Source organism: Mustela nivalis (genome assembly GCF_964662115.1).
Source record: "Mustela nivalis genome assembly, chromosome: 9".
NCBI classification, from domain to species: domain Eukaryota; kingdom Metazoa; phylum Chordata; class Mammalia; order Carnivora; family Mustelidae; genus Mustela; species Mustela nivalis.
The window spans coordinates 109,576,957-109,835,562 of NC_139028.1; the positions used below are offsets into that span (position 1 = coordinate 109,576,957).

General features: G+C 41.7%; 7 protein-coding genes across 11 annotated transcripts; all 7 read left to right on the plus strand.

Moving 5' to 3' along the window:
* Positions 1-16,653: 16,653 nt before the first annotated feature.
* Positions 16,654-28,112, plus strand: LOC309840411 (membrane-spanning 4-domains subfamily A member 12-like; the record flags this gene model as incomplete). The annotated part of the gene is made up of 6 exons (XM_082682457.1): positions 16,654-16,887; positions 20,369-20,506; positions 21,111-21,167; positions 22,693-22,809; positions 27,510-27,620; positions 27,808-28,112. 6 exons carry the CDS (start codon positions 16,654-16,656, stop codon positions 27,907-27,909), a joined length of 759 nt encoding a protein of 252 aa, XP_082538583.1. The 3' UTR covers positions 27,910-28,112.
* Positions 28,113-34,905: 6,793 nt separating this feature from the next.
* Positions 34,906-54,292, plus strand: MS4A13 (membrane spanning 4-domains A13). The gene is made up of 7 exons (XM_082682902.1): positions 34,906-34,930; positions 37,190-37,308; positions 39,861-40,001; positions 43,246-43,302; positions 44,205-44,324; positions 49,008-49,103; positions 53,636-54,292. The coding sequence occupies exons 2-7, from the start codon at positions 37,255-37,257 to the stop codon at positions 53,693-53,695; spliced, it is 528 nt and encodes a 175-aa protein (XP_082539028.1). The 5' UTR covers positions 34,906-34,930; positions 37,190-37,254; the 3' UTR covers positions 53,696-54,292.
* A 7,821-nt stretch (positions 54,293-62,113) lies between these two features.
* Positions 62,114-133,215, plus strand: LOC309840412 (uncharacterized protein; the record flags this gene model as incomplete). The annotated part of the gene is made up of 6 exons (XM_082682458.1): positions 62,114-62,349; positions 65,476-65,669; positions 106,677-106,729; positions 107,745-107,888; positions 123,136-123,255; positions 133,019-133,215. 6 exons carry the CDS (start codon positions 62,114-62,116, stop codon positions 133,106-133,108), a joined length of 837 nt encoding a protein of 278 aa, XP_082538584.1. The 3' UTR covers positions 133,109-133,215.
* A 2,931-nt stretch (positions 133,216-136,146) lies between these two features.
* On the plus strand, positions 136,147-183,546 carry LOC309841384 (membrane-spanning 4-domains subfamily A member 6B-like). 3 transcript variants are annotated; one of them, XM_082684269.1, is made up of 8 exons: positions 136,147-136,180; positions 144,774-144,869; positions 147,209-147,352; positions 147,702-147,852; positions 149,338-149,394; positions 167,988-168,107; positions 171,611-171,731; positions 183,366-183,546. In XM_082684269.1, the coding sequence occupies exons 4-8, from the start codon at positions 147,820-147,822 to the stop codon at positions 183,407-183,409; spliced, it is 375 nt and encodes a 124-aa protein (XP_082540395.1). In that variant the 5' UTR covers positions 136,147-136,180; positions 144,774-144,869; positions 147,209-147,352; positions 147,702-147,819; the 3' UTR covers positions 183,410-183,546. The 3 variants fall into 3 exon arrangements, with proteins under 3 accessions (XP_082540395.1, XP_082540393.1, XP_082540394.1); XM_082684267.1 differs by lacking the exon at positions 147,702-147,852; XM_082684268.1 differs by lacking the exons at positions 147,702-147,852; positions 149,338-149,394.
* A 9,810-nt stretch (positions 183,547-193,356) lies between these two features.
* Positions 193,357-205,944, plus strand: LOC309841468 (membrane-spanning 4-domains subfamily A member 8-like). Of its 2 annotated transcripts, none has more exons than XM_082684437.1 (7): positions 193,357-193,419; positions 194,143-194,365; positions 200,217-200,339; positions 202,570-202,629; positions 203,931-204,062; positions 205,232-205,345; positions 205,528-205,944. In XM_082684437.1, the coding sequence occupies exons 2-7, from the start codon at positions 194,147-194,149 to the stop codon at positions 205,630-205,632; spliced, it is 753 nt and encodes a 250-aa protein (XP_082540563.1). In that variant the 5' UTR covers positions 193,357-193,419; positions 194,143-194,146; the 3' UTR covers positions 205,633-205,944. The 2 variants fall into 2 exon arrangements, with proteins under 2 accessions (XP_082540563.1, XP_082540564.1); XM_082684438.1 differs by having other exon boundaries at positions 193,366-193,419; positions 194,146-194,365.
* An 18,243-nt stretch (positions 205,945-224,187) lies between these two features.
* On the plus strand, positions 224,188-232,286 carry LOC309873592 (membrane-spanning 4-domains subfamily A member 15; the record flags this gene model as incomplete). The annotated part of the gene is made up of 6 exons (XM_082749522.1): positions 224,188-224,412; positions 227,531-227,653; positions 228,630-228,686; positions 230,665-230,757; positions 231,123-231,236; positions 232,088-232,286. The coding sequence occupies 6 exons, from the start codon at positions 224,188-224,190 to the stop codon at positions 232,202-232,204; spliced, it is 729 nt and encodes a 242-aa protein (XP_082605648.1). The 3' UTR covers positions 232,205-232,286.
* Positions 232,287-237,313: 5,027 nt separating this feature from the next.
* On the plus strand, positions 237,314-250,164 carry MS4A10 (membrane spanning 4-domains A10). 2 transcript variants are annotated; one of them, XM_082682703.1, is made up of 8 exons: positions 237,314-237,401; positions 241,969-242,172; positions 242,663-242,782; positions 243,803-243,859; positions 244,921-245,052; positions 246,096-246,206; positions 247,853-247,950; positions 248,578-250,164. In XM_082682703.1, exons 1-8 carry the CDS (start codon positions 237,366-237,368, stop codon positions 248,627-248,629), a joined length of 810 nt encoding a protein of 269 aa, XP_082538829.1. In that variant the 5' UTR covers positions 237,314-237,365; the 3' UTR covers positions 248,630-250,164. The 2 variants fall into 2 exon arrangements, with proteins under 2 accessions (XP_082538829.1, XP_082538830.1); XM_082682704.1 differs by having other exon boundaries at positions 242,663-242,757.
* Positions 250,165-258,606: the final 8,442 nt, after the last annotated feature.

A 258,606-nucleotide genomic window follows, 5' to 3' on the forward strand; every position in this document is an offset into this window, starting at 1 on the left:
AAAAAAACAAGGCCCCAGGGATGATTTAGCACTCTCTTGAGACGCCTCTGCATAGATTATACTTCCACATAAAGGGGGCCTATCAGCCCTGAGAGACCTTGAAAACATCCCATTACTATCCCCCATCATCCATAACCATAAAAACTCACCCCTAGCCCTGTCCAGTGCTCAGCCTTTGGGAACCATACCGCTGAGCCCACCAGCAATAATAAAGCTGAGTTCTCCCAAATTTCCATGTGCACTTGAGTTTCCTCAATTGCTTCAGATTTTCTGCAACATTAAGTCCCTGACCAGGAAACCCAACTGCACTGGCCCATCGTGCCACTGGTGTGGGACTGGAGACGGGTCTCGGAGGACAATGGCGTACTACCCTAGGGTTTAGGCGTGCCCTGCTGATTTTGGTGGACCCAAAGCTGGGTTCTCCTGGACAGCCATCGCTCACCTCTGCCCTGCTGGACCAACAATAAGAACCCGGGGACCCCTAGCCCTGTTGAGGACAGCCTCAACAAGGTAGAACCCTCAAAAAGGACCAGTGCACACATTGCAATGAAATGGGGCACTGGAAGAACGAATGCCCAAATTAAAGGCCAAAACCATGCAAATCCTCCACCCGACCTGAAACCTAGGCAGACCGGGATCCAGACTTTACTGGACTAGCCAACGAAGACTCTGACTGATGGGGACTGGGCTCATTAACATTAGGCCCCCAAGAGCCCATGGTTGATGTAAATGTGGGGGGCCAGAAGATCACTTTCATGGTGAACATCAGGGCAGAACACTCGGTAGTAACTACACCAGTGGCACCCCTTACAGAACGAACTGTAACCATCATGGTGCCACAGGGGATCGAGCCACAAGCCAATCCTTTTGCCAATCCCGAACTTGTAAGCTAGGCAGACACATTGTGTCCCATGAATTTCTATATGTTCCAAACTGCCCATTCCCTTTACTGGGAAGAGATCAGCTTTCAAAATTAGGAGCACAAATCTCCTTTGAATCTTCTGGACAGGACACCAGGAGTCTAAACCGCGCTGGACCTCGACTCATCTTGTCCCTCAATACACCCCAAGACAAAAAATGGAGATGTTCAAACAAGAACACCTAGAGACAAACCCCAAGGCCTACCGGACTGCAGTCCCCAATGTATGGGCAGATGATAACCTTCCCAAGACTTGCCATCTGGCGAGATCCACTCATTATAGAACTAAAGGCTGGAACATAGCCGCAACAGCAAAGGCAGTATCCAATCTCACAGAAAGCCCAAAATAGGCATATAGGCCCACCTAGAGTGACTAAAAGAAGCAGGCATTCTAGTCAAATGCCAGTCTCCCTGGAACACTCCCTTGCTCCCAGTCAAAAAGCCCGACGGTGACTACCAATCCATCTAGGATTGGTGTGCCATAAACCAGGTTGCTCAGACTCTACAACCCAGTGGTGCCAAACCGCTATACCCTCTTAAGTCAGATCCCGCCAGACATTGCCTGGTTTACCTGCCTCAAACTAAAAGATCGAGGCTTTTTCTGTATTTGCCTAGCCCCCATAAGTCAACCTCTCTTTGCCTTTGAATGGACTGATGTCAGCTTGGGATGCCAGATGCAACTCACCTGGACCAGACATCCACAGGGGTTTAAAAACTCACCAACGATATTTAGTGAAACCCTGGCCTCTGACTTGGCTGACTTCCCCAGGGAATGAACTAGCTGCACAGTATTCCAATATGTTGACGACCTTCTCATCGCCAGCCCAACTAAGGAAACCTGCCACCGAGCAACACTCAACATCCTACATCACTTATCAAAAAGAGGATATCAAGCATCCTGGGAAAAGGCTCAATTATGTAGACAAGAGGTCAAATACTTAGGATGCATGATAACTCAAGAAGACGGGCCCTCAGCACTGAACAAAAGGCTGTGATAACTAACCTTCCACGGCCTACCACCAAACGAGCTTTGTGTGAGTTCCTGGGGGCTGCAGGATTCTGTAGAATCTGGATACCAGGGTTCTCAGTCATAGCCAGGCCCCTGTATGATTCACTAATGGGACCAGATAATCAGCCTCTACAATGGGAAGATAGACAAGAAAAGGCTTTCAAGGAATTCAAGGACTTACTTGGAAGGGCCCCAGCCCTAGGCCTACCTGATACTGGGAAACCCTCCTGCCTGCGCATTCATGAAAAGAACAAAATTGCCTTAGGACTTCTAACCCAACCAATAGGCCTTTGTGAAAAGCCCACTGCATATCTTTCAAAGAAATTAGACCCTGTTGCCTCCATAAGGCCCCTTGCCTACGGGCCTTGGCAGCCGCCACACTTCTCATCAAGGAGGCTGACAAGCTCACTTTAGGACAACAGCTCACAGTAAAATTTCCCCACTCAGGGCGCCTGGGTGGCTCAGTGGGTTAAGCCTCTGCCTTCGGCTCAGGTCATGATCTCAGGGTCCTGGGATCGAGTCCCGTATCGGGCTCTCTGCTCGGCAGGAAGCCTGCTTCCCTCTCTCTCTCTCTCTCTCTCTCTCTCTCTCTCTCGTATCGGGCTCTCTGCTCGGCAGGAAGCCTGCTTCCCTCTCTCTCTCTCTCTCTCTCTCTCTCTCTCTCTGCTTGCCTGTCTACCTACTTGTGATTTCGCTCTGTCAAATAAATAAATAAAATTTAAAAAAAAAAAAATTTCCCCACTCAGTGATCACTCTTCTGAGCAGTCAGAGTCAGAAATGGATATCAAATGCCAGGCTCACTCAATATCAAGGGCTACTTCTAGAAAACCCTCACATAAACATACAGACTGTGCAGGCCCTCAACCCAGCCACTTACCTCCCAACAGCAGAAGGGGAACCAGAACATAACTGTCTGGAAATCATAACTGAAGTCTACACCACCCAGCCGGACCTGCAGGACTCACCTCTGACAAACGCTGACCTTACCCTGTACACTGATGGTAGCAGCTTCCTAAGCAATGGCCTAAGAAAAGTGTGTTACATCATTACCATGGCTACAGAAGTCCTAGAAGCTAAAGCACTCCCTGCGGGATGGTCAGCTCAGAGAGCTGAACTCTGGGCCCTCATCCGAGCACTCTTACTAAGGACAAAAATGTCAACATATATACTGACTCAAGATATGCCTCCGTCACTCTACATATACAAGGGCAATCTACAAAGAGGACTCCTCGCATCCGATGGAAAAACCATCAAGAACAAAAATGAGATCCTTCAGTTGTCAGAAGCAGTATGGGTGCCCCGGAGCTTAGTCATCATCCACTGTTGGGGACACCAAAAAGGAGATGTCATGCCAGCTATAGGGAACCACTTATCTGACCAGGCAGCCAAGGAAGCTGCCCAAGATGGACAACCTGCCATTATAGCATCTGTTACCCCCTTCTTACAAAAACCTACTTGTACAGCAGCTGAAGATGACTGGGCCAAAACCGAGGGAGCCATTCACCATCCCCAAGGGTGGTGAATCCTCCCAGATGGGCGCTTATTCATTCCAGCAAACTTCACCCCCTATGCCGTCACTGAACAACATTCAACTTCACATTTGGGAAAAACAGGGCTTGAAAAACTGCTGGCAGAACATTTCTACATCACCAGACTTGCAACCTTATGCAAGTTGGTCACAGATCGGTGTGCCACTTGTGCTAGACCCAACCCAAAAACTGGACTTTCCTGGCCCCCTGGAGTACAGCACACAATGACAGCTCCCTTCGAAGACCTGAAAGTGAACTTCAGAAAGATGACTCCTTACTGAGGTATAAAATATCTGCCAGTTCTGGTCTGCATCTTCTCAGGATAGGTGGAGGCATATCCAACCCATACTGAGAAGGCCAGAGAAGTCACCACAGTACTCCTCTGGCAGATCGTCCCTTGGTGCAGGATCTGCCTACCCTACATAGTGACAATGGCCCAGCCTTTATCTTTTAAGTTCTATGAGAGCTAACTTCAGCCCTCAACATCTGGAAACTCCACACAGCCTGCCAGCCTCAGAGCTCAGGGAAAGCAGAGCATATGAACCATACCCTCAAGGAAACCCTATCCAAATTACATGCTGAGACCTCCTTAGGGTGGACAGATCTACTTTCCTTCACAGTACTCTGCTCCTGCTATACCCCTCAAGGCCATTTGAAATATTCTATGGCAGGCCACCCCTGCCTGTTGTCTTCTTTTCCAGGTACTCTTAACATCTTAGGAGACATGTGCCTCCAAGACCAACTGTTATCCCTAGGAAAAATCATCGCAGAATTACACACCCACATATTAGAGAGGGCCCCTATATCCCTACGACTCCATGTCCATTCCTTCCACCCTGGAGATGAGGCCTGGGTAAAAGACATGAACCCCCTCACCAAATCTGGACTGACCCACATACAGTAATTCTCGTAACTCCCACTGTCCTCAAGGTTACCAATATCACACCATGGATCCACCATTCATGAGTGAAAATGGCAAACCCAGACCAAGCTACCTGGATCCCACATCTGTCGCCATCAAACCCTCTGAAGATCACTCTAAAGAAGGGCCCCTAAACTCTAAAGTACATCCTTTCCTTTCTCAACCCAGCTGGAGCCTCATGTTATGGCTACTAAGTTTCCTCTACCTCGGCCAACCAGGGACCCCCACTAACCCAACAACATACAACTGAAAATTAACCCAGACTTTGGAAGGCCAGGACAAAGTCCTTCATAACCAAACCACTGGCGAGTGTACCACCTTCCAGATATCTCTATGTCAATTCCATACAAGGAACTAGTGCTTGAAGGGAGGCTATGTAAAGAACAGGGACACCAGATATACCTTTGCCCAGACCAGGGGTTAGAAAAATGTGGGAAAATCTTTTGTGACCAATGGGGTGGTGAGACCATAGCCCCACAGGTGACATCAGGCAAGCTTCGAGTCTCCCCGGTTTACATGTCCCAGGCCAACCAAACACTCACAATTACCCCCACAGAACTGTGGAGGCTCCTAGTGGGACTGGCCATGATGCCAGGGACTGCATCTGTATGTTCCCAGGAAGGACTCTGGAACAACTTCTCACTCTCCGCTGGGACAGACACCCTCCACCGTCCAGGTTCTCTTCTATAAAGCCCACTCCTCCGGGGCCAACCATTCAAAACTATACTTGCCAGCTCTTAAAACACCTCCTACCACTTATGGCTCAACTTGACCCATTCCCCTACTGGTTCCATCTGCTGGGTCTGTCTCCCCTTGGCTTGATCAGCTTTCTTCAGCATCCCCATCCCTCCTAACTGGCCATTGCCCAATAATACAAGCCCTGTGAGTTTGGGCCCTGTACAAAACTTAGCCCCGCTGCTTCCAGCTAATAATCTAACATGCTTTCTTCCTCCCTGGCTGCACCAAGGCCCCAAACCTGGGCTGCCAGAATTTCACAGCTCCTCTATTTTACTGCAACCCCCCCCCCCCCGCCGCCAGGTATCTTCCTGTCCTGTGAAAACAAGCTTCTCTTTATGTGCCACAATGAAAGTAACGCAGTAACGCCCCTTCTGGTTGCATACTTGTGTTTCTGTCCCCCTCTGCCTCACTATACTTAGAGTTTCAGTTCCAGCCCTGGGTCTCTCTTCACCACCAAAGCTGACGGGCTGTAGTCTTATCATTCCTCCTGCGGGCCGAAGTCTTTGCAGGCATACCTACTGGCGCATCGGGCCTCGGGACTTCCCTTAACTTTTACTTCAAGCTTTCACAGGAACTCAATGATGACACGGAACGCATAGCAGATTCATTAACATCCCTCCAGACACAACTCTCCAGTCTGGAGGCAATACCCCTCCAGAATCAGTGAGCCCTAGATCTCCTCACTGCTGAGAAGGGAGGAACCTGTCCCTTCGTACAGGAGGACTGCTGCTACTACGTCAACCAGTCCGAGATCGTCACTTCCAAGGTTCGCGAGCTCCAGCTGGAATGCATGCAGCGTCGTGGAGAACTCATGTCTTGGGGTTTCAATCCACAATCATGGACATCATGGCTATTACCCCTAGTAGGCCCTACTCCTCCTAGTTACCCTCAGTCCTTGTCTCCTCTACAGCCTTGTCCGTTTCATCGGAAATACTGTCTCTCAACACATGACAGCCCGTATCCTCGCCCTCTGAGGATATAGTCCCTTAAATCTAGATGTTGATGATCTCTAGGGTACCCCTGAAGATCATTAAGGGGAGCACATGAGGCAGATAGAGACCCCCGGGTCCCAGCCCCTTCCTGTCCCTTGTTCTCCATTGCTCCTGCTGAGGCAGAAGAAAGACCAAATGACCATTCTGTTTGGTTAAGAAAAGGAAAGACAAGTCCACTGGGTTAATTTAGCACTCTCCTGAGACACCTCCATATAGATCATACTTCCACATGAAGGGGGCCAGTCTACCCTGAGGGACAGTGAAAACATCCCATTACCATCCCCCATCACTCGTAACCATAAAAACTCACCCCTAACCTTGTTGGGTGCTCAGCCTTTGGGAAACAATCCCGCTGAGCTCCCCGGCAAAAATAAATCTATGTTCTCCCAGATGTCTGTGTGCTGCCTGCGGTTTCCTTGGTCGCTTCAGATTTTTCCACAACAAAAGAACAATGCAGAAGTCTTATGAAGTAAGATTTACTGCATGGAGGTGGGTCTGGAAGACCAAAAGAGAAGGGAGGGCATTCTAGGTTTTAAAAATACACCATTTATCTCAGTCGTTAAGTGTCAGTCTTCAGCTCAGGTCATGATCCCAGGGTCCTGGGATCAAACCTCACATCGGGCTCCCTGCTTGGCGGGAAGCATGCATTTCCCTCTCCTACTCCCTCTGCTTGTGTTCCCTCTCTTGCTGCGTCTCTCTCTGTCAAACAAAAAAAAATCTTAAAAAAAAAAAAAAACACAGAAACAAACAAAAAACCCCACCTTTGATTTTTACCATTCTTCTTCCACTGTCTGGATAACACGAATCATGGTATACATGAGACACTTGCCAGTCAGTTACTATGACTCTGCAGTCTTTCTAAAACAATGTTGATTTCTTGTCCCTTCACTCACCTTCATCCTTTGAGCAATGTTATTTTCTGAAACTGTCACTTTTCTAGCTCATAGCATCAATAAATCTTCAGCAGGTGTTTTTCCATTTTAGAAAAATACATAAAAATATAAAATCACAAGAGAAAGAAAACCTTTAATAATATATATAGGAGGGAAAACATGGAAGAGGAACCTATTCATTCTACTAACTCGTTCAACATATACTCATTGAATCTTATCCTGGTTGAGACACTGTATAATACTTAGGGCTAGGGATGGGACATTGACCCCCACCCCAGTATCTCTGCCCTTAAGGCATTCAGTCAATCTGAGACAGGCTTGAAGATAAGTTATTGAAATATAATAAGACATTTCCCCAAAGTGTAGTAGCATGCCACTATTATGAATTCCAGTACTTGGGTGTTTTTTGACATGAAAAGCTATTTATAAAACATTAAGCTACAAAAGCAGGTTATAAAACTTAGCTATGAGATGATCCTACTTTGGTGATTTCACAAAATTATAAATGTCTCTCTGTAAAATATATATTTACAAACAAAAGATAACAAAAACAAAAAAAAAGATGTAAAAACAAAACAAAATCTAAATGAAAATATCATTATGTGTGAGTGGTGGGAGTATGGATGCTTTTTTCTTTCTCTTTTTTTTTATTATCTACATTTTCCAATCTTATTCCTCTAACTTAAAAGGCATTGAAATGCGGTATGATGTTACACCGAGTATCAGAAAGTACAAAGGGGTTGGAGAAAATACCTACTTAAGTGTTTGGGTGTGTCAGAAAATGCTTCCCAGGAGAAAGGGGATGAAACCAAAGGCAGAGCAAGCATATTACAAAGTTTACAACTGGGACTATATATCCTCTTTGGGCAGAAGAGCATCAAGGGTAGAAGGACTTTGGAATTAAATAAAGATAGGAGACAGGCTGGATTGACACAAGGAAGTAAAAAGTACCTATAATACCCAGATAAACATTTCCAACTGGCACAGAACTTGGAGAAGAGAAAGCAGACAGGTGCCAAAGGAACAGAGTAAGTCTATTGACTTATTTGTCTACCTTTTTCACCCAGAATAATGGGCATAAACAGCAGGGCTGGTCTGTGTGGGTTCTCTGCAGCATCTCATTCTCTAGGTTGGAGGGATGAAGCCAAATATTGACTCTTAAATTAGGCCAAGTAGATAAATGAAGGGAAAAGAAATCAGGAGAGGGATGAAACAGGAAAAGAAACAAGGGATAAATGAAAACCAGACAGAAATTTTTAAAAAAGAATGTCAGTTGCTCTAACACAGGTAAAAGATACTTCAAAAAACAAAATTAGAAAATCAGGGGCACCTGCGTGGCTCAGTCGGTCAAGCGTCTGCCTTCAGCTCAGGTCAGGGTCCTAGAGTCCTGAGAGCTAGCCCCACATCAGGCTCCCTGCTCAGTGGGGAGCCTGCTTCTCCCGTTCCCTCCGCTGCCCCCTCTGCTTTTGCTCTCTCGCTATCAAATAAATAAATAAAATCTTTAAAAAAAATATGTTCATGCCAAGAGAGGTGACACATAGAAGGTTCAAATGTATGCCATTCTATAAATATTAATCAAGAAGGGGAAGGAATGTCCCAGTGTGAGTGATAATGTAGCTACCACAGGACCAGAAACACTGTAGCATTGCGTTGGTAGCATATTTTAATTAAGGTGCTTTGTTATGGGGGGAAAAAACAAAAATAGGTGGGGAATAGCACTAATTTTCACTAAGTCGGTATTTTTATTCATGTATGTACTTGGGTGACACAGTAGAAATGATTTGGTATTATGCTACCCTGTCTGCTACAACCCCTTCTCAAAAACTGCAGTCATATTCACCCTATACTGTTAAAAGCGACATTCATTTGGAAGGAATAAAGAAACTGGAATAAAGTAAGTTATTCCAATTTTTATTTGTCCTTCTGTCCTTTATCAGTCCTGTCCTTCTGATCTCATCAGACTTATTTTCTGATGTGTTTCTTGGGTTTAAAAATAATTACAGTTGCTCTAATGTTTAGATGAAAAGACAACTGATAGTAAGTATTTTACCAACAGTCAAGAAAAAAATTCCATGATAGGTGCAATCAATGAAAACAGTCTATTCATTGGTTTCCCTTTTCTTCCATCATTTTCAGGATTACCCTCATTTCAACAGAATAATTTCTTAGTGATTCCCGCAAGCATTTTTCCCTCCCTCCTTGCCAAACTATGTAACCAGTAGAGCTGTTTACACATTAAGTCCTTTTGGTATAAAGTCAAAGGATTGAGACTGGCTCAGCTCTTTAATCTTTGTTATAAAACCCGAACCCAACCCTGTAAAAATCTGAGACTAGCATGATCGTTATAAATTATTAATAATCTGGATTCTATATGGAACTTATAGGACAGGGCTTAGTCCAGAACGTAAATAGCAGATATTAAATTTTAAAATGTTGATAATTAAATGAGAAGCCACAGGTTTCATATTAAATTTCTCGATGAAACAAACAAAACTGACAATAAACAACAGGAAACGAAGGAGGTAATGAGATCACATACACGCAGAAACTCTTTAATTGCTTTAATACTTAAAAAAAAAAACTCAAGAAAAATCTTGGTCTGGTTAATTTCTGTATCCTAAACTCTCATTTCCTATCTCCTTGGTGTTGGCATTGACCTTTTGAGTCTACTCTCCATTATAAACTTTTCATATGCCGATGATATCTACTTCTGAAACCTAGCTTTAGGCTCTGATAACAGAAGGATAGCTACCTTTTATGAAGACCTTACCATAGGCTGGGCAGTTTCAACAGCTTAATAGGAATTAGGATTATCTGATCTTCATACTGGCCACTTTGAGTTTTCTTCTACTTTTTTTTTAAATTTAATTTATTTAACATACACTTATTTTTAGTTTCAGGGGTAGAATTTAGTGATTTTTCAGTTGCATATAACACCCAGTGCTCCTTACTTCAAGTGCCATCCTTAATGCCCATCACCTAGTTAACCCATCCCCCACACACCTCCCCTCCAGCAAACCTGTTTCCTATAGTTAAGACTCTCTCATCGTTTGCCTCCCTCTCGGTTTTGGTCTTATATTTTCCCCCCTTCCCCTACATTCCTCTGTTTTGTTCCTTAAATTGCACATATGAATGAAATCCTATTGTATTTTTTTTCTCTGACTGATTTATTTTGCTTAGCATAGTACCCTCTATTTCTATCCACATCATTGCAAAAGGCCAAGATTTCATCCCTTTTGATGGCTGAGTAATATTCCATCATATACCTTTATCACAATTTTATACATTAATCTCTCAATAGACAGACATCTTGGCTCTTTCCATTTTTTAGCTATTGTGGACATTGCTGCTATAAACATCAGAATACATGTGACCCTTTAAATCGCTATGTTTGTATCCCTTGGATAAATACCTAGTAGTACAATTGCTGGGTCAAAACAATTTTACTATTTTTTACTTTTTTTTTTTTTTTACTTTTTGAGGAACCTCCATACTATTTCCAGAGTGGCTGCACCAGTTTGCATTCCCACCAACAGTGTAAGAGGGTTCCCTTTCTTCCCTATCCTCACCAACATTTGTTGTTTCCTGACTTGTTCATTTTAGCCATTCTGGACAGTGCGAGGTGGTAACTCATTGTGCTTTTGAATTGTATTTTCCTGACGCCAAATCATGTTGAACATTTTTTCATGTGTCTATTAGCCATTTGTATGTGTTTTAAAGAACCATCAGTTCATGTCTTCTGCCCATTTCTTGATTGGATTGTTTTTTTGGATGCTGAATTGGGTAAGTTCTTTACAGATTTTGGATACTAGCCCTTTATCTGATAAGTCATTTGCAAATATCTTCTCCCACTGAGGTTGACTTCTAGTTCTATTGATTGTTCACTTTGCTGTGCAAAAGCTTTTTATCCTGATTAGGTCCCAATACTTTGTTTTTGCTTTCATATTCCTTACCTTTGGAGACTGTTTAGTAAGAAGCTGCTGTGGCCAAGGTCAAAGAAGTTGCAGCCTGTGTTCTCCTCTAGGATTCTGATCAATTACTGTCTCATATTTAAGTCTTTCACCCATTTTGAGTTTATTTCTGTGTATGGTGTAAGAAAGTGGTCCAGTACAAATGTACAAATGTAAAAAATATATATATTTTAAAAAAGAAGCAAGCCTGGTCATATTTACCAGATGCCGACATTTTGGAGCATTCTTTCATCAGTAGACTTGGTACATGCAGAGGGAGAAGCCTGCTCAGGTGGCTCACAAACTAAGCTGCCCTTGTAAAGATGCCCCTGCCAGGAGGCGGGGTTTAGTGTAGGGGACTCCAGCCTCCACTGGAGATGCTGTGTTTCTCTCTGAAGTCAGACTGTGCTGGGGGGTGGGGCATAGTGGAGGAAGAAGAATATGGTGTCACCCAGCCCTCTTGTCCCAGGGAACAGAACTACCGGTCACTGCTTTTCAGGAGGCCCTCTCATAAAAGTGACCAATCTCCTGTGGCCTGGGCTTTCATCAGTTCCCTGCCCTTAACCTATCTGTTTCTGGGCCATCAGCACACCTGGCACCACAGAGCTCTTACATTTTATCTCTGGCTGGTGGCTTGGATGCAAAACTCCCAAGTTTTAAAGGGCCTGGCAAGGTGCAGGTGACTCCCCAACCACAGAGGAGAGCCTCGCAGCATGGCCAGCACTGTCCTGTCCCTGAAAAGCAGTTGCACAGTGCATGCATGGAGGCCAGAGTTTACTGTAACACTCAGTGAAAACCTGGAACCAGGTTATCAGCCATCTATGTGCAACTCGGTCCCCTATTCCATCCTGTCCCAGAAAAGCAATCAGAAAGAGGCTTGAATCTACTGTGGCAGACACTGGAAATCAGCAGCCGGTTTGTCTGTGATCTGCCCATGTCTCTGCTCTCTGCTGAGCTCTGCCACAGAAAAGCAGCCACTCGGCATGCACACAGAGGTTTAAGCCTATTGTGGGTTCATGGTGAAAATTTAAGAGGTTTTCTGCCTTCCAAACACACATCTGACCCTGCTATTGAGCACTGCTCAATGGCTTCCGGCTGGACTTTTGTCCTTGGAGAGGCAAAATACGTTTTTGTTTTTTTTTTTCAGCGTAACAGAATTCATGGTTTTTGCACTACACCCAGTGCTCCATGCAATACGTGCCCTCTCCAATACCCACCACCTGGATCCCCCAACCTCCCAAACCCCGCCCCTTCAAAACCCTCAGGTTGTTTTTCAGAGTCCATAGTCTCTCATGGTTCACCTCCCCTTCCAATTTCCCTCAGCTCCCTTCTCCTCTCCATCTCCCCTTGTCCTCCATGTTATTTGTTATGCTCCACAAATAAGTGAAACCATATGATAATCGACTCTCTCTGCTTGAATTATTTCACTCAGCATAAGCAATTCCAGTCCCGTCCATGTTGCTACAAATGTTGGGTATTCATCCTGTCTGATGGAGGCATCATACTCCATAGTGTGTATGGACCACATCTTCCTTATCCATTCGTCCATTGAAGGGCATCTTGGTTCTTTCCATAGTTTGGAGACGTGGCCATTGCTGCTATAAACACTGGGGTACAGATGGCCCTTCTTTTCACTACATCTGTATCTTTGGGGTAAATACCCAGTGCAATTGCAGATTCATAGGGAAGCTCTATTTTTAATTTCTTAAGGAATCTCCACACTGTTCTCCAAAGTGGCTGCACCAACTTGCATTCCCACCAACAGTGTCAGAGCATTCCCCTTTCTCCACATCCTCTCCAACACACGGTGTTTCCTGTCTTGCTAATTTTGGCCATTCTAAGTGGTATAAGGTGGTATCTCAATGTGGTTTTAATTTGAATCTCCCTGATGGCTAGTGATGATGAACATTTTTTCATGTGTCTGATAGCCATTTGTATGTCTTCATTGGAGAAGTGTCTATTCATATCTTCTGCCCATTTTTTGACATGATTATCTGTTTTGTTGTGTGCTGAGTTTGAGAAGTTCTTTATAGATCCTGGATATCAACCTTTTGTCTGTACTGTCATTTGCAAATATCTTCTCCCATTCCGTGGGTTGCCTCTTTGTTTTGTTGACTGTTTCCTTTGCTGTGCAGAAGGTTTTGATCTTGATGAAGTCCCAAAAGTTCACTTTCACCTTTGTTTCCTTTGCCTTTGGAGACATATCTTGAAAGAAGTTGCTGTGACTGATATCGAAGAGGTTGTTGCCTATGCTCTCCTCTAGGATTCTGATGGATTCCTGTCTCATGTTGAGGTCTTTTATCCATTTTGAGTTTATCTTTGTGTACGGTGTAAGAGAATGGTCGAGTTTCATTCTTCTACATATAGCTGTCCAATTTTCCCAGCACTATTTATTGAAGAGACTGTCTTTTTTCCACTGTATATTTTTTCCTGCTTTGTCGAAGATTATTTGACCATAGAGTTGAGGGTCCATATCTGGGCTCTCTACTCTGTTCCACTTGTCTATGTGTCTGTTTTTATGCCAGTACCATGCTGTTTTGGTGATTACAGCTTTGTACTAAAGCTTGAAATCAGGTAATGTGATGCTGCCAGCTTTATTTTTGTTTTTCAACATTTCCTTAGCAATTCAGGGTCTCTTCTGATTCCATACAAATTTTAGGATTATTTGCTCCAGCTCTTTGAAAAATACCAGTGGAATTTTGATCAGAATGGCATTAAAAGCATAGATTGCTCTAGGCAATACAGACATTTTAACAATGTTTATTCTTCTGATCCAAGAGCATGGAATGGTCTTGCATCTTTTTGTGTCTTCTTCAATTTCTTTCATGAGTGTTCATCAAATGTACTCCAGGAAGGGGAGCGATCTTTCCCGGGGCGACCCAGGCGATCTCCTCATTGCAGCTTATCCTGAGGTCCCTATCCTGCAGTCCCTATCTCTCACGTTCTCCCTCTCCCTGACTTTGCTCCACAAAAAGTGTTCCCTTCCCATCACGGCCATGAGGCTTTCCTCTCCAATTCACAGCTCTCAACCTCACACCCACTGTGTTCTCTCCCTCTGCGGAGATTATTTCCTTAATCCTCAGATCATCTTCCTAGTTGTTCACAATAGCTGGATGTTGGTTGAGCTGTGATCAAAAGGCAAGGCAAACACAGGGTAACCCTACTACTCCACATTCTTAACTACCTCCACACCAGTTACTATGACATCCTTAGTCTCATTTTATAGCTGAGACATAGGGACTAACATGGATTTAGATAAGAAAATTGATCAAGGCCCCAGGGTTATTAAAGTAGTGGATTGGGGATTAGGGAGATGGAAGATTGGTAACATTTGAGCACTAAGTGGCCACAGACACCACATGCATGGGTTATGAAACCTCCTATTCTCAAATGCTATTAGAGAGTCATAGGGAGTTACTCCAAGAATCACAGCTATGGAACTATTTGTTTAAAATAAACTTTTGTGAATTAAAATTTGTTTCCACTATGAAAAAGTAATCTCTTTGTAATCAGAGGTTTCCAAAATGTGCTTCCCACCTTTCCATTGAGTCCTCAACCTTTTTCAGTTGTATCTAGCATCCCAGCAGCTTAGAATTAAGGTTTGTGGGTACAGGTTCTGATGCAATTCTCTCACTGTTAACACAGGGAGGATATTAGTACCTGCCTCACTGGAGGTTTTAAAGACTAAGAGAGAGAATATACCTGACCCACTAAGCAATAATGTAGCCAACCACACAGTTACAACAGGTACAATTCTAAGAACTTTACATGGACTAACTCCTTAGTACGCAAAGTAAACGTATAAAGAAGGTACTCTTAGGATCCTCATTTCACAGACAAGAAAAAGAGTTTAATGAACTTGCCAAACATACAGAGCTGATATCAGAGCCAGGATTCTAATCCCAAATTCATGCTCTAAAGCATGACACTGTACAGCCCCTACTATGCCCATAGTGAGGGTTTAATAAAATGTTAGTTCTCTAGACAGCTCACTCAAGGCTCACAAGCAGAGGCCTTACTAACTTAATTATTGAATCATCAGAAAGTGAGACTGGTTTCTAGTCTTCCCCACAGCATGAGAAGACAGCAGGTTTGCTGCTGGGTGGTTTTAAGGACAGAGTCAGTTCACCAAGGCTGGCCTGGAACACCAGTTCTGCAAGCGTCCAGAGTGAGCAGCGTGGGTGGCGGGGGCAGAGGGGTACTTCACAGCCAAGAGCTCAATTTTCTAGTCCAGGCTCTGCCACATGTTTTCTATGTGACCTTGATCACAGCATTTAACTTGTATTGCTTCAATTTCTCTTCTACAAACCAAGGGTAAAAGACAGTATGACTGGAATGGCTCTGAAATTTCAGGATTCTAGGACACAGTCTGAACAAGTGTCCCTGTTAAAATGCCAGTGGTGCAACATGCCAGTGGACTACTCATACTTCATACAGTGATGAAGGCATTCAGAACTCCTTCTTAATATTTATGGTGTACAAGAAAATTGTTCGGGGAGGATATTTCAGAAAAGAAAACATCCTTTTTCCTTTTCCTTCCTGAAGACAAACATTTTTAGGTGTCATAATTTTTTTTTCAAGGATAAATAGTGATTGATGTCCATATTAGTTGTCCTAATTGAATTCCAAAAAAAAAAAAAAAAAAAATTCCTCTTGGCCAAAATGGACCTGAGATACTCTGTGCTTCTGAAAGACAAAAATGAATCATGAATCTCAAGAGAATTCTTCCTAAAGAAAAAGACAATTTAATTGGCCATATGTGAAATACCTACTTGGAAAAGTAGTTACAAATAATTTTACTGTGGGCTCCCTTTCTTACCATCCATTTGTGTATTTGGTGCCATTAGTTTTCCATTTACTGCTTCAAAAAATTACCACAAATTTAGCAGCTTAAAACAACACAAATTCATTGTCAGACAGTTCCGTAGGCCACCAGTTTCACTAAGCTAAGACCACACTGTTGGTAGAGATGCATTCTTTTCCAGAGGCTCTAGGAAGAAGTTTGTTTTTGGTTTTTTCTCTGGCTTCTAGAGGCCACCCTAGTACTCGGCTCCCAGACCCTTCCTCCATCTTCAAAGCTAGCAGCACAGCATCTCTCTGACCCTGCTTCCATCACCACATCTCTTTGACTCTCTTTTACATCCCTCTTCCACTATAAAGGACTTTGTGATTATGCTAGGCCCACCCAAATAACCCAGGAAATCTTCCTGTTTTAAGGTTAGCTGACTGTCATACCTATATCATTTGCAACTTTAAATCCCCTTTGTCATGAAACCAAACACACTCATGGCTTCCTCAATTAGAATGTGGACATTTCCGGGGGAAGGAAGATGCATTATTCTGCCTACTACCATCTCTTCCCTCCCTCTGTTGTCCTTCAGATGCAATAAACTCAGGGAAGAATATACATAAATACTTTACCAAATCAAATAGGAACTGGAAAATAAAGTCACTCCTGTCTTCCCCTCCTTCACTTCCTTTGAACCAGGGTATACAGATTCCAAAGTCTAAAGAGGTTCATGTTTACGTTGGTCGTCATTGCCTATTATTTGCTCACTTGCTCTATAGTGAGTATTTACATAGTATTTGACATTTGACAAGATTTTCTTTAACTTTTTTTGTGGGTAAATTAATCAGTTCATTATGTTTTTGTAGTACTTAGGAGACAGTGATGTCATCCCAGGCAACAACCCAGCCCCGAATGTATGAAACCGTACTCAATCCTTACCCGCCAAACAGCATCATGGCTCCTGGCTTTCAACAACCTGTGGGTTTCATACACCTGGGAAACCAAGCTCAGAGTGGCCAGCCTCCCTTCCTCGGGTCTCCAGGAATCATCACCAACAGTCATCAAGGTCAAGGAAATACACAGGTGCTAAACCCAGCCTTAGGAACAGCAATCACAAAGTTTAGAGAAGAAGCAAAGATATTAGGGGTAAGTCTACTTACAGTGAGAATTCCAATTTTGCATTTGCAAGGTTATATTGTACCTATAAGTAATAGGTGGAGAAAAGTTTATGATCTCATGACCTACATCCAATCATTAAAAAGTTCTGAACGTTAATGGAAACTGTGTCCCTTTAAGGCAGAAATAATTCATCTGCATATAGACTTTACCCTGAATTCAATTTATTTTAGATTCAAGCAAGACTCTAACAGGTGACAAAGTACTCTTCCCAGCAGGATGATTCAGTAACACTGACATTATGGAAACACCGCTACTTCTAGCTTGATCTCACTTCTGCAAAGGACACTTTGGGCACCCTCCATCCTGTCTCAGATTAGTTGCAAGCCTGGTATTTGTGTATACAGGTGAATTCACATTAAAATGAACATTGATAGCTACCTTCAAAACCGAAGCAACTATAAATGGGCAGTCTGGGGGAACTGGGTTGGAAAGAATTCACAGCCATTCCATTTGCTGTGCCTTTCACCCAGGGCCTGTGCAGACGTTATGACTTAACTGCCATGCTACTTCTACAAAGGGCACTTCAAACACTAATAATCTTGTTTATGTAAGTATTGTAAGACATGCCCTACTTGTAGATGAAGATTCCACCTGCACAGAGAGAACTGTTAGTTTTTACTGTGCTTTCCAGATACGCCATTCATGCCACTAACAATTCCACTCCACAGTACTGTCTCTCCTGTGTGCAGTTCTAACTTCTCTGCTAGAGCATTCAGTAGGTTATACTGAGTGCCCCTTACGTACCAGAAACTCGTCCAGTCATCTTAGTACTACTTAGTAAGTAAGTACTAAGTACTTACTACTACTATTTCAGGTTTTACCACTTTAGAAAAGTAAAAATAAACATTGCACTCTCTAGCAGACAGATCTAGGCTTGGAGGGTGGCTTTGAAAATTCTCCTCCTGGCAGAGAAAGAAAATCCCCTGCTCCCACTGAGCAAAAGGACAAACTGGGACCCCACAAAGCCAACCCCACACAGGTGCCCTCATCTAGATCAGAATCGCAGGCTCAGACTACAAACATAAAACAGAACTAAAGTACACGATGTGTTAGAAGGTGATAAATGATGTGGACAGAATAAAGTATAAAAGGGCTGGTTAGTACCAGGCAGTGAAGGGTATGGGTAGCAATTTCAAGTTGATCAGAGGAGGCTTTCCTTAGAAGATGACATTTGAGCAAAGACATGAAGGGAAGAGCAAGCGACACAGATACCAGGACAAGAGCTTCCAGGCAAAGTTGGGAGGATCATTAGAGGAAAATGTGGGTGCTATGTTTGATGAACAGGGAGGAGGCCAGTAAAGTAGAACAGTATGATGGCGGGAGGCTGTAGCCTTGAGGAGAGCAGAGGAAGGGGGAGGCCAGACCTTGTGAGTCCGGAAGACAGAAGTCCTGGCTTGTACTCTAACACTGGAGCATTCTGCCTGGCAACGAAGAGGTACTCAAGAACAGCACTTTAAAGTGACAGATGCTGTTTTACCTTTAAAAGTTCCAGCTGGCAGAATACTTCTCCCTAAAGATTATACACTTATGCTATTAGTAGCTCCCAGTCACCACAACAATGCAGGGACTTTAGGTGGTAGGATGGGGAGCATCTGCCTTAATTGATTCAGAACTCAAAGTTGTTCAGTGGCCAAAAGTCCAAATTACTGTCTGGCCTGCAGGCAAGTTTGGTAAGTAAATGGTATAGCCAGTGTTATACTAAGAGAAAAGTAAGCCAGTACTAATCCAGTATCTGACTGTCATCAAGATGAAGGCAAGGATGAGAATAAGAAGTCTTTGGCCAGATGACTCAATTGCTGCTCTAAGGAAGAGTTTGTAACAACCGATTATAATGCCTAATTCAGGAGTTCTTTAACTGAGATCCATGACTGGCTTTAGCCTGTGACACCTCTGAAGTCCTGTGCAACAGTATTGTGTGTGTATGTATGGATGTGTAACAAGATTTTGTGTGTCTGTATGAATGTGTGACAAGAGTTTTTCAAGAAGATTCATAGTTTTTATTATTCTCAAAGAAATTCAGTAGTCAAAGAAAATATTAATCTCTTAGCATTATTTAGGAAGCTGTGATTTTTTCCAACTGTTTCAACTTAATAACTGTATTCAATAGCAAGTTATTAAAGAAATAAACACAGCAATGTTTGTATTTGCAGTCTTCTTGGACAGGTAAGATGTAAGCTTGGGAAGAAACCAATGGTAAACCTACAGTTAGCTTCTGGCCCAAACTAGAAACACTTACTTTACACAAATATGTTTATTCAGGATGAAATAAGGTGCCCTAAGAGGTACAAAATAGATCTCATCTTTGAGAATATGTCTTGGCCAATAAGAAAATATTTACATGCCTGCAATTAAAAAAAAGAACAATAAAAATTCTTACAAAGCCAAGTAATAAGATGTCTAATTTACATAAGATAAAACAGAAATTTAGAAAGAGAAAAGATAGCTGAAATTGACTAATATATTCAAGACAACTTCATGGAAGATCTGGAGCTGAGCCCGAGGGAAAGCTGTATTTAATAGTTAAAAGGCATATGTTCTGGAACCAATTTGCAGCCCCTCAGTAACCATATGGACACTGCTATGCTCTGAATGACCTCCCAAAACTCCTATGTTGAAATCCTAACCCTAACAATGATAGTGTTAGGACATGGGCCTTGAGGAGGTACTTACTAGTAGAAGGTGGAGCTCTCAGGAATGGGCATATGAAAAAGGCTCCTGGGAGATCATGAGCCCTTCTCCACTATGTGAGGACACAGTGAGGAGGCATCATTAGGAGCCAGGGGGAGGGCCCTCACTAAAAGGCAACCACCCTGGTACTTTGAACTTAGAACCTCCCAGCCTCTGGAACTGTAGCAAAACATTTCTATTGTTTATAAGCTACCCAGAGGGTAGCGCAGTACTTTCTTGTAGCAGCCTGAGAAGACAGAAACAGGCATCTTTGTGTCTCTATCCAGCTGCTGGGAAGATTACATGAAATAATAAATGTAAAGTGTTGAGACTACTCTCAAACATGTAGTTAATGCCCCGTAAACCCCTTGTGACTTCCTTCATGATATCATCCTCATAACTGGAATCTCCCAAGCAGAGAACAGGTCCATCTGAAAAAGCCATCAAAGTCACAGTTAAAGCATTTCTTCAGAGAGTCTTTTAGAGGCTCTTTGGAGACACCAATGCATGCTTAATCAGTAGCACCTTCTGAAGAGCTCTCCTTGGCCACCCTTACAAGCCACCCAAACACCTCCAACGAGGCCCACGAGGAAGGCCCTGTGCCAGTATATGCCAAATTCTTCATGGCTCACCTCCTGCTGTAAAGGTATGTATGCCTAAAGGACATTCGTGGATCTTGACAGAGGGTACAATAAATAAGCAGCAGCAGCAATGTCAGGAATGTCTCATTAGTGACTGTAAATGAAGAAACAACTTTAAAATGTCTGTTTTCTTTTTTCAGGCAATCCAGATCATGATTGGATTGATGCACATTGGTTTCGGAACTATCTTGGGCTTCATGTACTCCGTTTATGGATCAGTTTTGGGATTTGCTTCCCTTGCTCTTATTAGTGGATATCCGTTCTGGGGTGGCATCTCTGTGAGTAAGCTGCTACAACACTTATCCATCTCAGTTTATTGAGGACAGCTACTCCTAGCCTATGCATAGCTCATTTTCTCATCAGCCTCACATGTGATCATCTGAAAAATTGAGAAATAACAGCTCTGGTTGGGTATAAATAAGGGAGAGCTTCTGTTCTCCATTTTAACCTGCAGCTTAAACTCATACCCTCAAGTTTACCCTGATCCAGTAACCAAGAAGCCAAATTTTTACTTCCTGTTTACATTTAAGATGGAAATGTATGCATTGGGTAGAGAGAGGCAAAAGGAGGTGATGGGGAGCATGATTAAAACTATGCAACTGATAATGACAAGAGACTGAGCTACGAGTTCACAGACAGTCAGCACAAGGTAAGCTCACAAAAGAATAAGCTCCTTACATGTAAGAAACTAAGGGGAGAAAAAAAGGGAGAAGTCAAATTGAAACAATTTCTGAAGATTTCTCCATAAAAATGGAGAAGTATGAGAGGAATTTTTGATAGGTAAACTAGATGAATATAAATAGACCAGTCTTTCCTACAAAGAGAGAAGCTCCCAGGACTGAAGAACCCATCTTTCATAAATAAATGTGTCTGTTTCTACAGTTCATTACTACGGGTACTCTCTCTATACTGGCATCCAAGAAGCTTTCTCCTAGTCTGGTAAGTCAGAATGTTTCTACTTATTAAACTCTTCTGAAGATTCATTTAATTGATTTGGAGAGGAAAATTGAGAAAGTGGATTCAACAAATGCAAAGGGAAGCACTTTTTCCCAAAACTACTTCTACTGATTGCCTCCATGGTATGTGTGCCTCAGCATGGTCCACAAAATTTGCCCCTCAGAAATGCCCCTTCTGATTCTTCAATCACAAAAGTGAGAAGTGGTATAGATAAGGTTGTTGAGCTTTACCCTAAAGGCTACCTGGCTCAGTTGGGTCGCACTGAATTAGGGGAAGCCCAAAGCAGAATATAGGAGCCAGGAAATACCCACCTGCCGCTTCACTATCAAACACTCTATTATTCATTTGCCATTTCTCAGTTCTGCCTTGGTTTGTATTTTTATTTTTTATTTGCACATATTGCCTATTTTTACTCAGATTTGACTTTTGTTTTATGTTAAATCATCACTAACAGCACCAACTGGATACACAAAAAGAGTTTATAAAAATAATCACTGAGACAGGTCTCTCAATTTTCTTGGTCACAGCTCTCCAACTTTTGCAATTTCCTGGTCTACTTCTGAAACAGGAGAAAGAAAATGATTTGCCAAGAAATGGTGACAACTAGAGCAGAGGTGGCTTCAAGATTATATTTACTCCAGCACAAGAGGAAAGAATGGAAAAATGGGAACACAGAATCACGCTGTTCATGTTCTCCTAGATACCAGAGACTAGACTAGAGGCTAGAACAGACACTAAACTAGACACTAAACATTAGGCTAGAGATTAAAGACCAGGCTAAACTAAACTCAATCAACAATCCCAATTAACCACTTCTGTTGTAATAAAACAAAAAAGGTAGACCATCCTTTCTCTTGGTGATTTACGGATCTTTCTGATGTTGTCCCAGCACAGAACGTGTCAAAATCTTCTTGTAGAAACAAGAAAGTTTTGTACTCTACCCTACACTTCTACCCACAAAAGCCCAATGAGTTCCTCATTCTAAATCTGGATTTTTTAATCTAGTCCCTAGAAAGACTTCAGGGTTTTCATCAATTTCTAATTTCATCAGCAAAGATGTTTTTGCATACATACTTTTCCATCTATAAAACTGGATGCTACATAGTATTACATCATATGGTCGTTGTAAGAGCTTCATGAGATACTGTATTTAAATGATTTAAACACAGCGCCTGTCACAGAAAAATGCTCATTAATGGTTTATTTGTTGTTTTATTACTTTAAAGGGGAAAAAATTGTTATTGTGTGTGAGGCTTTTAGGCAACCCCAACAGATTAGCTTCTACTTTGTATTATTTACATTTTTCTACCGATTTCAGAAGTACACTACATTTAGGCTGCATACAGAGTAGTTTTCATGAAAACTCAGAAAGGCAAAGGAAGAAAAGTCATCTTAATTTCAAAAATTTTTTCAAGATATCAAAGATTAAGAACCATTACATTAACTGTTTCTTACTTATTCAATTTTTTTCTCCTATATGATTTATTTTTCCTGTCATCTCCATTAGATCAAAAGCAGCTTAGGAATGAACATTGTCAGTACTTTCTTTTCCTTCATTGGAGTGATTCTGCTGCTAGTGGATGTGAGCATCAATGGCCTACCCAACCAAGACTACTGGGCAGTTGTAAGTATCCCATGATCTAACATGTGCCTCCCCTACATTCTCGCACAGAGGGTCCATTTTTTTCACCTCTGATGACTGTATAGTAGCCCTAGTGGAAAATCCTTTTTTCTATTCCAGCCCTATTTCTGATCATGTGATCTCTAGGACTGCAGAAAAAGTGGGAGGGCTATCTCTATAGACAAAGTAGGGCAGAAAGGACATCCTTTATTGGTCTCACTGTTAATCACGTGAACAATGGGACAACACCTAAGGACACTTAAAGATACCCAGATAGAATTTTCCAAAAATTTTAAACTCTATGTAAATAAGATAGTCAAGTTATTGCATAGTTTTATTTTAGAGTAAGTATGGGATGAGGGGCAACTGGCTACAACAAGGACATTTCACTTTCATTAGAGAAACTCAAAGAATGAAACAACTTCAAAATGAAACACGTGCCTCTGAATGTTCTCAAGACAGAACTGTTCATTCATAATCACATTAGACAAAGCATAGACTCTGACAATTACCCCAAGAGTGGAGAAAGTGTACAGAAGCACTTATAAGAGGGCAAGAATATGAGGCAACTTCTTGGTAAGTAAGAAGGAAAGAGCAAGAACACAAAATTTATCCTCTATAATACCAAACCAAGAAACAAAAATTACTCAAAACTACCTTTTAAATTAGCATCCAAGTAAAAAACCAAAAGAGTCTGCTGTGTCTCGAGGTAGTAGAAGAAAGTACATCACCTAATCCTGTCTTCTATTCCCCAGAAACAAACCTAAGAAAAGCAGGACACCAAAAAATACGGACAAGTCTCACTAAGGTTCTCCAATCTAGAGCTAAGAAGACTTAAGTGGAAAGCAGCCAGTTCTAAGAAAGTATAAAGCAGGGGCATCTGGGTGGCTTAGTTAAGTGACTGACTTTGGCTCAGTTCATGATCTCAGGATCCTAGGACTGAGCTCTGCATCCAGCTCACCACCCGACCAGGAGTCTGCCTGTCCCTCTTCCTCTCCCCTCCCTCTGCTCATGCACTCACTCACTCTCTAATAAATAAAATCTTTAAAAAAAAGAAAGAAAGAAAGAAAGAAAGAAAGTATAAAGCAAAACTTGAATGACAAAAGCCCTTGTGTAGCACCCCAGGACCTCAAGAAAAGCAGAGCACCAGAATTAACATCTTTCAGTACCCCTTGATAACGTGGAGAAATTAGCAGAAATCCATAGGAACAGAATATACCTCTGGTCTTGTAGCAGGTATTAGTATAGACATTTCTCAAAAGTAAGAGAAGGCGAAGTCTTCATCCAATAGCAAGAATTGTGCTCAGTGCCAGCTAAGTCATCTCTTTCACTGCTACAGCTGCATGGTTAGCATTCAGTAAAATGAACATAAAACAGTATCTGTCTCTGAAATTGAAACTGGAAATAAGAAAGACAAAATCAATGTAGTTAAGTAGAAACACAATCAAGGAAAACTTACCTATACTATATCCAAACAAAAGTAAAGCCTGTATACAGTTGTTCACTTTAAGAACGAGAAAATTGAGAAAAAAAAAAAATGGTAGGGGAAACTATCCAAATACCTTAGAGTGACTAAAGGAACAAATGAAAGGATAAAGGGAAGGAAAAAGGAAAGAAGATTTAAGATTCCCATTGGTCAGCAGAAGCACTCAGATGCCTATTGCTTATTCTGAGAAAAAGATACAATTCAGTTGATTGGAATAAAAGACATGTCAGATAATAAAATGGATGCAAACACATGTGCCTTCCTTCTTCCTTACAAGATGTGCCCTGGTTTGAATGTGAGTCACATAAATCAGGAATACACTGAGTTTCCTCATTATCATGGTTAGATTCCTTACTTGTCTGGAAAGCCACACCCTCAAATTTTAGCTCAAATTCCTGTGCTATGATACAGTGACTCTCATCTGTGATTACCACATGTCCCAGACATAGCACTGGGTTTCAGGAACTGATATTCAATTCAATTCTAGGTACACATTTTTCAATTTAACACAGAGACAACAAAAGGAAATACCAAGTAGCAGGACAAACCATGTTATACCATAGTACATCAGTGGTATAGATTTTTAAAAATGGAAGAAAAAAAAATGGAAGAAATATTATCCAATTATCTATATCTATATCCAATTATCTATAAAAGACTCCCTATGAGTCTTTATCACAATGATAAAGAACAAAGGGCTCTTTAAGATTTTAGGGATAAAAATCCAATACCTATGAGCTGGAAAAAAAATCAGTATGATTCAGTCCCCATCACAGCAACATTCAATGGAGGAAAATAATGAAGCAATGTCACAAAGTTTTGATGAACAGAAACTGTGACTCAAGAATAACACATCCAATAAAATTCTTTTTTTTTTTTAACAAACACTAACATTTATTGAGTGTTTATTACCTTCTAGAAATGGTTAACATTAGAGAAATTGAGCAAGGTAATTACCAAATATGTTTTCTAACTTATTTTGGAATTAAATAAAATTGTTAATGTCTACTGTATTACCAACATTCTTTTTCATCCTCTAGCAGATTAAAAGTAATGTATTCATTGTTTTGTACCACACCCAGTGCTCCATGCAATCTGTGCCCTCTCCAATTCCCCCAACCTCCCCTCCCTCTTCAAAACCCTCAGATTGTTTTTCAGAGTCCATAGTCTCTCATGGTTCACCTCCCCTTCCAATTTCCCCCAACTCCCTTCTCCTCTCCACCTCCCCTTGTCCTCCATGCTATTTGTTATGCTCCACAAATAAGTGAAACCATATGATAATTGACTCTCTCTGCTTGACTTATTTCACTCAGCATAATCTCTTCCAGTCCCATCCATGTTGATACAAAAGTTGGGTATTCATCCTTTCTGATGGAGGCATCATACTCCATGGTGTATATGGACCACATCTTCCTTATCCATTCGTCCATTGAAGGGCATCTTGATTCTTTCCACAGTTTGGCGACCGTGGCCATTGCTGCTATAAACACTGGGGTACAGATGGCCCTTCTTTTCACTACATCTGTATCTTTGGGGTAAATACCCAGTAGTGCAATTGCAGATTCATAGGGAAGCTCTATTTTTAATTTCTTAAGGAATCTCCACACTGTTCTCCAAAGTGGCTGCACCAACTTGCATTCCCACCAACAGTGGAAGAGGGTTCCCCTTTCTCCACATCCCCTCCAACACATGTTGCTTCCTGTCTTGCTAATTTTGGCTATTCTAACTGGTGTAAGGTGATATCTCAATGTGGTTTTAATTTGAATCTCCCTGATGGCTAGTGATGATGAACATTTTTTCATGTGTCTGATAGCAATTTGTATGTCTTCATTGGAGAAGTGTCTGATAGCAATTTGTATGTCTTCATTGGAGAAGTGTCTATTCATATCTTCTGCCCATTTTTTAAATATAATTGTCTGTTTTGTGTGTGTTGAGTTTGAGGAGTTCTTTATAGATCCTGAATATCAACCTTTAAAATTCTTGTACAAGCATATAAGCAAAAACAAGATACTCTCAGTAAACAATGATAACACACTGGTGCTTAAAAAAAAAAGAGAATATTACACCACATAGGGGTTAAATTAAATCAAGATTCAGAAAGGCAGGGAGAAACTACGTAAAGAGATAAGAGGACATGAGACCATTTAAATATTCATCTAAGACTGTAAGACTGAAAAACTGAAGAAATAACAGCTATAGAAGTGAATATAAAGCTTTTAATGTTCACCCAGCACCCTCGACCAAAAAAACATGAAAAACCACAAAAATACCAAAAACTGGGATGTAAAGAGAGGGAAGAAAAAAGAGAGATGTCAAATGAGAGTTCCACTTGCCTCATTTTTCATAGCCATCACTTCATACTGCCTAAAATGGAAACTCGGTTTAAAAGTACTTCCGCTTCTTCATGGATTCCTAAACTTTTAACTCTGGCAGACTTAATTTACCTATTTCTATTCTTTCAAAGATCAAGTAATACTTTTACTCCAAAATAGCAAGTACAAAACCATTCCATTCTTCAAGAACAATGTTTCTATCTCTTTCTTTCTCTCATCGCCTCTTTCGTGATGCTTCCTCTCTTGCCATCACTCCATGCATCCATTTCTCTATCTGCCTTTCAGCCTCTACATAGAGACCGGGAATAATAGACAACAAATTTCAATTTTGCTTATTTCTAGGCAGTGACATTAGGGATGAGTTTTTTTAAGATTTTATATATTTGACAGAGATCACAAGTAGGCAAAGAGGCACGCAGAGAGAAAGAGAGAGAGAGAGAGAAAGGAGGAAGTAGGCTCCCTGCTGAGCAGAGAGCCCAATGCCAGGCTCCATCCCAGGACCCTGGGATCATAACCTGAGCCGAAGTCAAAGGCTTTAACCCACTGAGTCACCCAGGCACCCCTAGGGAAGACTGTTTTCTACATAGCTTGATTTTTTTAAATAAGGAGGTAACATTTTTATAAAAACAAGAAAGCCATCACAAAGGAAAAAAGGGTACTTCCTTTATAATGTTTTTAAATAGTCTGGTGGAGAAAAAGAAATTCTTCTGGCATTTTCTGGCAGAAAATTCAAAATTAATTCACATTCCCCTAAAATAAGCATTTGATGATAATAAAAAAACAATCATGAAGTTGAGCAGGAGAATGGCACATTTGATGAGTCAAAAACTTTGTGAAGCTTGTGTGATTAGTCAAGATTTTGGTATGTTTTTCCCTGATTGCAGCTTTCTGGGAAAGGAATTGCAGCCATGCTGATTATCTTCTCTGTCTTGGAATTCTGCACAAATTGCACTACAGCCTATTTTGCCAAACGAGCAATCACCAAAACCAACAGGGTGAGCTGGGCCTTTTCTCTGTAAAATACTCTGAGTGTGTGCTGGGGAAATACAGACAAGTGTCAGCCAAGTCCCACTGCAGGTTAACAAGAGCGCACTTTGTCCTTGAGTCATGGGGTGGGGATGGGGTGGGGCATGGGACGGAATAGGATTGTAGTAATAATGCTGCTTGTTTTGTTCATTCCAGCCTGTCCTGGTTATTCCCAACGTGTATACAGTCAGTCCTTTGGAACGAGGGGTTTTCTCAGCTCCTCCCAGAAATGATGGCCACCTCACTCGTGCCACTTAACACAACAAGGAGAGGCGCCTGGGTGGTGCAATCGGTTGAGCATCACTCTTGGTTTCCACTTAGGTTGTGATCCTGGGACCGAGCCTCATGTCAGGCTTCACACTCAGTGCAGAGTCAACTTCAGATTCTCTCTCCCTCTCCTTCTACCTTTCCCATTCTTGTGCACACCTGCTCCCCCTCCCCCTAAAATAAATTTTAAAAAATCATATAAAAGAATTTGGCTAAAAACAAAAAGAAGCAGCAAGCAATCTCATGAAGTTAAACTGCTCTGCAGGAACTTAAGAAGCTGGTCTCTGCTGTCCACGATGATTACTCATCTTTTAAGACTGTGTTTGAGATTTTTCTTAGTTTGTCATTAATGATAACTGCATGTATTTCCCTGCCACTGTTTCTTCCTACATACCACTACCACACTGGGGAGATGGATGACCAGAAGACTGAAAATGGCTCACAGTACTTTGTACATTGATTTCATCAAATCCTGCCTCCTGGATAGCTACAAAGCTTTCTATTTACAGAGTATTTTTCATGTTCATTAAACTCATTCGCAAGGGGACAAGATCAGACCAAGGATGGTACACTGGGGGAGTTTTATCCAGATTATGGCCGTTTTGTTTCTGAAATGGGAAAAAAAAAATGGGCATGTTTAAAAGCCAATGGGAACAATACAGATGCACTAGAAAGCTACTGAATATAGGAGAGAAAAGGGATGATTGCAGTCTAAGTATCAAGAAATCAAAAGTGTACATGGAAGGCATGGCCTAAGTCATGAGGAAGGGTGGTTTATCTGTATGAAAGAAAGGAGGATGTCATTGTTGCCTATATCAATAGGTTTGCAGAGATGGTACGGAGTATGTAGGAGGCTCCATTATAATGGCTCATGTCATCCCCATCAAAGCAGAAGTGAGGTCATGCCCAAGGTGGGGGCCATGTGTAGAATGAGAATATTGAACAGAAAGGGTGATTTTGGATAAGCAATGGAAATAGAGAATAAACTGATCAGAGAAACAGATGAGGACTGCCAGGCTGTACCAAGGGCACATTTAAAGAAGTGGTCACACATTTATAGCACAAACAAACTGATTGCTTCGTCAAGACTTGATCGCTCAGATGTGAATCCAGATACAGGGCCAATTTGGTTTTGTCCAGGATTAGGGTTTTGCAAGAGGGGATGATAAAATACCAAAGGGGCAAAAAAAGTGTGGGGTATCTTCATAAGTATTACTGCAATGATGGACTATGAATCTAAACTGGATTAAGAGAAGGGGAAAAAGTACAGATAGATTGGTCAAATATTTTTATCTGCCTTTCTCCATAGAGCTGTTGGAAAGATCAAATAAGACAACATTATGTGAAAACAGTTTGGAAATAGCAAAGTATCACCCATTTTTGAAGCTTGAGAGTTATTTTTAAAAGCCAAATGGAACAAAACAGATAGGGAAAGAAAAGGTAGAGAAATCAAAATCAAGGAAGAGGCAGATGAGAAGAATGGAATTCCTGTACCTGGGAAAGCAGATGTATTATGTCAGGGGAACATTACATAGTTCCAAATTTCCTCCTCTGCCTGGGTCCCAACTGTTTAGCAGTTTGGGTGATCAGGAATGCTGTGTCCTTCACCATGAAGCTTGGCAGCTAAGTGAAAGTAAAGACATATGCTCTATGGTCTGAGGGTCTAGGAACTAAATAGTGCTCCCAAAATGGCTGTAGGAGTGGCATACTACAAATCCACATAAATGACTTAAAAAGTAAGACTTGCTTTACAGAAGAGAAGCATTTCTAGCAAAGTTGATTTTTAAAATAAATTTCCATCGAACACATTCTATTTTTCATTTTACTTTAGTAGTAGTACTAATGGTAACAGCAAATATTTAGCCCACTCTATATGCTAGGCACATCCCTAGACACTTAAATAAATTAATATACTTAGTGCTCACAAGATCTCTGTGAAACAGGTACTATAATCAGCATCCTTTCCAGATGAGAAAACTAAAGCAGAGAGATTAAATCTTGTCATTAGGATGAGCAGTTAGCAAAGATTGAAGGATGAATTTGAACCCAGGCAGTCCGGCTCCCAAGTTCAGGCAGTGCTCCTAACCATTACTCCCACTCTTCTTATTGTCTGGGATAGAAGCAGAGATTTGTAGCTCCAAAACAAGAAAACAAACAAACCTGTTTCTCAACAGTAAACCTGTGGTAAATGTGGAAGGAACTACCTAACTCTCTGGTGGGTGAAAAGGGGTTTAGTAATATAATACGATTACTTTCAGCACTTGCCACCTGAAAGTTACCCTGTGACTTTTAATCTCACCTGAGAGTCCCTTAACTCAATATCTAGAGTGTCAGTTGATTTGGCCCCCAACTCCTCTTTTGGCTAGAGAGTTAAAAGATGCTAATAGATTTGGGTTTCAACCACCCAAGATTGTATTTTTTTTTTAAGATTTTATTTATTTATTTGACAGAGATCACAAGTAGGCAGAGAGGCAGGCAGAGAGAGAGAGGGGGAAGCAGGCTCCCCGCTGAGCCCGATGTGGGGCTCGATCCCAGGACCGTGAGATCATGACCTGAGCTGAAGGCAGAGGCTTTAACCCACTGAGCCACCCAGGCACCCCCCAAGATTGTATTTTAAGTTGAGGCTTCTTACACTGTAAAAAACAAGACTGCCTACCTTTACAATTTTAACTATGCTGTAAGCATAATATTCTTATGTAGTGGATTCATTTCAAACAATGTAATCATGTTTTTATGCAACTGGGTAAAGTATTCATTCATTGACTAATCAAAATTGATTTAGTGCCTACTCTACAGGGCACTATTCTGTGTGCTTGAGAAAAACAAAAATTCTATTCCTTGGATACTTATGTCATCTAAGTGTTAGACTTCCTGTGAAAATAAAATCAGACTTTAATTTTAAGTTAAATCTTCTAAGCTTTCTAAAAATGAACCTGTGACCTAAGACCTAAGAAAGTGACTAGAGTAGAAATACTATACTCCAGCACAGAAGTCATATGCTTATTATTAATACTAATACTAAATTACTTAAAATACTGATCCTAAATTATTGAAGGCTTTATGGATTTTCATTCTGGATTATCTAAAAACTTACTAATTTATGCATTCATTTGCTCAAAAAAATATATTACTACTTCATGACCAAACACTGTGCTAAGCCATTACCTAAAACTAAGATTTTACATATTTTTTAATTAGAGTAATATAAAACAGGATAGATCAGGCTTTATCTTAATGCCAGTATACATATGCTTTTTTCACATAAAAGTAATAAATGTTGGATTTGAGTACCAATTCCTCACTCAAGAAATATAACTGAAACCATACAAGGAAAACCCAAGCGCATCCTGTATTTAGTGTCTTCCCTCTTCAGAAAAACACGGGTTATTATTAGATTTCCAGGGCTCCAGACCATCAACCAACTCTAAATTCTAAGAGTTAGGTCAAGATCTCATGAAATGCATGGGTTCAGAGTTATCATTCAAGAATCTACAAACACATCATAGATACATACATATCATTGAATCACGCCTGGCCTACACTTTTCTAAAAGCTTTTTCCAGAGTATATTTTGCATTTGTTAAATCCCTTTAAAAATCTGTCACAACTGTCCCCTTGTCCCATGAAGCAGATGCTGGCCAAACTCATCCTAAATTTGGGTGACTGGGAGGGAGGTGCCAAGAGTAGCCAGGCCTCTATTTGTAGAAGTGATCTGAATCAGGGGGAAAGATCCTACAGGAAGCTTTGAGTTCAAGTATCCAAAGCTCAAACTGAAAGAGCAGAACATGGAGTCTAGTTCCCTGTCTGGTCAAACCAAGCTTGATCCTCATGGAGAAAGGAGCGTTCTCATTTGCACATGGACATGATGAGGCTCCTGCTCTTTGAGGAGGAGTGAAGAAAATTCAAGGCTGCTGGACCCCCAGGGCCTTGGAGATTGGGAAGCATTGGGGGACAGCACCTAGGTCAAAACAGCCTTCTTGAAAAAGGCAGCTACATGGCCTGGGAAGACAAAGATGCAGATGGAAAGTGGCTGCTGTGCTACAGAACAATGTGAAAATTCCAGGGACTCCCAGAAATACTCTGGAAGTGGGGATTTGCAAAGAACTAAGGGGTACTTGAGCAGATCAGGAGCAAGCCAGACAAATGTGGCCACATTGCCAGTGTGCCTTAATTCTCACAGGATGGAGAGGACGTAGACATCAGCATTTTCTTAAAACTGGCTAATTTTTGCCGTTCTCCCTTCATTTTTCAAGTAAAACAAACAAAGCCTTCCTCTCTCCAGACTTCCTTCTTCTGGACAAGGCAATTTATATTTTTGCAATGTTCACTCTTCTCCCCAAACCCATCTCTACTCCACTCCTCAGTTCCCTGACTTCACTCAAAAACTGAATATCCCTTGCCCCACAATGACCATGACTATGGGTACCTGGCTCAGGAGGGTGTTTGCTTCTCCCTCTCCCTTTGCCCCTCCCCACCAGCAGGTAATTATTTACAAGTAATAAATGCTGGGTTTGAGTACAAAGACTTCACTCAAGAAATATAAATATTTCTCAAATAAGTAAAATCTTTAAAAATAATAATAAAATAAAAATGGACATATCCCTTTATTCAGTTCAACCAGCTGGCTCACCTATCCTCAATAGGTTCCACCAATCTCTTTCTCCACTCATGGACCCTACCCAGTTTAAACCTCACTCGCAGTTTGACTTTGTTTTCAAAATACCTGCCACTCACCTAAGAACTTAGCAACATTTATAATCTGGTACAGACTTTTTAGCCAAATGTTGCTTCATGTAGTCAGAGAATGGTAGCTGCAATGTCTAGTTCTGTTGGTCTCAGCCTACTGATAGTGATGCTATTGACCTGAGTGCCTTAAGGCCTTCACCTGAGCCCTACAACTCATGGTGGCCCCCACGGATGTGCCTCCTATGGAACAAGTGATGTGGCTGGACTGACCCTTGTGGTTCTTACTGTAATTGTAAGCTGCACCTCAGCAACAACCATCGGGAAACTTTGAAGTACAGGACATACTACTCACAAGTCAGTCCTGTAGCAAGGGAGAGGGACAGAGAGAAAGTACAAACCCGGGGTTCCGCCTTTATTAGGGTTGAAGGTAGTGTACCTACAGTTTCTTGGGTTTGCTCTTTATGGGTGAATTTAAGACATAAGAGCAGGAATTAAGGCATAGGAAGGGAAAAGCAGGGTCCTTCAAGTGATTAGTCATCTATATTAACCACAGAGAACTTTCTAAAACAGAAACTTCGGAGATGGAGTGGCCCATTTTTTCCCTAGTTGCTTTGTTAGTAGCTGTGTAATACAGATGGCAATTCATCTATTTGAGAGAACTGTCTTTGAAATGGATATACTGGCAACCAAAAGGTTAATGACTGCAAAATTGGGTGAAGAGCGTGCTCCTGAGCCTGGCATCCTGGCACCAGAAACATCGTGCCTGAGCTGAGAAGATGAAACAACTTGAGGAATTCTTGAAGGCATGCGCATCAGAGCCCCCGACTCCGGAGCATCCTGTTGCATAAGTATTTTCAGGAGCATCAAGGACTTACACTGTAAGAAGAGAAAACAAAAGTCCAAGAGTAGTACGATGGAGTGCACACAGAACTAGTGCTGAGAACCATGCCCAGACCTCGTAATTTCACCAATTCTGCGACGGTCATACAGCACAGCTCTTCCTGAAGGAGGCCAAAGAAAGCAAAGGGGTACAGGTTCTGGAGCTAGACTGCTGGAATCAGAACCCCAACTTGCACGTTTATAAGCCGTGTGACTATGAACAAGATCCCTAACCTCCCCAGGGGTCCGTATTTTCACCAGTTCAAGTAATAACAATGGCGCAGTTTAAGTAAAATAAGCCAACGTGGGAAAGCAGCTACACAAGGAGGCCTTGAGACCAGAGTGGCTCTAAGGCCTTGAGAGCCTACATGAGCAAACTGAAAACCAAAGCCGGAATCAACGTACTCCAGCCCGAGAAAATTAAACTTAAGAACAACCAACCCCAGCGCTCAAGAAAGACAGCTGTCTAACCTATAATTCCCTTGCTTTGCTTCCACATCTTCTAGAAAGAAACCTTTCCCCTAGCGCCTGCTCATGAGCTGCCCCCGACCATTCTCAGTCTGAATCCATGTTTGCTCAGACCCCTCATGGACGACATCGGCCCCTTGTGTATCTGCCCGCTGCTACCGCTACTTCTTTACACATCTTTTCACACACGTCGTTTTAAGGACTCTGCACATCAAACAGAAAACTGATACCAGGTCTAACCTGAAACGTTGACTCACCTCAGCAGGTGGATGAAAAAGTCGTCCTGATGTCTTGCCAACTAGTCTCTTCATGTTCTTCGTTGGCGCCTTACGTTTAAAAAACAAAAAGGGCAGAGGGTAGTCATGGACTCTGCTACCTTTTTCAATATTTACACCTCCTAAAAGGCATCTGCACTACAATTTCCCTCTGAGGACAGAGAAGGTGAAGGACCGACTTTTCATCAGTGACCCTGGCGGAGGCACCAGAAGGGCCGACATCACCAACGGATACTTGAAGAAGCCATTTCTCCAGACACCAAGCGGTAGTTCTCACACGAGTCTGACCACGTGGTCCGCAAAGCCCTAGTGAGTCTGCGCACACGCACCCCCCCCCCCGCCCCGCCCCGCCCCGCCACGTAGCAGGCGTGGGCTGCGCAGGCGCACGAAGACAGTGCCTCAGCTGCTGCCGTTGGAGGCCCGCGTGGCCTGAGGAGCCTGAGGGCCTGCTGGGGCCTGGGCTCCTTGAACCTTCAGTGATGCTTGCCAGGCAAGGTCTGGTGACCTGGCCCTGAGGACACTACCCCGGAGATCTGCCTCTTGATCCGGGCCTGGGCACTGGCAGAAAGACCTGGACGGGGTGCTGGAGGAGGTCTCCTGGGCGAGAGGACCATCCAGCGCGGGGACTCCGCCCCCCTGAGCCTGGACCTGGACCTGAAAGGGCGTAACTCGATCCTTAGGACCTTGAACAAGTACAATGAAGGGTAATGATGTCGCTTTGCTTACGGTATTTCTTAAATGTTAAAAGTCGAAAAGGGTGGCAGAGACAGAATTCGGGGCCCCCTACCTTCCCTCGCCTGCCCCATGCATCCTTGTGCGGACGCTGGGCATCAGCCGCCCGCTGTGCGTCCAGTCCAGTCCAGTCCACTTCACCACGTGTGCGTCCGTGAGTCGCCTCCCAGGACTAGCCCCGGACGTGCGGAAATGAATTCCTTGGGTCCCAGGAAGTGACCCTGCCTTGGGAGCCAGACCTGCTCATTCAGAGTTAGGTAGAGAACACTGTGATGGAGCGTAGGGGAGCAGGGAGAGGAGTACTAATAGACTCTGGGGCAGAGGAGGCTTCCCCAAGAAGGGTGCTGTCGGAGCTATTAGGGCAGAAACCCCGGGAAGGGCCTGGGATGAGGCTGAGAAAGTGGGCAGGGAACAGCTCATGAAGGGCTTTATGGGCCCTGCTGAAGAGTTTGAACCTTATTCTGAAGACAGGAGTCGCATCCCTGCTAAAGATGGAGAAGTGGCTTCTAGACGTGAGCTCTCGGTGACTGTTTCCGAACTTCTCTGTCTTAAGGCAAGAGTAAAGAATGAGGATAGGGTTGGGAATGAGGACTAAGGACTTGTTCTGCAGCTGCTTTTTGATTAGTGATGAAAGCACCAGAGAATAGAAACAAATTATTAATTTTTATTTTTTTATTTTTTTATTATTATTTTTTTTTACAAAAATGAGATACTTCAGTGGGTTCTAGAGTAACTGACCGTAGAATGTTTTTCTAAAAAATTCTAACCGTCATTTATTCCAGAAATGAATAAATTTATTTACAGGAATTAAGTGTAGAATTTCTTATTTTCTTCCAACATTTAAGCTAAAGATTTTTAAACACATACACAATCTGTTTTTTCATGGTACGTCAATGAATACTTCAGCTGGAGTGGCTTTCAAGGGGGCCTGAAGGAGAGAGACTATAGGATGCTAAATATTCTGCTCCTGGTGCTTCCACTATCAGCTGTGAGAATTTTTATACATAAAGAAAAGGACTAATTATTTTGTATTATTTTCCTTTTTTTCTCAAAAGTGACACTAGCAATCTAGATAGGACTTCCTAGTTACTTTATATATAAATTCTGTAATTCTGTGCCTTTTATTTGAGCATGACGGAATGATTAATCTTGGTCACCTTTAGACCGGTACACTTTCTTCGGTATTTCTCAAAGGTGCTGTTTAATATATAAAACCTATTATTTATACTTAAGTTATTGTACTTAACATATTGTTTTCTCTACTGCCAATAGCTCTTATAGTCTTAACCTAGCTTTTTTCTGTCTCTGTACTTTATAGAATTAAGAGACAGAGAAAATGAATTTTAGAAACCAAAGACTCATTAAAATAATCAAATCATGAGATTTGAAGGGTACAGGGAATGAGAGTTCATTTACTCAAACCTGCCTCTCAAAAAGGCCAAGATTCAGGGTTTAAGATCATCCATTACATTATCACCTAAGTGACATGATTCATGTTATTGACTGAGGTATGACATGTTAGAAGATGTAGAACAATGTAATGTCAGATCCACAAAGGATACAGTTATTAGCCAGGTTTTCTGAACACCAGGGAGAAATGCAGAAAAGAGGGAGGGCGAGAGGGGAAGAAACAATAATGAAAGAACTCCTAGAAGAAGCCTTCAGTGGGAAAAAAAAGAAACAATAACAACAAAAGAACTTCTAGGAGAATCTGGAGGATTGTGGAAGCAACTTTGGTAAGTTGTCTGACGGTAGAAAAAGTTCTTTCATATAAAGAACTAGATAGCAAGTGTGTGACAGAAAAAAAAAATCATGAGCCCATGATGAATTTAAGTATAAGAATTTGGTTTTGAAATGTGAACATGGTATTATGAATTGCATTGAAGTCATTATGAATTGCAAATAAGTTGTTAAAAGCTTTACCGAAAATTCCCTAACATCGTTTCCTAAGTGTTCTTTATATTTTATCATCCAGGGCCACTGCTTACTACTCAGAGAAAATAACTGTAATATGCCTATACTTTTTAGTTGTAAGGAGAGGCTGTTCACTTATGGAGGCCATTATTCAGAACAGGTAGATGCCAGCTGATGCCTCTACAAAGTTAGGCACAAAAAGAAAAAAACAGTTGCTTCAGAGTTTGGGAGGTGGTTGTAAAACAGTGGGAAAAGAATCAAACTTAAGTATTTTCTTCTGAGCAATGTGTGTATATGTGTTTTGTATTATTTTGTAGAAGTTTGTTAATAAAAATTTCACCAAAGATTAGAAGCATAATCATCTAGAGGAAATGCTGGTAGTATGGCTCGATGTGTATGTTCAAAACTCTCTGCAGCAGATAGTCTTACTCTAGGGGTAAGTAAGACTTCAATTTGACTAAATTCAAGAATATGTACTACTTCGGGGCGCCTGGGTGGCTCAGTGGGTTAAAGCCTCTGCTTTCGGCTCAGGTCATGGTCTCAGGGTCCTGGGATCGAGCCCCGCATCGGGCTTTCTGCTCCGCAGGGAGCCTGCTTCCTCCTCTCTCTCTCTCTGCCTGCCTCTCTGCCTACTTGTGATCTGTCTGTCAAATAAATAAATAAAATCTTAAAAAAAAAAAAAAAGAATATGTACTACTTCAGTTTACTAAGGATTATTCTTGAATCTGGGAAGGTGCATATTTGGTTAAGTCAAAGGGTAAAAATGGGTTTAAGAAATTGTTTTTGAATATAGTTGACACACAATGGTACATCAGTTTCGGGTATACAACATTGTGACTCAGCCTCGCTGTACATTATGCTCTGCTCACCACAAGCAGAGGTAGCTACCATTTGTCACCATACGATGCTGTAACAAGATCATTGACTGTATTCCCTCTGCTGTACCTTTTATTTCTGTGACTTGTTCATTCCATAACTGAAATCTCCCTGTATCTCCCACTTCCCCTCACCCCCCCCAAAAAAATTTTAATACTGATTGTCTCCTACAAATTTTGACTGATCTCATGTCTCTTCATACACAAATATGTGCTTATATATAAGCATATTGACTAAGCCAACATACATAGGATGCTAGAGAAATCCCAAAAAGGAATAAAAGAAAAAGAAGTGTTGTTGTTTTTTTTTAACTGGAAGAAAGATCTCTTGTTGATCTCTTTCTATTACTGTATTGATTTCTATGCGATAGAATGATTATTAATTTGTCTCTTCAATTATAAACAGAGAGCTTAGCTATCTCTTAGTAACACCAAGGAATTATGAAGATCATGCTCTTTCCCATCTGAAAGAGAAAGAACTTTTCTACTGGATGTGAACTTTTCCTTCGAACTTGGTTGCTGTGTAGATTGTCTCCCACCTGACTGTTCAGCTGAGGTTCTTAATCTCTTGGGAGTCACAGACCCTTTCTGACATAGGAAGGAAGCTCTGAATCTTCTCCCCAGCTTCATATACATATTGTAATCCTTTGCACTCATATTTTTGTGTGTGGGAAAGAAGCCTATGACCTCCTGAAATGCCATTTTTTGGCTCTAGGTTAAGAACAATTTTTAAATAAGAAAATCCATCTTGTTCTTCTCCACACACTAGCAGCCTTGCTTTCTAATATGGTTACTAGGATATTTCATAGTATTATATATGACAGCCCTAATTATAAAGGGAGACACTACTTTTCAACTTCACTTAAGAGTTGGGAAAGTCAAGTGGAATTAATGTCCTTCATTCTGATGTGCTTATTCAAGAGATATTTACTGGGCTCCTGCTTGTAGAGGTTGGTGACAACAGTAAGATAACTAAATTCAGTCTCTCAAGGGCTTATTTATCTAGTAAAGATATTCTGCCAATCAAATCCAAAGAATCTCTGAAGAAAATGCCATTTTTTCAAATAGCAGTGCAGAGGAAATCTGAAATCTAAATGTATAAAAATGGGTAAGATTGTTACTGAAAAAGTAACAATGGTCTTTCTAAAATGTATCTTTAATATTAGCTGATTGCATTTATGTGTTTTTAGACTATTTGCTTTGTAAGGAGCTGGAACTATTAAAGCATTAAATAGCTTCCTGTTAAAGTTTATATTCAAGTAAAAATAATATTACATCCAAGATTTTTACATTTATTTGTTTTAATTAAGTAGGCTCCACAACCATCATGAGGCTTGAACTCATGACCCTGAGATCAGGCATCACATGCTTCACTGACTGATCCAGCTAGGTGCCCAATCCTCTGAAATTTTTAAAGCGTAATTAAAAATGTGATTCAGTATGTGAAATATCAGTTCACATATAAAATTTTTTTGGATTATAGTTATCTTCTTAAAAATTAAAGTTGAGTAATAATTCTCCCCTCCACCAACCTTTCCCCTATCCAATAGGAAGACCTGGTACAAGCAAGTCTACACGATATTCTTTGTATCTCTGTGTTGGATTGTACCTCACCCCAGCATGCTTGTGATAAAGATACATACCAAGTATGCCTTGGAGGCAAAGGTAAACCTTTAAAAGATGCAAAAAGTGGTTCAACCTTAAAATTACTAATGTACAAGAACATATTGGATAAATGGCTTCCTGCATCCAAATAGCGTAGTAACCATATTTTGCCCCAAATACCTTCAGTGTTCTCTTCTCATGCCATTGCTCTATAGGTAGAAAGGATAGCAGTAGTAAGAGATTGTCAACCTTTTTGTGGGAGAATTGACTAGAATTATTATTGAACAGTTTGATGCTCCAAGAATCACTGATTCCTATTTGGTAAACGTCAGTACTTCCTGGTTAGGGCTTGCTTTGGGGGCTAACCAGTCCAGAAAATACATGGTAAGTGCATTCCTACTTAACTTTTATCTTTCATAAAGTATTGAATATTTCCTACAGTTAACATTTATTGGAGCTGTGTTATAAATTACATGGTTTCAGTACTAATATCATTTTCTTCTCACAGGCTGTCCAGATTATGATTGGCATATTTCATGTTTTCATGTGGTATTTCCTATTGATTTTGTATATGGGACAAATTAGAGGAGTCTTTGGGACGTATGAACCTATAACTTACAAAGCAGGATGTTCTTTATGGGGAGTTATTGTGAGTAGAATATATTTATGATTTAATCATTCAGTAAATACTATTCATGCCAGTAGTGGAAGATAGGGAACAGTTTTTAAACAGAGATTTCAGGAGAATTATGTAAGTAAATCTCATGTTGGTAATTTATTCAAAATCAAATTCCTTTTTCAGCACATGTTTCCTTAGTACCTTTAACTTACCAGGGCTATTAAAAGAGATGTGGAAACAAGAAGGAATAAACAATAACAACCATAGGTTGGATTGACTTTATATATGTGAAAGACAAATAATCTTAACCATAATATCCATTAGCATAGTTAATTTTCATATTTAGGGTCTTAACCTTCTTCACACAACGAGTCTATACTCACACATTCTCTAAACTTGTCATTACCTGCATTCTTCTGTGGTTTCTAGACAGCCATAAGGCAGTAGGAATAGTTGAAGAGTATGGCATCCTCAAAGCTGAGCAAACAAATAGGGAAAGATAAACTATATTAAATTCTATTATTTTGCCAAAAAGGGCTGAGAATTGACCGTTGGAGTTAGCAATGTGGAACCCAGCCATAAACTTGACAAGTAGTTTCAGTAGAATGGTGAGGCAAAACCTGACTGGAGTTGGTTTAAGAACTAATGGAAGGAGAAGAACTATAGAGACAGCAAATAAAAGTCCTTGAAGGACTCTGGTGTAATGTGGCATTGAGAAATGAGGTAGTAGCGGGAGGAAGTTTGGGTCAAGACAAGGTTTCTTATTTGTTTCAGTAAGTTGGAAGTATCATGTCTTTTATGATGGGATTGAACCAGAAGAGCAAAAATCAATATGAAATAAATGGAGAAAAGGAGAGATTAATAGAATCCTGCACTGGAGTAGGCAAGAGATGATGTTTTTTAATACACAAATACTTGGGTTCATGGACAGTTCGTGTCTAGCAGTGGATCTCAACTAGAGGTGATTTTACCCCTTAGAGGACATTTGGTGATGTCTGGAGACATTTTTGGTTTTCACAGCAGGGGTGGGCATCTAGTAGGCAGAAGCCAAGAACATGCATAAATATCCCACAAATTACAAGCTAACCCTCATAAGAAAAAATTATCCATCTTTAATGGAAATAGCGCCAAGGTGGGTAACAGGATGGAAAGGTAGAGGAGCAAAGAGAAAGGACAAATTTTGATAGGTAGGTAGATGGGATATTGGGAACTTGTAGAACTTCCCTTCCTATGACTTCAAATATCTCCGTGAATTAGGAAGCCAGATTATGGGCTGAGAATGAAAACTGGATAATGAACTGGTTGTTTGAAGGGAGGGTTTAAAATGGTCATCTAGAAAAAGAGAGCGTATGCATTGTAGAAATGTAGTCTGACTTCCACTAAGATAAAGAGCTCATTTAAGCTTTAGGAACAGGGTGTGTGTAGTGAGATGTGGGTCAAATGGTTGTGTGTCTTTCTCAGGTCCCGTTTGGCTGCATGGGTTCAGGCATTCAGTGAGAAGGAAACCTGCATTTAATCAGAATTTGGGTTTAACCGTGCATCTGTGATCAAACAAGAATGGTGCAAAGGAGTTGAAAGTGTATATAAGTGAGTGTAATAGTTAACCATGGAATTTAAACTGATGAAGGAAAGAATATAACGGAAGTGAGGGGCTTGATCATAGATGCAGATGGGTTCAAAGGATTGTTAAAGTTGGGATACTACAGAACCTGATGTAGAAAGATCGAAACTAGTAGTCCTAGTGAGATACTTGGAATTGAGATATGGAAGATGTCATACTTATTGGCAGAAACAAACACAAGAGAATGAATATGGGAGTGAGCAACTGAGATAAGATGGGGTCGGAGGGTTAGAGAAGAGAAATTCAAAGAACTGTAATACCAAGGTGTTAGAAGGATCACACACACACACACACACACACACACCAAGGTCTAAGAAGTGTTAGTAAGATAGGAATTAAAATCACCAAGACTAGAGTGACCAAATCAACTTCAACCAGGCTAGATAGTGGGTGATAGAATCTGATGACATTTGCTTCAAAGCTGGGGGAGAGACAAGCATTGGAAGTAATAAGGAGCAAGGAGACCACTTACACAGTTAGAAACAGTGGTATAAGGGCTGTAAGAGAAAATGGCCGCCACTTGAGAGAGCTGCAGAGAAAGTAGTGACCTCTAGGAGTTCCTCTTTGTACATTGGCTCACAAGGGTCAAAGCATTGCTTTAGAAAACAATAGTGAATTTGCAGACAAAATCCAGATAAATGATTCATGTCCCTCAGTGTTTAATTGTACATGTTATAAAAATAACATGTGTAGCTCTTAGAATAAATTATCTAGAATTTCAGCTAAATTAAATCCAATGGAAAACTCTCATAAACTTTGAAAGGCATTTTGTGAAGCACATGGTTTGCTAATCTAGCTACAAAGCACTCTAGTTTGTAATTCAACTCATATTAGCTCTTCCTCTCACTGTGTACCTCCTTAGAAATCTCAGCTTTTATTACAGAATGAAGTGCTGTGTGTGTAAATTTAAGTTATCCTAGAGGAGTTAGTAAGCTTTAAGATTTGGTCTCCCTATAAATGGTATAGCATGAATGCTGTTTTTCCACAGATTATTCTTTGATTTAGATCTTTGTGAATTCACTAAAACAGATAGGACAAAAGGAAGTTCCAAAGGAATTATGTAGCTCACCTCCAAACAATATGGCATAACTTTACACTTCTGGGAAATAAAGTACCCTGGTAGGAAATAATGGAAACTCTTTAAAAAAAAAAAAAGAGAGAGAGACCAAAACATGAGTTACAGTTGTTACTTAGTAATGGCCACAGTCTTAACTGTGTACAAACACAGTTTGGAATAGACTCATGAAACCACTTTTCACATTTAGATATGCATACAGTAATTGCAATCAGTGGCTTCATTTTATTAGGAAGGATAGCATTTGAAATGATAATCAGATGAGTTCAGAAAGCAGGCACAGATATAAGCAAACTTGGCTCCTGATTTGGGACTCTTTGAGTCATCTTTGGTACACACCACAACCTGAATTCTGCCCACTGTCCCCTATGTTTCTATGATTAGTGACCCGGCTATTAGCTTTCAGTTCATGACTATATGATGGAAACTTGTCCCGACCCCTTCTACTGAAACTTCTTTATATCTTGTTACTCTTAGTATTTTAAAAATAACAGATGTGGAAGAGGGAGTTGTTAAAAATACATCTTAAGTTGATGAGCATTATCAATGAATATTTATAAATATGTTTTTATATCCAGTTTATCATTACAGGAGTCTCCATAATAAGAGCAGTAAGGCATCAGACTCAAGGCGTGGTAAGTGGAGATGCTTCGGGTATCCTAGAAATCACTTGTCACAAAACTAAGCAGATTTTAGTGAGTATCTGAGCAATGAAGGAATTTACCTTACTTGTCAAATAAAGAATTAAGTGAAAAGCTAAGAACTCATAACTTAATGTGGACAAACTTTCTAAATTAGAATCATTGTGTAAATGTTCTAAATTTAATATAGGGTTTTTTGGTTTGGTATTCTACCTTATTTTAATATTGTATAAACTTTACTAGTAGACAGAATTTAATAGAACCTAATAATGCCTTTATATATAGATATAATATTACTATAAAAATTCATTTTCCTAAACTATTAGGTTTGAGAACAGTATTATATCTTATATTAAAATAGAGGATCTGTCCAGAAGATCCATCCATGGTATAGGTAAAATACTGGAAAGAAAAATATCTTAGACTCTTAGAGTTAAGAAATCAGTGAGTCTGATCTCATAATTATACAGATAAAAACATATCCAAAATTATTGATTGATTCCCCTAGAGAATGAAAATCCTAGATTAAAAATCACTGAATCTTCTTTGGCTTATTTCTATAGGTAGTCATTTTCCATCTTTATTTTTGTTTTTTTTTCTATTTTATGGTGGATCTCCTTTTGTTCAAATCCTATCTTAACAATCTTTCTTCCTCATGACTCAGAAGATTGTAAAATACAACATCTTTTAGCCCAAATTGAAAATTGATACTTATTGATGTGATATTTCACTGTTCCTTCCAGATTAGTTGGGTTTCATATAAACGTGGAAAATATTTTATCCTAGTGGCAAGCATTCCAGACCTCTAAAGCTCCAGAAACTAGATTAGAGTTCTGACGAAATGATTTTTTTTCGGCAATACAAACTAACAAGTTTACCATGTATCTTCTTTTCAGATTACATTTGCTTTTATCATGAACATCTTCTGCATAATTGTTGCAGTTATTGCATCAATTCTAACAGCAATTGAGTTGTCTTCTTTTAATTCCGTGTCATATAGGAATTATGGACAAGCAGTAAGTGACCAATTCTTTAGGAACATCTTAATTTTGAACAATTCTCTTCCAAGGTTTTAAAGCCTTTGGAAGTAAAATAAGGCTTTTATTAGTCTTTAAGAAATCTTTTGTTTTAAGTAGTAAGCTCTTGATTGAAAGTTTCAATTTCAAAGTAATTCTAACATGATTTTTTGGTAAATATTAATAGAATGTTTGGATTCCTGACTGCCCAATTAAAATAAAGCAAGTAGATAATGTGAAGGCTTCAGCAATAAGTGTGTATGCATTAGGCATAGGGTCACTGATGATTCTCTTAATGAAATAAAAGCATATCCTTAAAATGACCTTAAAACCATTCCCAAAATCAACAAAATAATTCTGCAACTGATGCATATATTTAGAATTGTAGACACCTGGTAATTTCTGGTTTAACACAGAGCTTTTCATATACAGCCAATTTTTTTGAGATTTATTTATTTATTTATTTTAGAAAGAGAGAGAGCACACAAGTGGGGGGAGAGGGAGAGAGAGGGTCCTCAAGCAGACTCTCTACTAAGTGTGGAGCCCGATGTGTGGCTCCATCCCGAGACCAGACCCTAAGATCGTCACCAGAGCCAAAATCAAGAGTCGGATGTTCAACCAGCTGAGCCACCCAGGCATCCTCATACAAAGCTTGTTTTTGTGTCTCACATGAATTTTGCTTTATGTAGTCAAATTCTAAATGTGTGTGAATCTGTCTTGTTTCCATTTAACTAAATATCCAATCCCATACTTTGTAGCAGAGAAATAACTGTATTTCAATTTTATTGGCTTTAAATTCAGAATTACAGAATATTAGTGCTGCAAAAGACTTTCAAATGAGAATATATTAGAGTAGAGCTCCTCTTTATTATTGAACAATAAAACAAAAAATAGCAACTTGAAAGTTCCAATTCAAAAATAATTCTAATGAGAAGACTCATTGTAGATGAGGCATAATCTTCCTGCTTCCCCTATATCAACTTTCCTCTCTCTATACCTGCACTGTATTATAAAGGGACCATCAGTGGAGGGAATCCAAGCATGAAAAACAAAAACCTAGAAAACAATGAAAGGATGAGAGAAGATACAATAGCACCCCCAAATGAACTGTGTGTAATGATTGATTTAAATGAGTATGCATCAGATTTTCCCTATACATTGTAAGAAATTCTCCATTTTCCCTAGAAATTCATTCTGGGAATCTTCAGTTTTAATTCTGGTGGCAGAGATAAGGAGGAATAATTAGGTTATTAAGTGGAGGATTATATCAAATTATTTAGTTGCCCACTCTTATTCACAAGCTTATAATTATCAGTTTAAGATAATAATGACATAATTTCCAGGACTCACCTTTTGTAAACACCATTACAAACCGTTGTAGACTGTATTTATCTGAAACTCAGTATTAATGATCAATTTCACAGTCTCCCAAATGCACAAGTTTTATTTTTGTTTGCAGTGATCAATTACTTGAATGAACTTATATATTAGACCGACATCTCTAATCCACAGTCTTCTCTTAGAGGCATTACAGAATACTATTCCTGCATTTACTAAGGCACCAACCTTTTACAAGATTTGCCACATGACAGCTTTTCTAATAAAAACAAGCTGTTTAGCTAAACCCATAAACTCATCAAGTTATCAGTGTTCCCAGGTAGGTTCAGCTATCCCAAAAAGTGCATGTCTCTGAAGCATACTTCTCTTATGGCAAAATAGTTGATAATCTAAATCCAGAACCAGACTGATTTTATCTAAACACTGTCTTCAGTACTCACTGTCAGTGAGTGACCTTGTGGACAAGTTTCTTAACTTCCCTGTTCCTTCGTTTCTTTCTTTCTTTTTTTTTTTTTTAAGTTCTATTTATTTATTCATGAGAGACAGAGAGACACACAGAGAGAGGCAGAGGCAAAGGTAGAAGCAGGCTTGCCAAGGAGCAGGGAGCCCGATGCAGGGCTTGATCCCAGGACCCTGGGATCATAACCTGAGCGGAGGGCTTGATCCTAGGACCCTGGGATCATGACCTGAGCAGAAGGCAGACGTTTAACCATCTGAGCCACCAGGCTTCTTGTTCCTTAGTCTCTTTCTGTGTCAATAGAGAAAGTGTTAACACATACCTATTAAACTGTTTGTCTGCCAGACTCCAGTCCTGTTATTCTTTTATTTTTTATTTTTTTAATTGCTGCTTCATTTTCTTTTTTTAAATTTTTTATTATGTTATCTTAGTCACCATACAGTACATCTTTAGTTATTGATGTAGTGTTCCACAGTTCATTGTTTGCATATAGCGCCAGCTTGATGCTTCCACTTTGATATGCTTCTCCAATTCAACAGATATAAAACAGAAAATATTTGTCTCTCAAAAGTACTGTGCTGCAAAACTCCCTTATTTCAGCCTCTAAAGCTGAAAACCTTGAGGTAATCCTTCACCCTTCTCTCTCCACTATCTTCCCAAATACCAATGACTGTTTATTATTTACTTTAATTTTTATTAACTAGGGCTCTCTTAGTTGTAAGTGATAGAAAATACAACCCAAATCGACTTAAGCAAGAAAAGGGGCACTTACTGACTTCTGCTGCACTCAAAGGCTTAATTCAGTCATTCTCTCCGTTGTTTGCCTGTTTGAACTTCTCTGGCAGATATCTTGCTATTTACAGGGGCAGAATTTAAGAATAACACTAACATATACAAGTTAAGGAATGTGGACAAAATGACTTTTTACAGTCTTGGCAACAAAGAGGTCACCAGTACTTCCCAGCTAAAATGCTACTATTATTTTGTTTCTGCCAACAAAATTAAATCATAATTCTGATAAGGTAACTTGATATTTCAAACCCTCTATAGTATTTTCTTTATCTTCCTGTTACTATCATACACTCCTTATACCTGAGTTATACTGAGTTACCTGAGTTCAACTTGCTTTATCATTTTCTTAAAACATGTTCATTCTTCCATGCATTTTCCCCCTCACATTATCAAACCATAGGTCATGTGATACGTATTTTAGCTTTATTATTTTTCTACTTTATGTCTCCATTAATTATTTTATCACACTTTTAATGAATGCTATTAAATTTTTTCTAGAACATGTCACAAAAAAACTAGTAAATGAGAATTTAAAGCTGCCTAGAATGTTGCTTCCCTCCTTTGTTTCTTGGTCTTACTCTTATTTTTAATGTCTTGCCTTTTATGAAGACTTCCTGGATACAAATGGCTTAGGACAAACTTCCTGCCCCTAAAATTCCTGAGCAAGTTTTTATCCATTCTGACATATTTGACCTTATTACATGTTATTTTATATTATCTTTCTGTCTTTTCTACTTGAATATAAACTTTGAGAAAGCAAGAATTTTTTGTCATCTCATTCTTACCATATATACTCCCTACCACCTAATAGTTTCTTGCATAAAAGATATTAAATAAACCCAACAAAAACAGAAGGAGGAAGAGAAAGAATTGAAGGAGAGAGATTGTAATGTTATTATTTCCAGGTCTGAATGTCATTCTTGTCTTTCTACAGCCAGCACAAAAAACTACATTTATTTTCAGGATTGGAACCAATAATCATTCATCCTGATATGTAGTTGAAAATATCTTTCTGATTGCAGTAGAAGGGATCTGCTTTATTATCCCAGCAAAATCATAGTCACTCTTTATTTTCAAGCGAGATGTTGTTGTTTGAGGATTTACTCATCCTTCCACATCACGCTACAGCAATTTCTATGTAAGATTTTTATCACCACACATACAAATTTAAGTAAGTTTGTAATTAATAACCGTTGTTTTAATACATAAGAATTGCTTGATAAAATCTCTTAGTAGCCATCTAATCACTGGAGACAGAGAGTCAAATCTTACTGACCTAAGAGCTTGGATAGATGTCGGGGATGGCCAGCAATCCCTCTGCAGACAATTGAAAGATTACTCCAGACTTTGCCATGAAAAAGACGAGGAAAGGGGGTCAGCGCTCAGAGACAAAGACCCTTTGTGCTTCTTTGCTCCCAGCTTTATTGGTCCTTCAGGATAATCACAAATCTTTGTCACTTTTCTCATACACGTAATGTGTGACAAGGGGTTTTACTGGAACTAGGAGGATCTGTTTATGGGAAAGATAGGATATGCTAACCTGTGTGTTCTTCGAGTCCTACTAAACATAGCCTAGAGGATAGTGAATACATCTTTTAGGTCACAGGAAGGTTTTTTGGGCTAAGCTTCCAGAAAGGCAACTCCCACAGCATTCCAGTGGCAGAGTGGTCACACAGGCCTCGGCATTCCAAAGTCCTACACCCCTCTCCAAAACCTTCCCTTGCTCCCAGCGGCCACTTGTTTACATTTTAGTAAGCCAGGTATTAGGGATGATTTCATGCTCTACATTAACCCCAACAGATAGAGACTCTGTCATGAAGAGAATAACGAGAATGAGGAGTTATAAGAAGTGAGACAAGAATGCTGAGTGACGAAGACCACCAGTGGAAGCTGAAGATAATGAGCAGGGGGAATTAAGTGTAGGAAAAGTGGAGTGGAAGGCAAAGTAGTAGAGATGACTAGGGAAGCCAAATGGTCTAAGCAGCTTATTTATTTTTCCTATTTTCCTTGACACTCATAGTAGGAGCTGTTCTGTGAACATATTTACACTTATTAAAGATAGTAATGCAAGATTTCTCCCTATTCTCTGGTTTCAGAAACTTGGAAGGGAAGTTTCACGGATTTTACTGATATCTTACCCCTTGGAATTTTCTATTGCATTAACTTACTCAATCTTTGGCTGTATTGATTTGGTAAGTGTTTATCTATTCTGGCAAGTCAAGAGTTGCTGATTTCTAGCACATACACTCTATAAGGAGATGATACAATATATTAAAACTCATGAAATGGGAATATGTCACAATATTTCCTTTATTTCTCTTATTTTTATTGTTTATAAAGTTACAAAAATAATACATGAAACTATAAAGTAAAATTATAGAATAAAAATTATTGTCCCTCTTACTGTAGTCCTCATCATACCCACACATCCAAATCTAAACAAAAAGACACAAACACACACACAGACACACTATACACAGTTTTCTTGTATACTAATTATGTAATCATATTCGTGTTATCACATGATTTTTCCCAACTATCATAACCATCTTTTCATTATAAAACAAAACAATCATATTTTTCCTTAGTATTTATTTTGACTTTTTTTCTTGCTGCATCTTTGGCTTTTTTTCATTTTGGGTTTTTTTTTATTATAAAAAATAATCTTTACATGTAAAACTAGTATTTCTGTAGATAGTTGATTCCTAGAAGTGTAATGACAAGTTTGATAACATACCACAAAAGTTTATGAGAATGATTATTTTATACAAGCTTTAAATAAAACTAGATATCAGGGTGCCTGGGTAGCTCAACTGGTTAAGGCAACTCTTGATTTCCAATCAGGTCATGATCTCAGGGTCATGAGATGGAAGCCTGCATAGGGCTCTGCACTACATGTGGAGCCTGCTTAGGATTCTGTCTCTCTTTCTCTGCTGCTCTCCACCTCGCTCTTGCATGCTATGCTCTCTCTTTCTCACTCAAGAAAAAGAAAAAAGAAACTAGATATCTACACATTCATTCTTTCACAAATATTTATGGAGGGCCTGCTATTTCCTAGGCGTTGTAATAGGCACTAAGGATGCAATCATTAACAAGACAACATCCCTGCCATCAGGAAGTTTTCTTTTCAGTGGAGAAGAATGACAATTAACAAGTAAATATATATCTGTATTTATGTGTGTATAAATTATAATCAATGATGTTTACATGTAAGACTAGTAAATATTTGGATTGGATTAAAGTTCACCCTAATGATTTTATTATGATTTCATTACTGTTTTATAAAGACTCGATCTCCAAATAGAGTCAAATTATGAGGCACTGGGAGTTAGGACTTCAACATATGAACTTTAGGGGGACACGGTGAAGCCCTTTACATAGTGTTTAAGCACAACCTCTGACTAGTCATTGGTACCTACTTATGCTGACCAGGGGAAAACCCCATTAAATGCATCTTAAAAACAAAAACATCAGGGCGCCTGGGTGGCTCAGTGGGTTGAAGCCTCTGCCTTCAGCTCTGGTCATGGTCCCAGGGTCCTGGGATCGAGCCCCCCCATCAGGCTCTCTGCTCAGCAGGGAGCCTGCTTCCCCCTATCTCTCTGCCTGCCTCTCTGCCTACTTGTGATCTCTGTAAAATAAATAAATAAAACCTTTAAAACAAAAACAAAACCCATGAATTTAAAAAAATGAAAAACATAAGTAAACATATCAAAGGCCAAACACTGCAAGGGACACAGGCTCCACAAAATTAGTACAGGCAAGTCACAAAAGGCAGTTATAACAACCACTCTGGGGGAAAGATAGGAGAATCAGAATCCAGAGTCTCTACAATATCTTATCTAAAATATCCATTTTCAACAACAACAAAAATAATGACATGCAAAGAACAGGAAATGGTGACATATACACTTAAAAAAACAGTAGCTACAGTTTTGGGGGGGAAGAGAATGACAAATGTTGGGCTTCACAAAGACTTCAAAGAACTAAAGAAAAAAGTGTTAAAAAATTAACATGTTAATTAACATTAAAAATAATGATTCCTCAAACAAGAGTATGAATGTCTATTACCTTGATTCTGGTGATGGTATCATAGTGTTCATATATGTTTAAATTTGTTTAATTGCACCCATTTAATACATACAGTTTTTTGTATAACAGTTATACCTCAATAAAGCTATTAATTTTTACTAAGTATTAATATAAATAAAAGAGATACTAATTATTAAAAAGAACCAAATGGAAATCCACTTTAGGAATACAGTTACTGAAACGAAAAACCCACCAGAAGGGCTGAGTAGCAGATTTGTGCTGACAGAAGACAAAATTAGTAAACATGATAGAATGATACAGATCATCCAATCTGAAGATCACGAAATAAAAAGAAGAAAAATTAATAACACCTCAGAGATCTTTGGGACACCACCCAATACACCAACATATGCATAATGAGAATCCCAGAAAATGAGGGAACAGGAAAAATACTTGAATAAATAATGGCCAAAATTTTCCTAAATTTGATGAAAAATATTCCTCATAAGAAGGAAACTCAATAACGTCCAATTAGAATAAGCACAAAGATACTCACTCCTAGACACCTGAGAACCAAACTGAACTAAAAAAGAGGGAAAATCTTAAAGGTAGCAAGAGAAGAATGATTTCTTATACAATAGAACCACAGTAAGATTAATAGATGACTTCTCATCAACAACAACAGAGACCTGAAGGCAATGACATGGCACGCCAAAGTGTTGGAGGAAAGCAGTCAAGCATGAATTCTGTATCTTTTAACCATTCACACATGGAGGGCAAATAAAGACATACACAGATGAGCAGACAGAGAATGCATGGCTAAGAGAACTGCCTTACAAGAAGCACTAAAGGAAGTTCTTTAGTCTGAAAAGAAGTGGTATCCGATAGTACTCAAAAATACATGAAGAAATAAAGAACATCATTAAAGGTAATTATTGCAGATGACTATAAAAAATATATAAATACACCTTTTGTGCTTCTCTTAGCTGATTGAAAAGACAATTGCATAAATTGCATTGGGTCCATCCAGATAATCCAAAATTAACTCCTTATTTTAAAGTCATGTTATTACCAACCTTAATTCCATCTGTCACAACTACTCAACTCTACCTTATAGCTTGAAAGCAGCCATAGACAATATATAAATGAGTAGATATGGCTTTGTTTCAGTTGAACTTTATAAAACAGTTAGTGGACTCGATTGGGTCCATATTCCAGAGTTTGCCAACCCCTGTTCTATAGATATATATTGTTCCTTTTTTCCTCTGAAATTTTAAGAAATTTTATAAAAATTTATAAAATTAAAAATTACAGCACTGTATTGTTGAGTACATAACATCTAGGTGTACTATATATGACAGCAGTATCACAAAGGAAGGTAGAAGGATGAAGCTACATGAGAATGAAGTTTCTATATTTTACTGGAATTAAAGTAGCAGGTACCTGAAGCAGTCTGTGATAAATTAAGATATAAATTCTAATTCCTAGACTAAGAACTAAAAACTAAGAACACTCAAAATGTATAATAAGATAACAAAGAAATTAAGATAATATCTAGAAAGTAGTAATAGGCAAAGGAGGAACATAAAAGACACAAGACCTATAGGAATTTAAAAGCAAGGTATTAGGCATAAATCTGGCCATTTCAATAACATTAAAATAAAATCACACTGAGATATTCATTTCCTAACAGAATGATTAAGTTTCAAAATACAATTCTAACTGATAATAATGCTGATGGATAAAAGAAATCTTTCACTCCTACTTGGAATTTAAATTATTACAATAACTTCAAAAACTTTTGGGGCATTTTTATGGAAAGTTAAGATGTGCATACCTTATAAGTAATTTTAGTTTTTAGCATATACACAAAAGAAATATGTATGCATATGTATTAAGATACACTTCCAGGAAAATGCCAATAGTATTCATAATAGTCCCAAAATGGAAACGCTGCAAATGGGTGAATGGTGAGTATATTGAAGTATATAACTCTGTTAAATTCTGCATAGTGATTAAAATGAACTATACCTGTACTTACAATAAGGATGATTCTCACATACATAATGTTAAGTATAGACAGGCCCAAAGAATGCATAATTTATGATTCCATTCAGATGAAGTTTGAAACCAGGCAAAACTAATACTCAACTACAATGTTTACAGAGGGATGCAAGCTAGTGAAACTGGAAAGAAAAGAAAAGATTAATTACCTAAAAGTAAAAGAAAAAAAAGTTACTTTTGGAAGGAAGAAATGGGTAATAACTGGGAAATATCATGACAGGGTAACTTTTGGAATGCTGGCATCTGTTCATGTTCAAGAAGAATTTTTTGTTGTTGTTATAGTTTGGAAGTATACCAAAAAGTCCCAAGTGTCTGGGGTCCCTGTGTGGCTCAGTTGGTTGAGCATCCAGCTTTTGATTTCAGGTCAGGTTGATCTCAGGGTTGTGAGTTCAAGCCCCATGCTGGGCTCCACACTGGGTGTGGAGCCTACTTAAAAAAAAAAGTTTCAAATGTCTAGTAGGAATTAAGGGAGTAGTTTGAAGTACAATTGGGACACAAAGAGGACACATGGCACTTTAACATTTTATTCTATAAACATCAGTACCATTTTTTTTTAAATTAAGTAATTGTTACATGTATGATCTTAGGAAGAATGATAAGATTTATAAGAAGTTAATTTTTTTTTCAGAGTCATCATCATGATGAAGATACTCTCACAGCTGTTACAGAGGAAGCTGAGAGCACTTTTTAAAAACCTTAGAAATGTGAGATTTCTCCTGGTGCTCATACCTGACGTGGGCCCTAATGATATCTCTGCATAACAAGGCTGCTACAAAGCCCACAGATTTTGTGCAAAAGAAAATACAAACAAGTTGGATTTTTCTTCTTGGTATTCGAGAAATTTCTCTGCACATATTTTTGTAGGCTCCAAGTAGAAAGCTTTTCCCTACTTAGATATATTATTACAAGGAGAAATTTATTTTCTAGGTACTCTGTACCTGTCAACTCTGTGTAACTCTAAAGCTGTCAACTCTCCCTAATAGAGCTTTTGCAAAAGACCATTAAAAAAGATATGTGATTGTCTCTAGAGGACAAGCAAAATGTCTCAAGTACAGGCAGTAAAGACTTGGAGCACAATACTGTGTAATTCCCAGGAAAACTTTAAATAATTTATGCCCCTACAAGTGAAGAGTACATTTCAGAATGAGTTCTTCTACCTGAACTAGCTTCTACCTGAACAAAGTACAAATCAAAAGGCATCCAACCCATAATCCTTTCATTGTTCTTCTTTGACTACTCCTCTCCTCATTAAAGTTCCTTTCTGCCCTGAAAGTCTCTACTGTCTTCCTTCCCTTTCATTTCCCTTGCTTATTACTTCTTACCATTGCTTCGACCATCTGTTCAATTGTCTTTCAAAGCAAAAGAGTGGCTTTTCCATAATAAGGAGAATTTCCCAAAAACCTGTTCTGAATTCAGATTCCACCTCTCCTCTAATAGGAAACAGTGCCAGAGAGCCTTGCTCAGCAGTATTAATCATGCCACTGAGTTCATCCAGATCTTTTAAATGTGCTGCTGTGTTTTGTTTTGTTTTGTTTTGTTTTAATTTTCTGCCTTGTCTCTCAATTGGTTTCATCAGTTGTTATCTAATACTACAAAAAATTTCATGGGCCTAAGAATTTCAGTGGTTAACTTACATCTATCAGTTCAACACATATTGAGTGTCTTCCTTCCGTTGTGCCAATGACTATATTAAAGTCAGGAGTATCAAAGATTAATGAGCATCCTCACCACAAAGAGTTTTTGTTTTAGGGAAGAAAGAAACAGGTAACAAATACAGACTATGCAGTGTGATATATATATATTAACATAAGTATGAAGAAAATTGAAGTGGCACAGAAGAGATAACAATCCTTTTGTTAGAAAATAAGAGGGAGAGGGAATAAAGCTTTGTGATGGATACAGCCTCTCAGCAGGGGATTAATTCTAGTTTACAAAGCAGACTGGAAGGTGGGAAAACAATTCAAATAAAATTAGCTCATGCAAAACCCAAAATGTGGGAAAAGGCGATAGTATATTCCAGTAGCTAAAATAAACATATTCATTAAAACACAATGACAGGAAGGAATAGGTCAAGTGAAAATTGGAGAGGTAAGAAGCCAGATGCTAAATCAAATTATCAAATATTGATGGACTGATGACTGTATTGAACTGAACCATATCCTGCAGGTAATGGGAAGCCCTTGAGGAATTTTTAAGTAGGAAATGATAGGCTTGGATTTACTTTGAGGAAAAATTATTAATTAGGTGGAAATGCATTAGAAAGGATAAATTTGATAAGAACAGCTAGAGTATAGGAGAGAGTAATGGATCACTGTTGCAATGAGTCAGACAAGCAATGAAAAAGAGGGTAGGTTTTAGCTGTGATGACTGAGCAGACATAACTATAAAAGGAAAAAAATAATCTTAACTCCCCAGTTCCTGGATGAGTGATACCTACAGTGATACAAAATGTAGAAGACATGGGAGGATTGAATGAACTGTGATAAGTTCTGTTTTGGATAAATTGAATTTGAGATCATTAGGAGACATTAAAGTAGAGCTATCTATTAGGCAGTTGAAATACTTACCTGAGGTTGAATAAAATACCTGGGGTTGAATAAAAATTAGCTATATGTTGATTGATTTTGGTGGTAAAGATGTAGAAATGAGCTTCCACTTTCAACAATTAAGAACTAGGTTCTTGGAAAGAACACAACAAAAGCAAGCCAGAATTTTAAAAACACCATCTGTTGGAGGGTATCTGAGATCTAGGATTTAAGGGAGCTAGGATTTAAGGAGTCAAGATTCCAGAGTTGAAGACAAGATACAGTCCAGGCTTTCAACATAGCTTTTCTCCAAGATGCATTTCCTGAATCACAAACAGGAGCCCTGGGTATTATACACAGTGAATCATGGAACATTGCATCAAAAACTAATGATGTATATGGTCTGGTGACTAACGTAATGTAACAAAAAATATTTAAAAAGGTGGGAAGAGCTTCCAGTGTTCTTCTGGGTTGTAAAGACAATTAATTGGAGTTCAGGCTCACTGAAGTGTGAGAAGCTCATAAACACCAAAATTTTCTGTTGTGTTCTCTCCAAGGGCTATATCCTAATGGTAAAGGTGAGAAAAAGTGGACCTTCCCTCTCATAGACTGATGCTTGGACCCAAATCAGCTCGGTTACAGATTGTAATAAAGTAAGCTTCTCCATATGTGATATTCTGCCAAAGTGAAAATTTCAAGAGGAAGATAGTGTTGTCCTGAGCATCAAGACAGTTTTTCATACATAATGTCAGATTTCATCAAAACAAGAATTTAAAGAAAAAAATTAACAGAAATCCAAGAGAAACCACAGGCCCACAATGATCTAAGTAACAGAATTATAAAACCTTAAATGACAAGATTTTAGCAGAGAAATGGAAATCACAAAGATGAATCAAATGGAAATGAGAAATCACATAAAATAAGATCCAAATACATGAATGTAACAGCTACTAGATATAACTGATGAGGAAATCAGTGAGCTAAAAGATAAAATGGAGGGGAAAATCAGTCTTGAGCATTAAGAAAATGACAGAAAATGTAATGTGGAAGGAAAAGAATAAGATACAGATGGCCTTGAAAAGTTCTAATACCACATATTTGAAATTTCATGAGAGGAGAGATTAAAAACAAGTAATACTTGAGATTATGTCCTGGAAATTTAACCAAGTTGATTAAAAAAATAAGTAATAGATTCAAGAAAGGTTATAATCCTAAACAAAGCAAATACATCACACATCATAGTGAAACCGCATGAAACTAGCCAGAGAGAACAGTCTTAAAAGTTGATGAGGAGAAAAGACAATTTACTTTCAAGGAACAGTTATAAAAGAGAATGGCAGTTGATTTGTTAACAAAAACAATAAATGCCAAAAGTCATTAACACTGATCTGAAAAGTTCAGGAAGTGTTCTGAAGACAAAAGGGCAAGGATCCCACATGGAAACTTGAAGAAGGAAAAAAAATGGAACAGGATAAATATCTGCGGAAAGATAAATGAATGTGCCCATATAAATAATAACCTCTAGGCATACTAAAACATTTAGAAAAGAACTGAAACAGCACAAGACAGGTGATAAATGAAGCTAAAGTGTTGTAGGGTCCTTACCTTAACTGATTTATAACAGCCCTTAATAAGTTGAGGTACAGTGCATGCTATAACCTCTAATCACTAAAAGAATAATAAAAGAGTGTATAACAACCTAATAATTTAGAAAACTGATTTAATATGAGAAATCCAAAAGAAAGCAAGAAAGAAAAAAAAAATAGAGCAGAGTAGACAAACTAGTATTAGGGTAAATATTAAAGCAAGAAAAAGTCTTGAGGTGAGGAAATCTCATCAAAAGTGTCAATCCACCAGGAAGCTATAATTCTAGGTTTGTATGTAAAAAGTGACATATCATTAAGATATATAAAGCAAAGGTGGAAAAGTACTAAAATATTGAATAGACCACCCGTTATACTGGGAAAATGTTAGCAACTTTTCTTAATAATTGATGGAACAAGCAGACAAAAACATCAGAGTACATGTTAAATAAAACATAAACCACCCACCCAGCATATTTACTTTTACTATTTTTAATTTTGTTAAATTATTAAATCTAAATTTGTTAATAAATGTTAAATTATTTTTATTTTATTATATCTATCTATGCAGTATTAAGTCCTAACCTTAGGAAACTTGGAAAAGTACCCAAAGCAAGCAGAAAGAAATAAAAAATAAGATAGAAAAAGAAAAAATAAGAAATCAAACTGAAAACAGAAAAATAAAGTGAAACAAAAAGCTAGTTGTTGAAAAAATTGACAAAATTGACGAAACTTTAGCAAGACTGTCAAAGAGAAGAAACACATTGCTAACAATATATGAAACAAGATTTCACTATCGATCCTGCAGACATCAAAAGGAATCCTACAGACAACTCTATGTGCATAAATTCAATAACTTACATGAAATGAACCAGTCCCTTGAAGAGTACAAGTAATCACCATTCACTAACGTATATCAAATAGATCATTTGACTAGCCCTATAACTACTTTAAAAATTGAATTGATAATTTAAAACTAGCCACAAAAGAAATTGCCAAGTCTACATTGTTTCACTGGAGAATTCTACCGCTTATTTTAAGGAAAATTTACACCAATTCTACACAATCTCTTCCTGAAAATAGAAGTGGAGGAAACACTTTACATCTTTCTAGAAAGCCAGTATCACTCTGATGGCTAGACATTACAAAGGCAGTACAAAAATACAAACAAACCTACAGCCCATATCCCCCTTGAATACAAATGCAAAAACTCTTAATAAAGGGTTAACAAATGTAACAGCTTGAATGGATCTCAAGAGCGTTATTCTAGTGAGGGGGAAAAAAGCCAATTTTTTGGTTAATGACTGCCACGGGTTAGAGACTGTGAGGAGATAGGGGATGGTTGTGACTATAAAGGGGTAGCATCAGGAGGAATCTTCATGGTAATGAAGTAGGTCTGTATCTTGATTGTGGTAGAGACTACATGGTTCTATATATATAATAAAATCGACCTAGAACTCTATACACACATAGTACCAATATCACATTTTCAGTTTGGATATTGCATTGTAACTATGTAAGACAAAAACTGCTGGGCATACTGAGTGAAAGCTACATGGGACCTCTCTGTACTGTATTTGTGAATCTATAATTCTGTGAAGCTTCATGAATCTGTAATTACTACAAAGTAAAAAGTTTAAAAAGGGCTGAGGGGGGCTTCTCAAGAGATGGTAGTATTTACATCAGTGGATATTCATTTTGGATAATTCATCTACCTGTATAATTGATATGTACAGCTTTTGGTACATTTAATTCAACCTAATTATTTCTTTTAATATGAGAATGGATAAAACCAGCCAGAGTGAAATTACTGAGTGAATAGTAAAGAGTACTGAGGGAAGAACCATGGAGAAACCTAATTTTAAGATTGATGACAAGAAAAAAAGATATAACAAAGTCTAGGCAGTGGTCATAGAAATTAAAGAAAATTAGAGAATTGTGGTATCATGAAAGCTAAAGGAGAGGTGAGTTCCATATATTAGGTTATAAAAAGAAGTCTTCACAAATTTAACCAAAGTCAAACTATATCAAGTCTTTTCCAACTTTTCCAGTGACAGTGATATGAAACTATAAATCAACAATATAAGAAAAACTGAAAAATTCACCAAAATGTGAATTTAATATTTAATTTAATATTACACACTTCTGAACAATCAATGGGTCAAATAATAAATCTAAAAATTATTTAATTTGGGGGGCACCTGGGTGGCTCAGTGGGTTAAGCCTCTGCCTTCGGCTCAGGTCATGATCTCAGAGTCCTAAGATGGAGGCCCGCATGGGCTTTCTGCTCAACAGAGAGTCTGCTTCCCCATCTCTCTCTGCCTTCCTCTGCCTACTTGTGATCTCTCTCTCTGTGTCAAATAAATAAAATCGTTTTTTAATTATTAAATCTTTTTAATTAAAAATATCTTGAGACAACAGAAATGGAAAAACAACATATCAAAACTTATTTGATGCAATTAAAGCAGTTCTAAAAGGGACATTTATAGCCTATAAATAAATTATGAAACAATGCCTACATGAAGAAACAAGAACAATTTCAAATAAACAATGTAACCTAACTTTATACTTCAAGAAACTAAGAAAGGAAGAATAAGCTAAGATCAAAGTTAGTAGAAGGAAAGATATAAATGAAATGGAGACTAGAAAGACAACAGAGAAGATCAATAGAATCAAGAGTTGGATTTTTGAAAAGTTAAAATTGATAAACCCTTAACTATACCAAGGAAAAAAGATAATAAAATTATAAGAGAAATAAGAGACATTACAAATGATACCAAACAAATATGATCATGAGACTACTATGTACAATCATGCCAACAAATTAGATAACTTCAAAGAAATTGATAAATTCCTAGAAACTACAACTTACTAAGACTGAATCATGAAGTAATAGAAAATTTGAATGGAACAATAACAAGCAAGGCTATTGAATTAGTAAACTCCCAAACAACAAAAGCCCAGGACAAGAAGACTTCACTGAATGCTACCAAATATTTAAATAATTAACTCCAGTTTTTCTCAACCTCTTCAAAAAAAAATTGAAGAGAAGGAACACTTTCAATCTTATTTTACAAGGCTGGCATTACACTGATACCAAAGCTAGACAACTGCATTACAAAGAAAGGAATTACAGGGAATATGCCTATTAAACATAGATGCAAAAAATCTTTAACAAAATATTAGCAAATTGAATTCAGGAGTACATTAAAAGGATCATACATCATGCTCAAGTGGGATAATCCCCAGGATACAAGGATGGTTCACCATACCTGAATAAATAAACGTGATATAACACATTAACATAATGAAGGACAAAAATCATATAATCACTTCAGTAGTTGAGGTAAAAGCATTTGACCAAATTTAATAGCGTTTATGAGAAAAAAAAAACTCTCAAAAATTAGGAATAGAAAGAATGTACCCAAATGTGATAAAGGTTGTATATGACAAACCCACAGTTAACATCATACTCAATGTTGAAAAGCTGAAATCTTTTCCTCTAAGATCAAAAATGTTACAAGGATGCTCGCTCTTGCCATCTCCATTCAACATAGTACTGCAAGTCCTAGCCTGAGCAATTAGGCAAGAAAAAGAAATAAAAGTCATCCAAATCAGAAAAGAAGTAAAATCATCTCTATTTGCATATGACATGGTATCATAACTAGAAAACCCTTAAGTTTCCTCAAAATCTCTAATAAATGAACTCAGTAAAGTTGAAGGATACAAAAGCAACATAAAAATCATTGCATTTTTACACAGCAACAATGAACTAACCAAAAGAGAAATTTTAAAAATCCCATTTACAATAGCATCAAAAACAATAAAAGACTTAGGAAGAAATTTAACCAAGGTGGTGAAAGATTTTTTCATTGAATACTTGAACACAGGGATAAAATAAATTGAAGAAGGCACAAATAAATGAAAAGATACCCCCATGTTCCTGGAAGGAAGAATTAATAATGTTTAAATATCCATACCACCTAAAGGGATCTACAGATTCAATACAAGTCACCAAAATTCCAATGGCATTTTTCTAAGAAAGAGAAAAAGAACAATCCTAAAATTTGTAAGGAACCACAAAAGACCACAAATAGCCAAAACAATCTTGAGGAAAAAATAACAAAGTGGAGGCATCACACTTCCTGATTTTAAATTATATTACAAAATTATACATATATTCCCCCCACTTTTCAAAAGTCTGTGTTGTGTCACCTCACTTTTACAAAAAGAAAGAAGAAAAAATATCTACATTAATGACTGTTTTTCCTAACTGAAAGAAATCCAAAGAAGATTTTTGCTTTAACAAGGACAAAAAGTGAAAATAATGTTTAGTGTTTGTTTTACAGTGAGCCATTATAGAGGCATTGTGCATCCTGAGTAGCAAATACAGCTCTGCCAAGCTCCATCCCTAGAGAACTACACTCAGCATCTCAGCATCAAGCTGCCATAACTTTGAATTGTGTCTTTGAGCATCTGTGTTTTATCTCAATTTATCCTGTGCATCCATTAGCAAGATGTATCCTAAGGTATCAGAAAAGCCTAACACATTATTTTTGAGGAACATTCAAAATTTTTTCCACATAAGTGAATAGTAATTACTTCTTTGTGCCATTTCAGCTTAGGGATTAAAATAGTGTGGTGCTTGCACAAAGATGGACAGATTGATGGAATAGAATAGGATGACCAGAAATAAATCTTCACATATTTGGCCAATTTATTTTTGAAAAAGGTGTGAAGACCATCCAATGGGGAAAGGACAATTTTTTCAACAAGATGGTGCTGGAATCCCTTTTACGAAGATGGTGCTAAAAGTTGAGAAGGAAGCCCCTACCCCCTCCCAAAGCCAAAGCCAAAGGAAAGCCTTTGATGGCCAAGAAAGTGGTGCTGAAAGCCATCCACAGTCACAACAAAAAGATCCGCACAGCACCTACGATCCCACGACCCAAGACTCTGCGTCTCCCAAGGCAGCCCCAATACCCTGGAAAGAGCACTTGAAACATGCTCAATCACTATGCCATCATCGAGTTCCCCCTAACTACTGAGTCAGCCATGAAGAAAATAGAAGGCAACAACACACTTGTGTTCATTGTGGATGTCCAGGCCAACAAGCACCAGATCAAACAGGCTGTGAAGAAGCTCTACAACACTGATGTGGCCAAGGTCAACACCTTGATCAGGCCTGATGGGGAGAAGAAGGCCTATGTTCGACTGGCCCCTGACTATGATGCTTTGATGTTGCCAGCAAAATTGGGATCATCTAAACTGAGTCTAGCTGACTAAATCTAAATACAATTTTTTTCATCATACAAAAACAAACAAACAAATGGTGCTGGGAGAGCTGGATATTCACATGCAAAAGAATGAAATTGGACCCTTACCTTCTATACATACACAAAAATCAACTCAAGATAGACCAAAAACTTAAGCTAAGAGCTAAAACTGAAAAATTCTTAGGAAAAAAACATTGGGGAAAAGTTTCATGACATTGGATTTTTCAACATTTCATGGGAATGACACTAAAAGCATGGGCAACAGAAGAAAGAGTAGATAAAAAGAACATCAAAATTAAGAGCTTTTATGCATCCAAAAACACTATCAAAAAAGTGAAAAAACAACCTACAGAATGGGAGAAAATATTTGCTAATCATATATATGACAAATGATTAATATCCAGAATGTATAAAAACTCCAACTCAACAACAAAAGATTCAGAAATTGGCAAAGGATTTGAATAAACATTTCTCCAAAGAGGTACAATTAATCCTTAATCATTAGGAAAATGCAAAGCCAAACTGCAATGAGATAATCACTTCACACTCACTAGGATGGCTATTATTAAATAAATAAATAAAATACAAATGTGATGAGTATGCAGAAATTTGAAACCCTTGTGGTTTGCTGGTGGGAATGTAAAATGTGTAGTCTCTGAAGAGCAGTGGAATTATAAAGATAGCTTTACCATACATTCCAGCAATTCCACTTCTATGTGTGTGTCCCAAGGCACTGAGTACAGGGGCTTGAGCAGATTCTTGTAAACCAACATCCACGGCAACATTGTTCACAATAGGCAAAAGGTGGGAACAACCTAAATATTCATCAACACATGAATGGTTAAACAAAAGGTGATTTGTACAGTCAATAAAATAACATTTATTTTTACAAAGGAATGAAATTCTGATCCATTCTACAGCATGAATGAACCTTGCAAACATTATACACAGTAAATAAATCAGATATAGAAGGATAAATAATGTATAATTCCAATTACATGAGGTACCTAGCATAGTCAAAATCGTAGAAACCAGAAAGCTGAATAAAAGTTACCAGGTATTACAAGGAGAGAAAAGGGGAAGTTATATTTTAATGGATACAGCATTTATGATGAAAAGGTTAGGCTTATGGGTAGTGGGCATTGTGAATGTATTTAATGCCATTGAATTGTACCCTTCAAATAGTTTCACTGATAAATTTCACGTTATTTATATTTCACTACAATTTTAAAAAACAATACAATTAGCTTTTAGATTTTAACATAAGTGAATATCCTCATGATCTTGAGGCAAGTGGAGATTATTTAAATAGATACAGAAAGCACTGACCATGAGAAAAATATTGATAAAATTGATAAAATGATATACATTTAAATTAGGAACATCTGCTCAACAAAGTACACTATTTAAAAAATGGAAAGGCAAGCCGCAGACTAAGAAGAGAAGGTATTTCAATTTATACAGTGTCCTAAAAGGTAGCTTTAAGCTTAAATAACTTCAGAAGTGCAAACTTAACAAAACAAAGCATTTTATTATTTTAAATTTATTTCACATTTAGGCTCAGGAATTTTAATACATTTTAATGTTAATTTTTTAAAATTTCAGTCCCTCCAATTGAAAACAGCAAATGTCAACCTATGGAATCAATTGGTGAATCTGGAAAACTAGTCCTGCATAGTATAAGGAGGCCTCCAAGAACCTTTCCGTTGCTCCTTTCTGTTGAGTCTAGAGACAGCATCCAGATACCTTCCTTCCTGGTGAGTTCCCCTGTCATGCCCATTTGTGAAAGCACATCTAATCTGGGACCATCTCAGTCCACCAGGGAGGTTCTAATAACTGTGATTCAAAGAGAATGTGTCACCATCTCAGTTCCATTCTCAGATACCCGTTGGCCACTATACAAATTCTCTCACTTTATCTGCTCGACAGCCAATTTAATAAGTACCTATAAAGGGCATCTTTTGTCAAGTCCTCTCCATGCCCCCCCTCAAATTTCTGCTGTGTTTTTCCGTGTATTCATTAGATGCCAATTTCCTGATATCTGTAGAAATACATATGGGTTCAGAGAAAAATCCAAAAAGATAACACTCTGAAATAACGTTTTTTTTATCTACTTACACAGAGAAATGACTAACAGCTCACTCTGCTGAAAATTATTTTCAGGTCTAATACACCAAACACTCTATGGCATATTTTTAAGTTTTAAACCTCACATAATATATAATACCTATTAATAACAAATTTTAACTGGGGTGCCTGAGTGGCTCAGTCAGTTAAGTGTCTTGACTCTTGATTTCCGCTCAGGTCATGATCCCAGGGTTGTGGGATCAAGCTCCAAGTCAGGATCTGTGCTCAGCAGAGTCTGCTTGTCCCTCTTCCCTCTGCTCCTCCCCCTGCTTGCACTCTTCCTCTATCTCTAACTCTAAATATATAACATCTTTAAAAAAAAAATTATAAATTGTAACTGACTAAAGATACTGATATGAATAATGCATAAAATCATCATGCTATTATGGGCTTTTTCCTATTTTATAAGCTCCCTATAATTTTACATTATTGTATACTTAAAGTATTTACATACATTTTAAAAGATTTATTTATTTAATTGAAAGAGAGATCGCTTCTCGGCCTTTTGGCCAAGATCAAGTGAAAGAGAGAGAGGGAGAAGGAGCAGAGGGAGAGAGTCTCTAAGCAGGTTCCCTGCTGAGTCTGGAGCCCTACTTAGGGCTCAGTCTCAGGACCCATGAGGTCATGACCTGAGCCAAAACCAAGAGTCAGATGCTTAACCAACTGAGCCATCCAGATGCCCCAGTATTTTTATATATTTATAGACATAATACATTTTTCTTTTTAAGCTATGGAAGAGTATTTTATTCCTATTCAGCATCTGGGAGTGAACACAAAATTTTATTGGGCAAAAAAACAACATTTTAATCATTGGTGACTGCTAGAATCAGTATTTCATTTCTCTCTGGTAAACCAGGACATAAACCCATTAGGAAGGGCTAGTATATTGATATAATTGGAAAACTGAAAATGTTCTCTCTACAGAGTTTTCCTATAAAATTGAAAAATCCATCTCCCGCCCAGCCAGTGTTCTGGGGGCCAGCGCTCCGCAGACCCGGGAGGCCCCCAGCGCGCCACTCCTCGCGCTGCGCCGCCACGCCGCGCTCCCGACCGCAACCGCGGCGTTGGAACCGCTCGAGGGGGGATGAGGTACGCCGCTCAAGGAGGGGTGCCCGCTGGGCCAGCGCCGCCGCCGGGACTCCGGGAGGAGCCGAAAGGTAGGGCACTGAGGGCGCCACCTGGCGGATCACGCCCCGCCGGCCCCGCCAGCCCTGTGATCACGTGACCGCAGGGAGCCCCGAGGTCGGCGCGGACCGCTCTGAAAGCAGGCGTTCCCAAAGCTGGTTCTTGTTTGAGTCTCAGTATTGTACCAGTTTCTCCCGTTTGCTCCCCCAACACAGTCCTTCAGGGTTTTTCGGCTTGGGGTCTTTTGGTTTGGGTTTGGTTTTGGGGTTTTGGTTGTTTTGTTTTCGCTGCTGAGAAAACAACCTTTGAAGGAATAAATGATACGGACAAGGCCACGTAGTAACTTGTTACGGACAAAATTTGATTCTTTCCACTGTACCTTTCTACATTTTCTGAGTGTCAAGCGTCAAGAGTCCCCCTCAGGGGCAACTCAGATTGTAAGATTTGCCGGTTTATGTAAATAGAAGGGAAAGTTGTTAGACTTAAGGTATGGCTGTAGATAAGAGGTTGAGGAATAAAAGAAGGTCCATCAGACATTGGAGATCCTGGAGAGCAGGTTCTCAAAGGCGTGTGAGGAAAGTGAGAAGACAGGGCCATTAAAAATAAATAAATAAAAAGACTTGTATAGCAAGAATCAAAAACTGTCTCTTACTGGTTTTACCAAAATGAAGATACAACTATTGTAATGTAAGAACAGATACGTTTATATAAGGTAAGGGCAAGAAGTCAGCCAGCTCTCCAAAAGAAACTAGAAGGAGAAAATTGAAAGCCATCAGAAACTCAGGAAGTTCTTCTCCTCCCCCGTGTCTTCATGTTTTTGTGTGTCCTTTCTGTTCATCTCACACTCAAAACTCCCTTTCTCTACCATTTTGTCCATTAGGGTGGAGCATGACACACCATAGCTCCCAAGGTTTTAGATCTTCTCACATGGAGACCAGCCCAAATAACCTGGGAGAGCACATTATGGACCCAATTTGAGTTAGATCTTCACCTTTGGCCCTATCGGGAAAAATTCTCATGGATATTAAATATGCATTCGAGGAAGGACTCATAGGAGTTCTACAGAAATCTCAAAGGTTATCCACAATTGTAATGATAGATATCTATGAGTTTTACTTGGCTTACCTATTGAACACCTCTCCTACATTTTTGTGGGTCCCTACCTCGTGAAGCTACCTTTCCAAAACAGGATATATGACACTTTATTTCTCAGCTTCCCTTGCAGCTGATATAGGCATGTGAATGGAGTCTGTCAGTTGGGTGCCCCTGTACCAGATTTTAATTAGGAAATAAATAGCGTAGAGTAAGAGACTAAAGCACAGCAAACAGAAGTCCAGTTTCCCAGACCCCCTAAACTGCGGGGACATTGGTAATTTCTAGAGGGATTGATGAATCAGAGCAGCCACCCCAGACAATTTGCTTGCAGCCCAATTTAAGGATGGCAAATGAATAAAACTATTTGAGAAATAATTATTTGAATTTTTTCAAGATAACCATCTTGATGGTTTGATGAAAAACATCTCTCAGGGAACTACAAAACAGTGAAAAATTAGCAGCTCTAGAAGTAGATTATCCTCTTGATTTTAAGTGTCTTACCCAAGACACTTACTGAGACTCGTGTTTGAGTCTCAGTATTGTACCAGTTTCTCCCGTTTGCTCCCCAACACAGTCCTTCAGAGTTTTTCGGCTTGGGGTCTTTTGGTTTGGGTTTGGTTTTGTCATATTTTATGACAAAAGAGAAACACATTTATCCTTTCATTTCTATTCTATCTTTAGTGAAAAATGCCAAGACGTCATCTGTGGATAAGAGAGGAAACAAGATTGTTGGGGGTAAGAACTAAGTACTACTTGAGCAAGTAAATGATTACAGACTAATGAAAAGACTTTAACCATGTCTATTATGATCTTTCCAAATGGAGGAGAGTTAAGAGTTATGTAAATACCTGCACTTTCCACTTGCAGCCTGATTGGATAAGCTGTATATCATGCTAAAGTTAAATAAAGCAGAGATTATTAATCTATCGACTACATTTACATAACCCCAAACCATCACAACCTCATCGTACTCCCAGAAAATATCCTCTGAGTAGAAAATTCCTTTTGGGCATTAATAAATCATCTCATGCTAAGCTAATGATAACATGGTCCCAAATGAGATGGCCAGATTGTGGAAACTATATTCAGAAACTGCAGACATAAAGCTTTGTAGACATTGATCATAATGGCACTATGTTCTTGACTTCGTCCCCTAATCATGCCACTGTTTCCCCAATCAGGTCCCATCAGATGTAGCAGGGTCTATCCCTTTGCCTTATCTACCCATATTGCTGGGTGATAGAGCCAGATTAGGAATCAAACCATCAGGTTTAAAGGTTCGTCCAAGGATATTCCCAACATCTCAAGTCTGTTAATGCCTTAGCATTTATAAGTGATCTGAAATCACTTATTTCAGATTTACCCAATCATCTGCTAGACTTGAACTAGAAGTTTACATTAAAGCAAGCAATGAATCCAGAATTTTATCTCCTCATTCCCAATATTATGATACTAAAGATTTTGATTCCTAATCCCCTTGCCCACTTATCTGGTCTGGGTGTTAAGAAGAACAGTTAAAATGTATCTTGAGAATAAATAGGTCTGTTACTGACCACATTACTGCCCATATAATGAGATCTACCATTACCCAAGTGTTTGGGTCTCATTTCATTCAATAAAAACATCCCAGCTTGCAGCTCTAGACAAGATGGAGTAGACACACTTCCTATTTCTATCACTGATTGCAGCTAAAACTTGAAACAAATATAAGACAACTCTGAAAGGTACAGATGAGGCAGAAGAGCTAGGGACCTTGGAATCCAAGGAATGACACGGTGGTGAGTTTCCTGGCTTTTTTGCGATTTTTTTTGGTTGGTTTTTGGTTTTTTGCTTTATGCAAAACTGAGTGATCAAGAAAACTGTAACCAAAACACTTGGATAAGAGTGTATATATATAGAGAGTGTGTGTGTGTGTGTGTGTGTGTATGTGATGGGGTGTATCACCTGTATATATCACCTGTGTGATATATATACACCTGTGTGTATATAAGGCATGTTATAGGCAGGTGTTATATGCCTATGTATGTCATATACATATGTATGTCACCCCATCACCTGCCTATAACAAGGTCCCTCCCCTTCCTCAGGGTGGTATCAGGAGGCAGCTAAGTGGGAGGCTAAGGCCTTCATCATCTCTCAGCTGGAATGAGCCCCCTATCCTAACCCCCACCCTAGTGTCAGTAGAGGCCACATGGGGAGGAAATAATGTGGTGACTTTACCTCAATCAGCCCTGGTGATATCCGCAGAGGCTTAGTGGGGAACCCTATGGTGCCCCTCTCCCCCACAGTGTCAATGGAGTATGAATAGGGTATCAAACTCCCACCTAGCAGTGGCCATGGGTGGCCATGCCCCCATATCCTTGCCAACACAGTACAAGAGAAGACTTGCTGAAGCAAAAGACTTAAGTGATATGTTTTATAAACTGAACTAAAATATATAAGCATAAAATTTACCATCAAACCCATTTTTAAGTGTATTGGTTCAGAGGCATCAAGTACATCCACACTGTTGGGCAACCATCACCACTGTCCCTCCACAGAACTCTTCCCATCTTGCAAAACTAAAACTCTATACCTGCTAAATAATAACTCCCCTATTCCCTCTCCCTCTCTGTAGCACTTGGCAGTAACAATTCTACTTTCTGTCTCTATGAATTTGACTGCTCTAGTACCTCAGATACATGCAATCATGTAGCAATTGTTCTTTTGTGATGAGCTTATTTCAATTAGTATAATGTCTCCCAGGTTTATCCATGATTTAGTTTAAGTCAGAATTTCCTTCTTTTTCAAGGCTGAATAATACCTCCTTGTATGTATAACTACACTGTTTATCCATTCATCCGTCAATAGACACTTGGCTATTGTGAATAATGCTGCTATGAACATAGGTGTAAAATGTCTCTTTGAGTCCCTGATTTCAGTTCTTCGTGTGTGTGTGTGTGTGTGTGTGTGTATGGAAATGCTGGGTCATATTGTTCTATGTTTAACCTTTAAGAAACTTTCCATAGTAGTAGTAGCATTTTACATCCCTACCTATAGTAGGATCCAATTCCTTCACATCCCCTTCAATGCTTGTATTCTTTTTTGATGATAGCCATTCTAATAGGTATAAAGTGGTACCTTACTGTGGTTTGATTAGCATTTCCCTAATGATTGGTTAGGAGGTTGAGCATCTTTTCATGTTCTTATTGGCCATTTGCATATCTTCTTTAGAGAAATGTCAAGGCCTTTGTTCATTTCTTAATTGGATTGTATGTTTTTGCTGTTATTGTTGAGTGATAGGAGTTCTTTATATTTTCTGGATATTTAGTCCTTATCAGATACATAATTCACAAATTTCTCCACCATTTTGTGGGTTGCTTTTTCACTCTGCTGATTGTGTTCTTTGATGCACAGTTTTAAATTTTGATGTACTTCAATTCATCCATTTTTTTCCAAGAGTCATTACCAAATCCAACGTCATGAAGCTTGTCTCCTCTATATTTTCTACTAAGAGTTTGTTGTGTCATTCCAGCCTATTGATAGCGATTGGGGCTGGGGGAGGTGTACGGTAGGAAACATGTTTCTGCCTGACTTAGACATTATACCAAGGTCTAGTTCATCATTCTGATATTGTACTCTAAGTTACATGAGATGTAACCATTGGGAGAATCCAGGTTCAGCATGCACAGAACCTCTCTGTACTATTTCTGAAAATTCCTGTGAATTTATAATTATTTAAAAATAAAAGTTTTTAAAGATCCTATATCCTTCACTAAACTCAGATTTCAGACAAAGTCATCATATTTTATGAAGCTCCACTACCTATCTACCCCAACGTCCCCTTGCTTCCTTCCCCAGACACAGCCTGTCAGAAATGCCACTAAATGCATAGTTATATGTTGCCTGGAAGGCAGAGTACTCTCTAAATGAGATAAATATCCCCACCAACTAGCCACATCTTTATTTGCCTCATAATTCGCTTCAGAACAGAAGTTTATTGCAAACTTCAAGTTAAAGTTATCCTGTATGAGGGAATCTGTGAGAAAAAAGTTGTCAGTGTCCCCAGGTCTCACAGAAATATGAGTAAGGCAAGAGATGCTAGTTTCTGAACTCCAGTATAACTGCTGCAGGTTTTTTTCAGACTAACTCCTGTGTTTGGGGTGGTAGAGATATAGGCAGGAGTAGTTTATTCAGCTGTGCCAGCAGGAAGCACACCTGAGAAACATCTATCTGAAAACCAACTGAAAGTTCTTACAGTGAGTTGTGACTTTATGTAGTAAGCTTTTAATTTTCCTCCTCCTTTGACTCAAACTATCACAACTGATCTGGCTTCAGTGGACAGAGATCCTCCTCAAATTCCATACCTGATAATGATTCCTAGAAAGAGTTATAGGAAACCAGGAATCCCAAGGGTTCACTATCTTTCTTTGACTCTTCTTTATAAAGCACAGCAGACTCTGCTATAAACCATAGTTACAAATGACTTGAGGGCGGGTGGAACAGAAGGAATGAAATTTTGGGAAGATGAGAGAAGGGCACATAAGATCAGAAATACCAAGCCTGATACAAGAGCTGTGTCTGTAGATGTGGATTGTTGGCCGCATAGCCACTGACGAATATTGAGGGAGATCAGTTCTTCCAGGGCTCGAGGGCTCATGCCATATGACCACTTGAACCAAGTAGATAAACAAGCCCCTAGTACAGTTTTATGGGGCATGTAAATAGTCGCTGCATCTTAAAACTGTTCTGAAATGATAAGAAAACTTCCTCATTTGAATTAAGTGTTGAGAATCTTAAAAAGTTGTCACCTGCCTTCTCCATCTTTACTTTTTCTTGATGTTTTCCTTTCAAAGGTTGGGCCTGAAAAGTAGTAAGTAATTAGTGCCATTCTTTTCTTCCAGGCTATAGAAATAATGACTGGTCTGAATATTCATGGCGTGGGACTGCTGTGGACATATTTATTTCTCTCACAACCTTCTGCATTTGAAAAATCATATATTCCTCTCTCAGCAGTAACAGGGTACCCATATTGGTCATCTCCATGTGTAAGTGAATAATCTGCTCCCTGGTTGTTATTCATTAATTTATTCATCATATTTAATAACTGTTTCTGAAGCAAGCAGTGTGTCAGAACAGAAAAAATTCACAATCCCTATTTTCAATGAATGAATTCTTATATCTAGTTGAAAAGGAATATATCAGAATGAAAAAAAAAACCTAGATTTTTACCAGTAACATTCTTTCATAATAAGAATATGCCTTTGTTAAAGGGACACTTTTACATGCTCTTTAGATAAGGGGTACAATAGTAAGATGCACAGGGGGCATTTGGAGAAAATAGAAAATGGTTGATGACCATTCCACTACCCATAGGTCATTTATTTTGCAAGTGGGACAAGTAAAATGAGAAATCATAATTGGTAGGGAAATGTAGGACATATAGAATTTAAGTAGGGAAAGAAAAATGAAATCTTTTTGTTCTGTTGGTCCAAGAAGAATTTGACAGAATTAAAGAGAAATCTCTAAAGAAAATTTTATCATGTCTGAGAGTATGGTGGATGATGCAACATTATCCCCACAAAATCCTGAGTAAAAATCTTAATAATAATAATAATAATAATAATACACTTGAAATTTAGTCATTTAGCCAGTACTTACTGATTACCCACTATGTGTCCTGTTCTTGGTGCCAGAACTATAACAAACAAAACAGACCCCAGAGCTTTATTCTAGCAGGGATAGTGTGTTGGAATATGATAAGGCTATAGCAGTAAAACAGAAAAAGTAGAGTAAGGGGAGTGAAGGTTCTGAGAAAGCAACAAAAGCATACAAGTTATTTTTTTTAATTGGATGTTAGAAGCAGTCCTCATTGAAAAAAATTACTATTAGTAATCTATTGTTATAGAGAAGCCATGACAAAACTCAGTGGCACACAACCAAAAGTACAGTTGACCCTTGAATAATGTGGAGGTTAGGGACACTTACCCCCTGTGCATATTACTCAACATAGTACTGGAAGTCCTAGCCATAGCAATAAGACAAGAAAAAGAAATAAGGAGCATCCATATTGGTAACTAAGAAGTTAAACTGTCACATGATGATATGATCGTATACAAAGAAAATTGTAAAGACTCCACCAAAACCTACTAGAAGTAATAAATGAATTCAGTACACTTACAGGATACATAGTTATTATCCAGAAATCAATAACATTTCTATATACTAATAACACTAATAACAAAGTAGCAAATAAGAGAAATTAACAACACCATTTACAATTGCACCAAAAAAAAAAAAAAAAAAACCATAAAATATACCTAGGAATAAATTCAGCCAAAGAGGTGAAAGACCTATACTCTGAAAAGTATAAAGCATTTATGAAAGAAACTGAAGGCAACACAAACAAATGGAGAGATATACTGTGCTCATGGATTGGAAGAATTAGTATTGTTAAAATGTCTATGTATTCAATGTAACCTAGAGGTTCAATTCAATCCCTATTAAAAAAAAAAAAACAGCAGCAGTTTTTACAAAATTATAAACAAGTAATACTAACATTTGTATGAGACCACAAAAGACCCTGAGTAGCCAAAGTAATCCTGAGAAAGAAAAACAAAGCAGTAGGTATCATTATCCCAGATTTCAAGATATACTACAAAGCTGTAGTAATCAAAACAGTCTGGTGGGTATTATGGAGGGCATGTATTGCATGGAACACAGGGTGTGGTACATAAACAATGAATTCTGGAACACTGAAAAGAAATTTTAAAAATAAATAGCAATTTTTTAAAAAACAGTATGATACTGGGACAAAAACAGACACATAGATCAATGGAACAGAATAGAGAGCCCAGAAATAAACCCATGGCTGTATGATCAATTAATTTGTGGCAAAGGAGGCAAGAATATACAATGAGGAAAAGACAGTCTCTTTAATAAATGGTGCTGGAAAAACTGGATAGCTACATGTAGAAGAATGAAACTGGACAACTTTTTAAAAATAGTCAAAATGGATTAAAAACCTAAATGTGAGACCTGAAACCATAACAATCATAGAGGAGAGCACAGGCAGTAATTTCTCTGACATTGGCTATAGCAATATTTTTCTAGATATGAATTCTAAGGCAAGGGAAACAAAAACAAAAACTATTCAGACTACATTAGGATAACTTTTTCACAGCAAAGGAAACCATCAACAAAACTAAAAGACAACCTACTGAGTGGGAGAAAATATTTGCAAATGATAGATTCGATAGGGGGTTAATATGCAAAATATATTTAAAAAATACATGACTTAACACCAAAAAAAAAAAAAAAAAAAGCGATTTGATTACAAAATGGGCAGAGGACCTGAATAAACATTTTCCCAAAGAAGACATACACATGGTGAACAGACAGATGAAAAGATGCTCAACATTACTAATCATCAGGAAGACAACCTTAATCACACAGGAACATTGCCAGCCCCGGCTTGGCTCACATCTGCTAACATCTCAGCCAAAGCAAATAAAATGGCCAATTTATAATTTGGGGGACAAAGAAATATAGTCCAACCACCATGAGACCATGGCAAGGGTATGGAAATATGTTACTATCTGGAAGAAAGAATTGGGGCCAATAATTCAAAATACCACAATGATATTTGAACAAATATTTGAAAAAGTGAGTTTTTGCCAAATCTGGAGAACATTCTAGGACAGGAATCAGCCAGAACAAAGTCTTCAATGACTGATGTGCCTGCAATACTCCTTAAAAAGTATGGCCAGGATTGCCAAAGTTGAGTGAGAAAGAACAAGAGTAGCAAAAACAAACAAACAAACAAACAAACAAACAACATGTCAGAAAAATAATGGAGGCCAAGTAACATAGACTCCAAGAGCCATTGTAAGGACTTTGGCTTTTTAGTGTATGTGAAATCAGACTTTTTATAGTGTTTGAAGAGCAGAGTTAAATCATCTGGCTTAAGTTTTAAAAGGATCACTTTGGCTGCTGTGTTCAAAAGATAATGAAGGGGGGGCGAGGAGACCTTTTAGACCTTTAGCTACTGAAAAAATCCAGACGATACTCAAACAGGGTTGGTAGTAGTGAGAGTGGTTAAAAATACCATAATTTTAAGAGTTAATTTAATATCCTGATGGACTGGTGTGGCATATAAGAGAAGTTAAGGGGAATGCTCAAGTGGGGTTTAAGCTAACAGAAGGAGTGGATTGTCATCAAGTGATAAGGGAAAACTATGGGTAGAGCTGGTTTTCAGGGAAGATAATGAGTTTGTTTTGAACCTTTAGAGTTTGAGATATCTGTTTAATTCTCAACTGGAGATCCTGAGTAGCTTGTTAGATATAGACTCTAGAGTTTGGAAGAAAGAGCTAGGCTCCAGGTATGAGCCTGGGAGTCACTGGCAGGTAGATTTTGAAACCCATCAAACTGGTTGAGATTACCCAGGAAGTGGGTGAAAATATAGAAGATGACCCAGGGCTAGAGCTTCACTGTCTAGTACAGCAGCCACGGGTCACAGGTAGCTACTGAGCACTCAAAATGGGGCTAAACCACACTGAGAAGTGCTGCAATATAAAATACACACCAGAGTTCTAAAACTTAATATGCACAAAAAGAATGTAAAATATAGCATAATTTTGAATTGATTCTATGTTGAAATGATAGTATTTTAGATCTCTAGGATTATATAATACAAATTATTAAAATAAATTTCACATGTTTATATTTACTTTTTTAAATTTTACTTTTATTTCTTCATATATTTATGTAAAATTAAACCTTTGAAACAATCACTTTATTGCTATTTCTTTACACTTTTGTAAATCTTTCTATTCTTTTATTAGTGAAGTATAATTGACATACAATGTTATATGTTTCATGTGTACAACATATTGATTTGACAATTCTATACATTACTCAGTGCTCACTATAATTGTAGTCACCACCTGTCACCATGCAACATCATTACAGTATTATTGGCTATGTTCTCTATGCTTCACTTTTTATCTTTGTGGCTCATTTATTTTATAACTGGAAGTTAGTTCCTTTTAATCCTCTTCATCTGTTTTGCCCATCCCCCACCCAACTCCCTTCTGGCAACCACCAATTTGTTCCCTGTATTAAGAGTCTGTTTGGTTTTTTGGGGTTTTTTTTTCTTTTGTTTTTTAAGTTGCACATATAAGTATAATTATATCTATTTTTCTTTCTCAGGATGACTTATTTCACTTAGCATAATACCCTCTATATCCACCCATGTTGTCATGAATGGCAAAATATACCATTTTGTGCCTGAGTAATATTCCATTGTGTTTGTTTGATGTGTGTGTGTATGTATGTGCACATGCACAAACACATCATTTCTTTATTCATGTATCAATGAATACTTGGGTTGCCTACATATCTTGGCTATTGTAAATAATACTGCAATAAACATAGGGGTGCCTGTATCTTTTTGAATTGGTGTTTTTGTTTTCTGTGAGTAAATACCCAGGAATGGAATTACTGCATTCTATGGTTTTTATAATTTTTATTTTTTTGAGAAAACTTCATAGTATTTTCCACAGTGGTTGTACCAATTTACATTCACACTAACAGTGCACAAAGATCCCCTTTTCTCCATGTCCTTGCCAACTTTTGTTTATTTCATTTTACTTTTCTTAGGGTGTACTGGAAAACTTAAAATTCCATATTTTCCTTGCATCACATTTCTATTGGACAGCCCTGAACAATAGTATTCTGACTGAAGATAGTGCCATGGTTAGATTGTTTTACTGTTGTCAGTTTATGAGTGGTAAGAGATTAGATCTGAGAAAGCTAGGAGGCCACCATAGCTCAGATAACAAAAATGAGCACCTTAATTCAATTTTAAAAGTACTAAATACACAGGTTCTAAGTGAAAACAGTAATCAATTGTATTAATATATCAAATAATACTACAATCATGAGGACATTAGATTACTAATATTTGCATGAAGTTATTAAAACATTGACTCAAAATTTCAATGAAAGAAAAAATTTTAAGTTTTTTCACTCATTGTAAGATATTCCAAAAGGAAGTTGCTGACAGTGAATTAGATTTGGTACATTAGCATCTATATTAATTCTCTGAATTATCTAAGGCTGTTAGAATTTTGTGAGTTAGGTGTTATTGTTTGTTATCCTGTTTTTAAATTTTTAACATATAAATAAAACATACATACACAAAAATCTAAAATCTTAATTGTACATCTCAGCTACCACAAAATTGTTGTATCAGTGTATCAACACGCAGGTCAAAAAATTTTTTTAGAAAAAATTCTAGGATCTCAGAAGTCCCTCTCATGTCCCTTCTTTCTCCCTCCCACCCTAATCATTAACCTGATTTCAGATATTATATATTTCTTTTAAGTGTTTTTAAACTTTATATAAGTAGAATCATATAGTGTGTATTATTAGGTATCTGGCTTCTTTGCTCAATTGGGATTATGAGTCCCATCCTTGTTATTGATACAGTAATTATTCATTCATTATTATTGCTGATTAACATTCCATTATATTAATCTACTATGTTTAAATAATCTAATGAATGAACATTTAGGTTGCTTCCAGTATGAAATATTATAATAGTTTCAGGGGCCACATAAGGAAAGGAAATCTGAAAAATACAGTTCTGAGCCTCAGATGCAAGCAGTAGGACCAAGCTGGCTATAAATAACTCAGTGAATTCTTCCATATGTAACTATTACAACAACAACAACACAGTAAGACAGAAAGGTAGAAAAATACAAATCTCCATTTTACCAATGAAAAAAGCAAAACTAATGAAAGGATAGGTAATTCCTACTGAGTCACATAGAAAACAAAGTACAAAGAATTCGAATTTAGATCCTCCAGACACTAAAAGGCTACTTAGTATTGACATGTTAGTGGTCCCATTTTTTGTGGGGCAAGAACATTCCTTCCCTTTACTACTAACTGAATAGTTAATTTTTTTTAAATCTGTGGGAAGTTTCCATGCATGCATAAAACTTCATCAATTAAAAAAAAATAAGTTTCTGATATACCCTGTCATGTTTCTAACAAGTTTTAGAAATGATGGAAGTTTTCAGAACAAGCTACTCACAGAAGACATTATGTGATCTTATATTTAAATATGTAAAATGAAACTTAAATATTTTCTGAATTATATTTTCCATTACTAAAATATTTTTAACATTATATTAAAAGTACTTGCATGTGAAATCACCAAAATATAATATTGTCTATCAGTAAATCCATTAACTGGATATATTTTCTTGTCATTCACCTTATGGGATCAATAAATTATTACTGACAAAAATCTAAGTAAAGTTTGACACTCTTTTGCCCTATGAAGTCAACTTGAGGTGCCCGTGGTTCCAGTTCCAATGACATGTTACATTACTGAACAGAGACTTTATGCCTTCTCCATCTCTGTACTACAGAACCTTTGAATTATTTTCTGAACGATTGTCTCAATGGTCCCCCTAAAGAATTAAGATGATATCCTTCATGTTATAGCATTCCATAATTCTCTTACTGTTCATATATAAACATGGCTGGGTATTAATAAACATGATTTTTGTTTCCAGTTTATCTTCTCAGGAGCCCTTGCAGTAATAGTAGAGAGGAGGCGTACAGTATCCTTGGTAAGTCAGAATGTTTGTAACAACTCTAGAGATAACAGTTTTATTTGCCAAAAGAAGGAGGATCAGTAAAGAGGTAGCATTATCTCTGAGTCCCTTGAGAAAGATATCAGATATACTACAAAACTATAGTAATCCAAATTGGATGGTGCTGGCATAGACCCATGGAACAGAATCAAGAGCCTGGAATTAAATCACTGCACTTACAGTCAGCCAATATTCGATAAGGGACTCAAGAATACTCAACTAGGAAAGAATAGTGTTTCCAACAAATGGTACTGGGAAAACCAGATACACAACATGCAGAACAATAAAATTGGACCCCCATCTTACACCACTGTTATTTTAAAAACATACTTCTAAGAAGAAGTTGGAAAAGATATATTTCTTGTGAACTTTAACTAAAGGAAGACTATTTTAATATTATACAGAGTAGGCTTTAAAGCAAAAATTATCAAAGATTTTTATTAGAAAGGGACACTGCATAATAATCAAAGATTTAGTCCAATATAATGTATAAATATCCTAAATATCTGTTCACCTATTAATGTAGCTTCAAAATAAGACAATAAAATTGACAAAATTGAAAAGAAAAAGAAATCTGCAATCATATTTGGAAACCTTATGCAAATTTCTACCAGAGAATAGAAAAAAGAAGGTAATACCTCCCAACCCATTATGACGATAGTATATCATTGATCCTAAAAGTCTACCAGGATCTTACAAGAAAAGAAAATTACAGACCAAAATCTCTCATGACCATAGATGTAAAAATACTAAAACATACATATATATGTATATATGCAAATAAAATATAAACTATTGTGAAAAATACAAATAGAGTATTGTGAAAAATACAAAAATAATGATACATCATGTCTAATTCCAGAAATGCAAATTTAGATTAACACCAATGTGGCGGGCGCCTGGGTGGCTCATTCAGTTAAGCATCTAACTCTTGATTTTTGGCTCAGGTTGTGATCTCATGGTGTGAGCTCTGTGCTGGGCTCCATACCTGGTGCGGAGACTAAGATTCTCTCTCTCCCCATGCCTCTCTACCCCCTCTCCTTCTCAAAAGGAAGAAAGAAAGAAAGAAAGGAAACCATCTATCTCATCTTAACAGTGATTTTTTTTGGATTTGACATCAAAGCCAAAGGCAAAAAAGGTGAAAATAAACAAATGGAACTATACCAAATTATGAAGCTTCTTCACAGCAAAGAAAACCATCAACAAAGGGAAAAGCCAATCTCCATAATGGGAGAAATGGTTACAAATCATATAGCAGATAAGGGGTTAACATCCAAAATATATAAAGATCAAATATAACTCAATAGCAAAAAAAAAAAAAAAAAAAAAAAGTTTAAAAATGGGCAGAGGATTGAAATTGACTTTTTAAAAAAGTTTTTATTTAAATCCCAGTTAATTAACATACAGTGTAATATTAGCTTCAGGTGTACAATATAGTGATTCAAAACTTTCATACAATACCAGCTGCTCACCACAAGTGCACTCATTAATTCCTGTCCCCGGTTTAACCCATCTCTCGCCCACCTACCTTATGGTAACTGTCAGTTTGTTCTCTACAGTGAAGAGTCTTTTTCTTGGGGGCGCCTGGGTGGCTCAGTGGGTTAAGCCTCTGCCTTAGGCTCAGGTCATGATCTCAGGGTTCTGGGATTGAGCCCCACATTGGGGTCTCTGCTAGCAGGGAGCCTGCTTTCCCCTCTCTCTCTGCCTTCTGTTCTGCCTACTTGTGATCTCTCTCTGTCAAATAAATAAAGTGTTAAAAAATTTTTCTTTAAAAAAAGAAGAGTCTTTTTCTTGGTTTGCCTCCTTCTCTTTTTTCCCCCTTTGTTCATTTGTTTCTTAAATTCTGCATATGAGTGAAATCGTATGGAATTTGTCTTTCTCTGACTGACTTATTTCACTTAGCATAATACTCTCTAGCTCCATCCATGTTGTTGCAAATGACAAGATTTTATTTCTTTTCATGCCATTATATATAAAATATCACATCTTCTTACCCATTCATCAGTTGATGGACACTTGGGCTGTTTCTATAATTTGGCTATTGTTGATAAAGCTGCTATAAATATCAGGGTACGTGTAGCCCTTTGAATTAGTTGTTTTGTATTATTTGAGTAAATACCTGATAAATACAATAATAATACAATTTCTGGATCATAAGGTAGTTCCATTTTAATTTTTTGAAGAACCTCCATACTGTTTTCCAAAGTGGCTGCATCGGTTTGCATTCCCACCAAGAGGGCAAGATGGTTCTCCTTTCTTCGACCCTCACCAGCACCTATTGTTTTCAAATGAAAAGAAGCTCAGCATCTCTAAACACCAAGGCAATGTCTATCAAAACCATAATGAGCCATCACCTCACACCTGTCAGAATGGCTAAAATCAAAATAGCAAGAAATAACAAGTGTTGGTGAAAAAGTGGAGAAAAGAAAACTCTCATGTACTGTTGGTAGGAATGATTGGTAAAGTCACCATGGAAAACAATATGAAAGAGCATCAAAAAATTAAAATGGAAGTACCATGCAATCCAGCAATTCCATTTCCAGGTATTTATCTGAAGAAAACAAAAATATTAACTTGAAAAGATATATGCATCCCTATGTTCACTGCAGCATTATTTACAACAGCCAAGATATGAAAATAACCTACATGCCCATCGGCAGATGAATGATTAAACAAAATGTGATGTATATATCACAGACCCATACACACATATATATGTCATTCATATATATATATATATATATATGTATATATACATATATATATATTCATTCAATGGAATATAATTCACTCATGAAAAAGAATGAATTTTTGTTTCATTGATTCTTCTTCTACCCACTTAAGCCCCCATGTTGAATCACCACTTCCTCATATCAGGGAGATCATATGATCATTGTCTTTCTCTGCTTGACTTATTTCGCTAAGCATGATACGCTCTAGTTCCATCCATCTTGTCGCAACAAGATGGAATTGGGAGGGAGACAAACCATAAGTGACTCTTAATCTCACAAAACAGAGGGTTGCTGGGGGGAGGGGGGTTGGGAGAAGGGGTGGGATTATGGACATTGGGGAGGATGTGTGCTTTGGTGAGTGCTGTGAAGTGTGTAAACCTGGTGATTCACAGACCTGTACCCCTGGGGATAACAATATATGTTTATAAAAAATAAAAAATTTTAAAAAAAATAAAAAATTAAAAAAAAATTAAAAAGTGAAATCCCCTACCTCTTTAAAAAAAAAAGAAAAAAGAATGAATTTTTGCCATTTGCAACAACACGGGTGGACCTTCAGGGCATCATCATACTAAGTGAAATAAATCAAATGGAGAAAGACAAATACTGTATAATTTGATCTAGAAAAATCTTTCTTTCTCTCTCTCTCTCTCTCTCTATATATATATATATGCACACATGTGCTCACAGACACACACACACACACAGACACACACACACACACACACACACACACCAATAAGCAAACATTATACACCCAGAAAACAGATTGGTGATTGCCAGAAGTGGAGGTTGAGGGTCTGTAGAATGGGTGAAGGGAGTTCAAAAGGTGCATACTTCCAATTGTAAAACCAGTCATAGGGATGTGCAATAGGACAATTACATTGTTACTAACACTGTATTGTATATTTGAAAGTTGTTAAGAGAGTAAAACTTAAAAGTTCTCATCACCTTAATAAAATTTTTTAAACATTTAAAATTTTATTTTCTGTGTATACACAGCACATTAATTACTTTATATAAGCAATCACTGGCTGTCCAAAAACTGAGGGAAGCTTCATTCTAAATATAGCAACAATTCCATAACTTGGAATCCAGCACTTGTACAAAAATCACCATGCTGACCTATAAAATTTTAAAATAATATATATGATAAAATTTTTTGTAACTATGTATGATGATGGATGTTAACTATACTTATTGTGGTGTTCATTTTGTAATATATACAAATATCGAGTCATTATATTGTATATCTGAAACCAATATAATGATGTATGCTAATTATATACCTCAATTTAAAAGCTGGTATCGTCTTTTCTATATTATAACATGTATGAGTATAATATTTTACAAAATAACACTAAGGCAAGAATTAAAGTACTATAAATTTGTTACATTCCATATGAAGTGAGATAATATTGAGTAAAATGTGAAAAATTAAGGATACATACAGTAGAACCTAAACTATTCAATAATACAAAAATATGCAGATAAAAAAGCCCACAGAGGAAATAAAAGTTTAAAAACTATTTTAACCCAAATGCAAACAGAATAATGAAGAACAACAACAACAAAAAAATAGGATATGTAATCATATCACATGTAAATAGACAAACACTCCAATTAAAAGTCCAGATTGGATAAAAAATAATGCCCAACTATTCACTGTCTGTAAGAAGCTTTTTTTAATATAAGGACAAATATAGATTTCAAGTAATAATAGGAAAAAATACATGAAAGAATGTATATACATGAGCATAAGGAAGCTCATGTGGTCACAATAATCAAAGACCAATAAATGTCAAGACATAACATGTCACTAGAAATAGAGGCATTTTGGTGTAATAAATGTTAATTTTTCAGGAATACATAACTCCCCAAAACGTATATGTATCTAATATTAGAAATTTAAGATAAATGGTGCAAAAACTAAGGAAATAAAAGAGGAAATAGAAAAATCCACAATCATAGTAGATTTTGACATGTCTCTCTAAATAATTGATAAAACAAGGGGGCAAAAACCAGGAGTGGAAAATTAAAACATTTGACCTCATTTACCTTTGTAAAACACACTACACCAAAGGACTGTAGAACACATGCTCTTTTAAACTGTATGGTGTATATTCATCAAGATATGGCATACACTGAACGAGAAAAGAAGCAACAACAAATTTCACTAGACTGAATGTAATATTGTAGAATAGTTTTACTATTCTTACTACAGGCAACCTATTGAATGGAAATAGAAATGACTTAAGAGGAAATAGAATTAAATTAAAAATCAGTTATTAAATGTCCAAAAAGGATCCAAATATTTGTAAATTACACAGCACATTTAATCACAAATTTTAGAAAATATTTTGAACTGAATAATGGAAACACTACATGTCAATATTTTTGAGATAAAGCAATGCTTCAAGGAAATTTACAGCATTGAAAGTATATATTAGAGGGGTGCCTTGGTGGCACAGTTGGTTGAGAGTCCAATTCTTGGCTTTGGCTCAGGTCATGATCTCATGGTGGTGAGACTGAGGCCCACGTTGGGCTCTGTGCTCAGGGAAGAGTCTGCTTAGGACTCTCTCTCTCTGTCCCTCAGCCCCTCCCCACCCCTACTTCCTGCACACACGTGCACACATGCTCTCTGTTGCACTTTCTCTAAAATAACTGGATAAATCTTTTAAAAAAACACAAAGAACTATATATTAGGAAAGAAGAAGTGTTTAAAATCCAATTTCCAACTTAAAAAGCTAGAAAAGTAAGCACATATTTAATACAAAGTAAATAGTAAGAAATAATAAAGAGCAGATGTCACTAAAACAGAAAATAGATAAATAATAAAGAAACTAGCAAAGCTGAAAATTTGTTCTTTGAAAATATTAATAAGGTTGATAAACCTCTGGTAAGACTAATTGGCAAAACAATAAAATACAAATTACAGTATCAGAAATGAAAGATGGAATATCACTACAGGTCCTAGAGACAGTAAAAAAATAAGGAAATACTACAAATGACACTATACTATGAAATCATGAAAAATGAACTTACAAAACAGAAACAAGAAATAGAAAACATAATTATCTCTGCATTTGTTAAAGGAATTATATTAATCATTAAAAATCTTTCCATGAAGAAAATTCAAGACACACATGTTAAGTAATACATTTATCAAGGATTTAATAAACAAATGATATCACATGGTACACAAAAGATTTCAGAAAAGAAAGGGGAAGGAACATTTCCCAGCTGACTTTTTGGAGTCCAACAAGATCCTGACACCAAAAATTTGCAAGAACCTTAACAGAAAAGAAAAATAGGAGATCGCTATCTGTAATGAATGGTGATGTCAAAATGCTTAAATATCATAAATCATGTTCAGTGATATTTTTAAAAGCATAATGGACTGGAATTTATTCCAGGAATGCAAGCTTGGTTCAACATTCAGAAAACAACAGATAAAGAGATGAAGGAAAATCATTTGAAATGTTTGAGAGTTTTTTTAGGGGTACCTGAGTGACACAGTTAAGTGTCTGATTCTTGGTTTTGGCTCAGCTAGTGAGATCTTGGGGTTGTGGGATCAAGCCCCACACTGGGCTCCAAGCTGCGCACGGGCCCTTCTCGGGACTTTTTCTCTGTCTTCCTCTGCCCCTCCCCCTGCTCTCATTCTCTGTCTCTTTCCCTCTCTCTTTCTCAAATAAGTAAATAAATCTTTAAAAAATGTTTTTTTAAAGCTCTTATTGAACTATTAATAGAAAGGAACATCCTCAACCTGCTAAGGAACACTTACAAAAAAAAAAAAAAAACAGTATAATATTACACTAATGGTGAAAGACTAAATGGTTTCCCTTTGGATCAGAAGTGTGCAAGAAATTATTATTTCACCAAATTTTTTAATATTGTGCAGGAGTTCTTTTTTTAAGATTGCATTTATTTATTTGTCAGGGAGAGAGAGAAAGCTATTGTGCAAGAGTTCTTGTCCAGTGCAGTAAGTCAAGAAGAAATAAAAGGCATAAGTTTAAAAAGTTAACAGTAATTCCTACTTTAATCATAGATACCCTTATACATCTTTAATCATAGATATCCTTATACATCCTAAGAATGTATCTATGAAAATCATAGATACCCTTATACATCCTCATGTATGGACGAAGTGTAATCATGCAACAACATTATACATATGTATTGTCCCAAATACATAGCCTGACAGGAGCATGACCTAAAAATAGAGCAGGCACCACCAGCAATGTCATCCTCCACCATCTTCAAGATAAAATCCTAAATATTTATCTAAATATCACCTGTCTCTCCAACAAAATTCCCTGTGACTCCCCTTCTTGCACTGTTAAATGAACCGTGGCAAACTCCTAGAATATTGGGTCTCTGGGGACCAGAACTTATCGGCACTGTGAATTTGCCTACATTGTTAGCATGTTTGTTTGATTGTTTTATTGCTGCTGTTAGCATTCTTTTACATTCTATTCGTATTTTCTTTAAAGATTTTATTTATTTATTTGACAGAGAGAGAGATCACTAGTAGGCAGAGAGAGGGGGGAAATCAGGTTCCTCACTGAGCAGAGAGTCTGATGCAGGGCTTGATCTGAGGACCCTGAGATCATGATCTGAACCAAAGGCAGAGGCTTAACCCACTGAGCCACCCAGGCGCCCCTTCTATTTCTATTTAGTATGCACTTGCTTGCCTTCCCCAGTGGTCTTCCTTGAGTGCAGAGACCACTACTTTTCTCCCTCTTCATGCACACAGATGATAGTGTGCATGGTACAGAACTAACATTCAATAATTATTTGTCAGGGAAGGAATAAACATATGCGCGCTACATCAAAAGTCTTATTTTTTTCCAAAATTGTTTAGTTCTCTTGGGCTCCTGACAAATCCACAATTCTGACGGTCCTTATAATGACCTTACTATTCAGAAAAGGTCAGAATTTATATAAATCTTCTACTTGAATATACTTGACAGTGATGTATATGGATAAAGTCCAGTGACCAGGTGACTCTTTTTATCTATTTTAGCTGTCCTATACCATAATACTGAACATTGTAAGTGCCTGCATTGCAGTGAGTGGTCTGCTTTTACTATCAGTTGAGTTTATTATTTATAGTCTGAGTACATACGCTACTATTTGGCCAGCGGTAAGTACCAAGTTTCTGTGAAAATCTCACCACAAATTTAGAATTAGATTTAACTTATTTGATGAGTGATCCAAGTATTTAAGTATTGTGCAATATATGACAGTGACCTTTATCATGTCCTTGTGACCTTTAACATATCTGGTGCATGTACATACTACAAATGTGGTTCAAACTACAGGTCGCATTTCTCAACCTCGAATTGCCCAAAGTAAGCAAACGGAATGTATTATAAATATTAATAGATATATTTTGAGTGATTTAGCATTTTACTCAGTTCCGGTCTCACCTGGGATCCAAGATCTTTTTACAATAGGCAGCTCAGTTCTTTCAAGGTCACCACATCTCTGAGGACAGTTTGCCCAGGCCTTAAATGATCAATTTTATTATAGCATGATTTGATTTTCAAAGAAGGAGAAAACATCCTTATGTACTTGTGACACCTAGGACTTTATGTTCTTCGGGGATATAATCGTCAAGAGCAAATAAATCTGGACTCCATAGAGGTGTAGAATTTGGAATGTATGTATATCCAGATCCGTATGCACGTGACTATCAGACATTTTTGGACTGCCTGCTTTGGGTCTGTCAGTCTGCCCATCAGCAGGTCTGTGTGAGTCTTTCTAAGTGTGTCCATGTTTGTGCTTCAGAATCTGTGTTTATTTCTGTTTCTGTCTGTGTGGAACTGTGGATATCGGTGTACTTCACAATATAGGTTTGCTCATGTGCAGGGGAGAAGAAGCTAGGAAGTCAAGGAGATGAGAATCAGTGCTAAGCAAGTTGAGTAGAAGTTAAGACCATAATTCTAAAGCCTTTTCTGTGGATTCCTCTCTTTTCATTCTATTCTATCTACCCAGTTGCTTGACAAAGGTCGAAAGACCTGGGCTTTTGACCAAGACCTAGAAACCAACTTTTCTTTCTCAATTTCTAATTGAGCCCTATGGAGGTTGCCAGTTTTTGAATTCTTAACCTAATACGGCAAGCTCCCCTTCCTTCAACATCCCGAACTCTTGGTCAATTAGCTTGTTCCAAAGCATATGTTTGTTTGCATTTTGCTGATTTTTTTTTTATTTTTACATAGCTTTGAGAGTGATTTTACAGCAAGTGGGATTGTAAACTTCCTCAAGAAATGATTTATGTCTCTGACCCAATTAAAGAAATAAGCTAAGAAATGTTAAGCTGCTTGTTCAGGGTCAGAGCTATTTACTTGCAGAACATTCATTCTCGTAAAAAAAAAAAAAAAGGCTCTAAATTTCAAGTTATTTCATTACACAAAATTGAGTTCTAACAGAAATCCGTTATATGACACAGCAAAAAGCCACCTTACTGCTGCAGGGAATGCTAATATTTTAGGACACTTACCCTGAAGGATACCTTAAAGTAAAAATCTTAAATAAAAATAAACGTCCAGATATTACTTAAGATTATATTTGCATAACAGAAATGTCTCATTTTACTGGGCTGGAGTGCAATTATAACCTTGATTCTTTCCTTTTTCCAATTTATCTCTTAAACCACCAATGTTCGTATTAGCAAGAAATCTGAGGTCTCCCTCCTGAGGTCATTTCTTTCCTGGTGATTCTCTCAAGTTACTCAAGAACACTGAGAACCAAAGATTCCATATGGACTCCAGAACCCGAGTTGCTACAATCGCAGAGCATCTCAATGGCCTAATCGCATACCCATAATTTCACTTACTATTATATGGTGTCAGGATTGAAAACTGGTCCCAGTAGCCCTTGGTCGCCTTGTCACAAAGGTGCTTTGGGTATTGCAGGCTTCCATTATTCTATCCTGCAAATATCCAGCTATCCTGCAAGGACACAGGTCTATTGGGGCTTATAGTCAGAGGCATAATCCCAGGAAGAAACCACCTCCCCAGAAGACGTATAAGCCCTTTGTTGACCCTGAGTCACAAACCCAGACATTTTTTTTCCTTCACGGTAAGTTCTTCTATACCGCCATATCCCAGAAGAGGCCTAATTCTTAACATCTCTCTGTTAGATTAGCTCTGTAACACTTGACCTCAAAAGTATCTCGGTTCCACCTTCTCCAGAGGCTCATTGGCCTCAGTGAAAATTCGCTTTCCTTATCCACAACAACACCCAGGAAAACACAGTTGATGATTCTTATTAGTCATTTGGCAGAAATTTGTTGGCCTAATCTAATTGTCAATAATTACCAGTTACCATTATGATCAAGAAAAGTAGAAATAAATACCCATGGCTTTAGGGGATGGGGATCTATCGAGTAGTTTTTCTCTTTTATTTTTCATCTTCCTGCAATTGTACAATTCCTTATTATTTCTAATGTGTTAATATATAAAGATCTGTAAGGAATCTATATTTTATTTTTGGAAACAGAGAAGTGGTAAAATTCTTTCAGAATATCTGTTCCTATTCACCTTCCTCGAGTTGTTTTTGACGTGTACAGTGGTCCGTTGGGGATACAAAGCAAAATATCATGGATAATAAAGACATGGTGAGTATCTCGTTTCTCCCTTGGCGAATTAGAAGGTAGTGGCTTCTGCTATGAGCCCTGTTTGAGGAACCGAACTAAGGTTTTGATAAGAATTTAGTGTCCTCTCAAAGCTGTGTTATAGGTAGCTGAAAACACCCTGCACTCCTGTGTACTAAATGGGTTTCTCTACAATTGAGGGGAAATAATTTGCTCTAGACAAATGTACGTCATATTGCATAATATTTTTATGTTCACACCTCATGAGAGAACAGGATAGAAGATGTGTGATTTGCTGGCTCGAGTCTGTTTAATCTGATGGACATTTCACTGGAAACAAACAAACAAAAAACTTTGTGGAGGTTGTGACCAGGTGCAGGGATTTGGGATGCTAAAAAAATCACAGTTTTCAAAGTTTGAGAGAACATGCTGGGTAGCAAAGTGCAGAACCTTTAGTGTTTTCAGAAACCGTGATTTTGACATAACTGGATAGGTGCAAAAGATGGTATAAGTGCCATTTTTAGTAAAAGCCATCCTCCTACTTCCTCCACATCAGCTACTTCAAGTCTAAAGACAAGCTTTATCTCCAACTGATGTCAACATCACTGAATCTGAGAACTTTAGTAAAAGATACATCTGTCCTTTCCTCCCCAGTGCCCATACCAAAGGTCCAGGCTTCAGGATTAATACAATTATAAGAACTACCCAGAAGGAGCACTAAGTTAATTGTAGAGGAGAGAGTAATTTGTCTGTAAATTCTAAACCAGATACATAGATTTAGAAAATGACAAGTAGAAATCAGAATGTCTAGGACCTGGGGGTCTTGGACAGATGTAGAAAAAATATTTGGCAGAAAAGAGGGAAGGAGATCCTTACAGATTCTGTTTTCAAATATTCTTGGTCCTAAGACTTCATAAGTACTTGGATGAAGCCACTGATACCCAGATAATATCACCCTCCACTTCAAGCATCTGCTAAAGATAGGCACTGAAACAATCATACTGAAGTACAAATGACTGAGATCAAGTCAACCATTGTTCTGATAGGAGTACAGAAATACAAATTGCCCAAATAATGTGGGAAAAAAAATGGAAGAGGCCCAAGGAAACCTTTGATCTAAGCTATGAGGTAAGGAACAATGATATGGGTAAATCCCAGCTTTGAAAGCTATACCGCAGACTGTTAAGTTTTATTCCTAGCTAAAGTGTCCTGTGTGGAATGTACAATGATGGAAATTATAGAACACCAGAATATGCGAAAGCTTCCTCAAGCAACATGTTTCTTGGGATATCAAAAACTATCAATGGGGAGGAAAACTTTACAGAAAATTTACTGAAAGGCAATCAGGGACCCAGCCGTCAGGTTTCAATTCCCTAATTTCTCTGGAATGACATCTTACTCACATATTCTCAAAAGGAATTGCCTTTTGCAGTAAAAAATGGAGATTCAGCCTCTGAGTATCGAGAGAGTAGAAAATCCAAAGGGAGAAGTTTTTGCAGATAATCCCATCTCTGTGCCTAATTATCAGATTAATTCAAAATAGAGATTATTTAAGCAAAGCAATTTGCAGATTAAGATAATAAACTAAACAAGGCATATTTATAGAATGGTAAGTAGATTAATGAGTATGGAGTATGATCTGTGTGGCGGTCAGTGGTGGGACATGGGAGATAAGAAAGTAGATTGAGTCTAAATTATTACAGAAATGAATGTTGTGTTATAAGAACAAACTCTCATTTTGTAAGTGTTGCCTACCTAAATTTTAATTTTGGGAGATGGATAAAAGGAGGAGATTATATATATATATATAATTTTCATATCAAAATGATTGTCAGATTTTTCTTTTTCCCATTTGAGAGAGCTTCTCAGCAGCCTGGCCAGGGCAGTTGGGTTATGGTTGTGCTCTTAAATGGAAGAAAAGACAAAGAAATGATTTTGTGGGTGAGATGATAACTTCAGCTTGAAAAATATTTGAAGTGCTTTGAGATCATCTAACTTGAAACCTCTAGTACAAGCTGGAAATATAAGCCTAGAACTAGAGTGGTCTAGGATTAAGATTCAGCATGAGGATTGCTATAAATTTATAAGTGGTTGACCAAGCTGTAGGTATAAATGGTGTTTCCCATGGAGAAACTGTAGATCTAAAGCTGGAAGAGTCAAGGGGCAGAATAGGAGTATAAGAAGATTAAGGCCCAGGTAAAAAAGCCAAGTTAAAGGTCAAGTTTGTGGGACCAGAAAATGATGGCCAAGTAGTAAAATGGGGCGCCATAAAATGAGGAGCAGTAAAATGGGAATGCCTTTCATTTTCTCTAAAACCATTCAAACTAAGAATTTAAAAAATAAATTATGGTTCTAGCCAAAAGGAAGATAAACAGACACATACATACACACACATCAAATTCATAATTCTCCTATGAATAAATTGGAAGAAAAAGTATAAGTTGGACACATAAGAATGTATAATTTCCTATTCAGAATTTAAACTGGTAGGTATTCAACAGTACACTAAATAATGCAATTTAGTTTGAGTAGAAAGCTCTATGTTCTTATGTGATCAATCTGTATTTAGGGATCTATCTAATCATATAGCATTGTTTTTGGCTATCAACCCAAAGAAACAAAAAAGAAGGAAGGGAGAAAGAAAAGGAAGAGAAGTAGAAAGGGAGAGAGGAAGAGAGGGAGGAAAAAGGGAGGAAGGAAATTTTTTTTAAGCAGCAAAAGCACATGGATTAATTTTTTAAAACTCAAGGATAAGAACTTTCCAGTGCACATTCTTTCTAAATTCTACTCAACGTCCTGAAGTTCTTTATTTTGGAGTATATTAATGATTCAATTTACTAACATCCAACTTACCTCAGGTACATGGCAGAAGGGGATCCTTTTCCTACATATTAAAGAACCATTATGACCTCAGTCAAGGAGAAAAGTTTAGTGGTGAATGAAGAACTTCATTTTGTTCAAGAGGCTTCTTGGAAAATGCATTTTAATTAAGTCCACCTGAGTATATCCTTTCCCCCATTTCATTAATAAAAATTTAAATTGATAAGTATGGTTTTTCTTCTGTGTGGGGTGGTGAGCATAAATTAATCTCAAATTGAATCTGGTCAGAGATTCTCCCATACAAGAGAAATTCTAAAAATGGGTACACGTTTCTAGAGTGAGATTCAGATCTAATATTATAGGATGATAGGCTAAAGGATGACTCAAGGAAATCATTTCATTGTGAAAAGTAAATTAAATCAAAAAGTTGTCCCATTGCCTTTGAAGGTCTCTCAACAGATTATCTCGAAACACAATTTCTAATTATTTCTTACCAGCTGTTGCTAAAATTTGCATAGCCTACCTAGAGCAGAGAAAAGTATATTATAATTTAAAATCTCCTTACATTATTGAAACTACACAAATGAATACCTCCTGGATTTTAGTCTTTCTAGGAAGTCCAATTCCCAAAATGTTACACATTTTTGTCCACAAGTTTACTCTACGTTTAATCACACTTTGAGTTTTATAAACATTTTAGGTACATTATCTTATTAGAAATTTTTATGTCTGTAAGGATTCCTCTACTTTTAAAAAATACCTTACCCCATATCCCCTACCCCACTCCCACTTCCCTCCCTCCATGAGCAACTGTCCCATTGTATATAACGTGCATATTTTAAGTATTTCCAGACAATGTATGGCATTGTACTGTAGGCATGTATTTGTAATTTATGGAGCTTATACACATACACACATGCACACATACTTTTTTCTCTCAGCAGTATGTTTTTAAAATCCATCCACGTTATCAGTACATAAATCAATTAATTTTAAATGCAACCCAGTAGTTATAGAATGCATCCGAAATTTTACACACTCACTTTCCCAGAAATAGACATCTATGTTGCCTACAATTCTTTGCCCCTTGAAGAAATTCTTTGGGAAATAAATTCAGGAGTGGAATATCTGTGTGCTATATGTATACATTATTTGCTTATGAAGTGCAAGAACTTCCACCATTTAAAAGAGTCCTCTGTTGCAGAACCTTTAAGTTATGCACTGTTTCTTCAGTTCTTTAAGGATTCACATATTATAGATCGAAAAATGTCACTACCTATTTTTCAGTGTAGCAAGAGATTTTTTTATTTTATTTGTGTATTTTTATTATGTTCAATTAGCCAACATATAGTACATCATTCATTTTTGATGCAGTGTTCAATGATTCATTAGTTGTGCATAACACCCAGTGCTCATCACAACATGTGCCCTCCTTAATATCCATCACCTGGTTACCCTTTCTTCCCAACCCTCTCCCTTCTGTAACCCTCATTTGGTTCCCAGAGTCCAGAGTCAAACTCAACACACACGAAACAGGGATTTTTTTTTTTTTTTATTGGAGTTGATACGAGGAAGAAGGTGCCTCTGTTCAGTCAACCCTCATGAACTAGAAACTACAATTGGAGAGACTTGAGTACATGCATAGGTTAAGAGGAAATGTAAAATAGGGAGTAAGGTGTGAATATACTGGGAAGAAAGCAGTAATTGTTGGGATAAAGATCATGAACCCATGAAAGGATGTGAGGTTAATAGGACAGGAACATATAGACATACGCTTTAGAACAGAGGGAGGATACCTAATTCTCAGCAAGTAAACATGGAATAATGGTTATAATTATAATTAGTAACTATAAGTGTTATAATGGCTAAATACATATATTGGGGAGAGATAAGGAATGAAAGAGATAGGCTTTATTTTCCCTTCAAAAAAAAAAATGGTGAGGCAGTCATCTAAGAGAGAGGAGTGATAGTAAAGTACTTATTTGGATTAAGAGGTATAGGAATTAGATACAGAAATGATCAAATCCGTGTCAAAGAATTGATGAAAAGCACAGAGGAAGCCAGTGAGATTTGAGACCATGTATTTGTTGTGATTGTGAGGGTTTTGCGATGATATTCCACACGGAGATGGTAGAATTACAACGTGGGAAAAGTGCACTCATTAGTTCTAATAAGAGGGTAACTAGCTGGATCCGTGGGATCCCACCTGAAGAAGGATGGGATGCCAGAGAAGAGCCAGTAATTTTGAAAGAACATAGGGTTCCAGAGGCCAATGCTTTCAAACATGGCTTACCAGCACAGAAGATGCCTTTGTGGGAATTAGAAAAAAGCATCCCTTCCAGAAAGAGTTCACATTGCTCAGTGGCAAGCCCTCTGGTTGAATTAGAAGATAAGTCCCCCTCTGCCCAGTAAAATGAGGAATTGAGGCCCCTTTCTCCTGGCTCATTGACGCCAGCACCAGGGGAGTCAACTCTCTAAGGGGAGCCCAAAAATTCAGCCTCAATTTTTGCCCCATGGCCATGCACCCTAGCACGGGGCCCCAGCTGCACAGTCTGGTCTCGATTAACACAAAGAGTAGCTCTAGACAGGGTCATAATACATGAAAACTAGAGAATCATTATTTGTGATCACAGGGCAAGATATTACAATTAGAAAACCAGAGAGAATTAGCTCCAAGTGATCAGAAGCTACAGGGCCATTCTTTTATCAAAAACTACTTATTGACTACCTACTATGCACCAGACATGATTCTTGCTTCTGAGAACACAGATGCAAACAACAGAGTCAAGACCTCATCCTCATGGAGCTGATATTCTAGGGGAAGGAAAACAGCAGCACTCTTTGGATCATACTCTGGTCATCAAATGAAGCATATGAAAATTTAAAAAGCCACTCTTTCCCTCTGCCTCCAAAAAAGAAGAAAGAATCACTGGTCATTTTTGGAGGGTGCTCATCCCAAACTTCATAACTAAAGAGATAAAATCAAGTATGAATCCTGCTTTAAAGAAAGAAATTTCACTGAGATATAATTCATATATCATAAAATTCACTTATTTGAAGTATAGAGTTCCTTAGTTTTTTAGTACATTCATGAAGTTTTACCAATACCACCACTACCTAATAGTGTACCATTTTTATTATTCAAAAGAGTAACCCCAAACCTATTAACAGTCCTTTAAACAATTCCTGACCTACTCATCCCAGCTCCAGGATAATACTTTCTGTCTCAATGGGTTGTCTCTTTGGGCTATTTCATAGGAACCTCTCTTGTGACTGACTTCTTTGACTTAGTATAATGTTTTCAAGGCTTGTCCATTTTATAGAATGAATCATCAGTTTGTTCTGTCTCATTGCCAAAAACTTCATTTTATGGATATACTACATACTATTTATTCATTCATCAGCAGATGGACATTTGGGTCATTTCCATTTTTTTTGTTTTTTTTGCTATTTTGGATAATACTGATATAAACATTGTATAAACATTATGTAAAATTTGGGGGTAGCTTTGTGTTTTCAGTTCTCAGGTATATACACTTAGGAGAGGAATTTCTAGGTCACATGGGAACTCTGCTTTTAACATTTTAAAAAACTGCTTAACTTTTCCAAAGGAGCAGCCCAATTTTACGTTTCCATCAGCAATGTTTGTATGTTCCAGTTTCTTCCCATCCTCCCCAACACTTATTACCTGGATTTTTAAATTGTAGCCATCCTAGTGGGTGTGAAGCGGTATCTCATTGTGGTTTCAATTTGCATTTACCTAATGACTAATGAGGCTGAACATCTTTTTACACGCTACTGGCCATTTGTGTGGGAGACTGTCAATACCAATCCTTTGCCATTATTTTAAATTGAGATGTAACTGAAATATAACATTGTATTAGTTTTAGGTGAACAATGTAATGCGTTGATATATGTATATTTGGGTGAAATGATTGCCACAATAAGTTTAGTTAACATCCATCTCCACATGCAGTTATATATTTGTGTGTGTGTGTGTGTGTGTGTGTGTGTGTGTGTGTGTGTGTGTGATGAGAATTTTTAAGATCTACTCTGTTAAGAACTTTGAAATACATAGTACAGTATTGTTAACTGTGGTCACTATGTTGTACATTATATCCCCAGGACTTATTTATCTTATAACTGGAAGTTTGTACGTTTTGATAACCTTCACCCATTTCGCCCAAGCCCCAGCCCCTACCTTTGGCAACCATCACTCTGTTCTTTATATCTATGAGCAGGGGTTTTTTGTCTCTTTATTTGTTTGTTTCAAATTCTGCAAATAAGTGATACCATGCAGTATTCACCTTTCTCTTTCTGACTTATTTCACTTAGCATAATGTCCTCAAGATCCATCCGTGTTGTTACAAATGGCAGGATTTCCTTCTTTTTTATGGGTGAATAGTATTCCTGTGTGTGTGTATGTGTGTGTGACATTTTTGTTATCCATTTATCTGCCCGTGGGTACTGAGAGCATTTCCATATCTTGGCTATTGTAAATATTGCTGCAATGAACATGGGGGTGCAGATATTTTTCTGAGATAGTGATTTCATATCCTTCATATAAATACCCAGCAGTGAAATTGCTAGATCACATGGTAGTTCTATTTGCAATTTTTAAATTCAAGTATAATTAATTATATATGTGTATATATATGACTATAGATATAGATATATAGACACATATGTCTATATGTCCCTGTCCTATATGTAATTACATGTAAATATAATATATTTAGTGTTATATTAATTTCAGGTGTACAATATAATGATTCAGCAATTCCATACATTGCTCAGTGCTCATTAAGATAAATGTATTCTTAATTCCCTTTATTTCACCCATCCCTCTCACTCATCTTCTCTCTGGCAACCTCTAGTTTGTTCTCTGTATTTAAGAGTTTGGTTTTTAGTTTGTCTTTTTTTTTTTTCTTCATTTGCTCATTTGTTTGTTTTTTTTAAGTTTTTAAGGAGAATTTATACTGTTTTCCAAAGTAGCTATACCCACTAACACTCTCACTAACAGTGTGCAAGTGTTCCCTTTCCTCCACACTCTCACAAACACTTGTTATTTCTTGTATTTCTTTTTACTTATTTTGATTTTATTAGGTTTTTTTTGACAAATAAAAATTGTATACATATTAAGGTGCACAACATGATGTTTTGATATATGTATACATTATGAAATAATTACCATAATCAAACTAATCACCTCTTATAGTTACCTTTTTCTTTCTTGTAGTAAGAACACTAGAGATCTACTGCCTCAGCAAATTTCAAGTTTACAACACATTAACTATCGTCACCATGCTATACATTAAGTCTCCAGAACTTACTCATCTTATAACTGAAAGTTTGTACCTTTTGATCAATATCTCCCCTTTTCTCCCATCCTCTAGGCTCTGGTTATCACCATTCTACTGTTACTATGAGTTCAACTTCTTCTTTTTTTTTTTTTAATTTATTTTCAGCATAACAGAATTCACTGTTTATGCACCACACCCAGTGCTCCATGCAATGCGTGCCCTCCATAATACCTACCACCTGGCTCCCCCAACCTCCCACCCCCCACCCCTTCAAAACCCTCAGATTGTTTTTCAGAGTCCATAGTCTCTCGTGGTTCATCTCCCCTTCTAATTTCCCTCAACTCCCTTCTCCTCTCCATCTCCTCATGTCCTCCATGTTATTTGTTATGCTCCACAAATAAGCAAAACCACATGATAATTGACTCTCCACTTCACTTATTTCACTCAGCATAATCTCTTCCAGTCCCGTCCATGTTGCTACAAAAGTTGGGTATTCATCCTTTCTGGGATAATACTCCATAGTGTATATGGACCACATCTTCCTTATCCATTCGTCTGTTAAAGGGCATCTTGGTTCTTTCCACAGTTTGGCGACCATGGTCATTGCTGCAATAAACAGAGGGGTACAGATGGCCCTTCTTTTCAGTACATCTGTATCTTTGGGGTATAAATACCCAGTAGTACAATTGCAGGGTCATAGGGAAGATCTATTTTTAATTTCTTGAAGAATCTCCACACTGTTCTCCAAAGTGGCTGCACCAACTTGCATTCCCACCAACAGTGTAAGAGGGTTCCCCTTTTTCCACATCCTCTCCAACACACGTTGTTTCCTCTCTTGCTAATTTTGGCCATTCTAAGTGGTGTAAGGTGGTATCTCAATGTGGTTTTAATTTGAAATGGGCGGAAGACATGAACAGACATTTCTCCAATAAAGACATACAAATGGCTATCAGACACATGAAAAAATACTTCTTGTATTTTTGATAACAGTCATTCTAACAGATATGAGCTGATATCTCATGTGGTTTTGATAGGCATTTCCTTGATGATTAGTGATATTGAGCACCTTTTCATGCACCTTTGCCAAATTTTTAATTAGATTTCCTTTTTTATTGTTCAGTTGTAAGAGTTCTTTACATATTCTCAATGCAAGTCCCTTATCCGATATATTATTTGCAAATATTTTCTTCCATTAGGTGGGCTGTCTTTTTGCTCTCTTGTTGGTGTACTTTGCTACATAAAAGTTCTTAATTTGGATGAAGTCAAATTTATCTATTTTTTTTTCTTTTATCACTTGTGCACTTAGTGTCATATCTAAGAATCTGTTACCCAATTCAAGGTCATGGATATTTGTACTTATGCTTTATTCTAGACATTTTAGAGTTTTAGCACTACCATTTAGGTCCTTGGTCAATTTTGAATTAACTTTATATATGTTGTGAGATAGGAATCAAGCTTCATTTTTTTACACATAGATATCCAGTTTTCCCAGAATTTGTTGAAAAGCCTATACTTTCTTCCATTGAATTGTCTGAATAGCATTACCAAAAACCATAAATGTAAAGGTTTATTTCTGGAATCTCAATTTTGTACCATGGATTTTTACGTCCATCTTTATGCCATTATCACACTGTCCTGATTACTGTAGCTTTTTAGTAAGAACTGAAATCAAGAAGACTATGAATCTTTCTTTTTTTCAAAACCACTTAAGCTATTCTGGGTCCCTTGTATTTCCCTCATTTAGGATTGGCTTGTCAGTTTCTGCAAGAAATTCAGTTGAGATTTTGATAAGGATTATCAATGTGAGGATTACTATCCTTATAAATAGTAAGTCTTCTGATCCATAATGTATGTATATAAATGCAGTTAATTTTATGTATTGATGTGTTTCTTGCCAGTTTGCTGAATTTATTAGTTTTAATCATTTTTGTGGATTTTTTAGAATTTTCTATGTACATTATAATGTCATCTGTGAACAAAGGTAATTTTACTTCTTTCTTAGTTAATCTGATGCTTTTTATTTCTTTCTATTGCCTAATTTGCCTGGCTAGAACCTTCAGTATGACTTTGAATAGAAGAGGGGAGAATAACCATCCTTATCATCTTCATCTCTTAAGGAGAAATAATTTAGTCTTTCTCCATTAAGAATGATGTTAGTTGTGGATTTTTCATAGATGCCTTTCATCAGGTTGAAGAGTTTTTCTTCTATCCCTATCTTATTTAGTATTTTTATCATGAATGTTTGTTTGTGTTTGTTTCAAAAGCTTTTTTTATCTGTTACGATGATCATTTGCTTTTTGTGCTTTATTCAATGAACAAGTGTATTATTTTGATTGATTTTCAGACATCAAACAACCTTGAATTCCTAGGATAAAACCTGCTTGATCATAGTACATAATCCCTTCTATATGTTGCTGGATTTGTTTTGTTGAGGATTTGTGTATATATTCATAGGGCATGTTGGTCTTTAGTTTTCTTTTCTTTTTTTTTGTCATGTCTTTGGCTTTAGTATCAGGATAATACTGGCTTTATAGAATGAGTTGGGATATTCTCCCTCCTCTTCATTATTGCTTTATACAATTGTCTTTTAAATAAAATAAGAGAATAAGAGTTAGAAATATATATATATTTACATTGAGTTTATATTTAGTCATTTAATAAGCTTTATAAATAGCTTTTTATTTCCTTATGTAGAGCTGACTTAATATCTAGTGTTTTTTCTTTCAGCATGAAGGACTCCCTTTAGTGTTTCTTGTAGGGAAGGTCTGGTAACAGTGAATTCTTTTAGTTTTTATATGCCTGGGAATTTTTAAAGTTACTTTTAGTTTTGCTGTATATAGAATTCATTTTGATATTCCTTTTATTTCAGGACTTTGAGGATACCATTCCAGTGTCTGCTGACCTCCATGTTTTATGATAAGTCAGATGTTTTTATTTGTTTGTTTGCTTGTTTTTAAGATAAATCAGATGTTAATCTTACTGAAAGTTTCTTGAACATAACTTGCTTTTCCTCTTGCTACTTTCAAGATTCTCTTTCTGTGATGGCTTTCAACGTTTTGACTTTGATGTGTCTAGATATTGACCCCCTTGATTTACTCTACTTGGAATTTGTTGTGCTTCTTGGATTAATACTTTTCATCAAACTTGGGAAATTTTGGGCTATTACCTTTTCAACTATTCTTTATGCCCCTTTCTTTCTCCTTTCTTCTCACTTTCCCATTATGCCTATATTGGTATGTTGGATATTATACAGATCATTGAGACTCTGTACATTTTTCTGTATTATTTTTGTTTCTCCTCATCAGACTGAATAATTTCAATTAACCCAACATTACGTTTTCTAATTCTTTCTTCCGCCTGCTCAAATTTACTGTTGAGTTTCTCTGGGGAATTTTTCATTTAATTTATTGTACTTTTCCATTACAGGGTTTCTAGTTGTGTCTATTTTTACAATTTCAGTATCTTTATTGATATTCTCTATTTTGTGAGATGTTGTTCTCATACTTTTCCTTTTACTCTTTAGGTATTGTTTTCTTTAGCTCTTTGAATAAATTCACAATAGCTGATTTAAGTCTTTTCTATTTTCTTTTCTATTTTCTATTGGACTTATCATCCTCAGGAACTCTTTCTATTATTGCCTCCCCACCCCCATCTATGGCCCGTATTTCCCAGTTTCTTTGTATGTTATATTTTTTCATTGAAAACTGGACATTCTAAACAATATAACGAGACAACTTGGGAAATCAGCTCCTGAGAGTTTTTATCAGAGTTCTAGTATTTGTTGTTGCTGTTGTTCAGTGGCTTTCTAGGGTTAATTTTGTAAAGTCTGTATTTGTCATGTTTAATCATTGAAATTCTGCTTGATTAACTTAGTGCTCAGCTGATGACTGGAGTGAGATATACTTAAGTTGCTTGAAGCTACAGGTTTCCCACTCCTTATTGAAGGGATCTGCAAGTTATCAGAGAATGCCTTCAACATTTTGGGATCTTAAAACTCTGCCTTAGCCTTCACTTCTTATTCACACACAGCCTCAAAGCCATCCAGAGATTAGAGCCTTCTTAGGTCTTTCCTTGGCACTGCACAACCCAGTACATGCATGGGGCTTGCTAGATGTCAAGGGATATGTCAGAGCTTTACAGTATCCTAGATTTTCACTTTTAAGGTTTTTATCCAATCTGTTTTGCTGATATTATTACTTGTATTGCTTCCAGGTGGCTGGTATTGACAGTTTTTAAAAAGCCACCTATTGGTTTCACAAACACCCTGGAATAGGGCTTTTCTCATTGAACAAGCTCTGCATCGGGTCAAATAAAGATAAGCACTGTGAATAGGGTTTTTCTAAGGAGGTGACATACTGATCAAATAGTGGCAATTCTATGAGAGGAGGACTTTTGAGAGAATTCTGAATCTGTTTTGCCCTCTCTAATGGCTGTTTGGCTGTTGGCTTTCACAGTCATCATCATTCTGAAACTGTGTTTTTAAAAGCTACCAGGAAGATGAGAGCAGAAATAGGTCAAATTAAAATACCACAAAGGTAGACAACTATCATATGATCTCCCTGATATGAGGAAGTGGTGATGCAACATGGGGGCTTAAGTGGGTACGAGAAGAATAAATGAAACAAGATGGGATTGGGGGGAGACAAACCATAAGTGACTCTTAATCTCACAAAACAAACTGAGGGTTGCTGGGGGGAGGGGGTTTGGGAGAAGGGGACATTGGGGAGGGTATGTGCTTTGGTGAGTGCTGTGAAGTGTGTAAACCTGGTGATTCACAGACCTGTACCCCTGGGGATAAAAATATATGTTTATAAAAAATAAAAAATTAAAAAATAATAATAAAAATAAAATACCACAAAGGTTATTACCAAAAGTCATCCATTTTTCTTGAATAAACACTTCTCAGATTGTTGCAAGTCTTTGATTAATTTCCAGAATTCTGTAAAGTTGATTTTGACAATTTTTTTCCAGTGTCTTCATTGCTTTTATGTAGAAGCAGATTTTTGCATGTCCTTACTATGCCATTCCAGAATGCCTTTGACCTTTGACTTTCTTATACAAACTACTTTTGGAGAATCAAATAATTCCTCAAAGGAATTTACTCTTTTCAGAAGACAATCAGACAATAACTTAAGGAAAATATTAAGATTAAGAAAACCATGATTGTGGAATCTCCAATGGTATATAGATCTAAGTAAATATCTCAATAGATTACCCCTGAAACAAATAATACATTATATGTTAATTTTTTAATTAAAATGAAAAACTTTTTTAAATTGATGAGCAAATGTGTAGTGGGTAAATCGAGACAGAACCTAATTGCACTCGTCAATTTTTATCACTAAAACAAGGCAATCAGTCAATCAACTGTCTCCCATGGTCATACAAAGGAAGTACATAGCTCCAGCTATCCAGCATTTTGCCAGAAAATCTGAATCTAAATCTAGTGAAGCCACTATATATGACTCCTAGTTTATAGGATATATGAAGAATAGAGAAACAAGTTAAATGACACCACATAGAAGCAATTAGATAAATTCAGAATGTGGGAAATTACAAGGACCAAATGATCTAGCTACTTTTTTCAGTAAATACACAGCATTTTAAAAAGGAGGAAAACTGAAAGTTTTTAGAAGACTTAAAACATAAAGCAACAAGATGCAGTAAATAGACCTTATTTGAATAGTGATTCAAAGTAAGCAACTACAAAAAGACATTTTTTTACAGATTTTATTTATTTATTTGACAGACAGAGATCACAAGTAAAAGAAGCAGGCAGAGAGAGAGGAGGAAGCAGGCTCCCTGCTGAGCAGAGAGCCCGATGTGGGGCTCCATCCCAGAACCCTGGGATCATGACCTGAGCCGAAGGCAGAGGCTTTAACCCACTGAGCCACCCAGGCACCCCCAAAAAGACATTTTTAAGACAATCAGTGAATTTCAGTATGAATTAGATACTAGATAAGATTAAGAAACTATTAATTTTATTGGGTTTAATGATGATATTTTCTTTTTAAAAAACTCAACTATTAGAATACACACTGAAATATTTAAAGGTGAAATTATATGTTGCCTGGACCAGAAAAAAATAAACAAGAAGGGTAATTAATGGAAAACAAGGTTGCAAAGTATAATTGCTGAGGCTGGGTTATGGGTCTGTGAGAGCATCATATTTTTTTCCTACATATTTGAAATTTTCTGTGATAAAATATTAAATGTAAAACTTTCCTTCTCACAGGAAAGCCAAACTCCTAATAAGGCCCTGTATAATCTGGCTTCCTTACCACCCTCCCTCTTCTAGCCACACCGTCTTCCTTGCGCAGCGTCAGACACTGTCCTGCTGCCTTTCTTTATCCTGGGCACTTTCTCTTCCCAGATATTTACAATGTTCTCTCCTTCACTTTCTTGGAGCTTTTGATCAACTGTCCTGTTCGTAAGGAGGACTTTTGTGAATGCCCTACATTACATTTCCGTCTATACACATACCCTATTTCCCTCTGTACTTGATTGTTCTCTTCAGCTTGGTCACTTTTACAGTATAAGTTTTCCTTATAGATCTTGCTTATTATTGGTTCCCCCCTTCTTAATACATGACCCCAACTGGGCACGGTACTTCAACTGTTTTCTTCATTGCTGTATCCCTCGCATTGAGAACAGTGCCTGGCACATACCAATGCACAGTGAAACCTTCTTGAATTAATTAACCAATAAAACACCACACAAAGGAATTTGACAAATATTAGTCCCCTCTGCTATTCATAATTAGCCATGTGATGCAAATAATTTAACAATTTAGGCCAGACTTGGTAGTCATTGATTTGTTCCTATCATGTATTAGGACAGTTGTTAAACACTGAGCATAAAAAAATAATCTATCGGGTCCAGCATGAAAATACACACACACACACACACACACACACACTTATTCTATATGTTTCTAACAATGGAATATGTCTGTAAAACAACTTTGTCTTCAATGCTGTATGTGATGAGCCTATGAGGTACTCATGCTGATATTATTTACACTTTACAAAAGAATAAACTGAGAACCATAGAAATTGTATGCACCACATCTTATAGAAGATTCTTGGTTGTAGGGGGCTTCTGATGATGAGGCTTCTTCCAAGGAGGGATCTCTGCAGTTAGCGCTAGGAGCATCACAGGATCAGTCTGTGGGCAGCTTCAACCACAACCACCAAAGACAGAGTATGATGTTGACACAACCAATGAGGAACAGCATTGCTGTCATCCCACTACCCCGCCCTCATCGTGGTAACCTGCAGCCTTCGTGAAACTGCAGGGATCTCACCACGCTGTGGGCGTCCACGTGGGGCTCCTCGCGCAGTGACCCCTGACGCCGAGCTCTCGGCCACAACCGCAGAGTTGGAATCTTGCAACGGAGGATGAGGGCCTCAACCGAGGAAGTAGCGCCAGTCCATATGTCGGAGCTGCGAAACCCTGAATCAAGGACACGGCGCATCCAGATGTTGGAGCTGCAAGAACCTGAACCAAGGTCACCACATGGGATAATACGAACCAAGAAGCCTACACGTGAGTGTAGGGAGCCTTAACCACGTTGTCACGTTGCTAAGAATAAAACTACCCTAGGGGGCAGGTATTCCAATGACTCCTTAGTCAGAGTGCTTCCCAAACACAGTTGGGAAGAACCCCAATTAATACACTATTCTACTTTCTGTGTATTCCTTTCACTACCCCTTCTTCCATTGTGTGTCTCCAATAACTGACCTGTTTTACACACACAGCATCCTCTCAGATGAAGGTAGATTGGCTAATTTACAGAAGGAGAACATAGAGTGTAGTGACTTGGGGATCCCAGGGTCATGGAACAAGTAGTGGCAATATTGACTCCTGCCCTCCACCTTTTGCTCATATTCTCATATTCTTTGTGGCTTAGTAGGAGATGTGCACTAGATTTTGCTACAGAAAATGTATAAACATCATATTCTTAATAGGAATGATTGATTTTCAAGAACTGTGAGTTAAGAGTTTCTCTGTTTGTGTATCCTTTCCTGGCTGGGTTGGCAAGTATTACTTGGAAGAATCTTTAATCATGATTAAATAAGTAAATTCTTCCTTTTCTCACCTGGAGCAAGCCACAGAGAGTTCTCCATGTGAGAAGCGACTCTTCTGGGAATCACTTTCTGCAATCCTTATGCCCTGCCCATAGAAATTCAGTCTGACCCTTAACATCAAAACCAGAGCTCATTGTCCATACCTAACATCCATATGTCCCGAGCAGCCTGTTCTTTTTTTCTTGGATCCCATGCTCTGGAGAATGACTCTATTTTTCCGATAAAATTAACTCAATAAATGCCAGAGAATCTATGCTTTAAGGCTGACTTCCCAAACATATGTGACATGACTGATGTCAACAAATCTGCCCACTTATACATAATATGGTTGTGTGGTTGATCAATAGATAGAAATTTAATCTTATTGGCAGATGGATTTAGCAAACAACTCTCAAGTTCCAACAGTTTAAAAATACATTGCTAGAGCCAGACATTTCAACACTGTGAGGTTTTAACAGCAGCAAAGATGTATGTGGGAAGACACTTTAAAAACCTGAGTTAAGCCACATGATAATAATGTCAGTGGCCAAGAATGGATGGTGGACTAGATGGGGAGAAGGACATTGAGGCAAATCCTACTCAACTCTAATGTGCCACATAAAAGCATGTTCACTGAGGCCTGAGGGCAACAAGGAGCCAGTGAAAGATTCTGAACAGGTGTTTCCACATTTGATTCCCAGTTTAGAAATGTTTAGAGAGTGGACTTAAGGATTTAAGTTCCTCAGCTGTGTCTCTTGGATTATTGTTTTGTATTTTTTTTATTCTTTAGGAAGTTGTAGTTGAGGGGTGGGGATTTCCAATTTCGACCATTAGACAATTGGGGGTCATGGAGGGCTCAAGAGAAGCACCTGCTCGAGTTGTCAGGCAGATGCAGGCAGACAAAGCTCAGTCTCCCGCCTGAATGAGCCATAAAGATGGCAGAAGCCACTACAGTGTTTGATGGGTTGTTTCTAGACACTTCCCATGAGCTGGATTAATTTGGAGGCATGCTAGAATTGCTCATGCTAACCTGTACTAAACTCAAGAGGTGAGTACCATATCTTTGAACATCTTTTTATTATTATTATTATTATTCATTGCTAAATTGTGAAAGCTACCTTTTCAAAGTTGAATCCAAAGAAGTTATACTCTTCAGCCTCCCCTGTCGTCAGAGGGTGGTCATGTGGTCTAGTCTGCAAATCACTTACTCTTGCACTAGAGTTCAATTTGGAAGAGAACAACAAAATAGACCCTACACTGAGCTTCAATGTTGCCTACACAGATGTTGGCCCAGGAAGGCAGGAAGGTTTGACCGTCTGCCATAGAGTGCTGGGGTGGAAAGTAGCAAGGACACCTTTTCCTCAGTCTAGATCAGTGGTTTCTCTCCGGGCATTGGCTTACAAACTTCGCTTTACCAGTGATTCTTTGAACTCAGTAATATCTGTTTTGCTTAAACCGGCCAGATTAAATTCTGTTGCCTGCCTCTAAGAATCCTAAGGATTCTCAGAGTGACTTTAAAGTTCATAAATGATGGATAAAATCTAATAGGAGCATTAGAGTTTTTAAGAGGTCATTAGTTATGTTCAAGAGAGCATATCAATGGGTTTATTTTAAATTATTTCAGAGAATTGTTTCATTGTGAAAAATTAGAAAATGCAAGAATAAATTTCTCAATAACTTTTAAGTGTCTTATCCAGCAGTCATTATTTATTCTTTTACATTTTGTTCTAAAAATATGTTCCATTCATTCTCTCTATGTTTATTCTATATTTTAGGTCATAAGACATCGTCTCACATTGTATTGAAAGAAGAAACCAGAATGATGGGGGTAAGGACTAAGTGCTACTTAAGTGGATAAACTACCTTGATATTGCAAGTTCCAAATATTTTTTAAAAGACGACAGTGACTACTCTGCCTCAACATCCTAATGAAAGAAAATTGATGGAATGAGTTCCAGCAAGCCTACCCCTATAATTTTATGATTTAAAGTAAATCTGACACTGTGTGGTCCTAAAGAAGATGATGAGGTCAGGGGTATATTCAAGAGATAATCTAGATCACAGAGCTTTGTAGACATTGATGATCTCACAGCATTGCATTCTTGGCACACTTCTTGTACATTTATCTTGGGGAAGGTGATATTCTGGAGCACTACTCCTACTCCTCCACCCCAACCACACCTAGCATGCTACATCTTTATCATATACCTTACCTAGTGGGCTCTTGAGTCAGATTAAAAACCAGGACTAAGTTAAATTTTGGTTTAGGAAAATGCCAAAGACCCCTGGGACCAGAATCTTGGGATTCAGCAGGCATGGTTGCAAGTGATCCTCTCATGGTGCCAAAAGTCAAAATTGCTAATGGAAGAAAATCACTGTCACATTATCAGGTTGAGAGGAGTGGAGATGGTAGAAATGTATCAGAAAAAAAGAACTAGTACTGAGCATAAAGACAAGAAGAGGCAGAATGGCCTGCAGAGACTACCGTTCTCTCAGAACTAGAGGCCGCTACGTATCTTCATTCATAAATAAGTCCCTAGACACTTTGATTTACTTGAAAGCAACCACACCTCCACAAATTGCTAGGAAATCCTCATGAATAACCCCTGTATGAGGTACCTATAGAGATTTCAAGCACTATTTGGCTGCTACCTTTCTCCATTATCTTGGCTTCTCCCCAGTTTTTGTAATTTCTAGAGCTAAACAGGAGTAGTGGCAGAGACCCCCTATGATTCAGAAACACAGAAGCTGTACTCCACCCATGCCCTTTCTATCATCCAATTTGTAACTCTCTTGAAATTTTATATGTCTGGGTAACTGATTATGACATTCTTTTCTTACAGGCTGCCCAAGTAATGATTGGTCTGATCCACTGTGTTCTGGGATATTTTTGGATATACTTATATGTCAGAGAATTTGAATCAGTTTCAATAAATTACCTGCCTTTAACGTTGATGTCAGGATACCCATTTTGGGCATTCTTGTTTGTGAGTAAATTATCTCACTGATGATCATGCATTCATTTATTCAATGGATTTGTGCCAGTTTCTGCAGCCAGGCAATAATGTAGAGATGCCACCTGTTGAAAATATACAATTCTTGCTGTCAAGAAACTCATTCTACTAAAGCTATTTTAAGATGATAAATTTATTTATAAAATTCTTCTATACAAAAATTCTATTTACTTGAATGAATATTAGGGACAAGGAATGGTAAGTTTCCTCAAAGGGCATTTGAGATAGGTAGCAAATGTTTACTTATAAGACTCATGTTTGCCAATAATATAGGCAAGCTGAGAGCCAGAACTTAATGGTTGGGGCAATAGAATGGACTTTGAAAATAGTTTGGCAAAAAGGTAAAGAAAGAGCGAGAGGCTATTGACCCAAGAGGAATTTGGAAGACTTCAACAAGGATTTCCAAGGGATGTATATTGTCTTACAGCATGGTTTAAAATGTTCCATCTCCTTCTGTTTTCCCACAAACTTCTAAAAAATACCTGCCTATCTCACAGGAATATTTTTCACTCACTTGGCAAATATTCACTACCTCATGGAGGCTAAGCTCTGTTCTAAGTATGTCAGTTACAGTAGTGAACAAAAGAGACCAAGATTCTCTACCCTTGTAAAGTTTGCCTTCTAGCAAATGATAATGTATCAAAAGAAGAAAAGTGTTGTGGGAAAAATAATGTAGAGGAGGATAAAAAGGTATAAGTTTGCAATTTTTATAGGATATTCAAGCTTCATTGAGAAAAGACATTTGAACAAAGACTTGAAGGAGATGAAGTGAGAAGCCACAAGGGATATCAAAAGAAAGAGTGTACAAGGAGAGGACCCTAGGCTGAGAGCAAGTATGGACCATTTACTGAACAAATGGCCAGTTTGGATGGAGAAAATTGAGCTAAGAGAGATTAGTAGGAAAAGAGGTCAGCTATATGATAGGAAGTATGTTAATCTAAGGACCTGCAGTCATTAGATGTAATATTACTCCAAATAACACTGAGAGCCATTGCAGGGTGTTGAACGGAGGAATGACATGACCTAACTTAAATATTAAAGAACCATTCAAAGATTGTAAAGGAGCAAAGGCTCAAGCAAAGAGCCTTTTAAAAGATCTGACTATAGTTAAGCAGGTGAGAGAGTAGAGTGGCTCAAACCAGAGAGGTAATACAAGGAAAAGTTAATTCTGGATATATTTATATATTAAAAAATATAAAATCTCTAGAGCCCCAGATATTTCCTGATGGCTTGGATATGGGATGTGGGGGGTGGGGGGAATAAAGGAGTCTTCAAAATAGTGAGTCAAGCAATTAAAAGAATAAATTTATCATTGACTGAGATGGATAAGTCTCTGAGTTAAAGGGGTTAGAATTTCACGTGTTCAATTTGGGGTATGTAGGGTTTGAAATCCCTTTTAGGCATCAGAGATGTCTTAGACATTAGAAATACCAAGTGTCCTGCTTATATACATAAGTCTGGAGTTTCAGGAAAAAACTATAAATATAAGGTCATTGGCATACTGATGACATGCATTGATACAAGATGAAAATTCTAGCAAGAAGTTGTTCTAGCAAGAAATTATCTTATTTGTGGAGAGGAGGACTATGGCCTACTCACGCTGTCTGATACGGCGGCATCTCCAGCATTAGGAATTCAGATTGAAGAAGAGGGACAAACAAAGAAAACTGAGGAGTAAAACAAGAGAGTATACTATCCTAGAAGCCAAATGAAGAAGGTAGAGTCAAAGAGGGAGCTGTCAACTCTTAATGACTATAGATAGGTCAAGTTGGATGAGATAAGAGCTAAAATTGCCATTGGCTCTTGCAACATTGAGGTCGTGAGTGATCTTGACAAGAAGAGGTTCATTGTCAGGTGGCACTAAAAACCTGATTGAAATTATTTTTAATAATTGAGTTTTCCTGCAAAAAAGAAAAATAATGTGGTGTTAGCTAATGGAGCAAGTGCAGTATATGCTTTTGTCCTGATATAGTGATTAACTGAGCTATCCTCAGAGTTATGGTGATTATCCAAGAGGAGATTGAGAGCATTGGTCACCCAATGCGGTGAGCCATGCTTGATTTACATATAATTTCATGCCCTATTATTATGTTACCACACAGTAAGAAAGCCGCCACTAGCTAAGAGTCAAGAGTAAAGACAAGTTGCGTCCAGTCCTTTGATTGTTCAGAGACCCAGAATTTCACTGGACTAAAATTACCCCTGGCCTCAGCTGATTATGTACTCTTTTTTTATCCCTAGTGTCTTTATTTATTAATTTTTAAACCTAATGCCTGCATTTATGCAGTTTTTCTAAATTCAATTTTGAACTAAGAGGGTTATATAAATAAAAAGGCAAATGAATAGGTGTGTAATTTTTTTCAACATATTTGAGAGTTATTAGGGAAACATGGACCATAGGTACTTACAGCATCTGGCCATTAACAATGGGAGAATTCGCAGAGGGAAGAGCCCTTGCATTGAGGGTTAAGTCCTTTGCAGGAGCAGTTTCTTTTCTCCTGGGGACGATCATCCCCCAAGTTTTGATGCTTATTGTCAGCTTCAATGTCACCTTCTCTGAGAGACCTTTTTGAAAAACCTCTTCAAATTCAACCCCCAAGGTATCCTCTATCATATCATACCATTTTATTTTCTTCATATTTTGATAAGACATGAAAGTCTCTGATGGTCAAAGGCCCCATGTTTCTGAGGAAGGAGCGTGCATGACTGCCCTCAGTACTGACTGTGGATAGTCTTTTTTTAGAAAGGCTGCATGCATACATGCAGTCTATACCAATGGGAGGGGGGAAAAACCATTCTTGATGCACAACTATACACAACAACTATCTTTTTAAAAATTATTTTTAATCAAGTATAATTAACATACAGTGTTATATTAGTTTCAGGCGCACAATATAATAATTCAACAATTCAATACATTACTCACTGCTCATCACAATAAAGGTACTTTTAATCCCCTTCACCTATTTCACCCACCCCCCGCCCACCCACCTCCCCTCTGATAACTACCAGTTCATTCTCTATAGTTAAGAGTTTGTTTTTTTGTTTTTCCTCACCTTTCTTCATTTTGCTTTCTTAAATTCCACATCCTTTGTGATGTGAAATCATACGATATTTGTCTTTCTCTGACTGACTTATTTTGCTTAGCATTATGCCCTCTAGATCCACCCATGTTGTTGCAAATTGAAAGATTTCACCTTTTGAATGGCTGAGTTATATTCCATTATATGTCACACACCACTTCTTTACCTCATTCATCTATGGTTGAACACTTGGGCTGCTTCCATATCTTGGCTATTGTGAATAATGCTGCAATAAATGTAGGGGTGCATACATCTTTCCAAATTAGTGTTTTTCATATTCTTTGGATAAATTCCCAGTTTTGGAATTATAGGACCATATACTAATTCTATTTTTAATTTTCTGAAGAACCTATATACTGTCTTCCACAGTGGCTGCACCAGCTTGCCTTTCCACCAACAATGCACAAGGGTTCCTTTTTCTCTACATCTTCACCAACACTTATTGTTTCTTTGGTTTTTATTTTAGTCTTTCTGATAGGTGTGAGGTTATATCTCATTGTGATTTTGATTTGCATTCCCCTAATGATGAGTAATGTTGAGCATCATTTCTTGTCTATTGGCCATCTGAATTTCTTCTTTGGGATAATATCTGTTCATGTCTTCTGCCCATTTTTAACTGGATTACTTGTTTTTTGGTGTTGATTTGTGTAAGTTCGTTATATATTTTAGATATTAGCTCCTTCTTGGATATATCATTTGCAAATACCTTCTCCCATTCAGTAGGCTCTCTTTTTGTTTTATTGATTGTTTCCTTCACTGTGCAAAAGATTTTCAGAAACAACTGTCTTTCCAACCAATGCCAGAAAATAATGCCAGAAAATAATAAGATATTCAGGATAGGTGACTTTGGGGTGTTTCTTACATTTCAAAAATTAAACTGCAGATTAAATGCCTTTTAAATGATATTTTTGTTAATAAATAGTTTCCACTAGCATTCTATTAAACATTCATGTGAGTGGGCTCACTGCAACAGTGTGTATTTTCTAGTAATAAAAGCTCATGCACTCAACAAGAAGTTTCTTTATTTTTTAGCATGCCAAGACTTTTATTATGGAAAATTTCAAACATTAAAAAACAGAAGAATATATTGACTCCTTGGTATCTAGTTTAGACAATTATCAGCTCATATTTAGTCTTGCTTCCATTCACTTTCCCTGTTTTACTCAGATTATTCTGAAGCAGTTCCTAGACATCACATAATTTTATGTATAAATATTTCAGCATACATCTCTGAAAGACAAAGACTCTTAAAAATACAAATAAACTTGCAATGACCTGGATGGAACTAGAGCATATTATGCTAAGTGAAATAAGTCAGTCAGAGAAAGACAAACACCATAAAATTTCATTCATATATGGATTTTAAGAAACAAAATAGAGAGACATAGGTGAAGGGAAGGAAAAATAAAATAAGATGAAAACAGAGAGGGAAGAAAACCGTAAGAGACTGTTAACTATAGGGAAAAAATTGAGGGTTACTAGAAGGGAGAGGGTTGGAGAGATAGGGTAATTGGTGATGGGCATGTTATATACAACTGATGAAACATTGAACTCTCCCTATGAAACTAGTAATACAGTATATGTTAACTAAGTTGAATTTAAATTAAAAACTTCTTAAAAATCAACAAAAAGTTCTAAATGAAACAGGTAAAATTGTATCTATCCTCCATGACATAAATCACATTAAAAAATATTCCTTTATTCCATCCTAAATACAAGTGTAACATTAACCCAATAATGGTTCCCTTCCTCTATCTCTTTAATAGAAAACCATGGATTTATTACTACGTGATTTTCCAGGGACTACCATAGAACTACAATGGGAATTTTGGTGTTTCAGCCAAATTATTTTCAAACTTCAATTGCTCTTCGGATGAGAAAAAAAAAAAAAAAAAAGGAAAGAGGAAAGGAAAGGAAAGGAAAAAGAAGAGAAAAGAGAAAGAAATTAACCCAGGTTCCTCAAGAAAGAGGAGGACTTTTTAAAAATATTAAAAACTACTTTACTCTTTGAGGAATCCGAAAAATAATTGGGACAAAAGTGGGGAGAGAGCCCTCTGATTTATAGAGAATTTGGCTGGCTTTGACTCCCTGAATCCTGGGAAATTTCCCAAGTGATATGAGTGTCTTGGTTATTCCTGGGCCCCTTGCACCATACCTGAGTGTTCAAGAGCTGGTTGTGCCAGAAAGACCAACCACAGAAACCTAATGTAACCCCATAATGAAACTGCAGAAACTGAGGCTTAGGTAGGTTTCCTGGTTGATGATATACTTTGATGTGCCAGGAGGGTGATGCATGCTTCAGACCATTCTAGACCTCACCCTCGGCATCTCTTCATTCGACTGGTCCTGATGTGTACCTTTTCTGATAACACTGTAATTTTAAGTATAGCACTTTCCTGGGTTCTATAAGTCACTCTAGCAAATTCTCAAACCTGAGGTGGGTAGAGGGAAAACTTGTATTTGTAGCCAGTTGGTCACAAGTGCAGGTGGTCTGGAAATCCCCAAGCTTATGGCTGGGGTCTGAAGTGAACACAGTCTTATTGGAAACTGTGCCCTTACCTTGTGAAGTCTGAGCTAACTCTGGGTATTTGGCATTACAACTGCATTACACTCGCAAAGTAGAGACCACCAGAACATCACCAGGGAAGTGAAGGAGCTGAAGGACAGGAAACATTTAGGAATTTTAGAAATTCGGGGATTTTACCTCACACCTCATCAAACCTATTTAAATGGTCTCATATCCCCATATTAAATATCATTTTGCTTTGAAAAATTAAGTCTTCTTATGATTCAGTTTTTAGAAAATTATCTACAAATAACTCATTTAATGCGTTATTAGATATACCTTCTCGGCAATCATTGTGGATACTTGGGAAATCCAAAGAAGTGAAAAATATCTAACTTATGAATTATTTTCTAATGTAATAAAATTGTTATGAATTCTAAATTTAGCAGTAATGAAGTTAATGTAATGTTACATTTTATACACCTTTCATTAAACTTGTTATTAATTAATTAAAAGTTGTCAAGAGGAATTTCTTAGGTGATAACAAAGTTGCTTACGGGTGCCTCTTTTTTTCCTCAGTTTATCATATCAGGAATTTTTTCAATAGAAGCAGAGAAGACACGTTCCCCAAAATTGGTAAGAATAATTGAGGCAATTTCAAGGATAAAAATTTAACTTGTCAAAAACAAGGATACCGGTAAGGAGAGGATATCACTGCCTCTTAAATAGTAGAAATTTATTCAAAATACTAAAATGTAAAATATTGCCTTATAATACTTCACAATCTTTTTAAATGGATGGACCCCAATAAAATCCTTTGTTAATTTCATAAAACATTAAAATAACACAGAATGCATGAAGCAATCCAGGAAATCAGAAGTGAAAATTTAAATAGGCTATGTTATTTTTTTCAAATTAAATATCAAATATGATAGAAAACTTGTAAATGGATACTTTGAAGCAGTGTAAGGAAAAAAATGTGATTAAAACAGTGTTAAGATGTTTTAAATGGTTTCTATGTCCCAGATGCCTTACTCAGAGTTTTTCTCTATTACCTCACAACAAAGCCTATCAGGGTGGATTATGTTATATACCAAGAGTATCAACAACCATCTCTAAAGATAATTGAATTTCTATGCTTGACTTTTTTCACTTAGCAAGATCCCCTCCAGTTCCATCCATGTTGATGCAAAAGTTGGGTATTCATCCTTTCTGGTAGCCGAGTGATATTCCATTGTATATATGGACCACATCTTCTTTATCCATTCATCTGTTGAAGGGCATTTCAGCTCTTTCCACAGTCTGGCTCTCATGAACATTGCTGCTCTGAACATTGGGGTTCATGTGGCCCTTCTTTTCTCACTTATTTGTGGAACATAAGGAATAGCATGGAGAACAGTGGGAGAAGGAAGGGAAAAATGAAGGGGTGGGGAATCAGAAGGAGAGATGAATCATGAGAGACTATGGACTCTCAGAAACAAACCAAGGGTTGGGGGGCTGGTTAGCCGGGTGATGGGTATTAAGGAGGGCACAGATTGCACAGAGCACTGGGTGCTATACACAAACAGTGAGCCATGGAACACTATATCAAAAACTAATGATGTACTGTGTGGTGACTAACATAAAAAAAAAAAAAAAAAAGCTGTCTCTAAAGATAAATTAAAATCTATCTTTAAATCTTTATTTATCTTTAAATCTAGATTTTTAAAATTTTTTTAAATTTCATTTAGTTAACATATACTGTATTATTAATTTCAGAGGGAGAATTCAGTGATTCATCAGTTGCATATAACACCCAGTGCTCGTTACATCATGTGCCTTCCTTAATGCCCATTACCCAACTACCCTCCAAAATGGATTACATTATCCATTACATCATATGACATATGTTGCTATAAACATTGGGATGCATGTGTCCTTCAAATCACTGTTTGTATCCTTTGGATAAATACCCAGTAGTGCAAATGCTGAGCCATAGGGTAGTTCTATTTTTAACTTTTTGAGGAATCTCCATACTGTTTTCCACAGTGATGGCACCAGTTTGCTTTCCCCCCAAAAGTGTAAGAGGGTACCTCTTTCTCCATATCCTCACCAACATCTGTTGTTTCCTGACTTATTAATTTTAGCCATTCTCACTGTGGTTTTTATTTGTATTTCCCTGATGTGGAGTGATGTTTAGTGATTTTTCATATGTCTCTTGGTCATTTGGATGTCTTCTTTGCAGAAATATCTTTTCATATCTTCTACCCATTTCTTGATTGGATTATTTGTTTTGGGGGCAGGGGATGTTGATTTTGATATTTTCTTTACATATCTTGGAAACTAGCCCTTTATCTGATCTGTCATTTGTGAATATCTTCTCCCATTCAGCAGGTTTCTTTTAGTTTTGTTGACTGTTTTCTTTGCTGTGCAAAAGCTTTTTATCCTGATGAGGTCCCAATACTTCATTTTTACATTTGTCTCCCTTGCCCTTGGAGAGGTGCCTAGTAAGAAATTGCTGTGGCCGAGGTCAAAAAAGTTGCTGCCTGTGTTCTGCTCTGGGATTTTGATGGATTCTTGTCATTTTGAGTTTATTTTTGTGTATGGTTTAAGAAAGTGGTCCAGCTTCATTCTTCTGCATGTGACTGTCCAATTTTCCCAACACTGTTTCTTGAAGAAACTGTCTTTTTTCCATTGGATATTCTTTCCTGCTTTGTCAAAGATTAGTTGACCATAGAGTTAAGGGTCCATTTCTCTTTTCTCTATTCTGCTCCATTGATCTATGTGTTTGTTTTTGTTCCAGTACCATACTGTATGGTGGTCACGGTTTTGTAATACAGCTTGGAAGTCCAGAATTGTGACGCCTCCAGCTTTGGTTTTCTTTTTCCACATTACTTTGGCTATTCGGGGTATTTTCTAGTTGCATACAAATTTTAGGATTGTTTGTTCCAGCCCTGTGAAAAATGCTGGTGGGGATTGCACTGAATGTGTAGATTGCTTTGGGTAGCATAGACATTTTAATGATGTTCATTCTTTCAGTCCATGAGTATGAAATATTTTTCCATTTCGTTGTGTCTTCTTCAATTTCTTTCATTAGTGTTATATAGTTTGGGTTTTTTTTTTTTAAGATTTTTATTTACTTATTTGAGAGAGAGAGAGAGAATAAAAAAGAAAGCGAGAGAGCAGGAAGAGCAGGGAGGGGCAGAGGGAGAGGGATAAGTAAACTCTGCTGAGCAAGGAGCCTGATCTGGACTGGATCCTAGGATCTTGGGATCATGACCTGAGCCAACCAACTGAGCCACCCAGGTGCCCCAAGTGTTCTATAGTTTTCAGAGTACAGATCCTTTACCTCTTTGATTGGGTTTATTCCTAGGTATCTTATAGTTTTTGGTGCATTGTAAATGGGATCAATTCCTTGAATTCTCTTTCTTTTGTCTCATTATTAGTGTAGAGAAATGCAACTGACTTCTGTGCATTGATTTTATATCTTATGACTTTGCTGAATTCCTGTATAAGTTTTAGCAATGTTTTGGTGGACGCTTTATGTTTTCTCCATAGAGTATCATGTAGACTTCATAGATTGAAACTTTGTGAGTTTTTTATTGATTTGGATGCCTTTTATTTATTTTTGTTGTTTCGTTGCTTATGCTACAACTTCCAGTACTATGTTGAAGAACAGTGGTGAGAGGGGACGTCTTTGTTGTGTTTTGTGTTTCTGACCTTAGGGGAAAAGCTTTCAGTTTTTCTCCAGTGATGATGATATTTGCTATAGGTCTCTTGTATATGGCTTATATGATATTGAGGTATGTTCCCTCTATCCCTACAGGGCAGAGGGTTTTTATCAAGAAAGGATACTGTATTTTGTCAAATGCTTTTCCTGCATCGAGAGGATTATATGGTTCTTGTCCTTTCTTTTATTAATGTGTTGTATTACATTGATTGATTTGCATATGTTGAACCACCCCTACAGCTGAGGAATAAATACCACTTGGTCGTGGTGAGTAATCCTTTTATTGTACTATTGGATCCTATTAGCTAGTATCTTGGTGAGAATTTTTGCAGCCATGGTCATCAAGGGTAATTGGTCTGCAATTCTCCTTTTTAGTGGGGTCTTTACCTGGTTTTGGGATCAAGGTTATGCTGGCCTCATAAGAAGAGTTTGGAAGTTTTCCTTCCATTTCTATGTTTTGAAACATTTTCAGAAGAACAGGTATTATTTCTTCTTTAAATGTTTGATAGAATACCATAGGGAAGTCCTCTGGCCCCAGACTCTTGTTTGGTTGGAGATTTTTGGCTACTGCTTCAGTTTCTTTGCTTGTTATGGGTCTGTTCAATTTTTCTATTTCTTCCTGTTTGGGGTTTTGTAGTTTATATGTTTCTAGGAATTTACCATTTCTTTCAGAATGCCTACTTTTTTGGCTTATAGTTGCTCATAATATTCTCTTAATTGTTTGTATTTCTTTGGTGTTGGTCATGGTCTGTCCTCTTTCATTCATGTTTTTATTTATTTAAGTCCTTTCTCTTTTCTTTTTGATAAGTTTGTCCAGGAGTTTATCAGTCTTATTAATTCTTTCAAAGAATCATCTACTAGTTTCAGTGATCTGTTCTACTGTTTTTTTTTTTAATTTCTATATCATTGATTTCTGCTTTAATCTTTATTTCTCTTCTCCTGTGGATTTAGGCTTTACTTGCTGTTCTTTTTCCAGCTCTTTTAGGTGTAAGATGAGGTTGTATATTTGAGACTTTTCTTGCTTCTTGAGGAAGGCCTGTATTGCTATATACTTCTTTCTTAGGACTGTCTTTGCTGCATCCCAAAGATTCTGAACTGTCATGCTTTCATTTTCATTTACTTCCATGTATTTTTAAAATTCTTCTTCAATTTCCTGGTTGACCCATTCATTCTTTAGTAAGATGTTCTTTAATTTCCATGTATTTGTGGTCCTTCCAAATTTTTTCTTGTGGTTGACTTCAAGTTTCATAGCACTGTGGTCTGAAACTATGCATGGTATGATGACTTCAGTATTTTTGTACTGTTTGAGATCTGATTTGTGACCTAGTATGTGATCTATTCTGGAGAATGTTCCATATGTTTTCAAGAAGAATGTATATTTTGCTGTTTTGTGATGAAATGCTTTGAATATATCTGTTAAGTCCATCTGATCCAGTGTGTCATTCAAAGTCCATGTTTCCTTGTTGATCTTCTGCTTAGGCGATCTGCCCATTGCTATAAATGGGATGTTAACAGTCCCTGCTATTATTGTATTATTATCAATGTGTTTCTTTAATTTGTTATTAATTGGTTATATATTTGGCTTCTCCCACATTAGAGGCATAAATATTTACAATTGTTAGATCTTCTTGTTGGACAGACCCTTTTGTTATGATATAGTGTCCTTCTTCATCTCTTATTACAGTCTTTGTTTTGAAATACACTTTTCTGGTATTTTGACAAGGATGGCAACTCCATCCTTTGTTTTGATGTCCATTAGCATGATAAATGGCTCTTTAACCCCTCACTTTCACTGTGGAGGTATCTTTGGATCTAAAAGAGTCTCTTATAAGCAACATATTGATGGGTCTTTTATTTTAAATCCATTCTGATACCCTATGTCTTTTGACTAGAACATTTAGTCCCTGTACATTCATAGTAAGTATTGAAAGATATGAATTCAATGACATAGTATTACTTGCAAAATCTCTGTTCCTGTAGATTGTCTCTTAAAGACCTAGATTTAGATGTACATCTTATGTGATAGAGTTGAACTTTGAACCCAGATAGCTTAGCTCAGAATCCAAAATTGTTTAGAGGATATGGCAGGAGGAACAAATGCTTAGGCTACAAAGGCTGAGGGTAAAAATCAGAAGAGAGAGTGTGAGCAGCAAGTCCTGATTTAGGATAAGATAATATGCAAGAATCCCATCAAAGATGGAATTCTCTATATCTACATCTACATCGACATCTATGCAATACTCTACAAAGTAATGCATCCTATTTATTTAGACAGATTCACTTATCTACTCTTTGTTTCTTTTCATTTCTTCTTGCATTTCAGCATTTCAGATTGGAATTCCTTTCCCTCTAGCTGAGAAACTTCCCTTAGTATTATTTCTTTCAACACAAATATTATGAACAATATATTCCCTCAGCGTTTGTCAGTCTGAAAAACAACCTTACACTACTTTTGCTTTGAAAGTATCTTTCACTGCATATGGATTTTAGATTGACATTTTATTTTATTTCAGCACTTTTTAAATGTCAGTCATTGTGTTCCACCTTCATTCCATCTTCGACATTATTAAGTTTCTGTGAACCTTAGCTATGCTCCTTTAACATGATGTGTCTGTTTTTCTCAAACTACTTTTACAATGTTCCCTTTACTTTCAGTTTCCAACAAATTCACTATGCTGTACCTAGATGTATTTTGCTTTGTATTCATTTTATCTGGGATTAGCCAAAGGTATTTATCTATAAGGACTTGAATCTGAATTGATACTTTTCATCAACTTTGGGAAATTGTTGGCCTTTTTGTCTTCAAATATTGCTTTTGCCAAATTGCCTTCCCCTTCTCTACTTTTGGGACTCCAGCTAAAGGTAGATTAAATATTTTCACTATCCCCACATGTTTCTCACAATTTTTTTTCCTTTTTCTTTTATTATTTTTTCTCACTCTACTTTTGTTTCATCATTTTCTATTGCCCTTTCCTCCAGGTCACTGATGCTGTTTAGTTCTGTGTCTAATATGCAGTTATGGAGTTTTCTCTTTCAGTTACTATATTCTTCAAATCTAGAGCTTCCATTCAATTCTGCTTTTAGGTTCTAATTCTTCTGTGAAATTCTCTATCTGTTTATCTGTCTGCTCCATTCATTCCTATTTTCTTGAACATATTAATAGCTGTTTTAAAAATTGTATCAATAATCCCAATAACTGAATTACTTATAAGACTATTTCTATTGGATTTTCCTAGTCTTAAAAAAAAGTAGGATCCTGTATTTTAACCTATCTAGTAATTTTTTATTAAGTGCCAGAAATTGTGTATAGAAAAGCATAGCAATGTCAAGTGATGTTCAGTCTTTCCAGAAGGGTTCATCCATTCCTCCCCTCAGCTGATAAACAGGACTGAAGTTGGATGGCAATATGGATAAGAATACATATACCTCTCAGTCTTCTTCTACTTATGGCATAAAGCCCTCCAGGCTTTGCAGTTGAGAACCTGATATGTTTATGAAAAATTGTCCCCTAGAAGTCCTGATCCTTGTTTCCACAGCACAATTATGTGGTCAAAAATTCTTCTTTACCCTTCAGTTGCTTTCTTCTTATGCAACTTACTGACCAGCAAAACTTCAAAATCTGACTAGCATCTTTTTTTTTTTTAAGATTTTATTTACTTATCTGACAGAGAGAACATGCGCACAAGCAGGGGGAGTGATAGGCAGAGGGAGAGGGAGAAGCAGACTCCCCAGCTGAGCAGGGAGCTGGATGAGGGGTTTGATCCCAGGACCCTGGGATTATGACCTGAACCCAAGGCAGATGCTGACTAGCATCTTAAAAGAGTGATTGGTCACATAGCTGGCTCATTTCTTTAGCCTTCTCTTTCCCACAGAGGCTTCTTTCCTCAGTTTTACAATTTTATCTTTCCAGCCTGCAAGAACACCAAAAGCTATGATGATTCCTCTCTACCTTGGCAATAACATTCTGTTCTGGCAAAATCTGAAACCTCAGCCTCTTGCCCTAACAAATGTTCCCAAGGAAAAATTATCTGTAGAACATCTGCTCACCTCTCTGTGGTCTTCTTTCAGAATTCTTGACCCCTTTATATTCTTCAGTGCCTTAGCACTGATGGTTTTCTTATGCTATTACATAGACAAAATACTTGCAGTATTGTATCCTGTTTTTCTAGCTGTTGTCAGAAGGAACATTCATCTGCCATAGCTTTTCCATCATACCAAAAGCAAAAATCTTCTCAATGTTTTGAGGTTCATAGGATCTTATTTTCTTGTATTTCCAACATTGATTATTTTGTCGTCTCTTTTTCTTAGCTAATCATACTAAAGTTACATTAAGTTTTTTATCTCAAAGAACCATATTTTGGGTTTTTTATGTATGTTTGTTTTCTATGGCAATACTTTCTATTTTTGTCTTTATATTTCCTTCTATTTTTATAACTTCATCAGATTGATGCTTCGTCAGATCTGTTGCATCTCTCAAAATTTAATATGTGGTAATTTCAGCATTATTTAGTTAAAATATTTTACAATTTACAATGTTATTTTTCCCCAAATATTACTTTGCTGTTTGACTAACCAGTGTTTCCTGAAGTTCAATAATTTATTTTTTTGTTTTTAAACTGTTAAATTGAAATTTAGCACAAATACAGAAAATATACAAAACATAACTATCCATATCAATGAATTATCCATGGGAATGTCCAAGGAACTCCTTTTGAAATCAAACATATCAGAAGCCCCCTTCACGTCTTCTTTCAGAAACTTTACCCTCTCTTCTTTCTAAAGGTAAATGTGACTTACTAAACTGTGGCATATAAATACAATACTGCTATATTAGAGTAAAAAGGAACACACAATAGTGACTACACTACAGTAAGAATGAATAAGACAGTGTTGAATGAATGAAACCAGAAAGATAATAATTAATACACATTGTATTATATGTGTATAATTAATTATATTTAAAATTGTATACAATACATACTGTATAATTTTTTAAAGTTTGAAATTTACCTCATTGCCAGAAATGGAAATTTTTACAGGATTTTAAAAATTTCATTTGGCACATCTGAGTGGCTCAGTCAGTTAAATATCTGACTCTTGATTTCAGCTTAGGTCCTGATCTCAAGGTCATAAGTTCAAGCCTTGTATTGGGCTTTGCACTGGGCATGGGCATACTTTTTTTAAAAAAAAAAGTCATTTTACATGTATAGGCTTAATTAATTAATTAATTAATTTTGTTTTTCTATAATGAAATGAAGGTATATTGGTTTTTGTTTGTTTCATGTTTTTATTTAAATTTCAGTTAACATATCATTTAATACTCATTTCAGGAGTAAAATTTAGTGATTCATCATTTACATACAACGCCCACTGCTCATCATAATTGCCCAGGTTAAATTTATTTAAAATGTTTTGTCATTGATGATGAAAATAAAGAAAATTGGCAGATTTGTATGTGTACATAAATGAATAAGAATTCTATATAATACTAAAAACAGCATCTTGTAAATTCCAAATTATACAAAGAAGCTGAAAAGCACAAAAATAATGTATAGGCTGAAATAGAGGTAGAGGGAAATGGTCTAATGTCTTTGCATTGTCTAGAATAATATTAAAAATATTAAATTATAAATATTAAATTAAAAATATTAAATTACCAATCATTATTATGCTTCAGCATTTAAGAATTTTGTGTTAAAGGAGTGAATGAAATGCATGCATGCAACATCAAAAACCAAAGAGTCCTATTTGGATCCTGGTAAATTTAGAGAATAGGGAACCCAAAAAGTAACGTGAGATTCTGGAAATGTTAGAAATGATAATAAATCGTCCCCTTTAACATACATGCCAATAAGGCAAACTAACTTCATTCCAACTTGTTTGTTCCACATATAACTAGTTGACATTTTGTATCTATTCCAGTTGAGGTGTTCCATAAGGACAAATACCTACAGTTCTACCCTTGCAATGATTGGCCTATTTCTAATTGGATTTGAAATTACATTCTTTTTAATCAAACGAGAAAAAATTATATGGATTCAGGTAAGTAAAAGATTTTATAAATTTTTTTTCACAATCAGAGGTTTATACATTAAGTTTGTTTGTAAATGAGCTGAGAATATTTTGGTTTTGAACAAATGTGGAAGTGGTAGAAATTATTCACATGTGGTATGACCACAAATATGGATTCAAATCACTGAAAGGGCTCCAAACCTATGACCACCAAAAATTCAAGAAATCAAATAAAGGGTATTACATAAAGTAAAATAACTAGTATCTACATTAATAAGATTCAGATGAAGGATACTGGTGAACACAGAAAGACCTTAAATAAGTAGATAGCTTTTAAGGATAGATCTGAGATTGATAGGCTCATTGACTCCATGTCCTGGATATCTGTGTCTCTCCAGTGCCTATTACAATGCCTGGAAATTAATAGATGTCTAATAAATGTTAATTGAATGAATGAATGTTCTTTATTAAATATTCCTCTGATGGTATTCCAGGTTAGCATATTAAACATTCCTGAGAACTGATTAATCAGAAGTTCTCTAGACACAAAAATCCGATAAGTCCCAAGTCCACTGAATATGCCATAAATTCACCTTTTCCTGACACAGCACTAACCATTTAATTTTAAACTAAATATACTGGAAATGTAAGTTGAAATGGAAAAAAGACCAACATACTGATCATCAACTAAATTTGCATAGGATTCCCAGTTTCCTTTTTTTAAGATTTTATTTATTTATTTGACAGAAAGAGAGACAGAGAGGGAACACAAGCAGGGGGAGGGAAGAGGGAGAAGCAGGCTTCCTGCCGAGCAGGGAGCCCGATGCGGGGCTCGATGCGGGGCTCGATCCCAAGACTCTGGGATCATGACCTGAGCTACAGGCAGACGCTTAACAACTGAGCCACCCAGGCGCCCCTAGGATCCCCAGTTTCTTAAAGTTATGGAAGTCTTTGTATTAGTACACTAACTCGTCAGGATTTCAAAGACCTGGTGAAATTAGAACCAAAAAAAAAAAAAGAAGTCTGATTCTTATTCAGCAAATTTTCAAGATGACAGGATAGTCAGGGCGAATAGTCACAATCCAAGCTTTTTCTTATCATAAACATTGTTAGCATTTTTGTCATCTTCGGGCTTAATTTACATTTTATGACACCATGTGTATTGTATCCCTTAGAGAATAGGAACAAGTCCTTAAGAAGTCTACCTGGGGCCTACCAGGTGTTTATATTTCTTTTTCAGTGTCCTGCCAACATATATGTCAGTTCTATACATACACGGAGGTTCTGTTTTTACAGGTAATAGGAATAAATAAGAACATTTTAAAATATGTGACCGAGCACCTGACTGATAGGTCTTAGAAGGTACCACTTGTATGTGCAAAAGCGCAAAAGATCTGGGGCAAAGTTGTAGAGCACGGTACACTCAGAGGTCAGCCCACCACACCCCCTGGAAGTTCATTATGTTATACTCATGGTGCCTGAACCCTGTGAAGAAAATTAAAGACAAGAATGTTTGAGGTCTGGTGGCTTTTCATGCCTAAAACTATTATAGAGGTATTGTAGGAACTGAAACCCGGTAGGGGCAGACAGGGCATAGAAAAACCTCTAGTGTGATTGATCAGATGTTTACCCCGGAAAGCCTTCTTTCACTACTGATACAGGAACATGCCACACAGGAGGCCATAGGGTGTGTTCTCAGTTGCCAGCATCAACATTTGTGCACAATAGATTCATTTCCAAATGCCAGAAGTCACAGATTTCGTAAATATGTTTGTTGTTCAGGGCTGCTGCATCAGACTTGCAAGCTCTGAGGCTTGGAGCAACCACCGGCTTTCCCTTAAGGCAGACCCATTTGGAAATCACAAATCCTCTCCTTCTCTCCCAAGAGGCTTCCCTATGAAAACTTTCCCACATTATCCCCAGCAACCAGCTCTGATTACTGGAAGCTACCAAAACAAGCAACTTTGGTTAGGCACTCTGCACTTATTCTCCTACAGAAGCCATTCAAATGTTCCAACAAAGAATCAGAAAATATCAGTAACTTACTGACTCTTTCTAGACAAGGAAAGGGCAACAGTTTGTCTAGGTAAAAAGTTTCAGTTTTTTTTCTTTCTCCACAGACACAAAGCTATACTATTTTTGGCTGAAGATGTGTATATAATAATATATATAACATATGTAACAAATTATAAATGAATTGCTTACTTTCTAATATTTGATTCTATTCCACATAGGATTTGAAAGCACTTAAATAATATGTATAGAAATGTAATTAAAATAAGTTTAAAATGAGTATTACAGAAATATGTATTAGCCTCCATTGCTATAACTATATAGTATACTCATATATTAGTTTGAACTGTATAAAATTGCTATTAGGCTGTTTCTGATCTACAAAAATGTCAGTTTCATATGGTTAAATCCAATATATTAAGCTATTCCAATATATGCCATTTGGAATATGCTCATTATGAAATCGTTAGGAAAATAATGATGTAAATATGTAGGTCTTAGGATCCTCTGAATTACCAAAATTGAGTCAGTTTTTGCTATAAGCTTTCTAATTAGCAAATGTGAAAAGGAAACTCAACTATTACATGATTATAATGACAGAATGACCAGACAGAAATGCTTCACTGTGTCATAGATAAAATGATTCCTGGAAAAGTACTTTGCTCTGAAGTCAATTGCTTGTGTAGTGTTTGGTAAAATATGCTGGAGTTCAGTATAATAGACCCTATGTCATGAAAGGGACTAGCAGGTAAGCTTCATGAAGCCTATAGTGGTGTTTGCCTCAAATAATGCTTCATCCCCAGCATCTGGGACAGGAATTGGTACAAAAGAGGCACTCATTACATGTATGTTAACTATACACTAGCTATGAATAGTCAACATTCCTACAGCAAAGGCTAGACCAACTTCCAAAAGCTATATCTTATTAAAAAAAAAAAACTTATAAAGAAATACTAGGCAAAATCTGTAAGAACCATTTCTGTAAAGAGCCAAGAAATTGTGAACCATGAATGGTTCAGGCTATAAACCTGGGGGTTAATGAGATTGCATGTATCAAATAGTACTTCATAAATAAATCTTAGGTCATTGGTAAGAATTGGTTATCCTGGACTCAATAAGATAATGTATATAAAACATTTACCACAAATGACTAGCCATATAGTAAGTGCTCACATTCTCAAGTATACATTATTCTGGAATTACTGAAACTTGAAGATATTTGTAACAGCATGAGGACTGTAAAAATTAAATAAATAGATAGTAAGTGTTATAATCCTTTAATCCTATATGAAGAACAAGATTTTCATACAGGTGAATGACCAGGCCTCACTCACTCTGAAATAGTTACAGTTATAGCTGAGACTTCTTTTTTTTTTTTTAAGTATACTCCAGCACATAAATCAGGCTCCAAATATTTAACACCATAAATCCTGTTTGAAAATGTTTTAACTGGAATATTTAGGGGAAAGTATTTTGCCCAAACCAGTCTTAAGGAAATAAAAACACTCTTTAAAAATTTTTTTTTTAATTTAAGGGTCATAACTTGCTAGTCATCTCACTGGGAAAACTGCTTGTTAATTAATCAAGATTAGTCAAATTTAAAAAATTAATCAAAATTTAACTAGAGAGTGCTCATTTCATTAGCACATTTACTAAAAAACAGTAACTAAAGAAACTGATACTTAGGAAATGTTATGGGGTTATTAAAAAAGAACAATGAATTTGAGGAACATTTAGTCAAATTAATCCTCTTGTTTTAAAATAATTTATATCAAGTATTCTTAGTGGTAGTTGTTATTTTATCTATGGAGGCCACTCCTACTTTGTAACAATTGAACAATGTCATTTGCATTTAAGAGAGTATCTGTCCTCTGCTCTAGGCAAAGTATGCCTGGAGATCTTTCAGAAGGTATTCCAATTAGAGTATCATTTAAAACCCAAGAGAGACTATATACAGCTCATTTTATGCCAGTCGTATCAGATCTTGATTACCTATTTGTCAGAAGATCAATTTCTGCTCATCCTTATCCCCATATTCAAATGAAGATTTTTCATTAGGATCACTAATCATGATAAATACATGTATAATCCACATTTGCTCCAATTCATAGGGAATGAAAAGAAACCATAAGTAATTCTCTTTAATGTTAGCCCTAATAGAGTGACATGAGAAATACACGTGGAAAACAACTTGGTAGTATTTACCATAAACCAGGTTTCTGGAAATCCACTTTAATCTTCTGAAAGATGGAAAGAGTTATATGGACTAAAACTGTGTAGCAAACTTAAATAAATTGTATTTCCACTTAAATATTATGTAGACATTGAGTATTATAAAGGTTACATATAAATGCAAAATAACCTTTGATTTTAAATGAGATGAATAGAATATACCTTTTACAAGTATAATAGTATTATAGAAAACATGTTGGAGAAAACAGAGATCATGAAGCTGGGAGTCTGTCAGAACTCAAATGGAAGACCCGCAAGAGTCCAAGACCAAGAGTGTGGTAAGAGAAGAAGGGGGACCAGGAAGCAAGTTTGAGCAACTCTGACATTCAGTAATACTTTGTTACTTTTACCATCCCAAGTCCATTTTCCTCTACTCTAAGATAAAAATAACAACACCACCTGCACAAAATGTTGTTGAGTGGATAACGTATATAAAACATTTACCACAAATGACTAGCCATATAGTATATGCTCACTAAATATTTGTTGTTACAATTATTATCATGTAAACAAGTAAAAATCATCACAATTTTATTAAGATGGTGGGATATTATAGATAGCTTTCTATTTTCTAAAAAGTTTGCAATTTTATATTATCTTTATGATGCTAAAAATTTTAGAAGTATAAAGATCTGTAAGACATGTAGATTTCTTTTCTGTATTTAGCAAAGTGGAATGATGCTTTCTGGGTATTTGTGGCTATTCTCCTTGTTGGAGCTCTTCCTGGCAAATATAGTGAACAGTTGGATAAACCAAGCATTTTATCATGGCAGTAATCTCATATAATGTAAGTATTTAATTTCTCTGATGAATTAGGTAGTACTGTATTTGCTTCTGTTGTGAACCCATGCTAAAGAGACTAAAGTTTCGGTAGTAACTGGTTTTAGGGTTGCCTCTACACACTGAATATGAGTTCAAACAGTTTGGACAGCCTATGTCTATGTGCAAATGCAGATAATTCTCTAAAGATAAAATTTTAGGATTAAAGAGCTATATATTAATATCCTCATGAGAAAATACAGTAGGAAATAGATCATTTTCTGGCTCAGGTCATTTGAAGGATAATCTCCTAATGGAGATCAGTCCATTAGGTCTCCAGCCTCTAGTTATCAAGTAAAGTTTAGATCCCTTGGATCTGGGAGCCTTGGAGCAGCAGGAAGATCAAGGATGTTGGGAAGAAGGAGAAATGGGTCATGACACATTCTATTATCAAATACCACTGTTCTTAGAAGAAAACAGTGATGCCCAAGTAATTTTCCAACCCTGTCCTGGGAAATAGGCCAACAGCAGCCATGGTATTAAAACTAATTCACAACTGACTGAAAGTGGGTTAACCTTTTTTATTTATTTATTTTTTATTTTTTTAATTTATTTTCAGCATAACAGTATTCATTATTTTTGCACCACACCCAGTGCTCCATGCAATCCATGCCCTCTCTAATACCCATCACCTGGTACCCCAACCTCCCACCCCCCGCCCCTTCAAAACCCTCAGATTATTTTTCAGGGTCCATAGTCTCTCATGTTTCACCTCCCCTTCCAATTTCCCCCAACCCCCTTCTCTCTAACTCCCCATGTCCTCCATGCTATTTGTTATGCTCCACAAATAAGTGAAACCATATGATAATTGACTCTCTCTGCTTGACTTATTTCACTCAGCATAATCTCTTCCAGTCCCGTCCATGTTGCTGCAAAAGTTGGGTATTCATCCTTTCTGATGGAGGCATAATACTCCATAGTGTATATGGACCACATCTTCCTTATCCATTTGTCCATTGAAGGGCATCTTGGTTCTTTCCACAGTTTGGCGAATGTCTATACTGCCTAGAGCAATCTATACTTTTAGTGCTATTCCAATCAAAATTCCACCGGTATTCTTCAAAGAGCTGGAGCAAATAATCCTAAAATTTGTATGGAATCAGAAGAGACCCCGAATCGCTAAGGAAATGTTAAAAAACAAAAATAAAATGGGGGGGCATCACATTACCTGATTTCAAGCTTTACTACAATGCTGTGATCACCAAGACAGCATGGTACTGGCATAAAAACAGACACATAGACCAGTGGAACAGAGTAGAGAGCCCAGATATGGACCCTCAACACTATGGTCAAATAATCTTCGACAAAACGGGAAAAAAATATACAGTGGAGAAAAGACAGTCTCTTCAATAAGTGCTGCTGGGAAAACTGGGCAGCTATATGTAGAAGAATGAAACCCAACCATTCTCTTACACCGTACACAAAGATAAACTCAAAATGGATAAAAGACCTCAATGTGAGACAGGAATCCATCAGAATCCTAGAGGAGAACATAGGCAATAATCTCTTCGATATCAGCCACAGCAACTTCTTTCAAGATACGTCTCCATGAGAGACTACAGATTTAATTTAATTTTTTAATTTAAAAAATAAATTAAAAAAAAAGATTTCTCTCCAAAGGCAAAGGAAACAAAAGCAAAAATGAACTTTTGGGACTTCATTAAAATCAAAAGCTTCTGCACAGCAAAGGAAACAGTCAAGAAAACAAAGAGGCAACCCACAAAATGGGAGAAGATATTTGCAAATGACAGTACAGACAAAAGGTTGATATCCAGGATCTATAAAGAACTTCTCAAACTCAGCACACACAAAACAGACAATCATATCAAAAAATGGGCAGAAGATATGAACAGACACTTCTCCAATGAAAACATACAAATGGCTATCAGACACATGAAAAAATGTTCATCATCACTAGCCATCAGGGAGATTCAAATTAAAACCACATTGAGATATCACCTTACACCAGTTAGAATGGCCAAAATTAGCAAGACAGGAAACAACATGTGTTGGAGTGGATGTGGAGAAACCCTCTTCCACTGTTGGTGGGAATGCAAGTTGGTGCAGCCTCTTTGGAGAACAGTGTGGAGATTCCTCAAGAAATTAAAAATAGAACTTCCCTATGACCCTGCCATTGCACTACTGGGTATTTACCCCAAAGATACAGATGTTGTGAAAAGAAGGGCCCTTTGTACCCCAATGTTTTTAGCAGCAATGGCCACGGTCGCCAAACTGTGGAGAGAAATTGGGTTAACCTTTGATCTGATAGGAGAGAAGGAAAGGAAATAATTGAAACTGGGTGAAGAAATTAGAGAAGTGCAGGGATCCTCAGGTCAGAGGTGGTTATGGGAGGCTGGAATAGAAGGAGTAAACCCTGGGTTCTCAGCATAAGCAGACTCCACCCAAGACCTCTGGAGTTTGAGTGATGCGTATTAAAATAACCTGAGAGAAAGGAAAACTTCTCAAAGGGACACTTAGCATATGACTAGAAAAATTACTGACAGTGAGGATAAAAGTTTAAATAACTTAATTTAAAAACCCTCAGTAAGCAAGAGATCTTGGATCTTGAAGCTCCATGGTCTCTGGAATGAAATTCAATCCACACATTCTGAGAAGAGAAAGTATTTTTTGCTGTGTAAATGAAGATGCAGCCTCCAAACATCAAGGAAAAGGGGAAATAGCTGAGTCCCTACTCAAGAAACAAATATTAACATCTGAACATTTTTTTCCCTCTACCTACATTTACCAAATATATCAGGTTAATTCAAAATGGAAATGATTTCATTTTTAAAGTATTAATAACAGAGGAAAATCTAAACAGGGTAAGGAGCTTTATGAGGCTGAATCCTGGTGTTTGGAGGGAATGAATGAGAGGAAATTAGTCTGAGTAGCCAGATGTTGTGCTAGTGTACCAGGCTCTCACACTATACATGATTTCTGCATCAACTAGATTGGGTGGGGGTGGGGAATGGGATGGAGAAAAAGAAAAAAGAATTGAAAAATGTTTAGGATATTGCATCTAAAGAATTCTCTGGTCATTTCAGTTTGAAAGTAGTTTTCAACTCCTTGGCCAGAGAAATCAAGTGATGGGTGATGGTGCTCTTTTTCTTTTCTTTTTTTTTAAATTAAAATATATTTTAAATTAAAATATATTTGACATATAACGTTTTGTCAATTAGGTTGTACAACATGTAAATTTAATACATTTAGGTACTCTATGATTGCCATTGAAGCAAACATTAGCACCTCTATTTCATATCACATAACTATCATTTCTTTTTTTTTTTGGCTGGAATAATTCAAAGGTAGTCTCGATAGTCATTACTCGAACAGTCAAGGACAGAAATCATGCTCTTGCCAAGAGCAAAACGAACAGCATATACACAGCAACATCAAGTGCTTATGTCTGCCAGCTAATTTCAGTCTGTGGGTTCCTAAGTCTTGACCCTCTGAAGGAAGGGTCTCCTTCTGGAAGGAGAGGACCAATAGAGAAGGGAATGCGGGAAAGAAATGAGAAAAGAGTCATCAAGAAAACTGGAACATGAAATTATGTTTTGTGTACCACTTATAGATATACCATAGCAAATGATAGTGGATAAAATACAGTTTTATGTCAACCATAACGAAGTAATAACCTACTTCAAACGTATTCTAAATTCTTTCCTCACATAGTAACCCATTAAGCATAGGTTTAAATTAGTAAGTTTGAATTGTACTAGTTTCACTAGAAAACAAAACATTCATGTTTGTTTAGTTCAGGTGTATAGAGTTTATGAAGCATTGTCCCTACTTTCTAAACTAAAAAAAGAACAAGAAAGAAAGAAAACATCAAAAGCAAATGTTTTGTTGATTCTTGAGGGGAGGAAGTAGGACAAGGAGGGTCCTGGATGGTGAGAATATTCCTATTAACATCGCTTCCAAAATACCCACTCAAAATCCTGTGGTCTGACATAGACGGGGCTCTTTGATCAGTTTCTCAGATATGACTTGTCTGCCTAGAGAAGAGATGACTCAAGAAGAGGTGTGATATCTCTCAGAGTCCAAGAATTAATATTCTTATTCAAGAATAACCTGGGAGGGGCACCTGGGTGGCTTAGTCAGTTAAGTGACTGCCTTTGGCTCAGGTCATGATCCCAGTCTCCTGGGATCGAGCCCCATGTTGGGCTCCTTGCTCAGTGAAGTCTGCTTCTCCCGCTCCCTCTGTGTTCCCTCTCCCCTTTTCTCTCTGTCTCTCACTCTCTCAAAGAAATAAATAAAATTAAAAAAAAAAATAGCCTAAGAGAAGAGTAGAGAAGAAAATATGCCAAAATGAGGAATGTTTATTTCAACCTGATTGTGTCCTTTCTCTGAGCCCCTACATGTTATGTCTCCACCTACCAAGTCAGAGTAGGTCTTTACTGGGAAGATTTTGGAAAGTTATTTAGTAGAAAACTTCAATGACATAGAATAAGACCACTTTTTAAAGTGCATTAATGAGGGGCGCCTGGGTGGCTCAGTGGGTTAAGCCACTGCCTTCGGCTCAGGTCATGATCTCAGGGTCCTGGGATCGAGTCCTGCATCGGGCTCTCTGCTCAGCAGGGAGTCTGCTTCCCTCTCTCTCTCTCTACCTGCCTCTCCATCTACTTGTGATCTCTCTCTGTCAAATAAATAAATCTTAAAAAAAATTTTTTTAAATAAAAAAAAATAAAATGCATTAATGATCAATTTACTAATGCTCCACTTTTCTCAGGTTCATGATACAAGAGAATGCTTTTATTACATGGTGAAGAACAGAACCATCATGGCCTCAGCCCAGAATGAAAATTTTAATGGTGAATGAAGGAAGAGCATCATCATTTTGTTCAGGCAACTTTCTAGAAACACATTTTTGTAAAGTTTGTCCCAATGTTTCTTTTTCCCAGTTCTGTAAATAAAGATTAAAATTAATGACTCTGGCTATATTTTCTGTATGGAGGATTTTGAGTGTAAAGTGTCCTCAGTTTGGATCTGGTTTTCTTGAGTTAAGGAATTATTTTACTTCTTTATTTCAAGAAAACCCAAGGGGCCACTGCCCAAGGTGTGCCCAGGACCTTCCCCCAAAAGGACTCCCAAAGTGAAAAGCAGACACATCTGGAAAAGATGCATTTAGAAGACCCCACCGGATTCTGTCCAGAGGAAGAATGTGAAAGAACAAATATCTTTCAGCAATCAAAACCCCAGGTAGGACCAGAAAGGAGGCTTTCTCCTTCTGCCTTCCCCCACCAACTCCTGCTTTCACTCATTCTCTCTGTGTTTGTCTCTCAAATGAATAAGTAAATATTTTTTTTTAAAAAAAGAATCTGTTTCCTGGTTTGTCTTTCTCTCTCTCTCCTCTGTGTGTGTGTGTGTGTGTGTGTGTGTGTGTGTGTTTTCCTTTGTTCATTTGTCTTGTGAATGAGATCTTTCCATTTGCAATAATATGGATGGAGCTAGAAAGCATAATGCCTAGTAAAATAAGTCAGTCAGAGAAAAGACAAATACTACATGATTTCACTCCTATGGCAAATTTAAAAAACAAAACAAATGACCTTATTCCACTTTTTAAAGGTTAACTTAGTATTCATGAGCCTTTACTCCTTACACAAAGCTTTGAGTTAATTTATCAAGTTTCTCACAAAATTGAACTGAAATTTTTCATCAAATTAATATATTAATTTTGGAAGAATTGAAATCTGTTTTAGATTAAGTTATCCCATCAAAGAGCATGGAATGTCTCTCATTTCATTCAGGTCATCTTGATCATTTTCTGTGTTTGTTTTTGAAGTTTTAAACTTTTCCTCATAAAGATTTTATATATACTTGTTTAAATTAATCCCTGGAATTTTTATAGCTTTCATTATTACAAATGTATTTTTCTTACTACATTTTGTAGTTGGCTATTAGTGGTGTAGAAAAATGATAATGGCTTTTGTAGGCTGATTTTGGACCTGAAAACCCAGATAAACAATTTTCTTAGCTCTAATAGTCTTTTTGGCAGACACAATTGACTTTTCAAAGTAAATGATCATATCCTTCATATCATTTAATTGTCTTCATTACGAACTTCGCTACTTAATATTCTTTTAGCGTTGACCAGTTCAATAATAAATAATAACAGTAATAGTGGACATCTTTGGATTCTCCCAACCTTAAATGGAATAAACCTCTAGTTTCCCCATATTGTATAATGTTTGGTGTAAGTGTAGGTTCTATTTTTCACTGTTAAAGAGATTTCCTTTAGGCTGCAAAGACATGCTTTGGCAAGAGTCTAGAGAACATTCTGGAAATATAGGAATTTATTAGGTCAGCTTCATTGGCAAGGGGTGACTTATCCCTGAGTTAAAATGATGTGTTAGCTCAAGCACCTGGGAATGACTTCCTAGTCTGTCATTTACTAACGGGAGCCTGGCTTGCAGATTAATGGCATTTGATATATTAGAACTTTCTTTGCCTATGTTAGAAGAAGGAATTCAAAGATTCAGGAAAGTGGGGACATGCAATGAAGCTATTCTATACAACAATCTATCCTAATGACATCCTCTAAGAGGTTCCAGAAGGCACCATCTTCACCAGGGCATTAAGTCATGCACTGGTGAAAAAGCAGCGACACACTGAAGAGTTCTTAGGTAGCTGTCATTCCTAAGCCCAAGACCCCAGTGGGGAACATAGCAACAGGCTCAAGTACCCTGATCCCAGTGGGAATTATGAGATCCCCAAGTGGCAGAGGGCTAATGTCCCTTAACTATCAGAGACACTGTGGGTAAAATTTAAATTCCCTTCCCACACATGTTCCCCAAACTCCTGCCAATACAGATTGTTGCAGTCTTATAAGTTTTCAATGAAGAGACTAACATCAGAGAGACAAGATTGTTAAGAAGGATGTCATCTCGTGTTTCACGCGAGGCTCCTGTGCTGCCATTATTTTTCCTGAGACCAAACTTGGAAGTCTTGCACGGGTACTTCTTCAGTTTAATAATAAAAGATATATTGTGGACACTGCGGGGGGAGGGGGTTGCTGTGGGAGTGCTGTGAAGTGTGTAAACCTGGCGATTCACAGACCTGTACCCCTGGGGCTAAAAATACATTATATGTTTATTAAAACAATAAAAATTAGAAGTAAAAAAAAAGATATATGTGTATTCACCACTTATTGGGCATCCATTGTGTGCTAGGGAAGTGCTTTACCTGCATGTATTCATTCTGCCCTTTCTTTTCTTGGAAAATTATGCAATAAGGAGTCTATTCTACCCTAACACAATCTATACTCTTCCCCCTGGCTGTTCCCAAGTCCGGGGACAGAGTTTGATGCTGACACAACCAGTTAAAATTGGCATGCTGTTAGCCCACTCTCCACCCGGCCCTCATCCGGGGAGCCTGCGCGCTCAGCGCAACTGCGAAGGTGGGGGGTGGGATCTCACCACACTCCGCTCCTCGCGCAGCAACCCCCCCCCCCCCCCCCCCGCCCCGCAGCCGTTCTCTGGGCCACAACCGCAGCGTTGGAACCACACGCACGAGGCAGGGGATGAGAGCCACAACCAAGGAAGCAGCGCCCACCGGGCTCCCCGGGCTGGAAGGCCCCCGAATTGAGGGCGCCCCTGCAGGATCACGCTCCTCTCGCCGTGCGCCCAGGGCATGACATCCGTGTAGGGAGCCTATGCCGGGTTGACTCTAGGACTCAGACCCGGTCACCCTGAATCAGAGGTTGCCAGGCCCTGGCTCCCCGGATGGCCTCATCCTGGGTCCTCCCATCGCTAGGAATGTTTTACTGGTAACAGTACTTGAGTTGAGAAGATCCATGCTCATCCAACGCGTTTCAGCCCCATTGAGACGGCTGGGTGGCTTACCAAGCCTTGCCCGGGAGAAGGAAGGAACCGCCTGAGGGAAAGAGGACCTTGTGAGTGACAGCCTCATTACCAACCCGAGCCTGAGTTCTCAGCATGCCCCCAGTTCGGGTTCCTATTTGAAACCGTTTTCTCTTTTTATCCTGATGCTTCAAATCTCCATGTGAGACGGTCTTGAGTTTGGATTTCAGTTATTTTGTATGATCAGTGTTTATTACCTTGGGGTGTGTCTCCAGGGTCCCCAAAGGGAATTCTGTGTATTCACATATAGCTTAGATTGAAGTCATTCCGTTCCAGACTTTCCATCCAAATTTGATGAAAGGCTGTGTGGAATTTGAGTTTGCAATCATGGCGATATTTATTGTATACTTACTGCATACCGTACTTTTCTAATTTCTTCCTCTTTAATATTGACTTCATGGGGGCGCCTGGGTGGCTCAGTGGGTTAAGCCGCTGCCTTCGGCTCAGGTCATGATCTCAGAGTCCTGGGATCGAGTCCCGCATCGGGCTCTCTGCTCAGCAGAGAGCCTGCTTCCCTCTCTCTCTCTCTCTGCCTGCCTCTCCATCTACTTGTGATTTCTCTCTGTCAAATAAATAAATAAAATCTTTAAAAAAAAAAAAAAAATATTGACTTCATGAAAAATGAAACAAGATGGGATCGGGAGGGAGGCAAACCACAAGAGACTCTTAATCTCACAAAACAAACTGCAGGTTGCTGGCGGAGGTGGTTGCTGGGGCTGGGGTTATGGACATTGGGGAGGGTAGGTGCTGTGGTGAGTGCTGTGACGTGTGTAAACCTGATGATTCACAGACCTGTACCCCTGGGGCAAATAATACATTATATGTTAATAAAAATTTTTTTAAAAATATTGACTTCATGAATGGCATAGCCCCTGTATTGTATACTGAGAACTATCACCTAAAATACCATGAAATGAAAGCCAATTCAGTTATGTTTGACGAACACGTAGAAATTTGTTTCTATTATACCCTTATTCAATAATCATTGAGCTCCTAAAATGTGCCATTTGCTGTGCTTGAAGTCTATAGTTAAAATGTCAGTATGACACAAACACACCAAAAAACATATATATATATATATATATATATATATATATATATATATACATATATATATATATATGTATATATATATATATATATGTATATATATATATATATATATATATATATATATATATATATATATATGGCTTATTGATGGAACTGAAACTAATCAGAAATACCTGGATTGTTCTTTGAGAAATCCATGTAGTTGCAGATGGCAAGATTTTTTTTCTTTTTATGACTAAATAATATTCCGTTCATATTGCGGTATTGTGGTATTGTGGTATTATGGTATTGTGGTATGTGGTATTGTGGTAAATGTATATACCACATCTTCTTTATCCATTTATCTGCTGAAGGATATTGAGGTTGTTTTTCTACATTAGCTTTTGTGAATAATGCTGAAACAAACGTGGGAGTGCAGATATCTCTTCAAGATAGTGAACTGGGATGGCTGGATCATGTGGTGGTCCAGTTTTTATAATTTTTTTAGGAACTCGCATACTGTTTTCCATAGAGGCTGTACCAGTTCACATTCCTACCAACAGTGCAGAAGAGTCGCCTTTCTCCATTTCCTCACCAACGTTTGTTATCTTTTGTCTTTTTGATAAGAGACACCCTAACAAGTGTGGTGTGATATCTCCACTGTAGTTTCAATTTGCATTTCCGTGGTGGTTAGTGATGTTGAATATCTTTTCATATACCTGTTTGCCATTTGTGTGTCTTCTTCAGGAAAATATCAGTTCAGGTCTTAGCCTATTTTTAAATTGAGTATTTGGTTTTTTGTTATTGAATTGCAAGCTTTCCACATATAGTTTGAATATTAATCCCCTGCTGGATATATGGTTTCCAAATATTTTCTCCCTTTATTTAGATTATCTTTCATTGATTGTTTCATTTACTGTACAGAAATTTTTGAATTTGATGTAGTCCCACTTGTTTATTTTTGCTTTTGTTGCTGGTGCTTTTGGCGTCAGACCCAAAAATCCCATTGCCAAGACAAACATCAAGGAATATTTTCCCTATGTTTTCATCTGGAAGTTGTGCGATTTGGGGTTTTATGTTTAAACCTTTCATCCCTGTTTTTCAAATATTTTATTTATTTATTTAGTTGACAGAGAGAGAGAGATCACAAGTAGGCAGAGAGGCAGGCAGATAGAGAGGGGGAAGCAGGCTCCCCACTGAGCAGAGAGACCAATGCGGGACTCCATCCCAGTACCGTGGGATCATGACCTGAACCTAAGGCAGAGGCTCAACCCACTGTGCCCCTTTCACCCATTTTTATTTGATTTTTTTAGTATAGTGTAAGATAAGGGTCCGATTTTATTCTTTTATATGTGAATATTTAATTTTCCCAAAACCATTTATTGAGCAGAATATTCTTCTCCTATTGTGTATTCCTTTGTCAAAATTGCATGGATTTATTTCTAGACTCCTTAGAGTCTATTCATCTGTGTGTCTGTTTTTATGCCAACACCATAATGTTTTAATTATTATAGTTTTATAATATAATTTGATATCAGGGACTATGACATTTAATGCTGGTTTAATGTTGTGTTAGCCATTCAGAGACTTCTGTAGGTCCATACAAATTTTAGGATTGTTTTGTTCTGTTTCTGTGGAAAAAAAAGTCTTCAGAATTTTAATAGGAATCGCACTGAATCTATAGATTGCTTTGGGCATTATGGAAACTTTAACAACAGTAATTCTTATGATCCATGAATATAAGACATCTTTCCATTTACTCATGTCTTCTTAAATTTCTTTCACCAACATCTTGTACTTTGCTGTATATAGATCGCTCGTTTTCTTGGTTAAATTTATTCCTAAGTATCTTTTCATGCTATTGTAAGTGGGATTTTTTTTTCAGATACTTCATTGTTAGTGTATACAAACAACTGATTTTTGTATGTTAATTTTTAATCCTCTGACTTTACTGAATTCATTAATCAGCTTAACAGTTTTTTTGATGGAGTCTTTAAGGCTTCCTATATGTAAAATCATATCATCTGCAAACAAGGAGGAGTCCTCTTCTTCCTTCTAATTTGGATATCTTTTCTCTCTTTTTCTTGCCTAAGTGCTCTGACTAGGACTTCCACTACTCTGTTAAATAGAACTGACACTGCTGGCCACCCACGTCTTGTTCCTGATCTAAAAAGTGTTCAGCTTTTCACTATTAAGTACATTTGCTATGTGCTTGTCATATGTGGTCTTTATTATGTTGTGATACATTCCTTCCATACCTAAATTGTTGATAGTTACTATCATGAAAGGATGTTGACTTTTGTCTGATGCTTTTTCTCATCAATTGGTTTTTTTTTTTTAATCCTTCATTTTGTAAGTGTGATGTATCACATTTATTGTTTTTTTTTAATTTAATTTTTTTTCAGTGTTCCAAAATTCATTGTTTATACATCACACCCAGTGCTCCATGCAATACATGCCCTCCTTAATACCCACCACCAGGCTCACTCAACCCCTCACCCCTCTCCTTTCCAAAACTCTCAGTTTGTTTCTTAGAGTCCACAGTCTTTCATGGTTTGTCTCCCCCACCGATTTTCCCAACTCACTTCTCCTCTCCATCTCCCAGTGTCTTCCATGTTATTCCTTATGCTCCACAAGTAAGTGAAACCATATAATTGACTCTCTCTGCTTCACCTATTTCACTCAGCATAATCTCTTCCAGTCCCGTCCATGTTGATAGAAAAGTTAGGTATTCATCCTTTCCTTTTCTTTTTCAATTTCTCTTCAGTGTTCCAGAATTCATTATTTATGCACGACATCCTGTGCTCCATGCAATATATGCCCTCCATAATACCCACCACTAGGCTTACCCAACCTCCCACCTTTTCCCCTCCAAAACCCTCAGTTTGTTTCTTAGAGTCCACAGTCTTTCATGGTTCGTCTCCCCAGCTCCAATTCCCCCCAACTCACTTCTCCTCTCCATCTCCCCATGTCCTCCATGTTATTCCTTTATGTTCCACACATAAACGAAACCATATGATAATTGACTCTCTCTGCTTGACCTATTTCACTCAGCATAATCTCTTCCAGTCCCATCCATGTTGATAGAAAAGTTGGGTATTCATCCTTTCTGCAGGAGGCATCATACTCCATCGTGTATATGGACCACATCTTTATCCATTCCTCCATTGAAAGGCATCTTCATTCTCTCCACAGTTTGGCAACTGTGGCCATTGCTGCTATGAACATTGGGGTCCAGATGGCCCTTCTTTTCACTACATCTGCATCTTTGGAGTAAATACTCAGTAGTGCAATTGCAGGGTCACAGGGTAGCTCTATTTTTAATTTCTTAAGAAATCTCCATACTGTTTTCCAAAGTGACTGCGCCAACTTGCATTCCCACCAATGGTGTAAGAGGGTTCCCCTTTCTCCACATCCTCTCCAATGCTTGTTTCCTGTCTTGTTGATTTGGGCCATTCTAACATTTATTGATTTTCATAAGTTGTATCATTCTTGCATCCCAGGGATAAATCCCACTTGATCATGGGATGTATTTCTTTTAATGTGCTATTGAATTTGGTTTGCTAATATTTTGTTGAGAGTTCTCACATGTATGTTCATCAGGGATATTGACCTATAATTTTTTTTTCTTATAGTGTTGTTATCTGGCTCTGGAAATAGGCAAATGGGGGCTCATAGAAAAAGTGTGGAAGCCTTCCTCCCTCTTCCATTTTTTTTTCCAAAAAATTTATGAAGGATTTGTATTCTTTAAATGTTTGGTAAAATCAACCAGTGAAGCTATTTGGTCCTGGGCTCTTTTTTTTGGGGGGGGGGGGGTTGATTATTGATTCAATCTACTTACTCATTAATACTCTATGTGTATTTCCCTCTTCTTCATGATTCAGTCTTGGTAGATTGTCTCTAAGAATTTGCCGTTTCAGAGTACTATCTCATGGAGTTACTGAGTAGTCTATATGAGTTAATACGTGTATAGAACATAGAAGTACTTGCCCAAGTAAGCATCCTGTCATTTTTAGCTTACCTTTTTCTTTATATTTTCTAGGGTAACAATGGCAGTTTTAACAGATACTGTGGGTTTTTTTTTTTAATTTTTATTTTAGTAATCTCTACACCCAGTGTGGAGCTTGAACTCACAACCCCAAGATCAAGAGTCACATGCTCCACCACTGAGTCATCCAAATGCCCCTGATACTGGTTTTTTTTTTTAAGATTTTTATTTATTTGACAGACAGAGATCACAAGTAAGCAGAGAAGCAGACAGTGAGAGAGAGAGAGGAAGCAGCCTCGCCGCTGAGCAGAGAGCTCAGGTCCTGAGCCTGATGCCAGGCTTGATCCCAAGACCTTGGGGTCATGACCTTAGCCAAAGGCAGAGGCTTTAACCCACTGAGCAATCCAGGCACCACCCGCCCCGATACTGTTTTATTTTTTTATTTCTTTTCAGCATAACAGTATTCATTGTTTTTGCACCACACCCAGTGCTCCATGCAATCTGTGCCCTCTCTAATACCCACCACCTGGTTCCCCCAGCCTCCCACCCCCCGCCCCTTCAAAACCCTCAGATTGTTTTTCAGAGTCCACAGTCTTTCATGGTTCACCTCCCCTTCCAATTTCCCCCAACCCCCTTCTCCTCTCCATCTCCCCTTGTCCTCCATGGTATTTGTTATGCTCCACAAATAAGTGAAACCATATGATAATTGACTCTCTCTGCTTGACTTATTTCACTTAGCATAATCTCTTCCCCAGATACTGTTTTTAAACATACTAAGGTTGCAAATAATCTTACCAGACCCAAAAGAAAAATAAATTTTCTCATTCCACGCAAGGTTGCAGTATATGGGTTGTTAGATCCATGGATTGGTGGTGGAGTTTTAGGACCTGGTTCAGCAAACCAGAGTTACTCATATTTGAGCACTGTCATCAAACTGAATCTCTTTGGAAAGTGAATCTCTGCTACATCACAGGACATTTAGTTCTTCTCCTCTCACACAAAAGAGAAAGGTTTTCAGTTTTGCCTCACCATCACCTCCTTCCTACTCCTTATCCCAACATTACAACATAATGACCTGGCTAACTAGAGTAATTGGAAATGTGTGAATGCCTCCGTAAGCTTTTAATATAATGGGGTTTACATTGAATAAGTGATGGCAGACTGAGTCTGAGCAGTTAATTCTCCTCTGTGGGACATTTGGCTAATTGATCATCTTGAAAAGTACTGCGGACTGATCCTTAAATTAATGATTGTTTGCACATAACATTCAGGGCCAATAGCTATGTGTATTTTCTACCTGGGAAATGAATGAAACCTGTGGTGCTAATTAACTCTTGGCTGACCCTTATCCCAAAAATAGCCACCAGTAGACCATAGAGCTTACCCATAATATTTGAGTCCATCTTTCATATTTATTCCTGTAAATATCCACATCTTTATATACTTATTTATCCTTTACAAATGGATATCCACTTGAAGAAATGAAATACACATATGCATATTTACACTTTCCTACCCCCCAAATCAATGAAAAATAAAATACATCCTAACATGTTCACATTGCATGGGCAGTATAATCACCTTTATTAACACTTCAAATCTTCCCTTTGTGTATCATGATGAATTCATGGCTTTTTGTAGACCAGTCATTTTAAATGGTCATGATTTTTATTCTTTTTTTGGTTATTCAACTTGTCTCAGCTCATCCAGTGAAGGCCCCATTAACCTGGTTTCTTTGTCCTTTGTGCACTGTATCTAATATTCTCAACAGCATTCTTGCTTTCTTTCAAGAAGAGGGTGTCCATATACATTATGCTTTTCTTCAGTAACTACCCTCCTGCTTCTTTGTGAAAGAAAAGACAATTAGAGAACCAAGCATGGACACTAGGGTTACACAGGAGATTTAATAGTGAGGAAAAGCTCTAGTTCTTCTGTTGGGCAAAATTTTGGAACCAAGCCAGAAACATTTATTTTGGAGGAGTCTGAGTTCACATGTATTCTTATGGTTTGAGACTTTTGACTATCAAAACTCTATACTCTATTGATTTCATCTAAATTCATAGAATCCAGCCATTTTCCTAAATAAATGAAGAGAGAATAGGAGAGAAATTACATGGAAGGAGTGATTGCTTTAAAAGGGAAGACCAGTCTACAGCCATACCACCCTGAACATGCCTGATCTCATCTGATCTCAGAAGCTAAACAGGGGTGGGCCTGGTTAGTACTTGGATGGGACAAAGGGAAGACAAGGGGGTGCCTGGGTGGCTCAGTTGGCTTAGCATCTGCCTTTGGCTTAGGTCAGGATCCGCAGGTCCTGGGATAGAGCCCAGTGTTGGCTGCCTGGTCTGTAGGGAGTCTGCTTCTCCCTCTCTCTCTGCCTGCTGCTCTTCTTGCTTGTGCTCTATCTGTCAAATAAATTAATTCTTGTTTGATGCTACAGGTCAGTTATGGGTGTGCCTCCATGTGTCTTCATTCTGGACTCTACACTAAAGTACAGCAAAATCCTGGGAAATGATATCCTCACAACAGAGGAAAATGATAGAAACTTACAATATCTTATCAGGTCTTGGCTCAGGCTTGGCATGTGTCATGTCCCTCACATTAGACCAGTGAAAGCATAGTCCAGGGTCACATCCAATATCAGCAAGGTATAAAGATATATTCCTTCCATGGAGTGGAGGGAGGACACTGCAAGTCACAAGGCGACATGTGAAGGTGAAGAACTCTGTAACAGAGAAAAGGGAAACAATAATTGGGGACAGTAATTCAACTGACCATAGCTACTTCTCAGAACCCTCATCTACCAGTAAGCCCTTGGAGAAAGTTACTAGGCACAATCTCTGACAATTTTATCAACTTAAGGTACAAAATACTGCCTTTTGTCCCAAGGTTTTGTTTTTTTTGTTTTTTTTTTTTAGTACCTAGCCATTATTCTGGAACATTATGAAAATTCCCACTTGACATACATCCTCTTACACTAGTTTTAACTGAAATAAAGAGGAATTTGTCTTAAAGATGCAGACATATGTGGCTTGTAGATATCTCTAAAAAGGCAACTAGATTCAGAGCAGTGAAAACCATTAGAATCTTTGGGTAATACTCCCTCCATCTCTATACTCCAGGGGTTCCTTCACTCTTCTTTTCAAGTCCAGATTGGGACTATATTGTCTTAGTGCTAAATATAATTTCTTGGGAAGGGAAATATGATTGCCTCAATTACATAAGATGCCCACAACTTTTCCAAGCAACTGTGGCTAGATTGAGAGAGATTCTTGTGAAGACCAAACATGGCAACTAGGATCCCAAACTTGGGTGACCCTAGGGATTTATGGGAGAAGGTAATTATTGGAAAAAGTGAAAGAGAGTGGTGCACTTATATCAAAAGATAACTACTCAGTCTCATTTAAAGATCATGATGGCATCATAAAACATGAGAAGTAGCTCTTGGTTTTTGACAGAAAGTTATTAGGTATGTAACAGAAAATAATATCAGTGAGTTGACTCAAATCTTCTTTCAAGGAAAGTAGTGGAAAACCAGAGGCTGCAATATAAAGTGTCTTATCTCAAAAATAATCAGTTTAACTTTTCTCTGTATTTCTCTACAGAAAAAGGAGTCCATTCATTATCTGCAATTTCTATACCATATCTTAATTAAAATGCCAAGAAGTTATACCCTAAGACCGGAGACCAGAGCATTGGGGGTAAGAACTAAATGCTATTTAGGTTAATAAATGATGAGCATTGCATCTTCCTAACATAAAAGGGAAGGCATTGGCCACATCTACAGTGAATTCCCCAAAGGAAGGAAAGTTGAAGAAAGTATTCTGAGTCGATAGTTAATTGGACACAAATTATGGATTCACAGACTATTTCTGAGTAGTTCAATAGCATCACAATCTACTGAGGATTTTAACAAATACTCAGACTGGTTATGAATTTCATAAGCAATGAGAAGGTCCATTTTCTGCTTTTGTTTATAAACAGTTTGAAACAAGCTTATAGATCATAAATGAGGTGGTCAGGCTCAGGCAATGGACCCCAAATCAGAAGGGGATGGAGATACTGGGGCTCTGTGGCCAGTGGTCATTTGATAACATTGGGCTCAAAACATCCTCCCCCTATATTCATCTCTGAGATCATATTCCATATCAATGTTCTCCCTCTCACCTCTCCTAAACCTTAGAATGCTGTACCATTTTGTATTAACCACTAATATTTGTGGGGGCTTGATGCACACTTCAATACATGCCAGCAAAACTAAAACTTGTCCTCAGAAATTTCCCAATATAACAAATCTATGATTATGTCCAGCTGGCTGGTAGCTATTTGGCCCATGGCTAGAATGCAAGGCCCAACGTCTTGCAACAAAGCCTCATGTAGAGCAGAGGCAGGACACTGGTCTTTTTCTACCTCATCCCCCATCACCATGGTAGTTTACAAATGGACTGCTTTCTCCTTGTGTCTTTCTGTGCCCTGGACAACAGTCATGGCAATATGTGTGAAAAGGGGTAGGCTTGTCACTGGCCATCCACAGGCCTACCAGTAAGATCCACCACCTCAGAGAGGATGAAGGGTTTAGGATCTTCTACCGAGTTCTTCCTACTAAGCCCTACTGAGCCCTCTGCTAAACTCAGAGTAAGTCAGTGGATTCCTGGCCCAGAAAGGAGTTGATTCTGAAAACTGTGACAGTAGTGGGCAAGTCCATCTGATCCCATTCCAAATGGCCATCCCCCATGTGCCGGATCAAGGCATGAGTAACCAATAAATGCATGCTTTTGTGTTGTCTCAGTGTAAACTTCAAGGGAGAGGAGTCTCATCACCCAATAACCACTTCATGCCTCTCTGTTGCAATTAATTTTATGCGCCAACTTGCTTGGACCACAGGGTGCCCAGATAATTGGTCACATTATTTGGGGTGTTTTTGTAAATGTCTTTATTTTATTTTATTTTATTTATTTTTATTAAAGTGCAGTTGACACACAATGCTACATTAGTCTCAAGGGTACAACATAGTGACTGGGCAAGTCTAGACCTCACTGCAAATGGAGCTACCACCTGTCACATGCAACACAGTTACGATACCATACACGGTATTCCCTATGCTGTACCTTTTATTCCTGTGACTCACTCATCCATAACTGGAAGCCTGTATCTCCCATTCCCTTTGGTCCATTTTGCCCATCTTCCCACCCCCTCCTGTGAAGGTGTTTTTGAGAGGAGATTAACATTTAACTCAGGGAACTTGGAGTGAGGCAGACTGTCTTCTATAATGTGGATCTGCCTCATCCAATCAGGCGAAGGCCTGGCTAAAACAAGACTGACCTTCCCTGCCTGCTTCAGTAGTTGCAGACACCCTTGTCACTGGTGTGTGTCCGTGACTCTACCCCATCTGGAGAATAAGGCCCGACTCCTATGGAGAGTCCTCCTTCTTGCTTTTTTGAACAAAGTTTAGGGCTCTGGTCCAGAGTAGAGTTACAAAAGATAGCACAGAGAATGATAGTGGGCAGAGGAAAAGGAAACTGAAGCTCCACTCCCAAGACAAGAGAGGATGAAGAATAAAGGCAAGGTCCAAAAGTACCCTTTTGGGTCAGTGGTAGAGAACGAAAACACACCTGCCATCCAGATTTGAGCTCACAGATCCAACAGTACAAAGGAGAGGGATGTCAAGGCAGAACCTGAGTGATCCTCAGGGCCAATCGCCCTCCCTTGGGTCATGTGTCCTCCTGAACCAAACTGACAAATAGGCCCCTGCTTTTTACTTAACCAGAGCCAACTAGAAAATCAGATATTAATCATCTCTGAAGATGTCAACAAAACAAAAGCACATATTCCCCGCTTAAATAAATGTGGAGACCTCACCATCCATTTGTGGCTGCCCTTTCCTTATCCATCTTGGTTCTTCCCCGACATGTAGCTCTTTCATCGCTGCTTCAGAAGTAACCAGGATAAGCTGGAAATGACCATGACATTTCAGTCACCATATTGTAATCATCCGGATAGATTTTACCTGAGTATTCACGACAGCTCTCTCTTCTCACAGGCTGCGCAAATCATGAACGGAGTGATTTACTATGCTTTGGGGTATCTCTGTTATGCATTATTTCTCCAAGAAGAGAAGAGAGAAAGTACTGGTTATATTCCTGTCATTGCTACAATAGTTCACATATTTGGGTCATCGCCATTTGTGAGTAAACCATGGTGCTACTGATTTTAATTTTTTTTTCTAACTTGTCCAGTAAACTACTCAAGAGATCAAGCAATGGGTAAAGACCTAGTGTCTGAGTCTATGGAGCTCATTATGCTATGGAAAGAGCCTTCACAAAATGTGGGTGGGGGTAGAGAATATATACTTAGGAAAAGTCTTTTTATGTTCATGCTTTGATGGGTTCCTTGAGAAGGTGAGGTGTGCATGTAGAAGTGATTTTGAGAGCGTATGCTTGAAAAGCAGTAAAGACAGTGGCTATCTGGATAACTACAAGGCTTTCTCTTTTTCTTTCCTTCTTCCTTTCTTTCTTTCTTTTTCTTTTTTTCAGAGTGAAAATCAAAGCCTTGACTGAGCTTAATGTCTGGGGCTGTAGTAGTATTTTTAGAACAGTTACATAATGAAAGAGAAAAGAAAAGACATGAGAGGGCAAACAGGAATCTGGAAAAATGAAACCAAGATTTCTGAAGTGGATATTTCAAGTAAGGATATTGTAAGAATTCCATAGGCATAGTTGCAGAAGTGCCTAATAGGGACATACCCAATTATAAGACATTACACCCAGGGAAGCCCAAAGCCATGGCTTCCCACAAGTTATTATTTTCTCATAGTTACATCCAATCCAGAAGCAAATAGTCCATCAAGGGTCACTATATTCATAAGCAACGTGACATAGTAACACAACCGATATTCCAAATGTCCAACTGCACAGAGCTAGAAAGTTAAGAAGAAAGCCAAATGACTCTTTGGGGGAGAAAGGGTTTTATTAGTTCCTTACCCACCCTTTTGCACTCCTCAACCAAAAACAGGGCTTCAGGGAAGAAAAGATTTAAATGTAATAACTTTTTGTGAAAGGGCTCTGACACATAGTAATAAGTATTCTGGATGGAAGACATTTCCTTAGAGGCTTTCCTACAGTGTGAGTTAGGTTGAGGGCATTTACCAACACTGAGAAATTTCTGGAAAGAATTGTATGCCATAAAGAGAAATGCTTTGAACTGAAAGAGTACAATGAATCACCCATTATGAGGCACTGAGAAAGGATCCAAGTCCAAGATACAGAAAAGAAGCTAACAGCAGAAATTAGCCTCAAATTGTAATTATTCAGTTTCATACTAATGTGTATCCGGCACCTTCCAAAAGCGCTTTGGGTTTGTTGCCACAGCAACTCCATGATCGCTATTATTGATCCCCATTTTACAAATCAGGAAACCAAGACTTAGAAAATGTATGTAACTTCTACAAAGTGACCCAGACACGAAGTGTCCATGAGCTATTTTCCTGGACTGCCAAGATTCCCAGTCCCCTTCAGATGAGTCATCTTTTGTTAGTGCTATGGGCAGATGGAAGGCAGGTATAAGGTATACCATTGTGGAAAATAATTAAATTCTTGATATATCAGAAACAACGATTCTTTCCACTGTTGCCAGCTGGGGATGTTAGTGCTCAGGACAGGATATTTGTGGAAGACAACCTTCATTCTTCTGATCAAATGTTTTCCTATTGATGAAATCTTCTTTCTACAGCATTGTCGGGGGGAGGGGGAGTTCCTGCAAGTGAGAGCTGCCCCACTGGTCAGTAGGGGGTACGTTCTAACAATTTATATCATGAGCATAATAACTGACAGTCCAAAGAAGTGATCTACCTACTGGCCATTCCTCATAAAGTCATTGTGTGGTGGCTAAGTCCCATCACCAGCACGAAGGCTCCTTAGTGACCAGAGAGGCTAAAAATGTCTTCTCATCTCTGTAACACTGGTTAACAGAGAAACAGTGAATCCGTTTTGTAGAGTGCCGGCTACTGGTCATCACAGAACTGAAATAATTAAAACCTCTTTCTTCTGAGAATTCTGTGAATTCTGTGATACCTTAGATCCCAAGAATGTCATTGGCATTGCGAAAGTGCTCCTGTAGGGAACCATCAACAGGAGTGGGTGGGTGTTTACAAATGCCTGTTTCTTTCTCCAGTTCATCGCCTCGGGATCCACCAGCATACAGGCAGAGAAGTATCCCACAAAATACATGGTACGTTGAAATGCTTTGGAGCAATGCCAAAGATAAACAACAACAACAAAAATCACCTGGCATAAACTGAAGAGAAGAAAATATTACTTCTCAGCCAGCTTTTGCGGGGGGGGAGGGGGAGGATAAAATTTTTCCAGATGTTTGTATAGGAAAGAAGTCATTTAATTTTTACAGGGAGGCACTCTGATGTGTATTTTAAGAATGGGTGTTGCGGAGCGTGCTGTGTGAAGAACAAGGTTTCTCAGGTGTCAGGTGTGAGGATTTTCATGGAATAAATTATCTCTAGCTATCTGAAGGAGTATATATAACCAAACGAAACTGACCTGGGAGTCAGGCCTGAGCAGGGAGGAATGGCAGGTGGGGCCAGCTTAGGGTATCCACGTGTCGTTGGGGAAAAGGGCAGAGGACAAAATAATGTGTGAAAAGAGAATTGCCTTCGGCAAATCCAGGGCTAGAGAATATCACCGGAAGGCAGATCAGGCCTTACTAAAATAACATCCAACAGAAGAGGCACATTCCCCTTTAGAACTTCTCCCACTGTGGTTGGGATCACAGCTCTAGAGGTCCATTGCCTGAATTCAAATTCTGACTACCCGACTACTGACCGCGTGAACTGCAGCAAGTTCCTCTCTGCTCTGTGCTTCATTCTCCACCTCTGAAAAACGGGGCTCCTCCAACCCCCCACCCCCCCCCGACCTTGAAGGATTGTGGGGAGAATTAAAGGAGCCAATAAGCAGCAGCCCCTGCCACACAGTGAGTTCAGTAAGTGTTAGCTCCGCCCACCAAAACCTACCGAGGAGGACAAGGTACTTCAGGGGCTGGAGACAGAAGAAACTAAAGACATATTGTTCCCTAATTCAGGGAAATGTCGGCCTACCTTCCCACCACCTCCCAAAGTAGCTTGGTGGCTATAACTAAGTTTTTATACCTTTTTTTTAAAAAATGTCTACCACTGTTAACATCAGTTTTTATCCTATGCTTTTTCTAAGCTTTTCAATGTATTTCCAGGGTGTACATGTGACCCAGATGTAACCTGGCCTTACTTTTCCCGCAGGGATGTAAGTACAGGTTGACCTCAAAGCCCGTGAAGTGCCCTTAGTTAGGATTTTGCAAATCCCTGGAAGGAACTGTCCTGCCTCGGTTTCTGTATTTGTGCATACTGACCCAATTTTGCTCCACAATATCAAAACAAACAACAACAACAAAACAGACCAAAACCAAAACCAAAAAAAAAAAAAAAAAAAAAAGCATGTGTAGACTAAATTGGCCTCTTCCTTGGTTTTCACAAAAACTCACAGAAAGCTTTTTGGGTGTTTGTTCATTTGTTTCTTTTTTACTTGAGGGTTGGTAGGGTAAGATTATGACTTTATTTTCTAAGTTCTAGCCATGATCTGACTCCTGCTGTGACTCTTCACCCAACCTCTAGCCTTGCTCTGCTTTCTGCCCTCCCTGCTCCTCACCTCACTCCACCTCGAAAAAGCAAAAATGAACTCCTCTTCCTGTCTCACATAGAGCACTTGACATCACTCCTCACAGGAACACAGACTCATCTACCCCAGGGATACTTGTCCAGGAATTTCCCAAGCTAACGTGTCTCAACTTCACAAGGAGAAATCAAATCGTTATTTATCAAGTCATGGAAAAAATGCTTTGGAAAAACTGTTCTAGTGGCAACACCACATTCTGTCTACTTAGGCGACAAAATGCACCTAACACACCTGATACAGGGTGCTCAAATTCCAATAATTCAATCAAAAGTATTTTCTGAGTTTCTGGCATGTTCTGGGTGTGTAGGGTGTATTGGTGAACACACAGACAAAGATTGATTACCCTCAAGGAGCTGATAACCTAACAGGGGATTAAAGACAATAAACATGACAAATAAGGAAAGAACACGGTGTGGTTCACAAGGTGAAAGCTAGCATGGGAAAAAGAGAAAAGATGAAAGCGGTTCTGTTGGGGTCCATTATCAAATGAACGAGACTGGGACAAAGCAAAAGTTATGTAGAGGTTTATTCTATGCCAAGCATCAGAAGTCAGACTGACCAACCAGGGCCGCCTCCAAAGAGAGCGACCCCCTCCCCATCTCACAGGCTGGTTTTATGGGGCATAACCGCAGACCCAAGGTACATGACTTCTATTGTTAAGGCGTTTACTCCCGGAATCAATACCCAGAACCATACCAGGAACTACAGGGGCATTTATTCCCGGAATGAAGTCCGTGGATGTAAACAACAATATGGCTACCTAGGCAATATGGAGTTGCTCTGGCTAAGCAGGTCCTAATAGTTAAACAGGTTTTAACATTAAATTGACCCTAACATTCCCCCCTTTTCTTTGGAGGTTAGTCAATTTTTTGACTCTTCAGACAGTTCTTGAGGATGAAAACAGGCTGACCTGAGGTGTCGTTAGCCTTGAGTGTTGTTTCATCTGCTGTTTTTCTGATTTCCTACTGAGCTGTTTTAGTCTGATGAGGTGTCTCCTGGCTGCTGCTGAGTAGGAACAGGGTTAAAAGTGACCAGGTTAGGAAACCCTTTTGAGTCTTAGTTTTAGTCCACAGTTAGTGGGGTCTACCGGCAGTGGCTCCCATTTCTGGGGGGTGTCCTTGTTTTCAGCTCATTTGACGTGACACGTGTGAATCCAAGCCCTGATGCCTTCTACTTTTACTCCCATGAGGGTAGTCAGGATGACCATGAATGATCCCTTCCAGCGGGGCTCCAAGTTGTCCACTCAGTGACGGCGTATCCAAACCAAGTCTCCGGGTTGGTAAGGATGCAGTTCTACCTCTGTCTCCATCTCAGTGTAGGCAGCTTGGATCCCTGCGTGGGCTCTTTTTAAGACAGACTGTAGCGCCTGCAGTGACTAGAGTACAGATTGATCGGTCATTTCCGCTAGGGAAACCTCTTGTAGCCAAGGGCAGAGTAGAGGGGGGATCTCCTGAACATTATTTTAAATGGGGTAACCTTGTTTAAGTAGGGTGTACATCGCGCCCAAAGGAGGGCGAAGGGGTGAGACCACCAGTCTCCAGAATTTACTTTGTCAAGGTCTCTTTAAGAGTCTGGTTCATTCTCTCTACTTGTCCGGAACTCTGGGGCCAGTAGGCACAGTGTAGTTTCCAATTAGTGCCCATGGCCTTGGCCAATGTGTGTGAGACTGAACTCACAAATGCAGGGCCCTTGTATGACCCAATCGCCAGAGGCAGCCCAAACCTAGGGATTATTTCCCCTAGTAGCTTTTTGGTTACCATTCCTGCCATTTCATGTTTGGTGGAAAAAGTCTCTACCCAGCCTGAAAAGATATCCACAAAAACTAACATATACTTGTGTCCATACTTTTCCTGTTTCATCTCTGTCAAATCTACTTCCCAATGAATTCCTGGTTCCCTTCCTCTTTCTCTTTTTCCTCTTCCCATCCTAGTTCCTCCCGCATTTACCACCTGACATTGAGCACATCCATCAACCACATCCTGAGCCATACGCCCTAATTTAGAAACCTGGAACTGCTGACCCGCGAGCTCCTTAAGCTTGCCAGTCCCTAAATGAGTGCCCTGATGTATTTGGCTTACTAATTTTTTTTTTTCCTAGTCTTCAAGGAAGAATTAACTTTTCTGCCCTAGTCTTAGCCCAATCCCCTTCATAGTCTAATTTAGTCCATTTTTGTAAATATTTTAAATCTTCCTCTGAATAATCTGGTTTTTCTGGTAGGGTTGGAGCGGGGAGTATTACCAGTTCTTGAGCCGTTTCCCTAGCTACTTTCTTTGCTGTTCCATCTGCTAATTGGTTTCCTTTTGAAACCAGATTAGTCCCCTTTTGGTGCTGTGGACAATGCATAATGGCCACCTCTTTTGGGTCCCAAATAGCCTGAAGGAGAGCCAATATTTCTTTTCTGTTTTTAATTTCTTTCCCTTCTGCTGTTAATAGGCCTCTTTCTTTATAAATAGCCTCATGTATATGGAGAGTAGCAAAGGCATACCTGCTGTCCGTACAGATATTGGCGGTCTTGCCCTTGGCCATCTGCAGGGCCTTGGTGAGTGCAGTCAGCTCCACTTTTTGCGCTGAGATTCCGTGTGGCAGGGCCACCTTCCAGAGCTCCTGTTCAGGAGAAACCACTGCAGCCTCCGCATACCTCTTCCCATTGGCCATGTAGCTACTCCCATCTGTGAAGAGAGTCATCTCCACATTCCGGAGGGGAGTGTCTCTAAGGTCAGGCCTTATTCCTGTGATCTGGGTTAGGACCTCCCCATAGTCGTGTGGGTGGTCAGCTAGCTTTTCTGGCAGCAACGTGGCTGGATTTAGCACCGCCAGGGGCCTGAAAATCACTTTCGTTTTGTTGAGGAGGAGGGCTTGATACCCTGTCACTCGGGCGTTTGTCATCCACCGGTCTGGTGGGGTCCGGAGGAGGCCTTCAATAGCATGAGTAGTGGTCAAGATGAGATTTTGACCCAAAGTTAATTTACTTGCATCCTTGACCAGGAGGGCTGTGGCAGCAAATATGCGGAGGCAAGGGAGAAACCCAGCCACTACTGGCTCTAGTTTTTTTTTTGCTAAGATAGGCTACTGGCTTTTGCCAAGGCCCCAGAGTCTGAGTCAAAACCCCTTTGGCCACCCCTGCCTTTTCATCTACATATAAGTGGAAGGGTTTGGTAACATCTGAGATGGCCAGTGCTGGGGCACTCAGTAAGGCTGTTTGTAATTTTCAAAATGCTCCTTCTGCCTCAACTATCTACTCTACCGTACTGAGTCCTCCCTTAATCAGTTCGTAGAGGGGTCGAGCAATCTCCGCGAACCGCGGTATCTATCCACAGTCTGCAGTAGCCCACTGTCCCAATAAACTCCCTCACTTGTTGGGGCGTGGTGGGGTGGGGGGTAGCAGGTGATCACCTGTTTCCTGGACTCAGACAGTGAACGCACTCCCTCGTGGAGATCAAAGCCTAAATAAGTAGTGTGGCTCTGACAAAGCTGTGCTTTCTTTGCTGACACCTGATACCTTTTTTCCTGCAGTCTGTAAGAGAGTTTTTGTCCCCCCCCCACCCCCCCCACCCCCGCAAGCATGACTCATAGTCCTCAGTGGCTATTAGCAAGTCATCAACATACTGTAACAGAGTGACTCCCGGGTTGGTGATTCTGTACTCACGCAAGTCCTTGTGTAGGGTCTCGTTGAAGATGGTGGGTGAGTTTTTGAATCCTTGGGGAAGTCTTGTCCAGGTGAGCTGGCCCTGGAACCCTTCCTGTGTGTCAGACCACTCAAAAGCAAAGAGGAGTTGAGACTCCCTTGCCAAAGGTATGCAGAAAAATGCACCCTTGAGAGCTAAGACAGTTTACACAGTTCTTTTGGGGCCTAGGAGGGAGAGTAGGGTATAGGGGTTGGGTACTGCCGGGTGGATATCTTCAACCCATTTGTTAACTTCCCGCAAGTCCTGAATGGGTCGTATTCCCCAGTTTCAGCCTTTTTTGACCGGCAGTAAAGGTGTATTCCATGGAGACTTGCAAGGAACTAGGATCCCGTCTCCTCCGAGGCGGTTAATGTGTTTTCTGTTCCCTTCCTTTGTTTCCCAGGGGAGGGAGTACTGCCCGACTCGAACGGCCGTAGCTGTTGCTTTTAACTGTACCACTACTGAAGGCCATCCCTTGGCCAGGCCAAGAGGCCTCCCTTCTGCCCAGACTTCGGGAAATTCGACCTGTAGGGTTTGGAGAAGGCTTCCCTCACTTATCTCCTCTGGTTTTGAGACTGGCTCATAAAGGAGATGTTCATCTACTGCTGCCACAAGCGTCTGCACAGTGGGTTGTCCCAAAGTCACTCTCATGTCTCCTTCCGAGAACTGAATACCAGCCCGTAGTGTGTGGAGGGAATCTCTTCCCATTGGGTTATACGGGGCATTAAGGGAGGACCAAGAATCGATGTTTGACTACTCCCGAGGCCAGATTTAACGTCCTTTCTGTTGTTCATTTGTGTCTTTCTGTGCTGTTTGCCCCTTGTACCCAGACTTCCTCTCCAGAGAGTTTTCCCACAGGCTTTAGTAATGATGGAAATTGGGCTCCCATGTCCACCAAAAAATCAATTGATTTTCCTTCCACCTCAATTTTAACCCGAGGTTTGGGGAAGGGCTCCAAACCATGGTCCCGTTAGTCTTTGGTGGCCAGCGTTGCCGTGTTCTTCTTAGGGCACTCTCCGGCCCAGTGTCCTTTTTCCTTGCAGTAAGCACGCTGATCTGAATCTAAGCCTTCCCACCGGCTTTCTCTGTGTTTAGACTTTTCTTTCCATTGACCATCTCCTACCTGCCTTTTTCTTTTTCATGGACCTTTCTTTTATTTTTTCCTGTCTCCTTCCCACCTCATGTAATGCCAAAACTTTAACCATTTTTTTTTAGTCTGTTTTTCATCTTCTTGTGTATCCCTGTGGTTAAACACCTTTTCTGCTATTCCCACTAACTCAGTCAGATTCTTCCCTTCAAATCCTTCAATTTTCTGAAGCTTCTTCCTTATATCTGGGGCTGACTGACTGGCAAAGACAAGATTTACTGCCCTCTGATTTTAACATTTACTTGAATGGATGACCAATATAGATTTGCCATGACACAGGGCTTTAGTCTTCCCTCCTTAAATACTATGCCTCATTTGAACAGAAACATTTTAGAGGAAAATATGTATTAGTCTTTTTTTCCTTCTTGGGAATAAATCCATCAAAACTGATCTCATATGGTCAAATTTTTAACATATTTCATTGTTTCCTTTCAAACCTATAAACCAAGGTAAATAAGTCACTTTCCCCAAGCCTTCTACAACTTACTATATACTCTCAAGTTTAGTGTTTATTAGCTCCTTTCATATTCTGGTGCAACCAGATATTTTTACTTTAAGACAAAACTATTTACTCTCTTAGGCCCTCTTTTTTGTGTGTACAGTTCTTTTAAACTTACTATCAGTCAACTGCCTTTTCTCTGGTTTTTCAGACAACATTAAAACTTTCAATAAAAGCCTTATGGCCTTTTTCTTTTAGTAGTTCATCCTGACCATACCTAAATTTTTTTTTTCTGAAAATTTCCCTTTATAAACCTTTTACAACTTTCTTTTGTATCCAGGTTTTGTCCCAAGCCATTTTCTTTTAAACAACCATCTCATTTAGGACAAAATTACCTTTTTCTTTAACAAAATGTATTCCCATTCCTTATTTTTCTTATGTATATCCTACTTTTTTACATATAGGGTTACTTCCCTTACTTCCATCAGTCTTCGTTATAGTTAGCAGAATTTTCTATTCCTAGAAACGTTTCAGTGATGGTTAAGTATTAACCAATTGTGAATAGTTACAACAGAATTCTTAGAAGGCAAATTTATGAATCAGTTAGAAGGCAAATTTATGAATCAGTTAAGCACAAAACATGTTTGCCAACAGATCCCAAAAGCACAAACTTAGTTTCAGCAACAAATGCTTTAGCATTTTATCCCATTTGGTTAAGACCTAGATGTCCATAATTTAATTCCATTTGCCATCCAACCAAAACCTTAAAGTTTCAGGTTACCAAAGACTTTGAAAGTTACTTTAACAATTACCCATTAAAACTTTGAGACAGACAATTAACCATCAGTTCAGTTATTTCTTTGTTAACAGATTTTAACAAATAGCATGAGCTTATTTGACCTTCAGTAAACTTTGATTGAAGTTTCACATTTACTGCTGTAACTTTAAAGACATGTCTATCTTAATTAAACCAACAAACTTAACTTAGTTCAAATACTGATTTATGTTTCACCTGGACTCACTCCACTTTTAATGTTTACCTGAGACACCGGTGGGAAGATCTGGAGTGGGGGGTGTTAGGTCCAGGGGCTGCTCTTCTTGCTCCTTGACAGTGAAGAGGGAAGGAGCCATGGTGCAGGAAGCACCCAGGACTGTCTAGAGGCCGGTTATGCAGGCCACACCCAAGTTGGTGCAGAAACAGTAGGGGGAGTACTGCCAGAAGGCAGAGAAAGGCTTCCCAGTTTCAGAGAGTTTTCCTGGATAAACCTTGTCACCCAACTGGGTGGTTTTACCTTGAAAATCCTTGAAATGCTGGAGAACAAGACTTAGGGGTGTCATAGGTCCTTTACTCTCTGCTTGCCCCATTTCTTCAAACACAACAAACAACACAACAGACAACAAAAGACAAGACAAAGACAACCGCAGACCAGACCCAGCAGCCCTTCCTCAACCAGATATCAAGTCTAAGGATGTACAAGATATAATCCCAACTCAAAAACATAACCTGCCGCTGGTGGGGATTTTTTTCAGTCCCCTGACAGCCTAGGGGGACTCAAACCCCTTGACTGCCTAGGGTGATGCAAACCCCTGGCAGATCCCCTGACCGCCTGGGGGACTCGAACCCCCTGGCAATCTCCCAGTGGAGGGATGGGGTGTCCCTGCTTCCACTCCAGCCCTGAGGAGCAATGCTGCGTCCAGCTTCTCCCCAGTGGGCTATACCCTGGAGCTCCACAACCAGACAGACCAGATCCCACAGAATAAAATCTCGAGATCTTACCTCTGGAGGCTTTTCCCAGAAATTCTGATGCTGACTCAGTTCTCATCCTTTAATCGCGGATGAGCCCCCAGAATGTTGGGGTTCGTTATCAAATGAACGAGACTGAGACAAAGTGAAAGTTATGCAAAGCCTTGTTCTATGCCAAGCATTAGAAGCTAGACTGACCAGCCAGGGGAACAAGACTGAGACAAAGTGAAAGTTATGTAGAGGTTTATTCTATGCCAAGCATTAGAAGTCAGACTGACCGGCCAGGGCCACCTCCAAAGAGAGTGACCGCTTCCCGATCTCACAGGCTGGTTTTATAGGGCATAACTGCAGACCCAAGGTACATGACTTCTATTGTTAAGGTGTTTACTCCTGGAATCGATACCCGAAACCATACCAGGAACTACGGGGGCGTTTAATACCGGAATGAACAAGAGTAGTGAGAGTGGGCATCCTTGTCGTGTTCCTAATCTCAATGGGAAGGCTGCAAGCTTTTTCCCATTGAGGATGATATTTGCTGTGGGTCTTTCATAGGTAGATTTTATGAAGTTCAGGAACGTTCCCTCTATCCCTATACTTTGAAGAGTTTTAATCAGGAACGGATGCTGGATTTTGTCAAATGCTTTTTCTGCATCAATTGAGAGGACCATGTGGTTCTTCTCTCTTCTCTTATTAATTTGTTCTATCACATTGATTGATTTGCGAATGTTGAACCATCCTTGTAGCCCAGGGATGAATCCCACCTGGTCATGGTGGATAATCTTTTTAATGTGCTGTTGGGTCCGGTTTGCTGGCATCTTGTTGAAAATCTTAGCATCCATATTCATCAGTGATATTGGTCTGAAATTCTCCTTTTTGGTAGGGTCTTTGCCTGGTTTGGGGATCAAGGTAATGCTGGCTTCATAGAAAGAGTCTGGAAATTTTCCTTCTGTTTCAATTTTTTGAAACAACTTCAGGAGAAGAGGTGTTATTTCTTCTTTGAAGGTTTGGTAGAATTCCCCAGGGAATCCATCAGGTCCTGGGCTCTTCTTGTTTTTTGGGAGGTTTTTGATCACTGCTTCAATCTCATTACTACATATAGGTCTATTCAGGTTGTAAATTTTTTCTTGGTTCAATTTTGGGGGTTTATAGTTTTCCAGGAATGCATCCATTTCATCTAAGTTGCTTAACTTATTGGCATGCAACTGTTGATAATAACTTCTGATGATTGTTTCTACTTCCTGGGTGTTAGTTATGATCTCTCCCTTTTCATTCATAATTTTATTAATTTGAGCTTTCTCTCTTTTCTTTTGGATTAGTGTGGCCAATGGTTTATTGATCTTATTGATTCTTTCAAAAAAAAAACAACTTCTAGTTTCATTTATATGTCCTACTGTATATCTGGTTTCTACCTCATATTGATCTCATCTTTAATCTTTTTTTTTTAAGATTTTATTTATTTATTTATTTGACAGAGAGAAATCACAAGTAGATGGAGAGGCAGACAGAGAGAGACAGAGGGAAGCAGGCTCCCCGCTGAGCAGAGAGCCCGATGCGGGACTCGATCCCAGCACCCTGAGATCATGACCTGAGCCCAAGGCAGCGGCTTAATCCACTGAGCCACCCAGGCGCCCTCAGCTTTAATCTTGATGATTTCCCTTCTTATGCGTGGAGTTGGTTTGATTTGTTGTTGATTCTCCAGTTCTTTAAGGTGTAGAGACAGCTGGTGTTTTCTGAATTTTTCAATTTTTTTGGAGGCTTGGATGGCTATGTATTTCCCCCTTAGGACCGCCTTTGCTGTATCCCATAGGTTTTGGACCAAAGTGTCTTCATTCTCGTTGGTTTCCATGAATTGTTTCAGTTCTTCTTTGATCTCCTGGTTGATCCAAGCATTCTTAAGCAAGGTGGACTTTAGCTTCCAGGTGTTTGAGTTCCTTCGGAACTTTTCCTTGTGATTGAGCTCCAGTTTCAAAGTATTGTGATCTGAGAATATGCAGGGAATAATCTCAGTCTTTTGGTATCAGTTGAGTCCTGATTTGTGACCCAGTATGTGGTCTATTCTGGAGAAGGTTCCATGTGCACTTGAGAAGAATGAGTATTCTGTTGTTTTAGGGTGGAATATTCTGTATATATCTATGAGGTCTATCTGGTCCAATGTGTCATTCAATGCTCTTGTTTCTTTATTGATTTTCTGCTTCAATGATCTGTCTATTTCTGAGAGAGGCATGTTAAGATCTCCTACTATTAATGTATTCATATCAATATGGAAAGAAGTTCATGGATGTAAACAACAATATGGCTACGTAGGCAATATGGAGTTGCTCTGGCTAAGCAGGCCCTAATAGTTAAACAGGTTTTAACATTAAATTGGCCCTTAACAGTTCCACTGGGGGCTGTATAAGCAAGATTATCCAAGTTAAGTCTTATTAAGCAGGAGGCATTGAAGCAAAGGCTGAGGGAGAAAGTTAGCCATGCAGATAGCAGATGGAACAGCATTCCCACCAAAGGGATCAGCCATCAAAAAAGCAAGAGTGAAAGCATGTCTGGCATGTTCTGGTGTGGAGGCCAGTGAGGCTCGGCTGCAGAGCTGAGGATATGGAGCCCTGATCTTATAGGGCCTCTTAGACAGGCTTTCACCCTGAGGAGAACATGGAGAGACTGTGGTATTCTGAGGAGTGATGTGATGAGGGTGTGTCTTGAAAGGATCATTCTGACTGAAATTCTCTGATGATGATGGCATGCGGGAGGCACCAGGTTAGAAGTGGGGAGGAGAGTTCCAGGGCTCTTTCAGTCAGCCAGGGAAAAGAGGACAGTGGTTTGGACAGAGTAGACCAAGTGGAGGGGATGGTAGGTGTTTGGCTACTGGATGTGTTGGAAGGTGATGCCAACAGGGGTTCCTGATGGGTGTAGGGTGTGAGAGAAAAAGATAGGAATCAGGAACTAAAGCAAAGCTTTTGTCTTGAGCAATTGGAAGGACAGAATCAGGAATCTTAGGTACGAAATAATATTTAACATGTTAAGGTCTCCAGTGGAAAGCCTAGCAAAGAAGAAAAGAGAAACAGGACTGAGCTCTAGGGCATTTCATCCTGAAGACTAAGAAGAGGAGAAAATGATATTTTGGATATAAAAGATTCCTATCTTTAATGTTACTTCCTAAAGAATATCAATGTTCCTTATATTTTATTCATGTGTATTCTTTTGATTTAAAGCAAAAAAAAAAAAGTATGTGGGGTATATTTCTTCTGGATGAACATTTTTTTATTTTTTTTAATGAAATGCTTTATGTGGCCCCCTCATTCAGGTCCAGATATTTGAGTTCAACAATTTTTTATTTTCTAAAAACATAACTATTCATTTTCATATTAACTTGGAAAAGTCTGTAGCTGCTTGGGTAAATATATACCACCTTCATCAATTCTGGTTTTTTTAAGTGTACAATTCAATCTTTTTAGTGTATTCGCAGATATGTGCAACAATCACCACAGTCAACTTTAGAACATTTTCAATACCCCAAAAAGTAACCATGCACCATTTAGTGACTGCTCCCCATACCACAACTCCCCATTTTCCCCAGGCCAAGGAAAACACTAGTTTATCTTCTGTCCCTGTAGATATATGCCTGTTCTGGACATTTTATTTAAAAATCAATTATTTTAAAAAGGCAATCATAGAATAAGTAATTTTTATGAATGGCTTCTTTCACTTAGCCTAATGTTTGCAAGGTTCACCTATATTGTAGTGTATGATATCAGAACTTTGTCCTTTCCATGACTAAATAATATTGTATGGCACAGCTATGCTCTATTTTTTTAATCCATTCATCATTGATGAACATTTTGGTTGATTCCACCTTTAGCCATCATGAAAAGTGCTGTTATAAACACTTGTATGCAACATTTTATTTGATGTGCTTTCAATTCTTTGTACTATATAAGTAGGAATGGAATTACAGGGCTGTTTGGTAACTCTGCACAACAATAGAGGAAATGACAGACGATGTTTCCAAAGGGACTCCACCATTTTTTTTTAAGATTTTATTTATTTATTGGACAGAGAGATCACAAGTAGACAGAGAGGCAGGCAGAGAGAGAAGAGGAAGCAGGCTCCCCGCTGATGCGGGGCTTGATCCCAGCACCCTGGGATCATGACCTGAGCCAAAGGCAGAGGCCTAACCTACTGAGCCACCCAGGTGCCCTGGGACTCCACCATTTTATATTCCACCAACAGTGTGTGAGGATTCCTACTTGTCCATATCCTCACCAACACTTACTATTAGCTGACCTCTGACACTAGCCATCCTAGGGGGTCTGAAGGCTACACACCATGCATCTTTTCATATTCTATTGGCCAATTATATGTCTTCTTTGGAGGAATGTCTGTTCAAATCTTCTACCTATATTAAAATTAGTTATTAACCTTTTATTATCATTCAGTCATAAGAGCTTTATGTAGTCTACATAGAAGCCCTTATCAGATATATGATCTGCAAATGTTTTTCCTTTCTATAGATTGCATTTTCGCTTTCTGAATAGTCCTTTGAAGCATAGAAGCTTTAATTTTGTTGAAGCCTGAACTTCTCTATTTTTCTTTTTATGTTCTTGCTTTTGATGTCATGTTTAAGAATCCATTGCAGAAACCAAAGACATGAAGATTTATGCCTGTTTTCATATAGGCATTTTATAGTTTTAGTTCTTATATTTAGGTCTCTGATCCATTTTGAGTCAATTTTTGTTGATGATGTAATGTAAAGGCCTTCTTTCATTTTTTGCATGTGAATATCCAGTTGTCCCGATGTCATTTTTGAAAAGACTATTTCTCCCCCATTAAATTTTCTCAGCACCCTTGTGGGTTTGTTTCTGAACTTTGAATTCTATTTCATTAGTCAATATGTCTATTCTTAACACAAGTACCACAAAGTTTTTTTTTTTTTAAGATTTTATTTATTTATTTGACAGACAGAGATTACAAGCAGGCAGAGAGGCAGTCAGAGAGAGGAGGAAGCAGGCTCCCCGCTGAGCAGAGAGCCCGATGTGGGGCTCGATCCCAGGACCCCGGGATCATGACCTGAGCTGAAGGCAGAGGCTTTAACCCACTGAGCCACCCAGGTGCCGGAGTTTTGATTACTTTGTAGTACATTTTGAAATCAGAAAGTGGGAGTCCTTCAATTTTTGCTCTTCTTTTTCAAGATGTTCATTTGCTATTCTGTTCTCTTTCGATGCCTATGAATTTTAGGATCAGCTTATCAATTTCTGTAAGGAAAAACAGCTGGGATTCTGATAGGGATCACGCTGAAGCTACAGTTCAATTTGGAGAGTACGGATCTTAACAGTATTAAATCTTCATGTCCATATGAACATGGATTTTTTTCATTACTTTTTCACAAATGTTTTTTAGTTTTCAGGGTAGAAGTTTTGATCTTTATAAATTCAACTTATTCTTAAATAGTTTATTCTTTCTGATGCTATTATAGATGGAATTGTTTTCTTAATTTTATTTTCAGATGGTTCATTTCCAGTGTAAGGAATACCACTGATTTTCTTACATCAATCTTGTATCCTGTCGTTTTGCTGAACTCATTTAGTAGTTCTAATAGTTTTCAGTGTTTTCCTTAGGATGTTCTGTAGAAATGAACGTGTAATCTGTGAATAGATCCTTGACCAATTTGGATGACTTTTGTTTCTTTTTTTTTTTTTTTTTTTTTTTTTTTTTGCCTAACTGCCCTGGCTATAACCACTAGTACATTGTTGAGTAGAAGTTGTGAGAGCAAATGTTCTTATCTTTTTCTGATCTCAAGAGGAAAGCTTCCAGCGGTATGCAGTAAGTAAACAAACCAATAAGTATGTTTGTTAGGGGTATTTCTTAGATACCTTTCCTAGGTTGAGGAAGATGCTGCCTAGTTCAGTTTCTTGAGTGTTTTAAACATGAAAGTGTCTAGGATATTTGTCAAATGCTTTTTCTGCATCTATTGAGATGATCATGCAGTTGTTTTTTATTGTATTGTGGTGTATTACATTAATTGATTTTTGGAAATTTTGGCCTTCCATTGGTGGAATAAATCTCATTTGGCTATGGTTTATGATGCTTTTTATACGTTGCTGGGTTAAGTTTGATAGCATCTTGTTGAAGGCTTTTGCATCCATGTTCAAAGAGATATTAGTATACAGTTTTGTTGTTGCTGTTGTGATGTCTTGGTCTGGTTATGGTATCAGAGTAATACTGGCTTCCTACAATGAGTGAGGAAGTGTCTCCTCTTATTCTCTTTTTGGAAGAGCTTGTGAAGAACTGATATTAATTCTTCTTTAGATATTTTGTAGAAGAGACCATTGAAGTCATCTGGAACTGGGATTTTTTTTTTTTTTTTTTTTTTGAGAGAAAGGGGGAGCACCAATAGAAGCAGAGGGAGAAGCAGACTATCCACTGAGCAGGGAGCCTGATGCAGGGGCTCCATCCCAGGACCCTGAGATCATGACCTGAGCTGAAGGCAGACACTTAGCTGACCCGCCCAGGTGCTGTTCGAACTGTGCTTTTTCTTCACGAAAATTTTTTATTATTATTCCAGATCTCTTGGTTTGTTACAGATGATCTATCCAAATTTTCCATTTCTTCTTGAGTCAGTTGTAGTGTTTTACCTGTTGCTTAAGAATTTTTCCATTTCATGTGGGTGATCTAACTGTTGCCATTAAATTGTCCCTAGTCAGGCAGATCTTTCTTTGCTTGTTTAATCATTTACTTTAGATATATGGCATTTTTTAATGACTACTTTGAAATCTTTGTCTAATAAAGATTGCATCTGGCCACTCTCATAGTTTCTGTTACCTGCTTTTTTTTCTGGTGTATGGGTCAAAGTGCATAGTTGTATACACATTTCTGTTTCTTTGTCTCATAAATTTTTTGTTGTTGGAAACTAGGTTTAGATAATACATTGTAGCAACTCTGGGCCCTCATTCTCCACCCTACAGCTTGTTTTTCAACTCTGGGCACTCATTCTCCACTCTACAGCTTTTTTTTTTTTTTAAAGATTTTATTTATTTGAGAGAGAGGGAGAGGGAGTTGGAGCAGGGTTGGGGGTGGGGCGGCCGAGGGAGTAGCAGCCTCCTGGCTGAGCAGGGAGCCCCATGCAAGGCTTGATCCCAGGTCCTGGGATAATGACCTGAGCGGAAGGCCAACACTTAACTGCTTAACTGACTGAGCTACTCAGGTGTCCCTAAGATTTGTTACTGCTATTAGATTTTTTTTTTAAAGCCTGGCTGAAATAATTTAGTGGAGTCTATTTCTCCCCCTCAGTGTCAAATTGCTTCTCAGGGGTGGGTGCAGCTTTAGGTATACGTGCAGCCCCCCAGGATACCTGTTTCTCCCCCAGACAAAACCTCTGAGCGAAAGCTCTGGTGCTAGGATGGGGGTGGTCACAGGGACAAAGGAGTGCTTCTTTCTGGGTGACACCCCTACTTTAATAACCAAGGGCTTAGAGCTGCCCCAGGTCTCTGTTTGCCTCTCATGCTGTGGAACTCCTACCCCTTAAACAAAGGCAAGGGTGATCATGGTCTAGTACTCTCACTGGCACTGCAACCAAGATGGGCCCTCATCCCACAAGTAGGGACTAGGCAAAAGAAGAGAGTCCCCCTCTCTTGGCTGCACTCACTGCAACTTGGCATCAGTTGCAAGGAGCTGGAAGCAAGATTAGAAATGCTCACTAGATGACCTGCTCCTCCAAGGGCGAGAACACTAGCCAGCTCTCTGAGTGGGATCTGGTGGGAAAGGAGCCTGCACTAACCCAGACTGGTCTTGCTCACTGGGAAGGGGGCAAGTGGGCATGGCTCTTGGTTTGGATACCACAGACCCCTATGGTTTTGATGGAGTTTTAGTAGATTTTCTTGAATAGGTGTTTCTTCATTTGTCATAGGCCATTAGGACTATTTCCAGAAATGTTAAATGTCAGGGTGTTTTGTTTTTTTGTTTTGGGGGGTTTTTTTTAGTAATTTTCACAAGTTTTGTTGAGGAGTTGATCCATGGAGTTCCTCGCACTGCCATGACAAAGGCAGGATGCATCAGAAATAATGATGCTGTAGATTTACCTCAAATGCTTGACTCATATTTGGAATATAAGAAAGAGCGCAGAGGATCATAGGGGAACAGAGGGAAAACTGAATGGGAAGTCATCAGAGAGGGAGACAAACCATGAGAGACTCTTAACTATAGGAATTAAACTGAGGGTTGCTGGAGGGGAGGGGGTGGGGGGTGGGGTAATTGGTGATGGGCATTAAGGAGGCCACGTGATATGATGAGCTCTGTTATGTACAACTGATGAATTATTGAGCTCTACATCTGAAACAAATGATGTAATACTATAGGTTGGCTACTTGAATTTAAATTTTTTTAAAAAAGGAAAAAAAAAACTTGATTACTATTTTTTTGGAATATAAATGTCTTTCTCTAGGTGATCCTGGTTCATAAGCCTCTCTGACCTCATAAATGGTCATAGGGTAAGTGTGCAGAGACATTGTAAGTGTGTGTTTGCTTGAGTGTACCACGCCTGGCTTTGTACTAAGGAGGGGTCTTTCTAGCCAAAACATTCAGCGATATTGTTCTGCACTTCAAAAAGATAAAATTGGAATTCTTAGCACAGCATACTAGAGTCTTCATAATCCATCCTCTGCCCACTCCTCCAGCCACACTATATCCAACTCCCCTTCATGCCCTGCGTTCCAGTCACACCGAAAACTTCATTTTCCTAAAGACCTGCTTTCCCATATATCTGAAGTTTTGCATACACTGTTCTCTCTTCCATAATACATTTTTTCAATTTTGTTCACCACTGTGAACGGAATCTGGCTATATCAAGGAGAGACAGGATCTACTAGAAAGAAGCCAGGGTCATAGCATCTAGGAGGTGAAGGACCAAGCTTAGAAAATACACAGGATCTGAGAAATTTCCAGAGGCCAGAAACAGAAAGTCCAAAGCACCACAGCTATTTCTTTCAGCAAAGAGAGTCTGGCCAGGTTGTTACCGTCACTATTCATCATATTTTCTGTCTAGCACCCAAAGATCCCACTGCCCCCACTGCATGACATCCCACCTGCCAGTTCTAGGAACGAATGCCAGTCTTTTGTTCTTCTTTAAGTTACTTGCTCAAGATCCACAACCCTTAAGAGTAACATTTCACTGGCAATGTCCTGGCTCTGCCTCCTGTGGATTGAAGAAAGGTAGATAGGTCCTTCCTCTTCTGGCCGTTGTAGTAAAGTCTGATAAATTTCTTTTATAAAGACCAAGCCTTGATGTAATGAGCTCTGGGTGTCATACACAAATAATGAATCATTGAACACTACATCGAAAACTAACAATGTACTATATGTTGGCTAATTGAATTTAAATAAATAAAAACTAAGCCAGTGAGGAGAGTACCTGGAATGAAAGGAGGCTGCCTGCTAGACAATCAAAAATGAATATGCCCACTTAAGTTCTTTCTTTGGTTGACCATCAAATCACCTCCTTCTTCCCATTATTTAAAAAAAAAAAAATCCTCTTTCAAACATAACTATCCTCTGACACATGCATACAAAACCCATGGAGCCCCTTTCAAAAGAGCAGAATTTCTCTTCACAGGTCATGCAAGTTCCACAGTGTCGTTCTGAAGAGAGCAGATGCTATTTTGAAGGCAGTTGGGAACTATGGAAAGTTATTTGGTAGTAAGGTGACCTTACTGGAATAACTCTGGCAAATCCTGGACCTGAAGCTAATTCATAGCATTACATTTATGAAATTTTATTGAATGAAACCGTCATCTTGTCTCCTCCATTTGATTGTGAGATGCTTGAGTAGAAGCCTTGGTTTACCCCTAGCACAACATTTAGCACGTTGCAGACACTGTTTAATTATTTGTTGAATAAACTGAAAAAAAAAAAAAAAAAAAAAAAGGTTTTTTCCTGTTGGGTTCCAGACAAATTTGAGACAGAGTCCCAAAATCAATCACAGTAAGATTCCAGAGAATCAGATAAAAAATTTCCAACTTGAAAAAAAAAAATTTCCAACTTGAATGCTCTAGAGCAGACAACAGACTGATTACTTCATCAAAACCTGTTCATACTGCCAATGACCAGTATTCTTTGTCTTTTACAGCTTATTTATAGCCTTGTTATGAACATCTTAAGTGTCTGCTTTTCTATAATTGGTATAATGATACTAAGTATTGCCTGTTTCACATATCATGCAGACACCAACGAATATGTTTGGACACATGTAAGTACCAAGTTTAGTAACAATAGGATCCAAATTTTAGATATAAATGAAAAAACTATGGTAAGTGATGTATGTTGCAGTGGGAAAGGTATGGAAAACACAGCCAAATTTGACAATCATCTTTGGTATGGAAATATACAAACAAACTGTGTCTCCTCCAAATTTTTACCATGGGAATATGAAAAAATCATTTTTAGTCCAGCTAAAGAAACACTAGAAGCCTCAGAGAGAGGTCAGGACTATCATTATGTGAAGATAAAGTGATAGGATACCTAGAAAACTCCAAAGACTCAGCTAAAAAACCACTGCAACAAAACAGTTTAGGAAAGTAACTGGGTAAAGAAAAATGTAAACAATTAATACATTTTTTTTTTAGAGAGAGAGGGAATCTTAAGCAGACTCCATGCCCAGTGCAGGGCCCAAAGTGGGGCTTGATCTCACAACTCTGAGATCATGACCTGAGCTGAAATCAAGAGTTATATGCTTAACAAACTGAGCCATCCAGGCTTCTAATACATTTTCTTGGTACCACTTTGGGTGCTAAAGTAGGAAAAATAATAAATGCCTAATCAAAATAATAGCAAAGCTATAAAAACATAATGAGAAGAAGAGAATACTGTTCAGAAACTACATTCTTGAATGCAAACTCATATCATAAAATTGCAAGATTCTGCAAATTAACACATAAATGTGATCAATTCCACTTAGAATCCCAACACAGGCGGCTCCTGGGTGGCTCAGTTGTTAAGCGTCTGCCTTTGGCTCAGGTCATGATCCCAGGGTCCTGGGTTCGAGCCCCACATCAGACTCTCTGCTCAGTGGCAGCATGTTTGTCCCTCTCTCACTCCCCCTGCTTGTGTTCCCTCTCTCACTGTGTCTCTCTCTGTCAAACACATAAATAAAATCTTAAAAAATAATAGAATCCCAACAAAGGTTTGGGAGGGAATGCAATAAAACTACTGTAAAATGTGTATGGATGGGTAAAGGATTGTGAGAAAGGTGCCAATGATGCCAGTGGTTGGGGAGGGACAAACAACTTGCTGAAACAGATATGAAAATATGTGATTAAGCCATTATAAGAAAAATAGTATAATATTTATACACGAAAAGAAAAATTGGTCAAAATACAGAGAGCTGAGAAGTAAATCTTAGTACAGGCAAAAAATATTATTTTATGGAAGATCATTTTACCAGGCAATATGGAAAAGGTGAAACTTGATAAAGTAACATTAAATCAATGAGCTCTCCATTTCAAGTAAAATAGTAATGGGCTCCATTTTCCCAATGTGTAAAAAGAAATCACAGATTAAATGAATGAGCATAAATAAATAAATAAGCATTAAAAACCACTGGAAAAGGGTATAAAGTATAGAATTAGTACCTCAGTTACAAAAGAAAAAAAAAAAAAAGAAAAGAAAAAAGAAAACCAGGAAGTGTTCCGGGGTGGCTCAGTCTGCTAAGTGCATGCCTTTGCTTGGCTAGGGTCATGATCCCAGGGTCCTGGGCTCCCTGCTCAGTGGGGAGTCTGCTTCTCCTTCTCCCTCTACCCTTCCGCTCCATTTATCTTCTCTCACTTGCTCTCTCTTTCAAGTAAATAAATAAATTTTTTTAAAATTAAATAAAGTAATAAATAAAAAAGAAAACCAAAAATTAAAAAGGAAAAAGAAACGCCTTTCATGCCTCCAATATTTACATCTTTCATATGCTACAGGCTGAGATAAGAATAGCTTAAAGAGAGGGACCTCAGCAGGCCCTGAGAACAGAAATCTAAACTGTTGCCCTGTTGGGTTTTGAGCTTGCTTGGGGCCCATGACCCTTTTTTCCTCTTTATATCTCCCTTTTGAAATGGAAATATCTATCCTGTGTCTGTCCTACCAGTTATGTCTTAGCAGTAGATAGCTCATTTCCTGGTTTCACAAGTCCACAGATGGAGAAGCATTTTGCCCTGAAATGAACAATTCTGTGAGTCTCATCCATAGCTAATTAAGATAATTTAGATGATGAGATTTGGGGCTTTTTGACCTGAGGACATTTAGGTCATTGGAGTTGATGTCAAAATGGGTCAAAACTTTTGTAGATATCAGGATCAGGTAAATATATTTTATACATGGGAGGGACATGAATGTAGAGGCGGGACAGAGACAGACTGTTATGGGTTGAATTGTGTCCCCAAAAAGGACATGTCTTCACCCACAGTACTTCAGAAGTGACATTATCTGAGAACAGGGTCTCTGCAGGTGGAATTAGTTCAGATGAGGTCATGCAAGAGTAGGATAGGCCATTGGTCCAATATAACAAGTGTCCTTATAAGAAGAAAGAAATCTGGACACAGACATGGAAGGAAGATGGCCATATAAACATAGCAGCAGAGGTTATAGTAATGCTACTACAAGCCAAGAACACTTGAGGCTACCAGAAGCTGAAAGAGGCAAGGAAAAATCCTCCCCTAAAGTCTTTGGAAAGAGAATTCTCTTGCTAAGGCCAATGCACTCTTTTTGGAATTCTACCCTCCAAAACTGTGAGACAATAAATTTCAGTTGTGTTAAGCCACACAGATGTGATGATTTATTACAGCATCCCTGGGAAACTAATATGGCAGACCAGTGAATGGCCACACACTTTTCTCTTTCCATGTTCCAAACCAACTAAGATAAGATACAAGAAATCAAGCAGATGTAGATGAAACTATAAGCTTTATTGTGATTATTATAGTTGGAGAATAAGTCTTAAATCTTTGACCAAAATAAGCCTTCTGATACCTCCTTCCATGAATTAAACTTATCTACCTAGTTGCAAATAAATGATAGATCTCCCGGTACTGTAACCAGACAATTCTCAGAATCTGGGGTCATAAAGACAAACACTTCTGAAAAAAGAACCCAGAAAGGATAAAATCACCAAGTAGATAAATTTCTGCTTCTCAAATGGGGAATTTTAAGTAAGGAGCACTGAGACACACTAGAAGCCACTCTTAAAGCTGAAACTCCTACTTCAGGCCATGGTAGAAACGTAGGAAGGGAGGAAGATTGGCTCCACCTAATACATGTAATAATGCCTACAACATGGGGGTCAAAAGAAAATAGAACATGCAAATTGTAGGTGCACTAAATGAAAAAGCATAAAACACAAGTCATGCCATCAGTCTTACCAAAAGAGAAAGTATAAAGAGAGAAAAGAGGGGCATTCAGTACCAAATCCTGAAGAATTCCACCCACCCCACAGTACTAAGGTAAGCTCTCTGCTTTTCAGTCTTGTCACATGTAGAAGAGAAATAAAAGTATCCAACTTTTAGGGTTGTTGTTAGAAGAAGTACTTAACAGAATGCAAGGTACATATGTCAGTACTTCATAAATTTTGTTCTTATGAAAAATACACAAAAGTAATCATAGTTATGTGAGACTGATATGATGAATGATATTTATTCCCCCTTACTAAGTATTGTTCTTGTGTAATTTTTAAATGGCTAATTAATATGAGAAATTTTTCTTTTCTTTTTAATTTAGATGGCTGGTAGTATGCTTTTACAATATTTACTCTTCAGCACTATCTCGGAAGTGATCTGTGCATGCATAACTATCAGATGGATTTCAGTAGCTTTAAATCATCCAAAATACAATGAAAAGAGTGAGTAATTTTGCTTCTGGAGGGATGATCAGGATAGAACAGCTTCTGTTAAGAACCCCCTCTTCCAGAAAACATCAAAATCCTAGAGGAGAACACAGGCAGTAACCTCTTTGCCATCATTGTAGCAATTTCTTACTAGATATGTGTCCTGAGGAAAGAGAAACAAAAGCAAAAAATAAACTATTGGGACTTCAACAAGATAAAAAGTTTCTGCACAGAGAAGAAAACAAGCAATACAACTAAAAGGTAACCCATGGAATGGGAGAAGATGTTTGCAAGTGACAGACCTGATAAAGGGTTTGTATCTAAAACATATAAAAACTTATAAAACCCAACACCCCAAAAAAACCCCAAAAAATCCAGTTAAAAAATGGACAGAAGACATGAATAGATATTTTTCCAAAGATGTACAGATGGCCAGCAGACACATGAAAAGATGCTCAACATCACTCATTATCAGGGAAATACAAATCAAAACCACAATGAGATAGTACCTCAGACCAGTCAGAATGGCTATAATTAACAACACAGGAAACAACAGATATTGGCAAGGATGCAGAGAAAGGGGAACACTCTTACACTGTTGGTAGAAATGCAAACTGGCTCATCCACTCTGGAAAACAGTATGGAGTTTCCTCTAAAAGTTAAAAATGGAACTACCCTATGATCCAACAGCAGCTCTACTAGGAATTTAGCCAAAGGATACATAAGTATTGATTTGAAGGGACACATGCAGCCTGATGTCTTTTAGATTTGCATCACCCAGGAGATTAATAAAGGAAATACATAGACTGAAGAGGTTTCACGGGTTATACTAGTAATATGGGGGCACCAAATGCTATAGACTCTGAAGTGCAAATTTATGTATAAATTTTTGTTTCCAAAATTTGATATCTTCATATTCCTTCAGATAATAAAGATTTTAGAAGACCCTGAAGAGATTACTTCTGGAATAGAAACATAAGGCTCTCTAAAAAAAAGACATAGAGATTCCAAAGCAGAAAAATACATAATAATTAAAACGATAATATCACTCAAGGAGCTCCACAGAATACTTGATTTGACAAAAGAAATGATCCACAAGCTTAAAGATAGGTCAATTGATAGGTCAAAATGCCAAAAGGCAAAGACTAAGAGAAAATCTTGAAATCAGCCAAAAACAAGGAATTCATCCTGAAAAGGTAATCTTCAGTAAAATTCCTCATCAGAAACCATGGAGGCCAGAAGACAGCAAGTGGGATGACATCTTCAGAGCACTGAAAGAAAATACCATCAACCAAGAATTATACAGAATATTGTAACGATATTAATAATAAGATAATATTGACAATAAATTAAAAAATAATTCAAAATAATCAAAATAAAAATGTAAAGTGGTATAAAAGAAAAATAATTAAATAAAATGGCATGAAAGAAAACATTCATGTAACATAAACAAGAGCAATACTGGACAAACGGAATAACAAAGACATACGATATAGAAAACTGCAAAATAACAGACGTAAACCCTATTTTATTTGTAACTACATTAAATGTATATGGATTGGACACTAATCACAAGGCAGAGATTGGCAAAATGGATTTTTAAAATGTATTCGAATTAAATGCTATATATGAGAGACACACCTTAGATTCAAAGACACAAATAGGTTGAACATAAGTATGGAAAAATATATGCTATAAACAGAAACGAAAAGAGAGGTGGAACAACTATAATAACATCAGACAAAACAGACATTATGACAAAAGTTGTTATTAGACATAAGGAAGACATTCTTAAAATGATTTTTTTTAAGTTCAGTCCACCAGGAATACATAGCAATTGTAAGCAAATATGCACTAACAAGAGTCCTGAAATACATGAAGCAAAAATTGGCAGATTTGACAAGGGAAACACAAAATTTTAAAAACAACAGTTGGCAACTTCAATACCCCATATTCAAAAATTTACAGGAATTGTGCAAAAGGGAAAGGCTATAGGAGAAATTGAATGACATTATTAACCAACTAGACCTAATAGATGTCTGTACAACATTCCACCCAATAACACAGAGTACATGTTCTTTTCAGGTGCACATAGATTATTCTCTAGGATAGACCATATTTTAGGTTGTAAAACAAGTCCCAATGAATTAGAAAAATGGAAATCATGCAAAGTATGATTATAATGAAATTAAATCAAAAATCAATTAAAGAAGGAAGATTTAAAAAGTCACCAATATGTGGAAATGAAACAACACACTCCTCAATTACCAAAAGGTCAAAGAAGAAATCAAAAGGAAAAATAGAAAACATTTTGAGATGAATAAAACAAATACCAAAGGAGCACATGCACCCAAGATGTTTATAGCAGCAATGTCCACAATAACCAAACTATGGAAAGAACCTATATGTCCATCAACAGATGAATGGGTAAAGAAGCTGTGAGATATATCTATCTATCTATCCATCTATCTATCTATCTATACACACACACACACACACACACACACACACACACACACACAGGAATACTATGTAGCCATCAAAAGACATCTTGCCATTTGCAACAACATGGATGGAACCAGAGGGTATTATTTTTAGCAAAATAAGCCAATCAGAGAAAGACAATTATCATATGATCTCTCTGATATGAGGAACTTGAGAGGCAGGGCAGAGGGTTGTGCAGGGTAGGGAAGGAAAAAGTGAAACAAATGGGATCAAGAGGGAGACAAACCATAAGAAACTCTTAATATCACAAAACAAACTGAGGGTTACTGGGGGGAGGTAGGGATAGGGTGGCTGGATTATGGACATTGGGGAGGGTATGTGCTACAGTGAGTGCTATGAGTGCTGTGTAAGCCTGATGATTCACAGACCTGTACCCCTGGGGCAAATAATACATTATATGTTAATTTAAAGAAATATACAACATACCATGACTTACTTGATGTATCTAAATTACTGCTTAGAGGAAAATCTATAGCTATAAATACTATATTTTCTAAAAGGATAAAAGTCTGAACTCAAAAACCTAACTTTCCAACTATGGAAACTAGAATGGGGTTGGGGAGATAAGAAAAATAAGTGAAGGGCATGAAAGAGTACAGCTATCATGACAAGCCCTGAGTAATATACAGAATTGTTGAATCACTATATTGTACACTTGAAACTAATATAACACTGTATGTTAACTATACTGGAATTAAAATTAAATCTTATAAATATTTAAAAACTAAACTAGAAGAGAAGAGAAAACTAAACCCAAAGTGAGAGGAAGAATGGAAATAATCAAGACTGTGATGGAAAAAATGAACTAAAGAAGAGAACAATGACAGAGAAAAACAATTAAACCAAAAGCTGACTCTTTCAAAAGAACTCCCATCCCCAAAAGACAAATCTTTAGCTATGCTCAGGAAGGAAAAAAACGATTTGAAATCAGTTACTGAGGGGTGCCTGAGTGGCTCAGTTGGTTAAGCAACTGCCTTCCGCTCAGGTCATGAACCTGGAGTCCTGGGATAGAGTCCCGCATCAGGGTCTCTGCTCAGCAGGGAGTCTGCTTCTCCCTCTGACCCTCCCTTTCTCATGCTTTCTCTCTCACTCTCAGTCTCTATCTCTCTCAAATAGATAAATAAAATCTTTTTTAAAAAAATAATTCTGTTACTGAAATCATAAATGAAAAGAGGAATATGACTAACTACCTTACAGAAATAAAACAGACTAAAAGAGGATACTGTGTATAATGATATGCAAACAGTTTAGTTAAACTACATGAAATGGACAAATTCCTACAAACATACAAACTACTGAAACTGTGTCAAGAGGTAATAAAATCTGGCCTCATCAAATGAGTTTGGAAGATTTCCTTCCATTTCTATTTTTTGAAACATCTTCAGTAAAATAGGTATTAATTTCTTCTTTAAATGTTTGGTAGAATTCTTCTGGGAAGGTATCTGACTCTGAACTCTTGTTTTTTAGGATGTTTTTGATTATTGCTTCATTTTCCTTGCTGGTTATTGGTCTGAACCCAAAACCAAAGACCCCATCAAAATGGAGAATTATAGACCAATATCCCTGATGAACATGGATGCCAAAATACTCACCAAGATACTAGCCAATAGGATACAACATGACATTAAAAAGATTATTCACCACGACCAGGTGGGATTTATTCCTGGGATACAAGGGTGGCTCAACATTTGCAAATCAATCAATGTTATAGATCACCTTAATGAAAGAAAGACAACAACCATATGATCCTCAACTGATGCAGAAAAAGCATTTGACGAAATATAGCATCCTTTCTTGATTAAAACTTGATTAAAAATTATAAGCATAGAGGGAACATACTTCAATATCATAAAAGCCATCTACAAAAGCCCACAGCTATATCACTCTCAAGAGAGAAAAGCTGAGAGCTTCTCCCTTAAGGTCAGGAACATGACAAGGATCCCCACTGTCACCACTATTGTTCAACATAGTACTAGAAGTCCAGGCCTCAGCAAGCAGACAACAAAAAGAAATAAAAGCATTTACATTGGCTAAAAAAAAAAGTAGTCAAACTCTCACTCTTTGCAGATGACATAATACTTTATACAAAAAAAAAAAAAAAAAAAAAGACTCCACCTCAAAATTGCTAGAACTCATACAGTAATTCAGCAACATGGCAGGATTCAAAACCAATGCACAGAAATCAGTTGAATTTCTATACATTAACAATGTGACTGAAGAAAGAGAAATTAAGGAATCAATAAAATTGCACCAAAAACCATAAGATACTTAGGAATAAACCTAACCAAAGAGGTAAAGGATCTGTAGTTTAAAAACTACAGAACACTGTGAAAGAAAATTAGGAAGACACAAAGAGATGTAAAAACATTCCATGTTCATGGATTGGAAGAAAAAACATTGCTAAAATGTCTATGCTGCCCAGAGGAATCGACACACTCAGTGCAATCCTATCAAAATACCATCAACACTTTTCACAGAGCTGGAACAAATAATCCTAAAATTTGTATGGAACCAGAAAAAAAAAAATAGCCAAGGGAACATTGAAAAAGAAAACCAAAGCTGGGGGGCATCACAGTGTTTGACTTCAAGCTGTATTACCAAGCTGTGACCATCAAGACAGTATGGTACTGGCACAAAAACAGACACATAGATCAATGGAACAGAATAGAGAGCCAGAAGTGGCCCCTCAACTCTTTGGCCAACTAATTTTCAATAAAGCATTAAGAATATCCAATGGAAAAAAAGACAGTCTCTTTAATAAATAGTACTGGGAAAAGTGGACAGCCACATTTAGAAGAATGAGACTGGACCATTCTCTTACACCATACACAAAAATAAACTCAAAATGGATGAGAGATCTAAATGTGAAACAGGCAGAAACCTCTTCCACCTTGGCTGCTGCAACTTCTTGCAAGATATGTCTCTAAAGGCAAGGAAAACAAAACAAAAATGAACTATTTGGGACTTCATCAAGATAAAAAGCTTCTGCACAACAAAGGAAACAACAAAACTAAAAGGTAACCTACAGAATGGGAGAAGATATTTGCATATACAGAGGGCGGGTATCCAAGATCTATAAAGAACTTCTCAAATTCAACACTCAGAAAAACAAATAATCCAGTCAAGAAGTGAGCAGAAGAAATAAGCAGACACTTCGAAGACAGGCGTACAAATGGCCAACAGACACATGATTAAATGCTCAACATCACTCAGCATCAGGGAAACAGAAATCAAAACCACTTGATATACCACCTTACACCAGTTGGAATGGCCAAGATTAACATGACAGGAACATCAAATGTTGGTGAGAAAGTAAACCTCTTACACCGTTGGTAGGAACGCTTACACCATTGGTGGGAATACAAGCTGGTACATCCACTCTGGAAAACAGTATAGAGGTTCCTCAAGAAGCTAAAAACAAAGCTACCCTATGACCCACAATTGCACTATTGGGTATTTACCACAAAGATACAGATGTAATGAAAAGAAGGGGCAAGGGCATCCCAATGTTCATAGCAGCAATGTCCACAATAGCCAAACTGTGGGAGGACCCAAGATGTCCTTCAACAGATGGATGGATAAAGAAGATGTGGTTCATATATACAACGGAATATTACTCAGCCATCAGAAAAAAATGAATACCTACCATTTATATCAACATGGATGGAACTGGAGGAGATTATGCTGAGCAAGATAAGTCAATCAGAGAAAGACAATTATCATATGGTTTCACTCATGTGTGGAAAGAAGCAGTAGAGCAGGGGATCACCGGGGAAGGGAGGGAAAACTGAATGGGAAGAAATCAAAGAGGGAGCCAAACTATGAGAGACTCTTGATGCTGGGAAACAAAACAGAGGGTTGTGGAAAGGGAGGTAGGTGGGGGAATGGGGTAACTAGGTGATGGGCATTAAGAAGGGCACATGATGTGACAAGCACTGGGTGTTATACCTAACTAATGAATCATTAAATACTACAGTAAAAACTAATAAAATAGACAAATGCAAACAAAAGGAGAGTATATGATGTACTGTATGGTGCCTAACATAACAATTTTTTTCAAAAGAAAAGGGTTTAGACCAGGATCCATTATGAGTATAAATGTGTACACCTCAAAGAAAAAAATGCTAGCAAATGGATTCCAGCAACATAACAAAAGCATCATGCATCATGACCAATTAGGATTTATCTTAAGAATGCAGAGCTGGTTGAACATGAAAATCAAATGTAATATATGCTGAGAAACACCCTGTTGATAAAACAAGAGACAAAAAAAAAAAAAAACCCACATGACTATCTCAATAGGCATTGAAAAAGCATATAACAAAATCCCAACACCCTTTCATGATTAAAAAAAAAAATCAACAAACTAGGAATAGAAGGGAATTTCCTCAACCTGAAAAGGAGCATTTAGTTGTGGGGGGAAAAATCCACAATTAACATCATACTTGATCAAGGGATACTGAATCCTTTTGCTCTAAGTTCTGGAACAAGACAAAGATGTCTGCTTTTGCCTTTTATACTTAACATTGTACTGGAGGTTCTAACCAGGTAAAGTAGGCAATAAAAAGAAATGAAATTATCCAGTTTGGGTGGTAAAGGAAAAAGTAAAACTAACTCTCTTTGTAGCTAATATGATCTTGTATATATAAAATGCTGAGAAATCCACACACAAAGAAAATCTAGTAGAACTAATAAACAAGTTCAACATGTTGGTAGGCTATAAAATTGCTGTATAAGAAAATCAGTTATTGGGTGTCTGGGTGGCTCAGTGGGTTAAAGCCTCTGCCTTCGGCTCAGGTCATGATCCCAGGGTCCTGGGATCGAGCCCCACATCTGGCTTTCTGCTCAGCAGGGAGCCTGCTTCCCCCTCTCTCTCTCTGCCTGCCTCTCCACCTACTTGTGATGTCTGTCTGTCAAATAAGTAAATTAAAAAAAAATCTTAAGGAAATCAGCTACCATTTCTATATATGAAAACACAATTACAATAACATCAAAAAATAAAATGCTTATATAATTTATATTCAGGAATAAACTTAAGAAGAGGAGTGTAAGACCTGTCCCAACACAAACTAGAACACATTATATAAGAAATTAAAGGTTTAAACAAATGGGAAAGTCCCATGTTCGTGGATTAGAAGATTTAATATTAAGATGGCAATACTCCCCAAATTGAATCTGTAATTCAAAATCCCTACCAAATTCTCAGCTGATTTTTATAAGCTTATCTTAATATTCATATGAAAATGGAAAGAACACAAAATAGCCAAACTAATCTTTAAAAAAGAAAACAAACCTCTACACACATATTAAAAAGACCAAAATCTGAAACACTGACAACACCAGATACTGGTGGGAATATGGAGTAACAGCAACTCTCACACATTACTTTACTAGGAATGAAAAATGGTACAACCACTTTGGAAGGCTGTGGTTTTGATGGTTTCTTACAAAACTAAACATACCACCACACAATTTAGCCATTACGTCCCTTGGTGTTTATCCAAAAAAGTTGAAAACTATGTTCACACAAAACCCTGCACACAGATGTTTACAGAAATTTTATTCATAATTGACAAAACTTAGAAGCAAGCAAAGTGTCCACTAGTCGGTGAATGGAAAAATAAATTTTTTCATCCAGACAATGAAATACAATTCAGGGATAACAATAAATCAGCTATCAAGCCATAAAGAGACATGGAGAAACTTCAAATGCTTATTACTAAGTGGAAAAAACCAATTTGAAAATTATACATACTGTATGATTCCAACTATACAACATCTGGAAAAGGCAAAACTATGGATATGTTTACTTTTTACGGAGTAAAAAGATCAGCAGTTGCCAAGGAGCAGGGGACATAAACCGACAAAGCACAGAGATTTTTAGTGTGGTGAAAATGCTCTGTATATTTTAATGATGGATATATGTCATTATACATTTGTCCAAACCATAGAATATTCAACACCAAATGTTAATCCTAACGTAAACTATGCACTTTGGGTGATTATGATCAGTCAATGCTGATTAATCCTTGATAACAAATGTACCATTCTGGTGACTTATGTCAATAATGTGTGGGGACAAGGGATATATGGGAAATCTCTGTACCTTCTTCTCAATTTTGTTGCAAACCTAAAACTGCTCTACAAAAAAAAAGGGGGGGAAAAGGAAAATAAAGTTGGAATACTCATGCTTCTTAACTTCAAAAGTTATTACAAAGCTCTAGTAATCAAGACATTGTGGTACTATCATAAGGATAGAAGTAAGAACCAGCGCAGTAGAATCAAGAGTCCAGAAATATATCCTAAATAAATCTGAAAGGGAAATTACAAAAACAATTCTACTTACAATACCATCAGAAATAATAAAATACTTGGGAATTAACTTAATCAAGTAGGTGAAAGACATACAATGAAAACTAAAAAAAAAAAAAAAAAAAACTACTGAGAAAATTTAAAAAGACAAAAGGAAATATATCCCATATTCATGATGGGAAGAATTAATGTTATTAAGTGTCAGTGGTACTCAAAGAAATCTATAGATTCAACGCAATCCCTATCAAAACCTCGATGCCATTTATGCAGAAATAAAAAACCTATCCTAAAATTCATATGGAATCCCAAGTGAGCCCAAAAAACAAAACAACCTTAAAAAAGAAGAACTGAATCTTGGAACACTACAACAAAAACTAATGATGTACTGTATGGTGACTAGCATAACATAATTTTTTTAAAAATAACAAAGCTGGAAGGCTAATACTTTCTCATTTCAAAATTTACTACAAAGCTACAATAATCAAAACAATGTAAGTTTAGTCTTTTCAACAGATAGTACTAGGAAAACTGGGTCTCCACATGCAAGAGAATGAATTTGGACTCCCTACCTCACACCATATTCAAAAATTAACACAAACTGGATCAAAGGTATAGTTGTAAAACCTAAAATAATAAATCTCTTAGAAGAAAACATAGGGCAAAACTCCATGACATTGGATTTGGCAATGATTTTTTGGATATGATACCAAAAGCATAGGCAACATAAGTAAAAACAGACAAATTGGACTTCATGAAAATTAAAAATTTTGTGCATCAAAACACAATACCCACAGGTAAAACGGTAACTCATGGAATCAGATAAATATTTGTAAGTCATGTATCTGATAAGGGGTTAATATCCAGAATAATAGAAAGTAACAGAAATTAACTGTTCAAAATTGGGCAAAGGATTTAAATAGATATCCCTCCAAATAAAGTATATAAATAACAAATAGGCAAAAATGCTCAACACCCCTATCAGCAGGGAACTGCGGATCAGAGCCACAATGAAAAACCATCTTAAACCCATTAGGATGGCTACTATCAAAAAATTAAAAAAAAAAAACTAGAAAATAACAAGTATTAGCTAGAATGTGGAAAAATTAGACGCTTGTGTGCTCTTGGTGGGAATGTAAAATGGTACAGCTGCTATGAAAAACAGCATGGTTATTCCTCAAAAATTAAAAATAGAATTATCCTAGGATCCAGCAATTCCACTTCTGGATATGTACCCCAAAGAATTGAAAGCAGGATCTCAAAGAGGTATTCGTACACCCATGTTTAGAGTAGCATTATTCGTAATAGCTAAATTGTGGCAACCCAAGTGTACATCGGTGTGAATGAATGGACAAGCAAGATGTGGTATATCCCTAAAACAGAATATTAGTCTTGAAAAGGAAGAAAATTCTGACATATGCAACAGCATAGATAAACCTTGAGGACGGTATGCTGAATGAAATAAAGCAGTCACAAAAAGGCAAATCCTGTGTGAGTCCATCCCATAGTAGAAAGTAAGAGTGGTCAAAATCCTCGAGGCAGAAAGGGTTGCCAGGGCTGGAGATGGGTGAGTGCGGAGTCAATGCTTAATGGGTCTAGAGTTTCAGTTTTACAAGATGTAAAGAACTATGAAGATGGATGTGGTGGTGGTCACACAACATCCTATGTGTATTTAATACCACTGAACCAGGCACTTCAAAATGGTTACAATGATAAATACTATGTGTATTTTAATACAGTTTTTATAATTAAAAAAAAGTCAACATAATACACTACATAGAATAAATATACTACAATATACTATATAAATATACTATTATATATTTATATTTACATAAATATATATATATATATATATATACTATAATATACTACATAGAATAAAGGGTAGAACGATCACTAAATAGTGATGGAAGGAACTTGGTTGTAATGACTGAATCTTACCACCTTACCTATATGGTTTGTCTCAGTTCTTCCAAAATAGGTTATTAAATCCCCCCACAAAACCCGCATATGTATAAGTCAGCCTAAAAACCAGAGCCAGGAGGGCAGGTTCACAGAATTCCTGTAGCATAGTATTTAGAGGAAAGTGATGGAAAATGAAGCTGGAGAGGATGATTGAGGCCAGATCCTAATAGGGCTCAACCACCCTACTAAAGAATTTGGAATTTAGCCTTTAAGCACCCTGTGGCTACTGAACGGTTTCTAGCAACAGGGTTTCTTGGTTAGACTTTATGGTCAGATACAGTAGTTCCCCCCTTGTTCATGGTTTTGCTTTGCAAGGTTTCAATTACCCTCCATCAACCACATCTAGAAGGGGATGACCCACCTTCTGATGGATGATCAGAAAGTCACTGGTAGCCTAACGCTACCTCATGATGCCTACTTTGTCCATCTGACTTCATCTCATCACGTAAGCTGTTCCCATTAGAATGCCTTCTGCAGCTACTCCCCCAAACCTGGTAATGGAAGCCCGGCAGCTCTCTGCTCAATGGGTTGTTTGGCTCTTTCTTCTCCTGACCTAGAACATGAAGTAGAGGATCCAAGAGGAATCTTAATAGTCACCACAAGCCAGCTGAAGGTCAAAGTCATTTTCTGAGGAGTAATGTCTTAGTTTAATTTGGTGGTTGTAATTCACTGAAACTCTGATGGGTCAGAAGTCTCTTGCCACTCTATGTCTCCCCCAGGATAGAGTGGGTGTTTTCACCTGGTCACGTTCTAGGTTTACATACTTGTTTGTTTGTGTTTTGTTGTGTTTTGTCTTATTGGGACTCAGTGGTTCGGAATGAGGCTCTTATTTTATGGTATAATAGTGATCGGTCTGCTCTCACCCAGGTTCTTCACTGTTGGAATCCAACGTCTCCAAAACACCAGCATGACTCCAGTCATGAACAAAACATAAACTGAATTAGTGAATAATGGTCATTTATCAAGAGGCCTCATGGAAAAGACATGTTAAGGAAGTCCTTTCTGGCACACCTTCTCCCTACTTCTTCAATAAAAGATGTGCTTTGATCCCAAGTTGATTCTACCCTTTTTCAAAACAATCTGAGTTAACATAGACCAATACAGCCAGTCCTGGGGTATCACAGTAGTAACTACAAGACTCTTGACTTCCCTGTGCTTTTAATTCCTCACCTGTAAAACAAAGAATAGTTCCTAGCCCACAAATAGATGCAAATATTAAATTATAATACATCGTTAAAGGACTTAGAATTCTGAGTTCCTTGTTTATGCTACTTCCTCAATAAATTATGATTATTTGCCATTTATTAGTTTTATCATTTTATCTGTAGCATGATGATGTAGGAGGCTGGATGGAATTTTTGTTTTCCAAGAATTAGTGACCAGAGTCCTCCTGTGAAAGTAGAAGATGTACTCAACATTCTAAGTCCAAAAAACCACTTAAGAGCTTGCTGGGCTGCCATTCTGAGGTCACATTATGCCTCCCAAAAAGATATGTTGGAGTCCCCAGTACCTCAGAATGTGAACTTATTCAGAAATGGGGTCTTTTGTAGAGCTAATCAAGTTAAAATGAGACCATTAGTGTGGGACCTATGCTGATGACTGGTGTCCTGAGGGAAAGGAGAGATTTGGACACAGAGGCACACGTACCTACTGGGAAGACAACGCGAAGGCTCAGGGAAACACCATGTGAAAACAGGAGGATTGAAGTGATGTGTGCATCTACAAACCCGGAAACACCAGATTGTTGGGAAATCACCAGAAGCGAGGAAGAGGCAAGGACAGATCCTTTCCTAAAGATTTCAGTGGACACATGACCCTGTCAACATCCTGATTTTGGACAGCCAGATCAGGGAGCCAATAAATTTCTGTTGTTCTAAGCCACCTGCTTTGTGATACTTTGTTACACTAGCCTAGAAAATTAACACAAGTGTCTTTTCACCATAGTGAGCACCATCTTGGCCACACTCCCTAGAGTGTGTTAGTTTTAGGAAGGTTTATCTTCTGACCTCAATGTCCCACGGTAGGAGTGTGGCATTTTCAGGGCTCTCCTCTCTGAAGCTGAGGGAGAAGAGAGGCAGCTGTAAGGTTTGTGGTTGTCTATAGGAAGAACCCCATTCCCTGCTGAGAGTCTTTGAGACCTGGATGGAATTGGCTGAGCTGCTCCAGAGCAATGTTAAGAAAAGGCATGGCTCTGTGAAGCATGCAGAGGGCCATGGACCAGCCCTGGAGTTCAGAGTACATAAGAGGTAAAAGGAAGGACCCCACCAATACGGTCAGATCCCGGCCTTGGTGGCCCCGGAGAGAGAGGAAACCAGAAGCCCCAGGTCTCCCAACAGTTGCTGCAGCATGGAGAATAATACCAAGCAAAGCACTTCCATAAAATGCTGCCCCAGCATCAGCAGGAAGACCAAGTCCAGAGGCGAGAAGCTACCTCTGCCTAAAAAAAGCCACTCAGAACTGAATGGCTTGTTGCTGTAGACAGTAGAAGCCTCCATGTACCCACCTAGTTTGAAGACAGAACCTCCAGGAGGACCACATCCTAAGATGGGATTCTACGCCTACGGAGTAGTGCATGTAGCAAACAGGGAAGACGGTCACCTCTCCATGAGCAGTCGTGGCTCAGTATGTCCTTGGTGTCCACTACCAGTAGAGGAACGACCGGGGGCGTGGGGGGGAGGGCATCTACATCCACCACCTACAAGTGGTAGGAGTCAGGCCTGTCCTCTTTAGGGCAGGGGGCAAACTTGGACGCAGATGTGAGACTGAAGGCTTAAAATCCTCAGTTCTGAGATTTCAGAGCTTAAATGAGGATATATTATCACAACTGGAACACTACAATGGCAGGCCCATCCATTGGCCTCCGCTCATTGTGAGAAATCCTCATTGGTTCCAATGTGTGAAACTGAGGGCCCTTTTGGGGTCCCACCACCTGGCCTTCCCACACCAGCTTCACACTACCTTGCGCGGTTGTGATTCTCTGCCCTCTCGTGGGTTCTCCTCTCACGTGAACAGGTATTCCTAAAAAAAAAAAAAAAAAAGAATATGTTAGTGAACATAACTGCTACTTTGTGATATGTAGCACAAAATTTGCCAGCCCATGAATTTCTGCCAGGGGGCCGTGGCCACAGGGAGAATCAGTAACCACGTAGGCCTGTTTATTAACATTTCATGTGGGGAGAATTTCAGTGTAATGTTTGCCAATGATCTCAAGGTCGTAAGAATGCAGGCAGAGTCTCTAGACGTTTTAGCTCACATTCTGCACACATTCTAATTATTTTTTTTTTACTACATTTGCATGCTTTACTGCCCGCTCTGATCCCCAGTGGTGTGCACAGTTGAAAGCATTCTTGAGTCTCTGCAGTTTTACAAATGTCCTTTAGCGTCTTCCTAAAAAGCGTGTGCCTCGATTACTGTGAACAGAAAACAGTAGTCCAAACCTAGGCTAGACTTTCAGAAGTGTTTTGCTGCCTGTCATGATGGACATGCTTCCACTCATCTGAAAAAGGCACACAGTAGCCATTCTTCAGCAAAGGAAGTACCATCCCGTAGTGGGATTCCTGTGAAATTGTGAGCATGTCATTTGTGGTCACACTGAGGGAAGGAGGTGACAAGTCAATAAAAGCAGTTAGAAAAGAAATTCAGGAATGCTAGATTTTCTGTAACGTTCAGGAAAGTTCCAGACAATGATGAATTTTCTCTCATGACTTGACTTTTGAATGTTCCACCAAAAATTCATGAAGAAGATAAACTTACTTATAATTATCTAAGCCCAGAACTTAACGAACAACTTTCAGGCTTTATCCTAGGTCACCGTTCCCAGGAATGGAGCTGCCATGTACTTTGCTTGACTGGGACTTCACAAAGAATGATTAACCATGTAAAATAATAGAAGAAAAGACCACGTCACCTGCGACACTTAAGTCACCAGTAGGACATACCTGTATCAACCTACATTTCTAACTGTCTCATGCAAACGTGTCACAGAAGAGATCTAAGACAGCTTTAAGATAAAATGAATCAAACCGGGAAAAAATAAAAACATGAAACATTTAATTTTTTTTAAAAGCAATAACCAAGGTTGATCTAAAATTGGTTCATATTATGGCCACCTGGGATGGTAAGTTTTATGCGTCCACTTGACTGGGCCATGGGAGGCCAAATGATGTTTCTCTGGTGAGACATCCTTGCTGGGTATGTTGTAAGGGTGTTTCCAGAAGAGAATGTCATTCGAGTTGGTGAACTATGGGAAGCAGACTGCCCTCCCCAATGTGGGTCGGTATTGTCCAATCCACTGAGGGCTTGAATAGTATGAGAGGACACCGGAAGGTTGAATTTGCTCTCTGTCTGACTGACTGAGCTGGGACATGAGACTTCCACCCCTGGCACTCCTGGTCTTCAGGCCTCTGACTCTGAGGCCTTCAAACTACACCCCCAGCTTCCCTGGGGCTCCAGCTTGCAGACAGCAGGTGACGGGACTTCTTGGCCTCCACCGTCACGTGAGCCAATACCTTATAATCAATATCTCTAAAATTATGTCAAATACAAAGAAATATAGACACATGCTGTGTTTTTCTGGAGAACCCTTATGCATTATACTATATGCATATTTTAATATTTTATGACACTATACAAAATCTCTCTGGGGAACATCCCATATTGAAGTTACGTGTCTGGTTTTCCAGGTTGCTTTTCAATTGCTCCCTGATGCTATCTGCAGGGATCCTTGACCAAAACTTCCACAAATCCTCTTTTTTTTTTTTTTATTTGTTTTTTCATTTCTTTTCAGTGTTCCAGAATTCATTGTTTATGCTATTCATTGTTATGTTATGGTTATTGTTATGTTATGCTCCATGCAATATGTGCCCTCCCTAATGCCCACTAACGGGCTCACCCAACCTCCCAACCCCCACCCATCCTTGTGTTCTAGAACAAGGAAAATTGACTTAGCCCTATATCTCAATATTTAAGTTGAATTTCATGCAATAAAACTGTACTCAATAACTATATATATTTATACACACACACGTACACACACTAATGTCACCTGTTTGTCTTCATTTTTTATTTTTATTTTTTATAAAGATTTATTTATTTATTTATTTATTTATTTGGCAGAGAGAGAGTACAAGTAGACAGAGGAACAGGCAGAGAGAGAGGGGAAAGTAGGCTCCCTGCTGAGCAGTGAGCCTGACGCAGGACTGGATCCCAGGACCCTGAGATCATGACTTGAGCCGAAGGCAGAGGCTTAACCCACTGAGCCACCCAGGCGCCCATGTCTTCTTTTTTTAAACTTACTATTTTTATGAGTACAAAGTTTTAGCATGTTGTCAGTTTGCAAACATTTGTTCTTTATAACTAGGAGAAAGACAGACGCTCATTCATCTGAGTCACCCAGGTGCCTGGAGAGATTTTCTTAAATATTTTTTTTTCCTTTTTCTTCTTAAGGGTTTTTTAATTCCTCCACCCTTTTTTATATAGAAGAGCTAAATAGTTTCTCAAAACCAACTGAAATGGAGTTCCAGTGTCTTGAGATACTAAAACCTGTACTCTGCCATGTGCTCCAGGAACGGTCCATCAAACCCTGCAAAGGAAGCCCTCTAAAGGAGAGGTTTCCTTCATCACCCTTCATAAGTCTAACATAACCTTGAAGAACAGGTACCTTTTATAATGGTATTGCTTCAGCATTTGAAACTCTAACATTTCTTTAGGGGCAATGGAATCTAGGCCTTTCTTCTAAACTTGAGAATTCTAGAAATCTATAAACCTAACTGATTAACCTCTGTATACTTTGGCTCTCTTTGATGTTCTTTTCTTGGAAAATACGCAGGTCCTGCATATATGATGCTTTTGAATCCAAAGACTAAAGTCCCTACTGGCATTCTAGCTACTCTTGGATTCCTCACCCCCAGCTTTCCATCCTTAAGGGCTTTCACTAAAGGGAAAAAAATTGCTCAGACAGTGAAAAAACAATTTTTGATTTTTAGCCAAAAAAAAAATTGAAAAAATATATCCATTACATTTTGTAAAAAATCATATTCATGTAGTTGCTCTCTTTCCATAAGCCAGGCCTTCTCCAAGAGAGGACTGGGAACGTTGTGTTAATTGGCATGAGGAGAACTCCAAATTCAAAAGTAGAGTCATAGGTATCATGCCTGCCTCCCTTTGGGGGTATACAGGAGACCAAAGACGAAGACAGTCTCCACTTGCCCAATCACATCCATTTTCTGCCCTTAGAGCAGTTAGGTAAGTGGTAAGATGAGCTAGAACATTCCAGTGGGATAATTTGAAGACATTTAATACAGGGGATTTCTACAAAATGTGGGTAGGGTATAAAAAGACCACAAGTGATAGGATAATCTCCCAAAGTTGTTAAGATCAAGAGTAATTCCTAATTCTGGAAGCCTGAATAGGCAAGTGAGACGAGTGGTTCTCCAGACCCAAGAGAAGAGTCACATGGAGAGGGCTATAGGGACAGTTGTAACCCATGGTCAAGGGACCTACCAGGCCTTGGCAAAGCACAGGGAGGAAACTAAGACAATAAATCACTTGTTTTTTCTCTCCTCCAATTTCCTAACAGAACAGCCTGTGGTTTGAGATCAGTCAGAAGCCAGAGAGCAAGGGTGCCTGTTCATGAAATCCGTATAAAGATTAGTCTCCAGGGACACAACAGAATAGAGAGGGATGGAAAGGAGATCTGGAGAAGCAGGTGAAAGATAGCCAGCAGAGCCCTCTGCCCAGCTCTGTACCCCGGGAGGCTGACCTATGTAGACTGCATCATCTATGTTCGCTTGTTCTTGTCCTTCTGATGGTGTTCAGCCAATGAAATTGGAAGTGCAGAGGAAGGGGAAATCAGAGTTCACCCTCCCCTTCTCTGCTCGGTTTTGGCAGTCGCTGTGACAAATTAGGCAGCTCACATCCTTGGCTATAGCTCTTGCTGCCACAGTTACACAGTCCCTGCCTCTTGTCTCTTAAGGCTTTAGGGGAAGTAACAGCTTCCCAACTGTGTCAACATCCCCTTTCTCTCCCCATAACTGTGCCCACATTTCTGTAAATAGTCTCTTCATTAATATACAACTGAACTCTTTAAGACTGCTGTTTGTTTTCTTTTGGGGCCCCATATGGTACAACAATGCACAAAAGTATGCACAACGATACACAAAAGATATCAGCATACCTGATGGTATGGTATCATCATATACTATATGGGTATATGGGTAGGGTAGGATCAGTGTAAGGAGGTAGGATCAGTGTAAGGAGACTGAATGGGTAGGATCAGTGTAAGGAGACTGAATCTTTTTATTTTTATTTTTTTAATTCCAGTATACATAATATAGATATATTTAGTGTAATTCTATATTAGTTTCAGAGATACAATATAGTAATTCAAAAATTCTATACATTACTTAGTGCTCATTATGATGAGTATACTCTTAAACCCCTTCACCTGTTTCAACCATCTCCCTCCCTCCCTTGGAGCCACCTCCCTTCTGGCAACCACCATTTTATTTGTTCCTTTGTTCTGTGTCTTAAATTCCACATATGAGTGAAATCATATGGGATTTGTCTTTCTCTGACTGACTTATTTCACTTAATACTATACCCTTCAGATCCTATCCATGTTGTTGCAAATGGCAAGATCTCGTTCTTTTTTATGGCTGAGTAATATTCCGTTGCATATGTGTATACCACATCTTCATCCATTCATCTATGGATGGACAATTGGGTTGCTTCTATAGTTTGGCTATTGTAAAATAATGCAGCATTAAACATAGAGGTGCACCTATCTTTTCAAATTACTGTTTCCATATTCTTTTTTTCTTAAGTTTTTTTTTTTTTTAAGTAATCTCTATACCCCACATGGGGTTGAACTTACGACCCTGAGATCAAAAGTTACACACTCTTCTGACTTATCCAGCCATGTGCCCCAGTGTTCCCATATTCTTTGGGTAAATACCCAGTAGTGGAATTATAGGATCACATGCTAATTCTATTTTTAGTATTTTGGGGAATCTATGTACTTCTTCCACAGTGGCTGCACCAGCTTACATTTCCACCAACAGTGCACAAGAGTTCCTTTTTTCTCCACATCTTCACCAATATTTACTGTTTCTTGTGTTTTTTTATTTTAGTCATTCTGACAGGTGTGAGACAGTATCTCATTGTGATTTTGATTTGCATTTCCTTAATGCAGCCATTGAAATGAGCATATGGTCCTTATTCTTTCTCTTGTTGATGCGATGTATCACACTGATTCATTTGCAAATATTCAACCACACTTGCACCCGGAATAAATCCCGCTTGAATATGTGAGTGATTTTTTAAATTATTGTTAGATTCAGTTTGCTAATGTTTTGTTGAGGATTTTTGGATCCATGTTTATCATAGATATTGGTCCGTAGTTCCCTTTTATTGTAGTATCTTTATCTGGTTTTGTGTCAGGGTAAATGCTAGCCTAAAGAGACAATCTTTTAAGGATACTCAGTTCTCTCTAGGTAGATAGGGGAAGGTAATTCATTCACTATCTTTTCCTACCGGGTGATGGATATTAAGGAGGGCACATGAGGTGATGAGCACTGGGTGTTATATGCAACTAATGTATCATTGAACACTACATCAAAAACTAAAGATGAACTATATATTGGCTCATTGAACATAATAAAAATTAAATAAATAAATAAATAATTGAGCTACCCTATGACCCAGTAATAGTCCTACTAAATATTTACCCCAATGATACAGATGTAGAGGTCTTAAGGGGTACCTGCACCCCAATGTTTAAAGAAGCATTGTCCACAATGGCTAAACTATGGAAAGAGCCCAGATGTCCTTCAACATATGGATAAAGAAGATGTGGTGTATACATTTACAGTGGGATATTACTCAGCCATCAGAAAGGACAAAGTCTTACCATTTGCACTGAAGTAGATGAACTAGAGGGTATTATGTTGAGTGAAATAAGTCAATCAGAGAAAGACAATTACCATATGGTTTCAATCATATGAAGAATATAAGAAAGAGTGCAGAGAATTATAGGGAAAGGGAGGGGAAAACGGAATGGAAAGAAATCAGAGAAGAAGAAAACCACTAGAGACTCTTAACTATATGAAAGAAACGGGGTTGCTGGAGGAGAGGTGGGTGGGGGATGGGGTAACTGGGTACGGGCGTTAAGGAGGGCACGTGATGTGATGAGCACTGGGTGTCATATGTAACTGATGAATTACTGAACTCTATATCTGAAACTAATGTTCTCTATGTTAAAAATTTAATTGAAATTAAAAAAGAAAATGTAAAAAACTGAATCACGTACTGCCCTATTCATAAAAACAAAATTGATAGTTTGGGGGAAAGAAGCAATTTGGTAGGAAAAATGTACTTTGACACCAAACACTTAACTGTCAGAGGGTAAAATGAAGCCTATTTGGATTATCCAATGAGTGGTCTTTGTTTTTTAATTAAACCATTCAAGTGCTAGAAGAAAACACAGGTGAATTCCTATTTAATCCTAATGTTGGGAAGGCTTTCTAATAAAAAACTCAATTCCATAGGTCATTTTCTTCCCTTGTTTTGGCTGCTGTAACAAAAATACCATAGACTGGGTGACTTGAACAACATGTATTTATTTCTCATGATCTGGAGACTAGAAAGTCCTACATAAGTCACCTGGAGATTTAGTGTTTGGGAAAACCCGCTCTCTGGTTCATAGATGGCCCATCTCACTGTGTGTTCACATGGCAGAGGAGCTAGAGCGCTCTCTAAGGTTATAAGGTACTAATCCCCTACAGGACAGGAACAGGAAGTACGAATCCCATTCACCAGGGCTCCACCCTAATCAGTTCCCAAAGGCCCCCGTCTCCAAATATCATCACTTAGGGAGTTATATTTCAATATATGAATTGGAGGACAGGAGAGGGAAACAAACATTCAATCTGCAGCGGTTAAAAAAAAAAAAAAAAAAGTTGATAAATCTTACTACATACATTTTTTAATTTATGTAATTAAAAATCACCATAAATGAAGTCAAAATACAGTTGTCAGACTTGGAGAAAAGATATTCCCAGATGAAGAGTAATAGCCCAATACATAAAGGACTCTTGAAAATTAAAAGACAAGGTTCCAGAAATCTGATAGAAAAATGGGTAAAGACATTGTAGTTCAGCTCCGTCTACTCTCTCATCCTTATGACTTTCAATGTCCTTCTCCCACAAAATGCTCAAAGCCACTCTCAGCCATATCCAAAATATGTCCTCTATCTCTCTCCTCCATCCTTTGCTCTCCATACCCTCTGCCTGCAATAGTGTCCTTTCTGTTGACCATTTTACAAAGTTCTAGCCATCCCACCAACTTCATTTGTTTATTCGATAAGCATCTGGGGGGGTTGTTGTTGTTGTTGTTGTTTAAGGTTTTATTTATTTATTTGACGGAGAGAGATCACAAGTAGGCAGAGAAGCAGGCAGAGAGAGAGAGAAAGGAGGAAGCAGGCTCCCTGCTGAGCAGAGAGCCCGACGCGGAGCTGGATCCCAGGACCCTGAGATCATGACCTGAGCTCTAACTGTAGCATTTATGTCATTCTGTCTTGTGCTATAGCCATGTCCATTACCCCTGAGTGCCCAGTTCTTTCCTTGTCTCCCAGATCATGAGACACAACCCTTTCTTCTCCACACAGATACCATTAAACATTTGCCCAATTGAATTGCATTCAGTTAGTTCCTTGGCCAAAACAGAAAGCAAATATAGACCGGGAAGCTGAGCTCTAAACAGCTGGTGACCTGGCCTCACCTAGAAGAAAGTAAAAAGGACTTTGGCTCTTTCTGAACATATAACCTAACTCAGCCGCGTTTGCTCACTCTTTCAGGAAATCAGGTTGCCTACAGCAAAGAATTGGGAACAAGAACAAGAGAGCCTTAGCGGCTGGCAGAGCAAAGTGAGTATATACACTCTAATGGTTTTTATGAAGATTTTTCAGCCAAATGAGACATGATGAATCTGGGTGTGGGGTGCAGGATGTGGTAGGGTTTATTGCACAAACTTTTGTAGGGTCTGCTCCAAAAAATAGAAGAAATTTTAAAAACCAGACCAGAATTTGTAAGTAGCCTAGAAAATTGGCCACCCAGTAAATAAACATGCAGTAGCAACAGGACTTCTCCTGAGGAGGAGGATCTCCACTTGACTAATTTATGTGACTGAGACTTTAAGGAATTCATGTCCACTCTCCCAGCCTCAGCTTCTTTTTCTAGAAATTGAGAGAATTGGACTCAGTGTGCTCCAAGAGCCTCTCCACCTCCGAGGTTTTATAATCAGATGGTATTACTATTTGCACAATACCATGCTAGGTACTATGAGAGATTCAAAAATGGGAAAGACACAGCCCTTGCCTTCTGGCAGAGTTTGGCTTCTTTGAGCTTTCATTTTCTCGCCTGTAAAGCCGGTCCGGTGTGAGATGAAAAGATGTGTTTGTAAAGCCCTGACTGCCTGGCACTTCATAAGTGTCCCATAACTGGCACATCATAGTATCTCTAAAATGAGATTAACAAATGGCATTAATAAGTGGGTTAAGATGCTCAAGTGAGCTACTGAAAGAAAGGCCTTTTTTGGTGTAAACATCAGTGCCTGTGTGAGAGACAAGTCTGTCACATTTGTGTTTCAGCAGCATGAATCCGATGGCTTCAGCAGGACCCATGGACAATTCCAGATTAGCGGTGGCACCCCACAACGGCTATCCTGTGACCCAACAAGGCATGTGTCAGGTGGCCCTGTCTCCAAGCAACCAGCCCCAAGTACACCTACTTCCTGTGAACCCACCGGGTTTGAAGCTACCTGGGAGTGAGCAGCCTGTCCAGAGAGCCTTCATGGAGGCCAAAACCTTAGGAGTAAGTGAAATTTTGCTCTGCAAGGACAGGTCACTGGCTGGCATCAGATGGGGGCTGGGGGTGAGGGGTGCTTGGAAATACAGAAACTCCAAATCCAGCAAGCAGGGTTGGAGCTGACCCAGGCTTGCTAAACTCGGGTCCACCAGAAATCTCAGCTGGGCAACATCACCAGGGTCTCAGTATGGGGCCTTGGATTCTGTGCCTTAGGCATTTTAAGTAAGAGGAAGAAAGGTAACAACAACCAAAAAAGCAGTAAACTTGAATGTTGGTCCTTTTTAAAATTCCATTTATATTAAATAATCACAATAGTCAAATCCATATAAAGAGAAAGTAGATTAACAGTTGGGGATGGCCATGCCAAGGGGAGACTGAATGTGGGAAGGATGAGAGGTAAAAGGCATAGGGTTACCTTTCTTTATTCTTTATTTATATTCAATTTAGTTAACATACACTGTATTATTGGTTTCAGGGGTAGAGTTTAGACATTCATCTGTTGCATATAACACCCAGTGCTCATTGCATCACCTGCCTCCTTTATGCCTATCACTCAACTATCCCTTCCCCCCACCCATTCCCCCTCCAGCAACCCTCAGTTTGTTCCCTAGAGTTAAGCATCTCTAATGGTTTGCCCCCCTCTCTATTTTCATCTTATTTTATTCTTTTCCTTCCCTTCCCCTGTAGTCATCTGTTTTGAATGTTGGTCCTTTTGCCAGTGTCCATGTTGATTCATGTGGCCTCTGGAAAAAAGTGGGCATACCAAACTTTAAGGTAGAGTCTAAACCCAGCATGTGGGGAAAAAAGCATCTTAGACAATCAGCAAAATAACAATTCACGGTGGTTTTCCCCTAAAAGGCTGTCTTGGACAGGACCAAGAGAGGCCCACTTCATTGCATAGCTGAATGCTGACAATCACAGATTCTGACCCAGACCGCCTAAGCTCATGTCCTAGCTCCACCCCCACTTACTACTCATGGGAGTGTCATTTCATACAGACTGTATGGAGGGCACTTTGTGTCTTTCAAATTTACAAAAGACCCAATAATTCCATTTCTGAGCCTCTGTCCTGCAGATGCTGCCTGGGCACACAAGAAATGTGATATGTAGGAGCCTAATTACTGCAGCATGCTTTGTGATGACAACAGAATGGAAACAATAAAAATATCTATAAATATAATAGTGGTTAAATAAATGTATCATTTTAAAGATAGAATGTAGTATAGCTTCAAAGAGAACAAAGAATTTCTTTGTATAAAGATATGGACATACCCCAAGACATATCTTTGATGGTGGGTATTAAGGAGGGCACGTATTGCATGGAGCACTGGGTGTGGTGCAAAAACAATGAATACTGTTATGCAGAAAAGTAAATTAAAAAAAAAAAGTAAGGGGCAGACATTGTGTACAGTCTATTACCATTTGTACAAATTTAAGAAAATAATATATTTGAATTTGCTGCCATATTTGTAGTATACACACACACCACACACACATATATATACATATATACATACATACATAATATATCTGTGTATATGAATATATGCCATTTGTGCAAGAGCATATCTATGTTACTTTCCTAGGACTGTCATAACAAAGTTCCACAAACTGGGTGGATTATAACAACAGCAATGATCTCACAGTTCTGGAGGCCAAAATTTTACAATGAAGTAGTCCACAGGCCCAGGCTCCCAATGAAGGCATTAAGGGAAGGTCTGTTCCAGGCCTTTCTCCCAACTTCTGGTATTTCCTTGGCTTGTGGCAGGACAACCCCAATCTTGGTACACAAGGAATTCCCCTGTGTGCTTGTGTGTCTCTTCATGTCATTCTTTCAAAGAACCAGCTTCTAGTTTTATTGATCTGTTCCACTGTTCTTTTGGTTTCTATTTTGTTGATTTCTGCTCTAATCTTTATTACTTCTCTTATCCTGCATCGTTTAGGCTTTATTTGCTGTTCTTTCTCCAACTCCTTTAGGTATAAGATTAGCTTGTATATTTGAGACTTTTCTAATTCCTTAAGAAAGACTTCTATTACTATATACTTCCTTCTTAGGACCGCCTTTGCCACATCCCAAAGGTTTTGAACAGTTGTGTTTTCATTTTCATTTGTTTCCATGAATTTTTTAAATTCTTCTTGAATTTCCTGGTTGATCCATTCATTTTTTAGTACGGTGCTCTTTAACCTCCAAACATTTGAGTTCCTTCCAAATTTCCTCTTGTGATTGAGTTCAAATTTCAAAGTGTTGTGGTCTGAAAATATGCAGGGAATAATCCCAGTCTTTTGGTAACAATTGAGACCTGATTTGTGACCCGGTATATGATCTATTCTGGAGAATGTTCCATGTGCACTGGAGAAGAATGTGTATTCTCTTGCTTTAGGATGGAATGCTCTGTATTTATCTGTGAAGCCCACCTGGTCCAACGTGACATTCAAAGCCCTTGTTTCCTTGTTAATCTTCTGTCCATTACTGTGAGTGGGGTGTTGAAGTCCCCTACTATCATTATATTATTATCAGTGGGTTTCTTTAAGTTTGTTATTAATTGGTAGATACAATCTGCTGCTCCCAAGTTAGAAGTATAAATATTTATAATTGTTAGATCTTCTTGTTGGATAGACCTTTAAGTATGATATAGTATCCCTCTTCATCTCTTACTACATCCTTTGGTGTAAAATCTAATTTGTCGGATATAAGGATTGCTGCCCCAGTTTTCTTTTGATGTCCATTAGCATGATAAATCATCCTCCACCCCCTCACTTTCAATTTGGAGGTGACTTTAGGTCTAAAATGAGTGTCTTGTAGACACCATATGGATGGGTCTTGCTTTTTTATCCAATCTGATACTTTGTGTCTTGATTGGAGCATTTAGCCCATTTACATTCAGAGTAACTATTGAAAGATAACAATTTAGTGTCATTGTATTGCCTGTAAAGTCCCTGTTTCTGTATATTATCTCTGTTCCTTTCTGATCTATGTTACTTTTGGGGTCTCTCTTCACCTTTAGAATCCCTTTTAATTTTTCTTTCAGGGCTGGTTTTGTGGTCACAAATTCTTTTAGTTTCTCTTTGTCCTGGAAGCTCTTTATCTTTCCTTTCATTCTGAATAATAGTACTGCTGGATAAAGTATTCTTGGCTGCATGTTTTTCTCATTTAGTACCCTGGATACATGATGACAGCCCTTCCTGACCTGCCAGGTCTCTGTGAATAGGTCTTCTGCCAGTCTAATTTTCCCACACTTGTACTTTAAGTACCTCTTATCTCAGACTGCTTTCAGGATTTTCTCTTTATGTCTAAAATTTGAAAACTTCACTATTGTATGTTGATCTATTTTTATTGATTTTGAAGGAAGTTCTCTGTGCCTCCTGGACTAAATACCTGTTTCCTTCCCCAGATTGCAAAAGTTCTCAGCTATGATTTCCCATAAGATAGCTTCCGCCCCTCTTTCTCTTTGTTCTCTGGGACACCAATAATTCTAATATTGTTTTACTTTGTGGTATCACTGATTTATCGAAGCCTCCATCATGGTCCATTAGTTGTTTTTCTCTCTTTTCCTCGGCTTCCTTCCTTTCCATTATTTTGTCTTCTATGTCACTGACTCTCTCCTGCCTCATTTACCTAGATGTTAGAACATCCATTTTAGACTGCATCTCAGTTAAAGCATTTTTAATTTTGGCCTGATACTTCTGCACTAAGAGATTCTCTAGTGTCTTTCATGCTTTTTTCAAGCCCAGATAGTAACTTTATAGTCATTATACTGAATTCTAGTTCTGACATTTTACTTATATCCATATCGATTAGATCTATGGCAGAGTATTACCTCTGATTCTTCCTTTTGTTGTGAATTTCTCCCTCTAGTCATTTTGTCCAGAGAAGAATAAATGAACAAGAGAACAAAATTAAAAATATCACAACGACCCCAGCAAAATACACACTAGACAAATCTGAAGACATCAGAAACCTAGAAACCTAGAAACCTAGAAAGAAAAGAAAAAAGATTGGGGACAAATGTCCACAGCTGGACAAAACAGGGTGATCTACTTGGTCCTGAGTGTATTTTGGTATGTTTGTTAAAGGCACTAAATCCCAAACTTGTGAAGAAAGCAAAACTGATATAGCTACAAAAAATAAAATTGAATACAGTGAAAGGAAGCCAAAAATGAAGAATATATCTATAAAATTAAATGTAGACATGAAAATTATAGAAATATTTAAAAACAACGAGTCAATAGAACAAGAATCTAGTTGAAAAAGGAAAAAAAAAAAGAAAAAAGGAAAAGAAAATTTTAAACTAAAAGACTAAAGATTCCTGAGAAAAAACCTCAAATTCTATATACTATTTTATATACTATTTATATACTATTCTATATACTATTTTCCCCTAGGAAATAGTAGTCCTGTGTGTCTTAGTCCTGTGTGTTCTATAAACTTGGTATTCACCTGAGATTCTGCTTGTCTTCTGGGGGAGGTACCCATTGCACCGATTCTCGGATGTCTTTGCTTGGGCAGAATTGTGCTGTCCCTTGCCAGGGAGCCAGGCTCATTGTAAGCTGCTTGAGGTTGCTCTATGTGACTTTTGTTCCCTAGTTCCCTAGTTCTCTCCTCCTGTCATTTATCTTCCAATATATCTCCTCAGATTCGCTTCTCCATTCTTCCCACCTTGAAAAAAGTGGTTGCTTTTCTATTTGTAGAATTGAACCAATTCTTTTCTTAGATCTCAAGTTGAATTCACAGGTGTTCAGAATGATTTTATAGATATCAGCTGAATTCAAGGTAGATGAAATGCAAGTCCCAATGCCATTTTAGAGGATGAAAAAAAAAAAATGGCGGTGCCCCGAACTCCAGCCCTGGAGCTGAATGATCTCTGTCCCCACTCTCCAGGGCATCCTTAGGGGAAAGCAGTCAATCCCTTTTGTGTGTGCCAAACTCCATAGACTCCTGAAGGGCACACCTACACCAATCCTCCAAGGGGAAGAATGGGGCCTCACTAAGGCCCTGCTACCTTCTGGGCCCCTGCTCCAGGAGCAGTTGTCTAGTCATGGCAGGGTCTCCCAGAAGTTGTTGCTTGCTGGGCCCTGGCTTGGAGAGCAGTCACCCAATCATGTCGTGGCTCAAGATCTATGGCAACACTGAGTTCAGAGACCACTCATGGGCTCACTGATTGTAGCCAGGATCCCACTCCAGCGCTTGGGAACTCTGCTGCTCTTGGGTACCCCCAGTCTTTCTGTAACCCTGGAGATCCTGAGACGACATGGTCCCACCTAGGCCCCACTTCACCACCTGAGCACCTTTCAGATAGTGATGTCCCTTACAAGAGCAGACTTCTGGATGTTCTGATCTTGTGCTCCACTGCGATATCACTTTCCCATAGCTGACTTACACAGGTTCTCTCCTCCTGTCATTTATCTTCCAATATATCTCCTCAGACTCGCTTCTCCATTCTTCCCACCTTGAAAAAAGTGGTTGTTTTTCTATTTGTAGAATTGAACCAATTCTTTTCTTAGATCTCAGGTTGAATTCACAGGTGTTCAGAATGATTTTATAGATATCAGCTGAATTCAAGGTAGATGAAATGCAAGTCCCCCACTCTTCTGCCATCTTCCCTCTCCCTCCCAGGACCATCTTGTGGTATTGGTAGATACACCTGTAAACAACAAAGGAAAGTTATACACCAAAATGTAAGGGGGATGTTTTCTCTGAATATAAGGTAATTATGGATGTTTTATTTCATTTTTATATCTTTCATATGACTTTGTAGACTAGAAAAATTTAAGATTTATTAAAATAAAAAGGAGGTACAAAGGGGAGACGGGATCCCACCCCAGAAACAAAGGCTTCGTATTTTGGCTCTCCTGACAGGCTGCCCAGATCCTTATTGGCCTGATACACATCGGCCTCGGCTCCATCATGGCCACCGTCATCTCTGGGGGTTACACAGCTGTCTCACTCTTTGGAGGCTTTCCCTTCTGGGGAGGCATCTGGGTAAGTAATGAGTCACCCCACCAGGCAAGTGAATCCCCAGAAATTACCAACACATTCAGGGCCATCTTGCCAATTTGTGTGGCTTGTACTCCACAGCAGGTTCCCAGTCAAGAGAACAAGCAAGGTGTAAAGCTGGCCCACGCCTTGCTTACCAGGCATGTTGGTTTGCTAGTGCTGCTATGACCAACAGCACAGATTAGGTGGCCTACCCAACAGAAATGCATTCTCTCACAGTTTGGAGGCTGAAAGTCTAAGATCAAGGTGTCATCAGGGTTGTTTCTTCTGAGGCCTCTCTCCTTGGCTTGCAGACAACCGCCTTCTCCCTCTGTCTTCATGTGGTTTCAGTGTATCTGTGCCCTAATCCCCTCTTCACATGAAAACACCACTCATATTGAATTAGGGCCACCCTAATGATCTCACAGAGAATTAGTCACATCTTTAAAGGCCCCATCACCAAACATAGTCACATTCTGAAATACTGGCGGGTTAGGACTTCACCAGATTAATTTTGAGAGGACACAATTCAGCCATAACACCAAGTGACAGCCCAACAAGGTGCCATTCACCCAGAGGGGGCTCATTTTCTATTTGATTCACCCCAGGGGTCAGGGAACTTTCTTCTCATTCATCAGCCCAGGGATGGCACCTTTTTTCAATTCATACAACAGTGCCAATGTATAAAAGGATGTATTGGTAATAGCCTTCAAGTGTTGTTCAACACAGGCCCACAGCCTGAGATCCAGGAGAAGAACACATCCACCAATGGCTGAGAGTGACTACTGAGACACAGAACAGTCATTAAACAATGGGGACCCAACCTGGAGTCCACAGATGGGCTTCAGAGTCTCCATTCTGGCAAAATATTTGGTATGCTAGATGTGTATTTTTTTTCCTGGAAAAGTCCATAGCTTTCATCAGATTCTCAGGGTGACCTATGACTCCATAAAATGTTAAAAACCACAGATCCTTTCTCTTCTCCAATTTACTGTCTGTTTGATTCCTTTGCATTCTCCCTTAGTGTCCTCTAAGCTACACACGCGCAAACACTCTCTCTCTCTCTCTCCTTCCTCCCCTCCCTGCCCCACGTCCTTCTTCTCTCTGTTGTTACATAGTCTTTGTCTCTGGACTCACACACCTCTCTATGATTCAAATACAACTTTTCTCATAAATAGCAAAACTCCAGAGTAACCTAGATAAGGAAAGTCCCCCCTTATCCTATGACATTTAAATCATTTAAATAAAATAGCCTAATGTTATCCCCCACCCTTGTGCCAACAAAACACCTGCAAAATGGCAAGGCTCATGTTCTTGGGAGGATCTTTCTCTGAGTACCTGCTCTTTCTTGTTTCCATCTGGGTCTCATTTACTGAGGCTGTGATCCTCTTCTGCTGTGCATGGACCCAGAGTTGGAACTCAGCCCCTATTCCTCTCCCCCAGTGCTGCATCTGTATAACCCATTTTCATGGAGTTTGGGTCAATGGAGAGGCTAACACCATGGCCACAGAATGGCTTGCTATTGGGCATTAGATGCAACTGAGTACTGTTGCCTGGATCTTCCTTTCTGCCAGGTTGACCAGCTCTCATGACCATCCCCCCTCCTTATATCTGCAGGCAGTTTTGATCCCGGTTGCTGTTTTGACTCCAGGACTACGTATTTCCTAAAGATCATTAATGTCCTCTTCCAAAACAAAGACCCATCTCCTCTGGCATCTTAAAAGGACCCGAAGCGACCTCAGAAGGCCAGCCCCTAGTTCCCTTCCCTCCTTATCAAGTCTCTATATACTGAGGGGTTTAAGAATGAGATTTATTTTCCCACATACAGGAAAAAATACCATTCCCTTTAAAAGTCATAAGAAGCTAGAGTAACTTTTAATTGTAAAACTGTTTCCACCCCATGACACATGCATCTACCTTGAGAGGGAGGGTATGTAGGGTAAGGGTTAAGAACATAGGGTCTGGGGATGCCTGGGTGGGTCAGTTGTTTAGGTGTCTGCCTTCAACTCAGGTCATGAGCTCAGCGTCCTGGGATCCAGCCCTGAGGTGGGCTCTCTGCTCAGCGGGGAGTCTGCCTCTCCTTCCCCTTCCTGTCCTTCCTCCCTCCATGTTGACTTGAAGGCACCAGCACAGGAACCTAGTATGTATGAGAGAATGTGTGTGACCAGAATCCTGGGAGCTGGAAGATGGGACGCAATCTGGGGCATCTTTCTAAAACCCCCCTCTTCTGTACCAGTTCATTGTTTCAGGATCCCTCTCGGTGTCAGCAGAAAATCTGCCACAATCTTCTTGCCTGGTAAGTCACCTCCTGACACAGGCTCTGCCAGCAGAGGCCTATAGGAGACACCCTCTGGGGAAAGGAAGGTTAACGCACAATCCCTCCCTCATCCCTACATCTACCAGACTCAGGGCACTGATACATGTGCTCACTCATACTCACAGGCAGGACTACAAAAACCTGGCCAGAGTCATGATAGGAAGGAGCCCAGAGGATTCTGGGGAGGGAAGGGCAACACAGCCACCTGCATTAGGGAAGAGACAGAGCAGTGTCCCTAAGAGGTGCCTACAGGAGGAGACACACAGCTCCTAGGGGTCCCGGCTCCACTCCAGCAGAGCAGGCACTGATAGGGCCTGTGGCACAGGGATTCCAGCCATTCCTGCGGGAAGCCAGGGGAAGCTCAACTACCTGCTTCCCGAAGAAATCCAGCCAAGTGAGCTCTGCTAATCACAGAAACAAGGTCCCCTATAGGCACAGACCAAGAAAGTACCTTTGTTTCTCTCACAAGCAGGTTGTCTAGGGTGAACGGCCTCAGGATGGCCAGGTCCTTCTACCGCATGAGATCTATTTGAAAATCTCCAAAGGGAAGCTCTAAATTCTGGGCAGGTCCTTCTGCACCTGGCCCAGAATCATAGAGGACCAGAGCCTGTCATATCCCAAGACACAGGGGCTGAGCATCCTATCTGTCTCATATGGGATAAGCAGGTTGAGTGTTTCCCAAAGATATGTCCTAGGGACACTTGTCCTATGCGACACTTGTCCCATGCAACACTCTGGGGAAATGAGTAGATAATTTGGGGAAAGCTCTATTTAGTAGTCCCCTTTCTGGAAGATCCATGATCCTGGGGTATCTGGGTGGCTCAGTTGGATAAGTGACTGCCTTCAGCTCGGGTCATGATCCCAGAGTCCCAGGATCAAGTCCCACATCAGGCTCCCTGCTCAGCAGGGAGTATGCTTCTCCCTCTGACCCACCACCATGCTTGTGTTCTCTCTCTCTCTCTCAAATAATGAATTAAATAAATAAATAAATAATAAACAAAATATAAATAAATAAATAAATATAAATTGAATTTTTAAAAAGATCCATAATCCTTGTTAAAGGCTCTGACAAGTCCTGCAGCAAAGACCTATTTAACTTAGTTCAGCCCAGCTTTTTTCCAACGTTAATTTGCCTGCACACTTTTTTGTACAGAACAACTCTTTCCTTGCTACAGAACTAAAGCTCTAGGGATTCACATTAAGAAGCACTTGTTGAGTCTCTATTCATCTCAACTACAATAATTTTCTTCTTTTACCCTGACCCTCTGTGTCTTCTTCAGCTGAAAGGCAGCTTGGGCTTGAACATCATCAGTGCAATCTGTTCTGTGGTTGGAATCATACTCTGCATCACGGATCTGGGTCTCATCCCATCTTACTCTGTCTCTTATCCCCACAATTATAACTGGGGTGTGGTGAGTACCCATCTAAACCAATGCTCCTCTAAGTTCAGAGTTAGCTAGGCTTACCAAATTATTAGAAAGCCCAAAATCAAACTTCTTCACCTAGCACTGTAGAAAAAAAATCAGAACAGAATGTAAAGTCCCTGACCTATGGCTTTATTGCTGTGTTACTTTAAGCATGTGACTTTTCTTAGTCTTAGTTTCTACCTTTATAAAACAGTACCTACCTATGACATTATTGGCAAAATTAAATGCAATTATAACACGCAGATGCCTCCCACTGCACCCCTGCTTGTGACTGTGGACAAGGGGTCAGCAAAGGTTTTTTGTAAATGTTCAGAGAATAAATATTTAAGGCTTTGCAGGCCCTCTGGTTTCTGTTACAACTACTCATCCCTATCCTGTAGTGGGAGAGCAGCCATCGGAAATAGGTATCTGCCTTCAACTCCAGCCCTGAGTTGGATCCCAGTGAGAATATGCAGTGAGCATGGCAGTTTTCTGATAAATCTTTATTTATGAAAATAGACAACAGCCAGGATTTGGCCCGTGAACAATAATGCACCAACCTATGCTGACCCGCAGAAATATAATGTGAGCTGCATGTCTGATTTTAAATATTCTAGTCGCCACCTTAAAAAAAAGAAGAAGCAAGTGAAATTAACTTTAATAATATATCTTATTTAACCCAATATATCCAAAATGTCATTTCAACACACAATCCGTGTTAAAAATTAAAAAATGATCAGTTTGATATTTTGCATTTTGGGTACTCGATCTTTGAAATCCTGTGTGTCACGCACATCTCACTTTGGGACTAACCACCTCCCAAATGCACAACAGCCACACGAGACTCATGACCCTGGGACTGACAAGAGGGCACAGCACAGACAAGTCCTTGTCCACTCGGTCCCTGCATCTGTCCGGCAAACCATCTTCTCCTTCCCAGTCATGTGACAGAGATGTTTTCCTAAAGGATGACTACCCTTCCCCTTAGAGAAGTACCAGTAGTGTTAAAGTAACAATTCTTTTATGAACACATTTGGCCCTCACAAAAACCTGGTGAGACGAGGTTAGAGGACTTCCTCAAAGCCATAGAGACAGCCCACCACAGAGCCACACTTGAAGCCAGACCTTGGACGCCTAAACTAGCCCTCCTAACAACCCATTCCCTGTGGTTCCAGAGCCCTGGTGTCGCTATTTCCAGTGTGATGCTCATCTTCTGCCTCCTGGAGTTCTGCATAACCTGTGTTTCTTCCCACTTTGGCTGCCAACTGGTCTGCTCTCAACAAAACTACGTGAGTCCAAAGGCTCCTCAGTGGGCTGGAAGGTGCCCCAAAGAGGGTGGAGTCTAGAGGGATGGCCATGCTTCCCCTTCCTGCTCAGGAGCAGAAGTCTCGCAGGGTGTAAAGGCCTCCGTGCCTGCCTGGTCCTTCTTGCACCCTTACTAGGGCACCTCCTGTGCACCTGTGTTTTCCAGGTGGGCGTGGTCCTCCCGAATGTCTGTGTGGCAAACCCAGGGGTCGTCCCAGAACCAGTGAACTTGCCACCGACTTCTTCCAACCAGTTCCAGGGCTCCAGATAAGCAAAGCCAAAGCTTCTAGAAGCATCTTTCGAAGAGACAGAAAGAAGACCTCCCCTTTCTGGGCTTCTGAAACCCAGGATCCTCTTTCCTTGACAATCTAAGGAAAATGTTTCTCTACCTTCATGCATCTTGACTTCATTCAATTCGGCATGGAAAACCTTACATTTCCTCTATTTAAAAGGAGACAGAAATTTAAAGTGGCTTTTAACAAAGAGATCCTCCCTAGGGCATTTGCACCTGGGGCTTTGTGTGCTTACCTGTGTGAGCTCATGGGTTGGAAGACCCAATGTCTAGACAACCCAACCTTCCTTCTCTCAATCGTTCGTTCATTGATTAAATATGTACTGAGCCATGAGCGCCTATGGACTCTGAAAAACAACCTGAGGGTTTTGAAGGGGCAGGGGGTGGGAGGTTGGGGGAGCCAGGTGGTGGGTATTATGGAGGGCACGGATTGCATGGAGCACTGGGTGTGGTGCATAAACAATGAATTCTGTTACACTGAAAAGAAATATTAAAAAATGTACTGAGCATTTGATATGTTCTAGGAAGGTTAACAGTGGAGAACACAACAAATCCCCTGACTTCTAGGAACTTTTGGCCTCATGGGACAATTAGGCAAGCAATTTTCTCTAACACAGGGCAGAATATGAGGACTCACAGAGAGAGAACAGAAAAGGATATGATTTATTCTAATGGTGATGGGGAAAGTAGAGAGAACAACCCTGGTTAAAGAAGCAACATCTGAGTGGGGCATTAAAGGAGGTTTTTCTGTGCAATAAAGAACCACCCTGTCGGGGAGTTCTTGGGAGAGAGGGAGTCATCCACTAACAGGATTAATCATATATGCTGTTACCCATGATGTAGCAGTATTTGTGAATACACATTGTCTTAAGAGAAAGTATCTCCCCAAGTTATGAAGCTAATATATCTTTATTTATAAAAGGATAGAGACTTATTCAAAGAGAAATGGCTATGTCTATAACTTCTAGATCTACCCATTAATTTAAATATTGTTATACATGATAGCAACTTGCTTCAAGAAGGTTATATGCTGGCAACAATCTCTGACATCCAGGTGCCATCTAATTTCCCTTTGCTACAAAAGCCCTGCAAGGATTCCTTGTTGTTATCACTAAATACAGAACACGATTTTACTCTTGTAAATATGTTTAGCCGCTGACTTGATCCAAGATGTTTCTTCTAAATGGCTTGCTGTTTAGAGTCCCATCTCCTGCATCTGCACGGTCTCTGACCAGCAATCCTCTGCACGCCTGTCAGCTGGTCGGGTATGGCTGAGGTTCCAAGACCACAGGTGGGTTTTCATTTGCTAGAACTGAATCGGTCTTGGGAAATCATGGACAATAAAAATGTAGTGTGGGATATGTAGTACCCTGGTTTTAGACCAGCCCTTCAGTCCTCTGTTCTGTAAGCTGAGATATTCATATGTTGGGCTCCCCAAAATGGACAGGCCTAGTGGGACCACTCTTGGAAGTTAGAGGGACAGAGCAAGTCTTGCTTCCACCCTCTTCCTTAGTCCTTCCTCTCACTGCCCCATCTGATTCCATACCTTCTCCCTTCACAGAACTCAAACCCTCAACTACAATGTCCCACTTGGTGTTCAGAGTCTCCTTCCAGACTAGTCCAACCTGTGAGTTAGCTCAGACCCTCCTGATGAGTCCCATGTCCTACCATATGGGTCATCTTGGAGACTGTATCTGCTCACACACCTGGTGTTTCTCTGGATAGATGACATCTGCCACCTGCCACCTGAAATCACTCTGGAGCTTGTTGCAATAGAGTACCTTTCCTATCCTACCACCTGCCCTGTTTGTCCTGGGTGCTAGACCCATCATTCCAGATGGCCCCTTCACCAGCCTGAAGAACAGCTCACTGCCTCCTGTGGGCAGCAAAGGTTGTCCTTGCTCTGTGCCATTCCATAAACTATTCATCCGCACAACTCCACTCACTCCCAGCCTCCCCAGAACAGTGGAGCATAGACACCGGAAGAGACCTTGGAGAGTTAGCACCATCAGCCCAGCCAGGAGCACAAACAGGACTAGAACCAATACTCCAGATGGTCCATCCAAGGCTCCTTGCAGAAGCAGGGACGCATCATTGGACAAAAGGATGAATTACAGTCACCTGTAATCTGACCCTTGAGCTGCCACCACACTCCTGGCTTTCTCTCCCAACTCCCCAACCAGTGACAATTTTGCTGTCACCAGATTCACCAGTACCCTCCAGTAGCTCTGTTTCCATGCTCATCCTACTTGCTTCTCTGTAGGAATTAACCCAACAAACCCCTCTCTCCTTAAAACACTAGGCTAGTTCTGCACTGGCTTCTCCAGATGCTTTCCTTGTTCTCCCATGTGAGCTCCTCTCTCTCCCCGTGCGCCTTGAGCACTGCTCGCTAATAAGGCACTACTACCCTTGGCCCCTTTTCTCAGCTCAGGTACTCAAGCTTATCTCCTGGGAGCTTGAGATTCTAATCTTGAGGGAGATGGAGCGTCAAATGTGCTAATCCATGCAGAAAGGGCTATACAGTGTTTATACTGCTTTCCGGTCAGGCCTTGAGTCCCAGGGCTTGTCATTCCCCGGTTGGGGAATTCTTATGAAAAAGGTCATTCAATGTCCTAGTTGATATGCCTGCCCCCATCTCCTCCTTCAGCAAGTTCAATGGCCACTTTCACAGGGAAGCTGTCTTGGGTTCCCATGGCCACGAACATCCAAGGAAAGGCAGGCCTGTGGTGGGAGCAGGAGAGATGTGTACAATGTGACCTGGCAGTGGTGATGCTCAGGGTTTAGCCTTGAGAACTTTTTTTTTTTTTTTTTTTGACTGAAAAAAAAAATCTGATTTTTGTGTTACAGTTGGAAAAAAAAAAAAAAAATAGAAGTGTGGCTATGTGTCCCAGTAGCAACTTCTCACTTGCAACATTTACAGCTCCCCTCAACAACCTAAATAATTTTAGGACATTCCACTGGGGAGGGATGCTCAGTCTTTGGAAGGTACATTACAATGTCAGTAGGTGTGTCATGACAAGGAAAGACCTGCTCCTCCAGGAACCCAGCCCCAGTGTCAGGCTAAAGCCCATACTTTCCTGACTTTTCCTTCCCAGGACTCTTGCTACCCACAGTTTACACCATTCATATGGGTTCTGTCTTCCTGGGTACAGACTGAATATCTTCAGCAGCTCCTAGCTCTCTGGCCAGGCTCATGGTAAGACTTAGCACCGAGCAGCTGTCACCGAACACTTCCTAGAATGAAAAGTATCCTCTTGCTCCTGGGAATGAATCCCTTACATACCCACTCACTCAATCATCCTGTGATAGGCAGTACCTGCTTTATGCCAGGGGCTGTCCCATTCTGCACAGTGATGAATGGAGCAGATGTAGCTCCTGCCGTTCTGGAGAGCACATGCCTGAGTGCGTGACAGGCAAGTCACACGGTCAGTTAAGTGATGGGGGTGCAAACATGGTGTTCATCTAGACATTCCCGGGAAAGGGGAAGAGAGCAGGTCCTGAATAGAAGTCTGCTTTAAAGAGGAGATGTGAAGAGGAAGAATAACGAGCCACACAGAAAGCGAAGTCAAAACCAATCCAGGCAGAGAGAAGAAGCCATGCAAAGCCCGTGCGGGAAGGAGCCTGAAGTGTCCGGGAAACTGGAAAGAAAGCCAGGGCAGCTGGATTCTAGTGAAGGAGATGGAGAGTGTCTCAAGAAGGAGCTGGAAAAGCAGGCAGGGGCCATCGAGGCCGCTGGATTTCATTCTAGGGCTAAAAGTCATTGGGTGGCTTTATGCAGGAGAGTGATGTCATCCAACTTATAGCGTGAAAGCTCATTCTGCCTGCTTTGTAGGGAAGGGATAGGAGAAGGGTGAAGGCAGGAAGCAGGGGGTCCTGGAGGAGATTTAGTCATAGTAGGACAGGGGTCGGCCAACTTACGCCTAGGGGTGGACCATTTCTGGCCCACCACTTGTTTTTGTAAATGAAGTTTTACTGGAATACAGCCAGGCCCATTTGTTCACTGGTTGTTTCTGTGCTACAACCGCAAGTTTCGGTAGCTTGACAGAGACCATACAGCCTGCAAAGCCTAAAATATTTACTATCTGGTCCTTTGCATAAAAGTGTGCTGACCCTAGAGATAGAAAAGAAAGGAGGAGGAGGAGAAACAGTTATTGTCCTTCGTGGGCCAGAATCATGATGTTCCAAGCTATTCGCTCATCGTGGGAAAGAACTGGCTATGACCCATTACCTTCTCTTGCCCTTGGTAATCAGACTCTCCCAGTGAAATCAATTAAGGTGGGAGCCGTAAGGGAATGACCACAATTAGGGGAATGTCCCCATTAACAATCCATTGAATGCCTGGACGAGGTAGTGGCAGTGGAGACAAAAAAGTGGGCCTGGGACACGGCCTGGTGGGGAGATCTCTAGGGTTCATGGACTGTGTGGGGTGAGTGAAAGAAGAAGGGTAAACTGAGGGCAATGCCAAGGTTTCTTCCTTAAGTAACTGGGCGAACAGCCATTTATTGGAATGGGGAAGGCTGGCATCAGAAAAAGTTTCAGGAGGAAACCCCAATTTCAGTAATACTGTCCTCAGCACTTATGGGAGCATACCATTCGAGAGGTGGCCAAGAACTTAAAGGTAACCTCTCTTTGACACTGGACTATCCTCTATCACTGCCCCCGATGTATAATATCAGCATCACCAGCCTCACCGGGGAGCCCGCCGGCCCTTCCCCAGACCCGCTTACTGAGGAGTGCTGAGGGCAGGGTCAAGAAGTCGGTGTTGAAGTAAGCCTGCCAGGTGATTCTAATGCTCGGTCCAGTTTGCAAATTTTCCACAGATGCTTCGTAAGTGATTTTTCCTTCTCCTCTTATATGGTGCGGCACGTTGCCCTGCTGTCTCCAAAGACAGCCCGCAGCCCACACCACCCTTAGACGACTTCATTGAGAAGCCCTGCCAAAGAATGAACATGTGTAAGTTAGATAAGGCACTCCCCAAGTTATCACCTAGAAGATAAAAGGGTGACCCTCCCCTTTGGAGCTGAGTACAGAGTGCTGGGTAAGACTCGGTCCCTGCCCATCCGTTTCTTCCCAAAGCCTCCCACAGGCTCAGGTCCCTCACACTCACTTGGCTTCCCCTACTTCCCACGCAGGTGAGGTTACTGTCAACTACACTTTTTTTTTTTTTGAAGATTTATTACAATTCTTTTTTTTTAATTTATTTTTTATCTATTTTCAGCATACCAGCACTACACTTTTTTAAATTATTGTGTGATCTTAGTCACCGTACAGTACATCATTAGTTTTTGATGTAATGTTCCGTGATTCATTATTTGCGTATAACACCCAGAGTTCGTGACAACACGTGCCGTCCTTGAGACCCATCACCAGGCTAACCCATCCCCTCTGAAACCTTCAGATTTTTCCTGGAGTTCATAGTCTCGCATGGTTCGTCTCCCCCTCTGATTTCGACCCCCTTCAGGTTTCCCTTTTTTCCCCTAATGTCCTCTAGGCAATTCCTTATGTGTCATATATAAGTGACACCATATGATAATTGTCTTTCTCGGCGTGACTTACTTCACTCAGCTTAATCCCCTCCAGTTCCATCCATGTTGATGCAAATGGTCGGTATTCATCCTTTCTGGGGGCTGAGTCATATTCCGTTGTGTACATGGACCACATCTTCCTTATCCATTCGTCTGTTGAAGGGAATCTCGGCTCCTTCCACAGTCTAGCTATTGTGGACGTGGCTGCTATGAACGTCGGGGTGCAGGTGCCCTTTTTTTTTTTTTTTTCACTACATCTGTATCTTTACATCTGTAAATACCCAGTAGTGCAATTGCTGGGTCATAGGGTAGCTCTATTTTAAACTTTTTGAGAAATTCCCATACTATTTTCCAAAGTGGCTGCACCAACTTGCATTCCCACCAACAGTGGAAGAGGGTTCCCCTTTCTCCACATCCTCTCCAACATTTGTTGTTTCCTGCCTTGTTAATGACACTTTTTTAAAAGATTTTATTTATTTATTTATTTATTTATTTATTTGTCAGAGAGAGAGAACAAGCAGAGGGACCAGCAGGGGGAGAGGAAGAACAATGCAGGGCTCCATCCCAGGACTCTGGGATTATGACCTGAGCCGAAGGCAGGTGTTTAACCGACTGGGCCACCCAGACACCCTCTAATATATTTATTAAACTTAGATCAGGAACCAGGAGTCATTAGAAAGAGACTGGACAAATGCCAGGGAAAGAAGGCAGGAGCAACAAGATTAGACTTTGTCTAGGTAAGAGGCCAATAAAACTCTATAAACACTCCCCCCAAGGTCAGTCTGAAGGAGCAGGACGCTGGCTGAGGACAAAGCAAAAGCTGGCGCCTTGCATCCCCCCCTTCGCCCGCTCCCCTCCATATGTGTAGCATTCCTCAGGCACCCCTGACTGCCATAAAATGATAAAGAGTTAACTTGCAGAAATCACAGTCCTGCAGGGTAGGAGTCTCCCTTGGTTTGCAACTGTCCTTGAGATTTGCAACAAGGAAGTTACCTTATCAATAGCCCTAATGTCACCCTCCCCTCCATGAAAAACCAAAGGAGGCGGAGGCAGAAGGAAAAGTGAATAAAGTTAAATTTCTTCTAAACCTAAATCTCACTAACAGGGACATTTGATAGCAGGAATGTAACATTCCACCAGGAGACTCCCAATTGTCTTTATGTTAGTGCCTCATTAGAGGGAAAGTGGCCTTGGCTTGATAGTGACCAGGCCTTCAATATCCTGATAGTGCTTTTTTTCGCATGCGTGGGCTAACAGGCCAGTTCTGCTTCTGTAAGATTGCTTTGTCTGCTTTCGTGCGAGGGTCCCCTAATCCACTCCACTGACGCCAAGTATGCCTGTTCAAACTGTCAATCAATCAGCTCAGCCCCACCCGAAACTTGTTTGTATCTGTCTATAAAAACCCTGCACCAACCCAGCTCTGGACCTCTCGGCGTTATCGGCAACAAGCGGCGCAGAGGTCCAGGTTCGAACCTGCAATAAACGACCCTTGCTGCTTGGCTTTGACTCACGTCTCTGGTGGTCTTTTAAGGTGGGGGTAATATTCAGTTGGCATTTCAAGTCCAAAGGCTGTCAGAAGTCATTTACCATCACAGACTACCCCTCCCTCCACCACTGAACACAGCACAGGGACGTAGGTGCTCAGCAACTGGAAATGCCACGCCGTGCTGGGGGGAATGTAAATAAATGCCAGAGCTGCTCTGGAAAACCGCCTCTTCGATCGTTACAAAGTTACACGGATGCTTACTCTCTCTCCTGGGTGTTTATCCTGGAGAAAGTGAGATTTGTTTTCCCGCCAAAACCTGTACACACATGCTCAGAGCGGCTCTATTTGGAAGACCCCAAAACTAGAAATGAGGCAAATGGGCTTCCTTGGGGGGAACCCTGGAGGTGCTGGGCCACGTCCCCTCAGTGGAACACCTCTCAGCAAGGAAAAGGAGCAAGCTACAGACACGCACACCTTGGGTCTCAAAAGCATATCATGAGTGGAAACCGCCTGTCCGAAGGGGTGCATCCTGTAGGAGTCCATTTATACGATGTTCTGGAAGTGACGAGATTACAGATGGAGAACAGATGGGTGGTTGTCGGGCGTTATGGTGGGAAAGAGGCTGTGAGGGGTAAGGGCGACATGCGGCAGCTTCTTCAGGGCAATGGGACAGCTCTGTGTCCTGATCGTGGTGACGGGGACAGGAATCCTCACATGGGATCCAATTACATGCAACAATACACCCCCCCCCCAAAACGGGGCTAAACACTGGGAAAGCAGAAATAGTCAAAAAGAGCCCGTCTTCTGATATGAAACAAATTTTGAGTTAGAAACACAAAAGCATATTGTATTTTTCTCCTTCTAACAAGAACAAACAGTTTTTTCCACTGAAAACACACTCGAAACAATAACGACTCAACTTGATAAATACCCGTCAGGCCCAGACTTTAGTCTCTAAACATTTCCTGCTAAAAAGAGGGAGGGCTCCTTGGAGAACAGACTAAGTGTAGAAACACATTGTGCCGGCAAGAGGAAACCCCCAGCGGCCGCAGGGCTCCGCTCAGAAGGATGCTGGAGCTGGTTTAAAGGCGCTTCCACTGGCCAGAAAAGCTCATCAAGAATAAGGACGAAGCCATCAGAATCACAAAACAATGCCCAAGCTGAGCTGAAACTCGTGGCCTCATCATGGTACTTTTTTAAACACTAGTCACCTTTAGAAGTTGCCAAAAGCCACACCCGATATTCTAAAAACTGGCAACTAACAGAGAATCGAGCATTCGAGAAAGGAAAAGCAAGGACAGGAATCGCTCTGCTCTGTCCACAGCAGCCCAGGCAACAGGTAAACAGGACAGCCGCGGGGGTGACAGCAGGGAGCCGTGGGAAGGAACAAGCTGGGGCTTCGTGCCGGCTCAGTCTGGACTCTCCATTTTCCCTGCAGTTTCTAGTTCTCAGAAGGTCTGGTGTCTGGTCCCTGGCCTCTGGTTGCTGATGTGAGTCGGGAAAAGGCCCCTGTAAAGCCACGGTAGCTTCAGTCTGCTGTCCCCATGACAGGACTGCATGGACAGACAGCACTGAAACCTCAGGGCAGACCACAAGACACATGTGCCTTTGCTCACGGGTCTACGGGTCGGCTGGGCTGGTCCCCCAACCAGATCTGAGCTTGGCCGGACTCTCGCGTGCATTTGTGTCCAGCTGAGGGTCAGCAAGATGGCCATGCCCGCCTCGGCAACACCATGTCCCATGCGACTGGGCCCTCAGTGGGGCCCATAGGACTGACTGGGCTCTGCTCCATCTAGTCTCCGACAGGCTAGTCTGGACATGTCCTGTGGCCACTGCAGATTTCCAGGACAGAAGGGAGGCCATCAAGCCTCCTGAGGCCTCCGGTCAGACCAGACACAAGGCTGCTTCCGCCTCAGTCTGCTGCCAAAGGATGTCCCCAGGCAGCCCAGACTCAAGAACCTGGGGACACAGACTCCAGGTCTGGAAAAGCTACGGGTCCATGAAGAGGTAGAGAATGGGGGCAGTTTTTCAGTGAACCTGCCACCCGGTTCTGTCCCTGGTTTCTGTGAGGGCCAACGCTGGCCAGGCCCCTGCGACCCCTTCCCGCGCCAGCCTGGGCCCACAAGTCCTGAGTCACCTTCCTGACTTTGCGGAGGCCGCTGGGGCAACAGTGGGGCGAACCTGAATCCAGAGACTGAGGCACAAATTCTCTGTGCGTGTGCCACCTGAGTATCACTCTTTGTGCACACACACACACACACACTCATGCTCACACACATCCAGGGACTCACACGCGTCACACACTCACACCCACATTCAGATGCAGTACCTTCTGCCATCCACTTGCACACATCACGTGCGCTCACACTTACACACGTACACTCACGTGCCACACCTGCTCCTGCTCACACATTCATACACATTCACACACATGCTTCTGACACACTCACACATACGTACCTCACACACACCCACTGTGCTCTCACTGACACGCCGTCATGCACCTGGCTTCACACTCACACTTGCATGCCTACCCCTGCACACATTCACGCCCACATTCACACACTGCCCCCTGCCGTTGCAACGCTGTGCAGCGGGGCCCCTCTTCTCCAATGTAAGACAAGTTCAGTGGGAAGTCATCCAGCCTCCTGGCTACTATCGGAGGGTCCCTCCTTGGCCCCAGGAAGGTGAAGGCCAGTGTGGATCCCACTCACAGCTCTGGTGCTAACTCTGGGACACTAACAGCCCACTTGCTTCTCTGGGCCTCGGTTTCCCCTTCTGCACGCTGAAGGAAGGAGCTCAACCCCCCCTCCCCCACGCCTGGGCAATCCACCAGCAGCCATCTCAGCCCCACCAGAGGGCCTGGTGGGTGGAGGCCTGAGAGCCAGGAGGGGCTTGCGAACTTCCCAGAGGCGGCAGCTCCCCGCAGAGCGGATTTCCAAGCCCCACGCGAGTAGGAAGGCTTTCACATTAATATGTGTGAACTCAGGAGAGGCGGCTGCGGGCGAGCAGAGGCAGCGGGGAGCAAGCGGCGCGGGCACGGCGGCCGAGGCAGCCCGGTGAGTACCCACTGCCCTTCTAGTCCCTAGGGCGCACTGGGAAAGGGGGCAAGGGCATCAGATCTGGCAGGGATGGAGAGCCTGGACCAAGAATGCTGTGACCTGGGGGTCTTGCCCCACCTGGCCCTGAGAGCAGGGAGGACAGCTCCCAGGGCCTCCCACTGAGATGCACCTGCTGCTCAGGACCCACCAGTGGTAGGGAAAGAAGAGGCATCTGTCTTCATTCCTCAAAGCATGTCTGCGATGACTCGGGTATCCCCTAGAGGCCCTAGGACCCTAATCATCCTCCCAGGGGAATAGAGTCCTCCTTCCCACCTGGACCCCGACCCCAAGTAGGGCAGAAAGGTGATTCCAACCCAGGCATAGTCACCCTGCCCTCCTGCTTCTCCCAGGGAAAGAGACAGACGTGCAGGGATACTGAGCTAGAAAGGGGCTGCGGGGCAAATATTGTCTGGACCCTTGTTCATAGACGGGGAAAGGGAGGTCCAGCAAGGGGAAGGGGCAGCCCTGGCCCGCAGGCCCTCAGTGAGGTGTGGGCAGCAGAGTGGGCCCCTGCTGAGGGCGTGGGCCAGTCGGGAGGGTGTGGGAATCAGGGAAGGGGGCCTGCCTTACTCCATCCTGTGTTGTGCATCTGTTGGCATCCTTTGCAGGCCAGTGGGGCAGGTCTGAGTCGCCCTGGAGGGCTGGGATTGGAGAAGCCTGGATGGCTTCCTGGCAGCCCAGTGTCCCAGGGTGAGACTTAGAAGGAGCACATTCCTGCCTAGTGAACAATGGCGGGGTCAGGAAGCATGACTGGTAGACAGGGGAAGTGGACGGAGCATCCCTGAAAGGCTACAGCACCTCACTCGCCACCAACATCACAGTCATCCATTCAACAGATGGGGAAATAGGTCGTGCAGCTGATTAAGCTTGTAGGTGCTCAGATGGATTCTTCCCAGGCTAACCCTGGGACCTATGATCTTAACCACTAAGCAAAGCTCCCTCCTCCCAGTTACGTCTCATCCAAGATATCCTCCTTAGATCCTCTCTCCTCCAGCGGGTAACTCCTCCCCATGCTGTTCCAACTGTGAAGGAGCAACACTGCTTCTGGCTCCTCGTAAATAAAGATGATGCCCCAAGAGGCTCACAAGACAAGTCCTGGCTGCCTGGTGGGCTCAGCCCAGCAGAAGGTCCATAAGTTAGTGCAGTCAAAGACCAGGGGTCCTCGGGTCAGCTCCGGGAAGCTGGTGCAATCAGTGCCCTGGGGATCACTGAGGCCACCTGGGAATCGGGGCAGTCCCGCCGTGGCTTTCCTGGCTGCTCTCAGGTGAGACAAGCAGCCCCAATCTACTCACCCGAGTGGTCCATCCTGTGTCATGTCACAACTAGATTTAGGGGGCCCTGACCCTCAAACCAGCATGAGGCAGGGAATAAGAGGACTTGGTGGGCCTCCTCTGCTGGTTGCAGCAGATTCCCCTCCTCAAGCCTCCCCCCAGCTGGGCAACTGTGGTTTCTGGTTAATGGGAAGGAGACGAGAGGCCCAGCAGACAGACACCTGACTACCATTCCAGTGAGCTGGCTTCACCCGCCTTGAGGCCGCCAGTGTTCAGACCCACTTTCTGCAGAGGGGTTTTTAGGATATCTATGGAGATACCCCCATCTTCTGGGAGGCCCCCACAGCTTCATCCTCAGGTCGCGAATGCAGGGGATGGCTATCAGCCTCCCCAAGCCTCCCTAAAGCCAGCTCCCCGTCTTGTTTCGCCAATAGCGATGGGTCCCCTCCTTTACACACACAGTGCCCAGATCATTCTCAATGTTCTCTCCCAAACTCTCTCTCAATCTCCACTCCCAACCCTGCAGAGGAGGGTGTCAAGTCACGTAATAGGTCCTCAGTCCCCTGCTTTGCAATCCCCCCCCACCAGGGCCATCTGTGGCACAGCTCACCCTAGCATCATCTCAGGTTTTGTTGTTATTGTTGTTTTTTTTTTTAAGATTTATTTATTGGGGCACCTGGGTGGCTCAGTGGGTTAAAGCCTCTGCCTTCTGCTCAGGTCATGATCCCAGGATCCTGGGATCAAGCCCCGCATCGGGCTCTCTGCTCAGTGGGGAGACTGCTTCCCCATCTCTCTCTGCCTGCCTCTCTGCCTACTTGTGATCTCTATCTGTCAAATAAATAAACAAAATCTTAAAAAAAAAAAAGAGTTATTTATTTTAGAGAGGGGGAAGGGCAGAGGGAGAGAATCTTCAAGCAGACACCCTGCTGAGCACGTCTGACACAGGGCTGAATCCCACGACCCATGAGTTCATAACCTGAGCCAAAACCAAGAATCTGACGTTCAACTGACTGCAATGACCAGGCGCCCCCCAGCTGAGACCCTGGTTTTAACATTTTTGACAAGTATGCTCAAGGGCAAGATCCACAGCCTGTCCTACTCTATCACACTGCTGTTTCTTTCTTTTTTTCCCTTAATTTTACTTAGTTAAGATACAGTGCAGTATTGGTTTCTGGAGCAGAAGTCAGTGATTCATCACTTACACACAACACCCGCTGCCCGTCCCAACAAGTGCCCTCCTTAATCCCCGCCCCCCATCTGGCCCATCCCCCACCATCTCCTCCATGAACCCTCAGTTTGTCCTCCTTCTTGAGCCTCTTACAGCTTGTTTCCCTCTCTCCTTTCTTTCTGTTCTTCCCTCCCATATGTTCATCTGTTTTCTTTCTTAAATTCCACATATGCATGAGATCATATGCTATTTGCCTTTCTCTGACTGAATTATTTCACTTAGCGTAATACACTCCGGCTCTATCCATGTCATTGCAAATGGCAAGATTTCCTTTTTGATGGCTGAGTAATATTCCATATTGTGTGTGTGTGTGTGTGTGTGTGTGTGTGTGTACACACCACATCCCCTTTATCCATTCATCAGTCTCAATAGACATTTGGGCTCTCTCCATGGTTTGGCTATTGTTGATAATGTTGCTATAAACATCAGGGTGCATGTACCCCTTTGGATATGCATTTTTTGTATCCTTTGGGTAAATACCTTGTAGAGCAATTGCTGGATCGTAGGGTAGCTCTATTTTTAACTTTCTGAGGAAGTTCCAAACTGTTCTCCAGAGTGGTTTCTCCAGTTTGCATTCCCACCAACAGCAAGAGGGTTCCTTTTTTCTCCACATCCTCACCTACACCTATTGTTTCTTGTGTTGTTAATTTTAGCCATTCTGACAGGTGTGAGGTGGCATCTCATTATGGTTTTGGTTTGTATCTCCCTGACAATCAATGGTATTGAGCATCTTTTCATGTGTCCGTTGGCGATCTGGATGTCTTCTTTGGAGAAGTGTCTGTTCATGTCCTCTACCCATTTCTTAAACTGGATTATTTCTTTTTTAGGTGTTGAGTTGGTAAGTTCTTGTAGATTTTGGACACTAACTCTTTATCAGATATGTTGTTTGCAAATATCTTCTTTTAGTTTTGTTAATTCCATAGGCTTTTAGTTTTGCTAATTGTTTCCTTTGCTCTGCAGAAGACTTCTATCTTGATGAAGTCCCTATAGTTCTTTTAATGGTTTCCTGTCTCACATTTAGGTAGTTCATTCATTTTGGATTTATTTTTGTGTGTGGTGTAAGAAAGTGGCCCAGTTTCATTCTTCTTCATGTCGCTGTCCAGTTGTCCCAACACCATTTGTCGAAGAAACTGTCTTTTTCCACTGGATATTTTTTCCTGCTTTGTCAAAGATTAGTTGACCACAGGGTTGAGGGTCCATGTCTGGGCTCTCTCTTCTGTTCCACTGATCTATGTGTCTGTTTTTGTGCCAGTACCATACTGTCTTGATGATTACAGCTTCGTAATAGAGCTTGAAATCCAGAATTGTGATGCCTCCAGCTTTTGTTTTCCCTTGTAGCTTTGGCTACTGAGGCTCTTTTGTGGTTCCATACGAATTTAAGGATTTCACACTGCTACTTCTGACCCTCACTTTATGATCTGAGAAAAGGACTGAATAACACCTACCTCACAGGGCTGTTGTAAGGGTCCATAGTCCTCATAGAGATGACAGTTCTTTACAAACTGTAAAGTGTGGTACATAAGAAAGGAGCCAGGACTACCCCCACTCATTTAGCCATTCATAACATGCCTATCACTGGTGTCTGGAGCCTTCTGCATCTGTCACAGGCAGCCATTCCACTGGTGGGTGCCCTGTAAACTCCTGGAGGCAGGGGACAATGACTTTTCTTTTCCACCTGCCTGACGCTGGTTCACATGCATTAGTGTTTAGGTCAAACTGGCTGATTGGTTGGTAAGGGAGAAAAAAAGAGAGTTCTCCTTCTGAGCATCACAGAGCCAAGCGGCAAGGGCCAGATGGTCCTCAGAATGTGACAGAGGGGTGGTCCCAGTCCTAGGGTGCCGAGGGGCTGTCTCATCTGCAGGGGCGAGTCGAGAGGGGAGATTGTGACCCTTGGGAACTATGTCACTTTCATGCTTGGGGCTGCCACCCAGACAGCCTCAGCAGCAGAGAGCCTATTTTTGTAGGTGTTTTCTCTTCTCGGGAGGAGGGCGAGGTCTCGGTTTCAGCGCGTTCTCACCTCCTGCCTGAGAGAGAGATGTTGCTAATTCCAGCTGCTTCCTTCTGGGGCTGCTCGGTGCCCAGGACGGACCCCAGGGAAGGCTCAGCAACTCACCCAACCCGCCCTGGGTGTCGGCAGTTTTCGGCCATCCCCTGAGACATGACAATGCTATAGGCAAAGCAGCGAGGTTTTCACCAAGTTGCACTTGTTCTACTGAAATCCTTTCTCCTTTTACTCTAAAACTTCATCCCTCTTTCCCCTTGGGTGTTACATGTCCTTTCTGGTCGCCGGTGAGAACACGGGTGATCGCTTTAAATGAACCGCCTGGAGGAGGCAGAAAGTCAGCAGGCTCGTTCAGTTGTTTGTTCCTAAGATGCTGTTCTGGGGACTCGGGACGTTTTAGCATCCTTAGTCCCAGGAGTGGGGCACAAGTGTCAGCCCCCTCCCCAAAGGCAGGGTTCAAACTTAGGAGTGAGTCAGCTCCTTAAAGTCAGCAGGAATCCAGGACCTAACCAGTTCTTCCACTGAGATGCTGTGTGACTGTGGGAGACAACCTCACCCTCTCTGAAGCCCCATTTACTCATCTGTAAGTACAGCTAATAGCCCAGGCCTATCTCTCCCTATGAGTGAGAAGAGGGCTTCAGCGTCCAGGGTTTGCACCCCACTCAGCAAGGACCTGTGGGACAGGGGGTCCTCCTCCACTCAGACTCCCAGTCTTCCTGCTGTCTCACTCTCTCTTCCATTTCCTTAGACTCCCAGGCCACGACATCATTGCTAGTGTCCTCAGCAACTGGGTCTGCTTCCCAGATATGTCTGGCCAGGTGGGGGAGGCCAGTGCGTGGGGAAGAGAAGGAGACTGATGCAGAGAAAGAGAACAACGAATGTCCTGGGGTGAGGGAGGAGACCATAGGAAAGCAGCACCTCTAAGGACTGTCTAAGGTCTGTAACCTCCTTGGGGACATCCCTGAGTTCCTCAGTCAGGTCAGATCCGTGCCCCCTCGCTCCGTGGACCTCTCCCTTGAGAGATGCAGGAAGGTCTTAATTCACCTCCGTATTCTCAGCCCCTACACTTGGTGCTCATCATGGTGGCTCAGTAATTGTCTTTTGGCCTGACGGGCAAACTTCCCTTACTTCTCTTATTCGCCTCGAGGCTCCTGGAGGACATGGACTCTGTGTCCGACCCCTATTTATGTTCATCTGGGGAAAGGGTCACGGTCAGGAGCAGCTCAATATTGCTGCTGTCACAAATAGCTCCGTGACCTCACCTGGGGAGGGTTTATCTCCTCCTCGGGTTCCTGTGCCCTGGGAGCTCTTCTCCCCGCATGGTCCTCACTCAGGAAGCAGGGAGGATGGAGCAGCCCCTGCCCAGGACATTGTGAGTCACTGTGACAAAGAGAAAAAGAGCCCTGCGGGGTCCGGGTTCTCTGATAGCTCAATGCGTGTTTTCTTCCAACCACATTTATTCTGCAAAACCAAGTCACGTGGCCAACACAAACATTAAGGCACCCAGGGTGGAAGAGCTGGGACCCCTGGGGCGGCAACAGGGACAGGGGCAGGCTTTGGAGACGGGCTAACTTGGACGTGAACCCTGACTCCATCAACCAGCAGCTGGGTCACCCCTAGCAATCCCTCCAGTGCTCAGAGTCTCCCTTGTCTCACCCATAAAATGAACCTTCAGGAATTACCCTTGTGAGGATAAGAAAAAACATATTTGAAGTACCTGGAAAAGAGTAAGTCCTCAAAAAAAAAAAAAAAAGCAAGTCTGTTACAGGCTCTTGTTAACCTGGTGCCTGGCAGCGTGAAGCAGAGTGGGGCTCAGTGACTGCAATTTGGTTTAGAAAGTTCCAGAAAAGTTCATGTTGAGATAGGATCATGGCAACATTGCTTTGAAACTGGAACCCTAAAGGGACCCCCCCACACACACACCCCCAGCACTTGGGGAGCTTTCGAGACTTTCTCACCCATGTTTGTGTTTCAACCTCGCCCTACAACTGAAGCAGGTGCTCAGCCATGACCATCCTCCTTTTCTAGGAACGTAGCCTGGCTCAGTGCAGTTTCACATCCTGCCTGAAACCACGGCAAATAATCCATAGAAGCAATATTTGAGGCTGTAGCCAAAATTTACCGAGCGTTTCCTATGCCGAGCACCCTGCCTGGCAGTGTTCTAAGAACAGGGTCGGCGAACGGCAGCCCACGGATCCGAGGCAGCCCACCTGTTGTCCCTGTAACCGCAGCCGGACAGGCATGGCTGTACCACTGGGGGAGTTACCTGTGTCTGCTTCTAACTACTGTCGAAGGCTCAGGGTCGCAACAGAAGAGCGCGGTATCTACCCCCCGACTCTTCACAGACGCAGTTTGCCAGCCCTGTTCCAAGCAGTATGCATGTCTAGGAATAATCATTTCGGTGTGAGTCCCTAGAAATGAGAGTTCCAACAGAGTAGGCGTTTTATGGGGAAGTCCCAGCATAACCCGTGGGCAGATCCGTCCGCCACACGGCACGCCGTCACTCCTCCCAGGCTGCAGGGGGACAGGGAGGAACCCCTTCAAAATGACAGCTGCCTTCTGTTACTCCCTAAATGCCAGCCAATTTTTACCCCATGTTCCTGCAGCTGACTCCTAGGCGATGCCTCCAGTTGTGGAAAACCTGTGGAACAGCCTGTGGGTGGCCTTGGCTCTGTTTCTTTGCAGCAAGTCAACACTCTGTCCACAAATGTAGGTCAGACACAGTACAAATAAATGGCTCAGGTGCTCCCCAGAAGACAGACATGTTGCGAGCTTCATCCCCCCAGAACAGGCGGGCTTGAGCCCTCGTCAGCTGAGAGCCTTTGCAGAGCCACAGAGAATTTGCTGTGCGGTCTGCGAGCTGACTCTCCCTGGAGAAGAGGGTGTGACAGCTGTCAGAGCACAGGGGACATGCACTGTAAAACAGTTAAAAATTGAACCACTCCTCGTGACTGTTCTATACACATTACTTTCAAGAAAACATTTTAGGCAAGTAGCATTACAACAAATCGCACTCAAAGGCTGGCTTTTATCAAGTGTGAATGCGTTATTTCGATTTAATTCACGCCAAGCCCTATGAGACTGGTAGCAGTGTCCTTATCCCCACGTCATAAGTAAGGAAACTGAGGCAAGGAGAGAGGTGGCCATCATGTCCCATCTCACAGTAGCAAGAGGGGCCAGGATTCAAATCCTGACGTCTGTCTCCACAGATGGCACTGAACCCATTAATGCCAATGGGAGCACTGACTTTTTCAAGTTCACTGTCTGATCTGGCAAGTTCATTTATCCTTCTTTGGTGTCCTAGTAAACTCATCTTCTGACAGCTGGGTGCTTTTGCCCAAAGTGTTTGCTGGGGCCAGCCACACACAGTGCTCCCATAATCCATGCATCATGCATTTCCCAGATATGTTAATAGCAACTGTTTGGGTGGCCAAAGAGAAAGCCTCCAGAGCCGGAAATGACCCACGGGCATTATGGACACAAGCTCCCCAGCCTGGGCTGAAGGACAGGAAACGTCAGGTGAGTTCCAACCTGTGGGTGAAGAGGGCTGTGCTGCCTCAGCTCTGCCTCACACTGGCTGTGTGTTCTTGGGCAAGTCACTTGCCCTCCCTGGAGAAAGGAGGTAGTTTAAGTATGTGCTCCCCCTGAAGGTCCTTTCCACGTAATAAAGCCCAGAGATTAAGATCAGGGCTTCTGGGGCCTTGGCCTTGCCTCACCTAGAGGCCCATGATCGAGGACGTCCTGCACTTCTCGGAGTGAAGCTCCGTGAACGACGGTCAGAGATGTGGGTGCCGTCCTCAGGGGCGGCAGTGAGGGGGGCTACGCAGGCAGGCATGCTCTTTATAAACTAAAAGGCCCCACGTGAGTGTGCGAGCAGCAGCAGCATCGTCTGACCTTTGTCTCCCAGGCCCTCCGAGCACCATGTCCGCCCCTCCGGCCAGCAACGGCGTGTTTGTCGTCATCCCGCCCGGCAACGCCAGCGGCCTCCGCCAGCCCCCAGCCATCCTGCCCACCTCCCTGTGCCAGCCCCCCGGGGCCCTGCAGTTCGAGGAGCCGCCGCTGGGGGCGCAGACGCCAAGGGCCGCGCAGCCGCCCGACCTGCGGCCCATGGAGACGTTCCTGACCGGAGAGCCCAAAGCATTAGGGGTGAGAAGAGCCTCCCCAGACCACCTGAGGCATGAGTGTGTGCAGGGGTGCTGGGCGGGGAGGGAGAGCTCCAGCACGGGAACATTCACGTGCACCTTGGAGAGGGGCAGGCAGTCCCTAAATGCTTAGTGAGGGCTTGAGCATTCAGCGGCCTACCAGACCTACAGACCCATTCCCCGTGGGGCTCGCAGAGGGCACTCCAGCAGACAAAGCACTAAGATGACCCCAAAGAGGGTAATGAGGTTGAACATGATGGATGTGGGAAGAGCAACACTAGCAAGGAAGGACTGACAGGTCTCCGTGGGGAGGTGACATTTAGGTTAAAACCTGGATGCTGAAAGCCAAGGGTAGATGGGGGTGGGGAGGCTCAGCAGGTGGAGGAACACCTAGTGCAAAGGCCCTGAGGTGGGAATGCGTGTGGCTTGCTCAAGGACAAAATGGAAGGTTAACAAAGCTGGAATGTAATAAGCAAAGGAAGGAGGGAGGTGAGATGAAGCTGGAGTGGTGGGCAGAGGCCAGCTCCTGCAGGTCCGTGAAAGAGGTCCCAGGAGGTCTTTGCCAACCGCAGATGGCTGTGATATTGGTTTCTGGGCGGGAAGAAAATATCAAATAGACAGGTAGACAGATAGACATATTCATCCTCATACATACATATATAGTGTCTTCTATTTGTTCCTTGGCCTCAGTTTCTCCAAACGGAAGATGGTGATGATGGTGATGACGGTGGTGATGATGATGATTGTGGTGATGGTGATGATGGTGATGATGGTGGTGATAATGATGGTGATGATGGTGTGATGATGATAGTGGTGATGATGGTGATGATGGTGTGATGATGATGATGGTGGTAATGATGGTGGTGGTGATGGTGATGATGATGATAGTGGTGATGATGGTGGCGATGATGGTGATGACGGTGGTGATGATGATAGTGGTGATGATGATGATGATGGTGGTGATGATGGTGATGACGGTGGTGATGATGATGATGGTGATGATGGTGTTGATGATGATAGTGGTGATGATGGTGATGGTGGTGATGATGATAGTGGTGACGATGGTGATGATGGTGGTGATGATGGTGATGACAGTGGTGATGATGACGATGGTGATGATGGTGGTGATGATGGTGATGACGGTGGTGATGATGATGATGGTGATGATGGTGGTGATGATGGTGATGATGGTGATGGTGGTGATGATGGTGATGATGATAGTGGTGATGATGGTGATGATGATGATGGTGGTGGTGGTGATGATGATGGTGGTGATGATGGTGATGATGGTGGTGATGATGGTGATGATGATGGTGTTGATGATGGTGATGATGATGGTGATGATAATGGTGGTGATGATGGTGGTGATGATGGTGATGATAATGATGGTGATGATGGTGGTGATGATGACGGTGGTGAGCTATCGTCTCTTGGGCACCCCCAAGAAGGGCACCCACAGCACCATGGAATGCGCACACACTGGCTGCTTACATCTCATCACCATCTTGTGAGACAGGGACCACCATTCCCACTGGACAGATTAGGAAACAGAGGCTGGTCAAGGCCCAAGGCCACACAGCTGCTAAGCGGCATCCTGTACCTCAGGCTGGCCTGACTGTACAGTTCCACTTTCAGTCCCCTGCTCTGCAGCACTCAGGAGCTCTGGCTTGAACACACTGGAATTCCAGATTCCACACTAAAGGCTACACTGTGTCCACTGGTGCGTGAAGGGACTGGAGACAGTGAACAGAGATGGGGTCATCAGTCACTGGAGTCCTGAACCTCAGACTCGGTCCGGGGAAGCCATGATCGCCAAAGGGATTTGACAAGACACATAGAAACTGCTGGAAAACACAGAAAGAGAAACTATAAACAGGTGCTTGGGGGAGACACCCAGTAGAGGAACAGCATCTCAACGTTTGGCCGGCCTGCCACTCCATCACTGAGACACCACGGGCAAGTTACTGAACATCTCGGGTTCAGTCTTGGTGTCCTCACCTCCAAGTCAGAATAATAATACCTACTTCATCACGTTAGGATTAAAGGAGATTCACATTGCTCAGTGTAGACAGGCATAAGGGCGGAGGCAACCGGTGTTCCGTGAGCAGGGCTCGCAGTGGTGGGGGTGTCCAGAAGCAGGTGGGGAGTGGAGCCGGCCACATAAGGAAGCTGGAAAGAAGGGGGACAGGCAGCTCGAAAGAGAATGGGAGAGAAGATGCAAGGTGGCCATGCCCATAAATATCCAATTTGGGGGGCACTCTTGTTAGAAAGACATGGCTCTTTCCCCATGACCCCAAGAAAATGATTCCAGCCGTTTCCAGTCACAACTGCCTGGACAGGGACCACCATGGCTTGAGTGGTGGTAAGCAACCCCACTGAGGGGGTTCTCTTAAGAAGTTAGGTGCTGGAAAGGGCTTCTGGGTTAAGCGGAGACTGAATATGGGGGCCTCTGATGTGCCCACCCAGTTCTAGAATTCATTCCTTACCAAAACCACAAGAAAAAACACAGGGCAGGGCTTATCAGAAGCACACATGCCCCCTTCCTTGGGAAAACCGTTCTACCTATGGGAGTGGATCTGTGGGGTGCTGGCAAACCACCTGGAGAAGAAAATCCCGCCCCGATGTCAGCTCTGGTCCGAGGCAGCTCGGCACACAGCTGGCTGGAGTGGATCAGGGATGATGCCCAACTAAGAGAGCCGCTCAAGGGCAGGTTCGCTGCAGGCCGCGAGGGAGGGGGATGGTTAGGTGGGGGATGGTGAGGCCCTCGGCGCAGGGACTGCTGTGCCATTGAAATGAGAGCTGAGAAAACTCTGTAGCAATACAGAGCTTCCCTGGAATCCACGGTCAGAGCACAAAGCAGGGGCCGACTCAGAGAAACATGGAAATGGGCGGGGGGAGCCGGGAGTGGTCTCGCGGATGTACGAGCTGACTTTCCCTCTTAAAAAAGCCTTTTCAGGGTTGGTCTGGGGATGTCTCCTCAAAAGAGCAGAATCGGGGTTTTATTTCCCCGGGGCTGGGAGATCGCGGGGGCGCGCAAGGCTCCGCACGCTCTCCCCGCGGCCGGCAGAGGGCGGTGTGGAGCCGGCCCGCCAGCCCCGCTGAGCCGCGTCCGGCTCCCGCAGACGGTCCAGATCCTCATCGGCCTCATCCACCTGGGCTTCGGCAGCGTGCTGCTCATGGTCCGCCGCGGCCACGCGGGGATGCTCTTCATCGAAGGAGGCGTCCCCTTCTGGGGAGGAGCCTGCGTGAGTGCCGGGGCCACCTGGGGCCCACCTCTCCCCTCTGCGCCCGCCCGCTTCCATTCTTTGGGGCACAGGCCACACCCCTGGCACAGAGAAGGATCCCAAAAAGGGTGGGATGCAGGGGATGAGGGCAGGGATCAAGGATCCTAACCACCTGTATTATCTGGATACTAAACTCACCGCACATCCAAACCCCAGCCTGCAGAAACCTTCAACTTCCCTCGTGGGCCCCAGCCCTCCAAGAGCTCTGTCCACTGGGATGTGACCAGCTGTGGAGCCCCCCCCCCCCCCCAGTCCATTCATCTGCCCGTTCCACCGGCCAGTCTGGCCAGCAACCCCCGCCCCGGGCCCCCACCGCGTCCCCTGCAGCAGAATCCGGAAGCACATGGTTCTTGGTAAATCAACATCAAGAGAGCACTTCAGTGTTCACACAGCCCCGTCTGCACCTGCGTCACCCACCTGTGTCTCCCAGCTGCCCCGGGAGACCACAGGCTTGGGCGTGAGGCCAGTGGGGTCCAAATCTCAGCTCCACGGCCACTGCATGTCACCATGGAGTCCCTCAGGCAAGTTAGGTAGTCTCCAGCCTCAGTTTCCTCATCTAAAAGGCAAAGTCCTGGCCCCGCCTACCCCAGAGTTTGAGGAAATCAAAGCTAATGCATGTGGGAACTAGTTCCCAAGCCTTGATTCTGCCGCAAATGGGGACTCTCATTTTGTAAGAGTTCTGCCTTCAGAGAGAACCAGATTTGTGTGACCTATGAGGGATGTCACTGAAAACATGCGCCTTGCTGGCTATGGCCCCAGTTCCGTGGACGGGTCCCCAGCAACCAGGGGACACCCTTACAGAGAGATCCCAGGAGGCAGGGCAGGTGACAGCCCACAGGCTGCTGCCATCTCCCTGGTCTCAACCGAGCCTAGGCATGATGTGGCCTGCCCAGTGTCCTGGCCCCAGCCTCACCAGGATCCCCTCTTCCCCACACAGTTTGTCATCTCTGGGTCGCTCTCAGTGGCAGCCGAGAAGAGCCACACCAGCTGCCTGGTAAGTCTGAATGGGGGCCCCAGGGCCACCACTGATTCCCCTCTATTCTGCCCCTCCTGGCCATTCACTGATCCAACAAACGTTTCCTGGGGGCCTGCTAAGTGGCAGGCGCAGGAGGACACCCAACACAGGACAGGAGGAACCGAGACACACTTTGCAATACAGGGCAGAAAGTAAGGGTCCGCAGACGGAGCACTCGTGGTCATTTAGAGAAAGATCCAAAATGTCTCTTGGAAGAGGAGATGGCTAATCTGGGCCTTGGTGTGCGGGGAGGACTTAGAAATAGTGAAGGACAAGCACAAGAAGGCAAGGAGGAATCATGGGCAGGGTTGCTGAGGAAACCACGTGGGGCTCCGTGTGAGCAGGGCAGACGTCTGGAAAGCGAGAGGAGAGATGCACTGGGTCCACATGGTGGAGGCTCGGACCCCTCTGTGGGCAGTGGGAGGCGATGCGGGCTTTGAAGGGGAGCACATCCGGCATGCTCCAGGCTCAGAGAACACAGCAGGGAAAGTCAAGTCCTGCCCTCCTGGACCTTACACTCCAGGGTCTTGTAAGACACCCAAAGCCAAGCAACAACGTAGTTAGGGAGTGTGCAAAGTGCCACAAGGAAAGCACACGGGGTAACGTGACAGTCATTCCACTCCTCAAGGACAGTTTGGGTTCCCAGGACAGGTGCCACCAAGCTCGCTATTCAGAGCAGGACAGTCACAGAAGAGCCTGGGAACCAGCATCACAGGCAAGAAGACAGCATGGGGAGGAGCCTGGGCATGGGGACAAAAGGAGCCAGAGCAGATTATAGGGGGTGAAGGCGGCAGAAAGCAAGGACACAGTCAAAAGAGGGAAAGGGTAGGAGAGGAGTCTGGACTTAGAGGATTTGGAATTTTTTAAGGGACACTGTTTAAGGGAGTCCACTGAGAAGGGAAGTGGAGATTCCTTGTCCTACTTGCATTCTTGGGAGTTGTCCAGTGCTGGGCACTGAGTGGAGGACAGATCAGACCCGGCAGGACTGGAACTCGGGGATCCCCCGCAACTGGCTGTGAAGTCCAGGAGTGCAGGGACCTGACTTGTCCTCACGCTCACAGCTCCTGGGACAATGCCTGGCTCCTGCAGGTGCTTCATAGTGCTTTGTGGGCTCTGGTCTCCATGACCTCCTTGATGTCACTTAAAAAAAAAAAAAGAAAAGAAAAGAAAAAGAGAAGAAAGGAGAGAAGAGAGAAGAAAAGAGAAGAGAAAAAGGAAAGAGAAGGAAAAAAGAAAAAGAAAAAGGGGAGTCAGAGATCTTAGAACCTGAGTGGGTCCCACAGTCCCAGCCCCCCCCCCACCCACAAGTGGTCCCCAAATTAAGGCCAGAGCTGTTTAGCCACAGGTTCCCACTATTGGGTCAAAAGAGCATTGGGTTCTGGCTGCGAAGAGAGGGTGAGCCCTGAGCGGTCCCTCAGACCACCCAGAGAGCCACTTGCCCTGAAGCCCTGTGCCTCCACGGGAGGGTCTGTCCTGCCTTCACTTTAGGGCCCTCCGCACCTACCCTTTGTCTGTCCCCTGCCCCGTTCCCCCCAGGGCCTGCAGCACCTTGCTCTGCCCATCCCCACCCGGCACGTCATGGAAATGACCCCATCACCTCTCCCAACTGGCCCTCAGTGTCCATACCAGAGAGCCTCCATGACTCCAGCCCCCGGGGCAGTTGCTCCTGCAGGGTGCTGGGCCCCGGGGGGGGGGGGGGGATAGGCACAGTGACGATGGGCCCGGAGCCTGCAGCAGACCACACCCAGAGAGGCCACGGAGGGAATCTGCCCTCTCTGGCAGCTTCCAAGATGACAGAGGTAAGGGAGGCTGCAGGGCTGCCCCCAGAGGCCCCCGGGGAGAAGGGAGCAGGGACAGGGGTCAGGGGACAGACAGAGCCCCCGAGCCCTGGCGCGGGAGGGAGGGCAGCTGGCCGCCTCCTTCCTTTCTCCGTTCTCCTCCTGTCTCCCTCCCGCAGGTGAGGAGCAGCCTGGGGACCAACATTCTCAGTGCCATGGCAGCCTTTGCAGGGACGGCCATCCTGCTCATGGACTTTGGCGTCACTAACTGGGTGTGTTGTCAGACGCCCCCAGAAGTGGGAACACTCAGAGCCTGTTAGAGACACATCCAGGAGGTGGGGAAGGCAGAGTGTGCAGCGCGGAGAGCCCCGGGGACCTAGGTGTGGGCAGGGCTTGTCAGTCCTGATAGATCCCATGTGGAAATTGACCCCCTGACCTACCCCAGGAATGGGCCCCGCGGGCACGGAGGGGCAGCCCAGTAGAGGGAAGGGGAGGGCACGGGGCAGGCAGCAGGTGTCCTGGCTCCAGCTCTGCCAGCCCTGGCTGTGTGACCTCGAGCGAGTTACTGTCCCTCTGGGGCTCTTTCCTCCTGTGCTCTAGAGCACGGGGCTTACCCTGACTGTGGGTGTGTCCCCAGGATGTGGGCAGGGGCTATCTGGCCGTGCTTACCATCTTCACCATCCTCGAGTTCTTCATCGCGGTCATTGCCACCCACTTTGGGTGCCAAGCCACCCGCGCTCAAGCCAACACGGTGAGTACATCCCACCACCTTCCTCCCCCACCCACCCAGCGTCCACCCCTACAGGGACCTCTGAGGAAAGCTGCTGGCTGGGAAGCCTCCTCTTCCAGCCTCTTGCTTCTTCCCTCGGTCTAGCAATTAGGAGGGACTGCGCTGCGACCCGCTCCCCATCCTCTTACGTCAGAGACCCCCCCACAAGTCTTTGAGGAAGCTATTCTCCTCGCGGCCACAGGGGGGCGCCGGCACCAAGAAGCCGGAGGCTCGGCGAGGCTGGGGCGCAGGGGACCCGGGCAGTGCGGCACACGGAGGGGCGGGACCTTCCAGGAGTTCACAGGCCTTGAAGCCGACTCCGGGGGAAATTAGCTTAGTTTCCCCAAATCTGGAGGACAGTGAGGACAGAAAGGAGGCGGAGGAGGACATTGAGGAGTAAAGGCGGCCTCAGGCGGAAAATGAGGGTCGTAGGGCGTGGGTGCTGCTCGGGAGGTGGCTTTTTGCAAACTGGAGGTGAGGCCACCGCAAGACTTTGTGCGGAGGAGTGCGTGTGCCCAGGGAGCGAAACCAGTCCCGCGGGATCGCCTTGAACCCCAAGACGAAGCCAGGACAGGGGAAGCTCAGGGAGAAAGAACCTTTAGGTCCTAGAGAAGTGAGACTTGTATCTGTTTTGTTCACTGCTGTACTTGCAACGCCTGGGCCGTAATTGGCCCCCGTAAATATTTTTGAAATATTAGTCGAACGGGCCAAGTCGCTTACGGAATTCACGACGAGGGCGCTGTTCTCAGGATGCCCACAGGGGGGCACTGTTGTAACACCGCCCGGAGGCGCCGGCGCCCTCCACGACTGTCGGGGTTCTCTTTCCTTTGCAGCCTGTGATTTTCCTGCCCAGCGCCTTCAGCACTGACTTCAACATCCCCAGCCCCGCAGCCTCTCCGCCCCCCGCCTATGACAATGTGGCCTATATGCCCAAGGAGTCATCCGAGTAGAGGTCCTTCCGCAGGTTGGAAGCCAGCCATTCCCCTGTGGGCCCAGCCTCCCCAGCCCCCACCGCGTTAATCTGGGGGCACCCCAACCCCCCACCCCATTCCTCACATTGTGGCACCCAAGTGAAACATTCCCCGAGGACATCTGTCCCAGACATCTCCCTCAGTGGCTTCTTTCCTAAAAGAACTAGTTGATGTCAAGGGTGTGTGTCCCTCAGCTCCCTGGGTCCTGCCGCCCTTCTGGAAATGTCCCCCACCTGCTGCTCTGTTTTCCTCTCTGCTCATTGGGAGGCAGCTCTGGCCCCATTGGCAGACAGGTTCAATGGCTGCCTCAGGCCTTGGGAAGATCATTAAGCTCAGGAGCTCAGAATCCTCCAGGAAAGAGGACTGAGTCCAGGTGCTGAGGCCACACAGCTGGCCGTCGCCTGACCTCTGGTGTCCAGGCCCCAAGACCAGCTCTGTGCTTTGTCATCTGTCACTGTGCCATGGGCCTCAGTTTTCCTGAGAACTCAAGCATTAACTAGATGGCATTTAAGGCCCTTCCAGCTCCCCAGGGCTCCCCAAAGTCCTGTTCTAAGTCAGGCAGTATCTCTCCCCCCACCACGCCCCCGCCCTGTGCCCCTGGACAAGCTCGTTTTCCATATCTATAAAATGGAGTTGGTATTGTCTTCAGCCCTGCCCACCTCCCAAGGTTGGGGAGGTTTGGGGGGACAGCTGAAGCCAGCCCTGGAGCACCCCAGTCAGCATCGGCAGGTGCACAGCCACAGCAACCCCCCTCCCCCTGGCCTGGGGGGCAGAGCTGCCCCTGCACGTCACCATCAGCTGGGCTGGGTCTGAGGCAAAGGAGCCCCCTCTGCCGCTCTACCGGATGTCAGAGGTGCTGGTGGACGGTCGTCTCCTCCGCACCACAGAGGGAAATAAACATTGTGGCCTACGGTTCGAGCTGGTCTCATGGCGATGACTGTCCTTTTCATCTCAGGGGTTTTGAAGGCTTGTCCCATATTTATCAGAAGACCTGGGTCCCATTGTCACAGAATGGAGGCATCCCTGGGAGCAGGGGTCTGTGAGGTGTGATCCTGGCACTTTGGTCTGTTCCCCCTCGAGCCCAAACAAGCAGGCATTCATAACCCCATTTTATAGCCAAGGACACGGGAGCTTGAGGAGATCAAATCAGGTGCCCAAAGCCGCTGAGTTCATAAGAGGCAATGCTGGGATTTGAACTCAGTTCCAGCCAACATCAGAGTCCATGTCTCACCACATGGCTCCCCAGGTCCAAACCGAAGTGCTTTCCACCAACCCCTTCTCCTCCTTCCTCCTGATTCCTCATCTCAAAGACTGAGATGGGGCTGCGTTTCTCAACAGCCCACGTCTTCATCTAACAAACTCCTGCTCCTCCTTCAAAACCCTATTTTAATGCTGCCCCTTGTGTGAGGTCTTCCCAAAGGCAGGTGGCGGGCTAGTGCCATTCAGCCATCTGCCCACTTGAAGGAAGCTCTGGTCCCCAGGTCGTGTGGGTACAGAGTGACAGTGGGATTCCATACAGCTCCGGCTCTCAGAAGCAGTAGACGAGATTGAAGGACTTGGATCCAAGAGTTTTGCCCAATTAAACTTTGTGAGTGTGAAAATGGAGCATGTTCCACTCCCTCCCAGCTTCAAAGGTCTGTTTTGACCCTGGCAAGCCCTTCCACGAGGGCTTCTTTTTCTCCTGTTGATGGAGTCTGTTTCCTCTCCTCCTGCTCACTCTGCCAAAACCTCTCTCTCCAGGGCTGCTGTCATTGACCTCAATGTCACCAAGATCAATGGGCTTTTAAAAAGCCTTGTATGAACACTAACAGCTCCATCTACCCTCAAGTTCACCGGCCCTGGACTCCTCGGTGCCCTCCACACTCTTCAGCAGGTCCTTATGGAGCGTCCGCTGGGTGTCCGGGCTGTGGGGACGCTGGGCATGAGCCAAAGTCCTTGCTCTCGTGGAGCTTCTGTTGGCCATCTGTCACCACTCCAGCAGCTCCCAAATCGGCCTCCCACCCGAACTTCTGTGAGCCAGCTTCAGCGCCTGCTCTCCTGTCCCACGGAAAAGGAGCTTTCAGCCTCTGTTCCAACTCAAACCACTCTCCCTCCTATGTTCCCTGTGTCTGTCGGTGACCAAGGTGCCCAAGGGCCGTTCTAGGTCCTCCCAGCACCTTTGGACCACCGTGTTATGACCTCAGCCTGCTGACCTAGCCTATGTCCCCAGCTGTTAGCTGGACCAGGCCATCTCAAGGCTAGGTAACAGCCAGGGGGGATTATCTCAGGACCAGAAGCCATAGTGTTACTGCTCTGCCACCTGAGGCTCTCCTTTGCCCCAAGGCTAAAGTCCAGATGTGCCGCAGTGCTTACAAAGCCATGTATTTGTAACAGAGACAGAGACAGAGCCCGCATACCTCTCTTCTCTCGCCTTCCCATCCTCCTGTACTTGACCCTGAGCCACGCTGAGCCTGGGGAATCCTTCTCCGTGGAGTGCAGTCCCCTGCCTGCCCTCCCTTCTCCAGCCTGTCCCACTGAACTCCCAGCTGCCTTCAGATCTCAGCGTAGATGCCACTTCCTCCAGGAAGCCCTCCCTATCCTCACCCTTCCCCTGTCTAGTGAGGTGACCTCTGCTGGGCTGTTCCCATACCCCCAGTCCAGGGTCCTGCCCCCTCTCCACCGCAGTTGCCTGACTCCCTGACATCTTTCCCGCTGGACTCTCTCAGTCTCCTGTTGAGTCTCCTCCTGAGGTAACAAAGGACTACAGACTTAGTGTTTTCAACAACACGTTTATCACCTTGCCGTGCTGGGGGTCGGAAGTCTTAAAATCAGGGTATTGACAGGACCGCATTCCCGGGGGTAGCTGTTTTCTTGCTTTTCCAGCCTAAGGGACAGTGGCATCCATTGGCTTGTGACCCTGTTCTCCCTCCTCCAAGCCAGCAACCCCGCCCCTTCCGGTCACTGTCACTGACTCGGCTCCCTCTGCCTCCCTCAGGGAGGGACCCTGTGATCACACGGGGGCCACCGGGTAGGCCAGGATAATCTCACCCTTCCCAGGATGCTTCACTGAATTGCATCTGCCCAGTCTTTCGACTGTGGAGGGCGACAAGACCCAGGTTCCAGGGCTAAGACCGTGCACGTCGCTGGGGACCATTATTCCTCCTGTCAGCATCTGAGCTTCTCAGCACCATGCCGGTGTCTCCTCCACTCCCAGACCTCCACACAGTCCTGTGCTTGGCCCATCCTAAGTGCTCAGGAAAGCATCTGTGAATGAGGGAGTCCGTTCATGAACAAGGGTGCAGGGTCCATGTGTGCGTGCGTGTGCGTGTGCGTGTGCGTGTTAGATGCTTACGGGACTGAGTGGCAGGCAAAGCAGAAGCTTCTAACCCAGTGAAAAACCACGACTTTTAGAAAAATGTTTATCCCACCATTCAGGAACTGAAGGTGTGGGGGGTGAATAGGGCAGAGCACCTGCTGACAGGTGCGCACGCCGCGGGAGGTCACCGGGCACGGGCCCGCCTGGAGACCGCGGTGGGCGGGTGTGCTGCCCGGACCAGCGGGCCTTCCAGAACTGCCGATGGCCCGGCCCCACCACCCTCAGAAAGGCCCGGCAGGCCCGAGAGAAGGTGAGTGACCTTGCAGTGGGCGTGACAACGAGGTGAACGGAGGGCAGGCTGCGCTCCACACGGCTGTGTGTGCGACCCGGGGCAGGGATGACGACGGGGCGTGAGGGACCCCTCGTGAGGGCGCGGTGACGAGCACACTTACACACGGCACCAGACATAGGCCAGGCACCGCTGTAAGCAATTTAATATTCTAACTCATGGAACCCTCTGGCAAATCCCCCCAAGAAGTAAAGTTACCCCCACTTTGTGGAAGGGAAAACTGAGGCCGAGAGGTCAAATAATGCACCGTAGGTCTCACAGCTACAAAGTGGTGATATCAAGGTTGGAACTCGGGCCCCCTGGGCCCGGTGTCAGCCCCGAAGCGCTCGGCTGTGCTCACCCAAGGGGATGTTGGCAGGCGGCCATCGGGAGCGGCCGCTGGACTCTGCCTCCCAGCCCTGCCCCGGCATGGCGCCATGGAAGGAGAAGCCAAATGGGATAGGACCCTGGGCGGGAGACCCCAGAGCTGCGTCCTCGGGGTCTGTGTGCCCTGAGAGTGCGGTGGCATACTCGGGGGCAGAGCGGGGACGGGTGTCCGGGCCCCACCCAATTGGCTGATAGAGTTGGTGGGCCTGGATCCCAAGTCCCACAGAACAGCCGTAACCAGAGGCTCCTGAGACCATCAGAGACGCTTGGACACTGACCCGATATTTGAAGCCTGGGAGGTAGCAGAAGCTGGGCGGAAGTTTCTGGGCCACACAGGGGTAGTTATGCAGAAACACAGTGCACCCTCCCGAGCATCAGGGCACCTCCGGCCGGGTGGGGGGGTGGGCACCAAAACTCCTTGCGCTTTGTTTAGTTGTGACAGATGATCATAGTCTTTTTTTTTTTTTTTTAAGATTTTATTTATTTGACAGAAAGAGAAAGCACAAGCAGAGGGAGAGGGAGAAGCAGGCCCCCTGCTGAGCAGGGAGCCCCACTCCAGGCTCCAGCCCAGGACCTTGGAAGCCGAAGGCAGCAACTTAACTGACTGAGCCACCCAGGCATCCCTGATCATAGTCTTTTTTTAAAGGGTCCTTATCTTTTAGAAATAAATACGAGGATGTTTACAAACCGTGGGATGCTGGGGTATGGCTCCCCGCTATGGGGGGGTGGGAGCTGACCCGCAGGTCCCCTGTACGCCCTTGACCCCTGCAGCCGGGGATGTATGTGGCTGTTCACTGGGCCATTCTACTTTTAGAAATGTCTGGAAAGATCCAAAGTTAGAAAGATTTTTTAAAAGGCGCAACCCAGGACTCTGTGAAGGATTTGCCGTCATCTTCACACCCTCCGTCCCGCACTGGAAACAGACGCAGTTGTCAACAGATACGGTTTGTGGAAGGAAATTTCTAGCTGTAAAGAGAGTGCAGAGTTCCACCTGCCTGGGCTTGGGGGGTGGGGAAGATGCCGGCTGCTGGGTGGGGCCAGGAGGGAAAAGATCCAAAGTCTAACGTTAAAGGATGTTCTGATCTTCTGGTGCCCTGTCCGTGGGTTGAGGTCGATCGGGGGAGCAGAGCATGGCCGGAAGCCCCGAGGGGAAGTCCCAGGGCCAGGTGAGTGGCTCCCCCACACCAGGAACAAGGAGGGGAATGTCTTTGGTCAGATTCGGTCATAGCAGAGCCCGAGATGAGGATCTTGGGCAACTGGTTCATGAGGGGGTGCTCCGGAAAGAAGCGTGAAAAGCAGGACAGGGCAGGTGAAGCAAGCCAAGGATGGAGGTGGTTTCCGTCAACTGCTAGCTTCAGCCTGATCCCACTGTCCGTCGGTGCTCAGGAGCACATGCTTGGTCCCTCTTGAAGCCAGGGGGCTACCCTTTCAGACCCCATGCCAGTTGGTCATTGACTGCAGGCTGGAGAGGAGGGGCTGTAACTAAGCCTCCCCCCCCCAGGAGGAGCAATCCTTAGCACCAAGGATTGCAGTGGCCGGCAATGGGCGCCCCCCACCCCCAGGGAATGGGAAGTGGGGGCACCAAGAGCATCTACCCCAGCGAGGAACTCCCCACTTAGAGGCCTCCTGCTGCCAGCTGGGAGGGGTCACAGCGATGTCCATCCCAATCCCAGAATCTCACATGCACACGCTTAGGAGGAAGCAGAGTCCCAAAGAGGGGAAAGGAATTGCCCAGGACCACTCAGGGCCAGTACTAGAGTCCAACCCTCCTGACTCCACCCTAGAGCAAGGCCTCTGTTTCCTGCTGGCCCCGGGGGGTGGGGGGAGGACCTTCCCCTGTTTTCTAACTGGCAGCCACTAAAACCCACTCCTCTAGGGATGGCCCCCACCCTCCCACTGGCCCCTTGTCACATGGTGTGACTCAGTAGCTCTCAATTCTGGCCTGTCTCTGCTTGATACACATGCACACACACACAGGCATGCACACCCATACACACATGTATACACACATGCACACTGGTGTGTGCACGAATACATGCATACACACAGACGTGCATGCATATACACACAGGTACACACATACACATACTCACACACACACCCTGAAAAGCTGCCCTGTCCTCTAGGCCTCTCCAGCACAGACTGATCAGGGCCTCAGGTTTTCCGTCTGCTCGACCACAACCTCCCATTGCCAGATCTCACTCGCTGCTGCTTGGGTCCCTGGAGTGTTCAGCCCAGACTCCAGGGATGAATCTCAGACCACCCAGTGCACTTGGTACACTCAGTCCTCTCCCGCCATTGCTACACCTTTCCCCCTTCCCCAGGAGCCCGCAGCTGTCGAACCCCTTCCCCCATGACCACACTTGAGGGCGATGAGGACAGGATGGGTCAGGTCTTTTTTTTTTTTTAATTTATTAGAGAGAGAATGGGAGAGAGAGAGAGAGCACGAGCCAGGGGAGGGACAGAGAAGCAGACTCCCCACTGAGCAGGGAGGGACCCCAATGTGGGGCTTGATCCCAAGACTCCAGGATCATGACCTGAGCTGAAGGCAGGTGCTTAACCCACTGAGCCACCCAGGTGCCCAGGACGGGTCAAGTCTTAAAAGAGAAATGGATGAGGACCAAAGGGAGCCTGGGTGGCGGGATCCCAGGCATGGGGCTCACTGATGTTCGCTGAGCATTTGCTGCCCGCCAGGCCCTGCACTCTGCGGACATTATTCCATTTGATCCTTGTAACACTCACCCTCTCTCCTGCGCCCAGAAGAGGCACAGGCTCCCCACCCCCCAGGGGACAAGGAGAGAATGAGATATCGTTAACCTGCCCAAGGTCCAGGCTCCCGGGCACACAGCCAGAATCTGAGCCAGCCTTGCCCATAGCCCGAGCTCACAATGTGATCCCCTCTGCCGGGAGCCAGAGGGGGCTCCCCAGCTCCGTCCCTGCTGGCCCTGCCTTCCGGGAGCTGAAGGACCAAAGGGAAGCTGAGCCCTGGCTGTGTCCCCTGGGGATGTCAGGGCGGCTAGGCCTGCGGGTCCTGAGCTGGCTGAGGGGCGGGGGAGAGGCCAAGGCTAAGACTGGAGGGTCCGCTGACCTCCGCCCCACACAGCCCTGCGTGGGGTTGAGGAGGAACGGAGGGCGGTCGGGGGCAACAGGGCGTAAGTCTTCCAAGGCCTTGGAGTTCATGCCTCCCTCCGGAGGTGGGAAGCTCTGGGCAGACCGGCCGCCCCTCTGGTTCTCTGAGTCTCTCCCTTCACACCCCTCCTTTCTGGTGGCCTGCCCAGGACACAGTTGCTTAACGTTGGACATGGCCCCTGAGACCACAGTCCAATCCTTACCCCCACTGCGATCTGCACAGGAGAAAACCAGTGCGAGGTCAAAACACCCCCAGAACCAGAAGTTTGTTAGTTGAAGGCCACTTTGCCCCAAAGTGTTTTCCACAGAACAACTGTAGAATCAATGGCCTTGGAGAAAAAAGCTTCCACGGCCAGTTAAGTTTGGGAGATGCCTTAAGATTAAAATAAAGTACTCCAGGGGCACCTGGGTGGCTCAGTGGGTTAAGCCTCTGTCTTCGGCTCAGGTCATGATCTCAGGGTCCTGGGATCGAGCCCTGCATCGGGCTCTCTGCTCAGCAGGGAACCTGCTTCCCCCCTCTCTTTCTGCCTGCCTCTCTGCCTACTTGTGATCTCTCTCTCTCTCTGTCTGTCAAATAAATAAATAAAATCTTTAAAAATAAAATAAAATAGAGTACCCTCTGTAGGAATTCTCAGGAACCTGACCTTGCTAAAGAAGGGGGAAGCCGGAATGCAGGGTTTCCCAAACTTGCTTGACCAAAGAACCCTTCTGCTGCAGATCTGCTGGGGCCAGTGTTCCATGGAACACACTTTGAGAAAGCTTACTCCACATTCTTGAATATGGCTCTAGAGCAGATATTTGAACCCTTCCCCTGTCCCATTCTGGAAAGTGAAATCCCCGGTGCGAGGCACACCTCCCGTGGCCGAGTGCTCACTACCTCCCTGGACAACTTATTCTATCCAAGACCCCTCTGCTAACAAGTCTTTCTTCTTTTGTGCTTCCCGGGGGCCAGGGGGTGGGGGGGTACGTGGTCCAGGCTCAGGTCCATGCTCTGTCCTCCCAGGGACACCAGAGAAGTCTATTTGTGGCTGGTGACTACTTGGCCAGGCTCTGCCTCCAGCTGCATCCGTCAGTCCAGCCGGCTGTGTCAGAGGGGCCCTGAAGTGTTGGGAATTAAGAGGACAGACTTCCAAGCACAGCCGAGTCAGGTCACAGAAGAGAGAGTCATGCATCCATGTGCGTCTGCGCTCAGCTGCTGGAGTCCCCCTTCCTCCCCACCAAGTCGGGACTGTCACTACAGACCAGTGGAGACGCTTATCAGAGGGCCCAGCAGCCTGGCTGACCACACACAGTCCCAAATCCCAGCCCCTTTCTGGCTGTGTGACTTCGGCCAAGGCCCTGGACCTCCCTGAGCCTCTACTTCCTCTTCCATAGAATGGAGCCAATTCCCAGGGACTGAGGGAGGCCAGCCTAGCACAGAACCAGTGCTCTCCAGCCATGAGGCCCCATTGGGCCCTTTGGCCCTTGGACTCTGCCCCTTCCTTTCCTCCGTGTCTGGGATTTAACTGTCCAGGCTGCCTGTCCCTCCCAAGCTTCCAAAGCTCTTTCCCACGCTACTGTCCCCACCTCCATGCAGAAAAACTGCAAAATGGGGGTATTCAAATGGGACCCCCTGAATTCATACAGTTGGAATTAGAAGTGAGGGGAATGTACCCCCTTTTTTACCAGAAAGAGTAAGAACGGCCACTCCCTTTGCTCATGAACCCCATCCCCATGGAGAACTGTCTCCTACCTCGATTTGCATGAACCGGCTCCTCCCAAGCCCATCCCACCTTGGTTCTCCTAGGAAAAGTCCACTTTTCTCGCTAGGTCACCGGGCAGTCCCCAGGCCCTCTGTGCCTCAGCTCACTATTTCTTACACTTACACTCAGCTCAGTGGAGCTGAGGGCCAGGCCCCTCAGCAAGTGGGACTTTCAGTCCCCAGCGAAGTTTTCCCGCAAGCTCTTTCTCACGCCTGTTAAAACTCCCAGAACATTTCCTTTCACTCACGGAGGCAGCAGTGCCTGGAGGGCGGAAGCCCACACTCTGAAGCAGGTCTGCCAGGTTTGAGTCCCAGCCCAGACATTTCCTGGCTGGGTGACCTTGGGCAAGTAGCTTAACCTCTCCGGGCCTCATTTTTGCAAAATGGAAGCAAGCACAGTATTTACCTCAGACGTTTGGGAGGAGGAGAACATGAGATAATGCAAGTAAAATGCTGGTCCCACTGCCAAGAACAGAGAGAGAATGTGTATAAACGTTGACTCATTGGTAAATATGGACTTCCTGAGTCAATGCCGGCTCGTAGTAGGTCCTCCACAGAAGTTGCCCAAACCTGGGAGGCACCATCATCGCCAGTTAGGGGGTGTTCTGTCTTGCAATGGCTGGGAAGTTTGACCCTTTTTTCTATGCCAGATGGAACAATGTCCCCCCAGTACCACAGAGGCCTCGAGGGGCCCAGAAGCCAGGTTATTTTAGGTCAAATCCAGTTCAGGGGTTACTGGACAAGGCAGCCTGTTCTGGGAGGCCCTGGCTCAGAGAGCAGAGGTGACGGTCACTGAGTCTCACCCAGGCTTGAGCCCCGGGAACGGGATGGGTTCTGACCCAGCCTCTCTCCTTCGCCTGCAGCCAATGTCCTCGGTCCCCACCCTGACAGCAGAAGAAGCGTCTGGAGCCCCTGAAGTGATTCCCAGGCCGGAAGTGGGGGAGCTCCCGCCATGGCAGGCCCAGGGTCCCACCCAGCCTGGCCAGATGAGCCCGCCCGGCTTCCCGCTGCCCGCCTGGTACCAGCAGCAGACCAGGAAGAGAAACAGCCTTCTCAAGCTGCTGGGCGTGAGTGCCCACTCCCTGGGACCCCTGTGGGGGTCGTGAGTGCCCATTTCCTGGCACCCTGGTGAGGGTAAACAGGGAGAAGGGATGGGGAGCCCTGAGGGGAGAGAGAAGCCTCCAGGTGCCCTACTTAATACTCCAGCTAGAACTGAAAAAGCCTTGAGGGCTGGCAGGGGCTGTCTACACCCGCACCAGCACTGGCACGGTGTGGCTCAGAGGAAGGCCTCAACAGAAGCCCCTCCCCTTCTCACCTCTTCCCTCCCCCACACTGTCCCCACCTGCCCGAGGGCCCCCCTCCCCTGCGGACCACGGGGGTGGAGGGTACAATCACTCCATTCCCATGATTCCTATCGCCTTTCCAAGGAGTCAGCCCTTCCCTGCAGACCCACCAGGGTCCCTCGGAAGGGGCGAAACGGCCCCGACCGGCCAGCTGGCGTCGGGCACTGGGGCCCAGTCCCCCAACGGTGGCGTCCCGGCCCCTTCTCACCCCCAGGCCTTACACATTGTCCTTGCTCTGCTGCACTTGCTCTTCGGGAGCTGCCTGGTCTCCAAGGTCAAGGGTCTTCACCTGGTGGTGCTGAAGTCGTGGTATCCATTCTGGGGGGCTGCCTCTGTGAGTCGGTGCCCAAACGTGGGCGGGATGTGGGGGTCAGCAGGCAGGCCCAGGGGACCCTGGCTTTTGCGGCCAGCTGCTGGTGGGTCAGAAGGAGCGACTAGGAGGGAAGCCCCTTTCTCCAGTCCCCTGCCTCTGCTTCTGTGTCCTCAGTCCTTCCCAGGAGACCCCTTCAGACTTGCATCCCAGCCCCCAATCCAGCAGGTGCCTCCAGCAGATGGAGGGCGAGCATGGGGGTAGAGGGGGGCAGCCAGGCTGCCTGCAGCTCCAGCAACCTGTCCCTGGTGCCTGAGGCTCTGTCAGGCTGAGTCTGCGGGAACATAAGCCTGTGACGGGTGCCTCCTGTCCTCCCAAAGCCATCGTCCAGATGAGGGGAGACCAGAGCACACACTGTTTCCCAAGGGCACCCAAGGCATCCTCCCCAACCCTGGGTCCCCCCCGGAATCCTGCATACACACGGAGTCCCAGCTCCCACGCAGACTTCTTGGGCAGGTGTCCTGACTCCCCCCCCACCTCCCCCAAATGGCCCCAGCTCCGGGTTTTCAGTGCTCAGTCATAGGACTGTCCCCACGTGCAGCATCTGTTCATCCTGTGGTCCCCAGGACTGGCACACAGCAGCCACTCAGCTGATGGTTGAAGGATCATTGCAGAAATACACCAGGGACCTCAGAATGAAGAGATGATACGCTCCAGACTGCAGGAATCGGGGAATGAACAAAGGGTCAGAGTGGAGGAGACAGTTGGCTGATCCAGAGGGATCAGGGGGACAATGGGGGGTGAGGGCGGGGCCAGGAGGGCCAGCGTGGGGCTTTGTGCACCCAGGGAAGACCAGAGGAGCCAGAGCAGGCCTGGGAGGGGCCGTGTGCTGGGCAGGGGATCTCCCTTGTCAGAGGAGTGGTTCTCCACCCCCGGCCAGCCGCTGAGCATCTGGTCTTCTTGGAGAGTAGCCAGAAGAAAGCAAATGTGTGGGTTTCAAGGAACCCCGACCTCTCTTATGACTGTTGCAAATCTGGCCGGCAGTTCCTCATTTCGGGGATCTTGGTGATCATGGCGGCGCTGTTTCGGAAGACTTACCTGGTAAGCTGGAACACTCCCTCCTGTCCCAAGGCGCGATCAGGTTTGGAAAATTCCTCTGTGTGTGCGTGCTGGAGATTCGGCCTGTGATCTCCAGCGGCTGCTAAGCCGTGTGGGCAGCAGGTGTCCGAGCGTCTCTCTAGCTCAGGTGGGCTGGAGTGGCCCGGAGTAGACAACACCACCAGACTGGCCAGACAGATGCTGGCAGTGGAAGGACCATCCCTACTTCATGGTCTCGGACCACCCTCTGCCCCAGAAGGCCTGGCCTGGCCCAGGTTTGGGCCCCTCAGACTGGGCTGGGCTGTGGCTGTCCCTGGCCTTCTCAGGAGGCCTGGACCACAGGCTGGCATTGTGCCATCCACCCAGCGGAGGCAGGAGACACATGGGAAAGATCTGCCCGTCTCTCCCCGGCTGAGCCCCTTTCTGAACCAGAAGCTCCCCCTTCCTCTGCCTGATTGTAGGGAGACCCTACTGCAGAGAGGTCCGCTCTGCTAAAATAAGCTGGAGGTGCCACGTGTTCTCTCTCCCCAATTCAGGGGTTCCCTCTTGGTAACAGGCTCTTGCAATAATGCTTAACCCAAGATGGTGATGAATGGAGGCGTTTCAGGGAGGGCGTGGCGGGTGGGGGAGGAGGCAGAGTGTGCAAGGCCAGCACCCCTTCGGCGCTCCTCCTGCTCTTTCCTGTCGGGAAGGGGATGGCTGAGGGGCCATTTGGGGGTCTGGTCCCTGAGCAGGCAACATATTTGATGCCAGGATGATTAAGACTGGCTCTGAGAAGGAGACGGTGGCGGGAACATCCTTCTTTAGTACCAAGTCTGTGGGTTGGGAGGCAGCCCTTGGGTTCCCCCAGTCCTGTCCCAGAGAAGGTGGAAGCCGCTTGGGCCCCCACAGCCCGGGTGGTCAGCTAGCTCAGAAAGTCATGTTCGCATGACGACCCTCAGGCCCAGGGACAGGCGGAGTCTTTCTGCGATCACAGAGCAAGCACCTGGCAGGCCTAGACACAGGACCCAGGTCTGGGTCCCTAACTTTTGGACAACGGTCGTGACTGTTACTTTTGCCTGTAGAGGAGGCTTTGCCTGATAGCACATGCCATCAGCTGCTTCTGCGTGCTAGCTGGCCTCTTTGTCATCGCCAAAGATCTCTTCCTGGAGGGTCCCTTTGACTTCCCGATCTGGACACCGTACCCCAGCAGCACAGTGAGTATCCGGCCCCAAGGGTCCTCTCCCTCCTGGGAAGGAGCTGCCTTGACTTGGCCTAGCAGAGATTTCTGGCTCTCGGGAAACCTCCCAGAGTCCAGGCACAGGTGCTGGGACCCACAGGCAATCTGTTCCCAACCCCTCCCTCCCTCCTGAGGCACAGGACAAAAAAAGGATGCTGTCTTCTCCTGGTTAGTGTTAGGGAGCTGGGTGAGGCCGTGAGTCACTGAGTCCAGTCCCACTTTGATGGGTAGGGAAACTGAGGACCAGAGAGGAAGAAGGGCCTGCTTGAGGTTGAGTCATAGCAGCCTGGCAGACCGGGCCAAGTCTATTTTGTTACCCCCATTTTAGGAGAGTGAACACTGACATACAGAGAGACTGCATTAGCAGACCAGGACCACACAGCAAGGGTGCAGGGAAGACTCAAAGCCGGGCCTATGACTCCGAGCCTGGGGCCTTCTCAGCACAACCCGGCACCCGTAAAGCAGAAGGCGGAATGGACACTCTGCATGGCGGCTGCGGGTCAGGTTTCTGACCGTGGTGCTGGGCTCCTCCCTACAGCCTCCATCATGCACACACAGGTGTGGGCACACAGGCAGGCCTACACACACACACACACACACATACACACTCACACACACATGCACACGCTCCCCCACAAACGCTCATGTCGTGTGAGATGTGCCCACCACATGGTCCCTAAGCCCAGCTCCTCCCCAGCTATAAACAATGCCCCTTCTCTCTAACCCTCAGTGTCCCCATCTAAGTGGGGCTGACTGAGACGCCCCTAAGGCCACCTGCAGTTCCACCAGAGCTGCTTGGAGATCCTCCAGCCCTCCAACGGTAGGCAAATAGTCACTGTGGAACCAGGGGTGCCAAACAGTGTGGTATAGGGCAGCTGCCCCCCCCCCACCATGGGCACACCTGCAGCTGAGACCCCCACTGCCCCCTGCTGGCTGGGTCTGACCCCTGCTGAGCCCACCTAAGGGGTACAGATACCCAGCGAGGCCCTGCCCTGACTCCCTCTCCCCCTCCCCCTCCAGCTCCACATCCAGAGGCTGGCGCTGGCCCTGCTCTGCTTCACGGTCCTGGAGTTCTTCCTGCTGGGCTCCACGGCTGTCTTCGTGCACCGCCTTAACTGCCGGCCCGCAGAGGTGAGGCCTTCCTGGGGCCATCAGCCGCAGAGAGACGGGTGGGGTACGAGGGAAGGGGAGGCGGCAGGCAGGGGCACAGGAGGAGCGAGTTTGAGTCCCTCCTCCTTTGTCGGGTGGGTGAGCATTTACTCAGTGGGGCCCGGACAGAGGCGGTTCTGCAGGGAAGGCAAGGCCCAAGGGCAGGAAGGGCGATTCAAGGTGGTAACTGCAGGCTACCCAGGAGAGAAGGCCCCAGGTGCTCAGAACAGCAGCCCCTGCTCTCCAGCCAGAGGCCCCGGGAGCTCTCTCAGGAGCCCGGGAAGGATGCCCGCCTCAGTCAGGATGGAAAAAGGGATTCCAGCAGAGGCAAGGTCATGGGCAATGGCTCAGGGACCAGACAGGGGAAGTCAAGAGAGCTGTGGCGGGTTTGGGGGGGGGGGTTGGCTGTGGAGGGAGCAATCGAGGTGTGTCCTAAGGGACCTCGTATTCCAGGGTTACGGGGCACACCTGCTACTGAGCACTTCAGAAAAATAGAACTTAAAACAACCACCACCACCTCCCCCACCCCATAACTTGATTTAGCTTCATTTTCTCAACAGCCTTTCTACATGGGTACTTACTTCCCCATCCTACAGATAAGTAAAATGAGGCGTAGACATGTCCCATCCATTCCCAAGGCTGGTCAGCCCACAAGGAAATCCAGGACTCAGTCCGAGGTGTGCCTAACCCATGGCTAGGCCTGACCGCCCGTGGGGCGGGCAGAATGCCAGGCTGGGGTCCGGTGCGTTTTGGAGCAGACTGGCCTCTCCCCACGCCGGTGACCCTGACCAGACGTGATTTTCTAGGCTCACTTCTATAAATGAGGAAAGTTCCTATTAGAACCTGAACTTGAGAGCACTGTGAAAACACAGGCTCCAAATGCCCCGTGATCCTGTGAGCTTGAATCTCCTATTGGTTTCCATGGGTGCCGTCCGTCCACGGAGATTCCACGGCCCCTGTGGGAGCTGTGGGCCTGAGCTGGTTGTCCCAGTCAGGGCCCTGCTGTCTGGTAGGAAATCTCGTTAAGAGGTCGGAGAGCTGGGAGAGAGAGGCCTTGAGTCCCTGAGGCCAAGCCCTCAGGATGGCTCGGGATGGGGAGACCGAGGCCCCCTCTCTGTTGCAGGAATTAACAAGGACCGTCCCCACTGACTGGCATCTGCCGTGGGCCGGGCACCCCTGGGGGCGGCTGTCGTGGCTTCCCATTGCCGTGGCAACAAATCATCACCAATTTGGCAGCTTAAAAAGACACAGCTGTGAGGTCTTAGGGTTCTGGACGTCAGCAGTTTGAATGGGTCTTGCTGGACCCTGGCCAAGGCCCCGGCCCAGCCCCATTGGGAAGCCAATGGGGGACGTGGGGGGCAGTGCGGCCAAGGTCTTCGTACACTGGTAGCAGGCCCGGAAGAAGGGTCGGCCCACTGGCTCCCAGTGGGGCTCTCCCTGCTCCCTCCTCAGGGACAGGCAGATGGAGAGAGGCCCACAGGGTCCTTCTGAGAGCCCCTCCCTGAGCTCCCGGCTCCCCATCTCCATGGGAACCTTGAGACGGCAAGGGAGCCGGTGGGTCAGTGCTTTGTAAATGGCCACTCACTGTGCGAATGTGAGCAGCTAGGACGGTGGCTCTTTTTTTGCAGGAAGACGACTTGATCCTTGTTCAGGACACACCAGGGAGAATCAGGAAGTATTCCATGGGTCCTCCGCCATCCTATGAGGATGCGACTCGAGGTGGCATGTAAGATGGGCAAACGCAGAGGGATGGATGCCCGGGGGTCCCCCCAACTCTCAGAGTTCACCCCCTGGCCCCTTCTTCCTGCTCAGACATGGACCATTCCTAGGGGGCAGTTGCCCAAAAGGGGCAAATGGTGCCATTGCTAGAATGGTCTGCCCTGTGCTGGTGGCCGAGGTGAGGACAGTCCCCATCCACTCAGGCACAGGAGGGACCCTCCACCCCAGGCCCTGAGACCCCCGTAACACTTCAGCACCTGACTGACTGGCCCAGAGCATGACAAGGTCCTGCCCACCCAGGAACAGACCCCGGGCACCTGTCCACAGCCTCTCCCCTCTCGGTCTGCTTTCTCCAGTCACTGGCAGGACACACACAGGAAGCATGTCCCTGTGGGACTGTGGGGCAAGTCTGGGGGGTCATCTGTGTCCGAATCCCTGGATTCTGGATTGAGTCAAAGGGAAACTGGGACCAGTTCTTCCAGCAAACTCTAAATGCATCTCCCTGCCTCCCTGGGCCTCGGTATCTCCATCTCTACCACGAAGAGGGTGGGTGGCTGAAGCCATCAGGCTCCATCCCCCACTGGAAAGCTCTGAGATAGAAGTCAAGTTCAGGATTCCCATTGTGAACCTGCAGGATCGGTGTCCAAACCAGCGTCCACACCAGCTCCCTCGAGGAAGTCAAGTGATGGAGAGCCGCCTTTCCCTCTTCCGGAATGTAGTGGTCCCAGGACAGTCTGCGGTTTCTGTTATTTGTGGACTGTGCTCCATTCCTCTTGTGTTTCCATAAATGGATTCTTTTTCACAATGTATCATTTTGGAGGGGTACGTTGTATCTGCAATAAACAGGAAGCCAGTAAGTTTCCATAAAAAGAAGCTAAGCACAAAAAAATACTGTAAACACAGTAGAAACAAGACTAACTTGCCACCTGCTCCTGTGATGTCAGCTGCTGGCTCTCCACCTCTCGCTCAGCCGCTGCAGACACCCTGGCACCCTTGAGGTTCCACCGATGCAGCAAGCACACCCCTGCTGCTGAGCCACCCCGTGCCCTTCTACTGCCTGGAGTCTCTTCCCCGGGGCTATGGCAGCGCTCGCTCTGTGACTCTTTGTTGGGCTACTGACTCTGGGCTGAGGCTGGTCCCACCCATCTGTGATGTAGTTCTGCTACTATCTCCATTTCACACAGTCTCAGAGAAGTCAAGCAACCTGCCCCAAGGCACCCAGCTGGTGAGTGGCAGAGCCAGGATTTGGACCTGAGCACTCTGGCTCCAAACGGAAGTGCTGGCCTCCCGACAGCACTGATATGTTTATAGGAGGGGCCCTGCTCTGTGCTGTCCCGGGTCAGATGAGACTTGCCCATCTGAGAGCTAGCACACGGTGTACATGGCAGAGTCAGCCCTCAAAGCTCATGGGCTCTCCATTTTCCCAGACAGACTGTTTACTGTGTGGTAGCCCAGGTTCAAGGCTGTATAGGCTAGCCGTCCTCAACAACCCTATGTGTAGAGATCCCTCCCGATCAAGGGCACTCTGGCTTCATTCCAGGGCTCATTCCCAGGGTTCAACCTTATCTGAATTCTATTGTTACCTCCCTTGTTGTATTTCTGGCTGTCACCTCTGGTTTCGGTCACTGGCTTGTCCATTTCTTTTCTCCGTATTCTGGTTGGCCGGTTTTGCAGGCTGTGGCCAGCTGGCTTTGGAGAAGAATGCAAGGTAGAAGCCGCTGGGCTCAGAGGGAGCCTCAGAGAACTGAGAGCCATGCACATGTTTAAGACAAGGGACATGAAGGAAAGAACTTCAGCTTGGCTGTCAGGAGACCCAGATGCAAATTCCAGCTTGGTTGTCACTTACTCGGTGACCTTGACTCAGCCCCATGCCTCACAGGGTCTCAGCTTTCTCATTTGTAACATAGGACGTTATACTAGAATGGTGGTCTGCTTGAATAATCAACCAATGAAAGGGATAGAACAGTGATTAAACAAGCATCAAGTTTGCACACGTGTTTCCTCTTTCTCCATCCAAACCCCTCATGTGCACACCCATACGTACATGTACATCCGTATAGACGCTTTTTTGTTGAACCATCTGAAAGGAAGTTGCAGGTGGCTGGGGGCTGGACATCGGGGATCGGGGAGGGTATGTGCTATGGTGAGTGCTGTGAATTGTGTAACCCTTATGATTCACAGACTGTACCTCTGGGGCAAATAATACATTATATGTTAATAATAATAACAACAAGAAGGAGAAGAAAGTACGTTGCAGATACCATGACCCTTCATCCTCATATTCTTCCACCTGCATTTTTCCCCCAAGAGTATTGGACATTCTACATACGCACAAAGGTATTATTGCATGAAGAAAATTAAAAAATAATTCCATAATACTAATAGCTGTCCATGTTCAGATTCCCACCATGGGACCAAAAATGCCCTTTACTGTGCTTTAGGTTTAACCTGGATCCAATCAAGCTTCATGCATTATATCTGATATCGCGTCACTTCGTTTTCTTTTCATCTAGAACAGTCCTCCCAACTTTCTCTCATGAAAAGAACAGTTGTCTGGGAATGTCTGCTTGTTTCGGTGCCCTTCACTCGTCCCCCGTCTTCCTCTTGCTTGTCACCTGGCTGTGACCCTGAGGCTTGGTTTGATGCAGGGTGAACGCTGGGGAGAACTTCCCAGTGGTGGTGCTGGGACCTTCTCACTGTGTCCCATCTCGGATTCTGGGGCCCACCTGTCCCTCAGGTAGTGATCCCAGGCATGGCGGTCACTGTCACAGACTGCCACTGCTTCATCAGTCTTTATACCTGCCTTTTCCTACAGTTGGTTTGTTTTCTTTTTTTTTAAGGAGACAAAACAGGGGTGCTTGGGTGGCTCAGTCAAGTGTCCAACTCCTGATTTGGGGTCAGTTCATGATCTCGGGGTTGTGGGATCAAGCCCTGCATTGGGCCCCACGCTCAACACGGGGTCCGCTTGTCCCTCTGCTCGCTCTATCGTTCTCTCTATCAAATAAATAAATAAAATCTTTTTTAAAAAGAAAAGAAAACAGTTCACATTACTTATTAAACAGGAAAATGTCAAAATGTTTCTGTAACAGAAAACAGGTGTAACAGCTGAATTTATAGTGTATAAATCTTCAATATAGTAAACACGAACTTGATACACTATATACTGAAGACAATGATGTAAGCTCAATTTTTTTTTTTTTAAACTTAATGTTTCTTCGTTGTGGTACGCCATGCACAAATGAAGAGTAACAGGAATCATTGCCCGGGTTCATGCAGTTACCAAGCCTGTAAAGGGACTTAGGAGCTTAGGGGCTGGGGGTTGCTGCCTCGATGCCCCTTGGGTTCCCGGTGAGCTCCAGCATGCATGGCTTCTGCGACCATGAGCCGGCAGGAGGTAGGGGTCAGTGCCTTTCTGTCCCCAGTGAGGACACCACCGACGACCCCAAGCCCAGGGAGGGACCAGTTTTGTGAGCGGTGGGCTCCCGAGAAATGAGCACACCCGGAGGGTCCTGGTCAGGGTTGGGGGTGGGGAGGGCAATGCTTGGGGGATGGGAAGGTCTCTGGACTAAGACTATCCTGCACCTCTGACTCATTGTGGAAACGAGCCTCCATTTCCCATGTGCAGAATGGAAATGGTTGTTCCTCCCTCACAGAGTGGTCCTGAGAGTCAGAGAAGACCTCGGGTGTGAAAGTACAGACACTGTGTTCCCCTGCAGTATAGACACGGGGAGGGGAGCGGTGTAGGGTTCGAGAACGTGGTGACACGTGGTATCAGCTTGCATGTGGAGGGATCTCTTGAATTTCTTTAAGGAGAAAGTCTCCATTGGGGACTGTCCTGTCTTGAACACCTCTCTGATGCAAGATGATGTCTCTCCCCGAGAGACAGCTGCCTCTGCAGCAGGCACAACAGCAAGCAGAACTTCCCCAGGCCATTCCTTGTCCTGGGTCTGCTGTCTTTTCCTTACAGCAAGTGACACTGGCTTCCCAATTACAGCAAGTGACACAGTGCGCTCTTAGAAGACATGTGCGTGAGTTAAAAACAAAGGAATGACGGGCCCAGGTTTTTTGCAAGTGGAGAGGGCGCCTCACTGGCCAGCAAAGCCGGGGCCAGCCCCCGTGGACAGGTGGGAACGGGGAAGGTGACAGGGTGGTGCAGAGCTGAGAGAAGAGCATCGCGGGGGCCACTGGGGGCGCAGAGGAGGAGGGACCACTGCAGGGAGCAGGAGGGGCTGTGGTCTGAAGCCTGCAACAGCAGGAAGGCAAAAAGGCCCAAGAAGAGTGTGTCTGAGCCTCTTGGGCGCCCCACCCCTGCCCCAGCCATGGGCGCCTGTGGGCATGTCTTGCCCAGTCCCCGCCCCTCTCCCCCCAAAGCCCGGTTAGCAGCTCCTACTCACGTACAGTAACTTCCTCTGAATGACTCAGGGAGAGCACAGGGAAAGGGCATCGTGGGGAGCATTAGGGAACGTGATCAAAACAGACGTGACCGACAATGACCCAGAGCTGGACCCTGACCATGAGGAGGCTCCTCACCCCGCTCCCCTACTCTCCCCCAACTCTGTCCTTGGAATATGGGTTCCGTGTGCGCTTCCTGCCCCCAGAGGCTGCCCCAAGGCCGCAGCCTTGAGCTGCAATATGCTGTTGAGAAGCCCCTGCAAGGTGTCCGTGACCGAGCCCAGTTAAGGCCTCCTGATAAACTTTTAGGTTTGGAGGGTTCGTGTGCTGCCCAAGGCAAGGCTCCTCTGTTAAGTCCCGTTTGCTGGTGTTGAAACTGCCCCCCGCCAACCTGGAGGGGTCTGCCTCTTTCTTGGGTCTCCCCTGCCCTTTGCACGTGGGAAAGCTCCCCAGAGGACGGTAAACCTGCAGCTAGTAAAGCATTCTGGGTTTTTTTCACTTGTCTCAAATTCAGTCTGATGATAGTGAAAGCCGGCATATCGTTTATCAGTCAGGACCGGGGTTCTGCTCAGCTTCACTGGGTCACGTAGAAAGTCCAGGGGTTCATCCTGGGAATAGTTGGCAGCTGCCCACGTGTCCAAGGCTGCTGCCCACCCCGGAGATGCCCCTCCCACCCTGGGTGTGGGGTGGGCTAACCCCACAAGCCTCCCCCCACCCCCACCCACTGCCCTGCAGGCTGGGGTGCTGGGGACCTGTCCCTGGGTGACCACCGTCTCTGAACCCTCGCACCATCTCCTTTGTCCCCAGACCTACCACCTCCCCCAGGAAGGGCCACTGGAATTTTCTAGCCAGGTGCCCTCATCTCTGTCCCTGTCTGGAGGATAGAGACAGCCTGTCTCTCCCTCAGGTTGTCCTGCCCTGTCCCCCTGGCATGAGAAGCAGTCCCGTCTGCCTCTCCCGCTCCGTGCTGACCGTGGGGAAGCACCGGCCCCTGCCTGTGGCCTTCAGACAGCCGGGTGCAGGGTCAGGGCGGCGAGGCCTGCGAAGCCTGCATTCAGCATGCCCTTTGTTCCAGTGCCACAGAGGAGAAACTGAGGCCGGGCGAGGCTGAGGGGACTGTGTCAGGATCCGGGGGGTGTGGGGCAGAGCGACACCCTCTAGCCCCAACCCCGCCTCGTCCTCCCCCTGCCTGCTGCCCTCCCTGCGGTCAGGCCTGTCCCCTCTCGGGATCCTGTGGCCACTGCTGCTTGCCTGCCACCTGTCCTTCCAAATCCTGGAAGGACTCCTTGGGAGGAGTTCCCAGGGCCAGACGCTCGGGCTCATCTGGGGGAAGGTGGCTGAGAGGTGCTCGGAGGAGAGGGAAGGGAGGAGGAAGGGAGCAGAGCGCTCCCCAGCGGCCACATTGATCTGGGCGCCTCTCACCGGTGATTCTGGGGGACAGCTGACCAGCCTGAGGAGTGGCTGCTTTCTGGAGGAGAGGGGGAAAGCCAGCGGGAGGTCTTTGCAGCCCTGGCTGTCGCAGAATCCCACCAGCCTCCTCTCCTTTCCAGAACTGTCTCCCTCCAGCCACATCTGGCATCGGTCCGGAACGTCCTGTGTCCTGTGTCCCCACGGCCCTGTCTGGTTCTCTCGCCTGGAAAGTTCCCCGGGCCCATGTGCGCCTCCACAGAGCCTACCCCCCACCCAGCCTGCACACACTCCACCGTCCCCCACCGCTCACTGGCTCTCATGGTGGCCCTTTATGTTTAAGGGTCTCAAACTCACAGCCCTTCGGGAGCCAAGTAAGTGGCATAAATGGAGAAAGAAGGTATCAGTCGAGAGGAAATGAGAAGGCTTCCCTCCTAAAGTCACTGACTTTGCAAACGATTAGGTTAAGTCCTTGTCAGTCAGACAAGGCCCATGAATCAGGGAGTTAGGTCCAGCCCCACAGACGCTCACCCCTTGGTCTGTGGGCATCTTACCTGCTGGGCCCCAAGCTCCAGTGGGGTGTCCTTCATTGCCTGATAACACAGACAGTTAAGAGCAACAGCGTTCAACCCACAGTGGGACTCCGCGCTCACCAAATCTCAGCTGTGGTCTGGGTACAGATTAGCAGCCCCAGAGGGTGACGCAGCCTTGTTGTCAGAGTTCCTGAATTTCCAAGCTGGTGTCTTGGCTCTCATGGGAACGCTCTGCTCCCCTTCCTCGACACCCGTCCCCTAGGAGCTCTGCAGCGACCAGGTCAGCCTCCCTGCTCCCTGGGCGTCTCCAGTTGCACGTGCGGTAAAATCTTTATTCTTCTCCGTCCCTGAGTTAGCATGAGCCAGGGACATGCTTGGTGCCCCAGAAATGTGCACGGGGCTGACGGCACCACACAGAACTCTGACGATACTAACCATTCCAGCCCATCCCCGTTATTTTACAAATGGGGAAACTGAGGCCCAGGGAAGGGATGAACCCACAGTATGTTAGCAGCAGAGCTGACTCGAACTTCACTATTGGACTTGAACTTGTTATTGATCCCCCAACAAGCTCCTGGGGAGCAGACACTGGGGTTTATCTCTCCGTGTGTCTTCCGGAGATGGCACAGGAACGAAATCCCAGCAAACGCCTGTTCTCTGTGAACCTTTGTCAGTGTCCCCCGGGTTCCCAAAACACTCCATCTTTGTCCCTTTCCTCACGATGGACACATGGCATTTACATGGTGCCTTCTCCTGCCCTGAGATCCTCCCATATCCTCTACCCCATTTATTAATCACCTTTGGGGGCCAATCCTCTCCTAAGAAGATTGGCCAATCTCTTCTTTTTTAAGCTAAATCTGGGTAGTTGCTGTTCCATAGGCGCTAACTGTGCTGCACTTGGACCAGTTGGGATTTTCCAATAAGTGACATCTGCTGACTTTGTCCTCCTCTCTCTCAGCCAGTGTCTGGGGAAGCCTGAAGGAAGAAACAGCCATGTGGCCAGGGTTTGGCTCCAACCCCCTCCCCAATGTGGATGGGCAGAGGGGAGCCAGCGGGATCTGATGCAGCACCCACCTGGGGCCAGGAATGAGGATATCCTCCCTGCACACAGATGAGGAAGCTGAGCATCCGAGTGGTGACATTCCTGGTCACGAGGGAGCATATTTATTGGAATCCCAGTGCGGTTCTTAGAACGATCACTGGCTAACTCAGGTGAGCCCTAGACCTGCTGAAAGTTGATGTCTTTGCTGCAACAGAAATGCCAGAGATTGAGTGGCTCAACTTACAAACGTTTATTTCCTCCGGTTCTGGGGCTGGAAGTCCAAGATCAAGGGGCTGGCCAGTTCGATGCCTGGTGAGATCCCTCTTCCTGGTTCATAGACCGTCTTCTCACTATGTCCTCACATGACAGGAGTGAAGGCACTTGCTGGGACCTCTCTCAAAGGTGCTAATCCCATTCAGGAGGGCATAGCACCTCTCAAAGGCCCCACTTCCAATTACCATCACATTGGGGGTCTGGTTTCAACGCATGAATTTTGAGGAGACACAAACATTCGGCTTATGGCACTTAAATTCTGTGGAAATATTGGCAGAGTCCAGGCAGGGATTCAGATAGGGGTGGTGCACTTGGTTGAGCAGCTGACCCTTGATTTCAGCTCAGGTCGTGATACTGGAGCCATGAGACCGAGCCCTATGTGGACTCCGCCCTCAGCGGGAGTCTGCTTCTCTCTCCCTCTCCCTCCACGCTTCCCCTTGCTCGCACACTCTCTCTAAAATAAATAAATCAATAAATAAAACTTAAAATCAACAACAACAAAAAGGAAACCTTCGACATGGAAGTCACACACACTCAGACAATGGACATTTTTCCCCTGTCAGTAACAATTACATTGTAATTAAAATTACATTTCCTGGGTCAATAACAATTACAATTATACAATGTATACTTAAGGCTGAGAATGTCAGTTAGAATTGGAAGTGGCCTTGGGCCTCATTATCTGGTCCAACGTCTCCCTTTTCCAGATGAGGAAACTGAGGCCCACAAGGGGAAGAGTTTTGCCAAAGGCACACAGGAAGCCAGTACCTTTAGTCGAAGAAGAAACCAGGTCCTCCCCCTTCTCCCAACAGTGCTCCTTCTACTGTCACGCACCTACTCCCACTGAACTCGTGGTATGTCCCCTTCTGCCAGCTCCGACACCGGCCCTCTGCCCCACACAGGCGCCGCCTACAGCTTCTCCATGGTCATGGCCTGCAGAGGTGATGAAGAAAGTCTAGGAAAATAATCTCTCTCTCCGCCCCCAAAAAAGACCCCAAAAGTGTGAATGTGGCAGCAAGTGAAGGAAATGGAACCGGGGTTGACCTTTGAGGGGAAGCGGTGGTGTCTGCAATGCACTTGGTGAGGCCATGAACTTGGAGCTCTGGATGCTTCCAGCAGGCAGAGGGGTGGGGATGCCGGCCTGATCATCACCTGCCAAGGTCCAGACATGGCCTTGAGAAGACACGAGTCTGGCAGGTGATCGGCAAACAAATTTTATAAAAGGAAACTCCCAGCCTTTTCCAGGGAAGGCAGGTGAGCATCTGGGAGGCCATCTGGGGCGGGTCTACAGGACCCAAGGGCTGACTACACTTTTCAAGCCTCAGGAAGGCTTAAAAGTTTGCACCTGGCGGGAAGGAGCAGGTAACACACATGCAGCCAGAAACTGCTGGGCGCTTTGAATTTAGCATCTTACATCCCATGGGATCCTCTGGGACAGATATTTCCCTCCATTTTTGAGGTGAGGAAGCAGAGGCTCAGAGGGGCCAAATGACTCGCTCCGGTATGGGAGCTGAGACATCCACGCGGAGGCTCACAGACGGGAGACCTCATGAGTCCCCAGCAACGCAGCAGGGGCTAGAGGATGGAGGGGTGGAGGCCTGAGTGCAGGGTCGGGGTTTACTCAAGGCTGGGACTCCCAGGCTCCCTCCACCCTCCACAGGAGAGGCTGATCTGGAAGGCCAGGCCTGCAGTGAGGAGCAGGTGATATTTAGTGACATTTAGCATGCTCCCAGCTGATGGTTGAGATCCAACAAGGCTGGGCAGAAGCACCTGGGAGCAGGAAGGAGGTAACAGGTTGCCAGCAAGGCTTGAGGCACAGCTAGGCACAGGGAGGCTGCAGGTTGGGGCAGAGAAGGGGCCATCTTGGGGGGCTCAGTGAGGAGCCACCTCGGCTACAGATGGAGGGCCCCACGGTCAGGTAAAGGCTTAGGGCTGCAGGCCTCAGACTCCAGGGACTTCCCAGATCTCTGCTCCTGAACTCACTCATAATTTGAGGTGTTCTGGGTTTCTGTTGTTTTTTTTATAACGTCCCCCATTTTTGCTGAGGGAGGCAGCATGGGCAGTGGACTGAACAGAGGACATGGGGGCTCAGAAGACATGGGTGCAAGTGTAGACCCCCCCCCCATTTACATTCATCTGACCCAAGCAAAGTGGATGTGGTCCTCCTGGCCCTACACAACTCAAGGGATGCTTAGTAATGAAGCCAGGGGACCTACCCGAAGGCACCAGTGAGTGGTTGACGAGCTGTAGACACAGGTGCGAGCTGTGGAGCTGGTGGAGTTACTAACTCGCCTGGCCGAGCTGGGGGAGGCCTGGGGGTGGAGGGGGATGGAAGGAGTGCCCGAAAGTAGGAAAAGCTCAGGGTCTGCAGCCACCTGTCCTGATGTGGAGGCCGGCTCTGGTCTTTATTAACCGTGGGATCCGGGCAAGCTAGTTCTAGCTGCCAAAAGCGAAATGGAGATTAGGTTTATCAAACTGTAAATGCTTGCAGGTAAGTGGGAGCCCAGGGCAGGTGGTCACCCGGGCCGCACCCGCCCCCACCTGTACCTGCAGCCTGGCCCTCGTCCCCCAGCCCCGGGCACCGACTTCAGTGTATTACAGTGAGTGTGTGAGCTGTTCAGGATGCACTATTTCACTTATACAGATGGCATTCTGACATCTCGTTCTGTTTCTGACTTTTATTTCCTACCCAGCCCTGCTTCAGATACATACCCATCGCTCTCTACAGACATGTAGCTTTCTGCCTTTATCTGCTGCAATGACACATTCACCCACGTGTTACTAATGACCTCTCCTGGCCATGCCGCTTTACTTTTCAGCTGGAGGAACTGGAACCCAGGAATGGGGATCTGCTCGGGAATGTTTTGCCTCCTCCTCGGATGACCTGTGTGTGTGCCCAGGTGCTCCATGGAGAGGATGTCTGAGATGGCAGGCTCCAGGACCCCAGCTCCAACTCCCTCCGGCAAGCGGGACGCAGCCCAGCCCGGAGCCCAGCTGCCCTCAGAAGCCTGCTCAT

What these genes read in the sequence shown, in the direction of transcription:
- LOC309841384 (XM_082684267.1), top strand. Translation starts at nt 144,825, where the DNA reads ATGCCAAGAAGTTATACCCTAAGACCGGAGACCAGAGCATTGGGG. An exon ending in CGGAGACCAGAGCATTGGGG is followed by an intron (nt 144,870 to 147,208) that starts GTAAGAACTAAA and finishes CTCTTCTCACAG; the next exon opens with GCTGCGCAAATCATGAACGG. An exon ending in TCCAAAATACAATGAAAAGA is followed by an intron (nt 171,732 to 183,365) that starts GTGAGTAATTTT and finishes GCTCTCACCCAG; the next exon opens with GTTCTTCACTGTTGGAATCC.
- MS4A10 (XM_082682703.1), top strand. Translation starts at nt 237,366, where the DNA reads ATGGCCGGAAGCCCCGAGGGGAAGTCCCAGGGCCAG. An exon ending in AGGGGAAGTCCCAGGGCCAG is followed by an intron (nt 237,402 to 241,968) that starts GTGAGTGGCTCC and finishes CTTCGCCTGCAG; the next exon opens with CCAATGTCCTCGGTCCCCAC. An exon ending in TTAACTGCCGGCCCGCAGAG is followed by an intron (nt 246,207 to 247,852) that starts GTGAGGCCTTCC and finishes CTTTTTTTGCAG; the next exon opens with GAAGACGACTTGATCCTTGT.
- LOC309841468 (XM_082684437.1), top strand. Translation starts at nt 194,147, where the DNA reads ATGAATCCGATGGCTTCAGCAGGACCCATGGACAATTCCAGATTAGCG. An exon ending in TGGAGGCCAAAACCTTAGGA is followed by an intron (nt 194,366 to 200,216) that starts GTAAGTGAAATT and finishes CTCTCCTGACAG; the next exon opens with GCTGCCCAGATCCTTATTGG. An exon ending in TCTGCTCTCAACAAAACTAC is followed by an intron (nt 205,346 to 205,527) that starts GTGAGTCCAAAG and finishes TGTGTTTTCCAG; the next exon opens with GTGGGCGTGGTCCTCCCGAA.
- MS4A13 (XM_082682902.1), top strand. Translation starts at nt 37,255, where the DNA reads ATGGCTCGATGTGTATGTTCAAAACTCTCTGCAGCAGATAGTCTTACT. An exon ending in CAGATAGTCTTACTCTAGGG is followed by an intron (nt 37,309 to 39,860) that starts GTAAGTAAGACT and finishes TTCTTCTCACAG; the next exon opens with GCTGTCCAGATTATGATTGG. An exon ending in GTTCTTTATGGGGAGTTATT is followed by an intron (nt 40,002 to 43,245) that starts GTGAGTAGAATA and finishes TTTTATATCCAG; the next exon opens with TTTATCATTACAGGAGTCTC.